This window comes from Ornithodoros turicata, chromosome 8 (assembly GCF_037126465.1).
Source record: "Ornithodoros turicata isolate Travis chromosome 8, ASM3712646v1, whole genome shotgun sequence".
Lineage (NCBI taxonomy): Eukaryota > Metazoa > Arthropoda > Arachnida > Ixodida > Argasidae > Ornithodoros > Ornithodoros turicata.
The window spans coordinates 3,818,478-4,062,270 of NC_088208.1; the positions used below are offsets into that span (position 1 = coordinate 3,818,478).

The 243,793-nt window shown below is 45.7% G+C and overlaps 4 protein-coding genes, 4 long non-coding RNA genes and 1 other non-coding gene across 11 annotated transcripts; 4 read left to right on the forward strand and 5 right to left on the reverse strand.

Moving 5' to 3' along the window:
• Positions 1-5,146: 5,146 nt before the first annotated feature.
• LOC135365846 (uncharacterized) lies at positions 5,147-7,901 on the reverse strand. Its single transcript, XR_010413957.1, has 2 exons — positions 6,636-7,901; positions 5,147-5,470 (listed from the first exon to the last, which is right to left on the reverse strand). It is a non-coding gene; the product is annotated as an uncharacterized LOC135365846 (long non-coding RNA).
• An 82-nt stretch (positions 7,902-7,983) lies between these two features.
• On the reverse strand, positions 7,984-8,179 carry LOC135367617 (U2 spliceosomal RNA). Its single transcript, XR_010414495.1, has one exon. It is a non-coding gene; the product is annotated as a U2 spliceosomal RNA (small nuclear RNA).
• Positions 8,180-17,933: 9,754 nt separating this feature from the next.
• LOC135366397 (major facilitator superfamily domain-containing protein 1-like) lies at positions 17,934-51,131 on the reverse strand. The gene is made up of 12 exons (XM_064599080.1): positions 50,824-51,131; positions 49,910-50,118; positions 44,304-44,371; positions 40,307-40,415; positions 39,484-39,580; positions 37,371-37,581; positions 34,460-34,516; positions 34,223-34,379; positions 30,731-30,828; positions 26,835-26,947; positions 19,058-19,105; positions 17,934-18,360 (listed from the first exon to the last, which is right to left on the reverse strand). The coding sequence occupies exons 1-12, from the start codon at positions 50,993-50,995 to the stop codon at positions 18,323-18,325; spliced, it is 1,377 nt and encodes a 458-aa protein (XP_064455150.1). The 5' UTR covers positions 50,996-51,131; the 3' UTR covers positions 17,934-18,322.
• A 70,593-nt stretch (positions 51,132-121,724) lies between these two features.
• LOC135366402 (uncharacterized) lies at positions 121,725-134,007 on the reverse strand. Of its 2 annotated transcripts, none has more exons than XR_010414145.1 (3): positions 133,901-134,007; positions 126,028-127,164; positions 121,725-121,985 (listed from the first exon to the last, which is right to left on the reverse strand). It is a non-coding gene; the product is annotated as an uncharacterized LOC135366402 (long non-coding RNA). The 2 variants fall into 2 exon arrangements; XR_010414146.1 differs by lacking the exons at positions 121,725-121,985; positions 133,901-134,007 and adding exons at positions 129,409-129,481; positions 129,623-130,267 and having other exon boundaries at positions 125,174-127,164.
• Positions 134,008-134,011: 4 nt separating this feature from the next.
• LOC135366404 (uncharacterized) lies at positions 134,012-161,864 on the forward strand. Its single transcript, XR_010414147.1, has 3 exons — positions 134,012-134,276; positions 161,513-161,640; positions 161,793-161,864. It is a non-coding gene; the product is annotated as an uncharacterized LOC135366404 (long non-coding RNA).
• A 6-nt stretch (positions 161,865-161,870) lies between these two features.
• On the forward strand, positions 161,871-230,880 carry LOC135366400 (major facilitator superfamily domain-containing protein 1-like). Of its 2 annotated transcripts, XM_064599083.1 has the most exons (10): positions 161,871-161,882; positions 161,952-162,167; positions 166,562-166,814; positions 203,355-203,563; positions 204,678-204,745; positions 205,905-206,013; positions 211,433-211,523; positions 225,632-225,839; positions 230,506-230,562; positions 230,643-230,880. In XM_064599083.1, exons 4-10 carry the CDS (start codon positions 203,411-203,413, stop codon positions 230,824-230,826), a joined length of 870 nt encoding a protein of 289 aa, XP_064455153.1. In that variant the 5' UTR covers positions 161,871-161,882; positions 161,952-162,167; positions 166,562-166,814; positions 203,355-203,410; the 3' UTR covers positions 230,827-230,880. The 2 variants fall into 2 exon arrangements, with proteins under 2 accessions (XP_064455153.1, XP_064455154.1); XM_064599084.1 differs by lacking the exons at positions 161,871-161,882; positions 161,952-162,167; positions 166,562-166,814 and having other exon boundaries at positions 202,651-203,563.
• Positions 163,054-163,761, forward strand: LOC135366364 (THAP domain-containing protein 1 B-like). The gene has a single exon (XM_064599031.1). It carries the CDS (start codon positions 163,054-163,056, stop codon positions 163,759-163,761), a length of 708 nt encoding a protein of 235 aa, XP_064455101.1.
• LOC135366405 (uncharacterized) lies at positions 168,471-169,001 on the reverse strand. Its single transcript, XR_010414148.1, has 2 exons — positions 168,904-169,001; positions 168,471-168,626 (listed from the first exon to the last, which is right to left on the reverse strand). It is a non-coding gene; the product is annotated as an uncharacterized LOC135366405 (long non-coding RNA).
• Positions 230,881-233,620: 2,740 nt separating the features above from the next.
• LOC135365849 (uncharacterized) lies at positions 233,621-243,545 on the forward strand. The gene is made up of 4 exons (XM_064598540.1): positions 233,621-233,713; positions 238,153-238,259; positions 242,548-242,595; positions 242,691-243,545. Exons 2-4 carry the CDS (start codon positions 238,154-238,156, stop codon positions 242,921-242,923), a joined length of 387 nt encoding a protein of 128 aa, XP_064454610.1. The 5' UTR covers positions 233,621-233,713; position 238,153; the 3' UTR covers positions 242,924-243,545.
• Positions 243,546-243,793: the final 248 nt, after the last annotated feature.

The following is a 243,793-nucleotide window of genomic DNA, read 5'->3' on the forward strand; positions in this document are numbered from 1 at the left end:
TTCAAGCTCCAAATCGTCATGTTGCAGTTTGGAAACCGTACATGTGTAGTGCAAGAGAGCCCTCGCACATTAAAATGTAAGATGGGAGTCACCGTTACTGAAAAGTAACTCCTATGAGAGAGTCTGACGCTGCAGAAAAGTGTGCAAACTGTGGAAAGTGTCGTAGAAGATCTTCAGAAATCGTGCCTGGTTTCACGGCAGTGCTACCACACTCCCTTTTAGATGACGATGATAATGATTGGAGTTTCAGATGTGCAGCTGCATTTTTTGCAACGTGCTCCTCCTGCTTCTCTGGCTACTCATGTTGTTTACATCTACTGTTGATCACATTCATTTATCACATATTATATTCTTATATATTATTGTTATATTATCACATATTCGATCACATTAAATTTAAAATTTAGCATATATGAGAAAATATCAGGATGGAAGTTGCTATTCATTGCTCATTCCAACCTAAAATTGAGTGCTACAAATTTAGAGAGCGTACCTGATCATTGTCATTCCTAAAATATATATTGCCATTGTAGCAAGGTCACAAAACAATAAATGTAGCCTTTTGCGACCTCCCTGCACGTTCATTGTATCCTGAAACGCATAAGTGCAAGAAATAAATCTTGAACTTGAATAAACTTGATGTTGTATAAACTTGACATAAGACGTTGAATAATATAATGAATGATATAAAATATTGAATAAACTTGAACTCGTATATTCTCTTTACTCATCATCAGTGATCTTCATTACAAAAGCATATCGTGTTAGACTTTTTTGTTTGCGTTTCACAGACTGGGTACACGAGGGCCAAAATGACAAAATCACAACTGTTTCAAGCTCCAAATAGTCCTGTTGCAATTTGAAGACCATATGTGAAGCTGCATTTTTTCGAACCGCACACAGCACTTTAGGGCCCACCAACATGGCGGCCCGAAGGCACGCCTCTTCCCCACGAGCCCCTCTCCCATGCGCGATCCAGCCTTTATACATAGAGATCAGTGGGCCTGAAGTAAGAGGGTTTCGTTATGCACGTGGTTTTGGAAGCCGCTGGAAATAAATCTTGAACTTGAATAAACTTGATGTTGTATAAACTTGACATAAAATGTTGAATAATGTAATGAATGATATAAAATATTGAATAAACTTGAACTTGTATATTCTCTTTACTCATCATCAGTGATCTTCATTACAAAAGCATATCGTGTTAGACTTTTTTGTTTGCGTTTCAGACTGGGTACACGAGGGCCAAAATGACAAAATCACAACTGTTTCAACCTCCAAATAGTCCTGTTGCAATTTGAAGACCATACGTGGAGCTGCATTGTTTGGAACATGCTCCACATAACAAGCATGACAAAGTCAGCACTGGATACCAGGACCCCGTCCCCAAGCAGCTTTTCTCACGCTGCAGTTGTATTCAACAAAAGCATGTGAGTGCTGGAGAAGGACATTCAGTTTGGCACAACCGCGGCTGCAAATAATCAGAACAAATAAAGGAAGAAGCAAACAAACATAGAAGGGCTGTACTTCAAAAAGAGATAAGTCCTGTGTCTCAAGGAGGTGTTACCACTTTCTAAGTAACTTAATTGATTAATCTTACATCACTACCTGATTAACTGTCCTAACGAGCGTGATCTAATTGCGTGAAGTATTTAGGGCTGCTTCGGTGTGTCCATATTTGCGGGGCAAAGCACCGCTGTCGTTTACTAAAAGACTCTGCTGCGATGCTTGATATAAATCATACTAAACCCATACACGACTAAGACAACGGCTGTGATTCTACAGTACGATCTCTTTCTTCCTTTCATTCCTAAAATATATATTGTCATTGTAGCAAGGTCATAAAACAATAAATGTAGTCTTTTGTGACCTCCCTGCACGTTCATTTTATCCTGAAACACATAAGTGCAAGAAATAACTTGAATAAACTTGATGTTGTATAAACTTGATATAAAATGTTGAATAAACTTGAACTTGTATATTCTCTTTACTCACCATCAGTGACCTTCTTTACAAAAGCATATCGTGTTAGATTTTTTTTGTTTATGTTTCACAGACGGGGTACACGAGGGCCAAAATGACAAAATCACAACTGTTTTAAGCTCCAAATCGTCCTGCTGCAATTAATCTGTTGCAGACCATACGTGTGTAGTGCTAGAAGGCCCTTGCACAACAAAATGTAAGATGGGAGTCACAGTTAATGCAAAGTGGTTCCTATGAGAGACTTCGATGCTGAACAAAATTGTGCAAACTGCGGAAGGTGCCATAGAAGATATTCAGAAAGCGTGTCTGGTCTCACAACGGTGCTACGACGCTCTCTTTTAGATGACGATGGTACTCATTGGAGTTTCAGATGTGCAGCTGCATTTTTTCGAACATGCTCCACATAACAAGCATGACAGTCAGCACTGCATAGCAGGCCCCCGTTCCTAAGCAGCTTTGCTCACGCTGCAGTTGTATTCAGCAAAAGCATGTGAGTACTCGAGAAGGACATTCAGTTTGGCACAACCGCGCCTGCAAATAATCAGAACAAATGAAGGAAGAAACAAACAAACATAGAAGGGCTGTACTTCAAAAAGAGGTAAATCTTGTGTCTCAAGGAGGTGTTACCACTTTTAAGTAACTTAATTGATTAAGCTTACATCACTACCTGATTAACTGTCCTAACGAGCGTGTTCTAATTGCGTGAAGCAATTAAATCACGCTCACAACGTATTTGGGCTGCTTCGGTGTGTCCATATTTGCGAGGCAAAGCACCGCAGTCTTTCACTAAAAGACACTTTCTGCGGCGGTGCTTGATATAAATCATACGAAACCGATACACGGCTAAAACAACGGCTGTGATTCTACAGAACGATCTCTTTCTGCCATGCGAGTATACCCTTTCCCGGACCGTTCTTTATGGAACAATTTTTGTCCAGAACGCAGCACGGGATATTACATACATGGTGGTTGTTAACCTCACATCGTTTCTTGTTGAAATATTGGCTGGGAAACGTACTGTAGTACAATCCCCAGCGCTGCACTGCTGTGACGGTCTAGTTTCGGAATGCAAAACATAACGTAATTAAGAATCGAACGGCAGGACACCTGTGAAACACTGTTAGGATACATTAGTATACTGGCACCGTACAAAATTGTGTGATGACAAGCAACGATCAACGCCTGCAGCGCTATAAATACTCACAATCTCCGTTGCCTCCCATTGTTTTCTATGGGCGCCACAGGGGTGACACAAACCCGCCATTGTTGTAACTACCCTCAAGCGGGTGCTTTTGGCAAAACTGCCATCTTGTCCTGGTCGCACGTCATAGAAAACGTCATTTTGAGGTCATGTGACTTTGTTTACATGTCGTTTTGCCGCTTACCGACATATTTTCGCCGTCATAACACCGAGAGATGACCGTATTTTGCCAGCGTAAGCTATGTGGTGCTTCTTCCGCAACATGGTAGCCCATTTCACCTTAGTTTAAGTACATCGCATCGGCTCGGTAAGTCAACGCGCGGTCGCCATCACATCTTTGGAAGTTGTCAACAATACGAGGCTTTATGTGTAAAACTGCGCGTTTTATTGCGAGATTATCGGATAACAATAATTACCGTGATCGAAAAACATCCAAAACGTCGTCCAGAAACAACAACCGCATTGTTTACAAACGGTTTGGCCGCCGATCGCGAGCGCCGCCATCTTTAAGGTCACGTGCGCCTTGACCACCTTGACGTTTGCTGTGACGTGCGACCAGGACCTGTCCAGGATGCACTGCGTTCGCCCAGCACGCTTTCGTCTACGGAGCAATACATTGGATGCCACCCCTGTGATGGGCGCACACTGCGCTTTAGGGCCTCCCAACATGGCGGCCCGAATGCACGCCTCTCCCAAGCGAGCCCCTCTCCCATGCGCCATCCAGCCTTTATAGATAGAGATCAGTGGGCCTGAAGTAAGAGGGTTTCGTTATGCACGTGGTTTTAGATGGCGCTGTAGGACAAATGTTTCCATGCAGGATTGTCGCTTTTCAGCTGACGTAAAAAATAACATAACTACTGCTATCATATTTTAGTTTTTCATTCCGTACGTGACTGCGGCGGCGCCACCATCAACCCATTATTCGACACGTTTCGGCTCACGTGTTTTTCCTCTAGGCCTGAAGTAAGAGGGTTTCGTTATGCACGTGGTTTTGAAAGCCGCTGTAAGACAAATGTTTCCATGGAGGATTGTTGTTTTTCAGCTGGCGTAAAAAATAACATGACTGCTGCTATCATATTTTAGTTTTTCATTCCGTACGTGACTGCGGCGGCGCCACCATCATCCCATTATTCGACACGTTTGGGCTCACGTGTTTTTTGCTCTAGGCCTGAAGTAAGAGGGTTTCGTTATCCACGTGGTTTTGGATGGCGCTGTAGGACAAATGTTTCCATGCAGGATTGTCGCTTTTCAGCTGTCGTAAAAAATTACATAACTACTGCTATCATATTTTAGTTTTTCATTCCGTACATGACTGCGGCGGCGCCACAATCAACCCACTATTCGACACGTTTCGGCTCACGTGTTTTCTCTCTAGGCATGAAGTACGCAGGTTTCGTTATGCACGTGGTTTTTGGAAGGCGCTGTAAGACAAATGTTTCATGCAGGATTGTTGCTTTACAGCTGACCTAAAAAATGACATAACTGCTGCTATCATATTTTAGTTTTTCATTCCGTACATGACTGCGGCGGCGCCACAATCAACCCACTATTCGAGACGTTTCGCCTCACGTGTTTTTCGTCTAGGCCTGAAGTAAGAGGGTTTCGTTATGGACGTGGTTTTGGAAGGCGCTGTAGGACAAATGTTTCCATGCAGGTTTGTCGCTTTTCAGCTGACGTAAAAAATAACATAACTGCTGCTATCATATTTTATTTTTTCGTTCCGTACATGACTGCGGCGGCGCCACAATCAAGCCGCTATTCGACACGTTTCGGCTCACGTGTTTTCTCTCTAGGCCTGAAGTATGCGGGTTTCGAAACTCCCATACGCACAATTAAACGGCACATTTCCATTAAACACTTAGTGCTGTATGTTGCTCCAACATTAACAACGCGCACTTTTTAAGCAATTTATAGCGCTGATGAAGAGTACATGCATTAAAAAACATCACACTGAGCCACAGATGCTTGAAGTAAATTTTTAATGAAAGTGTGCTAATGCATTCCACCATATTTCTGTTTTAGCCTTTCTTCGGCCATCTTTTGTGCTCGGTCTTGAATGAAATTATTGTTTAAGTTACAGAGGTTATCTCACGCAGTGTTTGTTGCCGCATGAACTACATTTCAGCTGCACAAGAGTCTCACAGGTCTCGATGGTGACACATTTCAGCAAAGGAGATTCCAGTGCAAAATTAGGCCAGTTTTGCAGTTTCAAGTGATCGACTCCATAGCTTCAACAAACATGGCACAGAGTTGGCTGGTCAGACAGATCTATCCTCTTGCGAAGTTCTATGCATGGGGAGAGATAGAATGCAAAATAGTTGCAGACAAACAAAAGTTCTGCACCGTACTGACTATTTCTTGCTGGTACAAGAGCTACGGCAGGCCAGCCTGTGCAGCTCTATATCAGCACCCTGCAAGCGCTGCTTAGGTGTCAGGCGCACACACTAGACAAGTAGACTTTACGTCATTGGGATGCGCACATCTTAAAATGTTGAAAAAATATATAGGAACATGTCTTCAGTCACTCGGAGTCCAGCAGCTCAAGATGGGCGTAGTCTTCATCCAGTGTCGCATTCATAAACGGACGCTTTCAGTAGTAAATAATACTGCCATGGCCAGATGAAATGAAAAAAAAAAAAAAAGTACAAAATAAGTAACTAAAATCGTAGGCTGTCGTCCTCCTATTATCGTGGAGTAGTATAGTCGGGAAGATTGCAGGAGTTATGAGGACTGGGATGAGGTAAGCCAGGGATGTACCTTCGAGATCCAATACTGCGCTTTGTTTCCATGCTCTCGTGTAGTGTTTAGAGCATTACAGGGAATGGAGTCATCAAAATACAAAAACAAAAAATGAAAAGTCACTCAAGTTTCATCGCACAACAGGAATAGCTATTACCCAAATTCAATACTGGACGATACTTTTCGTTTCCGGTAATGGAGGACCGTGGTCCGCCGTTTCAGTTTCCGTCATAGTTACCATCTCCAATTTAGGTAATATACCATTTCCATTACCGTTACCCTTCCTTGGTTCACAGTTGCTGTAGAAAATTCAATATTGCAGATACCGGGCAGCATGCCATTCAAGTCTACATAAGACGACGCATCATTTCTCTCATCTTGTTCAATCCTTGTTTCTGGCAAATTCTTTAAATCTTCTTGTATAAGGACTAATTCTGAATCCTAGTCCACCTGGGAGAAGGTGATTTGTGACGAACTGGTGTCCAGACATATGGGTTGGGCAGCTTAAAAAAAAGTAGAGAAAACTAAAGATGCAGTGTGAAGGTCAAGTGCATTCTATCGTTCTTGACTTTGGTTGTAGTTCCAGAAACTTCATTGTGGTGTGAGAGTTCGTGACACAGTTGGATGCATGAAAGTGCAGTTTCGTAACTGTGCAACAAAACGAGGAAACGGATAACAGTTTTTAGTTTACTTACTGCAAACACTTACTTACTGTAGACTCAAGTGGTGTTTACACCTCGTTATAGCCACTGACTATGCATGTTGGCTGGTTAGCACTGCGCACTCAAAATTCGGACATCTAACTTGAAATGTAAGCTCGGCCTGAGACCCTTGCGTGAATAGCTTTCAACCAGGGCTCCTTGCAAGCTTAATCCCTAATGGGAGACACCACTTTTAGTTCAACTTAATAGTTGCCATGCCACGGCAGCCAGCGACACAGAGTCGGCCCAGTGGAAGGAGTACCAGAGTCGTTGCAGTGCAGTGACACTTCCCCGTGCACACACCTAAGAAGGGACCACTTGAGAACTACCGTGCGGCGAAGAAAGCAGGAGGGCTCACAACACAACACGCCCAAAGCACATGCTATGTACCTTAAAATGTCCACGTTGCTGATGGTCATCTTCACACAACACCGTGACCGATAAGATTGCGTCAAACAGCTAGAGCGGTGTGGCACATGTGCAGAGGACAGGAAGAGGCCTTTTACCTAGGTGGTGTTGACACAGGTCACCTTGGTTAGCTCTGGCTTTGTTCGTTCATCTTTGATTGCAGGATGTAGCCCAGGCTTTCTTAAAGTACGTCTTTGGAGGTGATACACGATTGCACACGCACTGCCAGAAAACCTGTGAAGAGTTTCGGGATCGTACGAGTGAAGGGTGTAGGTCTCCAGTTGGACACTATCCCTGCGTCTCTTTTCTTCGAGATGAGCACAGTTCGCGATAGCCTCCACTCGTTGGGCATTTCTCTGTAGTGGAGGCATACCTTGAAAATGGCCACAAGGTACACTTAACCAGTGCTTGTAGGTGATGCGATTGTCGCCAGATAAAGCGCTTTTTGCATTGCTTTGCCTTGCAGAGCATCTTCTCTGGAGTAAAGTGACTCCGATAGACGGTACTGCTGCCTCTTTGGCACAGGAGAGCCAGAGGAGCCGCTCTGAAACCCCATGCAGCGACAAAGTGGGCTTCGATCTCATCTCTTGTGATGGAACAGGTTTACGGAACAGGTGAGGAGGTTTTTCAATGATGGTACGGATAGCTAGTCGACGGTTCCTGCTTTACAATCGTTGGACCCCTCGTGGGTCATTGGGGTTCATCCGCCGCTAGTTGCGCGTTCACTGGTTGTTCGCTGCGTGTTTGGATGGCAGCATCTCTCAGTGCGGAAAGGAATTTTCCCCAGGTATCAGTGTGCAGATCCAGGGTTCTCGGTGTTGATCATGTATAGACTGGGCGAATGTTGCTTGTGGGCATGAGTGATGAAGTGGCACTGCAAGCAGAAAAAAGGCTATTAGTTTAGATGAAGGCAATGTTTCTGATTTTTGTTTATTTATGGTCTCCCCATGAGGGGAGTGGGCCGATCTCGGAGGTACTGCAATACCGGGCCAACCCGTGGCAGAGGTGAAGCAAGCTTCAAGCACTCCGCCGCATTCCAAAAATAAGTTTAATATCTTGAGTCCAAATAGGACTCGTATCAGATATTAAGCTGATAAGAACAGAATTTATTTCGGGATGTTAGTTGCGTTACACTGGAGAATGGGGTTACTTCTATGGCGGCATTTTTTCTAACTTACACCATTCATCTGCAGAGAAAGTGACCAAGAGGCAGTATCAACGTACAATTCTGGGACCTAATACATCCCCTAACACCTACTTTAGCTTCCCAGCACTGTTTCTATTTGCATTGTCTCCGTTACAAACCCCCTAGGTTTATCTTGGTGAACCCTGTCTGGCAATAGCCGTCTCGCAGACGGCGAGGGTAAATCCACTACAGCAGAATGTAACCAGCCACGTTTACTGTCACACCTATCTCAGGTATGGCTACGAGAAATTTAGGAGAGAAGCAAAAGTGTCTGAAGAAGTCGTCTCAGTCCAGCAGCAGTGGCTGTCTTTTGCTTTGGAGCTTGTCACAGAGTTGTGGGACTGACTTCCGAGCAGCTTTGAAATCCTGAAAACTGTCTCGCAGTTGTCTGTTTCTGAATGCCTGCATCCAATCAGAGGTTCTATAGTCCCCCTTGCAGAGCTTCTGCACTATGAGCCATCAACTATAGACGAGGTTATGTCCCAATGGATTAACTTCGGCACTGCCCCTGGCGCAATACGACATTGACTCTGGCCTTTTGGTGCGAGGCGCGGCACCACAGAGATTCTGCCGGAACGAACAACTCCCAGGAGCTTGCAGATCTTGCACTTGTGTTGCTTTCAATGCCACACTCAAGTGGGGAGAGCCTGTTGGGCCAGATGTCAGTTCTAAGGACAAAGCAGCGAAACAATGCAAATAGAGATCCTGGCAGCGCTCCTTTCCTGCAGGAGTGGATTGCGACAACTAGGCGAAGCTGCCCCACGTACAAGAATAATACGTGAAATTGTCTATTGTTACGAACTGAGCCTGTTTGTCGTGCGACATCAAGGTGCCAAACTGAGGGATTAATAGAAGACTTCAGGAAATCCTGGAGAGCATGGCACAGCAAACTGTTCCAATATCCCCTCTCTCTGACAAACACGAGGTGTCGGGGTCAGCCAAAAATGAAGTCAGCTAATCACGTGTCGATAAACACCCAGGGTCCAAAGCACGCGCGGGAAGCACTAGGCTTAAAATTGTCGATCGTCTGACCTAGAGCAAATTTAGTACAACAAATCAAAGACAGTAGTGTGTCTTTTGGGATACGGTCTTGTAGTTACACACTGTACCATCACTATCAGACACATCGCGTTTGGAAAGCACACTGTCACAAGCTAAAGAAGGCAACCTTCTGAGGAATGTAGCATAGTAGGTTTCTAAGGAAAGGAACAAAAATTGTGTAAGGAAAGTTGCTTCCAAAAATTAGGGCCTAAAGGTTGACAACACTGATACAAAACAGGACATAACAAAGAGAGATAAGACAGACAGAGGAAAGCGCTTTGTCCAGTGTCGGTCTCTTCTGTCCCGTCATTTTGCGCTTATCCAAGATGAATATTGATAGCTTACGGCACTCTCAACAATAGCTTCTGCGGAAGTCCTGCAGTTTTCTCCTGCACTTATCAGGTGTTTTTAGGTAGAATATTCTGCACAATTCTTCGTATTTTCAGTTTTTCAATTTGGAAATTTAGAACTATGCCGTACGAGGCTTTTGACACAGGGCTTCACTTAGCCGTATGATATGTTATGGTCATTACCCCTTGTTTGATAGCTACGTACTGTAGTTGTGTTGTAGTTGAGGAAAACCGTAAAATTTTTCAATTAGAAAACACATAGGTACGTTCAGATACACGTGGCGACAGTGTGGGGAAATGCAGTGGCAGACCATGAGGCAAAGTTGCCATGTTATCGAAAACCCCCTCGCTCATATGCCCTGGCTTGTTGTGGTTGATTTCGAAAATATCTTACACCAGAGCGATTATGATCTTAAGAATGCCCCGTTTGGACGATACTTGATGCCCTAATTTTATTAGTGTTTCTTGAGTTTGTGGATTACGAGAACAAAAATACACAAGTCTGTCCTACGCATCATACTATTACGCCAGACCGCTACCTACCAGGGTACATTCGAAGTAGTCTCAAACTCCATGGAACCGACGACTAGCACGTCCTCTTGTACTTGTATGTGATATACTCCAATAGTCATGAAAAAAAAAAAGAACTGCTATCTGCTAGAATGCGATTACGCTTGAGATTCCGGAAACTGCTTTCAGTTGTTGTGTGCAAACCTGCAGTTCTTTGTAAGCAATATCCGCACGTTGTGGAACACACGATACACCGCTCATTACTTCAATTACTTAGCTTCTTCATGCGGGAAGTTCTACACAAATCACAGGCCGCGCAATGAGTACTTGTTTCAGTTGACAGAAAGAACGCAGTTGGGCCACGTCATAGGCTACTTCCGAGTTGTAAAGAAAAACAACACGTCGTACACATCATCATGAGACCACAACAGATATTCAGGCAACTTCAAGACTCACCAGCTCTTGTCAACTGCAATCTACAGTGGGTGCGCACGCCTCTACTTGACAAGTAGACACCACACAAATTTAAACATGGCGGTAAACAAGATCAAGTTTTAAAAACATGGCGGCTCCTGGTTGCCAGCTGTCAAGTCAGCTGTTGAAGATTGGTGGCTAATGCGAAAGAGGGGGCAAGGTGGAGCTGTTCGGTGAAGGGTGAAGCCCTCATCGGGGTCACAGGCATTTCACTCTCATTTCTGTGGGTGAAAGGGGTGAAGGTGAAGGGTACGTGGAGGTCAGAGATTTGCATGGTTGGAGAGGTTTCGGGCGTAACGTAGAATTTACATTGGTGGGGGTTTATTAAATTACGTAAAGTAATTAATTATTTAGTTTCATTTTGATCATTTAGATTTGTTTTTGTTAATTGGTTTAATTTTCATTAGTTTAGTTTCATTCATTATTATTAGGGCCTGACTTTTTAGGGTTAAACCCGTATCCGCCCGATATTTACCCCCCGAACGAAATCTGTAAAATTCGGGTTTAACCCGAATCTACCCGAAAACATCCGGGTCGCGTGGCACACTCATAAGCGTGCATTAAAATAAAGTTTGATAACATTGCTAAACATTAGTTCCACGTTAAGACAAATTTTTATTAAACAATAAAAAATCACCCAAATACACCCGAATTCCTGACGACAGAATATGCCGTAACGGGATTTAACCCGAATACACCCGAATTTTCCAATGAAAAATATCGCCCGATATTTACCCCCCGAATTTGGCCAAAAATAAAACCCGGAAAAGTCAGGCCCTAATTATTATCCATTCGGGTGTTCCTGTCGTTTAAAAAAATAAAGAAAAAGAACAGAAAGCCAAGTTCGGGTTGAACCCAATTCCTCCACGGATTCCAACCACATATTATTAACTGGACTCTTCCAGTTTGAAACTTCGCCCACGGCTGCAGAGGTCAGTCGGTTCCATATTCCTAAAAGGGGAGGAGCACCAAAAAAAGCAGCAGATAAAATGCTCGATAAAATACTATAAATGTAGGCGAGCAGGTGGGGGAACTCCATACTGAAAAAAAGAAGAAAAAGAGTTTTGTGCAAACTCACGTTTTTTTTTTATTTATTTGTTATTTGATTTTTCAGTATGGACGACGCACATGCTCTTCCCCTTTTCGGAATATATTGACCCATACCTGCCCATACCAACACTCTTTAAATCTTATACTGCAGAGTCTTTCAACTCTCAGTAAGGGGTCGTTTGCCTTTCGTGGAATATTTCCACATGTGTCATTACAACCTGTTCTTTGGTGGATTAGCGCATGTACGTCATCGACCAAAAGGGCAGCTGCCGGCTGCTCAAACTATTCTGTGTTCCAACTGGGGTCTGGTGAAAGAACAGTCTCGAAAAAAATTTGTCCAGTCATCTTCGTGTCTCTCGGTGTTTAGTCCTATTTATTGAAACTGTCGCAAACCCGCGATACATTCAGCGTCAAGATCGCTTCATCTGTGCCATATTATGCTATCTGTTAATGGAATCTGGTCTGGTTCACTCATTCACATTATCCTTATGCACGTACACTATCATAGCCTTCAACCGGGATCTCTTCCCTCTGGTTCCTCTTCGTGTTTATAATATTAACACTACAACAACCCGAATAAACTTGAACAAACTAGGCTAATAGCAATCTGTGCTCCTGTTCAGAAACTATTACTTGAGTGCAACAACAAGCTTCAGGCCCATTCCACGCCAAGTGATCCGGGATCCGCACGGGGATCCGGAAAAAAGGGTCCCGCTGGCACAAGGTGGAAAAAATGGTCCCGCAGGCAGGCAATATAGCTTTGCAATCGCTTAAACACACATCTTTGGTGTGACAGTGATATGCATTATATTTTGTGAATACTGTGTTTTATTTTCCTCTTTTTTTTTTCCCCGTTTGAATTGCGTAGTAGTAGCACATGACTACCCCGCTTGATTAAAATTGCTACCCCAAAGTTGGCAGTAACTCGATTGGTGCGGGACAGATGACATTGATGCACAAATACGCTTGGATTTATTCGAGAACAAAAACAGCGGGCAATTATATGTCACACTGCTATAGTAAGACAGGAAAAAATGGTACCGGACCCAGCCGTTATTTTGTTTCTCCCGCACATTCTTCTGAACACTCTTAGCACATTCGTGCATATCGTGCATGAACACTCTATGAACTAGTGCTGAAACAATTTTTTTTATTGTCACTCTCGTGTTCTTTTCCGTGTTTAAGGAATAGTAAACCGGCTTCGCACTGGCTGACCATTCCTTGTAGTTATTATTATTATTATATATTTTTTTCAGTAAACATATACCCCCCACCCCACTGGTACAACCCGCATACTTTTATTCGAGGCCTCCTCCTGACCATGCCTAGGATAGAGTACATTACACAGACAAAAAGAACTCCGGCCAAGGCCGGAAAAGAGAATGACATCAAGTGTAAGCTCCAACCGAAGCTACCACCCGAAGCCAGCTACCAATCGAGTTATTGCCAACTTTGGGGTAGGAGTTTTAGTGAGTGCCATGTCCCGTTAACTTTTTTTCCCCAAGCTGCATTACTGGTTATGAATGCAGCAGCAAGGTTCCTTTACTTTCCTCAATCTCTAGTTTCCTTAGAAACTAAAGATTGAGGTCCACAAAGCTAAAATTAAGCGCCACACTTTCGTGCGCCTCAACTCAAAATGTACCTTGAGGTAGAATCTTACAATAATAGACATAAAAAAAATAGGAAAAAAAGAAAAGTCACAACAAACACGGTGCGCAACAAAAAAAAAAAAAAAAAGAAAAGAAGAGAAAATACACACACATCTGTGGGACTGTACTAACAGTTCTCATTTTGACCAGTCCCTGCGCGCACACACACACACAAAAAGAGGACTTATGGGACACAAAGATCACAGTGGAATGTACAGGTCAGGACGTTAATACCAAAATAGCCGATGGATCCACAAGACCACTCAATCACGACACTCATTCTATCGGGTTCGTCTCAAACAAAAACAAAATCTTGAGCTGTTCCTTGCACCAACGAAAACCATTTTTAATGCAATACATTGAGTAACAGGGTAACTCTAGGTAGAGCAAAAGTATAAAGGCAGCGTAAAGAGTCTGTGTGATATGCCAGGGTCTTTTGTGATGACTGTTCATAGGCAGCTGTGTATTATATAGCACACCAGGGATTTGTGCAGGACTTTCATCTGAAGAGGAGGGGGGGGGGGATTAGAATCCCACAGGGAGTACAGTTTTTTTGGCAGGTAGTTTGGAACTGAGTCGCGAGACCTTTGAACACATTTAGAATTAGCTTCACTTTGAAATCTTAACTGATCCCTCCTCACCATGGGACCAAATTGAACTAGCTTTTTTTTGTGTGTGTGCGCTTTCAAAAAATAGTTTTAGTGCGAATTGTCCGCAATGCCAGCATTAAAGAAGCATTCACTTAGGATATGCTTGTGAGAAGAAACTTGGGGGTTCCATAGGCAACAACTGTTTGAGGAAAGAAAAAAGAAGGTGTACCTCAAAATGCGACGCATTTTTATTTATAGGGATACCTCGATGACAACACTGCATGATGCAAGGATCCTCGTTCTGTCACGTTTACGAGGCAAGGACACCTTCGCTCAGTGTTATTACCTCATCATGCTTTTTAATGGCTGGGGACAAGACCATGCTAAGCGGGAATCAATTGGACTATGTAATAAATTAGTCAAATTAAATGACGAAAAATTTGTTTCGAATAATCCTGGCAGAAACCAACAGAGCACTTTCTGCAGAATGCAATACACAAAGGTAATAAACAGTTTTAGAAAGAAAAAAATATTTAGGCAAGTCATCACCTAGGAAATTGCCGTGTGTAGTGTTTCCAATATGGTTGAGAGACAGAGAGAGCCACTGTGAGCAAAATACGACCGACGCGGAAATAAAGTTGCCTGACAACACTGCATCTGTGAAGTGAAGATTTGCCTCCAGATATGACTGCAGTAGAATACAGAATAGGGCCAATCATTTTTCAGATATAAAATACTTTTTACCATTTATATGGGAGTTTCATAAGCCACTGATGTATCCAATCCAAATTTCTGCACATTTTCGTGGCATTCCTTAAATTAGATGATGTGCTTGAATATGACAGAAAAAAAAAAAAAAATCATATCCTTGCCTCGTTACAATTTTTGTCTCTTAAATGAGATGTGTGTGGAAGTCCTCTGTTGCCCTGCAAGCATGCCTAAATGGACATGATATAGGAAATAGCATAGCAGAATGAACAGGTAAAAGTAAACAGAAAATGAAAAAAAAATATTTATAGTGTCAGTTTCATTTATAGTGTCAGTCACTGGAATTTGTAAAAAAAATTTCATGATGTTCGATGCACAGATTTGCAAGATCTGTGTATGACAACCTCGTCTGCGCAAGTGGATTTGCTGGTTCAACAGGAACACCATCGATTATGTACTTGTGGCTAATGAGAGTGCACAGTGATATTTTCTCACCCTCTTCAAGGTTTCATTCGTTTAAGCACAACATATTTCCTAGCGGGGTAGGTCTTGTCACAAAGTTCCTGCAATAATTCAGCTAATAAATGATTACAGAGTGTAGCCACCATCTTTCACCGAAAAGTTTGTGAGTATGGTATATGCACATGTATCGTCATCTTGCAAGCTTATAAATACGCACAGCTTAGCAGGCAGATTGATTCACAAATATGGTATCATGTGTGATGTTGAGTAAAAAGGTATAATTTGTGCCATCTGTATGCTGTCATCTGTATTCATGCTGGTCTAAACTGAAGTTGCTTACTTTAATGTATCAGATGTAGATGATCTAATGAATTGCGACCTGCTTTTACTCGGGCTGCTATCATATCGAGACTTTCTTGTGCTGCTTTCCGAGTCAACCTTACGGCAGCAACCCTATTGTCCTTTTGTTTCCAACGCGTGTTCAAATGTTTACGTTAATTAATAAAGTGGACGTTACTGTACTCACACAGGAAACAAAAATTAGAGTAGAACCTCCTTGAAGCGTACCTGGCGGTGATGTAAAAGAGGTACAGTCGCAGTCCGATTTTTCGAACTCGGCGGGGATCGCGCAAAAGTCCAAATAATCGATAAGTCCAAAAAAACGAATTTCGCTTCAAAATAAACTTTACGAAGCCCTAGTGGGCTGGAAAATTTGTCGATGCTTTCCTAACGCGCTTCCAGCTCTGCCTGATAACATCAGCTTCTATTTCCCGAAGCGACATTTCGTCAATGTACACTGTCAGAGGCACCGCCGTCATCAAGTCCGTAAGTCAGCTTCACCTAACGCTGCATGCTTTAGGTGAAGCTTGCTTTACAGCACTGTTGCGCGACTCGCGGGCGGAGAGCGTGTGCTGGGCCGTTGGCAAAAAATGAAGACGCAAAGGCACTACAACAGACCTCTTCCACTCAGAGGAATGGAAAATGAACAATCACCACTGCCTACTATTTTGCCTCGATATTTTAGTTGGTTGATTTCTTTCGATACGAATTTCGGATGATACCAATATTTTCCGTCACCCCAAGAGAGAAATTCGCTGGTTGGGTAAACAGAGCCCGAAATATAGAGCGACGGAGCTGCGCGGCGTCCGAAATTCTGGACGTTCTTATACATCAACTCTATGAGACCCGCGGCCGTTCCGCGAACGAGTCCGAAAAATGAAGCATGTCCGAAAAATCGGTCGGTGGGTTGATACCTCACTCCTGCGAGAAGGAGAGGTCATCCTCCTGGAGAGTGGTGAGGGCAAGTAGGCCAGGAGTCCTAATCTCCTCCTCCATTGATTTCGTTTCTCGCTTCTTTGTCACTTGCTGCTGCACAAGTGTTTGACATACCGCGGCAGTTTGCCAAAAAAAGGGGGGCTTCTTGAACAGATCGCGAATAAGGTTGGTGCACCTCAAAGCGAGATCGTTGCTGCAAGGCCACGTCCCAACAAGCGAAAATAACGGACTTTCTTATTGAAAAATGAATAAACGGCGGTGTCTATCCTCATTGCGTTGAACACGTTTTGTTTTTTCTTCAGGAGTAAAAACCGGGACTGGTGTACTTAAAAAGGGGGGGGGGGGGGGGAAATTATACTTGACATTTCGAGCGAGGGAACATCGTCGACTCGTACATTTACAAATTTCTGGAGGTATCAGCAACCACCAGATAACCTCGGTTTCTAAACATTTCTCTAGTCTCGGCCACGCTATTGATAACATCCGCGTTATTGTTCTCCGCTCCGGTTTCCATTCCTCAAACACGAGAAAACGGGAAGAGAGTCGCCTGGTACATTATCTGAACACTACCCATCCAACGGGCCTGAACGAAAGACTGGTTCTAGGGTTCCAATCAACTGTGGACCGGTGTTACACATGCTGCCCTAGTTCACATGCAGCCCCCTAGCGGGCTGAGCAGTACGTTTCACATCTTCCGGCACTAGCTTCCTGTTCCTCCCTTCGCTGATGAAGAGCGTCCGCTCGAAACGTCAAGTATAATTTTTCCCCCTTTTTAAATACACCAGTCCCGGTTTTTAATCCTGTGTTTTGTGTACCTGGCAGTCCTTTTTATCGTTCTGTTTTTCTTCCATTAGGCAAGTATGCGGATTTGTATTTTGAGTTCTCGGTTAAGCTGTACTATCGCGTCCCCGCCAGGTATACATTAACGAGGTTTCACTGTATCAGGATAATCGTTACGCTCTTAATGGCAATGTTCTGACGGTTGCGTTGTTAATAAACATGTTCGATAACACGCTGTGAGCAAGCACAATGTTTCCTGAGCATGTCACGGTGGATTTTTACCAATCTCTATCTGCAAAGTATTTCCAGTCCACACTGTCGTCAAGCTTTATAAATGTCTACTTGAGGCTCTAATACACACCGGACGAGTGGAACTCCTGTGGCGCTGTGGACATGAACTGCCTGGGGGCCGAATGCTGCATTTTGAAGCCCCCCCTAGCACTTTATATTACTAAATTGTACCTAGGGTGGTGGGGGTCGACGTAGTTTGCAGTTATTGGCCGCACACAAGTGGGCATCGTCACGACTACAGCAAAAACAAAAAGATATAAAAAATTTGTGGAGAATTTTATCTAAGCTGCCCAATAAGCTGTCTGCCTGTCTTGTGACCTTTCCTCCTGTTCCCGACACAGTCCCAAACTTGTTAGGTCATCTTTTCGTTTGTGCGTGACTCCAGCGTTCCTCATGATTGTAATCTGCATGCATACCTTCATTTTGTTTTCAACTGTGGTTTCCGTTGCAAGAAGTGTTCTTGATGCTCGCCGTTTGTTACTTGCGCGTAATTATGTGTGAAGTATGTGCCAATAAAACGCTTCGTTCTTAGGCATAATTATTATTTATTTTTTTGCTGTTTGCATTCCTTGCAACATATACACAAAGAATCTCCAGAAAAGCTTATTCACCACAGCTTTTGACGTGAGAGTACCTGCACACGCTCTTTACAAACTGATATGTACAGCGAGTCCCAGCACGAAATGGTTTGCGTTGAAGCAAGGGGTAGCTCGGGGTAGTTTTTGTAGCTACCATAGTACGGAAAGCAACCCAATAGGGCCATCTGATGCAGAGTGCCCATGTTGATAAAACTGAGTCCACACATTGTGCGTCGTCAAGGGGATGAGTGGTGCTGCTAAAATGACACCGTGACCAAGAGACGACAATCACACGCTCCGACGCGCGGGGCGTCACTGCTGAGTCGAGCGTCGTGCCAGAGACCCGTCATTCTGTCTTTCGACGAAGCCTGTTTAAAACCCCACCTGAAATTTTAAAGAGGATTAGGCTAGCGGCAGTGACTTATAACTGATGTTTGTGAAATCCTTAAAGTGCCACTCCAGACTCTGAAAACTGCGTTTATTTTAACTTCGTCCATCAAAAGAAGGTTCCTCAAAGATTCTATACGCAAAATTTCAATCCTGTATGCGAACACTGCGCATTTATGTAAATTTTTAAGACCTGCTGAGCCTCCACAAGTTTAGATGACGCAACGAGGGAGTGACGTAACCATAAGCCCACAAATTGCAACGATGTCATGTTCTGGAGAGGGCACTCGTCTCCTAGCAACGACACCGGCGTCCGCGGAGGGTCACGTGGTGGAGGAGTCATGCGAGGCTGATCGAAAGAGAGGAAAATGGGGGAGATGTCTTCTCCCTCCTTTGTGTTTTCTCCAAGGTTGGAGCAATTGGATGGTATGTCACGCGGGGCTCCACTAACAGAGTGCAAAAAGTGCAACAACGTTGCCGGATGAGAGCCGGACGCTCCATCTGAGAATAACACGATGCCGCGCTTGTCGAAAACAAAAATTAATTTTCTCTAGCTTTCGCGTCACGTAGAGCCAAAATATTTTGCAGGATTTCAGTAAGACTGCGGTAACATAACTTTGGTAGGATTCTGAAGACACGAGATTGAGTCTGTTGTGGCACTTTAAACACAGTCTTGTAGAGAGGAGAAACTTACCATGCCGTCTGTCGTGCACCATGAGACCGACTATTGCCAGCACACAAGCTAGATAGACAAATGCAAGAATTAGAAGCTCAATCTTGTATCACACTACCGTCACGCTACTACAATACTATTAGATTTATACAATGGCAATGACTTAGTCGCACGAGGACCACCAGGGTTTCTCGCATTACATCACCAAACATGCCTAACGCATTTCAAGAACTGCGAACGATAATTTGAAGAAATGGCTGCATCTCCGTGCATTCTGCTAAACACATTTGAATGCAATAGCTTAAAGAGGGCTTTCAATGAAAGTAAATTTTTGATGGAACTCTCTTTCAAATGCTATTACGTTTTTATCGAGAGGCTCTTAATGCGTCGCGAAGGGCCATTGCAATGTGCTCTCTTCTTGGGCTTGACATGCTCCATCTGGCCCTCGGAGCCCAGAGATATTGCTTGGCTTCTGCCACATGTCCCGTAGCACAAAGACGAGCATGCCGTTTACATGTCCGGGTGCCACCGTTTCCCTTCCTGCTCGTCAGCACCCTAATCCCCTGCGCTCCTTTCGGTGCCATTTATCGTGTATTCACACGAGCAACATCCTCACAGAATATTCTAGTGGAAGAAAAAGCGAAAACACTGCTCACAGAGCCCAAGTTCAGTCCCATGTTATGTTGAGCATTCACACGGTGCGGAATATCGGGAGTGGCGTACTGCGCATTTAGCAGACAACACCGTCAGCGTGTTTGCCTGTCGTCTGCTACGGAATATCTTGTGGCTGTGTAGCAGGATATTCCCAGCGGTTAGGAGTGTACGTGAAGACACGACGTTGAGCGCTCGGGCTCACGTGACAGCAGAAAGCCACAACGCTTTTCGCATCTTCCGCTTCTGGGGAAATGTCGCTCGTGTGAAAAGATGGTTACTGACATACGCTGAGAGACTAAGTGGTGCTTTTAGTAAACGTACCGTATTACCCGCATTAACCGGCATGCCGGATAATTCGGGGAAGTCCAGATTCTGCCGCTCCCAAATTTGTTATTTTTCGGCATCCCGCAAAATTGGGGGAACAAAAAAAAAAAAAAGAAAGAAAAGGAAAAACGGAGTCATTCGTGCTGGTAACGACTAATATTTATTTCATCTTTGACTGTGTTCAAGAACGTGGCACTCAGTCGTCATCGCCTTCCGTGCCGCTGTCTGTGTCCGTGAGGCCGGATGGGTCCTCTGCTTGAAGAGATGGCATACCTGTACACATCAATTCCCGCAAGGAGCTGTGAAGCACGTCCTGGTCTTGGCTTCCAACCATCCACATTACACAAAGGACTGCTTGATGAGATTGTGGGATACCATATCCCATGCTTCCATTACCCATTGCGCGACGGTCAGGTAGGAAGCGCTTCGTCACTTCCCAGTTTTCGTGAACTCCGCGGCCCATTGCGCAGCCAATCTTCCCAACGCTTTCTCATGGCCGCCTTGAATGGCTTGTTCCACACGACGTCCGCCGGCTGGAGGAGAGGTGTCAGGCCTCCTGGAATGACTGACAGCGACGTATTGTAGTGCTGTTTGAAGCTTGTCTTTGTAGTATTCTTCAGATGTGCTGGTGCACCATCCATCACGAGGACAGTCTTGGGCTTAAAAAAGGCTCCCGGACGTGCACCCCAAACTTTCTGTTTGTAAGTGTTAATAAGTTCTGCTGTCATGCTGCCCTTCATAGCAACAGTCACCACAAGTTCGTTCCGTCTGCCATTGCACTCAGGACAACGGTGTATCTCAGCTTCTCTTTTCCAGTAGTTTTACATCTCACTCGCTTGACTCCCTTGAAATCGAATGTCCTGTTCTGTGGCAGATCGAACCAAAGAGGAGTCTCGTCCATGTTCCCTATGCACGATGGTGGTAAACCACCAACAACACTGTTGTTGAAGTAAAAAAAGCTGCAGCACAACAGACTTGCATTTTCCGGAACTTTCTGGCCTACGCTTGTGACCGTCCTGCACACAACGTCATATCTGGTCAAGAAGCGGTCCAGCCACCCGTTTCATGCTTGGAAGTCCTGGGACTGACCATCACTGTTCTCGAGTATTTCTTGGGCGCGGGATTTTATCGTGCAAGTAGAAACCGGAAAACCGTTCTTACGTTGGAGTGTTATCCATGCTGAAAGTTCCTGCTCCACATCAGGAAACTTGGCCCGTTTCTTCTTCCTCTCCTCACTTGAAGGAACGTTTCTTCGCTTTCGAATGCAGATGTCACTAAGTGAGGCGTATGAGCGAAGTTGGTCCTTGCTTTTCATCCAGTCTTGGAGGCACTGACGAGGAATTCCATGGGCCCTTGCCGTAGGCTCCCGTTGAGCTCTTCCAGTGTCTTGAGGACGTCCAACTTAAAGGCAATGGAATAACTGCGGCTGTGGGAACGGCCACAGTGCCGTTCTCATTTGCCGTTCTCCGAAATTTTCATGACACCGCTGAACCCAAACCGGAGCAGAGCCGTAAAAAATAATAGCGGTAACCGGTTCGCAACAAAACGGTTCGGACATAAAAGAAGTCAGCATAAGAGTTCCTCTCTATGCCCGAACGAAGGCACATTGGTATCATCATCACTAGAGGGCGGATCCGCATGCAAATGCATATTTTTTCCTTGACATGCTCTTGGGTCTGGGAGATACATAAGCGCATTTCATAGCAAGTAGAGACGATTCAACATGGTTCTTAGGTGCATGAAAATGCATATTCTGTACATAACCGCATATTTCGCATTTTTGTTGCATATTTTCCGCTGTGTCCGATATGACGCATTGATTTGAGCTCCAGGCAACACTACCGGTTCATGCTAACCCCACATGATCGTTCCCCGCTCTAGGCCTGGCATTTTTCAACCACTGCTAACTTCGAAAGTCATATTTTTGTACTGCAAGCCGACGATCTGACGTGCTGCTCGACTCATACCGTCTCTTCGCCTGCTTCCTCAATTTCTTTCGCGCGACGACACTATGACCTTTGACTGGCACGCGCGTCCATCGCTTGGGCGCCGCTCAGCCGGGAGTTGTCACTTCAAGCGTCTGCGCCTGCCTGGCATGCAAGCGTGGAAAGCGTCGTCCCGCAATGCCGAGACCTAAACCTTCAAGTGCGTGTCTGTACAAGAGATGGACGACAGAAAACCCGGATCTGTCGACGGACGGAAAAGTGCTCTTCTGCAGGATATGTGAGAAGAAGGTAAGGATGGAACCCTTTTAGAGAGACAGGCGCAACTGCATTTGAGTACCAGCGGCCAACGAAGCCGGGCATGAACAACTGTCAACATTTGACGTCGATTGCGTTAGTGGCATGGTACTCCTCAGTGGTCAATGAGCAGAAATATTTCGAGTAAATATTGCTAATCAAAGCTGTGAAAAAGAATGAGTGGTTGCGGCTCAAGAGAGAGCTGTCTTCCGCGTTTTTTCGCTGGGCGCCGGGGGTTAGCGCCTCAACAAGTTCTGTTGTGGGTGACTTTTTCTCTTTGTGAGAGCACCAAGTCGCAGATAAATATATAGAGCACTTATGCCACACGTTCCTTTGCCGCCTGAGCCCGTTGTCACAAGATGGGGTACCTGGCTCGAGGCAGTCAACTTCTACGCAGATCATTTCGACAGCCTGAACGACGTGGTGAGCCGATTCAATCCGGAAGACAGCAGCGCAGTAAGAGAGGCGCAAACGCTTTTCGAGGATCCACTGCTTGCTGTAGAGGTCCAGCTAATCAAAACGAACTTCACATTTCTCGCAAGCTCCATACGAAAGCTCGAAACGGGTGGCCTGCCCCTCTTGGAATCCCTGGACGTTGTGAACCAAGTTGGCGAAGAGCTGGCAAAAATCACCAGTCCGGTTGGCCGGCATGTTTTCAGGAAATTCGAAGCCGTGCTCCAAAAGAACCCTGGATATAGCACCCTAAAAGGCAGTCGGCAACGTTATGGCTTTGGCGCCCAACGCTACCCTGCCCGAAAACGTGCCAGCAGGAATACTGCCTGCCTACAAATATGCCATGCTGACAACGTGCGACGTAGAGCGCTCCTTCTCCAATTACAAGAATATTTTGAGCGATAGGCGGCAGAAGTTCACAGAGGAGAACATTGAACGCTACATTGTGTCAAACGTTTTCTACAACGGCTTCAGCCCTTGAAACCTGCGTTTGCCTAACCCTGGCATTTTTCTGTGTTTGCGAATACGACGTTTTCTCTGTATTATCTGCAATAAAGATGTTGCTGTCACGTTATATTAACTTTACTTCGACTGCTGTACGACGTAACCTAAGATATAGTCAAAACTGTCAACTCAGAAGGTGCATATTTTTACTGCATAGTACGACCAATTTTAGTGCATAGTAGCATGCATATTCCCCGACTTTTTAGTGCATATAGATCCCCCCTCTAATCATCACGCGCCTATATCATGGATTTCAGAAATTTTCACCTAGCAGTCAGACGACGACATATAGTAAGTATACTTTCAGTGTCTTTTTAACACGTTGAAGCGCAGTTGTCCTTGTAAGCGCCGCGGCTAGCGCCCCACGCACGCGGTGATGCGGCGTCTACTCTTCAGAGACGAGGTGCCATCACTCTTAGAAATGAGCTTCACCGCATAGCACGCTCCTAGCCAACCACCATCTCGAATGATATCGTTATCTGCCCTGATTTGTTGAAAACGGGAGGCGTACGCCTTTTTTGTGACAATTATGAACAGCATAAGTGTCACAAAAAGGCGTACGCCTCCCGTTTTCAACAAATCAGGGCAGATAACGATATCATTCGAGATGGTGGTTGGCTAGGATCGTGCTATGCGGTGAAGTTCATTTTTAAGAGTGCACGCGGACGAATGAAACAGGAATGGAGTAGGCCAATTATGTAGCTCTACAGGACGAATATATGATCAAATAAGCGCCCAAGATTTCTCTTTACACGTGAGCAGTACAAATTAAACAAGTCAGAAACATGAGAAGTGGAGAAGGAGCGTACGCAGAACGGTGCCTGTTTGATTGGTCGTGGTTTGAAAAGTAAATGTGGTTCTTCTTATTGGTAGTGCAGTTGTGTCGTGACACATTGCTTTTGTGTTGTGGATAAACTAGTACAGTGCTGTGAGCTCGGACAGAGTAAGGCTGGCGGCTTATTTTCGACATGCTTCAGTACGGTTTCAGATCGATTCACGCTGCAAAGGCAGTGTGCCGGCAAGTACTGTCGTCTATATGTTACGCTGTCCATCTTATTAGGCTTCCTTTAAGTGTATCTTGCTGGCACTGCGCGTGTGAAAAAAGAGATTTTGGGAACAGAAAGTAGCAGGACTACACCGCTTCAACAGCGTGGACTCTATTTGGAATAAGTGTTCATCCATTTCTCATTGCTCTCGCTAAAGGGCTACCTCACCTCTAGAGAGTTATTAGCCACGCATTTCCTGATAAATGCAGTTTTATGGAACATATAAAACGGAAGCGTTGAACCGGTTTGCGAACCGGTTCGGTTTTTGGCGTAGCCGAACCGGAACTGAACCGGAACGAAATCAAAACAATGCGAACCCTAACCCGAACCAAACACGTATTTGTTGCGGTTCGACACCCTGGTTCTGCCGTACACAGATTTGAAGGTGTAGCTGTATAGTTTCTTGAATTTAACAGTATCCTTACGATTACCTAAACTGTCACGTGCAATACCATATTTTCTCGAATATAAGACGACCCCCGAGTTCACTGTACACGAATTTGGAAAAAAAGTGAACAGGGCAGAGGCGAGAGTTTTCATTTTCCCGGAGGGGGCAAGGGCGCACTGCGAAGTAAGTACTCTGGCGGGGGGGGGGGGGGGGGGGGGGGGGGGGGGGGGGGATATGTTTATTAAGAAAAAAAAAAAGGAAAGGTAAGCCAGATGGATGTCGGCTTGTTATTCCAAAACAAAAAGTAAAAGGGGAAGTCAAAAAAGGCAAAGAAAATAAGAAAACAAAAAGAAGGAAAGAAAAGGAAAAGAGAAATGAAGAACACAAAACTAAAGCGAAGAATCACACACTCTGGCGGGATCCTATGATGTATGCAGAACTGGTATAGAAATAAGAGGAAGGAAGAACAGAAAAAGCAAAACAAAAGAAAAAACAGAGAGAACGTAAACAGTGAACATGTGCACAACTGAAGGCATTACGCCTTTGAAAACTAAGTGCAAAAAGAACAAAATGTATTGAATCCTCGGTGTCTGACTCGAAATGCGCGCAAATAATGAATATGGTCAATGAAATAGAGCAGCGGGAGTTGAACCCGCTCCCAACGAATATGCATTCCGAAGATCCTACCGTTCCACCTCACTGGCAGCTGCTGGTACCTTTTCGACTGCTTCCTTTCATTGATCTGATTGCTTTGGGTGAAATTCAGGCTATGTGTTGTGTCATCCTCTGTTTCTTCGCCTCACCTTCTACAGTGATAATGAGTATGGTGGGCGGATACATATTTTACAAATTGCAAGGTGCATTTTTGGGTTGGTGCCTCTTCGCTCTTTTGACCCGGGCGCGCCGAGCCCCAAAGGTTGATGTCAGTCTCTTAGCGGGACTTCCCGGGGAAGGCGGCGCCCCCCCTAGTTCATGTTCCGGGGGGGGGGGGGGGGGGGGGGGGCAAGGGCCCCCGCGCCCCCCCGCAGTCGGCGCCTATGGAACAGGGAGTGGGAGGCGGCATAGCAGTTGGAATCAGTGCACAATACCATTTATTTATCATCACTTTCTACGCTACTGTGTTATTTGTTGCTAACTACACACAGCTCATTGTCCTCTGTTCTGTCCAAAAAAGTTAGACAAACGTCGACCACATCGTCAGGCCTAATGCACCAATTGTCCAAAATTCAGTGTGCTGGCACAATTTTTGGTCTCTGTCTGTCGTTTTAGCCACCTTGTAGCACTTATTTCCGATACTTGAAACCACCTTGCCACCGCTAAATTGTTGCTGTATTTACGAAAATGTTAACTTTTCATAAAAGCGCCGGAGACCATCCCGGACCGACGCCGTGACAGTGAATGAAGAACGGACCACCAATGAACGTCGTTTCGGCCGTCCCGATTTTGCCCGTATTGCCGTATTTACATCGCACTGACCATGCGCTGACACATCAACACATGATATCGGTCACGCCACGCTATTAACTGATACTGTCACCCTCTTCCCCCTCTCCCCTGACCTCGCATATTCAAATATAAGGCGACCCCCGACTTTGGAACACTGGATTTTGGAAAAAAAGGTCGTCTTATAATTGAGAAAATACGGTAATGTCAATGTGCCAATGTGCAATAATTTTCTGGTCATTCTCAGGAGGGATGCAGCACTGGTGTGTCCACAGAGGCCACCTTAGAGTACCAACTGCACTTCCCTTTTCTCAAAATAAACATTAATTACACTTCCAAAACATTGAGAATTTGCAACCTTCCTTGTGTGCACCGTGGATCGTTTGGGCTACAATGTGCAGAAAATTGGATCCTTGGATGGCAAAAGCTATTTGAGGGTGTTTAAAAGAACGAGTCGCCGATACTATACCTTTAACCCTTTGAAGGGTGGGCAAAAATTACAACTGTGTGCTAAGATGGGTAAGGCTTCATAAACAATGTACACACCTGATGAATTGCGGAAAGTTATTTGTCAAATATTCCTACGAATACTATTCAGTAAGCCTCTGACAGTCATCAATTCAAACGGGGACCTTTGTACACACTGGTACACCCGTTTCCTCGCTGTACCGTTCAAAGTGTGAATGAACAGAGCCTACACTCAGACAAAACGGTTACATCATAAAGAGCATGTTAAAGCAACCTACCAGCCAGCCAGATGAGGAAGAAGACCTCCAAGAATAGATAGCCGAGCTTGTCAGCTAATACTCCAGCCACTAGAGACACCACTGCCAAGCCAAGATTCTGTACTGATTGCACCCTATTGAAGAACACATTACTATAGAGATCACTATCGCTGCTCGTGCAGGATAACAAACGACAATTGTGTTTGCTTACAAATTTGCTATAACAAAGAGCAAATTACAATAATTATTATTTCATAAATTCACACACAGCAAATCTGGATGGCACAAAAGCAAATTAAGGGGTTGTTAAAGTATGTTGTGTGTCATGCTATCCATCCAGATCATTCCAGACCCTGTAAGAAGCTCGTCAAAATATTGATATTTAAAAGAAAGATTTTTATGTAGAACAACAAACTGCACTTTCATAAAACGTGTGTTAGAATTAGGGATGTGCCAACCGAATCCGTGAATCCTGGAATCCTTGAATCCTAGGCAGGGATTCGAGATTTGCGAATCCGAGTCCCAGTGCCCAAAACGGCGAATTGAATCTTTCGAATCCACCGACCACGTTTGTTCGTTTCTTTTTTTCAAGCTGGCGCCTCCGGAGGATTGACGGGTGTTTTCTTGTTTGTTTGTTTGTTTACACTGCTCTGGACTAAAAGAGTTCAGGCAGGAACTGTTACGTTACAAGTTTAAAAGTAATATGGTTTTGCTTTTGATTGTTCCTTTTTGTTGTATGGAAATAATTCAGACTCGAGAATCTATATATTTCTTGTAGTCTATGAACAATATGTTAAGTAAACTATATGGGTATACTTTCTCCCGAAACTGAACTATTATATATTTTTTTCATTAAACAAATGTATATCGTATTCTGCTTCAAAACACTCTCCAGTAGAAGTTTTTTTTTCTTGGCTTTTTTAACTCTTTTTAAAGATTCAATATCGTAAGATTCGTGGATTCACAGAACCTTCCTTAGATTCGGATTCGGATTCGCAAAATTCTGGATTCGTCCCATCTCCAGTTGGAATAAGATAACCAATGTGTGGTGTCAATCAAGCTGCTTTTGACAGCTTTTTTGCTCGCTTCCTTTTTCGCGAAGTATATTGTGAATAACTAAATATTATTATTATTATCAAACAGGCTAAAAACAGCAGACAAATGCAACAAAGAGAAGAACTGGACAACTCAAGAATTTGTCATTACGAGTGTCAATGTGCACTTGTAGCTACCTTCTCTTTTCAGATGGCAACACACGGGCTACCATTTCTGTTTTGAAGTGGACCGCATTTGTAATTATAAATCATCATTCTATATACAGTCGAACCTCGATATAACGAAACCCACGGGGACTGCAATTTCTTTCGTTGTATCGAACATTTCGTTGTACCGAATTGAAGGTCACGGATCGCGACCCTTGCGAGGGCGCGCGCTGTACATAAGCGTCGATAACTCCCGCTACGCTGCGGAAAAGCTTTTTGTGAAAAATGACAACAACTACAAATACAGCACCAAAGTGTACCTACGGTATTTTATTCTTGCGTGAAATAGCCGGTTATACGCGTCTGCGTCGTGCCTAGAAGACGCGGTGTCACGCATTGTTCGTACGCCGCCGAAGCCTCCGCAGCTTTCTCCATATCGTGTTGCGATCTCCCGCAAACCTTCTACGTCTATGACAGTGCATTTTCCGTAAGGCTCCCGTTGCTACGGCATGTTTGTCCCCGTCAAGAAAATCATCTAGGCTGATTTCGTCACTTCCGCCGCCACGCGAACGAAGCGTTTCCCACGCGCGCGATGGCGCCTTGCGTCTCGTGCTCTTTTTACTTGGCTGCAACTAGAGTGGCCCTAGCTGCAACCGGACAGTTCAAAACAAGCGCGAAAAGGAGACGCCTCGGAAGAAAATCCCTAACCTTTCAATGACTCAGATTTCCTTTTGTAGGCACCAGATTCCTCCCGACCCTAATCGCACGTGCCATCTTTCGCCGCGGGAACAGGACGCTGCTTGCGCCCTTTGTTTTCGTGACCCTAAAGTCGGCTTTGGGGTCATAAACCTTATCTCGTCCTTTCGCTGTATCGAGGCGGCGGCTAAAAAGTGTTTCGTTGTAGCGGGAGTTACAATACATTGATCTCTATGGCCCTCTGCCGGGGAATCCAAATTATTTCGCTCTATCGCGAATTTCGTTGTAACGAGGTTTGACTTACAACTCTGGCTCCTGCCAGTAGTACTACAGCTCATTGTACCTTGCTAGAGGAGCACCAATATTCCCCGAATATTAAATTACTCAAATGGTCACCCTCTCGGCACTTTGCCCGTCTACCCTTCTGCGAAGTTTCTGCCATTCTCACAGCCCGTCAATCGTACGACACCTGCGATGCGTTTGTCCTCGAGCTGGTCTTCCTCTTTTGTGCGCAACCTTTGTTTGCCACGCCAGCATCAGGGAAAGAAAGGGACGCTTATCCATTCAACTTGGTTTGTAACTGCAACTGGTTTTACGTGGGAGCAACCTTGCAAACCTTGCTGAGATGTGACAGAAAGTGAAACTAAAATGGATTAGTACTCAGGATTTGGAGCCCTTGTGGGACACTTGTCTCCCCAATGTAATTAAGCTCGTACGTATTGTTAGGACATAGAGCGGGAATGAAAGACAACTGTCAACCAGAGGCAGTAGAATGAGGCTGGGCTATTTCAAAGAGCACAGTTACCTGTTATCCACCACAATATAGTACACCCTTATTAAAACAAAGTCATCGGGACCAGAAAAAAAATTCGATATAACCGGCATTTCGATTAAACGGGAGGACCATAAACAGCACGAATCGCTCACGATAGTGTGGACACTGCGTGGGGACGCGTTTGAACAAGCATTTTTGAGAAGACCTCCGTCAATAGCGCTTGCGCAAACCTCGTTTATTGCGGTGTGAAAAAGAGTGGTCAAATTTTGGCCAACCACCATTCCCCACCTGCTCGATACCTCAGATAAGGGACTTAAGTGGTGCCATGACAAAAAAAGGAAAGCAACAGATGCCCAACCTTAAGTACAGGGGCAGCACATGGTCAAAGACGCACACACGCGATCTCTCTCCCCTTCCTTCCTGGACATGGACATGGAAGCCCAAAAAGCGTACATCACGTAAGCGCCAGTACAGTAAGCACGCACGTAAGCGTACATCAGTCCGTTTATTGTTGGGTAACTCCCCGTGTGTTAGTTGCCGGATAACTCCTCATGTACTTTTAAATATTTAATTTTATTATTTAAATTGAACTGGGCTTGGACTGTACCACAGGGCTTGCCCTCACAGTCCTGCTTTGCGTACATTTTGCAATGTTGACTAAATAAAGATTACGATTGGATCGCAGTTCAACATCATTACCTCGTGATTCTGTCGCCGACTCTGGGTCGCTGCCTCAACGCTCCTGTAGGTTAGGTATTCATACTACGTGGAGTCGGCTCGCGGTAAACTTTAAATAATGCAGTTCAAAATCCAGGCGTTTCGATTGGGACCTGGTGAAACTTAGAAGAAAGCGATGATTCCTAAAAAGTGGTTTCGTGCTAACAAGGGCTTACTGTATACGTATTGCTTGGCCAGTTCAATGTTTGTCTCCTTCGCTGCCTGCAAGGCTACAGCAGACATCCAAACGACTTTCCGTTGGCGGCATCATGCCTCGAGTCTGTTGGCATTGTTCTATCTGTTACGGGTTACTCATTTAATAGATTGTACAAAAAAAAGAAGATATTTGGGAAATCAAACATTTAAAGTGGGTGTATGATGATGAGTCACATATGTGATCTGATGACACTGTTCGAGCAACGTAATATTACGATGTTTCTCTTTATATTGCGATATGAAATCTTGGGAGCACACCGCACCGCACATCAACCCATATGCTAATAAGCACACCAATAAACAGTACTCACATCCCATAGGCAGTTCCCAGCTGATGTTCAGGAATGCATAGTGCAACAGCGGACCAAAACCCACAGGCTAGCAACGAATATGCCAATCCCATCATCACCTGTAGGGATGTGTGCAGAGTAAGAATAAAGTACACACTATAATACAACAATTTAGGGCTATCAAAGTCAAATGCCCTGCACTGGTATCCTACTCAGCGTGAAGTAGTTGTTTACAGCAGTGGTCCTTAACTCGTAATACATATTAAACTGCAATGTCAGCATCACTTTGATGGACCCACTAGCTCTAATGGTACAAAAAAGAATGCGTCTGGTTACACAGAAATGTGTGCTCTGCATAATCAGTGGGACAAGCTTCGTGGAACCTCAGTTGGGAACAACTGATTAATAGGGTACCATTCATGAAAGTGACTGCTGAAACTGACTGTTGATTGCATAATTCCAAACTTTTGCAACAGCTCCATTTCAATTTCTGCGGTACAGAAAGTTTAGCAATGCAACCATCTAATGCTCATTAAACAGTTTACTTGTTGCTTTCCTAACTACCGATGGCCATGATTCATTTAATTTCATCTAACGCATGCATGAGTTAGAAGCTTAGATTACTTTTACGTTATACAGATATTATATTGAACAACAAAAGAGGCAAGTGAGCTAGTATAACAGGTTTGCAGACAACATCTTCCTTGAGGTTCATCAGGGAAAATCAATGTGAGAGGAGAAGATGTCTTGTCCTCTCTCCCCTATTCCTCAAACTCAAAGGAATATGTTGCCTATACACGTATACCCTCTGGTTTCTATCTTATCATGTACGCAGCCTTCTCTGCTCTTTGCATCCACTATGTTCTAGTAAATAAAATGGTTCACCGATTGACTTAATGATACTTGAAAGATACACATTCTATGTCCTCTAAAAGAGGCAGTATGGTTAGCTTTAATCTCAAGACCGACAACACTTTCTTTTAAACGAGCCTTTTTCTATACAGGGTGTATGTTTAGGGCCCTCAGTTTTCGGGTTTTATTTTTTGTGAAAATCGGAGGGGTAAATTCGGGTTGAAAATCAGGACCTGCCAAACAGGGTAAAATCGGGTGATATACTGAGAAGTGATGTATTTTCGGGTGAAAAAAAAAACAAACTTTTATGTGTTGAAATTAATTAATTAATAATTGGGGGTTTATGTCGCGAGACAACTGAGATCATGAGCGACGCCACAGCGGTTGATCTGTGGAGTGTTGAAATTAAGTGAAAGAATATTTATTAAGAGACTGGTAGATAATTCACTGTATAACCACTAAGGCTTGCACTGGCCCCTTTGTATAAAAAGAATAAGTTGCATGTTCAGTAAAGCATCATCCATCGATGAGCGTTGAGAGCATGCTCGCGCTCGCGTTGGTATGCCTCGTATATCGTTGGCTGTTGCTGTATCCTCTTTACTACTCCGCGTACTTTGCTGATACAAAATACTCCCTACAAGATTTGAAAGTTGGCTTCACCTAACACTTCCGTGTATTGCGGGCAAACCCACTTCAAGGAACGCCGAGCGTTGCTTAACTCTGTTTCTTCGCTGTTTAGCGTGATTTTTCCTGGTTCCTTTGCTATTTTTGGTAACAGCACAAGAAAGGGTCTCGTCGACGTCCACGGAAAGCACTAACAGTACAAAAATCCAACACTGGACTGAAGTTTTCAACTTACTTATTGACACAATCTTTCATGTAGCAGACTACATTTCTTGGTGTGAAAAACACAGGGCATTTTTGGTACGAAACCAGGGTATTACTTTGGGTGGCTTTGCCATTCTGCAAGACGGCTTCACCTCATTATTTAAACAGATTTTGAGGGACAAGGGAAGCTGTCATGGCCCCATTAATCTAACTTATCACTAAACTAACCAAGTTGATGATGTCTTAGGTTAGTTTAGTGGAGTTAGGGTAGATTAATAGGGCCATGGCCGCTTCGATAATGAAGTTGGGAGTGCGAGGCAAGCTGCCACAGCCGCACTAATCTAACCTAATATATCACTAAACAAAGTGTATGATGTCATAGGTTAAAGATGGCTTTTCCGTAACACAAATAAATGAATCGAAAAGTTCCGCTAAATCTACAAACGTACAACACTAAGCATTCGTTGAAGTGGGCTTGACCGCAATACACGGAAGTGCTAGGTGAAGCCAACTTTCAAATGGTGACGCCTACCAAAGGAAAATTTTTCACGCTAGAAATTGGACCTGCATGCAAGCGTTCACAAATCCAAATCAGACGTGTTTTCTTTACTTCACCAGCAAGACGCGGCGCGGTCGGGAGCAAGTCGGGAGCAAGTCGGGAGCGGTCGCGCGATTGCCGTAGTTCGCGCGTGTGCGGATCAAGTCCTTGGTTTCCACTTTCGCAAGCCCGGTTTACGGGTTTTATCGGGTTAAACCCGAACTATTTTGATGTAAATCGGGGGGTAAAAACGGGCTTTATCGGGTTTTACCCGAAAACTGAGGGCCCTATGTATGCTCTAACGTGTCCAGAAATTTTATTTAAAGTGAGTGATAAAAGAGAATTGAGCACTACTTCTCAGCTACTTGACTAAGAAACAGGTGCTACTAGAGAAGCAGTACCTGTTTCTTATTCAAGTAGCAGAAAAGTACCACTTGCTTTTCTTTTATCGCTCGCTTTAAACATAATTTCTGGACATGTTAGAGCAAACACCCTGTTAGGGCCCTCAGTTGTCGGGTAAAACCCGATAAAGCCCGTTTTTACCCCCCGATTTACATCAAAATAGTTCGGGTTTAACCCGATAAAACCCGTAAACCGGGCTTGCGAAAGTGCAAACCAAGGATTTGAGCCGCACACGCGCGAACTACGGCAATCGCGCGACCGCTCCCGACCGCGCCGCGTTGCAACGGGTCAAGTAAACAAAACATGTCGGGTTTGGATTTGTGGACGCTTGCATGCAGGTTCGATTTCTAGCGTGAAAAATGTTCCTTTGGTAGGCGTCACCATTTGAAAGTTGGCTTCACCTAACACTTCCGTGTATTGCGGTTAAGCCCATGCAACTTAATTTGCATTAAACATGCAACTTATTCTTTCTATAAACAGGGGCCAGTGCAAGCCTTAGTGGTTATACAGTGAATTATCAACCAGTTTCTTAATAAATATTCTTTCATTTAATTGCAACACTCCACAGACCGACTGCTGTGGCGTCGCTCATGATCTCAGTTGTCTCGCGATGTAAACCCCCAATTATTAATTAATTTCAACACATAATTTTTTTTTTCACCCGAAAATACATCACTTCTCAGTATATCACCCGATTTTACCCTGTTTGGCAGGTGCTGATTTTCAACCCGATATTTACCCCCCCCCCCATTTTCACAAAAAATAAAACCCGAAAACTGAGGGCCCTATGTATAATGGCTTTCTAGCTAGCCTCCCACAGTCCCACTCAGCAATAGTAAAAGACTACATGCGTGACACACCACTTATTACAGTGTTGCAGACTGAGTGCTCACCATTGGCAGCCAAGGGTTCACAAATGAGAATGCGAGCAGGGCATGGCAGCCAACTGTCACCACCACAGAGACGCACACCCACATCAAGTTCATGCCTGTGTAGTCGACAACAATGCCAAATATAGGCGATGCTATGGCAGAGATTAGGTAGGGCACACTGCAAATCAGAGCAAAGTACAATCACATTCGTGGAATCATCAAGGGCGACTCAAGAATATTGTGGTCACGTAAACATACCTGTCAACCGAGCTTGCTTCAAATTCTGGGAAATTATATTTCTTCAGAAACAGAGCCCTGCGATATAAAATAAGTACTACGTAAATACATTTTGAATAACAGAATGTGTGTGACAAGTCTGTAAAAAAAATGTTGCTTCGAAATATGAAGCACAAATGCAATTCATGTTGTACACTCAGACCACGACCTACTAGATTATAACGACCATGTCATAATCAGCAACCCCTATGAGGAGCTCGTCTCCACGATCCGCTAGGGGCGCTACTTTTCGGTCTGTGAGAACTGCATCGTGATTGGACAATAAAAATTCGAATTTTGAGCGCGCAGAGGCGTGGACGTACGACTACCATTGCAGACGACAGCAACAGCTCCTATGAAAACGTGTAGAATGATGATGATGATCAGGTTTAGAAAGAAGCATCTCTCATGGGACATCTGCCGTTTGTACAAAAATACTGAGGAAAGCTGAAGTACAAAGTATTGCAAAATTGAGGAAGCAAATAACCGGGCCGATCAGAAGCGCCACTGCTAGCTTCCGAATGTGGTGCTGGGAGGGGTGCCTATGACATGGTCGTAATTATCTAGTAGATTGTGACCCAGACATATATCCTCCTGAAAGGCTTTTGGTACTGTAGATCATAACACATATTTACATAAACTGTATAACCCAGGAGTATGTGGGACCATTAATTGTTTGTTAAAAGTTACCTCGAAGAAAGAGTAGAATACACACTTGCTAATGGTGCAAAGTCTGATCCACACTGAATAAAAACAGGTGTCCCGCTGTGTTCAATCTTGGGTCCTACACTTTTCTTGGTGTACATAAACGACACTGTACATACACCGTACCCAACACAGCTGGTATCATAATGCACGCAGATGCTACGACATTACTTTTTCAAATTAAAAAACTTAGGCCTCTAGAAACATTGATAAATAATTATCTCAAAGGCTTACACTACTAGCATAATAATAATAAAATAGTTCTGAATGTCAACAAAACTGCATTTATTATTTTTACGCCACTAAACCAACCGAAACAAAAAGTATATGGTTTCATCAACGCTAGTCTTAGAATGTGCTAGAGAATGCTTTACTTGCATGCTCTACATTTAGTAGCTGAAAAGACTCCCCAATCGCCTTTATGCTGATCACAAAATCTTATCACATGCACTAAGCCGTGGCAGCTCACGCTTATTTTTGTTGCACCTAAAAAAAAAAATGCTACACTCTGCTGGATGAAATTTTCATTCCCTATAGTAGCAGTCTGAGAATTGATTGCCGTCAACAAAGTCTACAAGGTTACTGCAGTTTTCCAGATCCCTAGGAATAAAAAAGTCGAACCCGCATATATCGAACTCGAAGGGGATCGGCAAATAATTCGATATATCGATAATTCGATATATAAAGCGTTCGTATTTTAACTGACATTCGCGTGTGCCATATTAATTACCATTTAATTGGGATAGTATGAAACAGGAGCTTACCGATTTGCATGAACGAGAGCAGAAACTGCACAAACAAAGCGGGCAACAGGACAGTTAACAACATTTATTTGGGACGGAAGAACTCCGTGAGTTGGGCTTGTCTCTTGTTGCGAGCCATGAAGTCCATTACACTATTTTCGATCTTCTCGAGGCCTCCTAAATGAGAAAGTCCAGCTCCTTCTATTGCCCCGCAGCAGCGACGAATGGTAGCGAAAGCCGAAGCGATCTCGGTGGCTGTGGGCATGACATCGTCGCCGTTAAGACCTCCCAGTGAGCCTTCATCGCCGCTTGGATCGACGTCGTCACCAGCAACGTCCGCTATGATGTCCGCATCCGTCATCTCTGCCACAACGTGCACATTGTCGTCGGCGCTTACAAAATCATGTGCCGTCAGATCAGTGGGAACGGCTTCTGGGAACTCTGCGACCTTTCGAAGCTCGTCATTCAGAGCGTACTCGAAGTCGTCATCGTCGTCTAAGGCATCCGCACACGCCTCATCTGCAACTGCTACGAAACCCGCTTTGCGAAAGCAGTTCGCTACTGGTTCACGCTTGACGTCATTGACGTGGGATGCCGAATGCTTCTGCTACCGAAGACTTCTTTTCTCCATTCTCAACACGTCGGATGATGTCGAGCTTGGTCGCGAAGTCCAGGTTCTTCCTTTTCTTAGTGTCCATGGCTGCCTCATTCGTGCAAACTTTCAAATGGTGGCGCCTACCAAAGGAATGCTCCGACGCCAGTTGCCACTGCGCACGACTCGGCCACGCGCTGCGCACGGCCGGCATGGACGATTCCATTGGAGGTCGCGTGCTCGGGGAAGGTAGCATGTAGCATGACGCATGACCCCGTGACTTCTCACTTCGGAGCGTGCGAAACAAAGCTCCGTGGGGTCACTAACTTCTCCCGTTGGCAGCCTGCCCTCATTTCCAACTCCTTTTCGTGTGGATGGCTTCATCCCTAATCTCCAAGCCGCGCTTTGTCCTTTTCAATCGCGAAAAATGTGCGGAAGTTACTAAGGGCGCGTCATAGGATTCCAGCGGTAGTGTGATATAGCCGATGACAGCGGTGCCGGCTGTTCGATATAGACGTACAGCACGCCTATACATTTACATGCTATTTTCAAGGGGATGTTTCGGATGTTCGATATAGGCGATAATTTGATATAACCGGGTTCGATATAGTCGGGTTCAACTGTAATGGCTTTGCCGTTTGCTAGCATGTTCTGCACGCTGGCGCCGATTACGTTCCTTCCTTGGAGCACGGGAGGAAAACATAGCGAAGAAAACAATTTTGCGACGGTGCAGCCAACCCTCTCCGGAAGCGAACGTTAACCAGATTGCAATGAGTCCGCCTTGAGGAATGTACCTCACACAATGGCCAGCTCGATAAGATGTTATTACAAGACAGGCAGTGGTGGTACTTACTTTCCGAGGCCGATGAAAGGAAATATAGCGACGTAGTATGAGACACAAATGAAGCAGAGTACCCAGAAGGAGCCCGGAAAGTCCTTGATGTCCGTCAGGTGCACCACTTCTCCCGTTTGTGCTGCTTTGCGGTTGAGGATGCGTTCCGCTCGCTTGTCCAGAACTCCGAGGACCAGAGCACACACCGTGGAGAATACGCACATGGCAGCAGCTGTAATCGGAAGACAAGGTTTAACGAGGTAATGACTATGGCACATAAGCCCTGCCATTGTCAACAGGGAGGAAGTGCATGATTTACCGATATTAGTGATTTCCAAGAACATTTCAAGGTGTGACTGCTTGTTTGTAATGGTCACATCCAGTTATTGCTGAAACAATCGTCAAAACGAGTAGCAAATGGGAGTGTTAAAAAGCAGAAATGCAGAGAATCCACTGGGAAGAGCAACAGTACTTTTTCGGTGCCTCATAGTTTAAGTGTTCACACCAACCACTGCTTACGCTCACTAGTGCCGCCATATTTGTTGCTCAGAAGAGAAATGACATATTCCTCGCATTATAAAACAGGATGGGCCAAGGATGAATGTTTAAAGTGGAACACACTGGGGACAGTAAGCAAAAGAAGAACTAAAACTGCTTTTAAAAAAATAACATACAGCACAGCAGTTCTTCAAAGTATGTTTTGTAAACAAAGATTTACCGTCCAACTTTCATGTAATGCAGGGGTTCTCAAAGGGGTTCTGCGGGCAGTTACCACAAGCGCGAGCTATAAGGAATGCGCACCATAGCGAGTTACAGTAGCAGCTAAATCCCTACTGGGGTTGTCCCACATATGCTGTATTCATTTGTTTCTTTGTTAGAATCAAAACAACTATTAGTTTTGTGTGATCCCAGTTGTGTTCTTTCAAAAGTAGACCTGGCGAGCTGGGTGGGGGTTCCTCCAGTGTGCCCGCAAATGTGCAGGTGTTCCCTAGGCGCACAAAGTTTGAGAACCCCTGATGTAATGAATTCCATGATGCAGAAAACTATCCAGTAGCGTATACGGAGAGGGGAGTCAAGTCCTGTAGATCACAAACAAAATACAGAAACCGACACTGAAGATTTTTGTTTAAGTTTAATTTGTACAAGCTTTCGCGTGGAGGTCCACGCTTCCTCAGGTACTATCCAGTCTAAACTATCCAGTCTATAAATGGAAGGCAAAAGTCTCACGTTGGAAGGTGTGGATGCTCCGAACAGTATTTACAGTACTTTCACTGTTCTTTGAACAGTCGCTGTTCAGAACCTCTACTCCCAACCTCAGGCCACACTGCACTGATCCACCTTAAAAGGAGACTTCGCAAGGATTCGAAAAAAATTAGGTGGCCATCATACCAAACACGGACCGCTCCCTCGATACCGAATACAACATTCGCATTCATTTTGTGAGAGTAATTAATTCGTAAATGATGACAATACCAAACCGAAACCAAAATGCAAGGCGCACAGCGGTTCGCCCGGAGGAAGATACTGTGACGTCACCCAGCATTGTCGTCTGCTATGAAGCTTGGTGAAGCTCCTGGATTTTGTTCAATTTCTGCTAAGTCACAACCCCGAAAACGATGCTAACAGCATATGCACGTAGAGTAGACACAAGCATACATGTTACACAGTTTGCTTTTGCATTATTCGAGGAAACTTAGCTTCAATTACTTTACCAAATATTGACTTAAAGTTTCCTGAGTTTGGGATTTTTCGACTTATCCCCTTACTGCATACAGAGGTTCAATTGTCGAAGGGACACGTGGTGACCCTACGTGACAGTCATGCATGCTGAACAGCCCACCACCAAAACCTATGTTATAGCAGTCACTATTACACTAGGAAACAAATGATAAGGAATGGTAGTCTAACACAAAATCATAATGGGTGCTTTGAAAGTAACGTGTTTCGGTGGACTTTGACATTCGACAAACATCTGACACTATCCATGTTCACTTCTCTCAAGATTACACTTTCTGAGTAACAATGTATTTTAATTGGAACTCTGCAGGCCATTAAAGTAGCAGTTTCTCATAAGCACTTCCAGGCACCAACAAAAATGTTTAGAAGGTAATCCGCAGTAAAAATATGGACTCACCAAGTAGGAGAGTGAATCCAAGACGAGTATGACCCTCATATTTTTCGGGCAAGGCCTTGTAGATGTAAGGCATGCTCATAAAGTTGGCCATGCTACCCTATGAGAAACAGAGGTCGCAATTATTGTCCAAGCGACAAATACCGAGTAGAGTAGACCACTCTTGACCCGATGCTCCGCCACCCAGAAAGGACAGATTTCAGTACAGTCAAACTCCTTTACAACGAAACTCAGGGGACAGCAAAAAAAGTTCGCAGTAAAGGTATTTTCGTTAAAAAGGATGTCCATTATTGGACCTATAGGCTCCAGCGGGACCGCAAAAAAAATTCGCTGTAGTGGTATTTTCGTTAAAAAGGTGTTCGCTATAAAGGAGTTTGACTGTACAAGTAATGTCTCGTCATGTGACCCTCCCCAGACGCCAGCATCGTTGCAAGGAGACAAACGCTCTCTCCAGAACATGACATCGCTGCAATTTGTGAGCAAAACATGACGTCACCTGCTCCTGCGTGTCATCGAAACTCATGGAGGTCAGCAGATTTTCAAAAGTTGATAGAAATGCACAACGCTCACGAACAGGGTTGAAATTTCGCATACAAAATCCTCGAGGCACCTTCTATTCATGGACTAAATAAGATAAACACCATTTTCCGGGTCCAGGGTGGCACTTTTACTCTACTCCTCCAATGAAAACGGAAGAATGTACCTTTTGATGTAACATTATCGATCTTCCGGAGAGAATTATCAATGTCTTATTTACAGGATGTCCCAACATTTACTAAAGGTAAATAAAAATAAGGGGGGCTGAATCAAAGGTGTGTATACATACCAGCCTTGATATGCTGAGTTGCAGACCAAAGACCATGTTGAGCTCCTTGCCCTTGAACCAGCTGACAGCGTACGTGTTCTGTGCAACAGCGAGCGACTCGCCTCCAACTCTAAACAAAACAAAAAAATACAGAAACAGTAAAATATAGATGCTAAGCATAGACAGCATTGTAGAAGTAGCTCAAGCAGTGAAACATAGAAGAATGAGCACAACACCCAGTTGCACAGGGTAGGTGCGGAAAGTGGCATTTACCTTTAATAGTTTGAAACGCACCGGCTTTCAACAAACATAACAAAATACAGTTAACGTTTTGGGTCCCATTTGAGTCCCATCATCAGAATGACGCTGTCCTGGTCGTCACCGGGACAGTGTCAGGACAGCGTCAGACCAGGACAAAGTCATTCTGATGATGGGACTCGAATGGGACCCGAAACGTTAACTGTATTTTGTTATGTTTGTTGAAAGCCGGTGCGTTTCAAACTATTAAAGATGTCTACTCCCGGCAATTGGACTATATTCAGTGTCATATACACGCACAGCTCGTATGCACGACGACACATTTATGAAAGCTACACCTACAAAAAAAAAGTTGTGGAAATTAAGCTCAACTTAACAAAATCGAAAAAAATGGCTAGGAAGCAAGTGAGCTGGTGAAGATGATGCATAATGTAAAAATCCCTGAGACTAGGGACCACGAAGGGACAGACACAACACGAAGTCTCAAAGACACAGACACAGACTTCGTGTTGTGTCTGTCCCTTCGTGTTCCCTAGTCTCTGGGTTTTTACATTATGCATTAACAAAATTGATAGAGCAACTGCATATTGCATTGCATAGTGCATTAGAATAGGCCATACACACGTCGTTATCCCATTTTTTTGTCTGTGCCTCTCGGTTTTCCTACATCATGAGAGCTCGTATCAAATTTTGTTTGCGTTAAGCCGGTGTGTGTAAGTTTCCTCATGATGTCCCCTGGCTTCTGGTCTATCTTCAATCATGAGAGCTGCAGCTTCAAAATGGAATGTCACGAGTAATCTGATGACGAGGCTACTCAGTGGTTTACATTTGATGTGGTGAATACAAAAGTGCTGCACCATGCCAAAAATAATTTGAAAGGTATACCTGTCAACCCACTTGAAGCCGTCATGAAGTATAATTTGTGGCTACCCAGCTGTGCTCCAATTGAGCATATTTTCTCTTGGTGGTATATTCATGACCAGAAGTCGTGGTAGTACAACGAACAAGAACTTTAGGACACCTTGGTCCTGAAGGCCAACGGACCTCATAAGCTGGCAAATCAGCAACATTCTAAGATTATACAATTTTAAGCATTGTGCTCCACTACCACTAGCGTTTTTCCTGTCTTTCGTCTAGTCCACTCCAGTAGTCATTTGTCTTGTTATTATATATATACACAAAACCATGAAGTTGCACAAAAATATACAGGGTGTCTAAAAAAACACGTCATTCGGACTTTATAAAAAAACGGGGTGACGGAAAAATATGGGGTAAACGGCATTTGTGTGGCAACTGAATTTACCACCTTGCAAAAATATTTTCAGTTTATTTTAATTAAAAGAAATTGAATTTCTTTAATTGAACTCCAAAATTTCCCAAGTCCACCTAACATTTTTTTTACAGAACTAGAGAGCCCGTAGCGAACTTAGTCAGATCCATCAAGAAATCAGCTCGATATTGCAAATGGAACTGCCCAAAAAAGGCCCGAAATTGAGGCTTCCGAGTTATGGGTATTCAACGGCGCACCAAATCAGTCGCAAAGATGCGCGGAGAGCAGGACATGCTCCTGCCCCCATGAAGCTAGATCAATTTATCGCCGGACCAGCGTGCAGCACAAGACGTGCCGATAACAAGGCGTGTGACATTCCACCATACGTTGATAAGCGGCAAAAAAAATGATTCCGCCTCTTTTTTCCCGTCCTATTTTTTTTACCTTCTATCTTTCATGGGGGCAGAAGCATGTCCTGCTCTCCGCGCATCTTTGCGACTGATTTGGTGCACCGTTGCATACCCGAAACTTTGAAGCCTCAATTTCAGGACTTTTTTTGGGCAGTTCCATTTGCAATATCAAACGGATTTCTTGGTGGATCTGACTAAGTTCGCTATGGGCTCTCTAATTCTGTAAAAAAAAACGTTAGGTTGACTTGGGAAATTTTGGAGTTCAATTAAAGAAATTCAATTTCTTTTAATTAAAATCAAATGAAAATATTTTTACAAGGTGGCAAATTCAGTTGCCACACAAATGCCGTTTACCCCGTATTTTTCCGTCGCCTCGTTTTTTTATAAAGTCCGAATGACACGTTTTTTGAAACACACTGTATATGAAGATGAATGTGTCACTCAATTACTTTTTATAGTTAGCTGTAGTTGTAATCGAATTACAATTCTCATTTTGTAATTGTAACTCTAATTCAATTACTTTTATGAACATGTAGTTGTAATCGTAATTAAATTACTTTTGAAAAGTAATTTCTATGGGTCTGTAGTTTCATCTCCTTGTTTCTGTTACGCACTATATCGAAGCTGCCTTTCTTTTTGGGTCAGTCTTTTCCTGTAGATTTAGCTCGCATAAATGTGCTGTCATTTGCCGCTGGAAGTTCATCTGGTAAGCAGGCAACTAGTTACGTGCGCAAATGCCAACGCAAATGGCTGTTCTGCCCACGCCCTGCATACATAGGGTTCTTTGTTTTCAAGTTTTATGATTTTATGATGTTTCAAATTCGGGAGGGAAAAATCTGATGCTATTTATATGCGAGAATTCGGGAAGAAATCGGGCGCTATGAGCTCTGTTTGATATGTCACCGGAAAATTTTCGGGTGAAACGCAGGGCATAGGAAATGAGCCACTGCTGTGACACTGGGACGAGAAACAAGAATCTTTATATTTCCGCTCGGAACTGGGGCAGCGAACGACCGCGGTATTCGAACACTTGACTGAGCTCCACAAAAGCTCGTCTTTTTTTCTCCTGCAGGAGGAGATTATAAAAGGAAGACAAATAGGTTGTCACCACTAGCTCTCTTTACGGATACAGTCAAACTCCTTTACAACGAAGCTCAGGGGACAGCAAAAAAAATTCGCAGTAAAGGTATTTTCGTTAAAAAGGATGTTCATTATTGGACCTATAGGCTCCAGTGGGACCGCAAAAAAAATTTGCTGTAGTGGTATTTTCGTTAAAAAGGTGTTCGCTATAAAGGAGTTTGACTGTATTATGATTTACTTTTCCGACGGTTTACCTCGAACGACAAGTTGAAGGACTGCAAGGATTTCGGGTAGATATCAGGGTCTTACCCGAATTCTTGAAAACTTGTTCGGGGGGGAACTATCGTCAAAAATCAGTTTAACCCGAAAATGAAGAACCCTAGGTATACACAAGAGGAACAAAGCGGGATAGTTGGTACAAGTTTGTACCAGCTTGACTGCAGCAATAGACGCAGAACAAAGGTAAGTTAGAACACAAATGGGACAAACCACCTGCAGGTTTGTCCCACACCCCCTGTATATTGTCTATTAAAGAACGGCACAGGATTGCAACCCACACCCTGCGATTTCTGGTCAGAAATGCTGTCGGTTACACCACGCTAGCTGCCCTCTCATAAACCAATGTCATCTAAGATGGAGAAGGCCTCACACTCCTGCATGTGCAGACATATAAAGTCGGGATGTCAGCCAATTGCCACAGGCGATTTCAAACACCTGAGGCTATCAGCAGCGGCCCACGATTGGTGGACTCTTAATGAGTATGTCACTTCATACAATGACCAGGCTTTGTTTATCTTGGTGGCACTGTGTAGAGCGCTATTGCAGCACAAGCTGCTCTGTGTTCTTGGGGCACTAACTACTTTGACAGAGTAGTACATGGCTTTTGCTTCTTCGCAGATGCTTTCATATTACACCGTGCTTCACCGCAACAACAACAATGCCAGGAACCTTCGTGGGAGCTCACCCTCACCAGTAATGGGAAGAGAGGCAAACAACTTACCCAAAGACAAACCGTCCAAGTTGCATCAACCAGAAGCGGTTGACAATTCCACCAAAGGCAAAAATCACCTGCAAACAAAAAGGAATACCGCAATTATTTGCAACAAGGTAATAGGTTCACGTGCAGAAAATATTATTATGAGGAACACAAACAAGTATTGTAAAAGTAGCAATTTTTGCGAGGACTTAATTTTGCGATCGAGGTTTTTCCGCGAAATTAAGGTTCCACGAAATATAGGTGGCGGGGATGAAAAAAAGTATGGGCACTAGAATTCGTGACGACATGAGCTCCACAGAGACAAATCGACTTACTTGATGACCTTTATTCTCACAAATTTCTTCTTGTGTAGAAATGTTCTTGTCAAACATTTCTATTACTGAAACACCACTTCAACATCAGTAGTTTATTCGCATAGTGTATGACTTGGCATTGTAGACACCTGCTTTCACAAAACCAGCACGTATGTCATTGTTACAAGATTTGAGTTTACGGTAAGCCTCTACGAGCCAGCCCGCATGTAGGCTGGCTAATTCTCGCCGTTGGCGACAGCAGTGTCACAATTATCTGATCTCCCCGATCCCGCGATTTCTGTTTCCGTCCTCTTCAACATGAATTTGAGAAATTAAGGTCACGCGAGATATTCCCGAAATGCACTCCCACATGAATTCGAGGATCATTAAAGGAACTAGGAAAGCACTTTAATCACTACCATTTTTTTGAACCAAGCGGTTAGTAAGCTTATTAAAATGCACCATGCGAAATAATACTATCAACAGGTGCATAAATATCGCAGAATTCGATTTTGAAAATCGCGACCGTGCGTAACCGTCGAGCCGCTTGCGTCATTTTGACGTCAGAAAAGTGGAGCCGCTGATTGGTTTCGAAGAACGTCGTCTGCTATGTTTCACTCGGAACCCCGCTGCAGCGGTGGAAGAAGTTTCTTTTGCTTTTTCTTTGGCTTATCAGATACAATAAACGAAGATTGGTCTACAGACATTGTTCAAGGTTAGGCCGTGAGATTGTAGAGGCCATCCTCATTGAACTCCCCCGAGCGAAGTCAACCAAAAATCGGTCAACCTCTCCCCACTTGACCTTGCTTTCCCTAAAGCCACCTTCCGGAGTAGGTGGATTATGAAAATAAACTTCAGGTGCCGGTTGAACGCTGTTCTGTCCGTGTCTGTGTTTTGTATGTTGTTCGCTATCGTGGTGACTGTTTCTTGTTGTGTTGTTGGTGGCAATACGTATAAACACAGTGCAGCACTAAGCGCTGCTTCAGTTCACGCCTCAAAATGATCGCTAAATCGCTATGACCACGAATTCCGTCCGCTATGTCATTATATCAATATACGCTATATCACTAATTCGCTATGATCACTAGTGCTTGTCACTTCGACTAGCAACTTTGTTAGCCATTCAGTTAATTCCTTATTCAGCTGAAGGAGTGTTCTTGCCCATACGTTGTCAGATACAATCCAGTGAAATCTATCGCAATATGCCGTCGCCGGCACATCGTGGCATCAGGAGTTGAACATTCATTGCCTGAGTTACACACCAACATAGCCAAGCAGTGTCATAAGACCACCACAATTTATGGTCAACTTACCAATCATCGAGCTAAACGAGAATTGGCCGATGCAGACTACAATGTGGATGACGCAGACACGCAAGTTTGAGTTCATCCGTGCTCGGCGCTATTTGTTTTGTCACCATATAGTGCATCAGTTTTATCCACCATATAGTGACCGACAACGCCGGTTAAGTTTGCGTCCGACGACATATCAGCGTGCACTGAAACAACACGTGACTAGCGTAAATTTTAGCTGACTATAAGATGCACATGTTGTGCGCAGAAAACTTCCAACAGCAAACTGTGACTAACCCAGCCATAATATTGCAAGCACAAACTAACCAACCAACATGGCACCCTGCTAAGCCAAATGGCTGCTAAATTTGTCTTTCGTTCGCTAAGACGACTTGGACACATATAGAAAACCCCTGAATTTGAGTGGTTAAATAGGGATGTTATGTTCTTAATCGCGGCATATCATCTTACGAAGCAGCATTTCCCCCTTTCCTTGTTTCCAGAACACGAATTTCGAGAACGGGGGTTTCACGACCAGGAATATCGAGGTTCTCCCTTATTCATCCCTTGACGGGGAGAAAGCAGGGGGAAAGAAAACGGAAAGAAAGAAAAGAAAACCAGTCAGCACTGACCCGGATAGAAGCGCGGTCACCGCTTTCAACTTTTATTACGTCACCAATGACGTTTTTTTTTCATTCTCCTCCTCGTTTGACCCGGAGGAGCGAGTCGAGTGGGAACGCGCGCGGCGATGTCCAAGTGTCTTTTTTTCTACGAAAAACATCGCGGACAGAAAAAATTTTCGTGTTGATCATCAAGTTAAGTTACCTGCTTCCACAACGTGTTCGGAACGGAAAATTTTTTAGATGGCTTTCAGAGCTCCTTTAAGACCTCAAAATTAACCACTTATACAGTAAGCAAAAAAAGAAAAAGAAGGAAAGAAAACACACTGAACAGAAGACTGCTATTATTTTCACTTGTAAGACTAATCTGGGTTCAAGGGTTGCTGGAAAGTTTGTAAGTTTGAGACAGCAAAGTTTTTTTATGTTGCCTACATCTGTACAATCATGTAACCAATCTGACCACAATGGATGCTCTCGCACTGTTCCTGCGGTCTCCCCACTGGTCCCCACTCCTGTCGTCCCCATACTGCGCCATCTATTGAAGACGGAGATAACCCTCTCTGGCACCTCAAGGTCGTGCGCATAAGCCTTTGTGAAAAAGGTCCATGCATCACTTATATGGGCCTCACACAGACCACAGCTGTGTCAACTGAATTTTTAAATTCCAGTGTACTCGAGAGTTCCAATTTATTCCAGTTTATTTTAATTATTTCAGTTCAACTTATTCACGTGGTGTCATCCACGGGAGAGCGCCGCTGTGGCTAACAGTTTTGCCTCAATAATGTAGTTCATCGGGTTTTCGCTGTCGGCCCACATGACATTCACCGTACACTTGCCGTTTCAAAATTATTGTACCGAGTGAATATTATTTATAATTTCCACGTTTTCAACGTTAATAAGCCTCTAAATGGCATATGGCAGCGGACGAAATCCGGAACGAAACTTCGAGGGACCTACATCATGGCGTCGATTTCGCCTTTTTGAAGGTAGTGCCCTCTGGAGGGGTGACGTCAGTGAATAAACCCTCTAACCTTATGGCTCCTTGATGCTAATAAATAAATTAGGGATGTGCCAACTGAATCCACGAACCCTAGACAATGATTCAAGATTCGCGAATCCGAATCCCAGTGCCCAAAATAGCGAATCGAATCTTTAGAATCCACCAACCACGTTTGTTCGTTGTTTTTTTTTTCAAATTGGCGCCTCCGGAGTCATTGACCGACGGGCGTTTTCTTGTTTCTTTGTTCACATTGCTCTGGACTGAAAGAGTTCTGGCAAGAACTGTTACATTACAAGTTGAAAAGTAACCTGGTTTTGGCTTTTGATTGTTGCTTAGGTTTATGGAAATAATCCACACTCGAGAATTTATGCATTTCTTGTAGTCGACGAACAACATGTTATATAAATTACGCTTAAGAAGAACTATATGGGTATATTTTCTCCTGAAACTGAAGCATTATTAAATTTGTTTTTCATTAAACGAAGGTACCATATTCTGCTTCAAAACATTTTTCACTAGAGGTGTTTTTTTTTTTTTTTTTTTCTGGCCTTTTTCAACTCTTTTTAAAGAAAGGATTAGAGATTCGTGGGTTCGTAGAACCTTCCTTGGATTCAGATTCGAAAAATTTTGGATTCGTCCCATCTCTAAAATAAATATGCCGTAAGAACCCCGATTTGTGACGACTTATCAGGGCCTTTGGCCAACAGATAAGTGGTGAATGCAATCAGCTCTAGCGCTGCATAGCATATGGCCCGCGCCGATTCAGAGTGGGCATTGTCCTATGCATGTTGCCTCGTACATAAGAACACAATTCCATGACGAAATCTGGCACTGGATATCTAGAAGGATATCTAGATATCATGTGTTCATTGAGGATTTGCAGAAAATGGGGTGCCTTTAAATAACCACTGCCTCCAATTCTGTCACCTGATAGTTGCTCCCCCCCCCCCTTCTAAATAAAAACGATTAAAGACGAAGTTTTGGTAATTAGCCACCTGGAAGATGGAAAATCTCTTAGAAAGCACAGTCCCTTGGCCATACAACCCCCTTGGAATAACCGCGTCAGCGCTGTTCTATTTTATTTTATTTCTTTAATTTAAAAAATATGTATTAAAAATAATGTGTAGTGCATCATGGACTAGTTGCTTCTGTGCCAGTAAACCAAAATCAACTTACGTAGTGTGAACAGGTGTGTGCACTCACAAGGTTTAACAGGTGGGAACTGAGATATTATGTTGAGGAGCTAAACTGTGGTACAGCTATACGCCAGTGCAATCTTCACTGTCCTGTTATGCTTATGACTCTGTAGGCTACTTGTCATAAAAATTTGGTGATAATGATAATAGTTTTTGTGATGCACTGTGGGGTGACTGGGACTCCATGAAATTCTGAAGCAAATTATGAAATTTTCAAGTGACAGAGATGGCCCTCGAGTATTGCCCATAAAAGCCTAAGCAACAATTCAGGGCTGATAATACTCATCTATTCAGCTTTTCCTTGCCGTGACTTGTGCATGCTGAAAGATGCTCCCCCGTTATAAATACTACTCCGAATACCAAATTACTCATAGACATCTTCTATTTTGTAGGGTCTGCTCAAATGGAAAGATCTTGTCAACCCAGCAGAAGCCAAGATATTTGTGGGAGATGGTTCCAGTCATTTCTCTGATAAGGGCAAACCAGCAAAATGCAGAGCAGTTAAGATTGGGTATCATTGTATGCCCACAAAGAGATGGGTCCAAAAGATAAGAATTTATTGCCGCGGTGGCCGCAGGAAGCAAAGTGGAAAGGATGCAACGCCAAGTCAATGAAGAATACCCTAAACACTATAAAATTCTACAGAACACAAAAACGCTGTGGACATTCGTAAATTTGGTATGGGACAAGCTTTCGTGCAGGAGGCTGCACTTCCTCAGGCTGCGGTTGTACCATAATATATTCACGAACGCCTTCTGTGTTATTGTGTTCCACATTCTTCAAATGACTGTCTTGACTGCTTTTATACATCTCTGCGCTACTATAAAATCCCCATCTCGCACTTTTCACCGTACCACCCAGTACACAAAACTCGCTTCGATCTGCATCCCAGCCACTGGGTTTACTGGGAGATGGTTTCATTACTGGAGTTATCGAACACTTAGGATCACCTTAAAAGAATATCATGTTCCACAGTTTGTAAGCTTCGTTAAATCCCACCTATGCCAACTGTTGAGGTATCGTATGCATCTGTGAAATGCATCTCGCTACCTCCTGCATGCTACAGGGTATGATCCTTAAACACATTCAAGTACAGCACATTCAAGCATGGCAGTCTTCAGCTAAAATGAACCCCCATGTTTGAAGGTCAGATTATGTTGCTTACAACGTGCAGCAGAGAAGCGCAGAACTTTTTTTTTTTTACATACCTGCCCCACAATGATAATGCTGGAAAAAATGATAGCCCCGAGACGTATGCCAAACACCCGGTCGATGAGGAAGCCCCCGAAGAAACAGAGGATCGTGTTGGGCCAAGAGTACCAAGCGTACAAGCTACTGAAGCCAGCTGTAGAAACAGCCATATCTTTTTCGATGTTGTCCTGTAGTGCACCAGGTCCGTCATAGCAGAAGTAACTGCCTGCCGAGGGAATATTAACGCACACTGTGAGTTCCGACAGCCTCGGAAACAGATGTTGTGGCACAATCTTAGGCGGTTTCTATCAGCATTAATGATTTGGCACTTTTTGTTGGCAAATATGGAAGTGATGTCAAGTGTCATTTATAAAATGTAGATCAGCAGTCTTTTTACCATTTCGCGATTCTTCACTACCGTGAGCAATTTTTTCGATTTAGAAGAAACATTTTTATTTTTCTTAGCAACCTTCCTTTTTATTTGAGGAAAGTAGCACGAAAAGAAATATATTGGAAAGTCTTCTATTGTTTATGATTTACGCCACGCGTACTGCTGACTTTCACTTGAGTTTGAAAACTGGATGACACATCCAGCGGATCTTTGCAGCTTCAGAACGACTGGGTTACATAAGCACTGGATTATATATCTTTTAGAGACTGACTCTTAGCCAGCTCTCTCTCTGACGAGCTCTCGTAGCGACTTCAGGGTTGTCATCAACCGTCATCAAGTGAACAAGTCTGGGCATAGTTTTGTTGCACTTACTCCGCGCTTATTATTTGTCAATTTGACTTAAAGTACGGGTCACAACATGCATGACGTTAGTAGTTTGACAGATCCGCTCACAAATGCATGTTCCGAAGTCGGTTTCGTGATACCCTAGCGCACTTCACACAATTCATGCCAACGCACACGGGTCTCATTCATTCTTACCGAACGCCAGGAAGCACATGAAAACTAGGGCGAAGAGCCGATGACCAAGCCTACTGGGGTCAGTAAACAGTGTCCAACAACTTTGTTTCACAGATTCGTCATCTGAGGAATATGTGGGTACAGGATCATCGTCAGATGAAGGCGTTAGCCGTTCTTTCCCAGTTTCCGACATTGCAATTAAGTTACGACGCGATCACTTCCTCACGTGGGTCAGGGGGGCGACAACGCAAAACACAGATCAGCTGAGAAACGATCACGTGAATATGATGAAACTGACGGACGGATGGAGGGAACGGAGCGATAACACCTGGCGCCTCCTCCATCGGTGGCGCCGCCAGGCGTCCTCAGGCAGCGCTGCCTCAGGTAACCGAGGATGCGGCTGTAGAGTATGTACCACTACGCATGGAGGAAGGAAACACAGGAGCGGCCGTTTCGAGCAGATTTCCGTGGGACCCCTCTGGCGGTCGCTCCTGTCAAAACCGCCATTACTTCCTGTCCACCACGTGATCCTCTCTAAAGTTTCGGTTTGGCAACGCTTTGTTGCTCGCGCTGCTTTTCGTGCTTTTATGCATTTCCAAAGTCACTTACTCTTCAAATGTGAGCACCACTGCGGAAACAACGTTTTGTTAACGTGTTCTTACCGCTGTTGCGGCTGTCGTTCAACAGAAAGCAGCTCTGTCACGGGAATAACGTTTCCTTCGTAAGCACGTACTTGACCGGTTGTTTCGTACCCCTGTCTGTGAGAGAGTCATCTTGAATCGTTCCTTTGCAAGCTAGCGCTGTGCTACAGCTGCAGATTCAATTGATTTCCTCCATCGTTGTACAAATTTGGTTGCTGGCATGCTTTACCACTTCAGCAACAAACACACAAAACGCGTCCACGTCGTCACACAGGCATCGCTGCCGCGAATGATGTTTCTAGTCCTGCGTGGTTGTCCTGCAGAGCGTGGTTGTCCATTTGTGGCAGGATGGAAGGGCGCTGAGGTGATGTGACGAATGCCATTCTTTTGACAGAAGACAGCCATTTCTCGCGAAGTGAACGCTGTACCGTTGTCCGTCACCAGTAGTCGCCGTATTCCAAAGGTAGCGAAAATGGGCCGCAAGGTCTCAATAAGTGCTGCTGTCGTTGTAGATGTCATTAGCCGTACTTCCAACCATTTAGAAAAAGCGTCTATAACGATCAAGTATGTAGTCCCGTCCACAGGACCAGCAAAATCCATATGCACAGTGTCCCATGGAACGTGACTACGTTGCCAAACAGGTGAAGGAGCCGCCCGTGGCATTCTGGAGTTGAGCTGACACTGCGTACAGCTCCTGACTGTCATTTCTATTTCGTGATCCATGCTGGGCCACCACATGTGACTACGTGCACATCTCTTCATTGCAGTCATACCGACATGATTAGCATGCAGTAACTGTAGTGCTGAAGGACGAGCTTCCTCGGGGATAACGACCCTAGTTCCCCATAATACACAGCCTTTATGTAACGACAGCTCCTGTTTCCTACTCCGATATGGTGAAAGTTCTGGGCTTGATCAGTCAATATCTTCCGCTGACTGCAAAACTGTGAGCAGTAGTTTCAGTACCGGGTCCGTCTTCGTAAACTGACTTATCTGCGCAGCGGTCAGAGGTAGCGCTGTATGCGCCTCAATCATTGATCTGAGACAGAAGTCTGGCGTTCACGTATGGAGGGGAAGAGGGCACTGGGATTGTACAGAGAGAGAAAGAAAGACATCGCCAAGGAGAGTTTTTTTGATAATTCCCAGGGGAGCGCGCTGCTGTTCGAGGCCAGAACCGGTATGATGAGAACTAAAACGCATTATGCAAAATTTCAACCCGGCATCAGCACGCGATGCGACTTGTGTCAGGGAGAAGAGACTACCGCGCACGTCATCCTAGAATGCAAGGGACTCCATCCGGGACTGAGGGAGGGCACAGAGATGTGGAGAGCACTGGGCTTTGGGAATGAGGAGGGTGAGGTGGATTCCGAGGCAGTCGGAATAACGAAGGCCAGGTTGAACTACTGGTGGAAGAGGAAGCTTATCAACGGTAGTCAGTGCTAAAACTGGGGTCACAAACGATTAGGCTTAGTCTTTTTAACACTATAGTTTAACACTTATTTCTTCTTTCTTTGGCTAGGTGGCGCAACGTCACCGCCCGCTACAAAGGGAACAGCCACTATCCATCCATCCATCCATCATTAACACGTCACCAGGAGGCATAGCTGGGCGAACTCACTCATGAGGGCCCTCATGAGTGCCCCTCACCCTCACCTCACGCCTTTGAGGTGAGGGTGAGTGAGGGCAAGCCCGCGATCAGGCCATCCGTGAGTGCACTCATGAGGTTCTTACCCTCATGAGGTCTCCTGTGAGTGCACTCATGAGGTCTTACCCTCACGAAGTCTCCTGTGAGTGCACTCAAGAGGTTTTGCCCCTCATGAGACCTTCTGTGAGTGCACTCATGACGTCTGAGGGGCGCCAGGTCTGTGTGAGTGAAGTCACTGGTGAGGCCTGAGGGTGTGTGGTCAGTATGAGTGCATTCAGAAATGAGGTCAAATGACGCTTACGGGACGTGGGCAAATTATGAAGGCACTAGTGATATGGTTCCAGCGATCCAGCTACCGGCAGGGTGCACTTTAAAGGGCTGGTGTTCCTGTTTTTAGCAATTTCGTCTACATAGCGCTGGGAACACAGCCATGCGTCCTGAGCTGACGGATTAGTTGGTGATATGGTTCGAGTGACCCAACTACACGCAGTGTGCACTTTAAAGGTCTGGTGTGCCCGTTTTTAGCAATTTCATCTACGTCGCGCTGGAAACACAGCCAAGCGTCCTGAGCTGACTGATTACTTGCTGATATGGTTCCATCGACCCACATACCGGCAGGGTGTACTTTAAAGGGCTGGTGTGCCGGCTTTTAGCGATTTCGTCTACGTCGCGCTGGGAACACAGCCACGTGTCCTCAGCTGACTCATTACTTGGTGATATGATTCCAGCGACCAAACTACAGGCATCGTGCACTTTACAGGGCTCGTGTGCACGTTTTTAGCAATTTCGTCTATGTCGCGCTGGGAACACAGCAAAGCGTCCTGATCTGACTGATGACTTGATGATATGGGTCGAGTGACCAAACTACCGGCAGGGTGCACTTTAAATGGCTGGTGTGCCGGTTTTTAGCAATTTCGTCTACGTCGCGCTGGGAACAGAGCAAAGCCTCTTGAGCTGACTGATTACTTGGTGATATGGTTCCAGCGATCCAGCTACCGGCAGGGTGCACTTTAAAGGGCTGGTGTTCCTGTTTTTAGCAATTTCGTCTACATAGCGCTGGGAACACAGCCATGCGTCCTGAGCTGACGGATTAGTTGGTGATATGGTTCGAGTGACCCAACTACACGCAGTGTGCACTTTAAAGGTCTGGTGTGCCCGTTTTTAGCAATTTCATCTGCGTCGCGCTGGAAACACAGCCAAGCGTCCTGAGCTGACTGATTACTTGGTGATATGGTTCCATCGACCCATCTACCGGCAGGGTGCACTTTAAAGGGCTGGTGTGCCGGCTTTTAGCGATTTCGTCTACGTCGCGCTGGGAACACAGCCACGTGTCCTCAGCTGACTCATTACTTGGTGATATGATTCCAGCGACCAAACTACAGGCATCGTGCACTTTACAGGGCTCGTGTGCACGTTTTTAGCAATTTCGTCTATGTCGCGCTGGGAACACAGCAAAGCGTCCTGATCTGACTGATGACTTGATGATATGGGTCGAGTGACCAAACTACCGGCAGGGTGCACTTTGAAGGGCTGGTGTGCCGGTTTTTAGCAATTTCGTCTACGTCGCGCTGGGAACAGAGCAAAGCCTCTTGAGCTGACTGATTACTTGGTGATATGGTTCCAGCGACCCAACTACCGGCAAGGTGCACTTTAAAGGGCTCGTGTGCACGTTTTTAGCAATTTCGTCTATGTCGCGCTTGGAACACAGCAAAGCGTCCTGATCTGTCTGATGACTTGATTATATGGGTCCAGTGACCAAACTACAGGCAGGGTGCACTTTAAAGGGCTGGTGTGCACGTTTTCACCAATTTCGTCTACGTCGCGCTGGGAACACAGCAAAGCCTCCTGAGCTGACTGCCAAGTGTCCTGGGCTTTGCTGTTGTCCCAGCGCGACATAGACGAAATTGCTAAAAACGGGCACACCAGCCCTTTAAAGTGCAGCCTGCCGGCAGTTGGGTCGTTGGAACCATATCACGAAGTGATCAGTCAGCTCCAGAGGGTTTCCTGTGTTCCCAGCGCGACGTAGACGAAATTGCTAAAAACGGGCACACCAGCCCTTTAAAGTGCACACAGCCGGTTGTTGTGGCGCTGGAACCATATCATCAAGGCCTCCATAATTTAATTTGCGCACGTCTGGTATGCGTCATTTGACCTCATTTCTGAATGCCCTCATACTGACCTCACACACCTCAGGCCTCACCAGTGACTTCACTCAGAGACCTGGCGCCCCTCAGACCTCATGAGTGCACTCACAGGAGACCTTATGAGGGTAAGACCCTCATAGGTGAGGTCTTTCTTTTGTGAGTGCCGTGAGGGTGAGGGCGAGTGAGGCAATGTGCCCGTGAGGGCAGTGAGGGTGAGGGCGAGTGAGGGCCTGTGCTCGTGAGGGCGGTGAAGGTGAGGGCGAGTGAGGGCATGTGCCTGTGAGGGCCGTGAGGGTGAGGGCGAGTGAGGGCATGTGCTCGTAAGGGCGGTGAGGGTGAGGGCGAGTGAGGGCATGTGCCAGTGAGCGCCGTGTGAGGGCGAGGGAGGTTTCGCCAAAATGCCCACCTATGCCGGGAGGTTCGAATTCATTCCATGAACTTGGAAGAGGTAGACGGCTTAACGCGTCCGCATTGGCATGTTTGACACCTGGTTGATACTGGAGGTCGTAGTCATACGCTCCAAGGGAAACGCACCAACGGATCATTCGGGGTGACAGAATAGATGGCATCGGTTTTGACCGACCAAAAATACCCAAAAGAGGCTTGTGGTCTGTAAAAATGACCACTTGACGGCCTGCGATGTAACGATGAAAGTGCGTTACTCCGAATACAATTGCCAGTCCTTCTTTATCAAGCTGTGAGTATAGTTACGCTCACTAGCTCCCAATGCGCGTGACGCGAAAGCAATTGGAGCCTCGAGTCCCTTGACGTCTGGCTGTGCCAGCACAGCTCCAATCCCGTAGGGCGACGCATCACACGACAAATGAAGTGGTCGTTCTTCGTCGAAATGTGAAAGTACTGGACTGCTTGCTATACGGTCTTTCAAGGCACAGAGCGCTTGCTCATGGTCGTGTTCCTATGTCCAATCGGCACCTTTGTCTAACAAGCGGCACAAAGGTTCTGCAATGGTCGCACGGTCCTTGATGAAAATATCATAGAATGATACCATTCCCAAAAAGGATTGCAATTCTGCTTTGCATGTTGGAGCAGGGGCCTTCTTTATAGCTGTTATCTTCTCAGCGGTCGGCTGTACACCCGCTGCAGACACTTTGTAGCCAAGGAATTCAATTTCCTTCGCCGCGAAAAGACATTTGTCTTTTTTTGCCTTCAACCCAGCCTGTTGAAGTCTTGTCAATACCTGTCGTAAGCGTTGGAGGTGCTCCTTTGGATCCTTTCCGCATATGAGAATATCATCGAGATAAACATTAACTCCTGAAAGTCCAGCTAGCAGATTGTCCATGAATCGCTTGAACAAGGTTGGTGCTACGGACACTCCAAACAGAAGGCGTCGTAATCTGCAAAGTCCATTGATTGTGTTAATGCACAAAACATGCGATGATTCTTGGTCCAACAGAAGCTGTTGATATGCTTGGGCTAAGTCGATCTTGGAGAAAACGGAGCCACCTTTTAGGCTACTAAGTATCTCCGTTGCGGTTGGCAAAGGATACGCGCTCGTAGCCACTGAAACGTTTACTGTGCTACGGTAATCGCCACACAGGCGTAACGAACCGTCTTTCTTGCGCACCACGACTATTGGTGTTGCCCGTGTTGAAGATTGTGTTGGCTCAATAATGCCTTGATCTTCAAGACGATCCAGTTCATGGATAACCGCATCTCGTAATGCAAAAGGCACAGGACGGCTCTTCAAGAAGCGGCATTTGACTTTAGGTCAATATGCACTGGAGGTCCAATGTGTCCATTTAGAGTTGTATCAAAAACCGACGAAAACTCTTCCAGTAGCTGGGCCAATGACTCACACTTCATGTTATGGATTCCAGCCAGTTGTATGCCGAGAGGGTTAAACCAATCTCTACCCAGTAGGCTTGTGCCTGAACCCTCTATTACTCTGACAAGGACCTTGGCGCGTTTATCCTTCAACCTTGCTTCTACCGTTGCCTTCCCAAAAACGCTTAGTTTGTGACCTGACCAAGTTCGGAGGTGCAAGTCGTCCTGCACCAGTGGCGTAGCCACGGGGGGGGGGGGGCTAGGGGGGGGGCTCGAGCCCCCCCACCTGCATCGGACCGACACACGGAAATCGTGCAAATCCGAGGAGAAAATAATATATGGGGGTGACAGTGTGACGATCGAGAAAGTTCTTATAGTTCATGGCGTCTAAGCAGCACTCTTGAATGGTTTTCAAAGTATGAGCTTTTCAAAATCCTTCCAATCTCGTGACACCACCTCATTGGACATGACAGCCTATACATGTAATCGTATTGTGCACGTCCAAATCAATTATTTTCGTTCTGTTTTTTTAACCGCATTTTGCGGCGTGCAGAGTATGTGTGTGTTGTCGCACCCAGGATCAGCGGGGGGGGGGCGAGTTTTCGTATCGAGCCCCCCCTACCTTGGAGGTCTGGCTACGCCACTGTCCTGCACAAGTATGGGCTGACTTTGACCTGCAGGCCAGAGCTTATTAAATGTCTTCTCACTTATGATGGAGAACGTAGCGCCCGAATCCACTTCCATGCGTAGTGGTTGATCATTCAGGTGAACGGTAACCGCAAACGTAGGTGTGCTCGATTTCCCACGCATATTGCACAATGTATACAATGTTTCGGAATTGTCGTCTTCTGACAGATCATGAGTGTCCTGTAGCGCTACTTGCTTGGCCTGTCCGCCTTTCTTTGTACGTTTCTTCTTCGAGAAACAAACTCGTTCCATATGACCTTTTTTGTGGCAAAACTTGCACACAATAGAGTCCGGAAAAGTGCAGTCTGGCATGCGATGCTCACCTCCGCATCTGTAACAAGCGATCTTCTTATTCTTTGCTTTCTTTGTCTTGGACGACGTTGTCGCTGACGTCCTGTGCACCTTAGTGTCTAGACATTCTCGTCGAAGCTGCGTCTGCTCACGCAGTGCCGTTTCTGCCGTTAATGCGATTGCAGTGCCTGTTGAAAAGTGATATCTCCTCTCTCTGCCAAGAGTCGTTGTTGTAAATGGGAATCAGCCACGCCGCAAACGAATCTATCGCGTAGCATAATGTCCAGTGGTAAAACAGTGGAAGTCGTTGTACCTGAAGTTGATGTTGCACCTGTCGTATGTGTCTGCTCTCCGGCTTCCAAAGCAGCAGACTCGGGCGTTGGTGCTGGAGAAGTACCAAAATTGCAGTCATTGGCCAGCGCGCGCAACGCTGCCACGTAATCTGCAATCGATTCCGTGGGCCACTGGTCCCGCTTGTGGAAAATGCATCTTGCAAGTAGCTCTGAAGGTCTCGGGTTGTAGTGCTCAGTAAGAACTTTGACTATGTCAGCGTAGGATACCTCAGAAGGACGTCGTGGAACCAGGAGCGACCTCAACGTGTCGTAGACCTCTTCACCACATAAGCTTAGCAGGGGTGCTCGGCGTTTACCGGAATCCGTGATTTCGTTGGCCTCGAAGTAAAATTCGAGGCGTTCCACCCATGATGACCAGTTGCCTCCGGGAACGAACTGCAACACGCGTCCAACAGACATGGTGAAGCCAGACGACGTCTGCTTGAATAGCACGAAGGTTCCTAACGCTCGTCGCCAGTATCAATGTCCAAGGCAGTGAGGAGACTGTTTGTAGGGATCGAGTTTATTCCGCACCATGCGTGTTCTACAAGCGAATCTCGAACTGTCGCACGCGCATCCCGCGATGCCAGTGTGGCTGTCCCGGAGCTCAATAAACCAGTATACAACACAAATAAATATTTCTTTTAGCCAAAAGAAGCTTCAGTTATTTTGAATATCGGGTAACGGCGGTAGGCGTGAAATGCAATAGAAGTCGATGGTAGCCAGAACCGGCCCAAAAGCTCAGCCAAAGTTAAGGCTCCTGATTGGCCGACTGGCATTGCATAATTTCTACAACGTTGCACTCTCATTGGTCGTGTGCCCAGTGTTGTGTGAATTATCTCAAACCAAGGGCTCTATGGGGAGCTGTTGGAGCCTGGCGCCGCCGTGCGTCGAAAAAGTATTCGTTGTTCATTGTTAAATTGTTGTTCGTTGTTAAAAGTTCATTGTTAAATGTTATCCTCGCACCTGTGACTTCAAAAGAAGTCTGCCCTGTGACAAAAGGGATTAGGTGTAACTATACTCGATACTCGAAATATTCGTCGAAAGGAATAGGCAACCCTAAACCTTTTATCAGTGTATATTTTCTAGTAGAGTAACCTAGAAGACCGAGTAGGGCGAACGGGCAGCTTTTTGTGAAGCCGCTGGTTCAGGTTCAGGTTCAGGTTTAGGTCGTGCTTAATCCCCTTTGAGACGGAGCAGCTTCCTGTCGGAATCACAAGCACTGAAGACTTGAAAAGGAAAGAGAAAGAAAAGAAAGGGACTTGAAAAAAAAAAAAAAAACGATGGTGAGACTTCGGTTTTCGATGCACTATTTTGAGGCGCGCAGTGTACACGTTGTCTGTCAGGTTCAGGTTCAGGTTCAGGTTGTGCCTTTCCCCTTTAAATCGGGGCAGGTCTCCTCAATAGATCCACTGGCACTAAAAAAATAAAAACAATAAAATAGGGCACTGGTCAGTTTTGGTATGGTGGTCGTCGATGGGCTTGACGCAGGAGGCTTCTTGTCTGTTTCTCCCAGTTGGTGAGGTGGCGCTTCGTTCCTTCGATGATGTTGCCGATGTCGCTCTCGTCTGTTCTGTTTGTGGGAGTGTTGAGTCCAAGTGCGGTGGCGACCTCTTCGCACTCTGGGCGGGTGTTTCTGGTGGCTGCGCATCGAAACATGACGTGCTCTAGATCTTCTTGTTCCTCACCGCATAGGATGCATTTTTGGTCGTTCTGGGGTCCGAACAGCTCTGCCAGCCGTTTACGTGTCAGGAGGGCGCCAGTCCTTGCTTGAAATATCAGACCACTTTGGTGGTCACCGTTGTGGTAGGCTGAGGGCGATGGTTCTTCCTTGTGTTGATGGTATAATTTTATGCTTTGTTTTTTGCTTGTTCGTTGTCTCCAGTAGTCCTTTTCGATTTGGCTCATTTCCTTGTGTATCGTCTTGTTCCATTCTGTTGCGGTTTTTGCTTTGTGTCGGCTGTATTTGGAGTCGATACGTCCCATTCGTTTTGTCTATTCCGTTTTCACGCCTTTGTACCGAATATGGTGGAATATTTTCTTTGCTATTCTGTTTGGAGGCAGATGAATAAGTCTTCCCAGATATCGTGTTTTGGACCTTGCCTCTCGGTACTCGAAAGTAGACCAGCCGATCTCTCCGTCTATTGCTGCATTCGCTGTGGCCAGGTTTCCGCCCAATATCCACTTCCCTATTTCTCTCTGTTGACGTTCCAATGCTGCCATAGTTGCAGAGTCGTAGCATAGGGCCTCGTTTGCGTATGTTGCCTGTGGAACTGCTACGGTTGTCCAAAGAATTCTCCCTACGACGTATGTATTGTAGGAGTGCCGGGCCAAGTGCCATGTGTGGCCTTTCTTTTTGTTTGCAGCGGTGATCAAATTCTTTTTGTGGCTTTCCAGGTAGTCTGTGTTGTTTTCGAGGAGTACGCCGAGGTATTTGTATTGGTCAGTTTTAGTGATGTCGAAATTTTGTATTGAGAAGGTCAGTTCGCTTGTGTTGTTGGTGTTGCTCTTCCCGATCTTCATCCACTTTGTTTTTTCCCTACTAAATTTCATCCCTTTCAATGTCGCTTCTTCTGTGCATATATTCAGCAGGTCCTGGAGGTCATTCGGCGATTTTGCAAGGAGCAGGACGTCATCCGCGAAAGCGATGACAGGGATGCTTGTTGTCTCTTGGTTGCCTCTTGTGTCCACTGTTGTTATCTCTATTCCTCTGTTGCTGGCTTCTAACTTTTCGAGTAGCTCGTTCAGGAACAAGTTGAACAGGGTGGGTGAGAGTGGACATCCTTGTTTCAGACCGATCCGTTGGTTGATTTCCTTCGATTTGAAGTCTTCTAGGTGGTATGTGGTGGTGCAGTCCGTGTACATGTTTCGCACCAGTTTGAGCACCTCCGTGGGTAGGCCCGTTTTTTGTAGTGTCGCCCATAATGTGCGGTGTGGAACCGCGTCATATGCCTTCTAGAAGTCTAGGAAAGCTAGGTACACGTCCTCTCCTGTCTTTAGCGTCAGTTCGATGAGTTGGGTGATTATGAATAAATTGTCGCTTCCTCGTCTGTCTTTCCTGAACCCATTTTGGCTTTCGTTTAGTGCGTCGTCATATGTTCTCGCTATTCTGTCGTTGATGATTGCTGAGAATAGTTTGGCTATTGCTTTGTAGAGTGATTGGGCGATACGAGTTTAGTTCTTCTTTAGGCTGGCCTTGCCCTTTGTATAGGAGCTTGACTGTGCTGCGCTTCCATTCTTCGGGAATTACTTGCGTCTCTAGGATGGTGTTAAAGACTTCTCGCAGGACTTCCCTCGATTGTGGTTCTAAGGCCTTCAGAAATCCATTTGGTATCCCGTCTGGGCCAGTTGCCTTTCCTTTTGCTAGTTTCTTTATACGTCTCGTTAGTTCCACATCTGTTATTGGGTAGAGCATGTCGACCTGTCCCGTTTGGGGTTGGCCGGGTGGCTGTTGGTCATTTCCTTGGTTGCTCAGGCTTGTTCTTCTCAGGAGATCTTTCTGCTGCTGCTCATAGAAGTTAGTCATGAATTTTTCGATCTCGCTTCTTGATCTGAGCATTTCTTGTCTCTCAGGGTTATAAAGTTCGATCTTTGTTATTGCCTGCTCCTCCTGGTTGTTCATATTTTCTATGCATTTCCAGAATTTCTTCCCATTTTTTCTCCCTGCTGTCATTATATCCTCCTCTATATTGGCGTGGTATTGTCGTACTTTTGTGGCTATTAGTTGCTTAGTTCGACTCTGTTGGTCTTCGTAGGCTTGTTTTTCCACTTGGCTGTCTGCATTTTTCTTTGCTGCTCGTCGCCATATTTTGCATAGACTTTTCCTGTCGGCTATCGCGTCCGCTACCTCCTCATCGAACCATGGCTTCTGACCGTTTCTGGGTTGGCCTCCCCGTGTTTTCCCTAGTGTTTGTGTTGCTGCGGCTTCCATTTGATGTATGCTGATGTATTCTGTCTTTCCCAGTTCGCCGGATGGCGCTTGGCCCGTTCGACGACCTCGGCGATGTCGCTGGCGTTTGCTTCTTTCGTTAGACCGAGGGCTGCAGCGATGTCTTCTCCATTGGGGCGAGTGATCTTCGTGGCTGGGCACCTGAAGAGAACATGTTCTATGTTCTCATCTTCTTCATGGCACATGATGCATGTCGCTTCGATGTTATTAAATAGCTGTGACAGCCTCAATCGAGTAAGGAGGGCTCCCGTCCTGGCCTGAAACAGCAGGCCGCTCCGGCGATCTCCTCGGTAGAAGTTGAAAAAGGCCGGTTGTTCTTTGTGTTGGTTGTACAGGGCTAGGCTTTGCTTTTTGGTGGTCCGTTGTCTCCATCTGTCAATCTTTATTTTCTGCATTTCTTTATCTGTCCGCTTGTTCCACTCCGTTGCGGTCGTCGCCTTTTGCCGGCTCGTCCCCTTGCTGTAAATTGAGTCGATCCTACTGATGCGTTTGATCCATTCGGTCTTGATTCCTCGGTACCTAATATGTTGGAATACTTTCTTTATGTGTCTATCTTTTGGTAGGTGGATTAGTCGACCCAGGTACCGTGTGATCTTGCTTCTCGATGTTCGTAGCTTGACCAACTTATTTCTCCTTCAATTGCTGCGTTGGCTGTCGCTAAGTTCCCTCCTAGGGTCTATCTTCCTATTTCTCTCTGCTGCCGTTCAAGAGTTTTCATTGTGGTGTTGCTGTAACACAGGACTTCGTTAGCGTACGTAGCTGCCGATACCGCCACGGTCTTCCAGAGGATTTTCCCCACGTTATACGGATTGTACGAGTGCCGGGCAAGGTGCCATACGTGGCCTTTCCTTTTGTTTGTGTTAGCTGCATGTAGACGCTGCATGTAGACGCCGAGCGGCGGCGCTGCCATAGCTTTCCCTTGAAGGTTTTGCGTTGTCGTCTGCTGCGCGGTCGCTCTGTTTCTGCGATATTTCGCGTGCTTGTGCTGTTGGGACCGTTGTATTGACCTTTTTTTTTTTGCTTTCTAATGGTGCTGTATTATCGCCCTGAATCAGTGAAAAGTACAAGGAACGAGCATAGTTACGGGACACAGGTCGGAAGCGTGGGTCTCCGTAACACCGCGGCCGTAGAAAAACTCCAACTTCGTGTGAAAATTTATGGTCGCCAGACGGAAAAGATCCGTTGTTGAGGATCCAATATTGTTGTAGCTTTCCTTTGAACGATTGCAGTATGACGGCCCCCGTTTCTCGCACTCTGTGAGTGATTTTATGTTCCGTAATGACTTCTCTTACCCGTAATCACCAGTAAAGGCGTTCTCGGCAAGGTTATATTGACTTACGTGGAATTAAGCAATGTTTTTCTTTCATGGATTTTTTGAAGCACTGCAGGGAGGCACTTTAACTCTTAGAAGTGACTTTTTTTTTTCGTGGATGTAGCTGGAAACTTGTAAAACCATTATTTGTGTGTATAATGTTTGAGCGGTGGTGAAACACCGACGTGCAAAAACGTGCCAAGGGGCCCCGACGATTTTCTCCCTGTGGCGGAACAAGAAGAAGAAGACATCGAGCAAACCTGCAGTGTTGGAGCTAACTGAACTGGATCACGACAAGGAGGCGAACAGGAAGATTTTTAATCATCACCAGACCTCCTGTGCTCTTCTAATGTTTGGGCTTTTGATTAGACAGGCAACGTACGCCACAGGCGCTATGTGCAGCGACTGAGCTTAACGTACCTCGCAGTAGCGCGCTTAGCTCCCCTAGATTTGTTCAGTGCCTTAGTGTAAAAATGCAGTCGCGTTACAATGTAGAACGCCACAATCTCTGCTGTCAGCCGCTCGCGATGATCCAAGCAGCCAACGGCTCGTTGGGACCTTGACTTGATCATGGTAAGAATGTCAAGTATGCTGTCGCGATGCAGCTCTTGGGTGCTGAAACAACTGGTACAGACACGCTCTAGGTCGTCCACAAAAGTGAAAAGGTGTACGGAGGGATATAGAAGTCCGCCTCTATCACAAAGCGATGTAAACGCGGATTCACTGACGTCATCTGCCAGTCCTTTCTCCACGGTGAGCTGTGTTATGCACTCGTCACATTTAGTGCTCAGGATGGACCTTCGTGCCACATAACCCGCGACATAGTACACGAGCCTCTGATCACTCTGGGCGGACGCATACGATACATGGTCATCATGCACGTTTAGTTCCTGCAATGCGTCTTCGGCAATGTTTAAATTGCCACATGAAATCAGTTCGTCAATTAATATTTGTTTCTCGCTGAGCGCCATTGCACCTCGAGAATTGCTTGCACTTAGCAGCGCGCAGACGACACCCGGCTCTGAATTCCCGCTGGACACCGACTTGGCAAGGTTGTAGAAGCTGAGACAGCTTACTGTCGCTAGAAACTGTTGAGGCGTTGGGTGAGTGTTGCAGCCTGAAGCCTGGCGTATAATTCCGAAGAGATGTTCAACAGGGTCTTGACTGAGTCTTGCTGTCATCATGTATTTAAAGCCGACCTTCTGCGTCAGGTATTCCAGTAAAGACAGGGTGCTGGCTATCGTTACGCGAAGTCCCTCCGCCGTTGACGCAGTCAGAAATCCTTCCCTTCCTTGTGTGTGAAGCTCCCATTCTGAGAGAAACACTAAGAACTCCGACAAGCTGTCAGATGCGGCAGACTCTGGTCTCAGCGCTGAAGAAGAGTGACGTGATGTCATCACCTGCACCAGCTTGCGTATCGTCCTGCATGGTCGAAAGAAAGGGAAGAAGAAAAAAGCAGCTCAGGTATTCCACTAACACTTATCTGTCACTCCGACCAGAAGAGCATCATAGTACGCGTGTACTTGTTCGCGAACTTACTCAAAGAATGCGAGGACAGCTTGTATACTCCCGTGAGAAGCCTCGAGCTCATTACGGTAGAATTTTAACCCGTTGATGACTCTGTCACCGAACAACTGAAACGCCTTATGACACCCTCATCTTTTCGAAGTTGTTCGGCTGGAGATGGCTTTGGGTGATGGTAGGCATTGCACGAAGGGTGACATTACTACCGTCTATCTGCACCGCCTTGAGGATGACATCAAGTGAGACCTGAAGATGTCAATACAAGACACGTAAGGAGGGAGGGGCAGGGACGATGAAACACGCGTAAGCCGTGTTGTTACACAGTGTCTTTTACGATACACATACACATGACACAGAGTACAACCAAATGAAAACAAGCCGTACTTTTCTTGTACTTGAGTTACAAACAGGTCGTACACGGAAAAGAAAATTCGATGGCTTTTAAAGAGAAACTCAGAGGGAAAAAAAGAAGAAGAAAAAAACTTCCGGGGAACTCTGTGTGGGATTACAGGGCTTCCGTCCCGATCCCAAACAGCTGTCGGGAAATGAGCGGAGGTCTCTACAACGACCAAAGTAAAGTAATTCAAGAAATGCAGCAGTTGAAAAGTGCCTGCTGTGGAACTTTGAACCCACACCTTCCGGCTTTTCTGGTCACGACAAATGGATTACAGAGATTTTTCAGGAAGTCCGTTCTATGGAACCGTCTATTGCGATGTACAGGAAGTTATCCGTGACACGTCTGTAATCTTACAGTTCTTTTTTTTTTTTTTTTTCAGTAGCACCCGGCTGCAGCTCAGGTAGCAGAGGGTAGCATCCCTTTTCACTTATCGCACTGTTTGTGAAGCGCTCTCTAACGATTAAAAAGTACTCTACTATTGAAAGGTGCGTTCAGTATTCTGTTCCCAATAGTTACCGCTGTGGGAATGCCCTGATGCTTACATGTACATATGGGGTGTTAAACGTTGAGCTTATAAGACCATTCCGCATGCACTTTATAAGGTGCGGAAAGTCCGAAACGAAGTGAAGGTGCCGATGCGGATCAACTGGATGTTGCACCTTGCACTTCGTGCTTGACCTGGACGCGTGGACGCCCATCAGCTTCCACATTTTACGATTCCACGCCGCGCCGTCGCACGTTATAAAATCTACAAGCAGTCCTGCTTTCTCGGCGAGGATAACTGCCTCCAGTACGATTTTCTGAAGCAGGTTGCCCTTGATGTTTCCACGAGTGGCAAAAAATGCGAGGACCTGTGTTCATTTGACCACAAAAGGAACAAACATAACCACCATTCCATGGTCACAAATCAAATGTGTCTCTTCTGGCGGGGTAAAAGGGCCAAGATCTATAAAGCCCTTTATGTGCCCGGACGGTGTGGCAGACAGGTGCTCCGAGAGTTTCATTTCGTCTATAAGCAGGCCGCCATGTCTTTTAAACTGGTCCATGGCGCCTGTCTTCTCCTTCAGCACGCTGAGTACTTTGGTGCTGAAGCCAAACCCCGTCCTGTAGCATCTAATGTACTTTTTTAGAGTTGTCTTGCTTGGGAGGAGGAGGGTCTTTTGTTGCCTCATATGTTCATAAAGACGTGGGCTCTTCATCTTCATGATGAGGCACTCGAGCGCCCATTCCTTTGTGTATTCCATGCCCTTTAGTGCTTTTCCGCTTTGCACTCTTGAAGAAATGTAGTGCCGCCTCACGCTGCTTCGGCGACAGACTTTCAATGCGTTCGGCGAAGACGGCGTCCTCGACGTTTTCATTCTGTGCTCGCATTGCTGCAAGCTTCTCTTCCATAGTGGAAATACGGGAGCGCAGGCGCCTTGCTTTCTGTTTGGCTGCCTTAAGGCGCTGCATTACAGTCCAGGCCTTTCGGACGTTCAGTCTTCTTGTTCGGGACTTTCTTGTTAGCAATGCCTTCCTGAGGTACCTGCATTCCAGACATGCTGTCCCTACAAGACACACGAATGGATTAGTCACGTTTCAACATGCTCAGTATCACAGAAGTTCCTTACATAAAAGTCCAACTTTTCCATTTCTGGCATCATTAGTATATTTTATAGACTACTTCGAATCATCGGCGGAAGCAGGTACGTGCAAGGAAATAATGTGACCAATGTGTCAATTCACTCAATCCAGTACAATGCAATTTTCTATGTGCTACAAAGCCTGTCGTGACATCCATAATTTCAATATATAACTAAAAAAATTGTGTGTCAGATCCTTCTTACCCTCTCCCCTCTTTCGATCGCTATTCATTAGCTCTTATAATTTTCCCGATTGCTCTTTACTGAAATTTTCTGCACAATTTTTGATCATTACTGCAGGAAGCGTGGCAAGGAATTGGCAACAGTTGATGTGCACTTCTTGCTGCGGACAGCGTCATGTGATGGCGCAACAGATTTCTGCAACCGTTCAGTCAGTCTCCCGTCACAGCGAGAAAATTCGCAGCTCGTCATTGCACCCTTGCATAGGAATGCAGCGTCAGCTTCCTCCAGGAGCCGCTCTGCCTGCGAGACTGTGAGCACATTCCTTTCGTCAAGACACTTGCTCAAATAGTAGCAGTGTGCATCGAATCCCTTGTCGTCGTTTGCGCAGAAGGACACAACCTTAGGATGCGTGATCTCGTGCGGGTGCTTGCTTACTTGTGATGTCACATAAATAACCCCATCATGCAAGCCCGCAATGCTGAGCTTCGACCAGTGCTCTGGTACCCTCAGTTGCCTTGCTAGCTCCAAAGTCAATTTATTGTCTTCATTTGTGCTGTCATCGTCCTGCCCCATGTGCGACGTCCCAGCCTCCGCCTCATCAAGATCTCGCCTGGATCTTTTTCCTGAGCTTCTGGCGCACTCGCTTGCCGTGTTTCTTTCTCTTTCTGTACGCGGACGTGGCGTTTTCTTAGAGTAGTGCTCGGGAAAATCTGGAAGAAGTGCGGGGACAGCACCCGGAGCCAATGCTGGCTTGCCGCGAGGAACTCTCACTTCTTGCCCGTTCACGAAGTGGACGTAATCGCGCAGTATAAACCTCGGCTCGAAATGTCGCTCACATACCGCTGATATATCTGTCAGTGGCTTGTCCAACCGCTTTAAGTTCCTCTCCCATTCCTTTCTGAGGTTCTCCTCTTTTGGGACAGAGAACAGCGAGAACTTTTGTTCGTGATGCGTGCGGGCGTAGCCGGTGCTGCAGCCGGGCGCAAAGAAAAACGTCCGTGTTTTCTTTTTCCGCTCTGCCATTTATTCTGGCACGTGGCACAATATACTCACTGTCGTTCATAAAAGGAACGAATTGGCGTTCAAAAGTCACAAATGTAACAGCCGTCACACAGCAAGCGCGCAAAACACCGCGAGATCAGAGTAACGGAGTAGCAGACGACAGCCAAAATCTTCAAGGGAAAGCTACCGCAGCGCCGCCGCTCGGCGTCTACATGCAGCGGCTTCACGCGCTCCATTGGAAACCCCGGCCGTTCGCCCTACTCTGTCTTCTAGGTTACTCTATACTAGATTATAACGACCATGTCGTGCGCACCCCTCCCTTGCGCCTCATTTTTGGAAGGTAGCGGTGCCGCTTCTCATCGTCCCAGTTATTGCTTTCTCAACTTCTACAATACTTTGTACTTCAGCTTACCTTAGTATTTCTGTACAAGCGGTGGACGTTCCACAGATGTTTCATTCTGAGGTTGATTATCATCATCATTCTACGCGTCGGAGCTATTCACTGATCTCTATAGGGTGCGTTTTGTTATTCAACCCGAGTAGCCAGGAGTTGGGTAACGACGTCAGAGCCTTTATCATCACGTGACTCAAGAGTAGCCACCTTTGAGCGTAATTTTCGAACGGCTAGAGTTACTCTGCACTCAAAATGGCGGACTTACTTACAGCACATGTGTGCACTCAGCAGATTTTGAAAATGTTCGACAGCTTTTAACCAGTCCTACACTTCCGAATGGAACACCACCAAAATTGTCTGTCAACAGGACGGTTGGTAGCCGTCGTCTGCTATCTTGTGTGTGACGTCAGAACGACGGCTACCCTTCTTCAGAGCAGAGTAGAGACGAGTTGCTACTCCTGGCTACTCTGGCTAATTTTCGCCGCAGAGTTATGACGTCATTTCCGCTAATCTGGCTACTCTGGCTATTTTTCGCCGACTGTGAGTAACTCGGAGTTGCCAGAGTTGAATAAGAAAACGCACCCTAAAAACGCACCCACTCCCTGGCTACTCTGGCTAATTTTCGCCACAGAGTTATGACGTCATTTCCGCTACTCTGGCTATTTTTCGCCGGCTGAGAGTAACTCGGAGTTGCCAGAGTTGAATAAGAAAACGCAGCCTATAGTATATGGCTGGATCGCGCATAGGGTGCTCCACAGCGTGGAACCGGCCGCCATATTGGTGGGCCCAACACGTACTGTCGTCTGCATTTAGTTAAGCGCGGCTGCCCGCAATTTTTTTGTTTCCTTTAAATTAGAGGGCATGCCATGCCAGCTTGTTGCAGTTTTCAGTGCACTTCACGCACGGACAGACGAAAGGGGTTAACTTTTCACAGCTAAGCTATTTATTTTGAGGAAAAACAGTGTTTATTCGTATCGCATGTATGTGACACTCGCGCTTGCTCGCACTGCTACTTCGCTGGTGCCGTTAGCTACTAAGAAATTATGTTTGGCTGCTCTATTTATGTATTTTCTACACAAGGTGCTTGTGCTATACAGGTTCCCTCACAGTCGCCCAGCCGTGCTGAAGAAGTGGGTGCAGAAGATGCATCGCAAAAATTGGGCCCCATCTAAATCTTCGGTGCTCTGCAGCAGACACTTTGAGGAGGCCTGTTTCGATCGTACAGGGCAAACTGCGCGACTCAAGAGAGATGCTGTGCCTACAAAGGGTGCGTTTTTTTATTCTACCTGGGTAACTCGGGCGTAACCCTTACTGGGCGAAAAATCGAGGGTGACGGAAGTGACGTCATAACCTACCGGCGAAAATTCAACTCACGTCGCTCGAGGGTTACTCTGGGTACTTACTCTCACTGACCCAGCTCAGCAGGTGGGTAGCAGAGGGCTATGACGTCACACGACGTCAAGTGAGAGGCCCGCGTCTTTTAATTTTCGGATTCTGTGCATATGTCGGTGGCTTCAGCACGACTGTTGTTTCGTTGGATGCATGCCTTTTTCTTCCTTCGTCATCATCCTCCCCTTCGTCAAATGCGTCAAGCAGCACAAGTGCCGCAACTTCTACAATCATGTCCTCGTCAAAAACGTCGTCTGCCTCTGCCGCCATGTTCGCTGAGACGGGCGTAACTCGTAATGGACGAAAATTTCTAAACGGGGGTACCTACCCACAGGTCACGTAACATCTCACTCGGGTCACGTGGTGCGTAACCCGGGGGTTACCCGGGTAGAATAAAAAAACGCACCCAAAGTTTGACTTTCCACAGCACCTCCTGAAAGTAAACACAATAGTAACACATTAGAATTTGCTTGGGAACCTGTGTAATGTGCAGCAATTCTGAATGTGGTAGTTGATCCAACAAGCTCAGTACAAGTCTTCAGAAGTGAAACATCAGTCAACATACATGACACAACAAAACTTATGCGACAAAATTTATGGTACAAAATAATTTACATTCCCTGCTAGGCTTTCTGTCATCATCTTTAAGGCTCATGACAATGCAAGAAATAGCTTGCAAACAAAATTGTGTTATATTGAGGTTCCACAACTTCTCAGTTTTAGCTGGTGGTGATCACAACAGCTCTGAATTTGTGCACTGTGCTCTGGGTGTAAAGTCATGGAGATTTCTAAGACACTTTTTCTCTCTTTTTTTTCTTTTTGCGAACTCACATTGCACTTGCTGGACTGAACTGACACTACTACTTTTTGCTTTTATGGTTCTTCGCAATGTAATTTTACATTCACTACCTAGAAATGCAGAGTCATGTCCCTGATTTGATTATTCAAGACAGTCCTAGTATAAGGTCAGGGTCCTGGGGCGTAATATTCGAGCTTGTAGGAACCAATACATATACTAGCTCGTTAGGTATTTCTCATGCAATGCAAAAATAAATAAATAAATAATAATGAAGGAAAAATAATAATTTCTAGGTTTTCACTGCAGTGCCCACTGACCTCCATCATGACCTCAGTTCCTGTCCAAGAAATGTGGAAATAAATGCTGAATTTAACAAATGTTGTCATTTATCCCACATGAACAACAGCTTCTAAAAATAATTAATTAATCTTTCCATCACAGAGGGTACAGCCAAGAAAACCACCTCCAACAAGACATAACATAGAGGTAGAGCAGGACGTCAACCATGAGATTTCACAGCCAGGACCATCGTGGGCTGCAGGTCCAGGGGTCTTGTCACCTCAGCCAGTCCGATCCTCACATAACCTTGCTGCTGACCACACATACACAGTGCAAGAGAGTCCACGGACCTTAAAAAGGAAGATAGACATCACAGTTGAAGCACTGGACAACGTGAAGAAGAAGCTGAAACGCTCTGAAGAAAATGCCCGAAGACTGAAGAAAAAGGTACTCACTGCGGAGAGTGTTATAGAAGATCTCGAGAAGAAATCTCTCGTATTAAGTCAATGCACTGCCATGCTTCGTGGCACCTTATCTGATGTGCAGCTAGATTTAGTACTGCGCACCCTACAGAACAAAGCTGGAAAAGTAGGCAGAGAGCAGTATCCCCAGTCACTGCGTAGCTTTGCGCTCACTCTCCAGTTTTATTCAGCAAAGGCATACGAGTACGTCAGGAAGACATTTAACCTTTCGCTTCCACACCAGGCGACACTTAGGTCGTGGTACAGCTCTATACACGGCGAACCAGGTTTCACACAGGAAGCCTTTGATGCACTCAAGGTTTGTGGGGTCCTCCCTGGTACCCTCGTAGGAGGCTAGCACTCCGGATTGGCCTTGGGCGACCACAAGTCCCCAAGGTCAAGGGAGGACCCCAGGAGGAGAAGGGACGCGGGGGAAAACAACGGGACAGAGACAATCGGGCTGTGACTGTCGTTGTAGAGAGTTGTGTGCTTTGGCGGCAGAGATTAAACCATGTAAGTCACATCTCTTGTGTCCGAGTCATTCTTGTTTGACAATAGGGAACGGCTTTTGGCTATTAGAGCACCCACGGAAGGGTTGAAGTTGACCGGGAGGCTTTAACCTGTATTTCCCATATTTGGCGCCCAACGTTTTGGCCGTTCCTTTGTTTGTCATCCGGGAGTGGCTCCGATCGCACCTTTTGGGGGCCCTGATAGGATTTTGGGGGTTCGCGGGTGTTAATCACTTGCGAGATGGTATTTACACGGTCCACCGGTGACCGTGACGACGCAGCGGCAGGCGATAATCGGGTTGACCCCGAGGCCGCGGGAGAACAAAGCGGGGACGGCGCCATCGCCGGAACTAGCGCAGTAGCTGTTGAAAATTCGCAGCCTCTTCCTCCCCAGACGATGGCAGCAGATACCGCTAACGTCTTGCTGCAGGTGACAAACCTTGTTGCCGCGCTGACACAACAGATGAATGTGGTGCAAACGAGCTCGCATTCCTCTTTTCCCCCGAGGCTCCATCCGAGTATGGCTGTCCCTACGTACTCGGGCTATTCTGACGGGAAGTCGGTCACAGATTTCCTGTTGGAACTGGAGACCTATCAGACAGCGTCCAAAGCGCCCGATGATACAGTGTTAAGGCAGGTAGTGCCGGTAGCACTGGTGGGGGATGCCGCGCGCTGGAGAAGGCTGCAGAAGCCGTTCAGTTCGATGGCAGACTTCAGGCAGCGATTCGAGGAGGAGTTTTTGCCCCCCCCGATTACGCGATGCGGGTGCGCGAGGAATTAGTTCGTCGTACCCAGCATGCCGATGAAAGCCTAATAGAGTTCGTGAGGGCGATTCAGGAGCTCTATAGTAGGGCCAACCCCGGGGCTAGTGAGCAGGAAAAGGTCTCTCGTGTCATACGGCAGAGCCACCCTAGTTTTCGCCCTTATCTCCGGGGAAGGACGTTCGACTCTCTCGATGCGCTTGCACGAGAGGCTCGTGTAATTCAGGCAGATCTTTTGTCTGAGTTGCAGTACCGTCCACCGCCGCGACCCGAAGAGTCGGTTGAACCGGGATGTGCGTGGGGTGGAGTACGGGATTCTGCTCCGAGGGGAAGGGAGGTGGCATCCATGTTGGCGGATGCCGGGCGTACGGGAGGGAGAGCGAACGATTTCGTTTTGCCTCGGGCGCTGGATCCCTTTTCCTTCGAGCAGAGGCGTCGTGCGGGATTTTGTGAAAACTCTCACGACGGTCCGCGTGGGGAGAGGAATTGTCTTCCTGCCCAGAGGGCACAGAGTCGGCAGACACAGCCGGTTAGGGAAGTCCCCAGTAGCAGATTGCCACCGGCGGACCACGGGCGCGCGCAGCCCAGGTGTTATGGGTGTAATGAGTTGGGTCATTACAAGCGCAACTGTCCTTACCGCAGGCGGAGTTCTCGCTTAGCGCAGGGAAACGAGTAGAGCCGGCGGCGGGAGTTGGGGTTAGCCCTGATCCGTCGTCGGCGACAGGTGAAAGCTTGGGGTGTATGTCTCGTACCTCGCCGCAAGATTTTGCCGAGGACGGGTTAGCGTTGGCCCCATTAGCTTGCAGAGTACAGGGATCCGTCCCCGTTTCTGCTCCGTACATAGGCGTAACGATAGCTGGTAAAGAGTACATGGGCTTGGTGGATACCGGCGCCACGCTCTCGCTAATCGGAGACGCCGTATACGCAGATTGCCGCGGACGAAATGTTCGCGTCAGGAAGGTCAACATTCCCATGCGGTTAGCTTCGGGTGTGACGAATGCTGGAGGCGCTGTGAGACTTTCATTGTGCTTCAGCGGAAGGCGATGCCGACAGCGGTTTGTTTATCTGTCGGGTTTGTCCACTCCAATTATTTTGGGGCGAGATTTCATTGTTCGAGAAGGACTGATTCTCGATTTAAAAGCGAATGGGTATCGTTGCGGCGGTCCTTTGAGTCCGTTGATTCCTTTCGCGGTTCCGCCGCCGGCTGGTAACTTAACCAGTCGCGCGGGCACCCAATCGTATGAGCCGAACAGCGGAGAGGCTGTGCTCACTGTGGGGAATGCGCCACAGGTAATCGAGAGGGTGGTTGCATCTTTCGGGGGCGGAGGGGCAGAGCGCGCCAAGCTTGCTGACGTTTTGCTCCCGTTTTCCGAGATGTTCACTGAGAGGCCAGGGACGACTGATGTTTTAGAGCATCGGATTGATACTGGTACGTCGAGGCCCTGGAGGTGTAATCCGAGGCCTCTTAGCGCGCGTAAGAGGGAGATTCTTGACGCGGCGCTAGAGGAGATGATTGCGACAGGTGCGGTTAGGCGGTCGCAGAGCCCCTGGGCTTTTCCGGTGGTGTTAGCTCCGAAAAAGGATGGGACGGCAAGGCTGTGTGTGGATTATCGCCAGCTGAACGCCCTAACGGTGAGGGATGCATATCCGTTTCCGTCTATCGAGTCAATCATGTACGCGCTGGGGAATGCCAGCGTGTTCACGATCTTGGACTGTAGTCGGGGTTTCCTACAGATACCGGTAGCGGCGGAGGATGTCCAAAAGACGGCATTCACTTGTCATAGAGGCTTGTTTGAATTTACGAGGCTCCCGTTTGGATTATCCAATTCGCCCGCTAGTTTTCAGAGGATAATGGACGTCGTGCTGGGTGACGCGAAGTTCAATTATGCCATGGCTTACATGGACGATGTAGTGGTATTTTCTAGGTCGTTCAGGGAGCACCTCATTCACTTGCGTACTGTTCTGAGTAGAATGAGAGACGCCGGGTTGACAATTAATCCGGGGAAGGTTCAGATTGCATCCCCTAAGGTGGATCTCCTAGGGTTTGTAGTGGATCGTGGCACACTGAGTCCGAACGAGGAAAAGTTGAGAGCTATAATCGATTATCCTCGTCCGCATGACATCAAGAGCTTGCAGAGGTTCTTAGGAATGGTTGGCTTTTATCGCCAGTTCATTCCGCGATGTGCGACTCTGGCTAAGCCACTTTACGAGCTGCTGCGGAAGAATATGCAGTGGTCTTGGGGTCCTAGGCAGGAGGAGGCATTTTCCTCTTTAACACAAGCAATAGCGGATACAGCTAGATTGTGGTTGCCGGACTTCAACAAGCCGTTCGTGATGCAGACGGACGCGAGTGATTACGGGGTTGGAGCAGTGTTACTGCAAGAGCACGAGGGAGACTTATGCCCTGTCGCTTTTGCAAGTCGTACACTCGCACCGGCGGAAGGGAATTATTCCGTTACGGAGAAGGAGTGCTTAGCGGTGATGTTCGGATTGAAAAAGTTTGACATGTATCTGGATGGGACGACTTTCACCATTCAGACGGACCACCAGGCACTCGCATGGCTGCAGCGGTTGAAGAAACCGGCTGGCAGGTTAGCACGCTGGGCGTTAGCGCTCCAGGGTTATTCGTATCAGGTACAGTACCTGAAGGGTAGCACGAACAAGGTGGCTGATGCATTGTCTCGTGCGCCACTGGGTTCCCGCTGTTCTGATGCACAGAAGGAATCCGAGTGGGAGGGCAGAACTATGCCCAGAGATGAGTATGATGCTGGCCCGGTCGTACAGTCCGTACATGAGGGCCGAGCAGACTCTCTTGCGGTAAGCGAGGAGGGTGAAAGAGAGACTAGTAACACAGGTAAGTGTGTAAGTCTCCGGAATGGTTGTAGAAGCCAGACCGAGAGGGGACATCTCGTGGCGGCGATTGGTTCGAATCCCGCGGGTAACTCCTCGGCTTGGGGAACGGTCGTAAGCAGGGAAGAGCTCTTAGAGGCACAGAAATCAGACGGGTTATGTCAACGGGTGTCTGGAAAGCTGGCGGACAATAGTGCAGCTGACACCGGGAACGTTGACAGGGATTTTGATGGCTGCTTGGACTCATACTTGTTGAGTGATGACGGGCTCTTGCTGCGATACGTACCCGGCTTGGACGAGGAGGACGAGAGTGTTTCCCCTTTCAGGGTGGTGGTTCCAAGGAGACTGGGAAAGGTATTTATGCGGTACTTCCATGACTCAGCTCTGGCGGGTCACGGCAGCGGCAGCAAGACTTATCATAAGTTATGTCGTGTTGTGACTTGGCCGGGTATGAGGCAGGATGTTATGCGCTTTACCCGTAGCTGCCTGGTATGCCAGAAGGCAAAGCCTCGAGGTGGTAAGCCTCCTGGCATGTTGCAACCGGTAGTTAGTAGCTACCCTTGGCATATCGTAGCGTGTGACGTGATGGGACCATTTCCGAGAAGTCCACGCGGGAACCAGTACCTGTTGGTGGTCACTGATCATTTCTCTAAGTGGGTGGAGCTATTCCCGCTTAGGAAGCTGGTGTCGGAACGGATATGGGACCGGCTGCTTGAGACATTCTCACGGTACGGGTTTCCGTCCCAGCTGATTACTGATAATGCTTCCTACTTCACAGGAAGGGTGTTCGTCGACTCCTGTGCGGCCCTAGGGATCCGGCACAAGAGAACGACTCCATATCATCCCCAGGCGAATATCACGGAAAGGGTGAACCGCAACCTTAAGAGCATGTTGGTGGCGTTAACCGACAAGCATAAGGATTGGGATGAGCGTCTACCTGAGTTGGGCTTTGCAACCAGGACGACGGTGAATAGGTCGACAGGGTTTTCTCCTGCGTACCTGAACTTCGGGAAAGACATTAGTTTTCCGATGGAGAACGTGCTGAGACAGACCACGCAGATTGCTCGTAGCCTGTCGAAGTACGCGAGCGAGTTGCGTAGTCGGCTCTCGGACGCGGTGACTTGCGCAAGAGAGAGCCTAGACATCGCTCGCACTGATCAAGCGCTTCAGTACGATAAGGGGCATCGTGCCCTGTCGTACGAAGTCGGGGATTTGGTCCTAAGGCGAACGCATCCACTGAGCAATGCTGCGATGGGTTTTGCAGCATCGTTGGCTCAGCGTTGGAAGGGGCCATTTCGGGTAGTATCCCGGGTATCCCGCCTGACATATCGAATCCGCCGTGTGGAAACGGGGGAGGAGGCTGGTCCCGTTCATGTTGGTGATTTAAAGCGCTACCATGAACGCGATCAGGGGGTTGACTCTGAGGGCGGCGATGCTTCCAGAGAGCCGAAACAAAACTCGGGGGGTTCACACCCGAGGCGGCGTGCTAGGACGGTTTGTTCCACCCGCGGCGGAGCACGAGAAGCAGGACAGCGGTCGCATGCATACAATTTGCGCGTTCGTTAACCGTGCCGTGCTTCCGCACAACTGCTTGCAGGTTTCTTGGCAGCAGACCACGACCAAAGGATGGTGCCCCCCGCTCCCGTTCCGGGAGTAGGCGGGGCAGCGCATGGGGCCGACGGGTGCTGGAGCGACCAGTTCAGCCCGCTACTCCTCAGCGCCGGTCGGCAGCAACTTGGACGGCGCAGGTTGGGGATACGACAGCCAGCTTCGTGTCCCACACGCGGTGGCGCCACCAGCCCAGGCCACTAAGGGGTGCAGATCCGGACGGCGTGGCTGCCACCTTCCGGAGGATGACCCTTCAAGACCGCTACCCCAGCGAGCCGGCCGCGGTCTACAGCGACGAGGAGGCTGCGCGTCTGTGCACCACGTGCGGGGGCCTGGTCATCGACCGGCCTACACACGTCAGAGGTCCCCGCCACGCTAGCGCCGTCGCTGCCCTCGCTGGAGCCACGCAGGGTACCCCGGACGCCACGCCGGCAGCACCCGCACCTGAGAGGCCTGTGGCACCTGCTGCGGTCACCGCAGACCTGGCCGTCGCAGCCGCCGTCGAAATCCTCCGGGCCTTCCGCCCGGACCTCATCGCCGGGACGGACCCCAGAGGGACAGCGCCCATCCTAGTGCCACAGCTGGCTGATCCCGCAGTTGTGCCTGTGACTACAGGCCAAGACCGTATGGCGGTCGACTCGTCGCCGAGCCCTGCGTCCCTGGATGAAGATCTCCTCAAGTTCCTGGACCCCAAGACCGGGCCTTAGGTGGGGGGAGGTGTGGGGTCCTCCCTGGCACCCTCGTAGGAGGCTAGCACTCCGGATTGGCCTTGGGCGACCGCAAGTCCCCAAGGTCAAGGGAGGACCCCAGGAGGAGAAGGGACGCGGGGGAAAACAACGGGACAGAGACAATCGGGCTGTGACGGTCGTTGTAGAGAGTTGTGTGCTTTGGCGGCAGAGATTAAACCATGTAAGTCACATCTCTTGTGTCCGAGTCATTCTTGTTTGACAATAGGGAACGGCTTTTGGCTATTAGAGCACCCACGGAAGGGTTGAAGTTGACCGGGAGGCTTTAACCTGTATTTCCCATAGGTTCTAGGTCCACATCTCTGAGACACAACGTTTTCCCTACCCTCTACGAGCACATGTTCGAGTGCTCTCCAGAAGAAAACCACGTCATTCGCCTCATAAAGCTTATACAGTCGACCCGCGTTTATCCGGACTTCGTTTATCCGGATCATGCGCTATCCGGACAAAAAAGCATGGGGACGGATTTCTCCCCATGTATTTCGCCCTCGTTTATCCGGACTTCAACTTCCGGACTCGGACGAGAATTCCAGGGAACAGAAGTGACTAATACCCAACAATCGGCTTCAGTTATCCGGTCATTGTCCAGGAAAGACACTTGGCCCAAACCTAGTCAAGCGAGGTCGAGGACCCTGGTCGTGGCCTCCTTTTTACTGACACAAAGAGGGTGTTGCTAGGAAGAATTTTCTCCCTTTCCGAGTTTGCACGTTACACAAAAGTAATCCACTGAGCAGTCTGGTCATTTCAGACTGAGAAGGTCCGCAACGAGGACCCCTGCGCTGCAATCATCGATGACGACATCGTCAGTGTCGTCGCTTCCGATAGTGTTCAAGAAGAATCTGATGATGAAAGGGGGGATGCACCAGCTGTTACGGTAGGAAATGCGCGGGCGGCACTGAGAACAGCGCTAGTATTTTCCGAGCAGCAAAACAATATTTCGCAAGTTAATGCCATTAGCAAAGGTTTGCAAGAACTGGATGCGTGTATTAGAATGAAACAGACGACAATGGATAGTTTTCTCTGTAATGGTCAATAAAGATGCCCTTTAAGGATCACTCTGGATTTTCGTGTTTCACTTATCCGGTTCCCCCGCTATCCGGACGTTTTCACAGGAAACAAGGCCGTCCGGATAAGCGCGGGTCGACTGCTAACTGCTATGGCAAGATTCGACTTCACCATCTTGCAAAGGAGCACACAGAAAACGTGAATGACAGACCACGAATACGAAAGAAGCTCTCAAGAATCATAGTATTCAACAATCAATGACTAATGGCCGTAGAAGTCGAGTGTTGTAATATTAAGTTATAAATTCTACATGTCATGTTCGCAGTGATGTTACTGTCCAATCTTATCCAATTTTACTGGGTATCACTTTAAACAAGCCGTTTGTGAGGTAGGGTGGAAGTAAACTGCGGCGTTAACCTCGCAAGTGCAATCACTCTTGCAGCACTTGTTACGCATGCGCTCTTCGTGCACAGCGCTTCGACAGCGCTTTCTGTAACGAACTGCGCCGACAGCTGAACAACTGCAACACACTCGTAGAACACAATTCGAATGTCAATGGATTATGGAAAAGGCCAAACGAGAACCATATACAGCGCCTAACGAACCACACAATAACAAACGAAAACCACGCACAAACGAAACTACCTTACAATAACAAACAGTGCAAACCCTTTCTAAGCAAAAGGAATTAAATTTATAAGTTGTCATTCACCAAATTCCTCTATTTTTATGCTTCCCGTGCACGTAACTAACGACACCATATTCGGAGTACAGGAAGCGGAGAAGAAAAAGAACGTAATTACCATGAAAACTACAGACACGCCGCTGAAGCACGGTAGGAATACACCAGCACACTGATTCCTAAGAAAGATGCGTGCTAAATGAGGAGCGTTTAAAGAGTAACAAATGCTCCAAATCGAATCGCTTCCCATTGTTTCCTATGGGAGCAGCCGGCGCCATTGGGCCCTCCAACATGGCGGCCGGTTGCCGCACCTCTCTCCCACGAGCCCATCTCCTATGCGCGATAGGGACTGTGCGACAAACTGGTGGCGCCGCGATCTTTCTCTCGCGCAAACGCCGCTGGATACTGTATCACCGTCAAATGCACCGACCAAACGGCAACCTATTTCGAGATAATGATTGAGGTGTTTCATCGCCAGTGCCCAGAGCCGATATTGCTCCCGGTATGACGAGTCTCACAGTGAGAACAGAAGTTCTACGTTGTCCAAACGGTTTAGTATTTACTCACCGACCATTTCACAGCTGTCGTCCCGCAAGCTTACGGCGGTAGCCGAGGTAAAAACTCATATACTTTCTTCTTTGAGGATCTCTTTAGAGTTATTGTATCTGAAGATACTGGACAAACTGCAGTACAAGTTCAGGCAATAAGTTGTGACCCCACGTGTTTATTTGTATGGATAAAACGGACGCACGATGTAAATTTCAGTGATGAAGCTATGTGTGTGCAAAGACGACGAAAGGAATACAAGACTCAGTCAAAAACATGATATTACAAATGGCTGGAGTCAGAGGAATACACGTATATAGCCTTCGCTAGCAAGCCATTTTATGAGGAGTCAAATAACCATCCTCTCGACGTATCACTTACAGGTGTTTTGACCGGGCGGACGCAAGTGGCTGTTCTCCTTCCGTACTGTTAGATGCATTATAAATACGGTGGTTGCTTCTGTGCAGTTTCCATTCTCTTCGTTCGCGCCCCAGAAAGGTTCCACATTATTTTCACTTCGAAAATTAGCCCTTCTAATTACGGAGGTCGCCACGCAAGCTACGGTTCCACTTGAAAATGCATAAAACGGGCGGCGTGGTATCACGTCGGATACGTCCAAGACCGCCGCTGGCGGCGCTGTCGCGACGGAGCAGCGCGCCCCCTGTAGGTGTCGCACGGTCTCTATACATAGAGATCAGTGGAGCTATCGCTGTCGTCTGCTACGGTCACAGGGGTGACACAAACCCGCCATTGTTGTAACTACCCTCAAGCGGGTGCTTTAGGCAAACCTGCCATCTTGTCCAGGTCGCACGTCATAGAAAACGTCATTTTGAGGTCATGTGACTTCGTTTACATGTCGTTTTGCCGCTTACCGACATATTTTCGCCGTCATAGCACCAAGAGATGAACGTATTTTGCCAGCGTAAACTATGCGGTGCTTCTTCCGCAACATGGTAGCCCGTTTCAGCTTAGTTTAAGTACATCGCATCGGCTCGGTAAGTCTTAACGTGCGGTTGTCATCACATCTTTGGAAGTTGTCAACAATGCGAGGCTTTATGTGTAAAACTGCGCGTTTTATTGCGAGATTATCGGATAAAAATAATTACCGTAATCGAAAAACATTCAAAACGTCGTCGAGAAACAACAACCGCATTGTTTAGAAACGGTTTGGCCACCGCTTCGGCCACGGGCGCCGCCATCTTTAAGGTCACGTGTGCCTTGACGTTTGCTGTGACGTGCGACCAGGACCTGTCCAGGATGCATTGCGTTCGCCCAGCACGCTTACGTCTACGGAGCAATACATTGGATGCCACCCCTGTGGCTACGGTAGTCGTACACACGCTTCTGGGCGTTCAGAATTCAAATTTCCATCGTCCAATCGTGGCGTGCCGATCAGTAGCGCCCCTGGCGGATCGTGTGGACAGCCTCCTCATAGGGTTTGCTGATTGTGACATGGTCGTTATAATCTAGTAGCTCGTGGGCCAGACTAGAGCACTGCACGGGCCCGGGCCCGACCCGGCCCGCGAGCCGGGCTGGGCTTGTTATTGGCTGTGTGCTCCGGGCAGGGCCGAGCCCGGGCCGACAAAATACGCCAGCACCGCGGGCCGGGCCGGGCCCGGGCCGTTAAAATACGCCACCACCGCGGGCCAGGCCGGGCCCGGGCCGACAAATATGTTCCCGAGAGTCAGACCCGGCCGGGCCACGCAGCTAATTCCACACATTGGAGATGCATTAGTTCATATCATCATGCGCTTGCGTCATTCCTGTGCATATTTTGCAAAGACAAGCAAAGGGTACTGCATTATGCATATGATTCGACCCTCTAGAACATTCTCCAAGCCACTTTACATTGCTCCTCACTCCTCACATATTTCACAATCACTTTGGCAAAGCTTGGTCAGAGGGATAGGGACTGGGAGAAGCAGTTTGTCGACAGCATGCTCTATCTCCTCAAAATCTTGACAGTGTAACGATAACGCCCCGTGCGTTCTGGATTTAATTTGGTCTCGTGCGGTTACGGTGTTAAACCGCCATCACTTGTATGTTTGTCTTCTCTCCTTATAAATTTACTTATAAATTTGTTTCATAATCGCCAGAAACGCGTACGTCGCGGCTGGAAATACTAGGCCGGGATCTACTCGCCGGGTCACCGGGCCGGGCCGGGCCGGGCTCTATTTGCTTAGACGCCGGGCCGGGCCGGGCTCTAGTCACTGGGTCACCGGGCCGGGCCGGGCCGCATAAAAATATGAAGGTCCGGGCCCGGGTCGGGCCGTGCCATTTTTCGATGCGCCCGGGCCGGGTCGGGCCCGGAAAAGTCGGCCCATGCAGTGCTCTAGGCCAGACTGCCTTCGGGAGAGGAAAATGAGTTGCGCTGCGCATGCGCTAGAAGTGATGTCACGTGTCTTTCTTTGCCGCCGCCTTGCAGACTGCTCGCTTCGCGTATGCATGCGCTAGCAGACAGCGGTTTGTTTGCTTGAGCATGGCTTGAGGATGAGATTTGTTGTAGTGGTGAAGCAGCTTTGCCAAATATTCCGTTCAAGTGCCTCGCTGAATGTCCCGCTCGTCCGTCGATGTTCAACAGGTGAGGGAACATTTCAGCAACGCCTGCGAGTTTCATGCTCGCGGTTCAAAAGGTGAGGGCGTCTGTACAAAATTGTAAAATGGGCCGCTCTCTACAGATGCAACAAATGCCAGTCCACTTTTCCTCAGCTGCACCTTCTCAGTCCAGGCAGCAGCAGCAGCAGCAGCACCAGGTGAATGTAGTGAATGTAGGTACACAACTTCCAAGTGAATTAAGACGTACGAGTGCAATTCGGAAGCTGGTAAGTACGTCTCATGCTACACACCATTCGCGTTCAACGCTCTTATTTTGCATGTGTTGTAGCAAATGATTCAGTGGCATAAACCGGCAGACTGGTGCGTAATGTACACCCATAGTGCCAAGTTGGACTAATTCTGGTGACGTGTTCGTAAAATATGTGTAATCGGACTGTCTAATTGTCACCTGTTCTATCTTAACACCGAAGTCGGTATATAAGTAAGAAAGATCGTGGTTTCGGCAATTATCAGTAATCTTTCGTTGTGCTTAATGATTCCTATTATTTTGTATTTGTGTTTTTACTCAGAATTATCATACTGTATTCTTAACTGGAGCAACAAAATTACGAAGCACAGGAGGATTGTGTTGAAACTGAGGACATTGCTTATTTTTACTGATTTCAGATTTTCAGGCATGGAGAGAAGAAATGCTCAGAAGGCAGCCAAGAGTCACTAAAGGCACAGGGGTAAAAAGATTGAAAGATGGAGGTTTAAAGTGTTATTATATTTGTAACTGATCGGGTGCTTTTACAGAGAACATCATCAAAGGAAGAAGGTCCATAAAATCATAAGGTTCCGTCAGGCGTGGGGACACCTGCCTTGCTGATATGTCTGCAATGTTCCAAACTGGCAAGGTCTCGTTTGTCTTCCAAGCTTCCTATTATGCACAGCATTTTGGGGCTGTCGCACACCCCACTGACAAAAACAGAGGAAGATGCAATAGAGGCGGCCCGTGCAGACACTCGTAAAACACTATGTTGTACTGGAATGCCCTTTTTTTGCCTTCAAGAAACTATTTGTTTATGTTAGGGAAACTACGTGACGGCATTGCACTCAGCGTACTATGCAGCTCAGTATTCGGGGTGTGCTGGATGGCACGTTTCAAAGGATCCAATTCACCTCACTACAAGGCAGTGCTTGTACACCACCATGAGGGACTATAATATATGTTACGGTGAGAGGAAACACGACGACAGTCAAAGCAGTGTTGCCCTGTTGGTCAGTTCTATCAGAGCCCAAACAAACAGCCCAGTGCTTTCCCTCACACACAAAGGCAAGAAGGATGATCCTACTGTCTTTCAACGAGGAAATACTGACTTGTTGCAAGATGAGGATTTCTTGCTAGTTCTCATGACAGGCATGCAAAAACAGCTGTTAAGGCATTTGGGCACCAACAAAAGTGGGATGAACATAGGAGGAGCAGGAAAGCTAGCTAGTGTTGACTTGATGTTAATGCCGAAGTGTACACTTTCTTTTTACCCTGTCTGTCCTGTTTACCATATCTGTCCAAGTCGGTTTAGCGAACGAAAGCCACATTTTAGCGCCCGTTAGGCTTAGTATGGTGGAGACGACTGAACAGTACGGTGGTTAGTTTATTATTAGGTTGGTCCAAGTTCAGTGTTTGCACCGCTATGTCCAGGTTAGTCTAAGTTCGCTGTTGGCAGTTTCCCGCGCGCAACTGTGCATTGTATAGCCAGATAACATCTATTTACAGTAGTTTGTTTTGAAATGGGGATTTCGATCACTTTATTTCGAGCTCAGCTAACAAATAAAAAGTCAAGTATATGAGCACCATAAACGATAAACGATAAATAAAACCACATCACATAAAACCGCGAAATAAAATTACATATAAGTGCGGTGAAAGAGGCGGTGAGCAATTGTCCGGCTTCAGCGGTTCTGTGGTGAGCAATTGTCCGGTGAGCAAGGAATCGGGCGTGGCCACACCAGCCTCCTAGGTTACCCATGCACGCTAGCATGTAGAATTTTCAAGTTATCATTTTGTCTGTGCCTACTAAGGGGGGGGATATGTTTATTAAAGATAGAGAGAGGGGGAAAGACCAGACAGGCCAAGGCCGACTTGCTATTCCCAACCCAAAAGAGAGAAAAAGAAAAACAGAGAAAGAAAGAGAAAAGAGAAGCAGAAAAGGAAAAGAGAAAGTGGCAGGGGACGATGGGGTGGCTGATGGGGTGGCTCAAGGCTCAAAGGCTGCTGAGCAGCCCAGTGTCCTTCAGGTAACACAGGAGGGCTCGGGTGACTGCCCACTGTCTAGAGTGCCGGACAGGTCCCAGCAGCGTCGCCAGGGAAAGTTCCCTGTGGCCTAGGGAAGTGAGATTTGAGGCGAGGGCGGCTCGGGGGCCGGCGTACCTCTTGCAGTGCAACAATAGATGGCGTATGTCGGCGACTGCAGCACAGCAGGGACACATCGGGGACGTCCGTCTATCTATCTTAGAGAGGAGCAGCGGGGTCAGGGCAACATCGAGGCGTAGGCGATGGAGGATCGACTCCTCCTGTCGCGACAGCCGCTGGGAGAGGGTGAGTTCCATCCTCGGGTCGATGGAGTGGAGGAACGTGTTCGCCGCTACAGCATTTGAGCTAAACGCGAGGGTGTTGCGAGATGTCTGGCGGCGGATCTGTATCAAGCAGGCCGATGGAGTGAGAGGAATGGTGGTGGTCATTGTGGTGGCAGCTGCCCCATGCGCGCCTCTCGCCGCAGCATCAGCGCGGGTATTTCCCGGCAGGCCGATGTGGCTGGGGACCCATTGAAGCCACACGCTGTGGCCGGAGGTGGTGAGACGGCTGTGTGTCGTGAGGGTTAGGGAGCAGATGTCTGTGACGATCTTGGAGCAAGGAGAAGATAATATTTGCAGCGCCGCCTTGCTGTCCGTAAGTACAGTCCAGTTGTTTGGGGGCCTCGTTGATATAAGTCTCGGGGCTTCATTGATGGCGGCGAGCTCTGCTTCGGTGGATGATGTCTCGTGAGGAAGCTTGAGCGCTAGTTCGTAATTTTCTGAAGGCACAACAACGGCTAAAGTTGAGGCGCCCGCGCAGACCGACGCGTCCGTGTAGATCGCTATTCTTCGGGAGTGCACGTTATTAAGGTGTTCCAGCACGAGTTGGAGCAAAGCGACTGGAGGGTGGTCGCCTTTTTTGAAGGCGCCAGGGATGCTGGAGTACACGGGAGGAGTAGCGAGGGTCGACATGGGAGGGGGATGAGACGGCATGATGGAGGACGAGGGAATAGACGTCCTCAGTCGCAGAACGCAGGACCCGAAAGCCGACGATGGGCACTCCATGGTGGACGATGGGCACTCCATATCTGTCAAGTAGTGGTGCGGGTGGCGTGTCAGGTACCTTGTGTAGTACCTTGAGGGTCTCCTTGTCACGCAAGGTGGGCATCGGTGACTCCCTCGCCTCTGTGAGAACGGAGACGGTCTCTGTCGCCTTAGGGACGCCCAGGCAGACGCGAAGGCTGCGGGCCTGGAGGTTGAGGAGCTCCCGTTCACTAGCTCTGCTTAGTCCATGTAAAATGGGGAGGCTGTAGTGCAGCGTTCCAAGTACAAGGGAGCAGTGGACAGACCTAAGGTCAGCACAAGTAGGGCCCCACGACATTCCAGAGACGCGACGAAGAACGCTGACGATGTTGTTTACCTTAGAAGAGAGATATTTGAGCTGCTTCGACCAGGTCAGGCCCCTGTCGATAATGATGCCCAGGTACCTGTAGCTCGATGCAAAATGCACTGGCGATCTTGCGACGTGGAGTGGGAAGCGAAGGAAGGAGCGGGGGGTAAATGCCATGGCGACAGTTTTGGTTGGGGAGACAGACAGCCCACGATCACAAAGGTATGCTACGACCGTGTCAAGGGCTCCTTGGAGACGGCGTGGGATGACATCGCGGCGCAGGCTGGACGTCCAGAGGCAGATGTCGTCCGCGTAGACTGTGATATTGGTGTGGTCGCGTAGGAGGGCTGGTAGGGAAGCCATAATGATGTTGAAAAGAAGAGGGCTAAGCACACTGCCTTGTGGGACCCCCGCGGCAGACGGAGAAGGATCGGGTGTCACCATCAGAAGTGCGAACAAAGAGGGACCGTGACGAGAGGAAGTCCTGGATCCAGAGGAGCATGCTACCGCCCACGCCAGCCTGCTGCAGCGTCGCCACGACAGCACTGTGCAGTACGCTGTCGTAAGCCTTCGTGACATCCAGGAATACCGCTGCGGTAAGCCGGCCGTCGGATTGAGCTTGTTGCGTACGAGAAACGAGGTCGACGACGTTATCTATGGCAGACCTTCCATGCCTGAACCCAGCCAGTGTTTCCGCGAAGTACCCCGTGCTTTCTAGGTACCAGTTCAGGCGTGAGTAGACCATTCGGTCAAGGGTTTTCCCGACGCAACTGGTGAGGGCAATTGGTCTGAACGAGTCTATGTTGTGCGGTGACTTTCCGGGTTTGAGAATGGGGATCACCATTGCCTGCTTCCACTCCATTGGAAGGGAGCCTGAGAGCCAGGATGCGTTGAAGATTGCGAGTAGTGACCTTGTAGTAGTGAGTAGAGCCTTGTAAGAAACTCGGTCCGCACCGGGAGACGTATGCATGGGCGAGTTCGCTAGTGCCAGTTCTAGCTCCGCAAGAGAGAAAGGCATATCCAGGGCAGGCTCTGCAGAGGCCTCCAGAACCGCGGGGATGTCGTTGGACGCAGCCAGTGCTCCGACAGGTGCAGCTGTCAGTGCCTACTAAGTTAGTGAAGTGAAGTACGAATCACCACTCCATCCGACACTGGACCACGTGCGATCAACGCAGAAATCATCGAAGGAATCGTCAGGACTGCCACAGGCTTCCTCATACAGATAAGACTTTATCACCAGTTGCAAGAACTTTGTTAGTTGAATCGAAATTGTTACGCGATTGCTGTAATTAGATTGTCGAATCGATATTGTAGTTTCCCCGCGAGATCATCTGTGTGCCATTCCGTGCAGCGAATCCCGTTCAACCGTTCAATTAACTGTTCAACAGTAAAATTAAATGTTGTTGTTAATTTTACTAGCATCCCTCCTTTGTATCATTGTGTGAACAATGGGGACAAGTGTCGATTGACATAGGACAGCCCGACCACTCTCTTTTACATTTATTTGTCCGGAACGGTGTTGTTGAGTATCCGCTGTGCGGCCGGAAAACGTTCGCCAGTGTATCCGTCTGTAAGGGTTGTAATTGCAAACGGCTTGTTATTTTTATTTTCACTTTGCCTTCTCGCTGTCGAGCAGTGGTACATTGTCCTTGAGGTGCGTCACACATTCCTCCGACAGAAAGAGAAACCGGCCGCGAGAGACGCACTTTGCCTTCGTGCTTTGTAGTCATGCAGCTTTGAATAATCCCTTGAGCCCAGAGCACTAGGGAAACTGCGACAGGTTCAAGATGGCGGACGAGATTTTGGGATTTAGACTAAGCTAACACGTGAATATTCACGTGAGCAACCTCTTTAACTTCACCAATTAGGTACTTAGTTTCTGTTTCTGTGGTGTGCCTTGATTGGACCCTGACCGGAGTGGGCAGTGGTCATTTTTGCCCCATAAAAGCGGGCGCATGCGATTTTCGAAGAGCTCGAGCGGGGACCATCGCTACAGGAAGGTCCGGGACCTTGTATCACCGTCCACCCCCGCTGGGTTCATGTCCAGCCAACTGTAAGCCTTGTACATATTGTACCATATTAAACCTTGTTGCTGTTTACGCCATCCATCTCGTCAGACGTCCCTTTTTGGAAACAGTCCCGATCTCAAGGAACACACCCCGTACATCGTGGAGAGGCAGGAAGAATCTTTACTTCCTACCTTTATCCAGAGTTTACCTAGGGAGGGCATTTCACCTGGTGCGATCGCGAGTAGGTCCCAGTGGTACAGCATCCCGGGAACGCACCAGGTTTCCGTGACAGCGATGCTCCACGAACACTTTCAAAAATTCAGCGAAGGTACTACTGGAAGACAATGTCGCAAGATACACACGGATACGTGAAGGGATGCCCGAAGTGCCAGGAGTATAACCACGTGCCCGGTGTACAAACGCGCACATTGCAACCCCGAGCACCACCTATACGACACCATTTGACCACGTCGATATTGATCACGTTGGTCCAATAAACACGGAGGATCCGAACAAGGTCATCACAGACAACGACAATGTGCTTATTTCTGCAGCAGCAACACGATATTTCGCCGACCGATATATTGAGCGGCGGACCACCATACCTTATACGCACCGGAGACTAATGGGCTTGTAGAAAAGCCAAAGGCAAAATCTTGCCAGTACTTCGGAAAAGCCTATCTCAAACGCTCAACATTCCAGGTGAACGTCACCGACCATGCAGGACTAAGAACACCGCCATTCCAGCTTCTCTTTAATTACTCACCCCGACGGCACATCGACAACGCACTTCATGTCAGTCCCGACAATCCAGCCATCGACATTGAAGATGCGCGTAATGACGCACACGTCAGCCTTACGAAGTATTTACAAGCTATTCTGACCTCATCAGAATGATTAAGAAAACTGACTCGTCAGATAGATAAACCTCGTGGAGAGGTGAAAAAACGTTCCTGTATTTCACCTTGAGTTACATGTTCAGACAGAAGAGAGCGAGAGCTCAACAGTTGGTCTACATAAGACACAAGGGAGAGAAGAAAGTCACGTGGTACAGAGATCCAAAGCGTTGTACACAAACGGAAAGAAAAGAAAACGGAGCGAACCATAAACACACCGAAGCCACCCACATCGTCCAGCCAGACCGCTGTAACGCAACCGAGTTAAACCCGACACTTGTTGTGGTTATGGCCTGTGGAGTCAGACAGGGGTTCTTCGAATTGTATCAACACCGGGGATCCCGCTTCGAGATGTGTGGCATGTTATGGTTCCCTCCAATCTGCCCCTCCGTGTATACTTCGACTGATATCATTTGGTTTGAGTACAAGAAATTCACACGCTAAAAATACAGAGCAAAGAAACGAAACCCGTGCCTTGTAAGTGGCAGCACACAAGCCATGAAAAAGAGTTTCGACTCTCGACACCGGACGCCAACATACAAGATAGGAGACAAGATCCTCTTCTCCAACGGAATGAGAAACGGCAAGCTTGGAGTCTCTATGAGGGACCCTACACAATAACGAACGACGAGGACAATGCTTACACGATTGAACGCTCGTTGCCGAATGGGCAAACTGAAAAGAAAATCGCCACTGCCATGCCGCGAACCTCATCACATGGAGCATGACTACGACCTCAGCGAGATATTTGACGAGTTTCCCTCGGACAGCCAACCTGACGAGAATCCATCAGCCCTGACCTCTGATATAGCAGAACCCGCTTCCTCGGAAGTACCGCTCACAGCTCCCGTTGGAAGCCACAAACGCAGGAGATGCCCACCTCGGTGGCTATTGGATTACGTCACCGGCGAAGATTGCGAGGACGCAATGTTTTACACCGGGGCGCCAGGCCGTGTTAGCGTGTTAGCACAGCGGTCAAAGTACGCGGTTAGCGCAAGTTAGTAGCGCAAAGTACGGTTTCAATCCTCCACCTGCACTTTTAATTTTCTTTCATGGTGTGCAAGGATATCATGTCCATAGCATCTGTATAGTGACCCTTGTATGGCATGCACCAATTGTAGTGCTTTGAAATGAATGTAGGCGTTGTTTTTTGATTTTGTGAACATCATTACTCACGTCGTCACACTCAATGTAGACGTATCTGATTTACGATCACTGACTACACAATGCTTCAGGCTCTCCGAGGTAGAGTGCCTGAAGTACATGCGAGACAAAAAACCAACTACACTGTCCTCGTCCTCTCTTTGGATGAGCATAGGGTAGTTGGTTATCAGCCCCACTTATACATGAGACACTCAGGAGAAAGCCATACCCAATGTAAAAAAAAGAAGAAAAAAAATACAGCAGCACAATATTTGCACGCTGGTGGAAAATAAAAAGGCTGTTCTTTCACACGAATGATGCACGGACGGTCTTTCTCACGTTGTTGAAATACCAGTGGGAACTTTTTGAGTATGTAACAATAAGCACGCATCGAGGCCTTTATCAGTATTCGAGGTTACCATTTGGGGTGTCCTCTGCCCCTGCATTGTTTCAACGCGAGATGGAGAATCTGCTTAGAGATCTTGAAGATGTAGTTGTTTATTTCGACGATATCTTGGTTACTGGTTTGTGTGATGACGACCGAGCGCAACGAGGCAGCTGGTTAGAAGAGCAAGAAGAATCGGTTTTCCACGCGAACCGGACTCCGTCGACGAATTAGTGCTTGGAGATGACCTCAGTCGCTCGCTGCAAGGAAGTACTTCAGCGCTACGACACCATCTGCGACGACGGTTCGAGGGTCATCGTGTTCTCCACAGACGGACAACAGAGAAAACTCCATCAGGGAAATACTACAACTCCTCTTCCCCACAACAACACACGACGAAGAGGTGCCACCCATAGGAATGAGCGACACGGAGGAGGCAGACGTCCCAATATCCAAACAGGAAATCTACAGAGCACTATCAGAAATCAACGCCGTCTGCACAATATGCAGACAGTGCTTCATTGTGCTGTGCTGTTCACTACAGTCAAGAACTGCGCTAACCAGCTTAAGTTTCCACTTCCCCCGCTCCGGCTTCAGCAAGTAAACATGGCTGTTGCAACACTATCACGAATTATTATGCCTTTTTTCTCTCTACATTTCAGAATGGAATATTCGAACTCCTGGTCACAAATTTTCGCCCGGAGCCACAACACCTGGCGAACGGCACGAAGATAGTCGTCATCGTAGACCAATACTCCACCACGGATGTTTGCCTGATGGACACTGGTCGCATCGCGGTCACCACGGAATACGAGGCCGAACATTTCGACGTAAACGCCTACCAAAACAATGCCCCTTTTGCGGCATTGTTTTGGTAGGCGTCACCATTCTGCAAGTCGGCTTCACCTAGCGCACGGGTGCATTAGGTGAAGCCCACTTTACAAAACTACCAGTATGGCTAGACTGCACGAACATTTCCGCCAGAAATGGCGAAATGTAACATTTTGATGTCAGGTGAAGCCCACTTCACGGAGCAGCTAAAGTTGCTCCGTGTCATTTTCTCCCCTTGGTATTCTTTGTAAAAAAAAATGTGCATTTGTTGGCACACTTCCTTTTCTTCTTTATTTTTTATTTTGCTCTTTCCTTTGGAACTTTACTTGTGCATTTTTGTCTTACATTTTTTGTACTACGCAAGTGAGCGAGAAAAAAAACGAACATTACGGGACAGTGACCGCAACGTTGCTTCTTTTCGCCTCACCGTCTGTATCATGGGCGTCTGTGTGACATTTTTTCAGCGTAGGGCAAAGTAATTCATTCACGGGGACGGAGGTTAGAAGGTACAACAGATAAACACAGGACATGTATGCACAAGACAAGCATGAGGACAATCGAATGCTCTGATAATGTTCATACCATTTTGACGATATCTAAGTATAGCGCTCTTGATTTCTTTGCACCTGGCCCACTAATTCGGCAGAGCGTCGCACCGGGCACGAAAGTAGCGACAGACGAATGGCAGGACCACAGGGCATAAGCTATCGGCGCGGGGTCAACGGCACACACATGAATCTGCAGCACGCAACAGTTAACCGCAACGTGAAGTTTGTGTGTCCGGTGACGCGCACTAACACCCAGCATATAACTAACTTAACCCAACCTAACCCAACCTAACCTAACCCAACCCAACCCAACCCAACCTAAGCTATCGGCGCGGGGTCAACCGGACACACATGAATCTGCAGCACGCAACGGTTAACCGCAACATGAAGTTTGTGTGTCCCGTGACGGGCATTAACATCCAGCACATAACTAACCCAACCCAACCTAACCCAACCCAACCTAACCTAACCTAACCTTACCTAACCTAACCCAACCTAACCTAACATAACCTAACCCAACCTAACCTTACCTAAGCTAACCCAACCCAAAACCAACCTAACCTAACCCAACCCAACCCAACCCTACCTAACCTAACCTAACCCAACCCAACCCAGCCCAGCCCAGCCCAGCCCAGCCCAACCCAACCCAACCCAACCCAACCCAACCTCACCTAACCTAACCCAACCCAACCCAACCCAACCCAGCCCAACCCAACCCAACCTAACCTAACCTAACCTAACCTAACCCAACCTAACCTTACCTAAGCTAACCCAACCCAAAACCAACCTAACCTAACCTAACCCAACCCAACCCAACCCAACCCTACCTAACCTAACCTGACCTAACCCAACCCTACCTAACCTAACCTCACCTAACCCAACCCAACCCGACCCGACCCGACCCGACCCAACCTAACCTAACCTAACCTAACCTAACCCAACCTAACCTAACCCAACCCAACCCAACCCAACCCAACCTAACCTAACCTAACCTAACCTAACCTAACCTAACCTTACCTAACCTAACCCAACCCAAAACCAACCTAACCTAACCTAACCCAACCCAACCCAACCCAACCCTACCTAACCTAACCTAACCTGACCTAACCCAACCCAACCCGACCCGACCCGACCCGACCCGACCCGACCCGACCCGACCCAACCCAACCCAACCCAACCCAACCCAACCCAACCCAACCCAACCTAACCTAACCTAACCTAACCTAACCTAACCTAACCTAACCTAACCTAACCTAACCTAACCTAACCTAACCCAACCCAACCCAACCCAACCCACCCCACCCCACCCCACCCCACCCCACCCTACCCTACCCTACCCTACCCTACCCTACCCTACCCTACAGGACAGCACTACCGTGTATGGAGTTCTAGATTGAGCAGCGCGACAGAGCACCAGAAACTGAAATACTTGATGCTTTCAATAAATGCGGTAAGATAAATTTATAGATGTAAGTGAGAGGTAGCGTGTTTCTTCATTTTTCTATTTTTGTTCTTGTCGAAAGTACAATTATTTTCCGTGATTTGTCAAAAGTACAATGATTTGCAAATTATCATTACAACTGCACTTTACAGGCTTTGTCGATTGTTCTAGCAATGACTCAGGCAAAACAGTCAGGTATGCCTCACGAGTCATCAAACGTACCATCCAAGACCTCTATACAGGGTGTTTCACCTAAGGTGATAAAATATTCTAAATGGCTACGTACTCGCCGGAGGATAGTCGGACTTTCGGCAATTACCTTCTGGAAACTTTTGCGACGATTGAGGAAGGCTTTGGACAATTTTTAATTGCAGGAAATTTATTTTTTCAATTCAACTTTAAAAACTGCTAAGCGAACCTCACTTTTTTTTCACAGAAATATGAAGTCCTCCTTGGTTTCCTGGGTCTCTCGTGGGCTTCCCCTAACACGACCACACAGTTCAGCTCTCGGGTGTTGAGCATTCATGGTAAGACACAGTGTAAACACGCTGTCTTCCCTTCATTTCAAGTCTTTTCGTCTGTCTGACCCTTTCATGCTGTCACCACTCATCATAAATTACGTCAGCGCAGATGATGTTGCGTCACAGGTACCTTTTGTTCAGCTGTGTAGGTTTTACAGACCTTAAAGCCAATTCGTTTTCTACACTCGTTTTCATTGATTCACTCATTCAGTACAATATTTTATAGCTGTGTATTTCCATTCATCCAGCATCCAGTCTTGTTCTGTACTTGAGAATTTCTCTCACTCGACTTTGTCCTGCCACAAAAATAATGTAAGTTAGCCTCATTCATACACAACTTCTCGGCTATCGTTGCTGCAGTTACCCTTCTTTCACTTTCACTGGCTGCAGGAGGTCAATCCTGGCAGGGGCCACTCTTTCACACACACACACACGCAAAAAAAGGCAAAAGTGAATTACGTGCTGGCTTGTGTGCATCTCAGTGTTGACGGTGGCCCTTCTTTCTCAAGGAATCCAGGAGCATTAGCCTCTGTGGCTGCTGGCCACCATGGACGCTACTCTGTCGTGTGGTAATGGTGGCTTCACTGGAGCTTAGCTGTCATTCACAATCTGCTGATTCTGGGAAACTGTACACGATGGCTTGTTCGGGGGCTTTACGCCACACTAGGGGCCACTGTTTCTGTCTTGCAGGCTTGCACCATTCATTCCAACTAAAAGGTAGCTTACAGGGTCTCTTCACGTCTGGCATGACCTGTTCAGTCGTTTGTCTCTGGAGTATAGCACTGCTTTGTGCGTGTTTCGATGAAGGTTGCAAGGGTGACGACGGAAGGTAAAAAATGGTTGCTGCAACCTCAGCATAAACACGAAAAACGTACATAGAAAATTATGCACACTTAGTAGGGTGCCCATGCCAATGTACTTGAACTTTGATTGCAAACATTTGGTTTCCATTTCTGCTCTGGGACAGCACATTCCCAGCCTTTTCATTTTGGTGAAAATCTTCCACAGTAATGGCGTGCCCCACTGTACCAAGGAAAATTCAGGATGTGCAATCTTGTAACTGCATGGGCTTGAAGGCTGTCATAACTTCTGTGTCTTGTTCCGTTTCAATATAGCGTCTTGCGGCCATTTCTATGCAGGGCTTGAGAAATCTCTTTTACGTGCCTCACATAGAGCACGTGCCTCACATTTGTAGAGTTCCACTGTCTTCACGATGTAGGACAATATGAGAAATTTTGAGCTTCATCATTTTCTGTCACTCAGAGTAATTTTTGTCGTGCAAGTACTGTTAATTTTTTTTAAAGCTTTGTCATAGCAACAACATCACAGCTTTGCCCAACAAGAACACAGGTGTAACATGCAACATCTAATGTCACGAAAATGCTGACTACCATTGCGGCAGCATACCGCATTTCAGGCATACGGTACACAGTATCCTGACAACAAAGAAAAACATTTACAGTCCTCAATTTTTGTGCATAATTTTTTTTTTCTTTTTCTCAATGCCCGAGCTATTCCCCCAAGGTGTACTGAAACCACTCCATTTGGCAGGACTACAGCAATGGCCAAGTATTTGCATCTCGCATCTTTTATGGAACATTAGCCCTGAACTGTTTGTACTCGAGAGGTTTCACCACACTGTACTTTTTTTTTCACCCTTATATTATGTTAGAGAAATACAATAAAACATATACCGTAATTTCATGTCTATAAGCTGAACTGCATTTAACCCACAGGACCTGTTTTCAGGGACATTTTGAAATTTTTCCTGCAGATAAGCCGCATTCGCAGATAAGCCGCAGGCAATACGACATGGCTGATTTGTACAACAAAGGAGACCATAGAGAAGGCCGTAAACCATGTTATCCGTACTCTGGGTTCGGTATGGTGTACAACAAAGGAGGTCAGTTCTAGAGTTCTACCAAGATCGGACTGTGGCCTTGTTGCATGTTTTTCATGGATCGATGTGTTAGTGGCCTTCCAGAAGACATGAATCACTCTCACCACTTTCGTTAAAGCTGCTTGGGGGAAGGTACCAGGGGGGTCAGTCTACTCGAATGTGGACGCTCCCGTTTCGCATTGTTCGTGCATTGACAGGGCGGGGCTGTGCCAGAGACGTCCCGTGCGGTGTGAGCCCCTTTCGTTAACAACACGATATGGGGAAAATACCAGGGGAAAATAGTTATGAGATAAGCCACACCGGTCGACAAGACGCAGAGCGCCTGTGCGAAAAAAGAATCACGCCAAGCTGCTACTGATACGCATGAAATTACTGCACACAATAAATACACTACAAATACAACTAGTAGATACACAAGGACTAGTAGAGCACCCGCCGTTCTTGTACTTTTTAAGTTCTTTTCTCTGCTAAGTGCAAAATTTTATACAGATATTTACAGAAGTGTACCCAACATTGGGGTGAGCCATTTCTTTCATCCATATATGACCTTCTGGCAGCAAGGGACACTTGGCAACTTCACAAAAAGGACATCAGTAAACTTTCATTGGAACTTATTTGCAACTATGACAAATATCTGAAGCTTGCATGCTAATGTGTCAGGTCACCTTATGAAATGACATGAACCTGTGGAATTACAAAGTTAAGAACAGGCTTATACGGAACAACATAGACTACAACAATGACAACACAACAACAACATCTAACACATTCCAAAATCTAATTCTACAGGCTTGCTTTTCAGTGTTAGCCTAATTTTTTTTGCACCATATGTTTGGTAGACATGGTGAGTTGGAAATATTCTCCCACTGACAGTTCTCTAACTTCTTGCAGGTCCTCTTTGCCGCCCATGGGCAGTCATTATCTCTGTGCAGCCCACCTTTACAATTGACCAGTGCTGGGTGTTTCTTCGACTCTTCCAGCTCCTAACAGTAAGCATTCACTCTTCGCAGTGACTCTCCGGCTTAGTGGAAGCTATCCTTGGACGGGTGATACCATGCACCCTCCACCAGGCACACAACGTCAATTTCCATAGCTGAAGGTTGCCTACACACATGCCTTGCTGATGCAACTTGCAGCTGTTTGATCTCGTTGCGTGCACAGTCTGAGTGAACCATCTTATTAAGGACCAGTATCACAATGTTGCTGTAGCTCGTGACCTGCTTATTGCATGCTACCAGTTGCATAAGCTCACAAAAGAAAACGTTTTGAGTGACCTCAATGTGAATGTGGTGCAGTGAACGTGAACAGTGCACACCGACAACCATATTAAATATCATTATCAATCTGCAGTTAGTCAGAAGTCACCAGTCACAAAGAAAGTGCTCAAATAGGATAACCTGTTCTGCAACTTACTGGCCTATGGATTACATTTTTTTTTCATGTTTTTTTTTACACCCCTAGGCTGTTCCCGTTGGTCCTGAAAGTAAGAGTAATATGTTGCAAATCTTTGACGGCATTTTCTTCCGTACATTGACAATTGCCTTAAAGTGGGTAACCTATCCATTTTGCACTACAATTAGGGTTGTCAATCCTGGGCTATTTTTACAATCCCGGGATTTCGGGATTGTGTTGGGTTCAGGTGGTGTTTCCAAATATATTCCTGCGTGGATCAAAATTATCTTACGCGCATCCAACACGTGCCCGCAGGTTAAAATCTGCACCTGACACGCAACCCACGTCCCCTTACAAATTGAGACCAGCATCCTCCCGCATATTTTTTCCAAAAGCTCACCTGACCTGCAACACGATGAACGCTGACAAACTCACGAACTCCCTGGTCTGTGCCTTGTAACTAGATGTGTCTGTGTGCATGGTTTCTTGTATGACATCAGCGCTGGGGGCAAAAAAAGTGCAAATGGATGTTGGTTTGTGACTTGAGGCATGATGATACGAAACACGACATAGACAAAGGACACACAGTCGCTGTTGCTTCCTAACGTTGTGAGCATTTGTTACGCCCTTGTCAACGACATTTCACGTCATATTTCGAGTGACTGCAGTACATACACATGAGAAGTTGAGCGAATTGGTGTACTTTCTAATAGTGTGTTGGTAAAATATGTCTACCGCACCCGACCTTCTACCCGCACGACTCCGAAAACCTGGACCGGTCACCTGCGATAACGTGTGGGTCACCCGCGAGCCATGCAGGACCCCACTTCCAAATCCATTTAACTCATGTGCCTATATCAGCGTGTTGTGCACAGTTCATGTGTGCTTTCTCAGTTTTACCTTTTCCTAAAGGAAAATTTGCATTCAAAAATTTGCAATGTAAATAAATTGGTAAAATAGTGATGGCAAAATTCTTACATTTTGTATATTTATTTATTTATTTATTTTTCTCCTATGATAATGCGACTGCTTTTTTATTCATCACCATTTCACCGTTGTCATTGAAAAAAGGTGAGGCCCGCTACACTTAAAGTAACAGGAAATATTAACTTTATTTAATTAAATTATTAACTTTAACTAAATATTTCCTCAAATGGTGGAATGGTCCACTTGAATGAAGAGCAGCAGCAACAACAACAACAACAAAAAAGAACGAATAGAAAGGAACGAAGCACTAAACAGTTTACAATGCTGTCGCTGCGTGCTTATCACATTGTACAATAATTAAAACCCAACGTGAGAAAGCACGGAGCGTTTACGGTAGTGTCCCCCAGTTCGGAGCAAACTTTGTGCAAATACTGGCTGCTGAACTGAAGGTCCGTCCAGCATCTGCACTAGAAGAAACGACAGTCAGCAAATGTCTGTACGCACGTGTAAGCAGCGGTCCTCTGCCACCTCCAGTCAAGTGCCATTTCCTTACGAAGGAGTCTGTGCCTGACGTCCCACAGGTGTTTGATTTTCCTGTCATATTTGATCTCGCGAAATCCTGGGATTTTCCAGAAGGAATCCCAGGACTTTGGAACATCAAAAATTGGCCGGAATTCGGGATATCCTGATTGACGACCCTAACTACAATTTGCAACATGGCAGCGGCTTCCCCCAGCAGTTCAGGGAGGTGTGACTGGAGCAGTCCACATGCATGTATTTGGTACGCATGCGCTTGACACACCTTTTGCACTGGCATGTCATGTGAGGCAACTACATCAGTATACTGCTTTTATATAGGGCTTTGTAACTTCCAGACAGGAAAGACCCTACCCTTTTGATGTTGCCCTATTTGTTCTTGATTAATATCCACAACCTTTTTACGTCTCCTTTCCCCATTCTGGAACTTGCTATGTTAATTCAAACGGACGCCACAATTTGACCCAACATATTTGCTTAGCCCCACACCACTCCTTTTTATAACCTCATAAGTCTAGCTTTGCACCATAATTTTTGTTGTGCGTGAGTTTCTCAATGTTCTCAGTCATTTTTCAAATTCTTTCACCTTGCGAGTTGTAAAGGAACGAGAAACATGACCGAACTGTCTTCTAACTTCTTTCCATCTCCTTGACGCACAAACAAGCCCGCATTGCTTTCCTTGTAACCTTTACCATGTGCACAGAATGACACTTACTATAGTGCTACTAGTAATCATGATAAATAGATTAATATATAAAGACAGTCATGTCTCAATTATCCGGACACCTCGGGAGTCCTCCCTTTTCGTCCGGATAACAAATTTCCGGATAGTCAAACCAAGCAAACTTCCCGGGAAAACCGAAAATTTGGGAGACCTCTTCATAGCTCCAGAAAATTAAACCAAGAAAAGGTAGTTACTTCCAAAATTGCTACGAAGTGAGCTGCTTAAAAGTAGTAGGCATGCATGTGACAGAATTGTGGTCACAGCCACGGCACCTGCTGCGTCACCCTGCTGTTCAAAGAAGGGTAATGTCCTGCACACACGTTTTTGTCTTTTTGCAAATTTCTTTGGCATAGGCCAATAGACAGGTGGTTCTTTTGGACGTCCTGGACTTTGACGTTCACATGTGAACTTGTTGCGCCCGGTGCATATAGGGCACCTCTTTCACTTATCGCCTGCCATCTCTATTGCGTGTGTGGGGGGGGGGGAGGTCTGAAGGGAGTGACTCCTGAAGAAAGGAGAGTCAAACAGTACAGAATGCTCCGGTAGGATGTGACCCTTTTCCAGAACAATGCGGACACAGCAATACATGCCAGGGACCGAGGACATTAACTTTTCCAGATAAGTGAATCAGAATGACCTAGGCCCTGGAAGTTTAGTCCCCGTACTTGCTGTCCAGATACGGATAATGAATGCCAGATAAGCGAGACAAAATCCAATGGTAGCAGGTTCATTTCCTGTAATGTAGTCCGGATAACGAGTTTTTCGGATATCTGAACTCCGGATAAGCGAGACGTGACTGTAAATAGATAAATTAGTTTGTGCAGTTGCACGTTCTGCACTCTTGTTTCTTGCTAAAACCCGCAGCTGTTGCTGTGCTTGGTCTTGTGTCTGGGTAACACTCAACACGATCCCACAATGGTTGGCAAGAACAGGAAATTACGAAATGTTGGGAATCCTAGAATTTTACACAATTAGGGAGCAAGTAAGAGACCCCATGAGTCACTTTTGCTCCCTATCACATGCTAACATACTTATCAGGCGGACAGATTACTTTTTTGCATGTGCTCTACCTCTACATGCGTAAGCAGGAATGCGGCAGTCTTGCTTATGGTGCCATGCAGAGCATGTTAAAAGCATTTTGTATTCTGCAGCATAGACTTCTCATTGCTTGATCTGCTTGCAGTCAAGAAGGAACAAAAAGTGCAATTTGGTTTATGTTGATTGCCTTGAGTATTCTACGTGGTGCTGCCATAACAAGTTTTCCACTTACAGGTTTTCTGTTCAACCAGATGACCCTGTACCGTCGAGAAGCCCATCTTCATCCCATCCGGGCATCTGTGACGGCTCTCGATGGCATCTTTGCACGCATCCCAGAGCACTCACTTGCTGAGCTTGTGGCGTCCATAACAACTTGCTTTGCTGCCATATTCTTGCCAGTAGTTTTCGAAAAAGGACAGTGGACAGTGGTGGAAAAAATCGCCTGTCTCTGCTTTTTGCAGGTGTTTCAAAATTGCTGCTCTCAAATATGGTGCGCACATAGGATAGTGCTTGGTGCATTCTACCTTGCTCGACAAAGTAATGGATAATATGGCGAATTTTGACACAGTTTGACAAACAATCCACTGCACACACTGTCATTCTCCAGGAATTCCTGGAGATTCACCATGGTTTTGGGGACCACCATGCTATCTACCCTGATGGGACCAAAGGATGCAATGGTGTGGCGGCTGTTGCCCTTGAAGGCGATTCTATTATAATGGCACACTTGAACACGAATGCCCCAGTTTTCACCACAGAGCTTTACGCGATTCTCCTGGCTCTGCAGCACATTCAACAAAATGACCTTCAAAACTCCGTTATTTACTCTGATTCGCTAAGCTCTGTGCGTGTGCTGCTTTCATGCTCTGACACCAAGAATCACCTCGTCAAGCAAGGACGGGCGCTTGCGACTCAACTTTGTTCCCGAGGCTTTTCAATCTGTCTCTGCTGAGTCCCCAACCACACTGGGATCCCAGGGAATGAACAAGCCGACCGTAAGGCTGGGCGAGCGTTGGCACAAGAGGAGTCGCCTCTAGGACTACACTACCAAGACATCCTGCCAGTGTTAAAGTTCAGCATTGCTCCGCTTTTAGCCTTTATCACCCAGTTCCTCATGTAAATCTCTCATCCTGGATCATCTCATCGCTCATACTTGTAGATAGCTTTTAACTGCCACACGCACTTGTTATCGTCATCCTCCTTTCTCTCTTATCCTGGACCATCTCATCGCTCATAACTGTAGATAGCTTTTAATAACTACACTCACTTGTTATCGTCCTCTCTCTCTCTCTCTCTCTCCTACATCATCTCTCTCCCATCATCATCCCCCACACACTCCCCATAGTTCTGGCACTCTTTGGCCTTTGCCGCCTTTGTGCCATTAAACACATAACCTCTCTCTCAAATTTTTTGTGCCCACATGATTTGTTATAATCACCTATGCATTATCTTGAATCCCACGAGTTCTCGTTCACGGAGAACAGTTGAATGGATTGTGGATGATCGCATTAAGACATCCCTTGCTGCTGTGCGCCATGCACTTAACACCATGTTCATCGTTCTTCAGTGACTCCAGCTTAGTCATCTGTTTGCCATCTGTGTTAAACAGTCCCGGCCAAGGTAGTGTCTCCGAGGTCTATCACATATCCACCTTTTCATTTCAAGTACATGTTGCTGGGTGAGTGTCCTACAAGCTGAGAAGTGTTCTACCTCAGCACTCCAAAACACCACAGCTGCTCATGTCGTGCTGGAGGTTAATGAACCATTTTGAGTTTCATACCGAGGCTAACGTGCCATTTTCTGTTTCTTCTGTATTTCACACAGAGAAAAACGATCACTGTGGTCCTTCACATCCTTTCTGGATTCTTTGAGTGGGTCGAAGCACATTATTTCTTACTTCTTTAGATCTACAGCAATGAGGGTCCAGCGTCTTGTTATGGGAGCTAACTGCATTCTTTCCACCTCTGGCTCTCTATTCTCTATATTGCCTTTCCATGGCTGTCTGTCCTCAGTTTCTACACCAAGGATGTTGCCATATTCAGCATCTGTACTACCGCATGGCGTGTGCTTGGCTCTTCATCAGTTAGATCTTCTGTTATATCTATTAGATCTATCTTTGTCACATCACCTCTCATCATCTCCCTGCCTCCATCACTATAGCATACATCGGAATTGCCCTTCTGAACGGCGAAAGGATCACACAAGCTGGCTTTTAGCGACACTTGTGTCACTGCTGTCCGAACTGGGGACTACTACCTCACTATGATTAGGCTCAGATTTTCCTTTATTTTTTTTTTTCTGGGGGAGGGGGGGGAGTACTGTACTCGGCTCATTTCGTCATCACTTGTGCAGTGTTCTGTCATGCCATTAGTGATGTATTGACGTTCTGGACTTCTAGAATGTTCCCTGATCTTTACTGTATTGTATTGTGCTATTGTAGTATTTCTGGAACACTGCACAGCAGGATTGCCATATTTCATTTGTTGTCTATCAGCGTCATCCACGCCTGTGTCAGTGGTTACATGGAAGCAGGGATGGCGAGATAGGAGAGTCATCTTTGAAGGAAGGGAGCCCGCATCCTGGGCCTCTTCAGGGGCCCATGGTACCCAGGGCCCAACTCTTGCTGCGCCCAACCATGTGCACCCAGCGCACGGACTTCCGTGTGCAAGTGATGCTGCATGTGATTAATGTGCAGTTACTTTCAAGGAAGAGTTCAACAAGAAAGTTTTTTTCAAGCCTGCTTCAGAAAATACTTCGTGTTTCATTCTGCTCCTGTAGTCTGGCAACATCAGTGTCGCCAGATATGCAACGATTCACTCAGCACTGGAGTCTTCTGTCACGTTTTAACACGGTTACATATTTTCCTCATACGCAATCACAGTGGTACTGCATGCAGGTATCACTTCGCATCTGCTTGCTGTGACCTTCTCTGTTCTCACAGCCGAAGCACACTTTATTTGCGTTTCTCTTCAGCTTTTCTGCTTCACTCTTCAGCTGCGTTTCAAGCACCCACTGACAATGCTCTCAAAGATGTGGTGACACATTTTTCTTATGTCACATGCAACTTGTCTTTGTCCTTACTAGCCTGAAGCCACCTGCTAGTGCAAACCTGCACACAATGATTCCACCACTCTCTGCTTCACTATTCAACCACTGTTGCACTATTTGAGGACTCCACTGACCTCCCAGGGAGAGGTGCTTGAGAAAATCAGTTAAGAGATCGTAAAGCAGGACTGAGTCCGTGTCACTGAGGGCAACAAACATTGCCCGTTGCTTGTTGCGTGTTGCTGCGGTGTAGAAGACGATATTTCTCATCAGCTCCTCCACTGTCAGCGTCACCACCATCATCGGGCCGTGCTCTGGCAACATCTCTCAGAGCTTGGGTGCACGGACGGACGGACAGCCGTTTCTCTCGCAACACTCCTTGGCCCTGTGCAGCGAGCTAACCAGTGGAGAGTCACAAAAGCGGTGCTCCGCTTTCTGCGTAACACGGGTCTCCTGGGCTCCCTGTGAGCCCTGTGCTTCTCTCTCGGCCCAGTGGGCAGTCACCACAGCGCTCCTCCTACGAACCTTGTCAACGCCTTGTGATTGTGTGACTGTGTGTGTGGCTTTTCAGTTTTAGTTTTGTATTGTAGTTCAGTTTTTCTTTTCCTTTTCTTTTCTTCTTTTTCTTTCTTCTTTTCCTTTTCTTCTCTTCCTTTTCTTCCTTCTTTTCATTTTCTTCGCTTCTTTCTCTTTCTTCTTTTCCTTTTCTTTTCATTTCTTCTCCTTTCCTTTTCCTTTGCTTTGTTCTTCTCCTTTTCTTCCCATTTCTTCTCTTATTTTTCTTTCCTTCCCCTTTTCTTTTCTTATTTTTCTTTCCTTCCCCTTTTCTTTTCTTATTTTTCTTTCCTTCCCCTTTTCTTTTCTTATTTTTCTTTCCTTCCCTTTCCCTTTTTGTTTGGAATAGCAAGCCGACCCTCGTCTGGCTGACCTTTCCTTTCATTTTCTTAATAAACATATCCCCCCCCCCCCCCCCGTTGCTTGTCTCGTTTGTAATATGGGATGAAAAGCGTGTTCCTGTCGTCCACGGACTTGGTGACGAGCAGTTCTTCTGCGAGTAAATGTGCCACATTATCACCTCTGAACAGAGGCATCAAGTAGGCGTAAGTACTTGCAACCTTGTCAAACCTTACGCTGAGCTACATTAAAAATGCCTCAGTTATTGTGTCGAAGAGGTGGCCCTTCAGAAATAATTGGTCAGACGCACATAGCTTGGCTTCTTTAGACCTGTCGATTGTAGTGTCGAGGGACCTGAGATCAACGAGCCTTATAAATATGTTTGAGGGCTTTCCAAATGCAAGTACAACATCACTACCTCCCCTTGCATATGTAAGGCAGATAGGTAAGGGAAGGGCAGGCTCGCAGCTTTTGGGCTTCGCCACCCTGGATTTCCTGTTTCTCTGATTGTCAGGCATCCCCATTGCTAGCGTGTGGGTGGGGACGGATGTTTTGTCTCTTCTGTCAGGAAGTGAACCTCTTTTTCGCTTGACGAGGGCATGCCAATTTCCATTGCTTTTTGCAGTTCTTTTTGCTCTTCCATTGCTTGATCTATGCTGTGCTTTCCTCTTCCTTTGCTTTGATGGGCTTTTCTGTAACTGAATTGCTTTTCCATTTCTTTTTTTGCAGCACGGAGCAAGCGGCACTTCATTTCGGGTACACCTTGTGGGGTGCCCTCCGTTATCAGAATCTGACACACTGCTAGTAGTGTATCTATGGCCAAGGCAATATTGTGCCCTAATGTCTCAGGTACAACTTCGATGTCCAGGTAGCACACTAGTTTCTTGAGTTTGTCCATTGATGAAGTCATTTTTCCTGAAGCATTCACAGAGCGGAATAGCTTCCCATTCAGTTGCCGAACCTCAACTGTCCCCTCTATTTTTCACAATTTCATATGAGTTGTCGCTATTTCCTTTTTCTGCATAATCACCTAGGCCACTTAGTCCACAAGCTCTGTCTTTACGTCTGTCTGTGCTCCCACTCAGCTTTTTTGTACTTTATCTTCCTGCAGATGGCTTGCTCCTGCCATATGTAACTTGTTCCAAGGGGATTTTTGAAATCAATAAACTGAATTGAATTTAATTTTGTGCAACTTAGACTGGACATTTTCACAAATGACATTGTTTACGTCTGGGACGTCTGGTGCTGCTGGGTTCCACATATCTGGACCCCCATTGTGCGAACATTTCAACTTGACATGGTAAGTGCCGAATGAAGGAGCTTGCCGAAAGAAGACAGTGTACCCTCACAACATTTCTTCCTGTACGACTGGCGGTCTGTCTTCTTCATCGCTTTATTCCAAGAAACAATTTTATTTTTGGTAAGGTGCCCACAACAGCCCTCGTGTCTTTGTGGTGGTGCACTGACATATGTGAAGAGCAGGACAAGGCAGCCAGGGGAGAAACCATGTACAAACTAGGCGAATTACGTATTAGGTAAGGCTGAACAAATAGTACTGCGGTGTGAGCTGTACGGGGCATATAGTACATCAGAGTCAGATTCAGATAGATTATTCAACGATAAGAGTAAACAGTACGATAGGCTTAGTTTATATTTATTTATTTAATAATACTACTAGCACCCTGGGGTGCTGTCGTAGGAGTGGAACAAACGGAGCGTACAAGAGAAACTCTCACAACAAAGCATACAGAATTACAACGTATGGATTAATAAGCCAAAGTGTATTACACTGGGACTCATGCAATATAGCCAAAATAATTCTTACTGGGAACATGAAAAAACACACAAACAAAAATGACAGGATATAAGTTACATATATTATTGGACTACTACGTTTATTTTACCTAAGAAGTCGGACAAGGTGCCACATTCAGTTATATTCTTTGGGAGAGAATTCCAGTAGGAAATTGTTAGTGGGAAAAAATAGTTTTTGTGGGCATTGGTTCTGCCGGATAGTTCACGTATATAATTTCTGTGCCATCGGAAGGAATTTTGGTTTTCAATAAAAGTGAAGTACCCCTGCTTTGATATTGAGCTTTTTATTTATAATGAGCCACAGCGTTTTTAAGCATTGTCTTTTAACTCTAATCACTATAAGGGTGAGATTTGCATCCCTCAGAAGTTGGGTAGTTGACTCATGCCTACCATACTTGTTATAAATAAATCTAATTGCCCGTCTTTCTACCATCGCAATATCCTTTTTCTTCAACACTTCTTTGAGGTACCATGCAACCGAGCAACGTTCCAAGATTGGCCTTATCACAGTAATGTAAGCTGTTAATTTAACGTTACTGGACATCTCCAGTGGGTGTGGGTGGATGTGTCTGGCCTTCCTTTCCTTAGGTGATCTGGGGTAGCCGGCCCTTGTGATGAGGGCTACAATCCCCATTTTTTTGTTTCAATCATCATCATCATCATCAAGTGCATAGGATCATATTCAGCTTTCCTAGTGCCTTCCCTTGATGTAAGTAATATGTTGATGCCACGAAAGTTTACTGTTCATAATTACCCCCAAGTATTTATGATGACCGACACGTTTTAATGGGACAGCACCTAAAATGTATTCGAAGTTTGTTACGTCTTTCTTCAAAGTTAAGAACATCACAACTGACTTTTTTGGGTTAATGCACATTTGCCACTGTTGACACCAATTCAATATTTAATTCAAGGCTGTATTCAGAAGACTCTGATCATCCATAGTTGATATCGACTTACAGTATACAGTCGTCGGCGAAGAGCTTAATCTTGCATGGTATAGATTCAACCAAATCGTTTATGTAGAGAATAAAGAATAGCGGTTCCAGAACCGTGCCCTGAGGAACGCCCGATGAGACAGCCCTTGTGGAAGCGTTATTGAAATATACGTATTGTTGCCTGCAACTAAGATATTCCGTAACCCACGAAGTTAACTTTGGATCTTTCAACACATTTTCGACCTTCATTATATTAGTTTGGGGTGCGCCATACACCTTGTCGAACACCTTGGCAAAATCAATAAATATCACGTCACATTGCTTTCTGCTGTTGAGGCATGACGTCCAATCATGTATAGCCTCGATTAATTGGAGTGACATTGATGAACCTCTTCTGAACCCGAACTGATCATTGCTTAATATTTTATTGGATTCAAGAAATTCCATCATTTGTGCGTAGCAAATGTTCCACAATTTTCTAGCATACGGACATTAAGGATATTGGTCAATAATTGCAATACAGTCAAACTCCTTTACAACGAAACTCAGGGGACAGCAAAAAAAATTCGCAGTAAAGGTATTTTCGTTAAAAAGGATGTCCGTTATTGGACTTGTAGGCTCCAGCGGGACCGCAAAAAAAATTTGCTGTAGTGGTATTTTCGTTAAAAAGGTGTTCGCTATAAAGGAGTTTGACTGTACTCTGATTTATCTCCAGACTTGTAGACTGGTATGACTTTTGCCAGTTTCCCGTCTCGTATGACTTCTGGAATAATATAACCAATAGCTGTGCTACATGTACTGCGTAGCGCCTTAAAAAAGCATTGCTAATGTTGTCGGGCCCTGGTGACTTTTTGGCGTCTAGTTGCAGCAGTAAATTCAGAACGCCCGCCTCAGATATTTTGAAGTCAGGAAGAGAGGATATGCCTCAGTAATTGCAGTAAGGCGGATGTCGAGTGTCATCAGCAGAGAATACAGATGCAAAATATTCATTAAATAGTTTGCAGTTAATTCTTGTGATGATGTGGAATCTTTCTTATTTGGTGCAATGTATGGTAACATCTCATTACGGCCGAAGTCTCATTACGGCCCAAGTCTCATTATACGGCCGAAAGTCTCATTACGGCCGAAAATCCTTTAATCCCCAAGTGTCTCGTTACGGCCAAAGTCTCAATACGGCCGAAGGTAGTCTCATTACGGCCGAAGATGTCTCATAACGGCCAAAAAGAAAAAAGAAGCATCCACTGGAGAACAATGACAATTACGTCATAATGATGCAGCTGCATAGCCAAGAAAATATTTCAGGAGGTGCTTTATGAGGCTTGACATGGGGTGGAGGAGTCCCCCTCGTCAGTGCTTTACCCAGACCCCCCTACACCCCCCTAACTTTTTTGCCTCTGCACCCCCTACAGGGGGTGCCCTTGTGATTTCAGCTTCAGATACGTCTGTAATGATATGTTAAGCCTTCCCCTCCCCCCACAATGATGACCTCCTCCCACAATTTTTTCCAACACCCCTCTCGTGCTTGGGATTCTGGATAAACCACTGCCCCTCGTTCATTTTCGTGGGGCACTACATTAGGGCTTATGCCACTGCACTGATGTCACAATGTTATAAGTGTGTGTCACTCTGGGCATTCGGAACTCCTCTAAACTACAATATGTAAATTCAGAATAAAAAGCGATAAAAACCGGGCTGTTTGGTGGTACATCTAAAAGCGATAAAACCCCGGTGTAGGGGGTCGTCTGTGTTGTCTCTTTGTGTCCCCTGCACCGGGGTTTTATCGCTTTTAATTCAGAATACCCGAAGGGTAAGCATCAGATGTTACCTGCAGGCTTCATGCTGAAACGCGTGTACGCAAAACACTTCCGCCGTGGTGGGCGACGTCGTTAGTGTAATCATACACGCAAGACAATTGCGGGCACATGGAGTAGTGGCAGCAACCTGCAAACGATACATTTTCTTGTTATACATATGAGTAATCAAAAATATACATTCCTACATGTTTCGTTTTGTCGTTTGCAGGAAGCGCTAATAAGGGAACAGCACTTGGTTGGTCACATGCAAGCCACAATGCGAAAGGTGCCGATATTTCGATTACGCGATCAAAAATTAAAAGTCTACAACCATGCACACTTCCCCATGCAACTACTTCCCCAGCATCGTGAGACATGACACCATGTATTCACGTATAGTGTAATGTGAAATGATATGCAGGAATGAAAAAGATGCCAACATATCCAGTGTCCCATAAGTTTGATTCGATTTTCTGGCAGCTACCATGAAGAGCAAATGCACGATTCACAAGTTTCGTTTCGCCATTTTCATTGCTGTTAATTTCGCAACCGTCAAGCAATCCCACGTGACCTCCTTTGGATCAGTGAAAAGTGAAAATTACTCGCGTCATGAAGATATATGTTCATCTCAGCGCAAATCACGTTTTGCATGCTATAGGAGGGAGGGGGGATCAATACTCTTCCTTTCGTGTTTTGATATCTTGTTGTTTTGCTACTCTCACTTTGGAGTTCGGATGGTGTCTAGCAACGTTGGGTACCTCGTTTCTTGTGTGAGCGAGTGGTTAGTGGGATGTAGTTCCGTATCGGGACCACTGGCTTTTTTTAAAGAAAAACGAATAAAAACAAAAATCTAACGCTTTTACGTGAAAGAGGAAGTAATTAGTAACGAAATTCAACAGGAATGTCCCTCGTATATTGCGTAAAATGTATAAAAATTAAATTTTATCGCCGGTTTCTTGATGGCGATCCGCCATCTTGGCTGAGGACCTTACTGACCTAACCCGAGGCACAGTCTCGACGCCCGCACCGCCTAGTGCGTGCCTGGGGGGGGGGGGGGGGGGGCGCCCCCCCCAGACCCCCCCCCCCCCCAATCTGTAGAACCTAACTTAACCCAACCTCACTAAAGTGAGGTGATTTAGCCCATTTCGACGACCCTACCTTTCGCAAGACGGCAAGTTTCGAATCCGTTAGGCTTAGCATTCCCGTGTTTCTCCTGCGCTAAAAGTGAATCAGATGGGGTTGTTTAAATGCATATAAAAAAACTTCTAGTCCACAGAATTTTATAATTCTTACATATTTAGATTCAGTATATGATATTCTTCCACTTCTATGCAATATTTACTTTCCTAACCGTTTCAGTAATTTTTAAAAACGAGTGGTCCTGATACGGAACTACACCCCTCTATTTTCCGTCGTTGTCTTTCGAGCAGCGCCTGTTGTTCCGGTAAAAATCGAGTTGAATGAATCGCCACAGCCAACGTATATCGCGCAGTGTTGACCAAGTCCAGCAAGAATTCTGGTGAGTAATGCTTTCGTAGATTGTCTGGATTAGTAGTGTGCTGTCCACACATAGTTGGATTCTCATACGAGTAATTTAAATGAATCAAAACAGACGAAGTGCTTGTAATAGATGTAACTCGGTATCTGTTCGTAGGTTTGCGTTGTTTCTAGTTGGTTGCGCGCTTAGGAACAACAAATTTATTCGAAGGCGATAAGATACCGACAGTGCATCACCGTACAGCAGCATTTACTCGTATCATTGTGAGCCATATTTAATTTGTTAAAATTTGTCGTCGTATTTCTTCAAAAATAAAAGCGCAAGTCGGCGTACTTGAATTGATCTCCTTGAACTGCTTACGTCGAACGTCTGCAAATGTTGTACTTATGTGCCTTCGCGCACCATACTAGGCACAAAAGCATATCTGATCAGAATAAATACTTCAAGAGGAAGTCATTCAAATACATTGTTATTTATAGCTGGTTTTCCATTCCAGGCATGGTATGTGGCTGCACGGAGAATTCCGAAAAAGAAAAACAACATGGCTAATAGGATGTTGCTGCCCAGGGAGTCCTAGCCGAAGAGGTGAGCTGTTAAGATCCATCATAAGGTTCTGTTGTGAAGTGAGAAATTTTGTAGTAGTGCACTATCTTTATAAAAAAGGAACCAGAAATGGAAAGTTATGCATGCATCATTTCATGAATTGTAATGTATCACTATTTGATATTCACATGTTTCCATTAAGGGAATGAACAACTGAACCTATATGCATATCATGGTCATGCTCTGTGTTTACCTGGAAGTCACATTTTTAAGGCTTGTCATTCTTTTGTCTGGATGAAGGTTTATGTTAACCGTGTATGAAATAACACACGTATCAACACATGTGCAGCTTGCGCACGTTAAAACCAGCCATGTAGAGACAAATGCTTGTTTTTTTTTTAAATATTCTAGCCTATTCATGGTTGCTCTTCGCTTCTTGCAGGTTTATTCATTCCAGAAGCAAGAATTGTACAATTGTAAGGCGAATGGAAATAAACTGACATCGACTGAGATAGGTGTTCCGTCTTGGCCAGTGACTGTAGGATGGCTCCAAAAGCGTCACAACAAAGCCAATATTCATCTAGCTCTCTACAAGTAGCTAACTCCACATAGTAGCCTGCTTCACAGCAACATCAACACTACCTTGTGGGAGTACACATTACACAATATGTTGCATTGTGCTGTGGTATGATAACATACCGTTTGTCTCGCAATATGTGTATATAAATATGATAAGGGCCCTAAGGGCACAGTGCATGCCTTATACCCTGCTGAATATATATCCATACCTGGCTGCGACATTGCATATCAATGCAGGTTACAAATACACATTTTCACATTTGGCCGTTATGAGACATCTTCGGCCGTAATGAGACTGCCTTCGGCCGTGTTGAGACTTTGGCCGTAATGAGACACTTGGGGATTAAAGGATTATCGGCCGTATTGAGACTTTGGGCCGTATTGAGACATCGGCCGTAATGAGATACAATCCAATGTATCACCAGAATTTCTGTGGCGCATTGCGCATTAACTCGACTAATGTATGCTCGAAAATTTTTTTTCTGGCCAGCCCCAAGTCAGCCCTTTATCTCTTTACGAATCTTCGATACTAGATCCCTCATATTTCCCTTTTCTCTTAGTCGGTTAACTTTCCGTTCTTTTTTTTCTTTTTTTTTTTTTTTTTTTTTTGTGAAGAACATCTCATGTTATCCATGGCTTCTGGCGATGTGTCCTTTTCCGCTTCAGTTTGATAAACTTACTAATACAGAAATTAATGCATTCTTGAAAGAATTCCACATCTCATCAAGTGACCTCGACCTTTCGAAGCCAGTAATATTGTTAAAGATCATTAAGATGATCTAGTATTGCGCTGTACCATCTGCATTATCATAGTCAGCAACATATATCTGTACTGCCTATCACATGCAACTTTGTGGTTAACAGTCATTCTAACAACAGTAATCATGTGATATGATATACCGTCCACCACGTCCAATGAACATTCTGTGTCTACGTTTGGTCATCATTGGTTTGGTCATATTATTGGTCATTGTGGAAGACAGGATGATACCAAAGGGCAGCGATTTATCCGTACCCGCGCTACACCTCCCTAAAAAACCTAAAATTTGGTGAGATTATGCAATATTTTTTTCAGGAAACATAAAAGTACACTGTGGTATCCTGTATCTTTCGACCTTGCGCAGTAGCGACGGGATTCTGGGTACCACTACCTAAGTGGGCGAGAGGGAGCGTGTAAATTCATAAGGCACAATTGTCAGGACCGTGGAAAATATGGCGACAACTTCGGCTCAAGACCTTTGCAGTGTAGGATCACACGTTCGGTTGTCTCTCCCCTGCGCCAGTCATAGATTGTATTGACACTTTCTTTATATTTCTCATATTGTGATTTAATTGGCATATTACACCTGCTCGTGCCTCAAACAACAGAGGCTTCCGTGCGAGTAATGGAATATGTCCTTCTTTCGCGATGTGAACGGGTAGAAATCCAGCGAACTGGTAGAGTACGAAGGGATAGTTGCCTCAGGACAGGAGCCGCCGATATTTCGAACAGGGACTGTTCGCTGTTCGAAATATCGTCGGTTCCTGCCCTGAGGCAACTCCATTTCGTGATGTGAGTTTTTCTCTCCCTCAACATTTCCCCCTGCGTTCTCATTCGCCCTTGGGACAGCCAGCACCAAGCTGACACCAAGACAACTCATATCAGATAACTCATAAACTCACCTCACACCAGGACAGCTCATACCACAATAAACATTTTTCTTTATTTCTTTTTCTTTCCTTTTTTTTTTTTTTTTTTTGTTTCAGGGAAATTGCTTTGGGGAGTACCTTCTCAAACTCAAAATTCAATTATGGGTATAATTGTTTTGACGCTGGAACATATAAAGGAAAAAACACAACACAAGCCTAAGGTGACTGGTCCCCCAGGCACCTTGAGGCTTGTTGTTGTGTTTGTCCAGTGGCCTAGCCAGAAGGGGGTTGGGGGTTCAAACCCCTCCCGAAACCGTACCTTTGGTAGTGCATTTCGGAGAGGGAAACGAGAGTGAATAAATCCTCCTCCCTATATGTAATGTTCTCACCGAACCTCTCCCGAAATATATTTCTGGCTACGCTATTGTGTTTGTCCCATTAAAGTATTTGTTCTGAGGCTGGACCATTCTAATGGTCCAACCTCAGAACAAATACTTTCCATCATGTTCACCTGCCGTGGCTGGTGCGAACCGTACGCATATGTAGACGAAGTGAAAGTGTCCTTCGGACGAATGGGCGGAGCGAACGGGATATCATTGGCTGTTGCAAGAGGACCAATGAGCTAGAGCTGTGCAAAAGAGCGGCGCTCGAACTAAGCCCGAACCCCACTCACCAGAAAAGAAATATCCGTTAGGCAAAGCATTAAAAGAATTTGTTCAGCAGAAAATAAGTTTATTAAACATGGCCAGCAAATGTCCTGATTTTCTACAGAGAAATTATCCCTCGGAACTCATTCATAACTCTTTCATCATGTTCTCTTCTAGACCAAAGCTGGATAAAGAACTGTAATTTTTGCAACGACATATATATCGCAAAGCACTTTGCAACACCACAGCCAACATATTAATATCCTTGCAATGGAGCGCGCTGTGAAACATGTGCGTTCACAATGACATGTAAGCGCGCGGGTTTTAGAACAAATAATTTCTTGTTGTATGGGCGGGAATAATATAGTCACGCGGAACCATTTTTTTTCCTACACCTGTCGCGCACAGCACCACATCTAATTTCGTACTGAAAATTCGCCAGTCCGTCCATGATAATTCACCCAGTGTCTCTTACCTGATCACCTGTAAGAAATGCAATTTGCAATACATTGGCGAAACTTCGCGCTACTGAGAGAGAGATTATATGGCTATAAATTCGACATCCGCGACAACGTCCAATCCCGGCCGAATTGCTATTCATTTCGACCTTTCCGAAGCATGATTTGTAAGTTATCATCTTAGAATAGTGTGTTCGAAAATGACAGGAAGCGCAAAAATAGGGAATCATTTCTCAAATCCCTCCAGCACCAAGCCCTCAACATCAGTCCTGGTTCCTATTACACCAATTACCTTAAAGGAGGTCTGAAAGCCATCTCTAAAATTTACCGTTCCGAACGCGTTGTGGAAGCAGGTCCCTTGTGGTGCCTGCCCTGATGCAAAAGGGATTAGGCGAACCTGAACCTTACTTGATGATTAACACGAAAATTTTCTCTGTGCACGATGTTTTTCGTAGAAAAAAAGACACTTGAACATCGTCACGCGTGTTCCCACTCGACTCGCTCCTCCGCGTGTCAAACCAGGAGGAGAATTAAAAAAAAAAAAAAAAACGTAATTGGTGACGTAATAAAAGTTGAAAGCGGCGACCGCGCTTCTATGCGGGTCAGTGGCAGTGCTGACTGGTTTTCTTTTCTTTCTTTCCGTTTTCTTTCCCCTTCCTTTCTCCCTGTCAATGGATGAATAAGGGAGGACCTCGATATTCCTGATCGTGAAACCCCCGTTCTCGAAATTCATGTTCTGGAAACAAGGAAAAGGGGAAATGCTGCTTCGTAAGATGTTATGCCGCGATTAAGAACATAACATCACTATTTAACCAATCAAATTCAGGAATTTTCTATATGTGTCCAAATCGTCTTAACGAACGAAAGACACATTTAGAAGCCATTTGGCTTAGCAGGGCGGCATGTTGGTTGGTTAGTTGTGTGCTCTGGGGTTAGTCACAGTTTGCCGTTGGCAGTTTTCCACGCGCAACATGTTAAAGCTAAAGTTTAAAGCTAAAATTTGCGCTAGTCACGTGTTGCTTGCACGCTGATATTGTCGGTCAGTATATGGTGACAAAACAAACTGAAGCAGCGCTTAGTGCTGCACTGTGTTTATACGTATTGCCACCAACAACACAACAAGAAACAGTCACCACGATAACGAACAGCATACAAAACACAAACAGGGACAGAACAGCGTTCAACTGGCACATGAAGTTTATTTTCATAATCCACCGGAAGGTCGCAATAGGGAAAGCAAGGTCAAGCGGGGAGAGGTTGACCGATTTTTGGTTGACTTCGTTCGGGGAGTTCAATGAGGAGGCCTCTAGCCTCTACAATCTCACGGCCTAACCTTGAACAGTGTCTGTAGATAGGGTCTGTAGCAGTACTTCCAAGGTTGCCACCTTTCGTAGTGAAAAATACCGGCTGAGGGAGAGGAGGTGGAATAGAGGGAAATGAGGAAATGTACGCGGGAAAGGGAAAGTAAGTGAGGGGTGGACAGTATACAGAGAGAGAGAGAGAAAGAACGAGCGTACTGGCTCAAGACAACAATGATAATAATAATGAATAACTAAGAAAACGACTGGTGACTACGGAGTTGGGTCTGTGCTCCAGATTTATTCAAGCTGCAGCGGAATGTTGAAAGGAAAACCCCGCAAAAGCCCCTATGAAAGGTGTTGTGTCACAAATACCGGCAAAAGGCTGCTGGTATCACCTTCCTACCGGCAACCGGCAGAGAGAGCAAATAACCGGCCGTGCCGGTATAGACCCTTTTCACTGACCTCATTCCGTCCGCCATACTTTTGTTTTCGCACGCGCTCGCACCACAGTTAAAGCTGGTAGCGTGCACGCGCCATGCACAAAAGTATGGCTGCCACAAGCAGGGGGAAAGGCTATGACGTCTGCGACAGTGACGTCAGATGAAAAGAGTCTATAGGCCTGTTGCGCTGGGCCAGGTGGCGCAGCAAACCTTGTGTGTCAGCGCCGCTAGTGGCGACCTTTTCAACACACGGCCGCTCCCTAGCAGACGGCACTCAGTCTACGTTAGCTAACTTGGTGTGGAGTTATCGTTTATCATCTGTTTTCCGGAGAGAAAAAAGTCAAAAGGATCGACAAATTATTTCTAAAAAAGTCGCTGAAACATGTGTACAATGCGCGGCACGATGTACATATGCAGAACGCGTGTATGACGAGAATGACGCTGTTTGTTAGGGTGTTTAGCGTGCTTCTCTGGTGCACTGGGGGTGCCAAAGTATATATTTCATTCTGAGAAAAATCAGGCTTAACAAGAACGTGGCAAAGTTAAGGGTGCTCATCGAATTCAACGGGAACTTAAAAAAACGCTCGCAGTTATAATTGAAGATAGTTGAACAATATTAACGGGACATCTAAAAGAAACACAAACTGTTTTGTGGTTCAACACCCAAATAGTTGCTCTTTCCTGGGACCTCCGAGCGAACTTCTCGACTATTTAGATTTGGAATCAGCTATCATATGCCCGCCTCGTTCAAACAGACGTCTAACTTTTTCGTAATGCGTACGGAAACAAAGGTTGTGCACATATACACGAGGCTATATAATGTATATGTATATGTTTGTAAGAGCTCCAAAGAGCTCCGGCTATATTTTTTTCTTGTATATGTATATATGGAGTTTCTGGTGGCGACGATTCAGTGAAAGAATTGATAAAAACAAGTGAGCTGGTGAGTGTAATTCATGACAGTAAGACCCGGAGACTAGGGACGACGAAAACAGACACATACAGATGTCTCCAAACTCTGTCTGTGTGTGTCTGTTTTCGTCGTCCCTAGACTCGAGATCTTACTGTCACACAGCGACAATTATCCGAAGCATCGGCTGCACAGTCGACTTTTAATATAAAAAGCCGAAAACTGCTAAGCAAATACAAGAAAACGAAAAGTATGTCTGGTCAAAGTTTTTGTGTTCTATTTAATTGGAACGGATGCCGATATTTGTCTACTGCAATAATTATACCTGTATATTACTTAGCCGCAATGTAAGTCTATGACTGAAAACGGTAAACGGCGGCAGCAGTCAGGAATAATTATTTCAGGGCTTCATATTTTAAGAATTAGCTAGTTCTGGAGTACAAAAGATAATACAGCCGCCTGCATATCGCCGGCAGCCGGAATAGCGCTGCCAGTCGGGGACATTTCTTTCGGGGACATCTTTTCCGGGGACTTTTCTTGGACGGGCAAGTTTTTGCCGTAGCCATCTTCTTGCTGCTATGCGTACGACACAACAGCAGTTTGCGATTCTTAGTAGAGTTCTGTTCCATTCGAGTAGAGTTCGATTTCGGAAAAAACAAACAAAAAAGAACGGCGCACTCTTTGACGCGTCCTACCCGTTGCTATCAGTTATGCATACGGGGCGAGAGCGGCCGCGTGTCGTAGCATTCCGACGGTAGGGGTCAGAGTGGCGCCCCAGTCGCCCTCCTCAAACTTTAGCGCAACAGTCCTATAATACCGGCCTGGTGGCAACCCAATCTGTAGACCAATCTTCGTTTACTGTATCTGATAAACAAAAGGAAAAGCAAAAGAAACCTCTTCCACCGTTGCAGCGGGGTTCTGAGTGAAAAATAGCAGACGACGTTCTTCGAAACCAATCAGGGGCTCCACTTTTCTGACGTCAAAATGACGCAAGCGGCTCGACGGCTCGTTCCGGGTATTGCCATCGTTGCGCACGGTCGCGATTTTCAAAATCGAATTCTGCGATATTTATGCACCTGTTGATAGTATTACTTCGCATGGTGCATTTTAATAAGCTTACTAACCGCTTGGTTCAAAAAAATGCTAGTGATTAAAGTGCTTTTCTAGCTCCTTTAATGTATCCTTGTACGCAACATTTAATTATCACTTATTTTTTTTGTTTTTCCGGTTATATACAGGGTAAAAAAATGTAACTGTGGCGACGTGCTCGCCGGAAAATTGTGGTACTTCCGGCAATTACCTTCTGGAAACTTTTGCTGTCATTTAGCAAGGCTTTGGACAATTTGTAAACAATGAATTTTTTTTATTAAACTTTGAAAATTGCCAGAAATATGAAGTCAATCACGGATAACCACAGGCCCACCAACAAAAACTATTCACAGTATAGCATCAGAAATAGTCGAAAAAAATTAGTAAGAATTATGATTTAGCCCCGCCTGCTTGATTGTCAAAAAGAAAAGCGCACGGGAGGTGCGGAGAGAGAAGGAAGTGTTGCCACCACCTTCCCCTACTTTGACCTTGATGCTGGTGACAACCTCTTATCACAAAGAAGGCAAAACAAAAGGTGAGACACTTCCTCCTCTAGACGCACATTTCGCGCACGCTTCTTTGCGAAAATCAAGCAGTCGGGGCTAAATCGTCATTTTTAGTGCGGTACTGTTGCGATACAAGTTTTCGTCTGTGGTCTGCGGTTGCCTGTGGAGGACTTCATATTTCTGTAAAAAAAAGTGAGGTTCGCTTGGATATTTTTAAAGTTAAAAAGTTTCCAGAAGGTACTGCCGGAAGCCCCACAATCCACCTGCGAGTACGTCGCCAGTTCGAATTTTTTATCACTTCAGTTAGATCCCCGCGTTCAGTTAAATTAAATAAGTGGCGAACGGATGCACTAATCGCAGAACTTTCTGTGTCCGTACAGTGCCACCTTACAAGCGCTGCACACCGTGTGAATGAGCGGGAGGCGCTCATTATTTAAATAAAAATTCAAATGAGTTTCGTGAAAAGCATATAACTTCTAAAGCAGGGTGCCGTCGGCATTAAAATGGGTACTACCTCTTTTGAGACCTTCAGTGTACACCTTCTACAGAAAAATCTGCCACCGAAGTAGGTCATTTGTTGCAATCATTAATTGGTTTCGGTTTACATATTTTTGTCGCGGCTGGTCGTGGTGAAGCTTAAAAAAGTTTCGCAAGGTGATATGCATCACTATCGCTTAAATTCATTTAAATTCACGGGTTTTCATAGAAATCACAGTCGCAAAAAAATAAAAAATAAAATAAAACTGCAAACATATGTTACACCTGACTATAAATTGCACAGTCGCCCGCGGGAAACTGCCAACACCGAACTTGGACTAACCTAATCATACTAATCAACGTGCTGTTTCGCCGTGTCCGCCATGATAAGCCAAACTGCCGTTAAAATGTGGCTTCCGTTCGCTAAAACGACTTGGACAGACACCGGACACCCGTGAATTTGAGTGGAATTATGCCGTGCTTAAACACGGCACATCGTCTTACGAAGCAATCGAGCATTTTCCAATTGTGTCGAGAACGTGAATTTGGAGGCCGGGGATTTCGCAACCGGGAATATCGACGCGTATTTAGAGTACATTGTATTTAAGGCCCTGTATTTTAAATACTATTTGTGGTATCTTGGTATCTTAATACTTTTTCGGGGGAGTATTTGTACTCTATTTCAAATACATTTTGTGGTACCTTCTACTCGATACTCTAACTACTTTTTGGATCGCCTCTCAGTTTTCCATTTTCTCTCTTTTTCTTTTCATTGGCATGCTCGCTCTGCGGGAATTTCCATTCCGACCCCATACGTTGACCTGAATGTTTTCTTTTTTTCTGATTCGAAGAGCAAGGGTGCCCTTAGCTGCAGCAGAGTTCTGCTAAATATTCCCTCTGACTCTGCTAGCCTTCTAGGACACCCCTGCTTGACAAGCTTCTACTTTTTCAATTTGTAAGGTATATATAATGTAATGTTTGTATGTAGTAGGTTGTATGTATGACAGATCGGTCAGTGACCACCGCAACCCATTGTTGGGGCTTTTGTATTTATGGACATAAAAAAGTCATTCTGCGTTGTCAGTTCGCAGAATGAAGCCAACAAAAGAGGCGCGTTCACTCCCATAGCCAAACCTTCGGACGATTTTCGAATATGTTTCGGAAACCGATAATAATATTTCAGTCAAATGCAAGCTTTGCTTACAACAAGAACATGCTTTCGACCAGGAAGACATCAAACTCACGTGTTTCAAACTCAAACGTGTCTTATACTTACGTTCACATACTGTTCTACGACGCCTACCGAAATATCTTAAGTGTATCTTAAATACTTTCGGAAGTATTTGCTACTTTAACTTAATTACTTTCATTTTCAAGTATTTATACTGTATCTTAATTACAATTTTTTGGCAGTACTTACTACAGTCAAACTCCTTTATAGCGAACACCTTTTTAACGAAAATACCACTACAGCAAATTTTTTTTGCGGTACCGCTGGAGCCTATAGGTCCAATAATGGACATCCTTTTTAACGAAAATACCTTTACTGCGAATTTTTTTTGCTGTCCCCTGAGCTTCGTTGTAAAGGAGTTTGACTGTATCTTGTTTTAAATACTTTTTGAGGTATCTTGTACATGTCTGCCTGCCAATGACAAGTGCAAAAGTGCACGTATAAAAATAATAAGGACCTGTGGTCGTTGGCTTTGTGTTTTTGTTTAGTGGTAGTACATTAGTATGGCGTGACGGAAAGGTTTTTTGTACTTCATATCTCAGGGAGCGGTATGCTACTTCTGTACCGATAAGGAACACTGGAAAGTTTTGCCTTCTGATTTCTTCTCTTCCTTTTGTCTTTCAACGATCATTTTTTTCTAACCAAGCCGTTTACATGACTGCTAGAACGTACCATGCGAAACATTGTGTTGTTGCTAGAACAGTTCTTATGTTGTCCTGTGTCAAGTGTGTTCAATTGTGCGTGTTGTGTTTTTTATTTTTTCACTCCTGTAACGGCAGGTCAACAGTATCACTGAATAAATAAATAAATGAAAGGTTGTTGCTTTTTGGGCTCTCACAAATGGGGTACCTACACAGGCAAGCTTTTTATCACCAGCAGAGAGAATCTCTCTGTCCCTCCAGGCTGTTTGGTATTTACCTTGGTATTTACAGACGAGAGGAGTGGTGATCCTAGTGATACTGGGCTGCGGGTGGAAATCACTGGCTGGAGCAACAAACAAACAAAACTTCTGCGTGACTAATACTGTCTGATCTTTGCAGTCCCTATCATGTCTCGTAAGAGCAAAATATCTCATACGTTTTAATCACTTGTTTATTTACAGCCATTTACAAATGCACCATCTCCCATCCTCCATCCGCCTTTCTTCTGAGTGGTGGTTGGGTGTAAGGGACAAATTAAAAAAGTTGGATTGTACATGGGCACAGCAGTCGTTTGAGATATTGTGGATAAAAGATTGCTGTGGCCATAGATACCCTGCTAGCAGAGTGCAAGGCGTTGGTAATGGGAAGGGCTCCAAATGATATACACAATGTGAAGAGAGTCGTTCGCTTCCGGCTGCAAAAAAAGATGGAAAAGCAGGTGGTATTCAAAAGTAATCATAAACATAAGCGGAGCTAAGCTAAGCCAAAAGCTGAAGCACTGGAGCCAAAAGAGTCCGAGACTCAAGGGGAAATGAGTGTAAGGTCTCCAAAAGATAGACAGATATTGATAGTTTATTTGTCTGCCTGTACATTATGTGTTGTTACCTATGGGACTGCTAGGACAAGCCTGTTACGCACTCCCATAGGTAACAACACATCATGTATAGGTAGACGAATATAATCTTGTGAGGCAACATTTGGCATCTTGAGTAAATTGGATATAAAACAAGAGAAAGATCAAGACTACTATTATCGACCGATACATGCTGTAATATTACAAAATTTAGCTTATCTTTGGTACGCAAAACACAGTTATAGAACAACATGGGTGAAATCCAAACCAAGCAAAAAATGCAAAAAGTAATCGGTGAACTCAAAGACAAACATACAACAGGGTTGTACATGCACACAAGGAAATACACTGTAACTTTCCTCTTGAACAGAAAATAGTTATTGATCTGGTGTATATGAAATGGCAATCTATTCCATAAGTCTGGGCCAGTGTAATACAGTGAGTGTGTTCCATATTTTGCGTGTGGTGGGGATAGACGGAAGTAGCGAAATCCCGTCGTAGCAGATATGGGAAAACAATATTAGTGACCGTTACAATATGTGGCATGTCAGCAGTGCAGATTAAACTATATGTCATTAAATTAACTTTGTATTTTGTAACTAATAGGAACAAGAAAGGAAAAATGATGGAATTAGCTGCTGGAATTCTAAGTATTGTTCGTAGTGCTAGCTTTGGAATCAGTAACAAAGACCGTACACTTCAGCTGCACAATTAAGGCGCGAGTGAACTAAGGTGTAATAGACTTTCAACATCATTGGAACAGGAAGGAACCTGATTTTTGACAAGGCATATAATGATGCAGTCATTTTACTTTTCAAGTGCTGAACATGACTATGCCAACTGAAGCGCTCATCGAGGATCACACCCAGAAGCTTAATATCTGACGCTCTAGGAAGTATGAGCAATCAGAATGCAACGGCAAATGAATCTATCGTTAGTTTCTTCTGTGGTGGATGAAAAACAATGTACATGAGAGAACTGATGTTCTGAGGATGGAACAATGTAATTTGTCTTCGCAAAGTTAGGAACTAATGTATTAAGAGAAAGCCAATTCTTAAAGTTTTCAAGTAAAAGATTTGCTTTTAAGAATAGGTCCTCAGGGGTTGCACCTTCCAAAAATATGTTCGTATTATAGGCATATAAAATATAATTATTAATGTAGGAATTTTTGTACATTGTTGATAAAAACAAGAAAAAGAAACCATCCTAATGCGCTTGGGGTGAGATTTAATCTGCTGTCATTAATCTGTGCGAATTGCTGTCAGTTGTTTATTTAAACGACTGCTGGTAACAGCTGGTAAGTAGCTGGAGGGGTGTGACTCTAATACCATACTTGTCTAGTTTTAGTAGAAGTAAGTCATGTCTAAGAAGATCAGATGCCTCGGTCAGATCTGCAAATATTCCCATACTTAACTACCTCGAGTCTATATTAGTTTTAATTTTTTCCACTATGTTACTAAGCACCAATTCTGGGAGTCAGTGAATAAATTGTTCATGGTTTCGATAATTTTACTCGGTGAAGTAGGAATGGCTCTGGGGCAGTAATCACCAAGAAGTTATTTATTTTGTTCTTTGTAATTTAGATTAGTGGTAATATGTTCAATTTCCTAATAATTGGTAGGGGCAAGAAAACATGTGTTTGGCTGTGATTCTATGTCTGGGCGTATCTCAGTAGGGGTTAGGAATTCCACACTGTTCTCTATGTTTGCAAAGTAGTCATTAAATATATTACCAATTAATTTTTGTTCTTCATAATCTACTATGGATGTTGCTTGAGTAAGTTCCCCTGATCCATGCCCCTGCTCATAACCTTCTGCATGTAATACTGTTCCTTGGCAGATTTCAATGAACAACATGAAGTATTTCTGTATGTTCTAGGACGGCAATGTAATTCCTTACTGTTGGCCGGTCTTTTTGCATACAAATTATTTTTGTGCTTAATAAAGACTTCAAGAGACCTGACGTTATCCACAGAACTGTGTCAGCCCATTGTTATCCTCTTAGCAGCACTTGAAATTTTAGTGCTCAGTTTGGACATAAAGCACTGAACTCTCTGTTGTATATCCTTGCAGCTCGTGAACTGACATTCATGCACAGAAAAGTGTGATTCGGGAACAGTAAGGTCAACATACTCTTTGGTAGGAAATCTAGAGTTTGGTTCTACCCCAGTGTGCACCATAAAAGTCAGATAGTAATCTGTAATGTCACAAGGTATCGCACCTGAGATCATATCTTTCCTGTTTGGGTTACTAACTATGTGGTCCAAAAAAGTAACAGAACACATTTAAGCCATGGTGTGTGGGGATGTCTATGATCTATGGTGATGTGGGGATGTTGATCAAACCCATAGATATTGTGGGTATCGCAATAGTATGTACTACCAAGGTTGTCACTAAGTGTATTGATATTTAAATCACCTACTCTATTATATTATATGTAGTCATTGAAAGATAGTGCGGCTCCTCTAGGAAGAGCATGTGCCATTCTTTATATGTGAAAACCTCAGCCCAGCCAACATAGTCATCTTAAGGGAGGCCGGAATATATGCAAAGCAACACAATTTTGCATTTGTATGAGTTTGCTACGCCCAATTTTTCTGAGACAGGTGCAGCAACGAGATAAGGTGCATCGTATCATGCACAGACATGACCTCTCACTGCTGTAGGTCGGCCCACTCTGATGTTCTGTTCTCTATGTTTCTCTATGTTCTCTACGTGCCACACGTTTTAACATGTGGCTCCTCTAGGAAGAGGGGCTGCACCAGTGTTTACGCTACCCATTACCAGTGTTCGAAAAATTGCTAAAAGTTTGTTAAAATGTTTATTCGCACTTCGGATACTCAGAAGAATTCATGATGAGTGTGTATCACAGATCACAGAACCTATGTCATCTAAAGAAAAACTAGTCATGAAAAAAGAACAGAACATCAGAGTGGGCCGACCTACAGCAGTGAGAGGTCACGTCTGTGCATGATACGATGCACCTTATCTCGTTGCTGCACCTGTCTCAGAAAAATTGGGCGTAGCAAACTCATACAAATGCAAAATTGTGTTGCTTTGCATATATTCCGGCCTCCCTTAGGATGACTTTGTTGGCTGGGCTGAGGTTTTCACATATAAAGAATGGCACGCGCCATTATGGGCCTAGAACACTTGTAAGGTTCAGTACCTCGGTACACTGTGGTAAGCTTTTACAAAAAACACCTCTCCTTCGTAACAGGGAAGATGGACATCTGATGCTGCAAAAGGAGGAGGATGCAAAAAAGCAACAAGGGAAAGTGGTAAAAATGCTGCATGAAAGATGGAAGTCACTGAAAACGTTAGCAGGCTGTAGGGCTCGAACCCACATCTTCTGGATTGGTAATCGGTAATCCAGAAGATGTGGGTTCGAGTCCTACAGCTGGCTAACCTTTTCAGTGACTTCCATCTTTCATGGTTAATTTCTTAGGCAACTTGAGGCCTTGTATGTGATTGTCCCTTCTATGTTGTTCCAGCCTCAGAACATCAATGAAAAAATGGCTAGGAAGCAAGCGAGCTGGTGAAGATGATGCATAATGTAAAAAACCCCGAGACTAGGGAACACGAAGGCTTCGTGTTCCCTAGTCTCGGGGTTTTTTACATTATGCATCATCTTCACCAGCTTTGAGACTTCGTGTTGTGTCTGTCCCTTCGTGTTCCCTAGTCTCGGGGTTTTTTACATTATGCATCAGAACATCAGTTCTCTCTAGTGAAGTGGTGCTTGTGTATCGCCTGGAAACACATTTACATATCAGGCTTTTGGAATTAATTATTTCTGGATACTCATATTGACCGTCTGAGGAAGCTATGCAGCAGATTGATGACAGGCTCTTGCAAAAGGGTCAAGGCAAAAGCATTATGCCTACTTGGCATGACTCCTCAGTGACGATGATCAGGCACACTTGATATACTGATGCAGATACATCCGGTAGGTGGTCTCCTAACTGCTAACATTAGGAAAAGCAAGCATGTTACCATGAATGTGAAACACAGCGATAATCCTGCTGAGTGTCCTGAGTATAGCAGTGGTCTCAAAGAACAAACAAAAGAAAGCTGGAACTTAACTGATACAGGATTGGCAATGGGAGAAAGAAGGCAAGACACATATCAACATATCCTTTAGTATCAACATGTGGACTACACAACAAATCCAAAGGATATGCTATTCTACATTTTCCAAAAATGACACTAACATTTGAGTCGAAGTCCCTAAATACAGAAATTTCTGAAAAATAAAAAGGGAGAGCCCCGAAACGAATTTTGGAACTGTTTTGTAAGGTCTGGTTGTATGATACTGTGATTGAATGTTTTCGGCTTAGGCTCAGTGAAATATATGACCACGGAGCAATGAGCTACACGTGTCCTACTGTGTCACAGAGAGGATATGATGACACACCTAAATGGGTGACATATGCCAGCCTGCTAAAAAAAAAGTCTGTAGTTTTTTGTGCGACACAGTATGAATAATTCACATTAGACTCTCATGCACTCCTTGCCTGGCATGCAAATCACAGACAAGCACAGTAGATGGAGAAAAGTATACTGTGTGTGACAGAGTATCAGCAGCTGTGGCATAGAAAATGCATTACTATGATCGAGGACCCTGCCTGCGGTTGTCCTCCACGGAAAACCGTAACTGTAATTTCAAAGACTGCGTAGGGCTTCATGAAAATGTTGGTGGTGCGCTACTCACATTCAGTATTCAAGGAGGCCAAATATGCAAAAACCTTCATCATATACATCTATACAATGAATGTTAGAAGGAATTTCTGAGCCTAAGAAATTTTCATTCGTTGTGTGCACGATCAGTGTATGAACTTTTACCTGTTAAGTGAGAGAAAGCCTTTGGTAGCAGATTGCTTCTGCAGAGGTGAAGACTTCATTAAATCAAAGATCAGCACACTTGGTCCCCATCATAGAGACCAACCACGAGGACAGTGAAGGCTTGCAGTAACAAAGAAAACAGGTTTCGAGCATCGGAAGGACTGCTTTTCAGAGAAGACCTGCAAGTAATAGAAATATTTTTACGTGAGTTTCACATACATAAAATGGCCATGCATGTCGGTCATTATTGGGCACATGCAGTGTTCACTGGAACCATCGTCTATTTTGCCCTTGACCCGACTACTTTTAATTAGATCATCAGTCTGAAATCCTTACTTGACGAAAAACAAAATGCCTTTGAACAGCGCGGCACATTATGAGCAGATTCATTTCATGTGTGATTGCATATGAAAGTAAGAAGCAAAAAAGAAAGGTTACTGTCTAGTTATTGTTAAATACCACGGACTGTGCTGTAATGTGCTGAGCAAAAGTAAGAGCAAACAATCAGAGCTTTTGTTGTCAAAAATATCTCCGATGTCAAGCGTCCCCAGTATTCTTGATGAAGGTAGACTTTTCCTCATCTTGTACATGAGCAACAGGTACAGTTGATCTGTTCAGTTGTAACTAGCAATCATCATTTGAACTGTTCTCTGCTTCAGCAATGCCAGCAGAACAACGGAAGTGTTACCTGCGATGACTTTATGCTGCATCACCTGAACAGTGTGTATGGTACGTGTTTACCTGCTGTCTCTGTCTCAAAATTTGGAATATATTGCTCACAGAAATAAGAGGTGCCAATTGTCTGTGTAAGAAGTTACGTGAATATAAATAATTAGAACTTCTACATATTTGTATATATTTGGGCCTTTGGGTAGCTCTGTTTGTACCCTAATAATTCGATGTTCTATTATCATTTCTGTTTCTTTTTCCCTTGCCGCAAGTGTCTCCACTAGCATTTGCTATTGACCCCTCGGCACAGGTACGTATATATGTTAAATAAATAAATAAGTAAAAATGAATGGAGAGTACCCTGGCAAAAGGATCAAATAGTTACACATGTGTGGTGAGTGATCGCTTTAAGTTAAACTTCTTGGCAAGTATTGCAAGCAGCAATAAGTGTTCTTTTCTGTCTTTTCTTCAGAAAAAAAGAGGCTAGAAGCGTTCGAGGAAGAGGATATTATTAATGGAGAAAAAATAGATTGGAGGCTGTTTCAAGCACCACTCAGAACATGGTCTGAATCACTTATCAATTTTTCTCTGGACAGCGTGCAGAGAGAGAGAGAAAAGAGGGATTCCATATACAAAGCATTTTAAGCATTGCACATGGGTATCCGCTCCATGTCAGTTCACTTTACGAGACACGAAAAACCAAAATTGCCAAAAATGTACTTTACCTGACTCTCAGTTTTTCTGAAATGTTAGTGTAGAAAATTTCGAGAGGATCAATTAATGGCTAAGATATGATGCACACGTACAGGGTGGATCAGGGGGGCAACATCCATTAATTGGGTGGATTGTACCTTGGTAAGAGTGCAATGCTGTGCGTACTGGGGTAGCGTACATATGGTGAATGAAAGATTTGTACATGGGCTCTGATTTTTCCATAATGCCCTTGTAATTAGTAACTACGATCAAGTGTGTCATGTACAGAATTGTTTGGAATCATCAAAGTCTTAGTCAAAGCAATTATGCAAGTTTTCAGGAACCATGTTATTTAAGATAAAAAAATTTGGCGAAGGGGACAGAACAGGCCTCCGAAACGGGTATAGGTGAGCAAGCCTTGTGTTGTCAGATGGGTAAATATGAGTGACTGAAGCCAAATTTCGATCAGCATATAATAATAATAATTTATTTCACCAATGACACTTGGTGAGGGGATACAGACAAAAAGCTGCAAGAACTGCAGCCTGACGAGGTCTGAGCCCCCTTTAATATCAGGTGACAAAAGGCAAATATGATGCCACATGTAATTTGCCTCTAAAGCAAGTCAAGGAAGAGAAAAGATTTGGAAAGGGGGACGGAACTGGTCTCAGAGACAAGTAGAAGGCTCGCCTTATCTTGACAGAGGAGTAAGTATTAGCACCATTGGTGCCAAATTTGTGCTAAGCATATCAGGAGGCAAAGGGAAATCAGATGCCATAACTTATGTTGCTCAAAAAGGAGGTTATTGGGGAGAAAAGGTCTCAGAGAGGAATAAGGGCTTGCCTAATGTTGCGATTTCACCTGTGGATGATGAAGTTGAAATAACAAGACGGGATATTTTAGCAAATGTCAGTGTGGTGACAACTAAGGATACCTTGAAAGATGTATGGCGTGAAATGCACATAGAAAGAGGAAGCCAAATTACGCGGCCTTCGCTTTTAAGCTCTGCGATATCAACCAGAAGAAAACAAGCAGGTGTAGCTTAGTTTTTCCATGCTCACATTGAGTGAAGAAAGCATTTCGTCTGAATGTAAGATGTGTCTTGAGTATGCTTGGAACACAGGCAGGGAGCCACTGCAAATAAATCGCTTGTAAAATGAAGCATACTTGTTTTTAGTGTTGAAAAAGCCATTCTTACACAGAGTACATGTGCTCATGCACATGCATTTATTCTGGGAAAATCTTAAGTAATGCCAAAGGATAGAAGATGCGTACCTGTTAAAAAGCTCAATGAGGGTTCCTGACTCCATCCAGATGACAGTTGTGTTTACAATATGGGATGCCATGAAAGGTCAGTTGTAAGTCCCGCAAAAGAACATAAGATAAATACCTAACATAAATATATAGTGTGAGCCCCCCGACGAAGTAAGTAGTGCTCGGAACGGTGCGAGTTTCTCCCCAGATGTTCATCTGGGCCCGATAAACAGAATAAATGCAATTAATCAACCTTATTCGAGAAATAAATATGCATTTAGTATAAATGTAAGGTGTGTCATGCATATGTTTAGAATACAAGCAATGAGCGATCCCAAATAAATCGTTTTTTAAATATAGCAGCTTTGTTTTGGGGTTGTTGTAAAAGAAGTACATGTTCTTATAATTGCTTTTATTCGGAGTAAAAGTTTAAGTCAGCCAAAGAATGGAACATGCGCACCGGCTAAAAAGCAGGGAGTGTTCCTGAAACTATGCAGATGATAGTTGTGTTTACGCTATGGGATGCCATGAAAGGACACCCACACGCATGACTTGTAGGTGCAAAGAACATAAGATAAATACCACACATAAATACGGTGAACCCCCCAACAAAATAACTATACTGCTCGGAATGGTACGAATCCCTCCCCAGATGTTCATCTGGGCACGATGAACAGAAAATGCAATTGATCGACCTTATTCGAGAAATAAATATGTGAAAGATTGGAGCACAGACGAGCAAACTGGTCGACGAGCCACGGCTACTTCGATCGATCACTGTGAAATAACTACTGCTCGGAATGGTACCAATCCCTCCCCAGATCTTCATTTGGACCCGATGAACAGAATAAATGCAATTAATCGACCTTATTCGAGAAATAAATATGTGAAAGATTGGAGCACAGACGAGCAAACTGGTCGACGAGCCACGGCTACTTCGATCGATCACTGTGAAATAACTACTGCTCGGAATGGTACCAATCCCTCCCCAGATCTTCATTTGGACCCGATGAACAGAATAAATGCAATTAATCGACCTTATTCGAGAAATAAATATGTGAAAGATTGGAGCACAGACGAGCAAACTGGTCGACGAGCCACGGCTACTTCGATCGATCACTGTGAAATAACTACTGCTCGGAATGGTACCAATCCCTCCCCAGATCTTCATTTGGACCCGATGAACAGAATAAATGCAATTAATCGACCTTATTCGAGAAATAAATATGTGAAAGATTGGAGCACAGACGAGCAAACTGGTCGACGAGCCACGGCTACTTCGATCGATCACTGTGAAATAACTACTGCTCGGAATGGTACCAATCCCTCCCCAGATCTTCATTTGGACCCGATGAACAGAATAAATGCAATTAATCGACCTTATTCGAGAAATAAATATGTGAAAGATTGGAGCACAGACGAGCAAACTGGTCGACGAGCCACGGCTACTTCGATCGATCACTGTGAAATAACTACTGCTCGGAATGGTACCAATCCCTCCCCAGATCTTCATTTGGACCCGATGAACAGAATAAATGCAATTAATCGACCTTATTCGAGAAATAAATATGTGAAAGATTGGAGCACAGACGAGCAAACTGGTCGACGAGCCACGGCTACTTCGATCGATCACTGTGAAATAACTACTGCTCGGAATGGTACCAATCCCTCCCCAGATCTTCATTTGGACCCGATGAACAGAATAAATGCAATTATTCGACCTTATTCGAGAAATAAATATGTGAAAGATTGGAGCACAGACGAGCAAACTGGTCGACGAGCCACGGCTACTTCGATCGATCACTGTGAAATAACTACTGCTCGGAATGGTACCAATCCCTCCCCAGATCTTCATTTGGACCCGATGAACAGAATAAATGCAATTAATCGACCTTATTCGAGAAATAAATATGTGAAAGATTGGAGCACAGACGAGCAAACTGGTCGACGAGCCACGGCTACTTCGATCGATCACTGTGAAATAACTACTGCTCGGAATGGTACCAATCCCTCCCCAGATCTTCATTTGGACCCGATGAACAGAATAAATGCAATTAATCGACCTTATTCGAGAAATAAATATGTGAAAGATTGGAGCACAGACGAGCAAACTGGTCGACGAGCCACGGCTACTTCGATCGATCACTGTGAAATAACTACTGCTCGGAATGGTACCAATCCCTCCCCAGATCTTCATTTGGACCCGATGAACAGAATAAATGCAATTAATCGACCTTATTCGAGAAATAAATATGTGAAAGATTGGAGCACAGACGAGCAAACTGGTCGACGAGCCACGGCTACTTCGATCGATCACTGTGAAATAACTACTGCTCGGAATGGTACCAATCCCTCCCCAGATCTTCATTTGGACCCGATGAACAGAATAAATGCAATTATTCGACCTTATTCGAGAAATAAATATGTGAAAGATTGGAGCACAGACGAGCAAACTGGTCGACGAGCCACGGCTACTTCGATCGATCACTGTGAAATAACTACTGCTCGGAATGGTACCAATCCCTCCCCAGATCTTCATTTGGACCCGATGAACAGAATAAATGCAATTAATCGACCTTATTCGAGAAATAAATATGTGAAAGATTGGAGCACAGACGAGCAAACTGGTCGACGAGCCACGGCTACTTCGATCGATCACTGTGAAATAACTACTGCTCGGAATGGTACCAATCCCTCCCCAGATCTTCATTTGGACCCGATGAACAGAATAAATGCAATTAATCGACCTTATTCGAGAAATAAATATGTGAAAGATTGGAGCACAGACGAGCAAACTGGTCGACGAGCCACGGCTACTTCGATCGATCACTGTGAAATAACTACTGCTCGGAATGGTACCAATCCCTCCCCAGATCTTCATTTGGACCCGATGAACAGAATAAATGCAATTAATCGACCTTATTCGAGAAATAAATATGTGAAAGATTGGAGCACAGACGAGCAAACTGGTCGACGAGCCACGGCTACTTCGATCGATCACTGTGAAATAACTACTGCTCGGAATGGTACCAATCCCTCCCCAGATCTTCATTTGGACCCGATGAACAGAATAAATGCAATTAATCGACCTTATTCGAGAAATAAATATGTGAAAGATTGGAGCACAGACGAGCAAACTGGTCGACGAGCCACGGCTACTTCGATCGATCACTGTGAAATAACTACTGCTCGGAATGGTACCAATCCCTCCCCAGATCTTCATTTGGACCCGATGAACAGAATAAATGCAATTAATCGACCTTATTCGAGAAATAAATATGTGAAAGATTGGAGCACAGACGAGCAAACTGGTCGACGAGCCACGGCTACTTCGATCGATCACTGTGAAATAACTACTGCTCGAAATGGTACCAATCCCTCTCCAGATGTTCATTTGGACCCGATGAACAGAATAAATGCAATTATTCGACCTTATTCGAGAAATAAATATGTGAAAGATTGGAGCACAGACGAGCAGACTGGTCGACGAGCCACGGCTACTTCGATCGATCACTGTGAAATAACTACTGCTCGAAATGGTACCAATCCCTCTCCAGATGTTCATTTGGACCCGATGAACAGAATAAATGCAATTATTCGACCTTATTCGAGAAATAAATATGTGAAAGATTGGAGCACAGACGAGCAGACTGGTCGACGAGCCACGGCTACTTCGATCGATCACTGTGAAATAACTACTGCTCGGAATGGTACCAATCCCTCCCCAGATCTTCATTTGGACCCGATGAACAGAATAAATGCAATTAATCGACCTTATTCGAGAAATAAATATGTGAAAGATTGGAGCACAGACGAGCAGACTGGTCGACGAGCCACGGCTACTTCGATCGATCACTGTGAAATAACTACTGCTCGAAATGGTACCAATCCCTCTCCAGATGTTCATTTGGACCCGATGAACAGAATAAATGCAATTATTCGACCTTATTCGAGAAATAAATATGTGAAAGATTGGAGCACAGACGAGCAGACTGGTCGACGAGCCACGGCTACTTCGATCGATCACTGCGAAATAACTACTGCTCGGAATGGTACGAATCCCTCCCCAGATGTTCATTTGGACCCGATGAACAGAATAAATGCAATTAATCGACCTTATTCGAGAAATAAATATGTGAAAGATTGGAGCACAGACGAGCAGACTGGTCTACAACCCACGGCTACTTCGATCGGTCACTGCGAAATAACTACTGCTCTGAATAGGCAGAAATCCTGCCCCAGAAGCCTAGGAAGCTTACTTGACGAGATGAACGAGGTAAGAACAAGTGACACACTTACCCTGTTTAATATTAAAACTGGGCTCACTTGACTAAACAACAAGCGAGGCTTCTCGAACGGCATGGGGACAAAATAGCCAATGATCCAACGATCCAACGCAGTCGGCACATAGCCTCGTTCCCAGGGTCAAACTAGAGCTTCTCCTATCTTGAATATGTGACTCACTCCCTATCTTGAATATGTGTGATTTCCCCCGTAGACAACGAGTTACATGTGAAAATGCGGGTCATGTTTTTCTGCACACACCCTGTACATGTACGTATATTTACCTTGTGCCTTATCTTGAAAATGCGTTGCACCCTTGCACGGCAGCCTTCTTTTGTGCAACAGCAGCGCAACAATCATTTCCCCAACAGTGACGAGGATTCAGTGTCTTGTGAGTATTTTTGCATCTACGTAGTCTAAATGTACTAAATGTTCACTTGAAACAGTCAGCACTTCCAACACGCCATGAAATATTATTTACGCTGTTGCCTGTGTACTGCTGCCTGAGGCGTGTTACCCCGTTACGGCTTCTCGAATTCAGCATTATGTATTCGATGCACGGCGATTTTCACATTTATCTTTCTTCACAAAATAGTATAGATTGTCATGGCTATGTTTAACTTTTGTACGTGTAACTTGTTTACTCTCATATTAGCCTCTGTGAAGTAGAATAGGGTCCTGAGGCTACCAGGGGTAAACATCGCTATCATAACTTCGCTCTCATTTATTATTGTTGTTGTACATGTACTTACGTGCTTCCAAATTTCGAGATATACAGGGTTAGTCTCACAAACGTTACACATTTTGATCGCATCGTAAAAATAGAATACTGGGTTTATCCAACACCAAACTTTGCAGACTCGTAGCCATTTGTTTGAAGTTTTGTTGGAATTTTTTGTGGGCATTATGGTCCTGTAGAAGAAAAATTAAAAATCGAGCAAAATTTCACTCTATGCATTTTCTATGGCCTATCTCACGATTCAAAAGCCGACATTTTCTGCTGTGTGCGCTTCATTTTTATTTCACCACACACAGGTGGCAGCAGCATAGGGAACAAAACTGGAACATGAGGATTGGTGCATAACGTCAGAATTGGCCCGTCAGATCGTTGTAGGCAGCGCTACCTGTGTGAAGTGATGTGAACGTGGAGCAGACACAAGAAAAAATGGCGGTGTTTGTGTGGGATAGGCCATTGAAAATGCATAGGGCGAGATTTTGCTTTATTTTTAATTTTCTTTCTACATGACTATAGCGCTTACAAAAAATTCGAATGAAACTTCAGATAAATGGCTATCAGTCTGCAAAGTTTGGGATGGGCCAAACCTAGTCTTCTATTTTTATGGTGAGATTGAAATGTGTAACGTTTGCTAGAATAACCCTGTAGATATTAACAAGAACAGATACAGAGAAACTCTTCATTAAATGGAATACAATAATATGTATATTCCTCTCAGTCTATTTCCTTGCTCTTTTATTTTACTTTTTCAGCGATTTGAGCATACATTTGAATCACACGTCACAGACACAACTGTTTGCTCACACCTGTCGCACTTATTCTAAATTGTATTATACTGCAGTTGTCCGGGTGTTAATGTGACGTGAGAGAAGACAAAAGTTCAGGGAGTTCAGAACAGTCCAAAAAGTACACATATTCAAGATAGGGCAAGCCGCAATCTTGACCCTGGGAACGAGGCCAACCGGAAGTCGCATGTACGCTAGTAATGAATTGCGCTGTAATTTGCAAATTCCTTAGTGAGGTTAGGTTAGGTCAGTACATATTACACACGCGGGGGGGTCCGGGGGTATCCCCCCCCCCCCCCCCCCCCGCAGTTGTTCGAGACTGTGCTCACTTCCGATGATGATGATGACGGCTGCCCCTTTGTAGCGGGTGGACAGCACAGCATAAGCTGCACGTCCTAGCCTTAAAATCGTCAAATGTCCGAGTTCCAATCCTTTCAAAAGTTGCCCTGGCCACTTTCTTGCCACCAGTTTTCTAGACGCCTTTTTGTTATTTCAGTGTTCCTTTCGTGTCCAATTTCAAATCCCAGTGCTTGGGTCAGGGTTTCTGAGACGGATTGTGGCGCAATCTTCCGGCACTTCAGAACAACATGTTCCATAGTCTCCGTCTCTTCACCACAGATGGCGCACTCTGTCGTGCCTGGCTGGTGCGTCGTCCGATTGTTGATTCTTGCCAAAGCCTCCTCTATACTCTCTGTGCCTGTCAGATATCCTGTTTCGCCCGGTCGTTCGCTCCTCCTCGCCCCGACACTTGTTACGCCGCCGCCTGCCGCGAGAGGTCGACAGCCACGTAGGGATGTACTGAACCAAAGACCATAGACTGAACTGAGCGTTTGCTTTAGATGGTTGTCTCTTTGTGTGCGTTTTCAGGTCTTTCTGTTGTTTTCTTCTGGAGACGTTTCCGTTTAATGAAACTGCGACAGACTGTGTTTCGTGCAGCGGGATTTTCAAACTTCAATGGCATACTGCTGCGTGCCGCGATGCCGGTCAGATGGAAAATGCAAGGTGCCTGGCGTATCATTCCACGAGGTGCCGGCGGATGCGGCTGTGCGAGAAAAGTGGCTAGCTGCCATAAAAAGAGACGAGTTGATGCCAAACACCACGTCTAATTACTCAAGGGTGTGCAGTAAACATTTCAAGCAGGATGACTTCATAGAGGGTAAGCGACGGCGCCTCAGAAAGGGTGTCGTACCTTCAGTGTTTCCCGAGTACCCATCCTACATGCAGCCCCAGCCCGTGAAGGAGAGGGCTACAGCAAGCATAAGAAAGAGATCAGCTGCGCAGAACCCCAGTGGCGAAGATGAGCCACCAAAGAAACAAAAGAGGTGCTTCGAACCAACTGTGGAGATTGAGGAGCCACCACCAAAGGCTGTTGACTGTTGCACCGCTCAGGAGTCATCATCAGAAGAGTCGACATGCCATCCGGAAGCAAGTGTTCCTGATGTTGAAACAAGTGTGTATGCTAAAGATGTTAATGTAACAGTAGCAGACCAAGGAACACAAGCAGATATAGGGATCTCAAGCCTGCTAGCAAGAGAGAGGGCAAAATGGAAACGAAAAGAACGAGAACTCAAGAGACAGCTAGAAAGCCTTCGCAGGACAGTAGATCACTACAAAACCGAACTTCAGAAAATGAAAGATGACTCTCATTTTGGTAATCTATCATACATCAGAGAGCAAGCAAATGAAAAGAACCTCTCTGCTGTATTCCTATGGAATCAGATAATTAATTTCAAACGGAAGAAAGCACTAGAATTTCATTGGTGGCATCAGTGGAGAAACTGGGTTCAGCAACCTCGTGCAAGCCCGGTTAAAAATAGAGCTTGAAAAACTTGACACGCCCCAGTCCAGGGTCTGTTCTCTTATTGTTGACGAGATGCGTGTTAAACAGAAACAGCAGTATAACAAACAGCAAGATTGTTTTGTTGGCCATGTGGACATGGGAGTAGCTAATGAACTGCAAAGCAAGTGGGTCCTGGCAAACTCCTTACTGTGCTTCGTGATAAATGGACTCTCCACATCCTACCGAATTCCAGTGTCATACTTCTTTACCAAGGGGCTAAATGGCGAACAGCTGTCAAAGTTAATTCACTATGTGATGAACAAAGTTGAGGAGGCTGGGTTCAGGGTGCTACGCCTTGTGACTGATAACCACAAGTCCGCAGTATCCATCGGCTTGCATTTCCCACATGAACACCTGCACGACGAAAAACAGTGCTTGTTTCGGCTTACACAAGTGCTTCTCCTTGATACATGTAAATTTAAGTCAATGTCAAAGTCAAGTCAATGTCAATGCCAATGTCAATGTCAATGGGTTTCTGACCTATAGGGTTCAGCATCCATGTGACCCGGAAAGGCTTCTTTTCATAAGCTTTGACTACTGTCACATACTGAAGAACATCCGTTCTCAGTTCCTTGCACGCAACTTTGGCAAGGATGGAGAGGTGTCATCCTCGCACTTGAAAAAGCTCTACGAAATACAGAGAGACTGGATTGTGAAGCCTGTCAGGAGTTTGACGAGGAAACACGTATATCCGAGCAATATAGAGAAGATGAACGTGAAACGAGCTGTAGAGGTACTGTCTCCAGACGTAACCTCAGCATTGGAGTTCCTCTGGCAACAAGCAGGACACAATTGCCACTTTTCCTTTGCCAAGGCAGGCCCATCAATCGTGTTCATGAAGAATGTGTACCGCTGGTTCATACTCCATGACACAAGCATCAACACATCGAGCAATGCAACCCCGACGTGAGGCACTACGATGACCCGAACGACCCTCGCTTGGAATGGCTTGAAGTGACATTCCCCATGTATATGGAGGAGCTCAAGAATCAAGCAGCCTCTGCACATGGTTTTCTCACTGCTGAGACATATGAAGCACTACTTCTGTCGACCTACTCAACTGTGGCCTGCGTGAGACATTTACTGGTCAAGGAGAAATTCTGTTTTGTTCTAACAAGGAAATTCAGCAGTGATCCAATCGAGGCACTGTTTGGGACATTGAGGCGGTCAATGGGCTGCAATGACCAGCTAGATGTGCGCTCTGCCATAGCAGGACTGGGGAAGCTATTGAAGATCGGTGTTGCAGCTGCACCAGAAAGCAGCAATGTGATGCACACACCAGAGTCCCAGTGCAGCAGTGTAATTCCGCTCCAAAAGCCACAAGCGCCCAAAACACTTCCAGGGCTTCCAGTAGCAGCAGTGCTTCAGCGTCTGAACGTCCCCAGGATACCTGCGATGTATCCAACACTACAGGTGTCAGCTACAGTGTACATTGGAGGTTACATAGCACGTGTAGTAGGTGAACTCATTGAGTGCGAGATATGCTGCTCTCGCACAACGAAGCCCATCACAGGTCAGCCACTCCAGCAGTTCACGCAGCATCAGGATAGAGGAGGTCTGCTGTATCCCTCTGATGGACTTCTTTATGTTTTGGAGACTCTGAAACTTTTTGTGGAAGCATCACTTAAGGACGATGCCCAAATTGAGAAGCCACTCAGGAGCCTAGTGCATGTGGCAGCACCAGCTGTGTCAAGATCAGGCTTGCTCACCTGTCCTGACGGTGACAACCAGCATCACAACGTTTTGGCAGAACTTGTGTGCACAAAGTTCATAAGACCCCTTCTAGTGAACTATGCTTCCACAACAACTGATAAGAACGACATCTACAAGGCATTTGCACGCAAGCCCCTGTCAAGAAAATTTGTAAAATTATAAAAAGAGCTTTGATTTGTATTTCATTCTACTAAATATGTTTGTATAAATCCTTCTGCTTTTGTTGCACTGCACATTTTTGTGGTCTCAATTATTAACTCGCAACCGCAATGCAAAGACGTCAGCATATAGATACACAAAATTCAGTAGGCACTTGCCCCCCCCCCCCCCCCATATTAACCAGTAGCATTACTTTTTGTGACAACTTTTTGTTCAGAAGCACGGAGAGTAGCTCGTGCAAACGCGTGGTCAGTAATTATACGGTCTTCTGGCAAGTTAGGTCTATTGCCAACAACGCAAAAGCGGCTACGTCTGACGCCCCGCCGCCCGCCTGCCTACTGAGTACGGATGCGTCGCCCCTACGTAAGTAGCGCCCTCGTCAAAGTCAGCGGCGGCAGCCCGCAACTTTGCCGACGGCGCCTCCCTATTGTTCTCGCCGCGATCTGACAGGCACAGAGAGTATAGAGGAGGCTTTGTTGTTGCCCACCATTGCCCACCATGTCTTTGTGCGAAGTACTCCCGCGCGTGCTGCGAAGAGGAGGCTGCTGCCCATTGCGTTATCATAGAATCGTTCCATTCTGATGACGTCTTTCCCTTCCGCATACATTTTGAGAGCAGGTTTAGCGCCAAGGCTTCCAACCCATTTGCTGGTTTCCCATCACATTACCGCATCCTTGATCTCCCGTAACTGGTACGGGGCTTCGTTTAGGGTCCTCTCCGTTAGACCTATTTCCTTCAACGACCTTTTGAATTTCTTTCTCCACTGCGAATTGAAATCTTTGAAGACCATTGCTCTGTACAGTCTCTTAACTATCCACGAATCGGGGAGTGTTTGAATTCGGTCCTCGTATGTGGTCTTTGCTTTAATATCACGGGCCGCGAAGCTCGGCCATCCAACATCACCCTGTATCGCAGCGCTCGGGACTGTTCGATGTGCCCTCAGTGCGGCTCTGCCTGCTTCCTTCTGTTTCCTTTCTAGAAAGTTCATAGTAGCGGCTGTAAAGCACAATACCGCGTTTGCGTAGGTCAGGCCAGGGACAGCTACTGCTTTCCACAGCTCCCGTAACACTACAAATCTGTTGAAGGACCACAACGCTTTGGACCGGAGTACCCCTACCGCTTTGGTCGCCTTTGTACGAAGTTGTTTTTCGTGATCTTGTAGGTAGTCCTGTGCTGTCGAGATGGTCACCCCCATTTATTTAGTCTGGCACACACGTGGTACTGTCTGTCCTTGTATCTTAAAATCAGTATCTCCGTTTTCCATGGGTTCTTCATTATTCCATATCATCAAGGCGCTTTTTTGTGCGCTGAACCTCATTCGCATATCTATGCCCCACTCCGAGCAGATGTTCGTCAACTTCTGCAGCTCCTCCTGGTCATTTGCTAGTAGGACCACATCATCGGCATAGATCACCCCTGGAATCCGCTGCTGGACTTGTAGGCCCATGTCCATGTAGGAGGCATCAAACCCCAATTGCGATTCCTCTAGTCTTTTCTCCATATGCAATATATAACACATGAACAGGAGAGGGGACAGCGGGCACCCTTGTCGTAGACCTTTGCTGACTGGTATTTCCCCTGTCGTAGTTCCATGCCATTGACCAATAAAGGGCAACCTCCATGGAGCGAATTTTTGCAACGAAGTTCGCGCGGCAGACTGCCACGCGCGTTTCGCCGCCAGTTGTTCGCCGGCACCAGCTCCATGGAGCGAAAAACCAGCGGACGGAGTCGGGAAGTCACGCTGTGATGTCACTGTTGCCAGTGTATAAGGTGAAAGCTTAGTGAAATCAGTTGCTCGAAACATTCGCTCCATGGAGGTTGCCCTTAAAGGGCAACCTCCATGGAGCGAATGTACAGCGAAAGAGCTGCGGACTTCGCTCAGCGTCGGACGCCCTGCGCGAGGCGTCAAAAATGTGAGCGTCCGCCGCCGATCTGCCCATGCCAGATATTTTCGCCCAGCGTCCGCGATTCCGGAAGCGTCAACTGCAGATGAACCAATCAAAGTGCTCTTCCGCTACGAATCTACGCCAGATCGCCTGCACGTGGTCGTCTGCTCTCGTGAATCATCGTCATCGTCCTCTTCTTGCAACTGGATGCTGTCGTCTGCTCGCTCTTTCGCCAACTGCATCGTTAGAACGTGAGGCATTCTCTGCCAAGAAACATGTTTTCCTTTCGCAGTAGTGAATATGCCTTTCAGTACGTTACTGGTCGCATCTTTTCGGACAGTTGTTGGATTTAGTTGCAAAATTTGTGACATTAAATGCACTTTTTCGAGCAACTGATTTCACTAAGCTTTCACCTTATACCCTGGCAACAGTGACATCACAGCATGACTTCCCGACGCCGTCCGCTGGTTTTTCGCTCCATGGAGCTGGCGCCGGCGAACAACTGGCGGCGGAACGCGCGTGGCAGTCTGCCGCGCGAACTTCGTTGCAAAAATTCGCTCCATGGAGGTTGCCCTTCTCTGTTGTTAGAATAGATGTTCCTGAGAAGCTGTATGATGTCCTTGTCAACTTTCATATCCTCCAGTTGGTTCCAGAGTAAGGTGTGTGAGACACTGTCATAGGCTTTCTCGATGTCTAAGAATCCAGCATAGAGAGCCCTGTTTTCCTTTCTTGTCATCTCTATGCACTGCGTCAGGACGAATAAGTTATCCTCTATGTGTCTGTCCCTTCTGAAACCGAGTTGGAGTTCACCTAGCAGGCACTGTTCTTCCACCAGTGTTTCCATCCTGCCTTTCATTATCCTCATGAACAGTCTATAGATGACTGAAGTCACTGTTATCGGCCTGTAGAATGTCAGGTTATTCTTATCTCCTTTCCCTTTGTACACGAAAGAGACTCTACTCATCTTCCAACTGTCTGGTACACTTTTTGTTTTCCATATCCTATTGAAGTGGTGGGTCAGTTCCTCCAGTCTTCTACTTGTGAGGTTTTTTATTGCGCTTGCTGGGATGCCATCCGTGCCTGCTGCCGTGTTTGATGGTGTGCCCTTGATTGCTCTTCGTACTTCCTCTACTGAGATTGGTTGACTCACTGTTGATTGACTCATTTATTATGTTCATGCTTTCCATGGTGTCTGGTGCCTTGGCATTAGCGTCGGTGTACAGCGACGTCAAGTGCTGTGAGATTAGGCCGCGTATCTCCTTCACAGTAAACTGTCTTCCGTCTTCCGGGTGATAGATTGTCTGCTTGCACTGAATTTGCTTTCCACTGTTCTTAACATACTCCCAGAATTTCCTCGAGCCATCTCGACCGCTGGAGCGAATATCTTTGAGAAGCTTTTCATTAACTGCTGTCAATTTTCTCTGGATGATAGCACTAGCTTCTTGTTTGAGGTTTCTGGAATGGTTCCATGCTTGTACTATTTTCTCCTCAGCTTCTTTTTGTCCAATACAATATTGGTGTGCCCGGCATGCCTCCTTCCTGGCTTTCAGGGCCTCTTTCACTTCTCCATCCCACCAGGCCTTATGGTGGGGTTTTGGAGGATCCTTAGTTTTTTTCTTATTTTCAATAGCCGTCGTCATTGCATCCATCCAATCTGTATATTCAAGCAAAGGTGCCTGGTCTTGGTCCCATCTTTGCATCAGTTCCTTCATGTCTTCTTCTGATAGGTTTGGACTTCTCTGTGTATTCTTTGGGCTTGTTTTGCATGTCCCTCCTAGCGAGGCTACAAGTGCACTGTGGTCACTGCCAAGGCTTATGTCTCCACTGGTGTCAATCTGCAGACTATGGAGGATCTCTAGACAACTTGCCGATACCAGGCAGTAATCGATATTGGATACTTTTCCACCCTGGGACCATGTGAACGTTTCTTCCGTTGTGTCCAACAGGTTCGCAATAGTCAGGGTATGTTGCTCTGCCAGCTCCAACAGCCTTCGTCCATTACTGTCAAGTCTGCCATCCAATTCCTCAATATGGGCATTGAAGTCTCCAAGGATCAGAATATCATGCGTACTTTTTAGTATTTCTATGTCTTCACCCAGGCATCTTGCCATTTGTGTGTTCTGATCCTCATGTCTGCCTGTCCACCAATATACAGCACCAACTGCCAATTTTCGGTTATTCAGCGTCGTCTCCATCCACAAGTGCTCCTTGCATTCATTTTTAATCCGTTGCCACATCCTTTCTGCTGATCCGAGGAATCCTAATCCTCCACCTCTTCGTTCGCCCTCTGCTCTATTTAAGCCTTCCCATACATATCCTTCTACAGGGTTATTCTAGCAAACGTTACACATTTCGACCGCACTGTAAAAATAGAAGACTAGATTTGGCCCATCCCAAACTTTGCAGACTGATAGCCATTTATCTGAAGTTTCATTCGAATTTTTTGTAAGCACTACGGTCATGTAGAAAGAGAATTAAAAATAAAGCAAAATCTCGCCCCATTTTTTCAATGGCCTATCCCACACAAACACCGCCATTTTTTCTTGTGTCTGCTTCACGTTTATTTATTTATTTATTTATTCATGATACCCCAAAGGCCCTTGCAGGCATTACATGGGGGGTGGGGAAAGAAAACAGTCAGCAACTATCGACTAAGCAAAGTCAAATAATAACAACATATATACAAACAAACAACTTCGTGAAGGCACACAACTATCAATATAAGGAGAAAAAAGTTTAGTGGAGGCACACACAAGCAGAAGATAAAAAGCAGGTAACACACCAACCAGTGGTTCGCACTCGTGAGTATGGAAGCTAATTAGTAAGGGACCTGTGAAATAACGAGTGATCGGTGATATCAGCTATCTGAGAAGGGAGACTGTTCCAGTCAATAGCAGATTTGCAAAAGAAGGACTTCGAGTAGATATTTGTGCGGCACTCGAATCTGTTGACCTTGAAACGGTGATCAAAGCGGGGGAAGATAACTGAGGAACGGGAGAACGGGGGGATATCAGATGGGAAATTATGGATGAATCGGTGAAAGAGCAATAACCTGGAAACAAGCCGACGTTTATCCAGGCTGGTAAGGTTGAGTTGTTGTTTGATGGATGATACAGAAGAATTCCGCGAGAAATCGGCAACAATGAATCTAGCAGCTCGGTTTTGAACCGCTTCAAGTGATAGCGATAAGTAAAGTTGGGATGGATCCCATATGGCAGATGCGTATTCCAACTTGGACCGGACTAAAGACGTATAGGCGAGTTTCTTGAGATGACGAGGAGCCGATTTTAAGTTTCTTCTAAGAAAGCCCAATGATCGGCTAGCGTTCCTGATGATCAGTTCAATGTGGCGATTCCATGATAGGTCGTGCGACAGAAGGACACCAAGATATTGTAGGTTTCGACTTTAGCCAGTGGGTTAGTACCCAGTATGTAGGAAGACGTGAAGGCATGGGAGGAACTACGGCGGAGGAAGGAGATGAACTTACATTTTTCTAGGTTAAGTGGCATCCTCCATGTCGTGCACCAGGTGTGGATTAAGGAAAGATCGTGCTGTAAGGCTATCTGATCGGAGGTTGAAGAGATTTTACGGTATACGACGCAGTCGTCTGCAAATAGCCGTACTAATGAAGAGAGCTGGTCCGGGAGATCATTAATATATATTAAAAAAAGAAGTGGCCCAAGTACAGAACCCTGAGGTACACCCGATGTAACCGGAAAGGGGTCAGAACTGGTACCATTACAAGATACGAACGACGTCCGGTTCGAGAGGAACTCATGAATCCAATTAAATAACCTGGGATCAATGTTAGTAGCGTACAACTTCTGAAGGAGATAGTTATGGGGTACTTTGTCGAAAGCTTTCTGGAAATCGAGAAAAACTGCGTCAGTTTGTAAGGAAGTGTCAGCATTAAGGAAAAGGTCATGGGTGAAGCATGCTAATTGTGTCTCGCAAGAGCGCTGCCTGCGAAAGCCGTGTTGAAGAGGGTAAAAGAAGGAGTTATGCTCAAGTGTTTTTGCGACATGGGAAGAAACTATACGTTCTAGAATCTTGCAGCAAACGCTCGTCAGTGTAATTGGTCTGTAATTAATGGCCTGTGTACTGCTACCCGATTTGTAGACTGGGATGATTTTGCCCACTTTCCAGTCATTTGGTAAACTTGATTCTTGGATTGACTGAGTAAAAATGTAAGCTAAAATGACACTCTATATGTGCTTCGTCATAATTAAGATTTTAGCACTAATCTCATCAGGACCAGAGCTAGCAGAGGGCTTCAATGACTCAATTATTTTGCAGATTCCATTAGCCACAATTTCGGGAAAAGCCACAGTGGTGATTTCTCTTCGCGCTACGTGTGCTTCACAATTTAGGTCACAACTGTGTAAACAGCTGAGAAGGATGAAGCGAAAGCTGTGGAAGTTTCGGCGATTGAGACAGCATTCCCTGCAGGGTCCGTCGAATGGATATTTTCATCCTTTTTAGGGGACAATACTTTCCAGAATTTTCTAGGGTTGTTGGTAAGGAGGGAAGGGAGATTGTGATTAAAATATTTCTTTTTAGCATCTTTTAGTGCGGACTTGTATCTGGCAGCGCAAGAGCGATAGGCCGACCATGAGTGAGCACTGTTGCTCGTCTTTGCTCTTTTAAATAAGCGCTTCTTTTTATTCAGGAGGGCTTTTAAATCCTTATTATACCAAGGTGTATACTGGGAGTGCCTTATTGTTACCTTGGGAACGTGTTGGTCAACCAGAGTTAGGAGCGTATCCCTGAAGAGGCGCCAATTATCCTCCACCGAGCGCCCGCTGAATCCCGACACAAACTGATCGTGGAACAGTTGCAGACCGTCACATATCGCGATGATATTAGCATGTTTATAATCTCTGATTACCTTTACGCAATGGGAGCTGTGTGAAGACGAGGCGGTGGGAATAAAAAAGTGTACGGCCTTGTGGTCACTTAATCCGTCGAAAACAGACAAGGAGGTGATATCCTCGGGAAATTCCGCCAGGACTAAATCAAGAATGGATGATACTGAGGCAGTAATTCTAGTTGGGCTAGACACAGCCTGCGTCAGATTGAACGTCAAGCACAGGTCAATGAATTCCCGAGATTCAGCTGGGCGATTACCATCTGTGCACACCATATTCATCCAATCGACGCCGGGGTAGTTAAAATCACCAAGTAAAATGATATGACTGTTGGGAAACTTCTTTTTAACGTAGGTTAGTATGTCATGTAGTGATTCAACAAAGGTGTTTTCACTATCGGGTGACCTATAGCAAACACCGATGATAAGATTAGGGAATGTATGAGATAGGGATACCCACACAGTTTCAATGGGAGTGTCAAGATGCATAAGAACAGGGATAAACTGAGTCTTCACCGCTATCAGTACACCACCACCTTTTTTTACTTTCCTATCACGCCTGAACACTTGATAACCGGAAAAACATGGCAAAAATTCACTATCGTAAACATCACACAAGAGCCACGTCTCAGTCAGAGCCACAACATCTGATGAAGTGTCGTACAATACACTGCTCAATTCATCCAGTTTGGGCAAAACACTTCGGGTATTCATGCATAAAACCGATATCAGTGAGGGTTTGATGCTGAAGGGGGCGGGAGGGTGACATCTCATTTTTGGTTGCTACTTAGCTACCTCTTCTACAGCAGAATTTATATGGTTGAAGCGGTAACACTTGGAATCCATGAACAGCTTAGTTTGAACAGTGAAGACTTACTTTTAGCAAACTCAACAAGGCGACGACGAGCAAGTCGTGTGGCTGCGGAGAAGTCGTTGGCAATGCTCAAGCCGGATCCTCTGAGGGCATTACTTGAGGAAAGAACTTGTTCTTTGCGCTTGAAGCAGGAAAATTTGGCAACTATTGGTCTCGTCTTAGTACAATTAAAGGAACCAATACGGTGGACCCGTTCGAAGTCTGAAGAGGCGCATGGGATGCCTAATTTTGTAGAACAAAGTTCAACAACTTTAGCTTCGCTCTGTGACCATGACTCGTCGGCAGCGTCGGCGATCCCATAGAAAATCAAATTTGACCTTCGTGAACGATCCTCTAGCTCGTTTAACCTAGTTTCGAATGCAGAAATACGAGCAGAAGCGTTCGTGCTGGATAGCCTTAAATCAGGCAGCTCCGATTGCACGTTTCCCAAAAGGTCGGTCTGGGTATTTTTAACATCACAGAGATCATTTTCCACGGAATTCAGTTTAGCAGACAAGGCTGACAGAGCGTCCTCGGTGACCTGCTGCCAGGTCTGCAGCGTTTTAACATCAGACATTAATGTTAGGACGTTGGTGTCAAGTCGGGACAAGATCTCAAGAGCAGCAGACAGTCGCTCCTCCTGGGCTCTGGTCATGGGACCGGGGTTCTCCTCGACATCACCTGATAACACAAGACGACGTAGAATAAATATAATGCACTCAAGAGAGCTACACAAATACTCAATGCGTGGGGAAGGCGGCAGCAGCAGTAAACAGACATCGTCACTTCTATATGATACATCAAGATTGTCACTAACCTGTAACGCAATGAAGAAACGATAAGACATTGTATCTGTAATGCTGCCGCCGTTCCCACTGAGGTGAAAATCGTGGAGACCGGGTTTTAAAGATTCATGAATCTTTAAAACCCGGTCTCCACGATTTTCACCTCATGAATGTTGTGATGACGTCATTGCTGTCCGGAAGTAGGGGGCCTCCGATAGTATGTCGTCGGTGAAGATTTCCAAGCCGTGACGTGAGGCGCCGTAACCGTCTCCCACAGAGACGGGGCCCTCTTCACGGGTTTGTTGGTTAACAGGCATCCGAAACAGACAATGCGAAGACACGTACACAGTGCCAATCGTTGGAGTTATCAGCAGCTGTAACGCAATGAAGAAACGATAAGACATTGTATCTGTAATGCTGCCGCCGTTCCTACTCTTCGTTCACATCACTTCACACAGGTAGCGCTGCCTACAACAATGTGACATGCCGATTCTGACGTTAGGCACCAATCCTCTTGTTCTGTATGCTGGTGCCACCTGTGTGTGGTGAAATGAAAGTGAAGCGCACACAGCAGAAAATGGAGGCTTTTGAGTGAGATAGGCCATAGAAAATGCACAGAGTGAGATTTTCCTTGTTTTTTAATGTTTCTTCTACGGGACCATAATGCTCACAAAAAATTCCAACAAAACTTCAGACCAATGGCTACCAGTCTGCAAAGTTTGGTGCTGGACAAACCCCGTCTTCTATTTTTAAGATGCGATCAAAATGTGTAACGTTTGCTAGACTAACCCTGTAGAGTCGGGGGGAGTTCTTCACCTCTTAGGTGAGTCTCTGCGAGCATGAGCATTGTCATACTTTCCGATTCCAATATATCTTTCAACTCCATCCACTTTTTTTCGGATTGTCCACCTTGCATGTTGAGGAAGCCTGCTTTGAGGTGGTTACGTTGCTTGTTTTTCCTCCTTCCTTTTGTACGCCGTCGAGTCCTCTGCTGAATGCGTCGTCTTTCTAGTTTATTGCTTAGTACTTTCTCCAGCATCTCTGGGGGAAATCGTGTATCCCTCTGTGGTCTCTCCTCTGTATTTCGTACAATGCTTGGCTAATTATCTCGATCAGGTCCCTTTGATTTGTTGGTGGGGCACGTGTGTTCCGGGTAGTTAGTCGGAGTGGTTGTAGGTTGAGCCTCAAGCCCAAAAAAACCCCCGCTTTGCGAGCCATCCATGTGCCCAGGATCTCGCTGCCTTCTTGGGTCAGATGGATGCCTCGGAATCCTCTGTTCTGACAGTCCCGCATATGCCAGCCTGGATTGATGATGCTCGTTCTGTCCCCCAGTGAGTCACACAAGTCCCTCAAGTTCTCATTCAGCTGAGTGATGAGTGCTCCTGTCTGACACCATGGGGACCATGCATATCTCAAAGATAGCTTGTGGGTGTTGTTTCATCCACTGGTCGAGGGAAGCCTTTAACTGTTCTGGAACTGCATGGCCTGACTGGTCTCTGAGGACGTCTATCAAGCCTCCATGGAAGATGACCAGGGCCCCGCTGTTGCTGTTTTCCAGTCTCATTCCTATTTCTTGGAGGAGTTGGGATGTGTCTCCTCAGGGGATTGCAATAACTTCTACCCTTCCATCGTATTCGACTCTGAAGTAGTGGGGTTTTCGCCCTTGCGATGTTAGTCTCTGGCTACTATAACCAGTCTTTCTTCGTAGTGGGGGTGTCCGATTTTCTGTCTTGTCGACGGGATCTTCTCATCCCTTGTGCTTCTATTATGACTATGTTGTGGTTCTTGTCCCTGCTGAGGTTATGTATTGTTGTTCTGTTTCTGAGCTCTCTTTGACTGGACACACATCCAATTGGGGTCCAGGTCTTCCTGGTGCCGGTGTAAATCGTCTACACCTGGGTTGGGCAATCTTGGGAAGTGTTCAGTGACATCATTTACTGCTGCTGCATATCTACCAATACATGGGGAGTGCTTGTTATTGGCCCTGACGTTGTTCGTGCACATAGATGTCCGATCTTTCTCTTGGTGCTTGTTTTTCTTCATTGGATGGGTCGATCTCAGTGCCTCGCTTGCCGTAGCCCTTGAGTCACAATAGCATGGGCAGGATCGCAGAGCTCGGATTTCATTCTCAAGCGTTTTCCTCTTCTGCTCCGCTTCTGTTAAGGCTAGGGACCATTTCTCCTCCGCCCGCCGGAACTGGTCAGTCGTAACTTCTTGTTGTGCAATAAGTGTTTTCAAGACATCTTCTATCCGTTCTCTCCTCTGTTTTTTCTCTTGTAGTTTCTCTGACCATTCAGCCGACATCATCTCCATACGCGCACATAAGACACATTTGTAGCTAATCCCCGCTTGCTCACCCATGGGGCCGTACTGGGTCTCACTTAGGTATGCCCAAACGTCGCAGCTCCCGCACTGTACCATTGTCATCTCCACATTCATTATCCCAGTTTTCTCAGGCACCGGGTCAGCACTTTAGGTTTCTGACTCTTCGTGATTGTGAAGTCTTGTTCACTGCGAAGCTCAGAATCAGCCACTTTTTAGCGCGTGGGCACATTCACATCGGCACAGTCGAACGGGTAACGAAGCAAAAATATTGGTTGTAAGCCTCGTTTAAGCCCCGTCTAAGCCTCGTTCCCAGGGTGAGGCACTTGTGTTGCCGTTCGGCAAACACTGATCCCCATCTTGCGCGCGAAGACTACTGAACGAGTTACTCTTCTTCTTGCAATCTGGAATGATGTGCTTGGTTTAATAAATGAACAAAGGCTTTCCTTGCCGTAGGAATTATTTTGAGTGACAGATACCCAGCGCAGTCACCGGTTGGCTTTCCTATTTTGCCCGGGGAAGCGGTTGAACTTCGGACACTTCCCCGTTCCGCTCGAGAGAAAGAACCACCTGAATGCACTCAGTGTAGCGAACCTCTGTCGGTTTTACACAAACTCATCTCATGTCCATCCAGCAAGGCTGTGCAGTGGTGCGCTAAAACACATTTACCTTATAAAACTACGAGCACATGTCTAGCGCGCGGGCACATGCGACCTTCTCACGTGACATCAGGTTCAGGTTCGCCTAATCCCTTTTGTATCAGGGCAGGCACCGCAAGGGTACCACAGGCAATAGCTTGGCGGTAGCGCCGTAGCGCCCTGCACTAGTCGGAGAGTTGTAGGAGTTTCACCAACGCGTTGGTTTCACTTTTTAGCGCCTGCGCCGGTTGGCCTGCTGGCTGATGGTGGCTTTGGCGCTGGCTCAGGTTTTGGATCATCGTCGTCTACGTTGTTGGCCCTCTGGTGGCTCGAAGCGGCTCGAAGTTGGTTGTTGTGCGTCGTCCGCATCCTCTTTTCGCTTCTAGCGTCTTCACTGTCTGTGTTATCTTGCCAGATTCTTGTTGCCTTTTCCCACGCGAGAAGATGCCGTTTAGTGGTCGCGATTTGTGGTTCGTCCTCCTCACTCGCCCCTGTTTGGAAGCCTGAAAGGACCTCAGTCGGAGAGTGGTTTGGGTTCCTTGTCTTTTCCAGAGCTGGACAGGATTGCACGATATGTTCCAGGTCCTCCTCTTCACCTGTGTCGCAGAGTGTGCATACTGGATTGTCCGAGCTGAAGAGTTCGCTGATCCCCTTTCTTGTTGGGAGGGAGCCTGTCCGTGCTTGAAATAAGTCCACTGACTCTATCCCCCCGGTAGAAACTTTTCGGCGCGGGGGATGTTTTGTTTTCGCCGTATCGTGCCATGCTTTTTCTCCTTGCAACGGAAGAGGTCCAGCGCCGAATTTCCGTTTGGTGTAGCTCCTTTCTGGTTATCCTGGTCCATTCTTTTTGATTGGTTGCGGTGTGTCGTTTCGTTCCTGTGCTGTAAATTTGGTCGATTTGGTTAATCCTCTTTATCCAATTTGTTTTTACTCCGGTGAACCGGAGGTACCGGAATACGCAAGTGATGTACGCTTGTTCTGGTCCGTGGATTGCTCGTCCCAGGAAGTTGGTCTTCGATCTGGCTTCTCTGAAAGAGTAAGTCGACCCGCCCAGTTCCCCTTCTATGGCGGGGTTCGGTGTAGCGAACGATCCCTGTAGGAGCCGCCTTCCGAGCTCTCTTTGTTGTCTCTCCGATTGGTCCATCGTGGATTTACTGTAACACATTGCTTCGTTTGCGTACGTTGCTGCGGGCACGGCTGTCGCTTTCCAGTGTAGTCGCCCAATTTCGTATGGGTTGAACGAATGCCGTGCGAAGTGCCACGAGTGTCCTTTCTTTTTGTTCATCTTCCGGAGGAGGTCTTGTTCGTGCTCCAGTAGATAGTCTTCTTTACTTTCAATTTGTATTCCCAGGTATGTGTAGGAGGTGGTGTATTTCACTTCTTCATTTTGGAGAAAAAGGGCGGCCCCGGCGTGTCGTCTCCTATCTTCATAACCTTTGTTTTTTCACGGCTAAACTTCATGCCTTCTTTCTCAGCTGTTTGAGAGCATACATCCAGAAGGTCTTGGAGGTGAGCTGCGTCGTCCGCGATGAGGACGAGGTCATCCGCAAAAGCAAGGCAGGTTATTGTAGTCTCTTCAAAGTTACCATCAGTCTTCTGCGTTCGGATGTGCACTCCATTTTTGGTGGCATCGAGCTCATTGAGGAGGTTATTTATGTATATGTTAAACAGTGTCGGGGACAAGGGGCAACCTTGTCGTAGTCCTATTTCCTGAATAATTTCTCTGGAGGTGAAGGTGTGTTTGGTGTATCTGCTGTAGATTTTGCTGTACAGTGTTCTAATTATCGTTGATAGTCCTTCTGAGACATGTACGGCTTGCATTTTAGGTTGCAGAAGGTCGTGCGGTATGGCGTCGTATGCCTTCTCAAGATCTAAGAAGGCCAGGTAGAGAAATTTGCGCTGCGCTTGGTAGATTTCGATCAGTTCTGCGAGTATGAAGAGATTATCACTTGTTCTTCTATTAGTTCGGAACCCGTTCTGGGCTTCGGAGAGTTTCGCGTCGCACTCGTACTGTAGTCTCCGGCATAGGATTGCAGCGAAGAGTTTGTAAACGTTGCTTTGGATTGCTATTGGTCTATATGAATTTAAGTCTTCTTTGGGTTTGTTCTTGCCCTTATATATTAGCTTTATATCTGCTTCCCTCCATGTTTATGGTACACTTCCAGTTGCGATGATGCTGTTAAAGCACCCTCTCAGGGCGTCTATTGCTTTGGGTCCAAAGGCCTTTAGAAATTCGTTAGGGATGCCGTCTGGGCCTGTTGCTTTTCCAGGTGGCAGTTTTCTTATACAAATTTTGATCTCTCCGGTAGTGATCTCAAGAACGGGGATGTCTTGTACTTCAGCTGCACTTGCCGTCGCTGCAGAAGAACTTGTTGTTGGTTAGCATAAAATCTTGTCATATAATCTTTGACTTCTTCCGGATCCTCTAAGACATTGCCCTCCTCGTCGTGTATTCCACTCACGGTGTCTGGTCGGCTATGCATGTCGATGTTCGTTATGTATTTCCACAGTTCTGCTCCTGTCTTTTTACCGCTTTGCTTAATCTTTTCGCACACCTGTTCTTGGAGTGTGCGTATTTTTTTGGCGACCATGGTTTTAATTTTTGCTTTTTGTGCCTTATAGGCGGCTTCAGCGTACTTGCTCACGTCGGCTGTGTGTCTTCGCTTCCTGTTTAGTTCCTTCCTAATTTTTAACGCCTCTTTAACTTCTCTGTCAAACCACGGTTGCTTTTTTGCTTTTGCTTTTTGCTTTTACGCTGCGTACACCCTTTTTGGTGATGTGACATTTGAGTGGCTAATAGTTGAAGCCATCGGACAAAGCTTTCATAGTCTCCTTCTATTATTTCATGGGCGTTTGACTCTAGATGTTCCGTGAAATTTTGCATTCCACTCTCATCTAGGACCTTCCATTTCTGTTTGACTGTAGTGGGGGCATCCGTAGTTGCCGGTAGTTGGGGCGGGTGTCGACTTGAATTGGCTGTCATAGCAAGACGGAGTTGGTTGTGATCACTCCCGCAATAGAATTTGCCTTCTTCATCGATCTCCAGTTTCAGGTTACTTGATGTCTGGCATGTAGGATTTACTAGTACATAATCGATGGATGATTATTGTATGCCCCTTGACCAGGTTGTCCTCCCGCAGCACTTTGCTTCTAGATTGAGAATTGTAAATTGATTCCGTTCGGCAAGTGTTCCCAGCTGGGAGGCAGATTCACGGCCATCGAGTTCAATGCAGTGACAATTAAAATCCCCTATCATGATGATTCTGCTTGTGGGGCTGTTGTGCTCGTATAGCCTTATGTCTTGTTGTATGCAGGTGTAGATTTCTTCATTCCATGTGGTACTACCGCTTCCTGTTGCCATGTATGTCACACCCAGTGTGAACGTCAACCCTTCTTTTGTCTCGAATTTTGTCCACATATGCTCTCGGCATGCTTTAGTTTCCTTAGCTAGGACTCGTTTCTTCTTGTACATGAAGCCTATTCCGCTGCCCTTTTTTTCTCCATAGTTTCTGTTTGTGCCAATCCATTGCCACTCGCTGTTCAGTAGCGGTATCTCCTGGTTTCGCAGGTGCGTTTCAGTGACGGCATAGACATTGATGTTTTGCCTTGAGGCATTTGTCTGGTGTTCCTCCCATTTTACTTTCGAGCCACCTTGTATATTTAAGGTGGCAAGGAGTATTTCTTTTCCACTTTTGGTTTGTTGTCGTCTCCGTCTCCTCTTGTGTTTCTCCCTTCGTACTCTAGTTACTGGGGGATGTTCTTTGTTGTGGTTTTTGTGGTGGTGGTCTTCTATCTCAGCGGGTTCATCTGGGTATATGGGGGGTATCCGGTCGTCTGGTTTCCATTGTTCCATGCGCTTGGTCCTCCCGGTGTTTGCTGAGTGGGGGCGTTGGGGTGTGTCCACGGTCCGCTTGGTGGTGTGTTGATCGGGGGCCATTGTTCTACTTCCGGGATGAGGTGTGGCGCTGTTTCCCAGTGATATGCTCCAGCATAGCTGTTCCGGTGGTGAACTAGATGGTCGTCTGGGTTGTACCCTGTTTCGTCTAATGCTTTCTGAGGACCCAATTCCAAGTCGTACTGATGTTTGCTCCGTTGGAATTCCTGTGTGTGACCTCGGTGTAGGCGTTGCTGGGTGACCTTTGGTTGTGTTGACGGCTCCATGGGTACGGTGGGGTTATTTCCAATGGCTCGTTTTGCCCCAAGTATCATGAGGGGGCGGCTTGTCTCTGCAGGGGCTGTCTTTCCCGGTGAAGCAGGTTGGGTCGCCTGGGTGCGTTCTGGCAGTTTCGGGTTCTGTAGGACCTCTTGTACTTCGCGTGTGTACTTCGGACCTCTTGTACTAGCGTGTGCCTCCGCCAGCTGGCGGAGGCACACGCTTTCCCTTTGCTAAAAAAAGCCTTAGCTCTCTTTGTGATTCTTTCCGCAACGATTTTGCTGGCTAGTGCTGTGTAGTGGACTGAGTGGCATGGGTTAACCACCTGGTACGGGATGCCTCGCAGATCTATAAATTCGAGGCCATTGTTGTCACACACAGCTTGTAAGTTTCCGTTGGTTGTTTGAATTGCCTGTTCCACTTCTGGTCCCAGGTGATTGATCTCTGGGATTGTGCATACTTGGAAGGATATCTCTCGGTATGTGGTGGATAGGTTCTTGATTTCTTTTAGGGTGAAATCTGTCTCTGCCATATTCAGGATGTCATTTAACCCCGCGTGAAGGATCACTGACAAGTTTTGATCACCGTTCCTTGCCGTCACTTCTGCGTGAATCATTTCGGTCACGTCCCGCATACCTTTGCCAGGGAGGGCTACGATCTTCAGCTTTTCCGGCGGGGAGATGTGGTTCATTATGTTACTGTTCAATCGTTTTACGTTCGAGTCTCCAATGACTAGGACACTTCTTTCGGCGTTGTCCGCCTGTCTGGCTGGGGGGCGTTGTATTTTCGTCTCTGTCTGCGTCTTCTTGATGTCAGTTTGTTGTCTTTTGTGTGCTTTGTTCACAGTTCTCATTGTTCGGTATGCGCGGTGGGTCACTTTTGGTGTGCTGGAATTCAATTTTTCTGCACAATTTCTTCTCTTGACTGCCTCTGGTTCTGACTCACTGTCTTTGGTTACTGTCTTCAAGCGAACCCTTTGGTCACTTATAGTTTTTTGATCCTCTTCTCTTTGTTTAGTCAAGTCTAAGAGCTGCCTCTTCAGGTTTTGTCATTCTTCTTTGACGTCTCTCAAGTTTTGTTGGAGTGGCACTGCGGTTTCTTCAAGGTCTTTCCTCCATTCTGTTCGCTGGGTTTCCAGTTGTTTGTACATTTCTTCTTTCAGTTCGGTTAATGTTTCGTCTCTGAGTTGGCATATTTTGCATCGGAAGTCATTTTCGCCGACATATTCGACGTGTTCAAACGGAGTTTCATCAATGAACAGCCATCTGTCGCATTAGTCACATTGGACCTCTGGAATTTCCCTTTCCGGTTTCTTTTTTGGATTCTGCCTTCTTCCTCTTTTCACTCCTTTCTCTTCTTTGGTTGCCATTCCTATGTCTCTCTTCCTCGGGGATTAGTGCGCCAACTCTACCCTTCCGAAACTAGGTCACCACGGTCGGTTAGGCCTCGTGGCCCTTATGACGGCAATTCCTTTAAAAAAGCAGGAAAAACGCACCTGTCACTTGTCTATCCTCAGCCGTTTTGGGCGTCTTCTTCTCTGCATTCCACTGGTCTCTTTACACTTCCCAAAAGTGGTCCGCTCACTTTGAATTTAGCGCGGTTTGCCGGTGAACTGTAAGCGCGTCCGCATCCGAGTTTGATGCGCATCCGAGTAGGACGTTCGCCGGGAGGCGGAGCCAGGCTCCCACAGCTCCCCATAGAGCCCATAGTTTGAGATAATTCAGGCAACACTGGACATGCAACCAGTGAAAATGAACTATGATGCCTACCATTCGGCCAATCAGGAGTCTCCCAGTTTGGCTCGCCTTTCGGCCCGGTACTGGCTACCATCGGCTTTTACTTTAACGGTACTTTTACTTTACTTCAACTCATGTAGCGCCGCCATGTTCCGGAAGTTGGGCGTGATCGATGACATAGGATGAAAGGTGTGGTCATGAGTCATGACCAACCAGCCAGGCTCGCCATTTTGTTTTGTTTGGCGTTGTCAAAAGCACCGTGCACTGCGGTGCATTTTGAGCTTCGTAAGCGTGGCAATGCAATGCATGTCGAAGAGAAAGGTGCTCACTGTCATCGAAAGACAGCAGCTGCTTCATGACGTGGACGCCGGAACACTGAAGCGCAAGGATATTGCGAAGAAGTTTGAAGTTTCAGAAGCGGCAGGGTCCGGCATAGTTACGAAGCGAGCAACTTTCGAAGACGCTGTTGCAGGTGGGTGCAGTGCAAAGAGACAAAGAGTGAGGGCATCCCCTTCAAGTGGTTTGGTCAAGCTCGCGCAATGAACATCCCCATGTGTTACTGCACCACCTTAGTGCAACACTTCAGATAGCACCAGTTCCAAATGTACTTGCTATCATGTGTTTTCAAGTAAATAAAGTGTGTGTATTCCATTACAACCAATATCTGCCGCTTACAGGCATTCTGTGGGTCATACATGCCAGAAAAAAGTGAACTACTGATATAGTGAAGACCTTGATATAGTGAAGATTTTTCATGGTCCAGACGACGTCACTATAAAGGGGTTCTACTGTATATGGAATTATTACGAGAACTGCTTGTTCACTTTCTTTGCATGAAGAACAGGTGCGTGGTACGTGAGACGTACCATTAGTTTTGTTCACGCCCCCCCCCCCCAAGCACACACGTACACCTTCGCTTGACACACTTTTCATGCGCATTTATTGAGGGAGTACTTTGTGTATTTCACCTGTTTCCTATTTCGATGAACCGCAGGTAGCGCACATCCACTTCTTCCTCTTTGGTGCACTGTTTATCCCACAGCAATGGAAATGGCACCACCGTAGACAAGAGTCACAAATGATGCTGTCATATCCCTCTAGTGTACAGGCTCCATATGTCAAGTTCTTTCTTTCTTTGACAAACTTCTTCGACAGCTTTCCACCCATCACAAGTGAAGAACTCTTTAATTAAAGGCAAATTGACCTGTTCGTCAAGGACACCATCGCTGATTAACTCGGGTCTCATTTCCACTTTATCCTCACCTGTAAAAAAAAAGGAAAAATCAGATTGGTGTGTTGAGTAAAATTACTGCATCCAAGGGGATATTCGACAACGTTACATTGCAAAATAACATTACGCCGCGCATACCTTCCCAAAGAAGTCAGGGACTACCGTGCTAATCCTTCCACATTGAAAGCCTAGAGTTGAGAACAGACACGACAACACAGGATTCAGAAACTCATGTTACCCTGAAAGCCCACGCCAACTGGCTTGTCTAATTCTCCTAGCTACCAAAATGTATCCCTTTCTTTGATACAGATTTTTTTTTTCTCGTGACTTTATGCGACACTATATCCCTTAAAGGCAGTACATAATTCGTGGCTTCAAACAATTTTCAAACCTAGAAACACAGATTTCGGAAAGGTACCTGGCCTTTGCACCAGTGGCGGTCCCATAGGAAGATTGGCCTTCTCCCTAAAACCAGTTTTTCAGAACCTCTGTCCTCAAATTTTGAAATTCCTTCAACATGGTCACACATGGTAGAACATTTCATGTGACACTCTTTTAATGTTGCAAGAAAAACAAAAGTTATTTAACTGGCATCAGCTGGAACCCCAGAAAAGTGTGGCCATAATGTGTTGTACATCACACGCTCTACTGCATAACATAACTGTCCCATAGCATAATGCCCTGTGGGCTAAATCTTTGTCAACCGGCCATGCAGTATTTTGGGCTTCTTTTCCGACCCAGGGAGTCTCGAGAAGGGCACCAACATTGAAGCTTGTTTTCGCTTTTTGGGAAGGCCAATCACCGTGTTTCCTGCTCCCTTTGGGCGAGCTCGCTGCTTCATGGCAGACGGTACACGAATTTGTGAAAGGCAACAACCAGAAGAGGATGCTTGGGTGGTGCAGTCACCTTGGTCAGCTTCACTGCGCTGTCCTCCTGCTTGAACAGGCACCTAGTGACTGTGCACTGCGTTTCGGGGATTTCATGGGAATGGAGTAGCCCCTGGTTCTTGTGAAAGAACTCTAATGTCCATCCTTGTGACAAAGGGTGATGTCAAATGGGTCTTTACCTTCCAAGGACCGTCCAGCAAACATATGGTGGCATAGTAACATCATGGACCTTCTTAGAGAACATGTGCAGCTGTTTGATGTGACCAAAATATATCCACTGGAAGAGGATGACACATGATAGGTACCGTCATTCGCAGGAGGCAGCTTGCAGTTCTTTTGCCGTTCCAACTGCTTTGCTACAAAAGAAAATGCATACGACGAGAGATGCTCATAGTACTTCTGCTGTGCCTTGCTCTGAAACAGCACAACTGGCCTTTTGTGTACTGCCTGTGCGGCCTTATGATCAGCTTCACCATTCAGTGTTGCGATCACTGCAAAAAGCCCTTCTGCAAAGTGCTCCAGAGTGCTGTGCCACTTTATCACTGATTTGAGCTTTGCATTAATGGATTCTAACCTATTATTTGTAGTGTTCAAAAAGCTGGACTTAAAGAATTTGGGCCCCGGTGACCATTTGTGGGAATTTTCGAGAAAAGCGTCACTGAAGAGGACGAGGGGCAGAGACGGGCACAAGGAAGACGACAAAGTCCTTTGTTGGTTTTTTGGGTTTAATTTGGAACTTGACTTTGATGGTTGAGGCAACCTGAACGGGTGGTGGGAATAAACAGTTTAAATCATCCTGAAGTTACTTTGAAGTACCTGGGAAAGATAATCTACACCAATCATTCCTTATTGGCCGCCTGTTGGCGTCAAAATAGTCCATCACTGGCTCCGGGGCCACGTCTTCCAGTTTCTGCAGCAGGTTGTCTTATTGTGACGGTCCTTTAGCCCATACCACAGCTTGCAGCAATTGCAGACAGGTATCACATTGGCTAGAAGATATTCCCATTTTCTGACAAATTATTTATCTCGAAAATGTCCTGAGTGCATGGAATATGCATATCAACACGTTTGCTTGAGTGAACTATTGCTTCAGTACATCACGCTCCAACAGGTCTTTATCTGCCTTTACACAAGCCGTTTGGGTCCAGGATGGGTTTTTTTCTTTAAACTTCTGTAGGAACCACGTCAGGCTCTCGGCATCTTCTGAGCAGAGTATTCTAGCAGCCACAATCTCGCTCTTGCCGTTTCCATCTTCAATATGAATGAGAAAGACTGGTGCCCGAATCTCCAACAGCTTGTAGGTGGCGTCAATGCCAAGAAACTCGGGGTATGCAGCCATTTGGGGCCTGATTCTTGCACTCGAGATGTACATGCCTTTTAGCATGTCATTTTCTGCAAAGATGTAGCAGTCGCATCCTGCAGAAGAGAGTAATATGCTGTTACAGCAATGACGGAGCAAGTACAAAGCATTTCCTCTCCAATGCTGAAAGTTTTAGTGACACAGATATTGAAACACATTACTATATTTTACTTGAAGCATCTGTGTCGTCTTTTCTATGTCGTTCCGTTCTGGTGAAGCGAACGCTCTCTTTATGTTGTCAATATCTTTCATGGTGACAATTTTCCCTGTCCTTTCTTGAACAGTTTCTTTAATTAGCTTCTTATTTGCCTGTAGGCCCAGCATTTCGTTTACTTCCCTCCGAACAGACTCTGGAAGTCTGCGTTCATGTGGCAAATGTCTATGCAGCTCCTATAGTGAGGAGAGTAAAAAAGTAAGATAGATTTCCTAGATTAAACCAAATTTGTTAAAACAAAAAAAAGTGGGGGGGGGGGGGGGGATAAGTGCTATTGATACCATACCTCAGAGGTGACATGATTGTGCTCGTCTTCAATTCTTTTAACCTCTAAATGGTTGCCGTCATCGGATGCCAGGCATGCTATTTTTGCTTTGCAGCCAGCCTTGTATGTCCTGAGAAAAAACAGCAAATTGTGTATGCCCTTTTCACAGAGTCCATGCACGTTGACATATTCAAACAGGAGAGTGCTACCGTGACTGTCGTGCTCCACTCGATGTTGTCTTGAAGTCCTTCCCACCGTTGACGCAGATGTATGTCACCTCGTAAAACTTGATGCGAGGATTCAAGTATCGGCTCGTCTTTCTTCGCGCAGCTTCTATCGTGCGCGAATCCGGGCAATTCGCGGCAATTTTGAAATATGACGTCACGCTTCAGAGGGGAAATGGCATCTCTTCCGTATGATGGAAACCAGAACCAAAGGGGTAAACTATGTTAATTTCTAGTGTTTGACGAGACGACCGGCAACCACGCACTCACCTATCACGCACGGGTTATCAACTTCAAGCATGAGCATTTTACATGAACAATTTATGAATTTTTGCATGTTCATTTTAAAGATGCCCTTAGACTGACACACACACACACATTCTGACTGTGACACATTCTGTGGCCATCAGCTTCCTCAGAATGCGCACTTTCGAGGTGTGTTGCAAAATATGATGTACTTTTTCTAAACAACCGAAAGGAATATTTTGATGATGCTCGGTAGTTTTTTTCAGTCGAGTAGTGGTTTATACCTGGACCTCGCAAATAACAAATCATATAAAATGTTTCGTCAGGAAAAATTAAAATGTGAAATGCTACTCCTCTGCACTAGGATGCTTTTGCAATCTTCGCTTGAATTGCATGATCCTGTGCAGTGGTTTCAGTATGTTTCAGGTTCAGTATTTTCCCCCCGCAAAATTTCTTTGCAATCGGTTGAGTTGTTCTGGAGAAAAGATACCTTGAATTTGAGACTCACCAGAAATTGCAATTTGAAAAGAAAACACAATTTTATGTACATGTGTTGTTTGTAGGTACTTAGAATGCCGCTGCGCGTGCATTTTCCTACAACAGTGTCTCAGATGATGTCCAGTAGTAGTTCAAAATCAATTAGTCGGTAGGCTACTAGCCTTGTCCACTTTGAATCTTTCACTGAAGGTGTCATCGGTTTTCCTTATTCTAACGCTCTGTTGTGCAGGCTGCTTCTCGCTACTCGTCCTTCTGAGGAACTGATTGCTTCTGAAATATCTTTTTCTCCCTCCACGACTTCGACGATAGAAGCGGCCCATGAACGCAAGCTCACAAACAACAACAACAAAGGGAAGGGTGAGTAAAATCTATGTCTGATAATAATCTGATTGTTGCCCCACATAATTTTACAAAGAATACAAAGTGGAGACAACGATACGAAGCAACACAAGCTGCTTTGTAAGTTGGGCTTCACCTGACATGAAAGTGTTGAATTTCGCTATTTCTAGCAGAAATGTGTGCACATCCATAACTGAAAAACCCGAGACTAGGGGACAGAAAAATGACAAAAACAGACAAGGTAATCCAGGTAATCCAAGGTAATCCAGAAGATGTGGGTTCAAGTCCTACAGCTGGCTAACCTTTTCAGTGACTTTCATCTTTCACAGATAAGGTCTCAAGGTGCACAGGCAGGGGTGCCACTACAATCAATCCATCCATCCATCGGATTCACCCACTGGATTCACCTAATGCCCGACTTGCTACGAAAACAATGCCGCTAAATGCTCCATCTGAAAATTATCAATCCGTGAAACGAAATCATCACCCCATCTGGTTTCGTCATCGGTTCTTCGCCCTTGCTTTGATGTGCGTCCTGGCTTTTGGTAAGGATTAATCAAATGAATGAGACTCGTATGCGTGCGTGCATTTGCGTAAGCCAGTTCACCAGAAAGAGTGAAAATAAGCACGCATATAGGCAGGGTGCGCCGGTTCAGCAGAAAGAGAGAAAAACCACGGGTAAAGCTATGGTGTGACATCATATGGATGCCACCTATAAGCAGTGATTTCCCCAGAAATTCACTGCTGTCGGTGGGGAGGGTATGCTTAGTGAAGGTTCCAGTTACGGAATATTTCTTAGACACGGAAGGAATTGTGGCACAATTGTGACATCACTGCACAGCTTTCTGGTTTTATTTGTACATGTTATTACGTTAGAACACAGTGCAGTAGAATAGAGATTCATTATGAACGGCATTTCAACATTAAGATGCATAATCACGTGACCGACAAAGAAAAAAAGGACTAGCACATTGTCTCACGAAGCTCAATGAATGCCTAGCAGCCAGCGGTGTAAACCTTAGACGAAAAAAGCAGAATCTTGTTGAGTTGGGCGCAAATGGTTCTTAATGATCCACATTGAGTCATTTTTGCTCGAATATGCACGCGATATATGCATTGAACAGTCACTTTCAAATGATATTGGACATATGCATGGTACGATCATCTGCATGACGCTGTGGTCCTACAGCCCAAGTTTGACAGTACAGGCACGGCTGCTCGATCCCCGTAGGAGCGGCCTGTCGTTCTCTCTTGAGAACAATAGGAAGGCTGTGATATGAGTTTCCCATTTCTCCCACGCTCCGCGGGGGTGGCGCCACGGATCGGTGACAGAAGCAGGTGGAGGCGAAGTGTGAAGTGTGTGACGTGCGCTGGGAGTAGGCTTTGTTTCACTTATTTCGCATTGTGTGGCATCATGCCCAAGTAGACAGTATGCCAAAGAACTGCTGCGTGCCCATTTGCACTTCATGTGCACGGAAGGACCCTCATGTTAAGTACCAGGAATTTCCATGCAAGCCAGACGTACGTGAAGCCTGGCTGAAGATGATATCAAGGGAAGGAGCTGTCAGAGGAAGCAAATGGCAGCCATGCGACAGGTCTCTTGTCTGTTCTCTTCATTTTACCGAGGCAGACTACAAGAAAGGAGTGAAGAGGAAGCTTCTGCTTCCAACTGCTGTTCCATCTCTGTTTGAAGGATACCCATCCTACATGCAAGACTGCCATCCGACCACGAAACGGAGACGGCGGAGTAGCACGTCACGTAATGCTCAGAAGCAGGCGACATTAACAGGTATTCCTTGTGCACCCGCCGAAGCTGATGCAGTCATGCCAGAAGATGAAGAGCATATTTGTGAGGACGAGACGCTGCATCCAGAACAACAGCCTGACCATGAGGAGCGTGAAACACATTTTCCCTTGACTTTTGCTGACCAAGAATGCCAGACGACGCTCGACATACGATCCATGAAAGAAGAACACAAGCGAAACATGCATCGTCTCAACATGAAAGTCAGGAGGCTGAATGAATCTCTGGGATCACTTCAGCAACAACTTGATGAAGCATGCACACAGTTGCAAAACTTGCAAAAACAGCAGCCGATGGCGACAAGACGGCCACATTTCAAAGGCACCAAATACTGAATTTCACCAAGCAACGACCAGCGGATGATGAATCCATTCTACGAGAGTGCATAATCTGGAAAGCGTGCTCAAGCATAGGGTATGAGCACGCAAAGTCACGAAAGCTGCTAAAACTTCCAAGCCGCAGTACGCTCCAAAAGTTTTAAATGAAGAAAAATAGCATACGCTCTTTGGCTGCACGTTGAACATATGTTTACATGTCCCAAACGTCGCCACACCAGCATTGGACAGCTGTTTCGGCCTTATTGGGCCTTCATCAGCAATGCGTAGGTGGGCGACGTTTGAGCGAGTGGCGTCGGAAGGTCACGTGGAACGTGATGTCCTCCCGTCAGGGTGAATGACTCTCCTCTGAAAGCCCAGTGCGAAGCCAGTAAAGTTTTAAATGAAGAAAAATAGCATACGCTCTTTGGCTGCACGTTGAACATATGTTTACATGTCCCAAACGTCGCCACACCAGCATTGGACAGCTGTTTCGGCCTTATTGGGCCTTCATCAGCAATGCGTAGGTGGGCGACGTTTGAGCGAGTGGCGTCGGAAGGTCACGTGGAACGTGATGTCCTCCCGTCAGGGTGAATGACTCTCCTCTGAAAGCCCAGTGCGAAGCCAGTAAAGTTTTAAATGAAGAAAAATAGCATACGCTCTTTGGCTGCACGTTGAACATATGTTTACATGTCCCAAACGTCGCCACACCAGCATTGGACAGCTGTTTCGGCCTTATTGGGCCTTCATCAGCAATGCGTAGGTGGGCGACGTTTGAGCGAGTGGCGTCGGAAGGTCACGTGGAACGTCATGTCCTCCCGTCAGGGTGAATGACTCTCCTCTGAAAGCCCAGTGCGAAGCCAGTAAAGTTTTAAATGAAGAAAAATAGCATACGCTCTTTGGCTGCACGTTGAACATATGTTTACATGTCCCAAACATCGCCACACCAGCATTGGACAGCTGTTTCGGCCTTATTGGGCCTTCATCAGTAATGCGTAGGTGGGCGACGTTTGAGCGAGTGGCGTCGGAAGGTCACGTGGAACGTGATGTCCTCCCGTCAGGGTGAATGACTCTCCTCTGAAAGCCCAGTGCGAAGCCAGTAAAGTTTTAAATGAAGAAAAATAGCATACGCTCTTTGGCTGCACGTTGAACATATGTTTACATGTCCCAAACGTCGCCACACCAGCATTGGACAGCTGTTTCGGCCTTATTGGGCCTTCATCAGCAATGCGTAGGTGGGCGACGTTTGAGCGAGTGGCGTCGGAAGGTCACGTGGAACGTCATGTCCTCCCGTCAGGGTGAATGACTCTCCTCTGAAAGCCCAGTGCGAAGCCAGTAAAGTTTTAAATGAAGAAAAATAGCATACGCTCTTTGGCTGCACGTTGAACATATGTTTACATGTCCCAAACGTCGCCACACCAGCATTGGACAGCTGTTTCGGCCTTATTGGGCCTTCATCAGCAATGCGTAGGTGGGCGACGTTTGAGCGAGTGGCGTCGGAAGGTCACGTGGAACGTCATGTCCTCCCGTCAGGGTGAATGACTCTCCTCTGAAAGCCCAGTGCGAAGCCAGTAAAGTTTTAAATGAAGAAAAATAGCATACGCTCTTTGGCTGCACGTTGAACATATGTTTACATGTCCCAAACGTCGCCACACCAGCATTGGACAGCTGTTTCGGCCTTATTGGGCCTTCATCAGCAATGCGTAGGTGGGCGACGTTTGAGCGAGTGGCGTCGGAAGGTCACGTGGAACGTCATGTCCTCCCGTCAGGGTGAATGACTCTCCTCTGAAAGCCCAGTGCGAAGCCAGTAAAGTTTTAAATGAAGAAAAATAGCATACGCTCTTTGGCTGCACGTTGAACATATGTTTACATGTCCCAAACGTCGCCACACCAGCATTGGACAGCTGTTTCGGCCTTATTGGGCCTTCATCAGCAATGCGTAGGTGGGCGACGTTTGAGCGAGTGGCGTCGGAAGGTCACGTGGAACGTGATGTCCTCCCGTCAGGGTGAATGACTCTCCTCTGAAAGCCCAGTGCGAAGCCAGTAAAGTTTTAAATGAAGAAAAATAGCATACGCTCTTTGGCTGCACTTTGAACATATGTTTACATGTCCCAAACGTCGCCACACCAGCATTGGACAGCTGTTTCGGCCTTATTGGGCCTTCATCAGCAATGCGTAGGTGGGCGACGTTTGAGCGAGTGGCGTCGGAAGGTCACGTGGAACGTGATGTCCTCCCGTCAGGGTGAATGACTCTCCTCTGAAAGCCCAGTGCGAAGCCAGTAAAGTTTTAAATGAAGAAAAATAGCATACGCTCTTTGGCTGCACTTTGAACATATGTTTACATGTCCCAAACGTCGCCACACCAGCATTGGACAGCTGTTTCGGCCTTATTGGGTCTTCATCAGCAATGCGTAGGTGGGCGACGTTTGAGCGAGTGGCGTCGGAAGGTCACGTGGAACGTGATGTCCTCCCGTCAGGGTGAATGACTCACCTCTGAAAGCCCAGTGCGAAGCCAGTAAAGTTTTAAATGAAGAAAAATAGCATACGCTCTTTGGCTGCACGTTGAACATATGTTTACATGTCCCAAACGTCGCCACACCAGCATTGGACAGCTGTTTCGGCCTTATTGGGCCTTCATCAGCAATGCGTAGGTGGGCGACGTTTGAGCGAGTGGCGTCGGAAGGTCACGTGGAACATGATGTCCTCCCGTCAGGGTGAATGACTCACCTCTGAAAGCCCAGTGCGAAGCCAGTAAAGTATTGTTGTAAAGTATTTGTTGGCTACTCTACAGGAGATGTTGGTGTTACTGCTCTCATTACAGAGTGACTGTCAACAGAACACCAGATGCTCAAGGTGGGACAAGAGACATTCTGTTCGCTAATAATTGATGAAATGTCAATTCAACAACGGGTGATATACGACAGGCAAGTGGACAAAATATTCGGGCTTGTTGACACAGGATGTGACGAGAGTCCTACAGGAGGCAAACCTCAAGTTGCAAACAGACTTCTCTGTTTTGTGCTTCGGGGCCTTTCAACACCATACATCATTCTGGCAGGGTACTTCTTCACAAGGTGTGTTAAGTGTCTTTCCACTGTACTGTTAAGTGTCTCTCCACAGTCCATGGCGATGGGGACTGACCTTGAGTAACATGTGCCCTGCTTGTCATGGTGATACATAGCCAAGGGACGCTCGTTAAGCGCGTTCCGAGAAACAGAGACGGAACCCCGATTTTAGGGACTTCAAGGGACGAACCGCGGCCTGGAAAGGGAAAATGCGGGAGATGCTCTCTGGACGCCACTGATGTAGGGCTGCTCCGGGGCTTTTGGAAATAAATGTAACTGGTTGTTAGTCGTACTCCATTGTAATGTGTCGATAGTATCTACATAATCGGGACGGAAAACACTCACCGCCCCCGAACAAACTTAACTAGGTGCTTGAAGCATCAAGAGCTCCTCAAGATGACATTAAATGCCATGAAGACTGTAGAGGAAGCAGGATTCCGTGTTGCAAGAATTGTAACGGACAACCGTCAGACAAATACAGCAATGTTTCGCAGTATGTCTGAGGATAACGTTCTACATCATGTTGTCCCACATCCACTTCGGGGAGGAGAGCCACTGTTCCTGTCCTTCGACCCCAACCACCTCATAAAGAACCTAAGAACAAACCTGTTTGAGCGAGAAGTGGTGGTCGGAGAGGAAGAGGTTCGGGGATGCTTTTACCTGAAAGAGCTGTACAACATTCAAAACCACCTACTAATGAAACCAGTGAGGCTGTTGACAAGATCACACGTGGAGCCAAACAACTTGGAAAAGATGAAAGTATCAAGGGCTACCATGATCTTTTCGCCATTTGTGATTGGCACACTCGAGTACCTCTGCTATCATCCCAACTGCCATGAACATGCAACCTTGTTTGAAAACTGTGGTGGAACTGTTTGCTTCATGAAGATGGTACAGAGATGGTATGCGCTGCATGATATCAGTACACCTAAATTCCGAACAGGACAGGAGGAGCCATTTGTAACAGCAGATGATGACCGTCTGATGTGGCTCAAGCTTGACTTTATTACCTACTTGGAGGAATTAAAAGCATCAAGTCAGAGGTACCGTGGAAAGGGAATGACCAGGGAAACATATGAGGCAACTGTCATGACGACACTGTCAACAGCTGCACTTGGAACCTACTTGCTTGACCATCAGAAGTGAGTGAAATTTACCTACCCATAATTCAGTTGTGGACATAGTTCAAAAATAAACCCTGCTAATGTTCCTAATGTTTTTTCCAGATTCCGGTACGTCGTGACGAGGTACTTTAACAGTGACGCGGTCGAGTCTTTATTCAGCTGCGTCAGACAGTTAACGGTGGAAATGACAGAGTTGATGCACGGTCAGCTGTGTTCACAGCTGAAAAACTTCTAAAGGTATGGCTATTCCTATTTTTGCCTGGGTTACAGAGCACTGCTACAAATATGAGGTCAGAAATATAAGTAATATTCCTTTGGCAGGTTGGCATCTTAGAAGCCACAAGCACGGGGACTGCTCCCGTGAGCTACGAGTCTCGAGCTGCTTTAAAGCATGTGGCAACCCCCCCCCCTGACAGACCCTTGACAGACCCTTAAATTCGCCCCTGCCCAGAGTCTTTTGTGGCATCAACGAAACTGCCGTACAGGTGCCCATCCCACATGTCAGACAACATTGTTATTTCACACAGTTCAAGTTTTCGAGTCCAGCGAGTGTCACTTTATTTTTAAGGCATATTTGATAATCATGAGAAGGCTATCCCCTTTGGAGACAGCCATTTTTTAGAGATAGTTTCTTGAAAAAGGTCAGAAAAGGAGAAGCTGCCCCCGATGTCGATTCCCCGCCACTTTCATGCGGTGACTGCAAGAACAAAAAGAAAAAAAATAAGCTGTTATGCTCAATAAGTACATGTCGCACTACACAAACTTGGAAACCACTAGCAGTCATAAAGCAGCAAGCTTTGACTTTGCATAAGTATTAGGTAACTAAACATGCAGTATCATGCAGTGTAATCCTTGAAGCTATTTTAGTAGATAATCCCTTCTTGTGCATTTGCCACTCAAAGTAGCACTAAACATTCCCCAATTATCATGCCCCATGAAAAAACGTGGATGACAATATCTTTCTAGGACAGCACCTATGTCACACATCTCGCACGTGTAACAAAGCTGCATTCCAGCCATGAGAGATGACGAGATTTCTGACTGTAGTCGATGACAGGCCGGTTGAGACAACCTGTGGTGTACGAGGAGAACTTGTTACCGGGACAATGCTGTAACCTTAAGGAGCGATATAGCACTCAAGATATAATGCGCACACTAAATGAAACACTGCAGACTTCTGGTACTTTTTGGACTGGCTATCTTGTGCGCTTCAAGTGGAGAGATTTTTCGAATTGACCCCACTTCCCGATGTTACAATAAATTAACGTATAAGGGTCTCGTATTTTGACTGGTAAATGGAGAGTGACATCAAAATCGTGTGGCTATTGTCAGTAGGGCATCGCAAGGCTGGGCATGACCTACAAAGAGTGCAGCGAATACTGTCTTGGCTTAGATACTTTTTTGGGGCCAATAATTTTTGGAGAACATTCACTGCCAGGAATGTAGGTCAACGCATTAACAAAAAGTACACCTTCTATACCTGTTTAGTGCCGATTTAAATCGCACAGCCTCTCAGCATGCGTGGTTATCAGCAGGTGGTTGGGCAGAACCACTGGATTACCTGGCATGGAGTGAACGAGCTGTACTAAGTGTTACTTAGTCCATACAAGTTTATGCGTATCAGAAAATAGCCTCAAAAGTGTTTTAACCAAACTTGCATTCACTTAGGGTAGGTGAGCACAGTGAATTGAAGTGAATAGAATAGGTGAAGAAAAAAAAGAAACTAGATTGTTACGTAAATGCAACAAATGTTATTCGAATAGTATAAATAAATAGGGCCCTCAGTTTTCGGGTAAAACCCGATAAAGCCCATTTTTACCCCCTGATTTACATCAAAATAGTTCGGGTTTAACCCGACAAAACCCGTATGCCGGGCTTGCGAAAGTGCAAACCAAGGACTTGATTCGCACACGCGCGAACTACGGCAATCGCGCGACCGCTCCCGACGTGCTCCCGACCGCGCCGCGTCTTGCTGGTGAAGTAAACAAAACACGTCGGGTTTGGATTTGTGGACGCTTGCATGCAGGTCCGATTTCTGGCGTGAAAAATGTTCCTTTGGTAGGCGTCACCATTTGAAAATTGGCTTCACCTAACACTTCCGTGTATTGCGGTCAAGCCCACTTCAACGAATGCTTAGTGTTGTACGTTTGTAGATTTAGCGGAACTTTTCGATTCATTTATTTGCGTTACGGGAAAGCCATCTTTAACCTATGACATCATACACTTTGTTTAGTGATATATTAGGTGAGATTAGTGCGGCTGTGGCAGCTTGCCTCGCACTCCCAACTTTGTTATTAGTAGTACCCTTATACGGGCCAGTGTCCGGCTGTATCCCAAATGACCTGATGACGGTTCGTCGTGGCAGGATTCAAGAATCTCGATGCGCATGTCCCCAGGCACAACGACAAGCCACGTAGCGCCTTGTGGTGCGTGGTTTTCTTTGTAGAGAACACCATTACGTAGGGAAAAACTTGGGAGTGATCTTCTGAAGATGGGAGGAACATTGTCGGCGCGGCCCTCCAGATAGTCGACGAGTGTCTTCAATTCGGGGTCGTTACACTGCTTGGTAGACATGGTAGTCGCGCTCATTAGACCGAGGAAGGCGTCGTCGTCCTCGAGGCTGTTGTCCTGTCGCTGGAGTGGTGCTCGGGACAGGCAGTCGGCGTCGTTGTGTTTTCTTCCTGACTTGTAAGTGACGGTTACGTCATACTCCTGTAATCGGAGGCTCCATCTCGCTAGGCGTCCTGAGGGGTCCCTTAAACCAGCCAGCCAGCACAGAGAATGGTGGTCTGTTACCACCTTGAACGGCCGTCCGTACAGGTAGGGGCGCAACTTTGTGATGGCCCATATGAGTGCAAGGCACTCTTTTTCGGTCGTCGAATAGTTCTTCTCTGCCTTGGTTAGCGTTCTGCTTGCGTAAGCGGTGACACGTTCGACGCCGTCGTGAAGTTGAACGAGCACGGCTCCTAGACCATCGTTGCTTGCGTCGGTGTGTATTTCTGTTTCGGCGTTTGGATCGAAGTGGGCAAGCACGGGTGCGGTCTGTAGACGCGTCTTCAATTCATCAAACGCCTGTTGCTGGGCTTCACTCCAGATAAACGTGGATCCGTCCTTCGTGAGGGCATTCAGGGGTGACGCAATTCTTGAAAAGTTCGGAATGAACCGTCGGTAGTAGGCGCAAAGGCCAAGAAAGCTTCAAACGTCTTTCACGTTAGAAGAAACACGGTAATTTGCGATGGCCGCCGTCTGCTCGGGGTCGGGGCGTACGCCGTCGCTGCTCACGAGATGGCCGAGAAATCTGAGTTCCTCTAGCCGAATCGACACTTCTGAGTCTTCAACGTCAGCCCTGCAGTTCTGATAGCCTCGAGGACTTGCTTTAGCCGTTCAACATGTTCTTCGAATGTTCTTGCGAAGACGACAACATCTTCGAGGTGCACCAGGCAGGTTTGCCACTTAAACCCGGCGAGAACTGTATCCATAACACGCTGGAACGTCGCTGGTGCTGTGCAAAGGCCGAAAGGCATAAATTTGAATTCGTAAAGTCCATCCGGAGTGACGAAGGCAGTCTTCTCACGGTCCCGTTCGTCGACTTCAATTTGCCAGTACCCCGTCTTGAGGTCCATGGAAGAGAAAATTTTTGCGTTTTGAAGGCGATCGAGCGTGTCGTCGATGCGCGGTAACGGGTAGACGTCCTTCTTCATTATCTCATTGAGTTTCCGGTAGTCGACGCAGAACCTGAGTGTTCCGTTCTTCTTCACTAGTACCACCGGCGATGCCCACGGACTGGTCGACGGCTGGATAATGTCATCTCTTAGCATCTCTTCTACTTGCGTTCGGATCGTTTCTCGCTCTTTGCAGGAGACCCGGTACGGCATGCGGTGAATTGGACGGGCCTTTTCGTCGACGATGATGCGGTGCTTCGCAATGGGCGTTTGTATTACTTTCGACGATGCAGCGAAGCTGTCACTGAAATCGTTGAGCATCTGGAGAAGGATTTGCTTTTGAGTTGTATTGAGTTGAGGGTTTACGTCGAAATGTTCGGCCTCGTGTTCTGTGGTGACCGCGATGCGAGCAGTGTCCATCAGGCAAACATCCGTGGTGGAGTATTGGTCTACGATGACGGCTATCTTCGTGCCGTTCGCCAGGTGTTGTGGCTCCGGGCAAAAATTTGTGACCAGGAGTTCGAATATTCCGTTTCTTACGGGCACAGTTCTTCTTGCTATCCCAATTCCTCGTTCGAGGAGAAGTTGCGTGTTGCCTTCAGCCAACAAACAGCCAGTCGGTGCTCTCTCGCACGTAGCGGTCACAAGGACTGACGACAAGGGAGGCAGGTTGACGTGCTGAGTCGTCACGGCGGTTACGTCAGTGTTTGCGCGTTTCTCCAGGGTTATTCGTGCCCACCACTTGTCTTCTGCTGTTTCCGGCGTTTTAAAAGAGATAACTCCATTTGTGAAGTCGATGATTGCTTCGTTTTCGACTAGAAAGTCCATTCCGAGTAGTACATCCCGTGGGCAGTTCGGCAAGACGGCAAAGCTGACGACGTACTGGATGTCACACACTTGTATGACAGCCGTGCATCGGCCAGTCGGTGTTACGACGTGTCCACCAGCAGTGCCGATGTTAGGCTCATCCCACTTCGTTTGCACCTTGCGAAGCTTGATAGCCAACCTACCACTTATAACAGAATCGTCGGCTCCGGTATCGATTAATGCAATCATCTCATGGCCGTCGATGAGTATTTTCAGGTTATTGGTAATTTTTCGAGCGTCGTGTCGGTGCTGCGTTGCTGTTCGTCGAGTTGGAGGAATGGTAACTTGTCGTCGGTCCGCAGCTTCACATCCCGGAGCTGCAGTCTTCAGTTTTCCCGGTTAGGGCTGCGCCACACAGGTCGTCTTGCCTGTGACGGTGAACGTGCTCTTCCTGGCGACCTGCTGCGGTGGGGGACGCTCGGGGACAGGTCGCGTCGCGAGCCAGCAGAAGCATTCTGCTGCCGTAGACAGTCTTCAATTGCGGCGGGGCGACTACCGCGCTGGGGGCGGGGGGCGTCGGGTGAAAAACCGGGAAGGCCAAGTCGTCGGTAGGGACATCGGCGATAGACGTGGTTGGCCTCTCCGCAAAGGTAGCAAGCGGTATGAAGTCGGGAGTCCGCCAAACGTCCGTTTTGCGAAACTGCTGAGAGTGTGGCGGGACGCTCGGAGTAGGTTGGACAGGCCGAGGAGGCGTCCAACGGTTTCTGTAGTACGACGGACGAGTAGGTGGCACCTGTCTCACAGCGGCGGCGTAGGTTGGTCTCGGTACTTCGGCGTCGGGGTTGGCGGTTGACGATGTCTGGATTGCCTGCTGAACCTCGTCCTTGATGATCGCACCGATCGAAGACAAAGGGTCTTGAGCCTTCTCAGGACAGAGGAGAGCTCGTGTTTCTTCGCGTACCACCTCTCGAATCAGCTGTCTGAGCGATCCGACGTCGAGGCAGGCGGTCGTGGAGAAAGCCTCGTAGCCCTGGTGTCGTTTGTTGACGGTAGCGCGAGAGAGCAGGGTCCTCTCAATGCGGACGGCTTCGTCCAGAAAAGTGTCGGTCGTGGCGGGTGGATCCCGGGACAGGGCGAGAAAAATTTCTTCTTTTACGCCCCTCATGAGTCGCTGAACCTTCTTCTCCTCGGATGCTTTGGGGTCAGCTCGCCGGAAGAGCCGCAACACATCTTCGACGAAGCCTGTAACGCTTTCGTTTGGCAGCCTCTGGAGCAGTCTCTGGAGCAGATGTTCAGCGCGTTCAGCTCGTTGTTGAAAAGCGAACGCCTCGCGGAGCTTGCTTTTGAAGACGTCCCAGGACGTGAGCGAAGTCTCCCGGTTCTCGAACCATGTCTTCGCGTTGCCTTCCAGGGAGAAATAGACGTTGACGAGCTTCTGGTCGTCACTCCAGTTGTTGAACTTGGCGACCCGCTCATAGTGGTCGACCCAATCGTCCACGTCGTCGTAATACTCCCCGCTGAATGTCTTCGGCGACCGTGCAGGGGCTATGGGCGTGGCAACAGGTTGCGCCACTTGGGTACTGGTCTCCGCAGTCATCTTCTTGCGTTTAGGGGGTTCTAATGTACCGAATTCTGCAGGCAGACCAAGCTGTCTTCGGCTTTGTCGCAGTTGGTCTTCCAGGCCGTTGGACAAGGAATGCCCCGCACCTCCACCAGAAATGTCACGAAGCGAAATGGGTCGGCGAGTCGTCGAATAAACAGCGAACGGTTTATTAGACTACTTGATAGCAAAACACAAGAGTGATAGCTCTCTGAACACAACTGAGTCCAAAGAATGAATGCTCCAGCTTGGAGCGCACAAGCATTTAAGCGTCGCGCCGAAAAGTCTAGAAACAGCACGTGCGTTTGCCAGAGAGCAGGCGATGTGTCTGGAAGCTGCTTCTTCAGCATGCGCCGGGATGAGATGTACCGTTTCGTGCCTGCCCTGGAAGTTTTGCGATGATGATTCGTGGCAATATAACAAACAGCGAGATGCATTCATTGGGGACGTCAACATGGGCAAGGAGTTGGGCCACCTCACGCCAGCCGAACATGTTACCACTCTAGCCAATTCATTGCTTTGTTTCCTGCTCTGCGGCCTGGCTGAGCGTTTCAAGATACCGGTTGCATACTTCTTTACCAAAGCCTGCACAGCACCGGATCTTGCGCAAGACATCGTGTACGTCATAAAAAGTACAGAACAGCTGGGGTTCAAAATTGTCAGGTTGGTTACGGACAACCACAAGACCAACATTGCCGCCATGGACATATTGTGCCATGGACAAGCCACGACGTTTGCCCCGCACCCTGTAGACCCATCGAGGCGTCTTTTTTTGGCATTTGACCAATGCCACATTATCAAAAATGTCAGGTCCCAGTTTCTTGCGAAGGAAATTGGTGGCCAGAAAGAAATCTCATCTTCATGGTTGAAGGACCTCTACAAGATGCAGCGAGGGTCAACCGTAAAGCCAATAAGGTTCCTCACCCGCAAGCACGTTTATCCTTCAAACATCGAGAAGATGAGCGTAGTGCACGCTGTACAGGTTTTTTCACCCCCTGTGACGGCTGCGCTGCAATACATGAAAGACCAAGCTGGTCACACATGTGACGTGCAGTTCGCATCAGTTGGGCCGACAGTGGAGTTCATGACAATGATGCACAAATGGTTCACTGTTATGGACGTGAGTAACACGCGGCAGCATATTCACAAGAACGACCCGGATACAAGACCTTTCTATGACGTGCATGATGACAGGCTGCAGTGGCTGGAGACAGTCTTTCTCCACTATGTCCAAAAACTGAGGAACGAGAGCCATCCCGACAACTTCCTGAGCAAGGAGACATTTCACGCATTGGTGCTGACAACAAGCTCAAACGTGCAATGTATTCGCTTCCTCCTTAGCAAGAAAAATTTCATGTTCGATTTCACACGAAAGTTTCCAAGCAATCCAATCGAGACGCTTTTCGGATTTCTCCGGAGAACTTCAGGATGCAACGACGCCATGGACATGAGGATCGTTCTCAGCGGTATTGAAAAAATGCTGAAGACGGGTATTGTGACATCATCAAACCGCAGCAACCTAAGTTACCCCGGGTCACTCCTCAGTTCACAAGCGATCAGTAATCAGGTCATTGAGAACGGGGGTAGCACAACCGCCGAGTTTTTCCCACCGCTGGCAAAAGAAAGACTCCGTGAACTGTGCACGACACCAAAACCGCGGTTGCCGGACCCAGAGGTAGCCAGCATTGCTCTAATCGGTGGGTACCTAGCTCGCGTGATATCAGAAAAGCTAAGCTGCTCCTCCTGCATCGAGCTGGTTGGAAAACCGAGGGGAAACACACCTGTCGATGAGCTCATCGCCTACCAGGATTGAGGAGGTCTCAAGTATCCTTCGAATGAGCTTGTTTCCGTCCTTATAGGCCTCAGAAGCTACTTAGGTATTGTACTCCTTCACAGGAAGCGTATGGTTAAGCCACTTGAGTCCAGCGCAAGACACGCTGTCGAGGTGCTGATGAATGCCCCCATACTTATGTGCGAAAATGGAGATAGCGAGCACAGAAGGACATTGTTGAGCCTTTTGTGCAGGAAGTTTATAAAACCTCTCCTTAGCAACCATGCATTAACTGTGACTGACAAAAATTCTATCGCGAAAATGCTCGCAAGAAGGCCACTGTCACGCGAAGTACTGAAACTCTAGAGCTTTCTCTCACTCAGTTCTTAGCAGTGTTTGCACAGTAAGTCTTCGAATGTGAACAGTGTTCTTCTTTTTGTTTGCTTCTTCTCCAAGTCTCCGAAAGTGAACAATGTTCTTTTTTATTGTTTTTGTTTTGTACAACTTCAATCTTATTAGACAGTGAACAGTCTGTACAGTGAGGCACGAGGACATTGTGACCGCAGGAAAGTGGACATGAGGGCACTACCTGCAGGTACCGTGACGCAGTTTTTATCTTTAATCGCCTTTCTCGTATTGAAAAATTTGAAAGTGAGATTTTAGCGTAGATCCCGGTGCTCGGGTCAAACCTGCTCTCATGCAAGTCATTCATGTCAGGGCCTAACAAAACACTTACGCACAGTTTGCACATAATTAAACGATAAAGCTGTTCGTTCTTCAATCATTCTGCAGTTTACACAAACGGAAGAGCACTAAAAGGAGCCTGGAGCGAGCGAAACAAGTATAGAGACCGGCGGTCCCGAGTATAGTCATAGGGAGCCTATATAGTCACGGGGCCTACCGCCACCTCTCGTCGCACGAGGGAAACCGAGCCTCCGCCAGGGCTCGTTTCGTTCCATTTAGGGCTGTGCGAATAGTAATTTTTGGGTTCGAATCGAATACGAATCGAATAGTAAAATCTTCGAATAGTAGCGAATCGAATAATGTCGAATACTACACAAAAATGTGTGCTTATTGCTGAATAGTAAGCAAAAGTTTGCATTGAAACCTGGTGCTCAGTTGTAGTTTGTGAAACAGACTGCGAACTATATACACATATTTCATTGATGAATACGTTTGTGCTAGAATTGTCCTGAAAATCGTAATTCCAGAGATAAAGTAGCTGGCTGTGTGATTAAATTCCTCTTTCTATGGCGTCATAGCTGGTCCAGCCAAAGCTCAAAATAATTAAACTAACTTAAACATCCCTGCCAACATTTGCCAAAATATTTCTCAAAAGTGGCAATTTTCAGTGATCCCTCAAATCGCACTTTTAAACCATGCCTGCAACCCCGTGGCACTGGCAGAAGTGTAAACTAGGCTTCGCCTGATGCTCGGAGACATGAGGGGAAGCCAACTTCCAGGATATCGTCAAGTGGTGCTGTATTGTCAGTGGTTCAGTAGCTACTTAGAAGGCAGACTGAATACAGTAAAGGTTGGTGGAGCATTTTTGAATAATTATCCTGCCTGTTCAGGAGTGCCTCAAGGATCTACATTGGGACCGCTACTTTTTAATATTTTTATAAACGACATCGATGATGTCGTGGAAACCGCTGCAATACTTAAGTTCGCCGACGACTTGAAACTGTTTATTGCTGTTTCTGATATTACTGATTGTGTGTCTCTTCAACGTGATGTTAACGCCATTTCACGCTGGTGTTCGGATAACGGGCTTGTACTAAATGCTAGCAAAACAAAAATGATGACACTAACCAACAAGGTGAACCCTATTGTTTTTACGTACACTTTGTTAGGGGACGAATTGTGCAGAGTGCCTGTTGTTAAAGACCTTGGTGTCTGGATTGATTGCCGTCTGTCCTTTAATGAACACGTTGGAAATATTGTTAAAAAAGCCTATCGTATTCTTGGCCTGATCTGTAGAACAACTTCAGATTTAAGTGACCCTGTTTGTCTACAAGTGCTTTTTAGTAGTCTTTTACTGCCTGTCATTGAATTCGGATCTGTTGCTTGGAATTGTATTGGTCGTTCTAATGTGTCTCGTCTGAGGAGGTATTTGATTATCGCCTACCGGAGGTTCCCCTCTTATGTCACAACGTTTCCCTCTGGGTCTTTTTTGAGCGATCGCCGATCGAGCCGTGATATTATTTTTTTATATAAATGTATTCACAACCTTTTGGATGCTCGATCTATACTTGATCTTGTGTGTTTTCATGTACCCGCGCGCACTGTCCGACACATGCACTTGTTTTATGTAGACAACATACGTGCGAGCCAGTCGCCCACCCGCCGCATTCAGTTATACTTCAACTCGATGACTTCTGAAATTGACTTATTTTATCCTTCTTTTAAACATTTCAGACGGGAGGTTCTCAGTAACCTCAACTTGTAATTAGGGTGCACTGCAGTTCTAGGCTTTTGCTGTTTGCAGACACCACAATAAAGTATGTATGTATGTATGTAAGTCTGCACGCGCAAAACTGTAAACTAAGCTTCACCTAACACTCAGAGGCATGAGGTGACGCCACCTTGCAGGATATATTTGAGGCGCAGAATTGTAAAGTAGGCTTCGCCAAACGCTCAGAGGCATGAGTTGAAGCCAGCTTGCGGAATTTCGAATATATTCGATTATTCGATGAAATGTTATTCGGTTCGAATACGAATAGCGCGGTACCGTTATTCGGTACAAATATCGAATATTCGCACACCCCTAGTTCCATTGGTAAGCGCGCGATCTGACAGGCATTCATTTATAGAGGAGGCGTTGACTAACCACATGACAAATCTCCTCGATAAACCGAGAAGCTCAACGACGACCGCCATATTGGAAATGATGTCCATCCCGATTCAACATACTCATTCAATTTTTCAATTTGTACATTCTCGTAGCCGATGAATTTATTGCGATTTAAGCAGCGGCTGTTATTTTCGACAACGATCATTTTAACATGAGAAATTTCTTAGGTGTTAACACAGAACATAAAATGATCAGCACAATGTTGTACGTTTTACGAAGCTGCGTACTACATCCAACAACCACCCTGCGCCTGCACTTGGCCTTCGGGAGAGGAAAATAGTTGCGCTGTTCATGCGCTAGAAGTGATGTCACGTGTCTTTCTTTGCCGCTGCCTTGCCGTCTGCTCGCTTCGCGTATGCATGCGCTAGCAGACAGCGGTTTGTTTGCTTGAGCTGCTTGAGCATGGCTTGAGGATGAGATTTGTGGTAGTGGTGAAGCAGCTTTGCCAAATATTCCGTTCAACAAGAGAGAAACTGATGTTCTGAGGCTCGAACAACATAGAAGGGACAGATACAAACAAGGCCTCAATCTTCCTTCCGTTCAAGTTCCTCGCTGGATGTCCGGCTCGTCCGTCGATGTTCAACAGGTGAGGGGACGTTTCAGCAACCCCTGCGAGTTTCATGGTCGGTTGAAAAGGTAAGGGCGTCTGTACAAAATTGTTCAATGGGCCGCTCTGTTACTACAGATGCAACAAGTGCCAGTCCACTTTTTCTCAGCTGCACCTTCTCAGTCCAGCAGCAGCACCAGGTGAATGTAGGTACACAACTTCCAAGTGAATTAAGATGCACGAGTGCAATTCTGGTAAGTACGTCTCATGCTCTGTTACACTAGTACACACATACCATTCGCGTTCAACGCCCTTATTTTGCATGTGTTGTAGCAAATGATTCAGTGGCATAAACCGGCAGGCTGGTGCGTAATGTACGCCCATAGTGTCGAGTTGGACTAATTCAAGTGGCGTGTTCGTACAGTCTGTGCAATTGGACTGTCTAATTACTACCTGTTCTATCTTAACACCGAAGTCGGTATATGAGTAAGAAATATCGTGGTTTCGACAATTATCAGTAATCTTTCATTGTGCTTAATGATTCCTATTATTTTATACTTGTGTTTTTACCCAGAATTCTAATACTGTATTTTTAACTGGAGCAACAAAATTACGAAACACATGAGGATTGTGTTGAAACTGAGGACATTGCTTATTTTTACTGATTTCAGATTTTCAGGCATGGGGAGAAGAAATGCAGGATGTAGCCAAGAGTCATTTTACTAAAGGCACAGGGGTAAAAAGCTTGAAAGATGGAAGTTTAAAGTGTTATTATATTTGTAACTGATAGGGTGCTTTTACAGAGAAGAACATCAAAGGAAAAAGGTCCATAAAATCATAAGGTTCCGTTGGGCATGGGGTAACCTGCATTGATGATTCGTCTGCAACGTTCCAGACTGGCAAAGTTCCAGGACATAACGGGATGTATGCTCCGGGGCCCCATCTCGCTCATGATCAGAGCCGACAGTTAAGGCATAATGGTTTTAAATTTCCAAAGATTGGCAGTTCAGAATTTGTATGAGTACAACACAACAGCATGTTCAGCCCGAGCCAAAAGTTCACGGCACTGCGCTTTTCTTCATCGGAGCGGTCCCCTGCCAGCTACCAGCAAAAGATCGAATAAGAAACGGGTCTATCTCTCAGTATGTGCGTCCGCTCTTTTTGATGCTAGGGTGTCACTCCAATGGAGAAATGTGACACCATGGTGGTCCGTAAACATTTGTACCAAACTGTACATTGTACAACCTCGACAACTAACAAACACTGCTCGGTAAGGTCAGCGTTCCAATTTGAGATTTTGCTGCCTATTTCTTCCCAAAAGGCTGCTCTTGCAAAAATGCTTAAGAAAGTCATTTGGGTGAACTCCGGTGTACCAAGAAAAGTGCAGAACAAAAAATTTATAGTAGTAGAGTTAGACTATATAGTAATTTATAGTATGCCTTAGTATAGTTAGACTTTGAAGGCAGTAGTCAACATAAATAAGTTTTACCTCTGAGCGATGATGGCCCATTCAAGGCAACAACAAACTCATAGGTTCACCACATCATCTAAACTTCCTCGGCCTGTTACAGCTTGTTTCTGTCCACAACATCTTCAAGGTGCATATTCTGTGCCATGCAACCAGAGGAGTGGTTACATGAACTATCATTCATCGAGCATTTGTGAGGAGATTGTTAGAGGAATCAGTCAGACAGATGTGTTTCAGATGATTTTTTTTTCTTTCAGTTTTTTATTGTTATTTCATGACAGTATACTCTGATACTGATACTGGGCAAGCCCTGTTGAACAGTCCAAGACACAGTCAATGCAAATATCTACACAATTTGAGGGGAACAGAAATACCAAGAACACATGACAAGTATAAGAAACAAATAGCAAAGATATTGCACAGCAGAGAAATTCACATAATGAAAAAGTAATTGCAGGTCACCCTACGTATCAGCAGAAAAGTCCTGTTTGATGGTGTTTTTGAAGGATGCCAGATTATTGTTGGAACGAATGCGTAGAGCAGTGTTTCTCAAACTGTGAGTCATGACCCCCAAATGGGTCATGAGCTGTTGAAAGATTCATTGTTTCATGCCCAACCAGAGGGTAAAGCTCAATTCATGTTCAAAGCATTAATGGACTGTCATGTGTTGTCACATGACAGTGCTGCATTCATGAGTAAATGATGTAGATGTGAAGGTCCTTAAGCATGAATTCAACAGAAATCCTCTGGCTGGGTGTATTTCCTGCTGCTTGGCACACTCTTGGAATCTGGTTGAAAAGCTGCTTCTGAAAACTGCCCTGCTGCTATGGCTTTCTTCACACCATCTGTGCATCAATATTCGAACAGATTGGGACAAAAGTTTATGGAGCACCGGGGTGTTGCATTTCTTTATGGGAGTGACACCCTAGCAGCAAACAGAAGCGGCCACACATGCTGAGAGGTGCACAGAACAGCCAGTCACCTGTTTCTTATTCGATACCTTCCTGCTAGCCAGCGGGGGGCCGCTCCGATGAAGTGCAAGGCAACAGGCTCATTGATATGGTGTCCAGCTGGAATTTGTGGTATTTTGGAACAATGTATTGCTAACGAGACCAGTAAAAATATCCAAAACTGGACCTGGACTGCGTGTTTGGCTCACTGAGGTTACCGAAGAGCGTTTCCTTGAGGTGTGAAACAAAGCTTGATAAAATGAATCAACCAAGTTGTGTGATCTAACTGGCCAATACTGAGTAGATTTACAATATAGATTTGCAATATCTTGAGGACTTTTGCCTCTCTTGAAACAAATGCTAAATAAATGCAATCAAGCATATATTGGAACTCAGTTGCTGAGGCAAGACACATGCACATACAAACATATGTGATTGTGCTAGTTATTTTGACGCATATAGTATGATCTTCTGAATTCCCAGTAGCTGTTCGAACATCAGGTTCCAGAACTGTTGTTCTTATTTGCATTTCTGCAGTGGTTGGCTTTCACATAGCTGCACCCGTTTTAACTCCTTGCATCTTTGTTGAGACAAAGCAGAGTTGTTTGGCAATTTTTGTTCAGTAATGTCACAGCATGTTTAGCATAGCATAGCCAACAGGGGCATAGCCAGGCGGGTTCAAACCCCCAAGATCGTACCTTTGGTAGTGCATCTGGGAGGTCCCCATAGAACCCCCCATAATATTTTCTGGCTACCGCACGGATAGCAAACGCTAGCATGAGACAAGATAGAAGCAAACTTGAATATACAAGGCGTACTGATGTGCATGAAAAATTTAAAAATGACTGAGCATTGTATGTGGATTACATTATCAGAATATTGATGAGAGTCATGTACCCCGGCCACCATACTTTTGATGACAACGAAAGACTGCAATTGAGCTGGTGTGATGGATATATTTGTCCTTTAATCTAATTAAACAATTATGCGTTATATAGTCATGAAGAGTTTGTTCGTGGTTGTTGGAAGGGTGTACATTTCCTTAGATAAATCATTCACAAGAATACACACAGCGGCTTTGAGCTCACCAAGGCTTTATGCGTGCAATGCCAACTGATGTTAGTATTTTCATGGTAAAAAGCATCTGTTGCAGCTGAAGAAAACAATACAATCAGTGAGGGGGCAGTTGTCTCGTTATATTGCAAGAGAGTACTCAGTACTGGAGAGATATAAACACGCAGAATAAAACAAACTGCCTAGTGCAGTGAATGAAAAGTTTATTCCACTTCTTATTGGCAGAATATTAACACAATTTTTTCTACAAGATTTCTCAGGTCAGAGCACTTTATAGGATATACAAATTGCCAATTATGTGTGTTATGTGTATGTATGTCACCACACTTAAATGTATTTACCTGCTGTAATATACCCCAGACCAAGCTCAAAATGGGGCATATTGTCTTCAGTTGAAAAGTCAGTGCAGGAGAGCATGCATTACCGTAAAGTGTTTCACCTGAACGATTACCCAAAATGTATGAAGTGGCAGTACACAACTAACACATTGAACGACCCATCTGTGGTGCTATGTGTAGAATCTATGCACACCTTTCTGTTGATGTTAACATTGCCTTGAGTTTGAGGGAAAACAGAGGACGAGACGAACACATAGACACACGAACCAGCAATGAAGATTTAATACACAAAGTGCAAGAGAGACAGGGTAAAAAGTGTACACTTCGGCATTAACATCAAGTCAACACCAGCTAGCTTTCTTGCTCCTCCTATGTTCATCACACTTTTGTTGGTGCCCAAATGCCTTAACAGCTGTTTTTGCATGCCTGTCATAAGAACTAGCAAGAAATCCTCATCTTGCAACAAGTCAGTATTTCCTCGTTGAAAGACAGTAGGATCATCCTTCTTGCCTTTGTGTGTGAGGGAAAGCACTGGACTGTTTGTTTGGGCTCTGATAGAACTGAACAGGGCAACACTGTTTTGATTGTCGTCGTGTTTCCTCTCACCGTAACATATATTATAGTCCCTCATGGTGGTGTACAAGTACTGCCTTGTAATGAGGTGAATTGGATCCTTTGAAACGTGCCATCCAGCACACCCCGAATACTGAGCTGCATAGTACGCTGAGTGCAATGCCGTCACATAGTTTCCCTAACATAAACAAATAGTTTCTTGAAGGTAAAAAAAGGACATTCCAGTACAACATAGTGTTTTACAAGTGCCTGCATGGGCTGCCTCTATTGCATCTTCCTCTGTTTTTGTCAGTGGGGTGTGGGACAGCCCCAAAATCATGTGCATAATAGGAAGATTGGAAGACAAACGAGACCTTGGCCAGTTTGGAACATTGCAGACATATCAGCAAGGCTGGTGTCCCCACGCCTCACGGAACCTTGTGATTTGACGGACCTTATTTCCTTTGATGTGTCCTCTCTATAAAAGCACCTGATCAGTTACAAATATAATAACACTTTAAACTTCCATCTTTCGATCTTTTTACCACGGTGCCTTTAGTACAATGACTCTTGGCTGCATCCTGCGCATTTCTTCTCTCCATGCCTGAAAATCTGAAATCAGTAAAAATAAGCAATGTCCTCAGTTTCAACACAATCCTCATGTGTTTCGTAATTTGGTTGCTCCAGTTAAGAATACAGTATGATAATTCTGAGTAAAAGCACAAATACAAAAAAATAGGAATCATTAAGCACAACGAAGGATTACTGATAACTGCCGAAACCACGATATTTCTTACTCATATACCGACTTCGGTGTGAAGATAGAACAGGTGATAATTAGATAGTCCGATTACACAGATTTTACGAACACGTCACAAAAATTAGTCCAAGTTGGCACTATGGGTGTACATTACGCACCAGTCTGCCGGTTTATGCCACTGAATCATTTGCTACAACACATGCAAAATAAGAGCGTTGAACGCGAATGGTGTGTAGCATGAGACGTACTTACCAGCTTCAGAATTGCACTCGTGCGTCTTAATTCACTTGGAAGTTATGTACATACACCTGGTACTGCTGCTGCCTGAACTGAAGGGTGCAGCTGAGAAAAAGTGGACTGGCACTTGTTGCATCTGTAGTAACAGAGCGGCCCATTGAACAATTTTGTACAGACGCCCTTACCTTTTCAACCGACCATGAAACTCGCAGGCGTTGCTGAAACGTCCCCTCACCTGTTGAACATCGACGGACGAGCGGGACATCCAGCGAGGAACTTGAACGGAGTACTTGGCAAAGTTGCTTCACCGCTACCACAAACCACAAATCCCATCCTCAGGCAAACAAACCGCTGTCTGCTAGCGCATGCGCACGCGAAGCGAGCAGACTGCACGGCGACGGCAAAGAAAGGCACGTGACATCACTTCTAGCGCATGCGCAGCGCAACTGATTTTCCTCTCTCGAAGGCCAAGTGAATAGTGCGATTTCCATTATGTGATATGGACGGACCCTGATGGTGACAGCGACTTTTATCGAGCGGAATACTGATGTTAGGAGGTAAGTGATTGTCAGTTTCTTTTATCAATGAGTTGGACTAATCACGGATCTTATCCGACCAAGCGTTCCTTCTGGTTATGCTCAGGTGTCCTGCTTCGCCATAACTCGGAAGCCATATTCGTGGACTATGCATGGATTAAGGATGATGTCCGGATGTGTATGTCAGTATAAACCACTGATCTCTATGTATAAAGGCTGGATCGCGCATAGGAGAGGGGCGCGTCGGAGAGAGTTGCTGCACCCGGCGGTTGGAGTTGGAGGGCCTAGAGCAGCCAGCTCTCACCAACTCCCCATAGAGCCCATAGTATAGCTAAATTCACACAACACTGGGCACACGACCAATGAGAGTGCAGCGATTGCTTCCTCAATCTTCCAATCAGAAGTCTTTCCGTCCGGCTCGCAGCCCGACCGGTTCTGGCTGTTGCTGACTTCTGCTTTCCATACTGGCATGTACCGGCTACCCCTCACCTCTGTCTACTAGCTTTCATGCACGTCATAAAGTTATTCCGTGTTTCCCAAACAACTGTGAAAAGTGTCGTAATGAACAAATTTATTTATACTGACACAATCGGCAGGTTGACACATATACATGCACTGAGCGTACTGAGTCCATTGCGTAGCGCTTCCTAGCACACTGGAACAAAGTTCTAACTTTCAAAACACGCATATCGATGAAAAAAATGGCTAGGAGGCAAGCGAGCTGGTGCAGATGATGATTAATGTGAAAACCCCGAGACTAGGGAACACGAAGGGAGTTCGTGTTGTGTCTGTCCCTTCGTGTTCCCTAGTCTCGGGGTTTTTACATTACGCATATCGACACAGCTTATTCCCAGCAACGACCAACTGTCACATACTTGCGCACAATCGCTTGATCATCATGTCCTTGCCTGCTACACGTCAAACATAAAATGGTGCTTCATGAATCGTATTTTCTTGTCACCGCTATGCAGATCAGCATAGCGGTGACAAGAAACTGTCAGACCGGAAATCAGAAAACCCAGGTTCGATTCCTGGCGTCAGCACCTCTTTTCCCTGAGTTGTTTGCTTTCGCTTGAACATATTCATCGAGCCAGAATTCACGACAACACTTCAGTTTGAAATCCGATTGGCTGTTCGTAGAACCGATGCTTGTGGCGAGAAACGGTACAACACGATCAAAGACACCATAATACACGGATAAAACGGCGATCGGCGAACGCACTTGCCTCCCAACGAAAGACACCGCCAACGCGGCGACCACCGTTCAGATTTCAAATGAAACCGCCGAAAGAGAACGCAGTCGAGGAAGCGCGAAGTGCCATTTTCAATTAAAGATGAAAGTCACTGAAAAGGTTAGCCAGCTGTAGGGATCGAACCCACATCTTCTGGATTGCCGGTCCAGGGCTCTACCAATTGAGCTAAGCTAACACGCCTCTCCAGCGACTTTCGGGGTGCGTCATCTGAAGGGACAAACCAGTCACTCTCTCTCACTCATCCTCCTTTCACTCTTACATTTTTGCTCACTCATACACACATTCATACGACGGAAAACGACGCAAGCGGCACCTGTTGAACAAGAGATAAACTGAATAAATAAATTAGGTAGATTAGGTAATAAATTTGGTAGAGCCCTGGACCGGCAATCCAGAAGATGTGGGTTCGATCCCTACAGCTAGCTAACCTTTTCAGTGACTTTCATCTTTCATCGTTGATTTCTTAGGCAATTGAGGCTTTATTTGTGTCTGTCCCTTCCATGTTGTTCCAGCCTCAGAACATCAGTTTATCTGATGTTCTTGTTGACTTTTGATGTTGACTTTTTCCGTCGTATGAATGTGTGTATGAGTGAGCAAAAATGTAAGAGTGAAAGGAGGGTGAGTGAGAGTGAGTGGCTGGTTTGTCGTCCCTTCAGATGACGCACCCTGGAAGTCACTGAGAAGGCGTGTTAGCTTAGCTCAATTGGTAGAGCCCTGGACCGGCAATCCAGAAGATGTGGGTTCGATCCCTACAGCTGGCTAACCTTTTCAGTGACTTTCATCCTTCATCGTTGATTTCTTAGGCAATTTGAGGCTTTGTTTGTATCTGTCCCCTCTATGTTGTTCCAGCCTCAGAACATCAGTTTATCTCTTGGCCATTTTCAAATTCTGGCAACCAATTCGGACACGCTTGGCGTCCGACCAATAGAGAGGCACGGATTGCTCCGTGCGCAGTAACACGCATTTTGATACAGATTTTGCGAGAGGATGGATGGATTGTTGGTGCACCCCTGGTGGGCCTCTTTGAAACGAGGGTCCAGCAAAAAACAGCGAACTGTGCGGACGTGCTAAAAATTTTCTTCGCAGACTTTGTTCCGGTTTAAAGTTACTCCTCTTTCCCGAGGGGGTGTGCAGTATGCCCCGATTTTCCTTTTGTGCTGAAATTTGAAGGTGCTGCCTTTTCCACAGATGGCGTTGTACTTGGTCCTGTTTCAGAACCGGCTGCTATGTTTTCGATGTCAAATTATTTGTTCGTTTTCGGGATTTTTTCCTGGCTCCTCTGCATCTGTCTATTTTTCGTAGTCCATTCTGTTAGTCTCCGCTTCGTCTCCATCAGCGTGAAGTCTTGACCGTCGGCGGTGCAGAAACCGAGTGCCTCTTGTATGGAGCATGTCCTTTTGCCTCCAAGTGCCGTGCAGTCCAAGATTACGTGCTCGATGGTCTCTACCTGGTCGTCATTACATAGGTCACAGTGTGCATCAATGCCCTCGAATTTACTTCTCCACAGCTTCGTTCGTAATACTCCACACCTTGCCTCAAAAAGACGACTGCTCTCCTGCGTGTTATCATAAAGATCGATTTCGTTTGTTATATTATTTTTTTCTGTTCTGTATATCTCCAAAGCCGGTTTTGTTTCCATGCGTCTCCTCCACGCTTCGGTTTCCGCTACCATGACCTGTTCCCGGATTTCTCTGTCTGATAGACCTGTCGAAGTACTGTCCAGGAGCATCACCGGAATTTTGTATTTGTCTTGGAGCCTTCTAGTCCTGAGGTTCCACCGGGTCGTTATACCCATAAATAAAGTCATTTTGTACACTATCCTCGCCCAGCGTTGCTCTTCCATGTGGATCAACCTGTTCTCATACGTGGCTTTGCTAACTGCCTCCCTTGCCTCGAAAGAGGAGAGGCCGAGGTCTCCTAGTACTGCCTCATTTGGTGTTGACCTGTGGCTCCGTAGGGCCATTCTGCCGATCTCTCTCTGCTTTCTTTCTAGAAACTCCCTTGTACCTGAAGATATGCACAGGACTGAGTTAGCATATGTTATTGTGGGTACTACCACGGTTTTCCATACCTCACGGACCACCACTGCATAGCTGAAGCTAGAGCCCTGCACCATCCGCGGATGGAAGCGGATATCCGCAAGATACTTGCGGATTCGGATGAAAATTTATCACTTTCTGCGGTGTGCGGATCGGATGCGGATGGCTCGAGGTCAGATGCGGATCGGATGCGGATGCGAAGGCAGCGGATCGGATGCGGATATACCGCGTCCTGTAATTTTTTCACTAGCAATTTATTTGTATTGCGAGCCGACAGCAAGCGCATGCTCGGGTTCACCTTTGACCATGCACGGCCAAGACGGGAGAGGGGGCATTCTGGCGTCCACGCGAGCACCGACGAGGTAGCGTTCTACGCGTTCAAGAAGTCTCTCCATATCGCGTTTGTTGAAAGGTTTACCTTTGCTTGTCGTCGTGAGTCCTTCCATGACACCATGGATGCATCCGAAATTATACCAACATTCTTCCGGCGGTATTTACGCGTCCTTCGAAACTTGCGGATTTTGCGGATCGGATGCGGATATTGCGTTTTGCTCAGTGGATCGGATGCGGATTTAAGCGGTCGTGTATGCAGCGAATGCGGATAACGTGTGCGCGGATGCGGGTCGGATGCGGATGCCAAAAATCTCATCCGCGCAGGGCTCTAGCTGAAGCTCCACTGGGCCAACTTATTCAAATATCCAGCTGCTTTTTGAGCTTTTCCTCGCAATCTTTGTTCATAGCTCTGGAGGCCATTTTGTGTGAATTCTATTTCAACGCCAAGGTAGGTATATGTTTCCTGGTATGGAATGCATGAGTCTTGGATTGTGAGCTCCAGGTTGTTCTCTTGTTCTGCTAAACACATAACTGCAGATTTCGTGGTGTTGAAATGTAGACCTTGCCCTTCTGCCCATTCTTCACACTGATTAAGCATTTCCTGCAGTTCCTGCTTGCTTTCGGCTATCAGTACTAAGTCATCCGCGTATAGTAAGCCTGGAATTCTAACTACTCTTTGGGTTCCAGCCTCCCAATAGTTCAATTTGACCCCCATGCCTGACCTTGTAAGTTTATCTGCCAGCTCTGCCATGTACAAGTTGAAGAGTACTGGGGACAACGGGCAGCCTTGTCTTAGCCCCTTCTTAATTGCAACTGTTCCTGTCAGTCGTCCCTTCCACTTTGCTGCTGCAGTGGCGCCATCATAAATTGCCTGGATGATGCTTGTGATCTCCGTAATGTTGTGTCTCTTGAGTGCTTGCCAAAGTATGTCGTGTACAACCGAGTCATATGCTTTCTTTATGTCAAGAAAGGCTAGGTGTATGTTTTCCTTGTACTTCTTCTTTATATCCAATGTCTGTGTAAGTATATAGATGTTATCTTCCAGCCTCCGTTCTTTCCTGAAACCATTTTGCATTTCACGTAGAATTGCTTTGTCTTCTATTTCTTCTTCTAGCCTGCCTGCTATTATTCTTGCAAAAAATCTGTAGATGGCAGATGTTACTGCTATTGGGCGATAATTGTTGAAATCGCTCTCTGGGCCTTTACCTTTATAAATCATTGTGATGTAAGCTTGCTTCCATTCTGCTGGTATTTGCCTCATTGTATAGACATCATTATATAGCTTCCTCAGGTGCTCAATCCCCTTCGGGCCTAAATCCTTCAGGATCTTCGGTGGGACCCCATCTGGGCCGCAACTACTGGAGGCGTCCAATCTGCGTAATGCACCTTTCAATTCCTGTTCAGTGATGATATGTACGTTAGGGTTTGCTCCATTGCCACTGGCTCGTCTCTTGCATGCTTTGGGGGGCTGGAGCAGCGTTGCCACACCCGTCGGAGGAAAAGTATGGAGATCACTTGTTAAAAAGTATGGAGATTTTGGAGAAAACATACAATTTGCTTAATTAACATCGTTTTTAGGCTATAATTTAGTGCGTTTCGTCGTCTGACATTTTGTATTTCGTTCTTCGCATCGAAACAACGGAAATATGTGATGGCAAAAGTTATTGCCGAGCTCCGCAGGACATGAATTAACTCTCCCGGGTTCAAATCCTGGTGCGGGCTGTACTATCTGGGAAGAACTGCGCAACAAGCCGTCAGACAAATCACGCTGAATTAGCACACCGCCGCCACCTGATTGTCGGTGCCATGGCCGCTGCCAATGCGCGTGAGATCTACTTGCTTCCAGTGGAGGCATCAACAATAAGAAAAGGTCAAGTATCATCATCAGACAAATCAATACATAAGTGATAAAACCATGATGATGAGTAACTACATCGTGTAATTAAGTGCGAACAGCCTCAGTGCCACGCGAGTGATACAAAATATGAAAGCTTATATTGACAGTCATATACCAACACACCACGAAGCAAACATGAAATTAAAAATTCATTGTTTTTGTTTTTTCACCCCAGAGTGGAACATGGTGAATCGCGCTTCTCATCACAGCTTTTTTAGCGATTGTCCGAAGATATGACAACAGCGTAAACGCAGGGGCCGGTGCATAAAATCCATGAAACTTGCCTTAGCGTGGTAACGATCTTTGTGTATGTTGTATATTCTATTCTCAGATTTGTTTCATCACAGAGTCAAAAATCTGTAGATTTCAGAAATAATCTGTAGATCTGTAGAGTTTGCCGGAAATCTGTAGATCTCCATACAAATCTGTAGATGTGGCAACACTGGCCTAGAGTCACTAAGGGTGTGTTCGTTTATTAAACTCACGCGACCCGGAGTCGTGACGTATGAGAGCCATCGTACGTCATCGACTCTAGCGACCCACCTCGAAAGGAGAGTCGCTGCGAGTCGACTCTTGAGCACCTCTAGTATTGAATCCTCGAATTTTAGAACGGGAGTTAGTGTCAGCTCTCACCAACTCCCCATAGAGCCCATAGTATAGCTAAATTCACACAACACTGGGCACACGACCAATAAGAGTGCAGCGATTGCTCCCTGAATCCTCCAATCAGAAGTCCTTCCGTCTGGCTCGCTGTTGCTGATTTCTGCTTTCCATACTGGCCTGTACCGGCTACCCCTCACCTCTACTAGCTTTCATGCACGTCGTAAAGTTATTCCGTGATTCCCAAACAACTGTGAAAAGTGTCGTAATGAACAGAAATTTAGTTATACTGACACAATCGGCAGCTTGACACATATACATGCACTGAGCCTACCGAGTCCATTGCGTAGCGCTTCCTAACACACTGGAACAAAGTTCAAACTTGCAAAACACGCATATCGACACAGCTTATTCCCAGCAACGAACTGTCACATACTTGCGCACAATTGCTTGATCATCATGTCCTTGCCTGCTACACGTCAAACATAAAATGCTGCTTCATGAATCGTATTTTCTTGTTCCCGCTATGCAGATCTGACGGCGCTCGAACATGTTCATCGAGCCAGAATTCACGACAACACTTAAGTTTGAAATCCGATTGGCTGTTCGTAGACCGATGCTTGTGGCGAGAAACGGTACAACACGATCAAAGACACCATAATACACGGATAAAACGGCGATCGGCGAACGCACTTGCCTCCCAACGAAAGACACCGCCGACGCGGCGCCAGCCCCCCACAGCTCTCGCAAAATCTGTATCAAAATGCGTGTTACTCCGCACGAAGCAATCCGTGCCTCTCCATTGGTCGGACGCCACAAGCGTGTCCGGATTGGTTGCCAGAATTTGAAAGCGGCACTTCGCGCTTCCTCGCCTGCGTGCTGCGTTCTCCTTCGGCGGTTTCATTTGAAATCTGAACGGTGGGCGCCCCGTTGGCAGTGTCTTTCGTTGGGAGGCAAGTGCGTTCGCCGATCGCCGTTTTATCCGTGTATTATGGTGCCTTTGATCGTGTTGTACTGTTTCTCGCCACAAGCATCGGTCTACGAAGAGCCAATCGGATTTCAAACTGAAGTGTTGTCGTGAATTCTGGCTCGATGAATATGTTCGAGCGCCGTCAGATCTGCATAGCGGTGACAAGAAAATCCGATTCATGAAGCAGCATTTTATGTTTGACGTGTAGCAGGCAAGGACATGGTGATCAAGCAAATGTGCGCAAGTATGTGACAGTTGTTCGTTGCTGGGAATAAGCTGTGTCGATATGCGTATTTTGCAAGTTAGAACTTTGTTCCAGTGTGCTAGGAAGCGCTACGCAATGGACTCAGTACGCTCAGTGCATGTATATGTGTCAACCTGCCGATTGTGTCAGTATAAATAAATTTGTTCATTACGACACTTTTCACAGCTGTTTGTGAATCACGGAATAACTTTACGACGTGCATGAAAGCTAGTAGACTTAGAGGTGAGGGGTAGCCGGTACAAGCCAGTATGGAAAGCAACAGCCAGAACCGGTCGGGCTGCGAGCCGGACGGAAAGACTTCTGATTGGAGGATTGAGGAAGCAATCGCTGCACTCTCATTGGTCGTGTGCCCAGTGTTGTGTGAATTTAGCTATACTATGGGCTCTATGGGGAGTTGTGGAGGGCTGGCGGCGCCCACCGTTCAGATTTCAAATGAAACCGCCGAAGGAGAACGCAGCACGCAGGCGAGGAAGCGCGAAGTGCCGTTTTCAAATTCTGGCAACCAATCCGGACACGCTTGTGGCGTCCGAGGTCCGACCAATAGAGAGGCACGGATTGCTCCGTGCGCAGTAACACGCATTTTGATACAGATTTTGCGAGAGCTGTGGGGGGCTGTTAGCTGTTAGTGTCACGTGGGCGACGTCATGAGAGCCGCGCCGCGGCATTTTCAGCATTGTCGCCCACCAAGAGTCTACTCTCTCGAGTTGTTCGAGTCGAATAAACGAACGCAACCTAAATAAGCTACTAAATAAGCTTATTTAGTGACTCTAGGAGGGCCCACTGGCGCCGGCTGCTCCCATTGGAAACAATGGGAAGCGATTTGATTTGGGGTATTTATGCTTCTCATTCCTGATTCTCATTCTGCTTCATTTTGACCAAGCGAACATGTTCGCTTGGTCACAATGAAGCACTCTCACAATTGCGAATTCGGGTGGTCATTTCGTAGCAACTTTTTTTGCCAGATCTCGAGCAGTCATGTTCGCTTGGTCAAAATGAAGCAATCTCGCATGTTCTTGCATCTTGACCCTGGGAACGAGGCCAACCGGAAGTCGCACATACACTAGTAATCTTGTAATGAATTGCGCAGTTATTTCCAAATTTCTTGGGTTAGGTCAGAACATATTACACGCGGAAAATGAAAGAACTGATGAAGAAAAGAAAAAAGAAGAAAGAACTGATGTTCTGAGGCTGGAACAACATAGAAGGGACAAAGACATACAAAGCCTCAATTTGCCAGAAGATGTGGGTTCGAGTCCTACAGCTGTCTAACCTTTTCAGTGACTTTCATAATTGAAAATGCGTTCCACCCATTTAAATAGACCACGACCTACTAGATAACGACCATGTCGTGGGCACCCCTTCCCAGCGCCGCATTTTTGGAAGCTAACGGTGGTACTTCTCATCGTCCCGGTTATTGCTTCCTCAACTTCTACAATACTTTATACTTCAGCTTACCTTAGTATTTCTGTATAAGCGGTGGACGTTCCACAGATGTTTGATTCTGAGGTTGATTATCAGCATTCTACGCGTTTTCATAGGAGCTATCGCTGTCGTCTGCTACGGTTGTCGTGCATACGCTTCTGCGCGTTCAGAATTCAAATTTCCATCGTCCAATCGACAAGCGTTTGCCGGGAGGAATGCACCTCCACCCGATTGGACATTGTGTATGACGTCATGCTCAAACCTCATTGGAGAGAATCGCCGGCAGCGTCGTCTGCTGCATGGTCCGCTGTCTGTTTAGCTCCGTGTCCCGCTTGTTTGTGTAGTTGGTGTGCGAACCACGTTGTTTCAGGATTGTGTCGAAGTTTTCCAGTGTAGGAGCGGAGAAAAGGGTGCTCAAGTCGCAAAAGTCATGCAGGATTGGGAATCACTGCTTCGCTTCGATGTGTGTAACACGAGGGGAAGGAACCGCTGGTGCACGAGTGAAGGTGCGGGAACAGCACACAAGACATAGTGTTGACCCACACTGTTTTCAGATGTCACCCAACGAAAAGCAAGGACTGCAGGTATGGTGTGCTGCAGTGACAGAGTGTATTTCATGTTATAAAACAACACGTACATAGGGTCTGCCTCTGATCATTCAGCCGATGCCACCCTGTCCATCAACAATTAATTCCTGCGAATAGCGATAATTTATTGTGAGACGATGGAGAATAACGTGTGTTTATCCTGTACCCTTTTTGAGTGCACACTGTTTAGTCGCATGTGTATATACACATGTGATGTAAACTTCATATCAAAGAAATAGTAAGGTGTGGGAGGCTGAAGAATACTTATATCATAGTTTTACACTTTTGATTGCAAGCAACCTGCTGGACAAAGGCCCAAATGCCCAAACCTGTGAGTAGCATCCCATTTCACCCCGAATTGTGGGTTCAAAGATAACACTCAATCCTTGCCCCCCAAATGCAGGAAAATTTGAAATTTCCTGAGGAAATTTTTAACACAAAATATTTCCAAGGCATGCAAACAGGGTACAGCAATAAACACACGTCATTGTCTCAGAATAAATAATCGTTATTCGCACAAATTAATTGTTGATGGACGGGGTGGCATCGGGTATAACCTAAATGGTCAGACCATTTTATAATATAAAAAACAGTCTGTCACTGCAGTACACCATACCTGCAATCCTTGCACTTTCGTTGGATGACAGCTGAAAACAGTGTGGGTCAACACAACACTATGTCTTGTGTGCTGTTCCTGCACCTTCACTCGTGCACCAGCGCTTCCTTCCTCTCGTGTTACACCCATCGAAGCGAAGCAGTGACTCCCTATCCTGCATGACTTTTGCGACTCGAGCATCCTTTTCCCCATTCCTACACTCAAAATTTGATGCAATCCTGAAACCATGTGGTTCACACACCAATCACACAAACAAACGGGAGAGCTGCAGACCATGCAGCAGACGCTGCCGGCGATTTTCTCCAATGAGGTTTGAGCATGACGTCATACTCAATGTCCAATCGGGTGGAGGTGCATTCCTCCCGGCAAACGCTTGTGTCCAATCGTGGCGTGCCGATGAGTAGCGCCCCTGGCAGATCGTGCGGACGGGCTCGTCATAGGGGTTGCTCATTGTAACATGGTCGTTATAATCTAGTAGGTCGTGAAATAGACATGCTAATGGCGAATTCGGGTGGTCATTTCGTAGCAACTTTTTTTGCCAGATCTCGAGCAGTCATGTTCGCTTGGTCAAAATGAAGCAATCTCGCATGTTCGCGTGGCGCTTTCCGCACGCTCGGAATTTGCTAGCTAGCACTGTTTTTGCTCGGTCTCAAAACTGTCGAGCAGCAGATTGCTCAACTGTATCCGGTGTCGTCACATCCGCACTGCAACCTGCAACGGTGGCGAGTGACCTCATTGGCCCACATGTTGAAATCACGTGGTTTAGCAGACGACAAAACTTGAAGACTGGCGACCGCGACGCCCCTAGCGTGATCCAAGTGTCTAAAACCGCTAGATTCCTAGCAATCATGTTCGGGTGGCAATGGTCACGTAATCCAGCTCAGTCACCGACCTAGCAATTTCCGAGCGCTACAAAGCCGAGCTACAACCGAGCGCTAGAGTTGAGCAATCTGCTGCTCGACCGTTTTGAGATCGGGCAAAAAAAGTGCTAGCTGGCAAATTCCGAGCGCTCGGAAAGCGCCACGCGAACATGTGAGATTGCTTCATTTTGACCAAGCGAACATGACTGCTCGAGATCTGGCAAAAACAAGTTGCTATGAAATGACCACCTGAATTTGCCATCAGTGATTTTTTCGAGTAATTAATCTGTTTTGGTTTACATATTTCTTGCACGGAGCAGTGCACCAATGCGCTCTTTGGATCAGCTATCCGGCTGTCAAGAGGCTTGTGCAGTGAGACCACGAGAGCAATCGACTGCGACATAGAAATAACAAAAGTTTACACGGTACTCACTGGGAACAGGGCTGTTGATGATTGAAGGGAAGATGGATAACACCCTACCAAGAGCCTCAAACGTCAATAGCTTCTATCAAGGCGTCATGAATGACTGCAAAAAAATTGAAAAAAAAGAGCAAGACATCACAATAGAAAGCATCGACAGAGCCAGAGCCATCAAACTACTTACTGATGATGTGCTCTTTGAAGTCCGACAGCCAATCCCAGGTAAAGTCCCGGACTGGAAAAATATTAACGCAGAGTTCCTGGAAAGTACCAGAAAAACCTTCGCATGGAGGCTCGTTCATGGCATATTGCCTAAACTAAATTACCACAGAAATGCACAGAGACTAACAAATAAATGCGTACTTTGTGGACAGAGAGACACAATCCAGCACCTTTTCTTCAGCTGTGGCTTTCTAAAGCCAATCAAGGAGAAGGTAAAGGCCTTGTTCGCTGCAAAGTCCATAACCCTCCCTTCGTTCGGTACCTGGAAAACGTAACAAAATATAAATGCATCATACGACAGTTTATTCTCGTTGTGGTAGAGGTGTCCTACCAAAATTGGAAGATGCGATGCGACATCGCACACTGGAAGCCTTTCTGAAAAGATGCAGCACCGAAATTGGATGGGTACTACGAAGAGAGGGAAAAAGGAATATCAAACAGTGAATTCAAGGCAAAATGGATGTCTCCCGCTGCAATTTTCGAGCACGAGAATGGAGGCTTCACTGTTTACTTATAACCTTATAAATAATAACTCCCTTTTTAACTCACTTCACCTTATGAATAGCTTACGGACCTTGCCGATTTTTTGTAGTCATCTTGGCGCCTTACAGGATCCGCTGCATGTTACGCCCGTCGTTTTTTAATGGTTATTTTGGCACCTTTTGGGCAACGTGTTTTCTTTATTTACTCTTCTTTTTATTTCTTTTTGTTCCGTAATGCCGGCCGTTTCGTTTTTGCATTTTCATTGCACTTTCATTGGCATTTTGGGTTTTGCCATGCAGACATTTTCTTGGAAGTTGTTCTTCACAGAGCTCCATATATACTGGCTTCACCTTATCACTGCATCTGGCAGTCCTGCTTTTGGCTTGTACATTTCAAGACATCCATCTGCCTTGCACTTCTGATATCTGCACCAGCTGTCCTTGCCTTGTGGGGCACTGTCCATGAAGTAGTTTTTCTCTTCTTGAGACACAGTGGAAAAATGCAGCAATTATGCCTGCCGGATTGTTATCCCATAATAGTTTTGGAGACGATCAATGAACGTGTCCCCACCCCCAGTCCTTTCTTCAATTTGCGGAGTCTGCAGCCAACTCTCTTCTGCGCGCACATGCCCAATGCACTCCAACTTTGTTACCTCCTTCCCTTCGTATACATCTTTCACCCGAAGAAAGCTTTTAGAATTGCCGTCACCATAGTAGTCCATGTAGCGTATACCGTGCCTGCTAGGAGCTCTCTCAAAAATTCGATGTGCTCCTACAGGCTCCATGTTTGGAGCAGGACCTTTATAGTTGTACAAGACTGTATCATATATACATATATTATACAGTCTTGTGTATTATATAGTATACACATTGTATAATGTACAAGACTTTAATTTGTCTGAAACTGGAATGCGCATCAGCCATTTTGGATCCTAGTTCTTCCCAGGGAAGGGTAATGGTAGTCTGAGCTTTATGGAGAGATTGTCTGTTGGTTCACGGTGAAGGTGCTCTATTTGTCTCATTCTGTTTTAAGTATCTGTTTCGAACCCCACTTTACATGAATATGTGCATTCAAATTGTTTGTTTGTGCTCGTTTTCTACATGGCTTACTTTTGCACGATAATTTTTCAGAATGCTCCAAAGTACGGCTCCAACGAAACAGCCTGCCACAGAGCGTGCTGCCTTCAGCAGTGAAAAACCTGAACCGCTTCATCATAGAGAAGCTGGCGGACATTGAGAAAGTGGCAAAGCGGTAATGCGGTACTTTTTCTTAACATGTGACATGACGACATTTGTGTCAGGCTGTGTATTCCTTTTGTATTCTTCTTGGATTTCTTTAACTGTCATGCACTGTAAACAGCTTGAGAGGGTCAGCTCAGCATGCGGATTATCCATGCTTCTCCCAAGTTGGCGGGTATGCCAATCTCCCACTCCCACCTTACATGTCCTATTATTTTTTATGCTACAGAGTTTTAAAAATCTCCCATTTTCGGGTCCCTTGCCGACCGTGGCTCCAAGCAGTGCCGAGCTGCTCCATGGAATAGGCAGGAAGTGATGCTTTGACCGATTGCGTTACGGCTCTACATCATAGCAATCTCCGTCTCTATTCTGAGCACTTTGTCACGTTCCACCATTCGCCGCATCCCTGTGAACAGGCGCTGTCAGGACTATGTCATACCAAGATTGGGCGAGGAGGAGGCGAATCAAGTGATCTCCTCATTTTCAAAGTGCCATTACTCCGTGACGTAAAAGTACAGTGTGAAGGGGTTTTGACGGAGATGTTTGGCACCTATAAATCTACATTCGAACCATTATTTGATTTAACGTCTGGGATTGGATTTACAGCCCCTTTAACTTTTTTGTAGGTGGCATGCTAGAAGTATGTCAACCAGTACTCCAGTTTTTCCATCGGGCAAAGATGTCATGATGGTGCCGAACAGCTGGAAGTATAACGCTACATTCCCAAACAAGCAATTGTGACGAGCGACAGCATGAAAATGTCACACTTCTCGCTCTAGTATTTACAACCTAGTCGGATGCTCGGAACAAGTATGAAAAATCAGCAGTGCGAGCGAGGAAACAAACTCTCGCTGATATCTGCTCGTAGATATTTATCGCTATCGCTTCCAATATTGCAGACTTAAATCACAAATTAACACAAATTGCATGCTGCCGCATCAAAATGTGATGAAACAAACGTAATAGCGATAATTTTGACTGTGCTATATCGGACACAAAAATTAAGGATATTCTGTATGTGTCAGTCTATTTCAAACAAACGTTTGTTTGTAAATAACTTCATCCCAGAATCTGTTAGGGGACTCTATGATGTTAGAAATGACCGGAAATAATAAAACTGAAAAATTTATAAATGTATGGAAACCATATAAGCTATGCCACATTGAAGACACAGCTGTGTGTGGGGGGACAGGTGCCAATGCAAAAGACAAGGGATACTAAAAAATGTCAGTGCAGAACACAGACCATTGCACAACGCTTGGTAGATGCACAGAACAAAAACAAACAAACAAACAAAACAAAACTCCCTTCCTAACCACGTTTGCACCTGCTTGTTATTGTGTACGAAGTTCAAAATACCTAGAAGGGCGTTATGCGATATTTAGAGAAACTACACGCATTTAATACGAGAGAAACTGATGTTCTGAGGCTGGAACAACAAGGAGGGACAGATACAAACAAAGCCTCAAATTGCCTAGCCCTGGTAGAGCCCTGGACCGGAAATCCAGAAGATGTGGGTTCGATCCCTACAGCTGGCTAACCTTTTCAGTGACTTTCATCTTTCTTCGTGCATTGAATAAGACTGCACGATGAATCTGTTTCAATGCTTCTCGTGAGTACGCCATTGGGAACAGAGACGTTGGATGCAAGCATTCCTTCTGTAGTCAGACATCAGCAGCTATTCTTTGCAGCTAATCTTTGAATTTGTTCTATTTTATGCTTTATTTTTGTGAAGTAGAATCTCGATGATACGATCACGGATTATACGAATATCGGGATGATACGAATTCTTTTCCGGTCCCGGCCGGAATGCCTATTCTTCCCATGTATTAGAGTTGATGACACGAACGCGTTATCTTGCTTTTACGGATGATACGAATGAGCCGAGGATGCGACAGAGGTCGTTCCCCTGTGACGCGCGAGCGCGCGAGTCATGCTGCTGTGTCTTTCGAAAAGGGAGGGCGATCCTCACCACGAACTCCCTTACATCATGTAGCGCAATGCGCAGAACACGTGGAGGGAACATATCAGGACAACTTGTGGCAACATTACGCGTCACCATTCCGCAGGTCGGCTTCACCTAACGCCTGCGTGCTTTAGGAGAAGCTCGCTTTAGACCACCGTCGCGACCCCGTGACCCCGTGAGATTCGTATCATCGAGATTCTACTGTATACGGATCCCAAAGGATGCTGCCATACTCTAATATTGGTCGTACCAGAGTTAGTATGTTGCTAGTTTAGTCTCCTTTGTACCTAATTTTCTCGTTATCATCCAAAGTCTTTTTTTGCTTTGTTAGAGATTTCACGTCGGTATCCCATTTGAGATGAAAGTTAATCATGATACCAAAGGGAGGGGGGGGGGGGGGGGGGGGGGTATTTAAAACTGGTAACCCGCTTCAGCGCCTGTCCTTGAATACAGTATTCGTGAACCAATGGAGCCTTCTTATTGGTCATATGCAGGAATACAGATTTTTTGCAGTTAATCGTCATACCCCAGTCTGAATACCATTTTGTGATATCATCTAAACATTTTGAGAGGAGCAGTTGGTCACGATTATTCTTTATGGGACAGTATACTAAACAGTCATCTGCGAATAGCCTAACGGTAACAGGTGGCAAAACACACGAGGCAATGTCATTAAAGGGACCATGAAATGATATTCGAGAATTCCAAGTACTCTGCAGGAAACCGTTCTCATCATGCATCACTATCGTACACACATTGACTTTTAACCATATTCAGTACAACGGGGGCACAGTTATCAGACACAAATAGCCGGGCGTGAGTGCTGGATATATGCCTTGCAAGCGGGCTTACGTCATCGCCATCCAATTCTCTCAGCCAACTGTGAACGACGAGGAGGACACACCCTGCAGGACCATGTGGATGCATGGTTTCAGTTTGGACAACATCGAGGTCGTATACCTGCCGTCCAAATCACTCGAAATATGGCGAAAGGTAAATTGTCAGCAATGCAGGAAGAGATTATGCGACACACACTGTGTTTATGGGTCGTTCAGTACGCAGCAGCTCGTAAAATGTCACCGACGAAGGTATGTTCTGACAAAGAAGTTGAAAGAGGAAAACGTGCTCCGGTGACCGTGCTGACAGTCAACGGCTATATTACATTTCTCGTAGGATTCTGTGTCAATGTGTAACACTCACCGGATGAATTTATTGACCTCCAGGATACATTATCATAGGATAAACGCCTGTGAACTGTCCAAAGGCAGAATAGCTGCGACACTGTCACACACACACATTACATGTCATGCAGCCATCTTTCATAGTCTCTCTCTCTTCCCCCAGTCTCTTCCTCAGATCTTTCTCTCCGCCGCCTCGCTGGCGCCCCATCGTTCTGTGCAGGAAAAGCGCCCTTACAAGCGCCCACCCCTAAGCGGTGACCGCCCAGATAACCTTTCTACTATACTTTTGCTACATACGGTTAGTTACAATGTTATCTCCAAGTCAAATTAAAACATATTGTATGACGAAGTATGCAAGCTTGTTTGAAAATTTTGCACTTCGCCTGCAAAAGCCCATCCGCGAATCGGCAACATGTTCTCTGTGTGATGTCACTGCCAGTTCGCCTCGGAGACGGGCCGTAGCTGCTGCCGTTCACGGCTGTGGTAAATATAGAATATTTTCGCTATTTGTACAATTTTCAACTTCGTATTTCACATAGTGAATGCTTTAGTACAGGGGAACTAATTAAAAATGATCGTGGGCTTGTCAAATATCCTTTCATGGTCCCTTTAATAAATATCAAAAATAACGGAGGGCCCAAGAGAGATCCCTGGGGAACACCGGAGGTAACATGAACAGTATCTGATTTGATATTCTTGAGCATGCCAATTTCGGGGAGAGATTTGAGCTCCAGAGTCGGAAACCAATCATACTGCAGCCTCAAACCATTTGCACTGCTTTGTAGACTTTACAGAATTGGGCTTTACCTGAAGTTGCCTTGAATTCGCCATGTAAGCGAAGGAAGCACAGAAGAACAAGATAGTGTGTGTTCAAAATATCAGCGACTCTTGTTCTGAGGAGCTTCCTTCAAATATTCAAAACCCAGGTCTTCATTATGATTTGTGACTGGAGGATTGTGCTCTGCAATGGTATTCTTCACCAAAAAGAGTGCTTATATTAATCTTATTATTATTCAATACCTTTCCAGTGCTTCAAAGGACATTGATGCACAGCAGCAGTACAAATGGTATGTTTCCATGATTAATGCTCATAAGTGCAATGTTGATAGTCAGAAGCAATGAGCAGTTGCACGTCTGTTTATACGTGGCTGTTTTTCAGGATCTCGAGCCTTTCTGTGACAAGGAGGGCAGCACTGCACACTGAAGCATGTTTCTTTTACAGCATTGTCTGCAAGATGACAGCTATGTCTGTACTCTATATGTAACATGCAGTATGCAAATCACACAAGATTGTTGCAATATCGTCATATACAATAAATTATACTACAGTGTTCTCATGTACCAGCATTCATGGAACTGCATGCTACACAAGTCATGATTTACAGAAGCAAATTTATCTCATCTGCCCACGTATTCATCCAGCTGGATTGCAATAGGTTGCGGCCAAATGGTGCATATCAGCCACCATTTGAATTAGGTGGTCAGTCCAGTGATGCCACAACTGTGTAATTCCACGTCGCGAGTTATTTCAAATTTGAACTCCAATTGGTCATGCAATGGAACCACCAACTGGTTCCTGAATAGGTCCAATTGATTTTCAGTCTAATGGGTGGCAAAAGTGTGACTTTTCGGCCAATTGGAACACCAACTGGTTTTGGAACGGGTCCAATTGGTTTGGTGTCCAATGGGTGGCGAAAACACAACTGGTCGACAAATTGGATCCATTTTGATATTTTCCAATTGGACCCGTTACTTTTTTTCGACTGTGTACAACAAAAAGTGCCAAACCATTAATTCTGAGAGAAACCGCCTAAGATTGTGCCACAACATCTGTTTCCAAGGCAGTCGTAACTAACAGTGTGCATTAATATTCCCTTGGCAGCATTTCCATACATTTCCATTTGTATTTTCCATAGGCATTTCCTACAGTGATGACGGAATTGATGCACTACAGGACTACATTGAAAGAGAGATGGGTGTTTCTACAGCTGACTTCCACAACTTGCACGCTTGGCGCTTGTTCGTCAACATCATATCTTGTCACCTCGGGGGCTTCCTCATTAGCCGGCTGTTTGGTATACGTCGTGCGGTTATGATTTTTATCAGCTTTGCCATTTTGGGGAAGGTAGGTAAAAAAAATGCTGCACTTCTCAGCTGCATGTTGTAAGCAACACAGGTGCGGATTCAGGCAGGATTGGAACGTCAGTTGGATTGGTTACATTGGATTTCCTTCTCCCCCCCCCACACACACACAGTTTAGGTTCATTTTAGCTGAAGACTGCCATGCTCGAATGTGCTGTACTTGCACATGTTTAAGGATCGTGCCCTGTAGCATGCAGGAGGTATTTCACAGAACCCGAACAGATATACCTGAACCGGTTCCAACTGATAATTTCAGTTCAGTGGAGCTGAACCCGAGCCGAACCAGTATACCTGAACCTGAATGGGACTGAAAAAATACCGGTTCCAATCCCTAGGTACAAGTTGGTTGGATACGCCATCGTTCGTGAAAGATGTTAAATTCTGGGTGCCGTGTGGTGAGCTTTATTCGCACGTTAAGGAACCCTCGGGTGGGCAAACGGAATTCGCAGACCGACCGCTGTGGCGTCGCCAATGATCTCAGTTGTCTCGCGACGTAAACCCCCAGTGATTGATTAATTTATTAATCTTCCTGCGGTACCATTATCTAACATTAGAAAATGAATTTAAATCAGATTTTGCAGCCGGCTGCCCCCCTCCCCCCCTGCTCAATTCGGGCAACAGTGTGCACATAGGTGTCACTGGAATCTGTTATGGAAGGAGGCCGTCTGTCACAAAATGTGTTCTTCTGACTCGCAATCCGCTGTCAAACAGTCGTTAGAAACGTCTCTGTTCATGCTTTCGGCGGTATCTGATTGCAACCTCCCTAGCAACCCTCTCAGCTGGTGATTGGGAATCTTGCTGACAATGCCAATTACGTCACCGGAAGAGGAAGACGCGGAGCAGGGAAGGGTCATTTCAACCGGGAGCTGGGAGATGGTTTTGAATCCGATGTGTTTGGTGTCTTATGAAAACGCAGCTTTCCAGAAACCCTTTAACCCTGAGTAGCCTTATACGTAATCACAATATCAGTCTTTTGCTTAGCAGTTTATGTGGTTGTTTTTCCCGATTGCTCATTTGCCTTCCTCATAATAATATTTTCTTCATGTGAATCTCTTACCGTGTTGCAAATAATTACTTACTCCCTTTTTGTTTTGCAGGGGTTATCTGCCTTGGGTGGATTTGCGTATAGCTTCAGAGTGATGAAACTTGGATATTTTGTCTCTGGGTAAGTTTTTCGTCTCTCTTCCCATTACTGGTGATCGGTGTAATATGAATATTAAGGCAGTTGCAAAGAAGGGAAAACCATCTGCTTGTCCCCATTCAGTGCCCCAAGAACGCAGAGCAGCTTGTGCTGCAATTGTGCACCACGCAATGCCACCTACAGGGTTAGTCTCGCAAACGTTACATATTTTGATCACATCATAAAAATAGAAGACTGGGTTTATCCGACACCAAACTTTGCAGACTGGTAGCCATTTGTCTGAAGTTTTGTTGGAATTTTTTGTGAGCATTATGGTCCTGTAGAAGAAAAATTTAAAATCGAGCAAAATTTCACTCTATGCATTTTCTGTGGCCTATCTCACTCAAAAGCCTCCATTTTCTGCTGTGTGCGCTTCATTTTCATTTCACCACACACAGGTGGCATCAGCATACAGAACAAGACTGGAACAAGAGGATTGGTGCATAACGTCAGAATCTGCATGTCACCTCGTTGTAGGCAGCACTACCTGTGTGATGTGATGTGAATGTGAAGCAGACAAAAGAAAAATTGGCGGTGTTTGTGGGGGATAAGCCATTGAAAACGCATGGGGCGAGATATTGCTTTATTTTTAATTTTCTTTCTACATGACCATAGCGCTTACAAAAAATTAAAATGAAACTTCAGATGTCTGTAGAGTTTCAGATGTTATTTCACGCATATTAGCTGCAGCTTATGTGCGATTTTTTTCTTTCTCACGGGAGCCCTGTGGCCTACGCCACCGGTGCAGCTTTTAAGTTTTTGTTTTTCCCTCGCACTATTACAGAGTGGAATAGCTTACCTGATGATGTGATCTCATCTGATTCAGTGGATCAGTTTGTATATAAACTTGTTTTTTTTTTGTTTTTTTTTTTCAAATGACCGTTGAATGCTTGAATTCTTCTGTTTTTTAAATTGTGCTGCACCTACTTTGGCCTCTGGATGGAGGCCAGTAGTACTTCGAAACAAAGAGACAAACAAACAAAACAACAACAACAATGTGTCATCGTGCAAATGCCACTTTCTGCAGACATCCTCTACAGCTGGGTGTTGTGCTCGTTCTTCTATGTTCCATTGCTGCAGCTACTTCTACAGTGCTGCTTATGTCTAGCAACTGTATTTTACTGTATCTGTATTTTTTGTTTAGGTTTGGAGGAGAGTCGCTCGATGTTGCACTGGGCATATACACTGTCTGCTGGTTCAAGGGCAAGATGCTCAACACGGCCTTTGTTCTGCAACTTTGCTTATCAGCGGTGGTATGTGTACACACCTTTGATTCGCCCCTCTTTATTTTTAGTTTCGTTTAGTAAACGTTGGGACATGCAGTAAATAAGACATTACTAACTCTCTGTGGCAGATCAATAATCTTGCGTCATACATTCCTTCATTTTCATTGGAGGAGTAGAGATTTCAGTCACTTTTATGATGCGCATCTTTCTCCCAAAATGTGACCCTGGTCAGATGGTCCAGTATGACATTCCTTCATTTTCATTGGAGGAGTAGAGATTTCAGTCACTTTTATGATGCGCATCTTTCTCCCAAAATGTGACCCTGGTCAGATGGTCCAGTATGACTTGGGCCTGACTTTTTAGGGTTATACCCAATTACGCCTGATATTTACCCCCCGACTCTAATCAGGAAAAACGTGGCTTAACCCAATATCTCCCCCAAAACTGCTGGACCAGGGGGATCCGAAGTCATCGCAACTAACACCCACCTTGGAAACTGTTGTAAATGCATAAATGCATGCTGTTTTGGAGTTGTGTGATTAACAACAGTAGTTTTGTACATTCTTGTTATTCCCCTCCTTCTTGGGCAGTGCCCGCAGCATCATGAAATAAATAAATAAATAAATAAAATACAAACATACAAACTGCTCATACAAACTGTGAAAACAGAGGCCCCGGTGCCTCTTGGACTCTGTGTCTATTGGAGTGCAGTGCGTATTATGCCGAGTAAATCGAAGGCTTACACCTGATTCAATCCAATTCAACCAGAATTGCGTTGAACCAGGTGCAGTTCAACCCAATTACACCTGAGTTATTGAAACAAAGTATAACCTGATATTTGCCCCCGATTTTGCCCCGAATATAAAACCCGAAAAAATCAGGCCCTTACGGCCCAGGGTTTTCCGTGATTCTGCAAAATTTAACGGAATCCAGAATCCATCGCGGAATCTTTAGTTTGGCACGGAATTTCTCGGAATCCCTCATTTTGCTCGGAATTTCGCGGTGTTTTGAACTGAAATCTGATTGGGTCGAAGGACGCGATTGGCGTGATGTGGACAGTGCAGGAGAAGTATTGCACGCGAAATCACGTCAGATAAGGGCGTGTGCTGTGCGTGCTCCCAACTACTCCAAGGTACACGGACCCTTTCGCATATTTTGTGTCATCGCGTAGTTTGCGCACCTGTGTTTTCATGCTCTGATATCTGGCACATGCGTCTCTGCGATAGTGGTGATTGCTTTCTGCAGCGCTGTCACTGCTAACAAAGTTATTGCGATGCTTTTCTTTGATTTGCGTACACTTTCGAGTGATGGTTCACTGACGCGATGGGCGATACGAGGCAGACGATACGGATGGCGAAAGTTTTGTATGAAGTGTTATTTTTGCGCACGAGCGGAGACTTTTGAAACTTAAAGCCACGTATTTCTTCAACCTACAGACTACTTGCAGTGTATAAGATTCGTGACAAACTTTGCATTAAACTGTTTGTGTTTGGTGTGGCTGTCCTTTTGCATCCATTATGGAACTAGAATATCTGACATGAAAAAACCAAAACCAGACTGTACGACTTTGGGATGAAAACAGGTACCACGGTTCCTCAATACTCTTTCTGGTCAGGAAACTCCCGCGAAAAGTTCGCTTAGGGCGCCTCGACGATACGTGGCGGCGCATCGTCGCTCGGAAGGAGACTTTCGTGTCCGCCGCTGCCTGCGCGTATCGATTGCATGTGTTTCTGCGGGTGTTTGGAAGTGAGAACTTTTTCTTTTTTGGTGATTGCGTTTTGCGAGCGTAAACAGAGGTTCTTTTTTTTTAAATATCCTTGAAATTTACTGCAATCTTTGCACTCTGTTTGTGTGTAAGAATGATCTACACAGATGAAGGCGACTGATACGAGCACGCAGCACTTTGGAATGACTATATTCCTCGGAGCCGTAACTTTACGAGAAGTGAATGAAAGTATTTTTTTCTTTGTCTACAAAACAGCGATGGAATAAATACAAACCATTCGCTAATAGCCTTATTGGAGGTGTACTGCGATGAGCATGATTTGTGGAACATCAAACACTATAAGAACCGTAAAATTTTCAAATGATAGGTCTTTCAACATGATGTCAATACAATAACATTTCTTATGGTACAACTTGCGAGGAAAGATGCAGCAGTAAACGAAGTTAGCTAATACCCGTTTACTCGTTTACGCACCCGTTTACATACCGGCTTATATATTCGTTTTTGCTGAATCGGAGGAGGGGGAGAGGGGGGGATGATGTTTTCACTTTTTACCTTTACATTTTTCTTTTTCCTTTCTGATCTGCAATACGTGAAATTTTTCTGCGGCCTATACACTACAGACTCTAGAGCTCATTCATGGCCGTGTATCGTGCTACAAAATATCGTTTCTTTGGCTTCATCATTACTTTCAAGCGAAAGACTGACTCATTAAATTTTCTGCATTTCTCCTTACTTATCTCTTTCCGGTTATTATATTTATTTGTCACCAGATACCGCAACGTTTTTCTTGTAAATGTAGTTCTTGGCCAGTCCTAAAATTTATTTCTGAGCTATGAGAACAGTGGCCGCTCCCACCTAAAACTTCATTCTGTAGCAGCACACTCCGCTACAATTTTATCATGTTAAATAGTTTGTTCATTGAAACGTCCTGGAACTGATCTGACTGATACGCCGAGGCTATCTCCAATGCGATGAATTTGACACCTGAATCTCGTCAGCCAATTTCTATAGCTGAAAAGTGCTATTAGGGCCACACTTCAGTAAGCGGAAATTCTATCCTGTTAATTTAGTAACCCGGCTTAAATCATGTTGGAATCTCCTTATTACAACTGGTCGGTCAGTCAATCCAAGCCGCAAAAATAGTAGGAATACTTCAGAAATATTATCATGGGACGATCATGTGCATTATGTTTAAAGGGAACGCATGAGAGCCATTGCTATCTTAAGTCGATACATTTTCCCAAAGTGTGGAAAGTCTACAATACGTTAATAGTGTAATATAGATCAGTTATTGTCAACCACATTTTATCTCTGCTCAGATTGCAACAAACTGCATGCTACGAGGAAACCACGCGTTTGGAAAGTTTCGCCCTCACGAAATAACTACCGAAAGCGGCATTACTTTATAACAGATCACTAGTTTGTGTGATTGTGTAACAGAATGAATTAATATGTTTCTCAACCTTCATTGAGAGATATGAGTGAGAGTAAAATCAATACTTTCCGTGTCGGAAAAAGACAACAACGAAAGTTGCAATCTACGCGGAAAATCTGCAAATTTACGCTAACTGAACTAAAATGTGCGGGCTGAACTCATGAACCTATTCGAGAATTATTTTTGCTCTAAACCCGAAATGAACTGTAAAAAGTAGCTGATCAAATATTCCCTAAAAACACGCAGCGCTATGGAAACGTCGTCTGCTCCACGAGGGTGTCTCCTCCCGAACGACGCGATCGCCCCATGCGGGAGCAATTGTCCCTAAGTGACCTTGTCTATTGTATTCGAGCGGAGTTTCCAGACCAGAAAGAGTATTGAGGGACCGTGCCAGTACCGAAATTACCTCTGAAACAGAAACAAAATTCTTAAAAGGAAACGGACACTGCTACCGAAAATCATCCAGAAGCAAGAACAGAAATGGAAACGAAAAGCCAAGTTTTCCAGTTACTGGAAACTGAACCAGAAAAAATATTTTTGGTAACCATTGATCAAAGTAGTAATAAGCAAGCTAGCTGGTGTTAGTCTTCAGTGGAAACGCTCTTGAGGATTTCATAGTAACTGGAATTCAGGGAGAAATTGGGTTTAACCCGAAAAAGTCACTCCCTATGCATAGGTGATGAAAGCAACATCCCGAGTCTGAGGAGCGGTGACAAAAACTAGAGTGAAAGGACAGAAAACACAAGTATAGTCGGGAACCTGGGATCCCGATACCATGATACTAGGATCCCGATCCCAGGACACTCCGTCCATGTTGCGTCACCTCCATGCGAAACCGGTTTCCTAGGTTGAGAGCTGGCTCGACTGCGCGCTGTTCTCCACCGGAGAAGGGGGAGATAGGTGTCTCATTGCTAGACGATGCAGGTGCACCTGACTCAAGATGGCAGGCTCCCTCACCAGTGTGGCTCAGTGTCTCTAGTCTGCTCCCTGTTTAGTGACTAGTTGACACCAGTTTGCAGCAGTCATCAATACGTAAAGGAAAGCATATCAAAGAGGGTTAAAAATTGGGCGGGGTTGGTTACCGAAAATGTTATTGCCTCCAGTTCCGTTTCTGGTAACTGAAAAACTTCGCTTTTCGTTTCCATTTCTGTTTCCGTTTCTGGACGATTTTCGGTAGCAGTTTCTGTTTCCTTTTAAGAATTTTGTTTCCGTTTCCGAGGTAATTTCAGTACTGGTTCTGGCACCAAAATAGTGTTGGTGTTTTGTTTTCATATTAGAGGAGGGGTTCTCAATATCTGGTTTCTGTGCAACCCATTGTTTCAACCAAGGAAGGGTGTCGGTAATGGTAACGGAAACAGAAACGGTATATTACCAAAATTGGAGGTGGTAATGATAACTGAAACAAACTCATACCACTGTCCTCCATTACCAGAAACAGAAACTGAAACGAAAATTATAGTCCGGTATTGAATTTGGGTAATGGCTGTTACTGTTGTGCAATGACATTTTGGTGACTTCATTTTATTTTTGTATTTTGATGATTCCATTCCTTGTAACGCTCTAGATGCTATACGACAGCATGGAAACAAGGCGCAATATTGGATATCAAGGGTGCATCACCCGCTTACCTACTCCTGACATTACATCCTAGCTACATGACATAAAGACATGAGATTTCCACAACATGGACTCCACGCACTCTACTCCACCATAGCACAGGGATGACAGCATATGATTTTTTTATTTTAATTTTTTACTTTCTTCATTTCACAGTGGCTATGGCAGTACTGTTTACTACTGAGAGCGCCCGCCTATGAATGCGACATTGGATTAAAGTTATGCCCGTCTTGGGTTGCTGGGCTCACAGTGACTGAAGACATGTTCCAACACTTCTTTAAAAATCTTGCAAGATGTCCGCATCCCAAAGACGTAAAATACTTGTGTAGTGTGTACGTGTGACACCGAAGTAGCACTTGGGCAAAACAGGGTGCTGATAGAGCCGGACTGGCTGTCCTCCCGCAGCTCTGTATCAGCCATTCCATTACCGGAAACAGTAACGGAAACGTACCGGAAATGAAATTAAAAGGTATCAGAAACGGATAACGGAACCGAAAACATATCAGTAACGAAAGTGGAAACGGCAACGAAAATACGTCCTTCCCTGGTTTCAACAACGTCTCCCCTTTCTGGGTGGCAGGGCATCTGGTCAACAGGACCCCACAGCAACTACTCCGCATTCGTCGCTTAGACAATAATTGTGATCTTTGTTTCTCATCTCATAGGGTGACTGGGTCAGCTCCATGACCATGCCTAACATCTACAATGCACAGCCTGAAAGTGGTCATGCGCGTCTTGGCGTGACTCTCCTAGTTCGTGAGTTCATATTGTATTGTACTCATCAGTGTTCTTTTGTATACAGGAAATGTTTGAAAAGGCGTAAACAAGTGGCTCATAGTGTTGCAAAAATTTGGTAACAAATACAGTCGAACCTCGTTGCAACGAAACGCGATACAACGAAATTTGCGCTAGAACGAAAAAAATTTCGTTCCCCTTCAGACTTTCATAGAAACCAATGTATTTGAAACCTCCTTGCAACGAAACGATTTCTAACCGGCGTTTCGGTACAACGAAAAAAATTCCTGGAAAAGTGGCATTCCGAGCCAAGGTACCCACTTTTAGGGGAGACGGAGCAAATGAAAAACCAGTTCGTCGCCAGTGCGACAAAGGGAACGACATGCGTCGATGTAGGTCACAGATGAGTCTGTTTTCTCTGAACAGCATTTCTCCTATGGGGCCCCTCAAAGGGAGAAAAATGGGTTACTAGCTGCCAAAGGCAAAGGGGTTTTCCCACTCGCGAACCAATCAGAGTGTGTGCCTGTATCGCCATCTCCAGCCTAACGGAAAGTGCAGCGATGAACACTCTGACGCTGTGCACCACATTCATTAGAGCTGTTCTCGTCGGTCACTTGTTTCCACCCCTGCCGTCATAGACAGAGGACAACAACAAAAAAAAAAGGTGATCTCACTCAACGACAAGGTGAACATGATCGAAGCAGTATCGTTGGGAAGGAGGAAGCTTGACGTGGCAAGGGATTTCGGCATTTCACCGAGCACACTCTCTACGATCCTAAAGAACAAGAAGAACATCTTGAAGGCCAAGAACTCCGGACCCAGTTCTCAGTGAAAAAGGCTGAAGTGTTCGCCTTATGAAGAAGTAGAGAAGGCTCTCTACATGTGGTTCCTGGACATACGAGCAAGAAACATCCCGGTGAGTGGCACTACGTTGCAACAGAAAGCGAAAGAATTTGCTTCCATCGTCGGATGCGACGATTTTAAAGGCAGTTCCGGATGGCTGCAAAGGTTCAAGAATCGTCATGACGTCGTTGGAAAAACTCTCAGCGGAGAGAGTAGGTCGGTAGACCAAGGCGATGCCAGTGAGTGGATATCGACCCATGCCGCTGACCTCTTGGCAAGGTTTGATGTAAAAGACATCTACAATGCAGATGAAACCGGTTTGTTCCATCAGATGCTCCCTAACAAAACTCTGGATGTCAAATGAGATCGCTGCCATGGTGGCAAACAGAGCAAACAGCAGCTCACCGTCCTGCTGTGTGCAAACATGTGTGGGACGGACAAGCGCAAGCGGGTACCGTTGGTCATCGGCAAAAGCGCAAAACCACGATGCTTCAAAGGACACTCGATTCTTCCCATGAAGTATGCTTCGAACACCAAAGCGTGGATGACGAGGGCCATTTTCAGCGACTGGCTGGAAGAGTTCAACGAGGAAATGCGCAGGAAAGGACAGAAGATCTGCCTCCTCCTTGACAATTGCACAGCACATCACGTTGTCGGATTCAACCTGACACATATCGAGCTCAGGTTTTTCTCTGCTGCAGCCCCTTGACCAGGGTGTGATATGCAGTGTGAAGTGTGCGAACCGGGAGCGGCTCATACAAAGGCTGCTGCTGAACCTGCGTCTCCAGGTCGAGACAAAAGTGGACATCTACGTAGCCATGGAGATGCTGTCTGCAGCTTGGACAGCAACTCAACCAAGCACCGTTGCCAACTGCTTTCGTCAGGTAGGGTTCAAGCAATGCGAAAGCAGCCAGGCCGCTCAAGAGTGTGACACGCTGAGCAGTGTTGCTGATGCATGGCAGGCCCTGCGCGAGAGGGGTGTTGTGCGGGATGATATTGAACTCGAAGACTTCATGGATCAGGATGACGTCGCCGCCGAAGAATTAGCGGAACGTGACATCGTCGACAGCGTTCGTGGGGAAGATGCAGTCGAGTGTTGTGATGACGACGATCACGACATGGAGCTTTCTGTACCAACACAGCGTCAAGTGCTCGACGCCATTGATGTTCTCAGGTGGTTCGCAGGCGCCCGAGACAACTTGGAAAAGGCCATGGAGGCTGTGTTAGTATACGAAAGGCATGTGATGCCCTGTCTAGTACGCGCAACCCAAAGCAAAATAATTTGTGTCCAAATAAACTGTTCAGAATATTGTGCCTTGTTATTCTGCTGCATATATTTGCACAAACGGAGGCAAGGAATCTGCATGTGCGCCCTAACCAGTAACTTTGCAATGATTCACGCGTGAGATAGCCAGATTACGATAATTTTTTTTGTGTCATTTTCGATGCTACGAAATGTTTGATATAACGAAAAAAATGTTGTTCCCCTTCAGTTTCGTTACATCGAGGTTCGACTGTAGTCGCCTGCATGCCATAGTTTGTACGACTATAAGGGTAGACAGATAAATTAAGCTTTCGTAGTGGGTAGCGTTCAGTTGTTAGGTCTAACTGAATCACACCTGAATAGAAGTTGTTGTACGCTGTAACCCGAGCTTTAAAGTGTATAGGTGACGTATTGAAAATATTTTTAATTCCCGAAAAGTCTCTGAAGACACTGCTATAGTATTCGTAATATAGTATTCGTAATAGTATTCGTACTGCTCTCCCTTGTAGTGCATAAATTCGTGTAATTTGTTGAACTAGCTAATCCCTATACTAACAAACAGTAATAAAGTGTAGGATAAATTAGCGCGTAATGAAGTGTCCTTCTTAGCCACAGGGGCAATAGATGTTTAATTCGATAGAGGGCCCCAATTTTCCTTGCAATTTCTGCAGGTATATTGTTAATGTGTTTGTTCCATAGCAAATTTTCCTGAAACCATACCCCTAAGAACTTTATTTGTGTATCAGCGTAAATGCGTAAATCTATAGCAGTGTTCTCGTCGGCTTATTTTTCGCCGCAGATGTTATATATTTAGTTTTCTTAACATTTAACTTTAACCTGTGTATATCTAACCACATAGATAATTCACTAAGATAATTATTAACCATAGTATTTAGGTCATCTAAGGATTTATGCCCAAAAAATATGTTTGTCATCCGCGTACATGACAGTGTCACTAGGGTGCAGAATTTCGATGATATCGTTGATGTAAAGAAGGTACAAAAGGGGGCCGAGGATCGAGCCTCTAGGAACGCCGTATCTTATCACCAGTTATACAGAATTACAGCCATATACAGATACATACTGATATCTCGAGGCAAGGTAACTATGAAAAAGATTACAAGTCACCCCACGAATACCGTACGTGTCCAGTTTTCGCAAAAGAATGTCGTGCTGAATGTAATCAAAGGCCTTTTTGAAGTCTAGAAATAAGCCAATTGTATACAATAGGTTCCCGATACATTATGAAGAATTTTATCCTTCATTCCAAGTAAAGCTGCTTCCGTTGATTTCGCTTTCTGAAATCCGAATTGAGGTTCCATGATCACGTTATGATGCTTCCAGAAAGATAGCAGTCTCTTATTGATGATCTTCTCGGCTATGTTAGATAATATGGGGAGAATAGAGATCGGTCGATTATTTGTCATGTTTGTCTCCTCCTTTGCTTAGTATAATTACTTTTTGCTGTTCATCAGGAAAGATACCGGTCGATAGTACAGAGTTAATAAGATAACACAGAGGGTTGCTTAGCGCAGGTGTTACATGTTTAATTAATTGAACCTTAAAACCATCGGTGTCTGAGGATCTCGAAATTTTTCAATGCTGAAATCATCTGTTCGACCTCAGTAGGGGTTGTTGGAAATCAAAAAAGTGATCCGCTTTGTGATAAATTTAAATGTTGGGTCATTCCATGCCAAATGATCCAAGGGTCCTGCTCGACCCCCTGCACTTCTGGACCAAAAAATTATTGTGGATACCCTATGGCATTAGTAGATATTTCCCAATGTCTTACTGGCAAATATTGAGTCCCTGTCGTTTTACACGGGGTCAAAGTTTTCGGTAAGCACCAAAACCATACTATGCTTGAAATAATCGGGCGGGTGCATCGCTTGCGTTACACGCATAATTATGGTGCTGAAACAGACGACTAGGTTCGGAAAATGCGCTAAAGGAGGAATTTTTGGGAAATTTCAACTGCTAGTGCCCTAAAACGGCCCCGGCTATCGGCGCTTTTTCTTGCGAATTTGCGTTTTTTTAATATACTTTCCATAACAGCTGGAATTCTTGAAAACCTTGTGGCCGTTCACGAGGACCCATTCTACAAGCCTGCTGGTTTTCAAAGCTGTCAGTGCAGTAGTTTTTGCCATAGTACACCTTAAACCTGACGATTTTCGCAAAGTTTGACGTGTTTACGGCCAGTTTTGAAAAGGAAGCGGTCGCCATAGAACAGTAACTTGGTATACATTAGGTAAAGGAAACCCTCGACCAAAACATATAAAAAAACTGAAGAGGTACTTTTTGATAAGCGCGAGAAAATATTTTTTTCGCTGAACATACTACGCGGAGGCGCACGCACTCACCAGTGGAGGGAGAGCGTTGGTGAGCATCGCGGTCCAGGCGCGCTACCACGCGACAGCTCAGATACGCCGCTGCTTGTCGTACGATGCCAAAAACGATAATTTGGACTTGTGTGCAATGGTCTAGTGCATGCACAGGCTACTGCCAATGTTGCAACAGGTAAGGAAACTGCCTCCTCCAGTACAGCAACGCGAGTGGATACTTTGCATTACAAACCCAACCGAAGCATATAGCCGCGTGACAGCATTTTTGCTTACACCTTTTTCATCATTTTCATACGAGTTGTACAAAAGCAAAACGTCTGCAACGGAAATAAATGGCCCTTGCTCAGTACACTAGCACGGTGTAGGCGCTCAAGATTATGTACAGTACTTTATGCGGTAGATGGCGGATCCGCGTTTCCGGCATGTTTTTTGAACACCCGGTATACCCGATGCTGTTGGAAATGGATGTTGTCTTCACGGTGATTTCAGTGCGGCTAACGGGTTCGAAGCGGTGATACCTCCCTCTTTCAGGCACGGCCCTTGCACTGTCGTAGCGATTCTTCAATGCCCCTTGCTGCCGCACTACCTGTTCCTCCAGCACTCAGATCGATGTAATGGCGTCGAGATTTGCATCTGCCCAGCCTAGGCCCAGGCCCAGCTGTACAGATCCATGGGTCTCAGTATGTGACCTTCTAAGGGGCTCTAAATGCTGGCTTTAGCAGCAAGCCTCTTCAGAGAGCCTACCAGAGCCTACCAGCTCCGGTGGCGCAGCGGTAACGCGTGCGCTTGGAGACTGGGAGGTCCGCGGTTCGAATCCGCGGGCCGGCTGTGCCATCTGGGGTTTTTCCTGGGTTTCCCTCAGATGTGTAATAGGCGTATGCTGGCACAGTTCCCCTGAAGTCGGCCCATGGACGCAGCTATCCTCCCCCCGAGCGGATTCCGCTCGGTCTTCCACTTCACCCTTTCCTCTCCTCCTCTCCACCACCTTTCCCTTCCCGAGAAACATGCAGGCAGACCTCTCGGGTTCCTCCCAACGACACTCCTCCCCTCCTCCTCCTCCTCTTCAGAGTCCCAGCTCCATCGCACGGCCCTTTCCCATGTGAGGTCGAATAGAAGTGCCATGACGCACTTATGCTGAAATACGAGTACTGGTGACAGAGGTTGACGAAACTTTTTTCTCTCTTTTTTTTTTTTTGTATTTCGAACGTGCGCCGTCCGTGACGTAGCGAAGTTTATTTACATGGGGATAGTCTGCTCTTATTGTGCGTGTGAGGTATAGAGCACGGCATTATCGTGCCGTAAGCAATCTAATATCACAACGAATGTACGGTGACGCAAGTTCATGTCACCAGGGAAGCGGTTGTAAAATACCATCGAATGAATGATGGCCTGTCCTTGATCCCAATAGAAAGATAGGGGAGTATCCTGTACGACAAAGTTGTAATTTTCGGCAAAATCTATTAGGATGACACCTTCTTCAGTAGGGAGCGAATTTTTTAGATTCCGAAGGAACTCTGATTGTTGCTTTGCCTCGCAGTGGTGGTATTTCAGTGCTACCAATTTATGCGTCAAGTGATCGACCAAGCCGTTCCGGAGGGTCTTCTCTGTCCGCCACAGAACAAGGAAACATAGGACACGTATGATCACATGTCGTTGGGATTTGCATTACAGAGGGATTTGTTTATCCCCTAGAGCTGCTAACTACAAATCTTACCATATCTTGAAAGATGAAAGAACATAAGTTCTTTCATGTTTACCATATCTTTGCGTTTTACAAGCGCAATAAACTGGCGGCATATGCAAAGCTGACCAACGTGTAGAGCCTGTGGCGTGCGGCCCCCTGCACCGCAGGCTAGTGTCTCCAAAAGCAGGCAACTGTCAATGGGGGACCAGGAAAACAACCCTTTTCCACTGATAAATTGTCAACTTTGTACACTTCGTATATGATGCACGCGACTATGGGACGTCATATTGGGTTCCTTGCGCATACTGGGGTACTGAGCAGGGCCATTTACTTGGGTTGCAGACGTTTTCCTTTTGTACAACTCGTTAGAAAATGATAAGACATAGGTGTAAGCAAAAATGCTTTCACGCGGCTATACGCTTCGGTCGGGTTTGTAATGCAGTATCCATCTCGCATTGCTATACTGGTGGAAGCAGGTTTGCTTACTTGTTGCGACATTGGCAGTAGCTTGTGCATGCATTAGCCCGGTGCCCACAAGTCCAAATTATCGTTTTTGGCATTGTGCGACAAGCTGCGGCGTATCTGAGCTGTCGCGTTGTAGCGCGCCTGGCCCGCGATGCTCACTAACGCTCTCACTCCACCGGTGAGTATGTTCAGCGAAAAAAATATTTTCTCGCGCTTATCAAAAAGTACCTCTTCAGTTTTTTTATATGTTTTGGCCGAGGGTTTCCTTTACCTAATGTATACTAAATGACTGTTCTATGACGACCGCTTCCTTTTCAAAATTGGTCATAAACACGTTAAACTTTGCGAAAATCGCCAGGTTTAAAGTGTAGTATGGCAAAAACTACTGCATTGACGGCTTTGAAAACCAGCAGGCTTGTAGAATGGGTCCTCGTGAACGGCCACTAGGTTTTCAAGAATTCCAGCTGTTATGGAAAGTATATTTAAAAAAAACGCAAAGTCGCAAGAAAAAGCGCCGATAGCCAGGGCGTTTTAAGGCACTAAAAGTTGAAATTTCCCAAAAATTCCTCTTTCAGTATATTTTCCAAACCCAGTCGTCTGTTTCGGCACCATAATTATGCGTGTAACACGAGCGATGCACCCGCCCAATCATTTCAAGCATACTAAGGTTTTGGTGCTTACCGAAAACTTTTACCCCGTGTATAATTCCAGGGGCTCAATATTTCCCAGTAAAACTTTGGGAAATATCCATTAATACCATAGTGTATCCGCGATAATTTTTTTGGTCCAGAAGTGCGGGGGGTCGAGCAGGACCTTTGGATCATTTGGCGTGGAATGACCCTGTTGTTCAAACAACTTCACTGTTGGCAGTTGGGGTGGTGTGTCAAACACATCAACCTCTATTAGGTGATTATTAGTCATATTGTGGTATTGCCGGAGCGAAAGAAGCATGAGACGCATGCAAGCAGTGCCAACCGAAAGAATGCTTGTTCTCAAGGTTACAGGTTTTTTTACATCTACACATTTCAACCCCAAGGTTAGCAGTATACACCCAAGTATTAGGCCAAACATAACATCCCCCCTCTCTTATAAAAAAAGTCTAAAAACACAAAATCTGTCACTGTGTCACATAGTCCTTCATCCAAGTAGGCGGGCGCTGATTACGCGTTCCTGAGGCTCTCCCAGCAGAAGTGCTACCTGCACCAGGGTCCATGTCTTCCACTTTGCCCTCGCTCTCGGGAGGCAACAACTCTGCTGTTGTCTCCGCTGTTGGGGCTGTTGCCGAAGGCACGGTTGGACTGCTTGGCATACGTTCCTCCCTTTCCGACGGAAGTGCGGCACTGCTGGACTGTTCTTGTGATTATAGATAACGTGATAGTCGGACATGTAGGTCACACAAGTGCCAAAGATGGGGTCCCGTACGGTCTTGTTCCACTGGTTGCGGTATGTGTGAAGCAGCAGCCAACTTTGATGCATTCCAGGTACGCCCATCTTCGAGGACAAACGTTCCAACCCCTTTCTTCTTGACAATTTTTAGAGGACTTGCGTATGACAAGGCACTTTTCCTCGCAGAATCCATTTCCTCACTCACACCTTCTTTAAGTATCGGTTTCTCCACACTCCTGTGTGCGCCCGTGTACCTCTTAGAATAACTCTGTTTTCCTTCTACGTGCTTTCGTAGAGCTTCCTTTGTTGACGCTGACTTTGAATGAAATTTCCCGGATGGTAGGCCTACAATGTCAACTTTCGTCCTTGGCTGCCGCCCATGTAGCAACACGGCAGGGGAAGTCCCAGTTGTAGCATGTGTGGTACATCTGTATGAGGCAAGGTAGTTGAGAACGGCGCTTTTCAACAGCCTTCTCTCCAGAAGGGCAATGTGAACAATATCCTTTCGTACCCTATGAAACCTCTCAGTGAGGCCGTTTGCCTGCGGGTAGTAGAGCGAGGATGTATTGTGCCTGATAAGAAGTTTTCGAACTCTCTGGACTTGAATTGGGGCGGGTTGTCAGTCAGCACGGTCGCAGGGTAGCCTTCCCTGCTGAATACAGCCAGAAGAAAGTCCATAACTGTACGAGAGGTGACGGAATCCTTAAAGCCCACTTCTGACCACTTCAAATGGTAGTAGACGAGGGCTATTGCGAACTTGCAGCTTGGAGGAGCGTTGTGAAATGTACCCACGATGTCCATGGCTACTTGCTCCCATGACTCCTCTTCAAGATTGGGAGCTTGCGTAGCTGAAGCAGGTAGTCTTGAAAGTGCATCTGCTACCACATTATCAGATCCACGCTGGTACTGAACTTCGAAGTTGTAGTATTGCAGTCTCGCTGTCCACTTCTAAATGCGGGCTGGCCGCTGGCTGGATCCTTCAGATGATAGCAAGGTTACCAGAGCCTGGTGGTCAGTTTGTAGTAAAAATCGTCTTCCCCAGAGGTACACTTGCCATTGTTCAAATTGTGCCAAATAGGCACGCCAGTGCCTCTTTTTTCTCCGACGGAGTATTTACGTTCAGCGGAAGAAAGCGTCTGAGATGCAAAGGCAACAGTCTGTAACCCTTCTTCACTTTGTTGCTGTAACACGGCTCCCAGGCCACAGTCGGAGGCATCAGTGGTCACGACAACCGGCAAGTTTGGTTTGAACATCTTATGGCTCTGCATGTCGCCACTGGTCCTTAATTTCCTGGAAGCTTTTCCGTGCACTTTCGTTCCAGGTGAACTGGATTGCCTTAACGTAACAACTTTCGAAGAGGCTCGACTTTATCCGCAGAATGAGAAATAAATCTCTCATAATAGCCGCATAACCCCAAAAAGGAACAGAGTGCTGCTGAGTCCTTCGGCACCAGTGCAAACTTGATTGCATCCACGTTCGATGATAAGTGCCTTACACCTTCTGCAGAAATAGCAGTGATGGAACTGCTGCGCCATTTGCGCCAAAGTGCGCCATTTGGGATTGCCTGCGCAACCCCGCGCCGAAAAAGCAATTTTCCCAAATTCTGCGCCACAGCTGCGCCGAACAAAGATGCCCTGGTTCGAACGCATGAACACGAAACAAAAACCGCAAGCGATGCTCCCGTGCCCTCTCTATTCTCGTCATGCATCTGAACAACGAAGCTGAGTCACGCCAAGTCGACGCCAAGTCACAGGCCCCAAGAAAAAACGCAACAATAAGTGAGAAGTATACTCGCTCCGAATACTGTGTCGTCGATCCTTGTACAAAGGAATGTGCAGGACTACCGATATTCCCCCAGTATCTCACTATACAGGGTGTTCAAAATTAAGCTTTCACTATCACTTTATAAATAGGCGAACAAAAGAAAACTGGTGCTACTTTTTCTGTTCCTTGAGTAAGAAACAAGTGCTACATAATTAGCAGCACCTGTTTCTTACACAAGCAGCGTAAAGTTATCATCCGGTTTCCTGTCATTTCTGTGTTTGCGCAGCGCTCGTGAAACTTCGCTGTTTGTTCGTTCCTCTTTTTCCCGTTCTCCGCAGTGTGTCGCCACCCCTAACGTGGAATCGTGCAATATGTTTTCTATGTTAACTTAATACAAGAATCGTACGTTGTTGTACTTCAAAGAGAAGTTGTCAACAATAAAGCGCACTGTTAGTGCATCAAGTGTGTGCGTACTGGATGAAAGGTGGTGGTGGTGCAAATTTACCGAGCATTGGACACGTCACGTGCCTGCGATAGAATATTGGCTCGTTTGCATGGCAGTTGTTTTTAAACAACTGCGTTTTAACTAATTGTGGATAGTCATAACTGACGACGCTGATTCCGGAGTTGCCGGCGCCTGTACTATGGATCACTCCAGGCTTTCCGCTACTGCGTAACATCGCGCGTGCTCGCAGGGTGTAGGCGCGTAAGGACAGCGCGAGCAATTGAGCATTCAGGACTTGAACCGTACATGCCGGTAGTTGTTCCCAGATGTCCTGAACCCCAATATTCACTAGAAAGTGGAGAGTATGTATTGCAAACACGATGTATTGCGCGGGACGCAGTGGAATACATACGGCGGAGGTGCGCCATTCTGTGAAATTCTGCGCCAAATGCGTTTTTTTGTGCGCCAGAGCCAGCGCCCGCGTGCTTGGAGGCAATTCCATCACTGATCCCAAGAATGACAGTTCCTTCACTTCAAAGATTCACTTCTTATTCAGCTTCAAGCCCGCTGATGAGATCCTTTCAAGGACACGACGCAAGTTCTCGGTGTGCTCCGCTCTTGATTTGCCAAAGACAATAATATCATCAATGTAGCACAACACTCCCTTGCATTCCTGCGGGATAGATGTCATCATTCTCTGAAATGTTGCAGGTGCAGACCCGAGGCCAAAACACACTCGCTTAAAGCGAAAAAGTCCGCCATGCGTTATAAAAGTAGTGATCTTACGATTGTCAGGCATTAGCTCTAGCTGATGATATGTGGAAGCCACGTCTAACTTGGAGAACCACGTTGCTCCGGACAATTGGTGCAAAAGTTCATCCGTGTGTGGTAACGGGAATGCGTCTACAGCGATCGCTTTGTTGGGTTCACGGAGGTCGACACAGAGTCGTAATGAATTGTACCGTTTCCGCACTACTACGATTCACGAAACCCATTCAGAAGCACTTACATGTTCGATGATATCTTCTTTTTCCAGACGTCTCAGCTCTTGCGAGACTTCACTTCTGAGTGCAAGCAGTAGCCGGTGAAGTTTCGCAGCGACTGGCTTAATGGAATTTTTTAGCTTCACCCGATGTTTGTAACCCTTCACATGTCCAAGAGTTCCAGTGAAGACACCCGCGAACTGTTCCTGTAGTTCAGGAGGATGGGAAGTCGCTGAGAAGGTCTTGTGGCAGGTCATTGTTGCTCCCTTAATATGAAGCCCCAGGTTACGAATAGCGTCCAGTTCCAAGAGCGCAATTCCTCTTTGCACAACGTAAAATAAAACTGAGGTGCTGTGGGCATGATATTCCACCGGTGCGAGAAAACATCCTTTCACTCCTATTTGTTGTCTGGAGTAATCCAGGAGATTCACGCTAGCAGGCGATAACGGGAGCTTTTGAGATAAGGCCTCCTTGTAAACATTTTGCGATACAGTAGAGCCCGTACCTACCAAAAGGTTCATCGTAGTTCCCAAAATGATGACGTTGACGTAGATTCCGCTATTTGATAGATGGTCCTCATTCACCTTGAGTATCTCATAATCCTTTGCTGCCGTATCTTCACTCTGGCAATAGTGCACGTTCTTGTCATTTGCGGTTTTACACAATTGGCACATAACCTGGAAGGGCCTAAGCGTGACATTTCCTGAAACACTGCTGTCTTGCAGGGCATTTTTCGTTGTTTGCCAAATGCGATGTTGATCCACAACGGTAACATATTGCTCTCTGCTTGTTCTTACCGTCACGCTGCTTGTAGTCGCGGTGCTTCCTCTGTGTGTTCACTCTTTGTACTTCCTTGCTGTCGAATATTTCCAGCTCTCGCTTTGTCATCTCTTCATGAATACCAATTTCGATAGCACGGCCCAGAGTAAAAGACGTTCCTTCGTACAGAAGTCGTTCTCGAAGTTGTCGTGATGTAGTGCCTTCAACTACCTGGTCACAAATTGCATCATCAGTTGCCATGCCGTAGCTACACGATGAAGCTGGCTCCCGGAGGGTTGTAACGAAATCCTGCCATGGCCCACCAGGTAGCTGCCGATGACTGCGAAATCGGTGCCGCTCGACGAGCTCATTCGTTGTTGCAATAAAATGTTAGTCCAGGGCACGTAATGCAACGAGTCGTCGAGAGTTGAGTCAGCTTTCTTTGCGTCTTCTGACCCTGAAGCTGTGGGTAGCGGTGATGGGCTCATGTCTGGCGGGAGGCCATAGAAAATGCGCTCTCCTTCGACCCCAAGAGAATTTAGCAGGATTGCATTACGGCGCTTCGCAGGAAGAGCGTCTCTTCCCACTGCTTCCAAGTAGTTCAAGAAGGCTTATTTCCACTGCGGCCATGGCACTGCATAGAGCCCTGCACGGGCCGACTTTTTCGGGCCCGACCCGGGCCGGTGACCCAATGACTAGAGCCCGGCCCGGTGACCCGGCGAGTAGATCCCGGCAGTATATCCCGGAGTATTTCCAGCCGCAACGTACGCATTTCTGGCGATTATCACACAAATTTATCAGTAAATTTATAAGGAGAGAAGACAAACATTCAAGTGATGGCAGTTTAACACCATAACCGCACCAGACCAAATTAAATCCAGAACGTACGCGGGCATGGGCGTTATCGTTACACTGTCAAGATTTTGCGGAGGTAGAGGATGCTGTCGACAGACTCCTTCTCCCAGTCCATATCCCTCTCACCAAGCTTTGCCAAGTGATTGTGAAATATGAGGAGTGTATCCAGGAGTATCCCTTGCTTGTCTTTGCAAAATATGCACAGGAATGACGCAAGCGCATGATGATATGAAGTAATGCATCTCCATTCTGTAGAATTAGCTGCGTGGCCCGGCCGGGCCTGACTCTCGAAAACATATTTGTCCGCCCGGCCCGGCCCGCGGTGCTAGCGTATTTTGTCGGCTCGGCCCGGCCTGGAGCACAAGCCAATAACAAGCCCGGGCCGGGTCGGGGGCCCCGGGCCCGTGCAGGGCTCTAGCCACTGCAGGTGTGCCCGGTGCAGGCAAAAATGGCAGAGGGGGCGGAATTCTAGCAGAACAAGTCATGCTTAGCAGAAAGCAGGTGTGATAACACCCGGCGAAGCAAGCATGCAAGCAAGCATGTTAGCGAAAGAAGCATGAGACGCACGCAAGCAGTGCCAACCGAAAGAATGCTTGTTCTCAAGGTTGCAGGTTTTTTTACATCTACACATTTCAACCCCAAGGTTAGCAACATACACCCAAGTATTAGGCCAAACATAACACATATCAGCAAGCGTTTGTCCAGAATAAGTATTGCCGTTTATCGTAAGTTCTCTAGGTTTTTCGGAAGGAGTATGTGCAAGAGCTAATTGCTTTACTGTACTTCACACTTGTGATGGGTTTCCCTGTCCCTGGTTAAGCATATGAGCATAACATTAAGATTTCGCATCTTTTAGCTTCTTGGTTAATTCGTTACGATATTGTTTATATTGCTGAAGATCATCAACGTTGCGTGTCGTAAGAAATTTACAGAACAGCTCATTTTTCTTTCTAACATCCTTATATAGAGGTTGGGTCACCCAGGTCTTACGTGTTTTCTTACTTCGTTGTCGTGGAGCTAGCAACGGAAAAGACTTAGGTAAAGATCCTGAACAGAGGCTGTTCAGAGAAGAGTGAAAATATTATAAATACTGTTTGAAACAGCCGTACGTTCCAACGTGAAACTTTTGCTTCCATCTATGGACTGAATAGTTTTCTTCATCATGCAATTGCCAATTTTGTGACCATTGTGGCCATTGCAAACCTGCAGTAACACTCTGAAATGTTCTTGGAAATCGGATCTTGGATATCAGTAAATAGCGCACTTCCTTTGTGCTGACAATAGCAGGCCTTTACGTACCCTGGTCATTACCTCATTAAACCATGCCTTCCGATTACAGCTGCAGCTGCCACGTGCATATTCTTCGTGGGGTGCATTTGGGTCCTTGAATTTCTGGACAAGCGAGCTGGACGCATCTGCAAAGCAGCAGAAACGGAAGAAGTGGTGCACCTGCCGGGCATCAAGAAGTTTCCAGTCTCCTTCTGGGCTCTCTGCTTCATTTGTGTCTCGTACTACATTACTATACTTCCCTCCAACGACGTTGGAACGTAAGTACTTCCGTTGCCTGTCTTACCAAATGCCGGCTGTCGTTATCATCATCCTAAAAGGACAGACTGGGGCTCTTAAGTCACTTCAACTGCATGTTATACGAGATGCCACAACAAATATAATTTCATTGAACATAAGTAGAGGAGGCAAACAAGCTGGTGTATACGATTGAAAGGAAACACCTCCTTGAGTCTGAAGAGCAGCGAAGGGGAGGACTAGACACGACTAACACACGGTTCTTGTCTCCTGTCCATCCTGTCTAGTCCTCCCCTTTGCTGCTCTTCAGACTCAAGGATATGCTTCCGTTCAATTATACAGTCTTGCCCGTTTATAACGATGTTGACGGGAAGACGAAATCTGATCGTTATATCAGAGTATCGTTAAAAACAAGGTTTTGAGAAATTGCCGCTCGTGTTCGCGTAAACGAAATAGATCGCCACAAGTAGAACGCTGCTGAACATGCATGTTTGTTGTGAGTGCAGACGCATTTTATCTAGCTCTAAATTGACGCAGATGTGTGTCGAAAGCTTTTGATAACATAACCGCCGATATCGTGCGAGGCACCACACCTTTTTAGATTGACGACCTCATCCATTGCTCGTCATCCATTGCTCGTCATCCATTGCTCGTCATCCATTGCTCGTCATCCATTGCTCGTCATCCATTGCTCGTCATCCAATGCTCGTCATCCAATGCTCGTCATCCAATGCTCGTCATCCAATGCCCGTCATCCATTGCTCGTCATCCATTGCTCGTCATCCATTGCTCGTCATCCATTGCTCGTCATCCATTGCTCGTCATCCATTGCTCGTCATCCAATGCTCGTCATCCAATGCCCGTCATCCATTGCTCGTCATCCATTGCTCGTCATCCATTGCTCGTCATCCATTGCTCGTCATCCAATGCCCGTCATCCATTGCCCGTCATCCATTGCTCGTCATCCAATGCTCGTCATCCAATGCTCGTCATCCATTGCTCGTCATCCATTGCTCGTCATCCATTGCTCGTCATCCAATGCCCGTCATCCATTGCTCGTCATCCATTGCTCGTCATCCATTGCTCGTCATCCATTGCTCGTCATCCATTGCTCGTCATCCATTGCTCGTCATCCATTGCTCGTCATCCAATGCTCGTCATCCATTGCTCGTCATCCAATGCCCGTCATCCATTGCTCGTCATCCATTGCTCGTCATCCATTGCTCGTCATCCATTGCTCGTCATCCATTGCTCGTCATCCAATGCTCGTCATCCAATGCCCGTCATCCATTGCTCGTCATCCATTGCTCGTCATCCATTGCTCGTCATCCATTGCTCGTCATCCATTGCTCGTCATCCAATGCTCGTCATCCAATGCTCGTCATCCAATGCTCGTCATCCAATGCCCGTCATCCAATGCCGTAGTCATCACCGTTCTCACGATCGGAACTGCGTGGTCCACCGGGATGCACCTCCGCCACTAATCCGTCGACGCGTGTTTGAGTGGCGACACGCAATTGTTTGCCAATACACGTTTTCGAAGAAGCGGTACTTCACAACGCGGTTTTGCACCAGTACGACACCCGTAGCGTGCATGCAACTTCGGGTCGAGCCATGCGTCTTTCCTCGTCAAAAAGTGTCTCGGAACTGCGGATGCCATCGTAGCAAGCACGCAGAAAAACAAGAAAAAAAAGCTTGAAGACGAGAGAGCGGTGTGGAGAGGGAAGAACGTTCTCTAATTCACGCGAGCCCCTTCTGCCCTTTCGAAGTCGCGTGCTTGTTACGCACACATCTAATCCCCGGCAGTTATGCGCGGATAAACGCACTGCATTCTCACTTTAGCGTGGGCGGAGGAGAAGGCTCTTGAAAATGCCAAAGTACTGTAATTTGTTTACAGTGAAATGGTGCCATCTTGCTTTCTAATTTTAACGTGTTTTACCGGCCGTTGGGAGAATTCCGAGCGCAATATGCGAGCAAGCGCTTTCGCGGCGATCGTTATATCGATATTTTGTTTAAATGTAGTTCATTGGGAGAGCTGATGGGAACCATCAATTCGATCGCAATATCTGAGTTATCGTTCTCTCGAAGATCGTAATAAACTGGCTCGACTGTTTTCTATCATACAGCAGAGTGTAGCATTTTTTTAGGTGCAACAAAAATATGAGCTACCACAGCTTAGTGAATGTCATAGGACTTTGTGATCACGTTTAAAGTGATTGGGGAGCCTTTTCATCTTCATCATCATCTTCATCAGATTTCATGTTGGATCGGTCACTTGATTGCTCCGCTGAACAAGCTCTGGAGGCTGCTGACAGTGACATCACTGCAAGTGAAGTGCTGACTACCAAATTAAATTGGCTGCAAATTAATTTTATAGCTTTTATGCAGTGACTGTAAGCACTGTGAGCTGTGACAGCAGTTCCTTCAGCTTTGGTTTATTTGCTGGCTGTCACTTCATGCTGATGACTTGGACAGGGTGAAACAGGATGGAAACAGGAGGCAGAGGAAATTCTTTTTATTATGTGCTAATTTTCCGCTCACTGAGGGTCTCTAGAGCAAAAGGTCTGATGAGGCCCAGGTCCATTGTAGCCTTCTGCCAGCCTTATCTGTCTCATCTGCCTTGGCTGCCGAAAAGTAGGAATAAAGATAAAGCTTCACAACAAAATTCAGCATTCTCGCGGCATATAGACATAACACGATTTAGCCTCCCCATTTAAAAATAAGAGATGAAAAATTGTTTAGCTTCCCAAGCCATTCTTCTGTTGCAACCTTTACTGCACTAAGGCGGGGGAAATGTGACAGTTGATCACAACATAAGTATTGGGAAAAGGGCGGTCAGTAATTGTCCGGCCTCAGCTGTTCTGTGGTGAGCAATTGTCCAGCCTCAGCAGTTTTCTTGGTGAGCGTCCGCCCCACATCCGATGACACAGATATTCAACAAACGTAAAGTCAGAGCGTAAGGGTAGTGAATATTTGCGTTTCATTTTGTTGGTATGAAAACAGAGGGTAATGTGTCACTGTGCTCAGTATTCTATAGTACTTCCTCTTATGAAAGAATGCAGCTACCATTTTTCCAACAGGTCTGCCAGAAATACGTCAAAGGTAGCGGGACCTTGGAGAATCCCCAGTGGTGGATCGCCTCGTGTTATAGTCAAGATTTATTTGCTGTTAATGAATCGCTTCCTAATCTTGCCCTGTTGTCTGTACTCGGTAAAATAAAAGAAAGAGAGAGGAGCAGAAAGAGCAGATGCAATCCGCACAGTGAAAGCGGTGCAGCGGATGTAACCCCATCTAATGCTCCTAAGCACTTTATCGGCTACGGTCCATTTCCTCAGCTGTTTACAACGGCGCCCTCTAATTTTCTGCACACGGGATTCTGCGGGACCAGTTTTTCTGCCCATGCAACCAAAGACCATTCCCCCCCCCAAATTTTCCAGAGGCCAAGTTTTTCAGCAGCATTTTTTCGGGAACACAGTGAGGTCAGAGCCGCCCAAAAAGTGGCCTCTTGAGCCTGCTTTGAATACATGAAATAACTTCTCAGTGACCATTCCCTCCAGTTGGCAGTTGACTAGCGCTCAGATTCATCTCCGGGCACCCCCATTCTCTAATTCCTTCCGTGTCTGTGTCACCCTACGAGAATAGTGATTTGCCTAAAATACCCATAAGCATGGCTCACAAGGCTGTCATGGGGAGACATCCGCATGGCATTGTCACTTGAACATGATGGCAATTGGTGTTCTAAGGCTGGAACACATACAGAAGGACAAATACATACAAAGCCTCAGTGCCTAAGAAATTAATGAAATGAATTAAGTTAACATAAAGAATATAGTATATATATATATATATATATTAATATAAAAATAATATGATTCCATTAATGCAGTATTTAAATACTGTAACTACTTGTGTAAATACTTTGAGTCATCCAGGCACATTATTCTTTTAAATTGTGCAGGGTGCCTTTTTTTTAGGCGATAGAGATTTTTCATAAAGAAACTATTAGGGCGATAGACATGCTGTTTTCACTGCTATCATCTCTGGACCGGTGGACGTTCTTGGCCATATTTTGCTCAACCATCAAATGACTAATAACCTAAAAATCGTTAATTAACTTTTTAATTATAAAAGCTACGAAGTTGTCGCATTGAGAACATCCATTCCTTTCGGTGACCTGATATCATAGCCGTTTTCAGAACAAAAATCCATTTGGTAGATCGTCCGCAAAAAATTCATGAAGGAACATAATTTTTTTCCGTATTTTGTTTATTGTGCACCTTCGGAGACCCGTCTTTCCTTCCCCTTCAGATGACCTTTGGAAGCTGCTGAGGCGGTGTGTTAGCTTAGCTCAATTGGTAAGAGCCCTGTACCGGTAATCCAGAAGATGTGGGTTCGAGTACTACAGCTGGCTAACCTTTTCAGTGACTTTCATCTTTCATCACTGTATTCTTTCTTCAAGAAGGTAACTTCTTAAGAAACAATTCCTGGCCCCACGTACTCCTGGGTTATACAATTTATCTAAATGTATGTTATGATCTGCAGTATCAGAAGCGTTTCAGGAAGAAACCAGTCTGAGCGTACAACTTGGATTCCATTTGTGCTTCATATTTCAAAGCAACACTTTTTGCAGACTTGTCACACATTGTGTTATTCAAAATGTGTTTATGTAGTACTTCTTCTGTGTTGCAGAGCTCTGCGTATGAAGATATATAATTTCTCTGAATCTGAAGCAGACTCAGTTGAGAGGTATGTTTACGTGATCTCAATGTTCTTGAGTTGCCATTGATGTTGCCACATAAGTGATTGTATATTGCTCTGTTTTGCAGTGTGTTATACATATTCTCTGCCATAGCATTGCTTCTTTCTGGTATTCTTTTCGACAAAATCGGCATGAACTTGATGTGGATGTGTATCTCTGTGGTGGTGACAGTCGTCTGCCATGCCCTGCTCGTATTCTCACCTGTGAGCCCTTCGGTGCCAGTGGTGAGCACTCTGTCTACAACACTGTAATAAGTGGTGTGTCGCTCTTTTGTTATAGTAGCAGACCAATTATTCGGACTTGTTTGGTACTTCTGACTCCCACTGGGAACAGTGACCTTCGCCACTAATAGGGTTAATACATTTTGTGACTGTTTTTTGGGACATATCTAAGTCCAAAGGCTCGATTTTCCGGACTGAAACGCTTGCAGGAGAAGCACCAACACCACTACAGTGGAATCTCACTAAACTGAAATAGCTTAAATGGAAGTACTGCTTTAACAACAGCAGCAAGGTTGTTTGGATTCGTGTTTATGCAGTTATAAAATTTTCCCCTGAAACGTAATGAAAATTTTTCAATGTTTCTTTTTCAATTTATTTTCAACGGAATGAAATGTTTCCACTTCCGACGGCTGTCGTCTGCTACATTGGTATCTCCTGTTCTGCTCGCGTTTGACCTGCAAACTTCATGTCAGTATTGTGTTGAGACGTTGTACACCTGTTGGGTATTGACAATATGAATTGTACCCATCTCACCATAGTCTCTTTATGTGTGTATGTGTGTTGCGCTAAAATGGCAAGATTGTAACACTCACTGGATGGGCAGTCACTGGCGTCTAGTAGTGGTGGTGTTCATGCACAGACGACTTCGATAAGCAGTATCATTATTTAAATTCGTATTCGTCCTACTGTTCACAGTTGTTTTTCCATTCCCAAATTCATCACACTGTGAGTACGGCAGTAATACCATGGGGGTAACTCTTGAATCACTCAATGCGATCCATGCATGAAATCGCACATGTCCTCCATGTTAGTTTTGAGGCGAGCGAGCTTTGGGAAACAGAATTCTCATCCCTCAGGGCTAGCACTTACATAGGGAGCCCTCAGGGTTGGTTGGAAATACGAGGGATAGACTGCATTGGTGCTGCTGTGATGAGATAATGTGGGATTTAGCAATTGTCGGGTTCTTTGGACTGTTGAGTTATTCAGACTTTTTTTAGGGCACACTCAAGTCTGGAAAATTGGTCGGCTACTGTATTGCCTTTTGAGTAGGGGTGTGCAAATCGGAATATTTTAAGTCTAATCATATACCGAATCGAATATCGAATACTCGTGCAAAATTGAAAATATGGGACTTTCGCACTAAAAGTTCCCATTTTGTGTCTGATGGCTTTATTCTGTCTCTTCATGGCTCTGTCTGTAGCTTCTCTGGCATTAACTGTCACAAGAGAGATGTGCAATCCTGTTTAAAGCCCCTACTCTTTAATTTTACATCAGGGTGCTTCCTGCTTTTCAAGTAAGCCTACATTTACTGGAGTACCGAAGTGGTTACCTTCATTTCAAGATTTTATGTCAGGCCGTAGCACGTTGTACTCGGATGAGGCTGTAGTTGTTTAAGACAACCACAGGCCATTTGTGAAACAAATGAATTGGCATATCCCGCCTCAGCTTTGCCATAGACACCCTTCAGTTTCTTTGCTCTTCTCCGGGGAAGTTGCACTACTTACTACTGCAGTAGACATTTTTCAAGAATCCTAACTTTTTAAAGGCGAACTCACTAACGTCAAGTCGAAGTTCTCCGTCGGACCGCTAAACTGCATGTGGGAGGGCACCACTAGAGTCACTTATCTTCACGTAGCTTATTTGGTGACTCTAGGCGCCACCCCTTCCACAGACAATGTCTACAAAACTAGGTTTGGATAACGTTATCTTAAGCTAAACACTGTCCCGCCTGTGTTGGTCCTGCAGCAAGGGCAATTTCGTAAAGCAGGCTTCACATCATGCACGGAAGCATCAGGTGAAGCCCACTTTCGGGCTGTGTTATTTGTATTCGTGGAATAGTCGAATATTCGAAAAATCTAATAGTGGACATTCAATTCGCGAATCGAATAGTGCGAGCGTTTGATGTTCGATTCGAATTCGAAAACTCAAATATTTGCACACCCCTACTTTTGAGTCAAGGGCTAGGAAACTGTTATACAAAAGGCTTGTTGGAGAAAGTGTTGTTGGTCCTGATATTCTGCCTCCTCTGGAGGGTGTAATGTGCATCTTTGAAGTGTCATTAAGTCAATTGGTCAACCATTTTTTAAATGTAGAACATAGCGGTCACAAACGACTGTGTACCTGGTAGATAGGAACCAGAGGATAAACGTGTGTAAGCAACATATTCATTGAGTTTGAAGAATATGGATAAGAGGAGAAGACATCTTCCCTCTTCACATTGATTTTCCTTCATTAAACTCATGGAATGCGTTGTTTGCAAACTTGTTACACGGTTGCCCCCTTTTGTCCAGAGGATAATTGTTCAATATAATATATGTGTAGCATAAAAGTAACCGAAGCTTCTAACTCATGCATGCGTTAGATGAAAATAAACGAATAAATGAATGCATCACTAGTTAGGAGAGCAGCAACTAAACTATTTAATTGGCATTAGATGGTTGCCTTGCTAAAGTGGTGCACAGGTTTGTAATTATACTATTAGCTGTCAGTTTCAACATTGTGTTGGGATGGGGTACTTTCATGATTGGTATCCTATGAATCAGTTGTTCCCAGCCGAGGTCCACAGACTTGTCCCACTGATTGCTTGGAGCACGCATTTCTGTGCAACCAGGCACTTCTATTTGTAATATTAGGGTTAGTGAGTTCATCAAAGTGATGCTGACATTGCAGTTGAAAATGTATTGTGAGTTACGGGCCACTGCTTTAAAACAACTGCTTCACGCTGAGTAGGATACCAGTGCAGGGCTGTTGACTTCAATAGCCCTAGATTGTTGTGTATTATAGTTTGCTTTATTTTTATTGTGCACACATTCCTACAGGTGATAATAGAAGTGGCATCTTCGTTTCTATACTGTGGGTTGTTGTCAACTGTTGCAATCTGCATTCCTGAACATCATCTGGGAACTGCCTATGGGTTGTGAGTACTGTTGATTGGTTTGTTTATTTTTGTGTGGGTTGACGTACTAATATGGGTGTGCCCCCAAGATTTCATGGCGCAGTATAAAGAGAAACATTGTAATATTACATTGCTTGAACAGTATCATGACATCACATATGTGACTCGACTCATCAATCCATCATAGACCCACTTTAAACCTTTGATTTCCCTGTATCTTTTCTTTGTTTCTTTGTATAATTTGTTCAATCTGTTGAATGAATAATCTATAACTGATAGAAAAATACAAGCAGACTAGAAGCATAATGACTGATTGAGCTGTGAGGGACTGAATCTCCCGTGAGTGATACAACGAAGGTTGCTAATGTTGATGGCAATGAAAAGTTGTTTAGATGTCTGCTGAAGCCTTGCGGGCTGAGAAGGAGACAAACATCAAATTGGCAAAGCAGTATACAGTAAGCCCTCGTTGGAACGGAAATCACTTTTTACGAATTGTCACTTTCTTCGAAGTTTCAGTCCGATCGAAACATGTGAATTTTGAATTGCATTCTTCAAAGTTCACCACGAGCTGACTCCACGTGGTACGAAAACCTAACCTACAGGAGGCGCTGAGGCAGCGACCCAGACAGAGCCGTTTATAGGGAGAGTTTGGCCATTAGGAGGAGCCTAACTTGAAGTGCGTCATGCGACGTCACGGCTAAGCAACCTCCCTCTCCGTGCTGTATTATTGTCCCGTTGTCAGCCGGTCGCCGACGCCATATTGATGCTGATCGTTGTTTAAACTGGAAGGCGAGAAGACACGTGCGTACATTGTCCTTCGAAAGCCCTTCGCCCTTGAACTCTTTCAGTTTGGCAACAAAGCCTATGCTAAAATTTCAGTTTCACCTCAAGGTTTTTGAGGCGATCAGGATCAGCGTGCGCTTATACTCAGTGACCACACTGCAAAGCCTACGTGGCGAGTATAGCGCAAAAAAAAAAAAAAATTATTTCTTCAGTTTATAAAAAAAAACTTCCTGATTTTTTCTCCACGCATAAATGAGGAGTTCTTCTACAGTTCTATGTGAAGCGCATATTTCTAGCTTGTTATCGCCATTGAAAATTTTAACCCTGAAATGTGGACTTTTTAAGGATTTCCGTGAATTTGCAAATTTTTTACAACACCTAGATTCTTAAGAAAGGGTTCATACTTTTGTATTATACACTACTCCCGAGGGGCTTCACACCTGCAAAATTTCATTTTGGTAGGTGCTGTAGGTATTTTTATAAAAAAATGTCACAGCTGGGCAAATTTTGAAGTGTTTCCCAGAATCTCGCCCATCCCAAATTTTGCTGTAAACTATTCAAATTTGGTCAGTTGGTGATATTGTCCTCCTAGAAAAATACACGTTTAAATTTTGGGTTCCTTCGGTGCCGTAGAACGCTCACAACACGCTTCCAGAGGGGCCACGGTTTTTGCTCGAAGCGCGAACTTCAGAGCCTTCTAGCGCCGGAACTCGTTGCTATTTGAGGCTAATATTTTGGATTTGGGATACGTCTACCACCACAATGAACTCTGATTATTTTTGTAAAAATCGGCGGGGGTCGAGCAGCATCGCTGGATCACTCGGCGTGGAATGACCCAACTTGTATAGTACGCTGTTCATCAACAACAGGAAATAGACAAACTCTCCAGTCTGAATTCTTTCCATAAAAATAAGAAACAGTCAAGAGCAAAACCATGTTACTTCGAAACGTGTAATGTAAGAGAGTAACAGTGGGTTCAGAGCAATATATATATATATAAAAGAAAACACTCATCGACCAGTTATGCTTTCTGTGGACGTCTGAGGCACCAATTTCAAAAAGAAACAAACAAACGAGGTTGGTGGATTCGAATGATTTGATTCGCCATTTTGGTCACTGGGATTCAGACCCCGCAAATCTCGAATCAGTGCCTAGGATTTGCGAATTCGGTTGGTCCTGTCCCTAGCTATTTTATTGCAACACACTGCGTGTGAGTGTTCAGTTTGTTATTCTACATAAAAATCTTCCTTTTATATATCACTGCTTTGATGAACTTCTTACAGAGTCGGGAATGATCTGGATGGATGAGCAGTTTACACAACATACTTCAGCAACATAGCATATATAGCCCTTTAAAGGAGCATTAAAGTGGTATCCAACATGGCCAAAAACTGCTGTCGCCTTGTGAAGCAGTATGTTGAATGCATTCCCACAAAATATTTTTCTCCAAAGTTGTTTCCCCGCGGTGTAATTAATTTGCAAAATCGACCACTCACTCTTTCAAATCACTCACTCTAGTGTGACGTTTGGGGAAGAGAGCCCCCTCATCCATTGACAGGAAAAACTGTCTGCTACGAACATTGCCAGCTGTTTCCTGTTGACTTCTGTTCTTTATATGAGTTATATGACGTTTCCTAAAAAAACAAAAGACAAACTACGTACAGTCGAACCTCGATATAACGAAACCCACGGGGCCTGCAATTTCTTTCGTTGTATCGAACATTTCGTTGTACCGAATTGAAGGTCACGGATCGCGACCTTTGCGAGGGCGCGCGCTGTACATAAGCGTCGATAACTCCCGCTACGACGCGGAAACGTTTTTCGTGAAAAATTACAACAACTACAAATACAGCGCCAAAGTGCACCTACGGTATTTTATTCTTGCGTGAAATAGCCGGTTATACGCGTCTGCGTCGTGCCTAGAAGACGCGGTGTCACGCATTGTTCGTACGCCGCCGAAGCCTCCGCAGCTTTCTCCATATCGTGTTGCGATCTCCCGCAAACTTTCTACGTCTATGACAGTGCGTTTTCCGTAAGGCTCTCCGTTGCTACGGCATGTTTGTCCCCGTCAAGAAAATCATCTAGGCTGATTTCGTCACTTACGCCGCCACGCGAACGAAGCGTTTCCCACGCGTGCGATGGCGCCTTGCGTCTCGTGCTCTTTTTACTTGGCTGCAACCGGACAGTTCAAAACAAGCGCGAAAAGGAGAAGGAGAAGCCTCGGAAGAAAATCCCTAACCTTCCAATGACTCAGACTTCCTTTTGTAGGCACCAGATTCCTCCCGACCCTAATCGCGCGTGCCATCTTTCGCCGCGGGAGCAGGACGCCGCTTGCGCCCTTTGTTTTCATGACCCTAAAGTCGGCTTTGGGGTCATAAACCTTATCTTGTTCTTTCGCTGTATCGAGGCGGCGGCTGAAAAGTGTTTCGTTGTAGCGGGAGTTAAAATACATTGATCTCTATGGCCCTCTGCCGGGGAATCCAAATTATTTCGCTCTATCGCGAATTTCGTTATACCGCGTTTCGTTGTAACGAGGTTTGACTGTATATATACAGCCTGGCAGTATAAGGTTGCAATCACGAGAGTAATATATCTATGACCTCTGTGCAATCTAAGGGCCAGTTCTCACTTCGCAACGCCCGACGCGGCGTCGTGAGCGGGCGTCGGAAGTGGAGGCGCATTTCCGCCGCCCCGTCAACGCGCCCGCGATGTTCATGTTCCCACCACAGTGGCATTCCGTCACCCAAAGCAGAAGAAAAATCAGGAGGCGTGGCCCTTCTGTGTAACCTAATTGGTCGCCAGCTGTCGTTCTCGGCAGCTCTCGCCGACGTCGTGAAAGAAGTTCGGCATAGCAATTTTTTTGGCTCGACGTCTCTCCTCTCCCGACTCCGGAAATGCGCGTCTGTTTCCGCCGCCCGCTCACGCCGCCGCGTCGGGCGTCGCCAAGTGAGAACTGGCCCTAAGAACTCACATGTAGCAGAAAGCAAGCGATGACGGCGGTATTGTGGCGCCACCTGTTAGCCACTGAACCAACTGTGCGGTGGAAACAGAGGCTGCACACTGGCGGGAAGCGCTGGGGCATAGCTGTACAATGCACAATTAATTTTGGGCTGCACCACTTGTTCTTCTCGTGGTGTCAGTGCTCCCCAAAAATTTAGGTCCTGTCGTCGACAGCTTTGAAATCCTCTGTTTCGGACATCACGCAGCCGGAGAACGTCTGGCGTCTCCGAAGCGGTAGCAGACGCTCCTGCCTACGCGTTGTTGCTCAGATCGATCGTGTGATCCCAGGTCCAATGAGGAATGTCCCTACCACTCACGTCATATAGTGACACGTGTGGCGGTGCGTATCACGTGTCTAAACGTGAAGGAGGGTGTTTCGCGCGCCGGGGATTCGGTGGGCTACTGCAGGTGCCCTAATTTTGCTATGGTTGCACTAATTGTGGGAAAACTGCTTTCGGCCACCCAACATTCCATACCGACCAAAAACAGAAACAGATGGCGTGCCTCTAGACTGCTCCTTTAATTCGCTTTTATGCCATTCAGATGTCTACGAATTTATGAAATAATAATTATTCTAATTTGCTCTTTGTTATAACGAATTTGTAAGCAAACACAATTGTTGTTTGATGTACTGCACGAGCAGCGATAGTGATCCCTAGTAATGTATTCCTGAATAGGATGCTCTCAGCACAGAATCTTGGCACGGCTGTGGTGTCTCTAGTGGCTGAAAAATTAGCTGACAATCATGGCTATCTATTGGGGGTCTTCTCCATCTCTCTGGCTGGTAGGTTGCTTTAACATGTTTATGATGGTGATGATTATTTTATTATTGGTTTATGATTATGACTTTATGATGGAATAGCTTTAAGCGGAACATGAAGGGACTGGGAAAATATGTTCCGTTTATCAGGACCTCTGTTTGTTGCCTTCAATTCCAAGTTGCAGAACGAATTATTCCAAGTTTGCACGAATGATTGGTACATTGATTAAGATATTCCGGCCGTGGGCACACCTTATCCACACTACCAAGCATTTTTTTCAAGTTCCTCGTCATCATCCGCGAGTCGACATCTTTTTCTTTGGGGTCCAGGTTGTGAAGCACCAAAGGCATGGGAATTAACATTGGGAGGCTTGTTCAAGCCTCAGAATGTCAACTTCCATCGCGTTCTACAGATACCGCTTGTGTCACCCGGTCGTCTGAATGAGTGTGCGAGTGAGGAAATGTGTAAGAGTGAAAGTGGAGTGAGTGAGTGAGTGAGTGTATGTGTTTGAAAATCTCTGGAGAGGTGTTTTAGCTTAGCTCAATTGGTAAGAGCCCTGGATAGGTAATCCAGAAGATGTGGGTTCGAGTCCTACAGCTGGCTAACCTTTTCAGTGACTTCCCTCTGTGATACGTTGACATTGACATCTGCTTGCATGCAAACGAGAATCATGGCTGTACCAGAAGTGGAATAGCTGAGGTTGTGATGCGTGTAGCGATGGCACTCTGAACTGTTCAGTCAGTTCAATCTACACGGTGGAGCCAGAATTTTCACATTGCATAAATACAAATCCCGACAACCTTGTGGTTGTTGTTCCGTCAAGGCAGTAATTCCGTTCAAGCGATTTTTATTTAGTGAGGTTCCACTGTGACTGTTTTGTGTGAGGCTAAGCTGTGTTCACTAAAGTTATACCTGCGACATATTCTTTTATACACCCTCAAATAGCTTATTCCATCCAAGGGCTCAATTTTCCGGACAATGTAGCCCAAATGATCCATTGTGCTAGCAGGGAAGGTTGCACATTATGAATATTTTGGAAGTGCAATTAATTTTTATTTTGAGAAAAGGGAAGTGCATTAGGCACTCTAAGGTGGACTCTGTGGACACACCAGTGCTGCATCCCACCTGAGTGTGACAAGGAAATTGTTGCACATTGTACATGACACAGGTCAGATAATCGTAAGAATGCTGTTAAATTCAAGAAACTATGCAGCTACATTCAAATCTTTGTACAGTAGAACCTCTTTATAGTGAAGTTGACCAAGTCACTAAAAAGCTTCTCTGCATCAGTAATTCATGACTGGGATTCAAGTCAGACACCTCCCTGCTTGGGATATCACCCAATGTCGGACAAGATTTCATTGCACTGGTAGGCTCCTATTGTAATTACTTGGGGACGAAATTCTTTATGTCGAACACCTCCCTTATCCCGCTAAGCCGGACAAAACCCTGGCCAAATAACTTCAATCTCTGCACATCTTTACAACCTTGCTTCGCCCCCCCTCCCCCCGTGCTGGTCTCAGCATGTTGTTTTTTGTTCTTTGAGTCCAGAAACATGTGTTGTCAGTCTACATGGTGTTACCCGCGCCGGCACTCCATGCTTGGCACATACACAATGCAGACGCAACATTGTACTGCCTGCATGTAAAGCTCTTAGGGACAGTCAACCATGCTAAATTTTCACGGATTGAGTCCCGTTATGCGAAGTTATTACACGAAATGTGTGATTCCCGTAGTGAAAACAACCAAGATGGCGGTTTGTCATAGGGCAGTTAAGATGCTGCTCCCCAGACTGTGACGAGTCACCTTGATAGAGGCATGTCCTTTGTACTGCAAGCCAAACAAACTTTTAACGTGATATCCGGTTCCAAATATTTCATCTGGAAGGATTCACTAACAGGTAGAAACGCAATGTTCACGGCACGTTAGGTTTTGAAATTTTCTGTAAATCTGTATTGTTGGCGACGGCGGCTTTTACATTATTTCGTTGTGTTTCAGTAAGCAGATGACTTTGTTTTGGTTGTCGTCTGCTAATTATGCCGGCCATTCGGTTACGGCAAAGTTGAAGGCAAGAAGGTTAACTTGCACATAAGGCTTTCTAAACACGGAAGCGAAATTGGAACAAGCAGGTTAGGAGCTACCGCAGTTCCACATTTCTGGCCACGTGATGTTGCGCGGCTCATCGCTGTCTGGGGAGCAGCGTTGGCAGCATCCGACGTGCTCTTCGTTCTTCACAACACCGCCAGGTTGTTTTGACTACGGGAACCTATTCGCTGGACAGGACTGAAAGATTGACAGCTGAAAACACACAGGAGTCTCCAACGCACGGACGATAGAATAGGTGATAACGACAACAAAGAATTTGCTGCATGCCCAGTAAGTGACAGCTACACTGTTCAGGGCAGGCGTCAAACCCTGCTATTGTACAGAACGAAAGCAACCAGTACTGCACCGAGCCACATTCATCACAGGGAAACATTGGCAAGCAGAGTCCATATCTCCGCCAATGACACTGCGACTAGCAAAGGAAGGACTAGAGAAAAATGAGAATATCTGAGATATCTGGGAAAATCATGACGCTTCCTGTGCTTCATCAGAGAAGCGGACGTTAGCTCGGACCTCGACTTTCTTAGACTGTTGTGGCATGTGCACTGGGGAACGTCCTACGACCCCTTGCGAGAATGTTACTGCCTGGCAGTTATGGGCAGTAATACTCATATATTGTATTATAATACTAATACGTAATACTTCCTAGAAATCGGTACTAAAATACAGATACAAATACATTTCAAACATGAGTGTTATAATACATTGATACTTAACTTGGGGAGAAAGAAAGGGAAAGAACAGGAGAATTACTTAGATATATGCCCATTACTTATCGAGACAATCATTCTCCAATGACTTTTTATTCACGCTTACATGTTTGCACATGGCCTGATCCTTCCGAATAAGATCAGATAGCGCTGATCAGTTCAATCGCAGTGAACAACTTGCTGTCACTGTGGAAGAGTCCTGATTTCATCCACTCTGGACGATAAAATGTGGGCCGTTCAAAAACCTGTGACTGTGCATAGCGCAACCGCGTACAGGGGTGACTGGCTGCACTGGACGCACTCTTTCATAAGACAAAGGACTTGCACTGGTATGACTCATCCTTATGGATTCTGGAGTGGAAGGAATGTGAGGAGACCTCCAGGTAACATCTGGCCCCAAAGTCACTCGCTTTAGGATAATTGGGACAAGTGTGCACGAAAAGGTGCACACTTGTTAATGCCACGCTACGTCCCACCGTGCTTCGTTGGATTTAGCTCCCACGCCACTGTCAGCCGCAATGTATTTCCATTCAAGTCAGAGAGAATCTGCAGAGAGAGGATGGAAAGGAAGTGTTCAGGATGCATTGCCTGTGTGTGTTTTCGCAGCAGTATCTCAGATATTGGAATGATGCGTACGTTTACTTGAAAACGTACCACTTAGTGTCTCAGCGAATGTTAGTGAATGGCACCTGGACATGTAGGCAAGCATGCTTGTCTTTGTGCTGTGGCAGAAGCCATGGAGCATGTCAAGCCCAAGAGGACACCACATTGCAGTGGCCCTTGAAATTACGATGGCATTCGAAAAAGAGAGCTCCATCGAAAATTTACTCTCAGTGAGAGTCCTTTAAAGCTACAGCATTCAGATGTGTTTACCAGAACCCGCAGAGACGCAGCCATTCCTTGAAATTATCTTTCGCGGTACTTGAAACGTGTTGGTATGTTTAGTGATGTAATGCGAGGAACCCTGGTAGTATTCATGTGACTAAATCACACGACCTACTAGATTATAACGACCATGTCACAATCAGCAACCCCTATGAGGAGCCCGTCCGCACGATCAGCCAGGGGCGCTACTCATCGGCACGCCACGATTGGACGATGGAAATTTGAATTCTGAATGCGCAGAAGCGTATGTACGACTACCGTAGCAGACGGCAGCGATAGCTCCTATGAAAACGCGTAGAATGATTATGATAGTCAACCTCAGAATGAAACATCTGTGGAATGTCCACCACTTGTACAGAAATACTAAGGTAAGCTGAAGTATAAAGTATTGTAGAAGTTGAGGAAGCAATAACTGGGACGATGAGTAGCGCCATCGCTACCTTCCAAAAATGCGGCGCTGGGAAGGGGTGCCCACGACATGGTTGTTATATAATCTAGTAGGTTGTGCTAAATCATTGCCATATTGTATTAATCTAATAAAATTGTAGTTGCGTGGCAGTAACATGATACTACAAGATTGAGCTTCTAATCCTTGCACTTGTCAATCTAGCTTGCGTCCTGGCAATAATTGGTCTCATGTGGTACGACAGACGGCATGGTAAGTTTCTGCTCTCTACAGGTCTGTGTTGAAGGATGTCAACTAGTGTTAATTATAACTCACTACCACTAACCCAATTCCCCTTAAAATTTCAGACGGGGATTTGAACAGGCGTCATTGGAGGAGAGTCTACATAGTTTTTGATACGATGCATGACTCAGCAGACACGGTCATGTCGGAGCCTGTGATTCTAGTCTCTTTGTCACGCACGACCAGTGACACAGACGTGAGAGACCAAACCGAAGCATTGTTGCCAGACTGGTCTGCCACTAAAACAAGTTCAGAAGATAGCCCAAGCGTGGCCATTAGCGAGAGGCATCTTGGTTAGCCCATTCACAAAGCAGGGAGAATACAGTGAACCTTCGTTATTATGACCATGGTTGTTCCCGAAAAGTTTGGTCGTAATGCGGAATTGTCTTATTAACGGGGGGATTTGCAGAGGTTTCACTGCATTATTCCCCAGGAGTATGGTCGTAAAGCACCTATGTCAGATTACGGGGGGTCTTATTAACGAGGGTTCGCTGTTTGCAGCATTGACCAGCCACAATTCATATCTATAACTACAGGATGAATATAACAAAGGTTTCACATTTTGTTCTCACCGTAAAAATAGAAAATGGTGTTTTTGGCGCTTCAAACGTTTGAGACCGAACGTTTCAGAAAATTTTACCCGTATTTTTTTCATTGTAGAAAACGAGTTAGAAGCAATCCAAATTCTCAGCCCATGCATTTGCTATGGCCTATACCGCCTGCAAACTGCCGTGTTTTCCTCTGTCTCCTTCACATTCACATCACCACGTATAGTTGGTGCTGCATCGAAACCCTGCACCTGATCCACCTCGTTGTTCGTTGTTTCATAGGTTTTGCCTTTGCTTCGTGTCCAGGTAGCGCCACCTATACGTGGTGATGTGAAGTGATGGTGGAATAGGCAACCCTAAACCTAAACCTAAACCTAAGATGAAGCAGATGGAGGAAAAAAATGTCTGTTTGCGAGCAGTATAGGCCATAGGAAATGCATGGGCTGAGAATTTGCTTTGCTCCTAACTTTTTTTTTTCTACCGGCCCACGAAAGTTGAAAAAAAAAAAAAAAGTGAATAAATCTCTGGGGGGGAGGGGGTGAATGGCTATCTGTCCGCAAAGTTTGCCAGACACCGGAGACGTTATCTTGTATTTGTTCGGCTCGATGAAAATGTGTGAT

Coding starts and splice junctions, on each gene's coding strand:
- LOC135366397 (XM_064599080.1), bottom strand. CDS start 50,995: ATGTCGGAAACTGGGAAAGAACGGCTAACGCCTTCATCTGACGATGAT. Junction 26,948..30,730: donor CTGGGAACTGCCTATGGGAT/GTGAGTACTGTT, acceptor GTTCTTCAATAG/GGTGCAATCAGTACAGAATC. Junction 18,361..19,057: donor GGTGCACGACAGACGGCATG/GTAAGTTTCTCC, acceptor TTAAAATTTCAG/GTGGGGTTTTAAACAGGCTT.
- LOC135366400 (XM_064599083.1), top strand. CDS start 203,411: ATGGGTGTTTCTACAGCTGACTTCCACAACTTGCACGCTTGGCGCTTG. Junction 203,564..204,677: donor GCTTTGCCATTTTGGGGAAG/GTAGGTAAAAAA, acceptor TTTGTTTTGCAG/GGGTTATCTGCCTTGGGTGG. Junction 230,563..230,642: donor GAAGCAGACTCAGTTGAGAG/GTATGTTTACGT, acceptor TCTGTTTTGCAG/TGTGTTATACATATTCTCTG.
- LOC135365849 (XM_064598540.1), top strand. CDS start 238,154: ATGCTCTCAGCACAGAATCTTGGCACGGCTGTGGTGTCTCTAGTGGCT. Junction 238,260..242,547: donor CTTCTCCATCTCTCTGGCTG/GTAGGTTGCTTT, acceptor TTGTCAATCTAG/CTTGCGTCCTGGCAATAATT. Junction 242,596..242,690: donor GTGGTACGACAGACGGCATG/GTAAGTTTCTGC, acceptor TTAAAATTTCAG/ACGGGGATTTGAACAGGCGT.
- LOC135366364 (XM_064599031.1), top strand. CDS start 163,054: ATGCCAAAGAACTGCTGCGTGCCCATTTGCACTTCATGTGCACGGAAG.